Source organism: Bos indicus, chromosome 16 (genome assembly GCF_029378745.1).
Source record: "Bos indicus isolate NIAB-ARS_2022 breed Sahiwal x Tharparkar chromosome 16, NIAB-ARS_B.indTharparkar_mat_pri_1.0, whole genome shotgun sequence".
NCBI lineage: Eukaryota > Metazoa > Chordata > Mammalia > Artiodactyla > Bovidae > Bos > Bos indicus.
The window spans coordinates 26,911,247-27,187,232 of record NC_091775.1 but is presented as its reverse complement, the minus strand read 5'-3'; the positions used below and the strand labels follow the sequence as shown (position 1 = coordinate 27,187,232).

Genomic DNA, 275,986 nt, shown 5'->3' with positions numbered 1-275,986 from the left:
GAATATTCCCAAGAATACTGGCGTGGGTAGCCAATCCCTTCTCCAGCAATCTTCCCGATCCAGGAATCAAACCAGGGTTTCCTGCATTGCAGCCGGATTCTTTACCAACTGAGCTATCAGGGAAGCCCCATACTTTCATTAAGGCTTAGCTAAAAGACAAAAAAGAAGACATTTAGTGTTGAGATTACTTGTTTGTGATTGACAGTAAGGGAATTCTGAAGGTGTTCTCTCGACTCCCTGAAGTCTTAAGGTGTAGACTAGATCTTAAGAAAGAGATCTTGGCAAAAGAGATAGAAAAAAGTCTTCAGAAGCAGAGGTCATAATATTACAGGATGGGAAAAAAGAAAGAATTCAACTTCTAGGTAGGAGTTCTTTTTCTCCAGAAGCTAAGCTTCCAAAGTAACTTCAATATCAACTGTTTTAAATCTTAGAGATCATCCTCTCAGAGTTGTGTGCTAAGGATCAGCTCCGAAAATATCTGTTTCATCCAAGCTTTCTCTAGATGTAGATAAACTGACAATTCCTGACTTAGAAATTTGGAGAGTCAGCTTTATCCAAAGCAGGTTTGCTTTGGAAACAGCTTCAGCAGGATTATCCCCTCTAAATCTAAAGTCTTACTACTTTGACCGTGATGATGTGGCTTTGAAGAAATTGACCAAGTATCTCCTTCACCAATATCGTCATGAGAAGGAACACACTGAGAAACTGAGGGAGCTACAGAGCCTGCAGTGAGGCAGCTGAATCTTCTAATCAAGAGAACAGAACATGGACGTTTGTTTATGTTCTTCTTTTTTACAGAAAACAACAAATCACATATCCTCATTAAAATGTCAAGGGGAAATGTATAATTCTCTTTATTCTAGCAGAATTCACCTCTTGTTCAAATTAAACAAACATTTATTGAGCATTTATTATGTGTACTTTCCTGCAATAAGTCCCATAAGGAATATAAAAATAAGTGAGAGACATTTCCTCCTATTAAGGCACTTATAGTTGGGAAGAAGGGATAAGTCAAATTACAAATTCATAAATAAATCTGTGGAAGATGAAGACTATCAGAAAGAGACTCCCCAAATGGTACAGAAACCAAAAGGAAAGGCAAATCAAATAAAGTTCAGAACAGAGGAAGGACTTTGTGGAGGAGTTGGTAATAGCATTGGCCTTAAAGGATGGGTAGCATTTTGATAGTAAAGATAAGACAGAGACTTCCCTGGTGGTCCAGTGACTAAGACTCCATGCTCTAAATACAAGGGGGCCAAGGTTCAATCCCTGGTCAGGGAACTAGATCCTGAAAGCAGTGACTGAAGATTCCACAGGCTGCAATTAAGACCTGGGGCAGCCAAAATAAATCAATAATTAAAAAGAAAAAAAAGGATAGAGAGAAGAGTGTACCAAGTGAAGAAAATACCAAGGGCAAATACTATTGGGCTTACAAAAGAGAAATAAGTTTTCTAATCCCTCCTTGTGGTCCCAATATACAGGTCAGCAGTCTCTTTCCAAAAATATTTTTTATTTACCTACTATATTAGCCTGCTAGCACTGGATAATAAAACACTACCAACTGGGTGACTTAAACAACAAAAATGTGTTTTCTCACAGTTTTGGAGACTGGAAATCCAATATCAAGGTGTCAGCAGGTTTGGTTCTTCCCAAGACCTCCCTCCTTGAGTTGCAGATGGCTGCTTTCTGGCTCTGTCCTCACACGGCCTCTTCTCTGTGTTGTCACATCCATGGTGCCACTCCTCTTCTTGTAAGTACACCAGTCATGATGGATTAGGGCCACACATATGACCTCATTTAACCTCTTTATAGGCCTTAGCTCCAAATACAGTCACGTTCTAAGGTACCAGGGGTTAGGGTTGCAACGCAGAAATTGCGGGCAAGGTACAATTCAGTCCTTAACATTTATTTAATAACTTTCTCCAGCTTAGTCTGAGAAAAGAGGTCTGGTTTTGTTCACCTCTCTACTCCATGTGCCTTAGTCTGATGCTAGGGTGTAAATATTTCTTCATCCACTTTTTGTTAATTTAGAGGTAGAGTGCAGATTTGTAGGCTGAAGTCAGATGATGGAGAAGAGCTTTCAATGCTAAAGAGAGGTTTAAATATGTTAGAATAAGAAGTGAAGGTGGGAGTCATATGATGAAGCACTCTTCAAGAAAATCACTCTGGCAACAGTGTAGAGGATATGTTGGAAGTAAGAGGGAAAGGAGACAGGAAAGTCAGTTGGAGTTTTTCACTGTGGCCCTGGCAAAAGGGACTGAAGATCTGAATGCTAGTCACTTTGGAGAAGGAGATGAAGGGGGAAACCTTTTTCAAAACTTAGATATGACAGTCAATTTGGAGTGGGAGGAAAAAAAGGGAAAAGTGAACTTTTTTGAGCTCGATAGCTTGGCAGAGAAGTTATAGCTCCATTCAAGTCAAGAGATGGTATTCAAGCTGAATATGATGAGTTTGAGATGCAGGTGAGCTACGTGGATGCTATGGCAGGAGATTTGCTATGTAGGACCTAGAGAGACAAATGTGTTTGTTTAGTTCATTTCCCACCAGAAAGTTGAAAATGCGGATCTATTGTCCAAGAAAGAACTGTCAGAGTTAAGTTGCATGAGGGATGAAACTTTTATTTATTTCTTGTATCTGCAATTACTAGTTCAATGCCTAGCTTATATAAAAGTGAAAAGTGAAGTGTTAGTTGCTCAGTCATGTCTGACTCTGCAACACCATGGACTGTAGCCCGCCTGGCTCCTCAGTTCATGGAGTTCTCCAAGCAAGAATATTGGAGTGGGTAACCATTCCCTTCTCCAGGGGATCTTCCCTACCCAGGGATGAAACCCAGGTCACCCATATTGCACACAGCCTATATATAATATTCAATAAATATTTGTTGAATGAATGAAATAGGGATTGAGGAGTGATCTGCCTGGCAGGCATTGCAATCAAACAGATCATTGTTAAACTCAAAGATATGAAAGGAGGAAAGAGAGAACGAAAGCCTGCTGCTACCGCTGCTAAGTCGCTTCAGTCTTGTCCGACTCTGTGCGACCCCATAGACAGCAGCTCACCAGGCTCCCCCATCCCTGGGATTCTCCAGGCAAGAACACTGGAGTGGGTTGCCATTTCCTTCTCCAATGCATGAAAGTGAAAAGTCAAAGTGAAGTCGCTCAGTCGTGTCCGACTCCTAGCGACCCCATGGACTGCAGCCTACCAGGCTCCTCTGGCCATGGGATTTTCCAGGCAAGAGTACTGGAGTGGGGTGCCATTGCCTTCTCCGGAACTAAGGCCTAAGGACATTTTATCTCCCCCATGTAATTTTGAATTATTGCACTGTAAATTATGGGAAATACAATGGGTTATACTCAAAATCACATAGAGAAAAAGCAATCTCAGAACCTCTTAAAAAAAAAACAAAAAAAACAGGCATTTCTGGAAACAAGGGGCAAAGATTAGTAATATGTTACCTTAACAAATAGCAACACCTAGTGACCAGTTCCAAACACAACATGGAGACTTTTCAGTGAGTTTCTTAGTGAGGCTTTTTGCAGCCCTTTCTCATGTGGGGGAAACAAAGTTGTAGTAATTTTGTAATTTAGCTCTGCTGGTGGTAGTGACAATAATATTGTTTGCATGGCACTTAATAATTTTCAAAACACTCTCCTATACTTTATCTAGTTTGGGAATTGAGATATTGTTGAACTAAATTGAGGCTGATGTAGAGAAGAGGATCAGTGTCTGGGCTGCTTGGCATGGTTGAGTACTCTGATCTTTGTCACAGAAATGGTGCACGATAAGAAGCAGCAGACAGGAGAAAGGGGACGACTTACAGCAAGCCTTCACCACTACTGGAATAAATATTAGTTCCAAAGCGAGCCAAACAGCTACATGCACATACACATACACATGCACACACTCATACACGCCCGCCCACTCACATATGCACAGACACAGACACATTTTTTCCCTTTAACCTCAGGTGGCAACTTAATCTAGTTTGTTAAGCCCTCTGTTGAGTTCCGCTTGAATTCCCCCTGGCTATCTTTCTAAACCTTTTCTACCCTAAAGCTCTGGACTCCAGAGCCAGTTTGCTATGGGGTTTGAACACCTGTCCCAAAACTTCTTTGATGCATGACCTCGGTTGCTTGATCTCTCTGTGTCTCATTTCCACCATCTGTACATTGGGAATAATTACAGAACACACCTTAAAGGCTGATTGTGCGGTTTAAATGAGTTAATGTATCTCAAACTCTTAAACATGCCTATCCTATAATAGGATCATGGAAAAAGCATGAGAGTTCCAGAAAAGCTGGATCATGGAAAAAGCAAGAGAGTTCCAGAAAAACATCTATTTCTGCTTTATTGACTATGCCAAAGCCTTTGACTGTGTGGATCACAAGAAACTGTGGAAAATTCTGAAAGAGAGGGGAATATCAGACCACCTGATCTGCCTCTTGAGAAATTTGTATGCAGGTCAGGAAGCAACAGTTAGAACTGGACATGGAACAACAGACTGGTTCCAAATAGGAAAAGGAGTTCGTCAAGGCTGTATATTGTCACCCTGTTTATTTAACTTATATGCAGAGTACATCATGAGAAACGCTGGACTGGAAGAAACACAAGCTGGAATCAAGATTGCCGGGAGAAATATCAAGAACCTCAGATATGCAGATGACACCACCCTTATGGCAGAAAGTGAAGAGGAACTCAAAAGCCTCTTGATGAAAGTGAAAGAGGAGAGTAAAAAAGTTGGTTTAAAGCTCAACATTCAGAAAACGAAGATCATGGCATCCGGTCCCATCACTTCATGGGAAATAGATGGGGAAACAGTGGAAGCAGTGTCAGACTTTATTTTTCTGGGCTCCAAAATCACTACAGATGGTGACTGCAGCCATGAAATTAAAAGATGCTTATTCCTTGGAAGGAAAGTTATGACCAACCTAGATAGCACATTCAAAAGCAGAGACATTACTTTGCCAACAAAGGTCCATCTAGTCAAGGCTATGGTTTTTCCTGTGGTCATGTATGGATGTGAGAGTTGGACTGTGAAGAAGGCTGAGTGCCTAAGAATTGATGCTTTTGAACTGTGGTGTTGGAGAAGACTCTTGAGAGTCCCTTGGACTGCAAGGAGATCCAACCAGTCCATTCTGAAGGAGATCAGCCCTGGGATTTCTTTAGAAGGAATGATGCTAAAGCTGAAACTCCAGTACTTTGGCCACCTCATGCGAAGAGTTGACTCAGTGGAAAAGACTCTGATGCTGGGAGGGATTGGGGGCAGGAGGAGAAGGGGACGACAGAGGATGAGATGGCTGGATGGCATCACTGACTCAATGGACGTGAGTCTGAGTGATCTCCGGGAGTTGGTGATGGACAGGGAGGCCTGGCGTGCTGCGATTCATGGGGTCGCAAGGAGTCGGACACGACTGACCGACTGATCTGATCTGATCTGATCTGATCCTATAATAAGGGTTAGTGAAGTGAAGTCATTCAGTCGTGTCCGACTCTTTGTGACCCCGTGGACTGTAGCCTACCAGGCTCTTCCATCCATGGGATTTTCCAGGCAAGAGTACTAGAGTGGGTTGCCATTTCCTTCTCCAGAGGATCTTCCCGACCCAGGGATAGAACCTGGGTCTCCCGCATTGTAGGCAGACGCTTTACTGTCTGAGCCACCAGGGAAATCCATAATAAGGGTTAGCTTTTTTTAGAAAAAAAAAAAAAAAATAGTAGCTAACCCTTATTATAAAAAAACAATAATAAGGGTTAGCTACTATTTTTTCTATCATTGGATTGCAATTATTAATATTTACTTACATTTTCTTTCTCTTCTCCTGGTATGGTTTCTTCGAGTGTAGACTTTTTTTCACCTCTGAAAACCCCAACATGTATGGATAGCACGTAGTAGGTCAGGGTAAAGAAGTTAGTCTTTGGGATTTTGGAGGAATAGCAGGATTTTGGAGGAGAAGGAGAAGGGGATGACAGAGGATGAGACGGTTGGATGGCATCACCAACTCTATAAACAAGAGTTTGAGCAAGCTCCAGGAGTTGGTGATGGACAGGGAAGCCTGGCGTGCTGCAGTCCATGGGGTTGCAAAGAGTCAGACACGACTGAGTCCCTGAACTGAACTGAGCAGGATATCTGAACAGGTTTCTAGAACATGATGGTATAGAAGGAAATCAGGATATATCTCCCCCAAATATGCCACTTTGCCCTGAGGGTTATTTTGAACTGAAGGCAATCAAGAAGCAGATACTGGAAAAGCTCCTGGCTTTCCCCTCATTTGCCTAAACACAGGACATAAATCTTCAAAGGTGTCCCTCCTCCCTCTCTATTAGGGAAGACAAAAGGTGATCACAAGAGGCAACTTTAGACTCTATCTGGACATGACTGTGGCCTCTATCTGCATACGTCTTGTCACGGGGCATGACTCTGCATGTTGCTTATATGCATCCCAGTTTTCCCAGGACTGTCCTGACATAATTGTTAATAACTCATACTTTTATGTTCAGAAGTGGCCCTATGTTGACAAAATTACATAGGCATTCTACTTCCTGCTCCCTAGTTCCAGCCATACTTGCCTTCTTTTCATATCTTACCTTTTGCCACTTCAGGGACTTGGCAATGCTGTTCCCTTTGCCTGAAAAGAGCTCTCCCTCCTCACTTTTCTACATAATGATCACAGCATAATCAGATTCTTTACACCTTGTTTTCATCAGGTAATGGTCCTACCCCAGATCGTTGGAATCTGGGGGAATCTTGACCTGTGGGATCAAGTGCCAACACTTCATTCATTTATTTACTTTAAAGATAGTAATTTTATTTATTTATTTATTGGCCGTGCCGTGTGACATGCACGATCTTCCCGGCCAGGGATTGAACCCATGCCCCTTGCAGTGGAAACGTAGAGTCTTAACCTCTGGACCATCAGGAAAGTCCCAAGCACCAGCACTTTAGACTGGGCATTCAGCCAGACTAGTCAGCTTACTGTGCTCTCTTCATCCCATTTTAAAATTCATTGAATTCATGCCCCTTGACGCATCTCCCACCTCACTGTGATCAGAGCTGCCGTATCTGTGTGTACAGGTTTAGCCCTATACAAGCATCCAACCAAGGGAAAGAAGAGGCAGAAGGGCAGACTGGCCTCCACACACCATGGGACTGCCTCTTTCTTGTTCATGGAATATCCCTGAAGAGTCTGGAGGCCCCATCTGTGACCATTCCATCTTAGGAAGTTTGGGCCCTTAATTATCAGTGGTCCCTAAAGGTCAGTCCATTGTCCAGCACATCAGAATCTCTTGGGCCACTTACATCAAGAGATCTCCAGATTTTCTGCATTGAAACCTCTGAGTGTAGAGACTAGGGATCCATGTTTTTAGCAAGTCCCCGTGGGTGACTGATACACACTGAGGTATGGAAGGCATTGGTGTCAGCCATTTCTCACCCAGTTTTCTTGGGCTACTATTTAGTCTTTTGTGCGTACCAGACTTGCTTCTCTGTCTAGAGCATGGCTCCCCTGAGGATGAGGACCCCATCATAAAATACTCGCTATTCATTGATCCCTTCACATGAAACAATGTGAAGGAATGCATAAACCACAGGGCCTAATTTCCCAACGAGGAGAATTCACACAACATGTAATAAACCCACTTAATTAATACTGCTTGATATGGAGGTGCCTCGGAAAACTAAAAATAGAATTACCATGTAATCAAGCAATCTCACTCTTGGGAATATATTTAGGCAAAACTATAACTCAAAAAGGTACATGCACCCCCATGTGCATAGTAGCACTATTCACAGTAGCCAAGACACAGAAAAAACCTAAATATCCATTGTCAGATGAATGGATAAAGAATATGGTACATGTATACAATGGAATACTACTGAGTCATAATTAGGTAAGTCAGAAAGACAAATACCATATCATATCACTTATATGTGGAATCTAAAGCATGACAAATAAACCTATCTATGAAACAGAAAGAGAATCATGGACATAGAGAACAGATTGATGGTTGCCAAGGAGGAGGGGGTTGGGAGAGGAATGGAGTAGGAGGTTGGGGTTAGTAGATGTAAGCTTTTGTATATAGAATGGATAAACAATAAGGTCTTACTGTATAGCACATAGAATTACATTCAATATCCTATGATAAAGCATAATGGAAAAGAATGAAAGAAAAAGAATGTATATATATACATATATACACACACATATATAAACTAGGTCACTGTGCTGTACAGCAGAAACTACTACAACATTGTAAATCAACTACACTTCAACTAAAAGATATTAAAACAAGGAGAAAAAAAGTACTGCTTGAGACTTACTAAGGGCTGGCCTTATGCTGGAGACGGAAGAGATAGCTGTGTCCACACAGTGTTTGGGCTTCTCTCATGGCTCAGTTGGTAAAGAATCCACCTGCAAAGCAGGAGATGCTGGTTCGATTCCTGGGTCGGGAAGATCCGCTGAAGAAGGACAGGCTAACCCACTCTGGTATTCTTGGGCTTCCCTTGTGGCTCCGCTGGTAAAGAATCTGCCCACAACATGGGAGACCTGGATTCAAGCCCTGGGTTGGGAAGATCCCCTGGAGAAGGGAAAGGCTACCCACTCCAGTATTCTGGCCTGGAGAATTCTGTGGACTGTGTAGTCCATGGGGTCGCAAAGAGTCGGACATGACTGAGCCACGTTCACTTTCGCATGGTGTTTACTGACGGGAGTACATAGATGTCACCGGGAAATGACAGTCGAGTGTGGTGGTGCAGAAAGGAGACTCCCAGAGCCGTGGGAGCACAGGGGAGAAGTTCACTCAGATGTGGGAGGCCAGCGTTGCTCAGAGGTGATGGGAGAGAAACGGGAGAATAGCCAACTGGGCAGAAGCAGCATGTGCAGCGGCCTCGATGTCAGGAGTTCCTTGTTAGGGAAGGGTGGAGAGGCCGTGAGGAGGGAGGGGGAGGATCTTGGAGAGATAAACAGAAGCCAGGTAGTGAGGGCTTTGTATGCCGAAGTGGGGGCAGAGGCAGGAGTGGGGAGTAGGCTTGGCCTCAGCATTAGGTGTAAATGTCCCCCAAACACATCAGACCTTTCACATCGCTGCTTGTTTGGAAAGAAATGGCACCCCACTCCAGTACTCTTGCCTGGAAAATCCCATGGACAGAGGAGCCTGGTAGGCTGCAGTCCATGGGGTCGCCAAGAGTCGGACACGACTGAGCGACTTCACTTCCACTTTTCACTTTCATGCATTGGAGAAGGAAATGGCAACCCACTCCAGTGTTCTTGCCTGGAGAATCCCAGGGACGGGGGAGCCTGGTGGGAGGCCGTGTATGGGGTCACACAGAGTCGGACACCACTGAAGCGACTTAGCAGCAGCAGCAGCAGCAGAAGAGCTCCCTGACTCATCCTCCTGGGGTTAGAGGAAGAGCACTGCGCTCTCAAAAGGGCTTCCCAACCAGTAACCAGCCCCTCCCGATTCTGTCACTCACAGTCCTTCCATTGAGAGTTGGGATGTCGACCAGCAATGAACAGTCTTGTCTACGGAACCTGGTCCTTGCATGGGGTAAGGAAGCTATGCTGAGGATTTACGTTGGGTTTAAGTGAACTGCTTATTCTGGAAATTGCCAGGGCTGAGGAATAGAATCTTGGCACAGAACCAAGAACACCAGATTCCAGGACAATTGGAACGATTTAGATTAGGCTCTGAACTAGGAGATACTATTGATTCAAAGAGTATCCTTTTTCTTAGGAGACAGATGTTGAAGGGCTTAGGGGTAATTTGTCATGATTTCTGCAACTCGTATATATCTATATCTTTGTGTGTGTTTATCTGCATATGTATATCTGTATCTGTAGCTAGGAGAGAGAAAGCAAATGCATGGCAAAATGTAAACAATTAGTGAACCAAGATAGATGAAGGCTATAGAGATACTTACTGTGCTATTCTTTCAACTTTTCTGTAAGTGTGATATGTTTCTTAATTAGAAGTTGGGAGACAAAGAAAAGAAAGGCTAGCAGGTTCCTGGCCTAAGTCAGCTTGGGTTTCTCATCCTTTGGTCGTTTGAGACGGTCCGCTCACTTTTTGATGGACTGCTCACTTGTGCATCTTGGAGTTCCCAGACGACACAAAATCTTGAAAAATCTGTTTTGAAGTTATAAAAGTACCATTCTTCAGAACCAAAAGACACACACCAAAAGATTAGGAAATTGTTCTGCCCACTCTGCAAGATTCTGTTGCTCTCCTATGCTGGCAAATGATTTGTGCAAACAGGCTAGTCAGCAATAGATTTGAAAATACCACATGCAGGAATCATATCATGCTTTATGTTTTATGTTTCTTGGGATTTGGGGTTTTAACCACCCATCGAATTCTCATTTTAAGCACTTGTGATGTATGCGGCTTTAAATAATTCATAACACAATTCTGTCATCTGTTACCACCATATTCCTCACTCCAGAGATTTACAAAATGTGTTTTCAGATGATTGCATGTGGGCTTAAGAAATACAGCAAGGGTTCCTTTGGGAGAAGAGGAAGAAAGTGGTTTATAACTAGTGACTGTAATAAATGACATGAGGATGGGTGTAATTAGTGAAGAAAAGCTATATGCTTGAACAATTTACTGCTGAGCTTCAACAACTGGCTTGTGATATGCACTACTCAGGAAAGTGATTTTATTAAGGAAAACTCAGTTGAATCAGAAATCTTTCAGTTTACTTATCCTTTATCATCTATTTGTTCTGGGGGCATGTTTGAAAATATCCCTAAAGAAATATAGCAGATAATCCCCCCTTTCAACAAGATTTTATCACACATAATTCACTGTTTTTTTAACTGAGATATAGTTGATTTACAATATTATATTAGCTTCAGATAAATCTTGATTCAAAATTGTTATAGATTATACCCCACTTAAAATCATTATAAAATATTGGCTATATTCCCTATGCTGTATAATATTTTCTTGTAACTTATTTATTTCATGCATAGTAGTTTGTACCTCTTAATCTTATGCACGATTTTGCTCCAACCCCCTTCCCTCTACACTCTGGTAACCACTCATATTTCCCTAGGTCTGTGAGTCTGCTTCTCTTTTGTTACACACATTCCTTTGTTTTATTTTTCAGATTCCACATATAACTAATAACATACAGTATTGTCTTTCTCTGTCTGACTTACTTAACTAGCATGACACTCTCCAGGTCCATTTATGTGGTTGCAAATAGCAAAATTTCAGTTTTTCATGACTGAGTAGTATTGCCCATTCATCTGTTGATGAATACTTAAATTGCTTCTGTATTTCGGCAACTGTAAATAATGCTGCTATGAACATTGGGGTGCATGGATCTTTAGAAATTAGGGTTTTTCCTTTTCTTCAGATATATACCCAGAGTGGAAATGCTGGATCATATGATAGTTCTATTTTTAGTTTTTTTTGAAGAATATCTATACTATTTTTCATAATGGCTGTACCAATTTACATTTCCACTGACAGTGTACAAGTGTTCTCCATTCTCCACATCTTTGCCAACCATTTTTATTGCAGCCTTTTTGATGATAGTCATTCTGACAGGTGTGAGGTGATATCTCATTGTGGTTTTTATTTGCATTTCTCTGATGATTAGTGATGCTGAGTATCTCCATAATGAATGTTGAATTTTGTCAAAAGCTTTTTTGCATCTCTTGAGATGTCCATAGAATTTCTATTCTTCAATTTGTTAATGTGGTATATCACACTGATTGATTTGCAGATACTGATTTATCCCTGGGATAAATTCCACTTGACCATGGTTTATGATCCTTTTAACATGTTGTTGAATTCAGTTTACTAATATTTTATTAAGGATTTTTGCATCTATGTTAATCAGTGACATTGGCCTATAATTTTCTTTTTGTGTGATGTCTTTCTGTGGTTTTGTTATCAGGGTGCTGATGGCCTCATAGAAAAATTTTAGAGGCATTCCTCCCTCTGCATTTTTTGGGAATAATTTGAGAAGGAGAGGTATAAATTTTTCTGTAAATGTTTGGTAGAATTCACCTATGAAACTATCTGGTCCTGGGTTTTTGTTGGTTGAAAAATTTTTAAATTACTGATTCAATTTCATTGCTAATAATTAGTCTGTTTATAATTTCTCTTTCTTCCTGATTCAGTCTCCGGAGAGTGTACATTTCTAGGAATTTCTTCATTTCCTTGATATGTCTACTGGATGGAAAACATCATATGTTTCAGTGCAAGGAACTAGATCAGTGTTCTTCAAACTTTTTAAGCTCGACCCAAAGAAATACATTTTCCACTGAGACCTAGTATACACACATATCTGTAAAAGTGAAACAAAAATTTCATGAGGCTACCTATTTTTATTAACTGCTTTCTGATATTTTCTTTTTTTACTCCATTTCTTTTCAAAAAAACTTGAAGGGTAAGACTCATTTAATCAATTTCAAAACTTATTGGGTCCTGACACTGATACTGAGGAACTCTGAAATAGATAACTACTTTTGAGGATGAATCTTTTTAGTGGAGAAATAAAACACTGAAATGGAAGGAAGAAAATGCTTCTACATTGTTTGCTCCATAGACTTTTAGACAAAGGATTATAGTGTGATAGTGTGATGATTCAACAGTGAAAGTTCCTGGCACCGTGCATTCTTCCTGCACATAGTAGGTGCTTAACAAAAGTTAGCTAGTCAACCAGTGCCTGCAGTGACAGTATTTTCTGCATGATGTTCAGGGCCCTCAATCCTGAGAGTTTACTTTTCCTTCAGATTGTGTTTCTTAGTCTCTTCTCTGAATTGTCATCGTTAGGTATTACCATAGGCAGCAGTTTTGTTCCAGTTTTATCTTTTTCTCTTCATGCATCAAGAATCATAGAACTAAGATTTAAAATATATTTTAAAAAGAATATTTGGCTTATAAACCAAAAGACAAAATTTTCTCTTGCTCTTCAAGAGGAGAAAGGCATTATCATCTCCTAGTCTTAATCTATGGAGAAGGAAATGGCAACCCACTCCAGTAGTCTTGCCTGGGAAATATGAACAGAGGAGCTTGGCAGGGTCACAAAGAGTCCATGGGGTTGCAAAGAATCAGACACAACTTAGCAAGTGAACACACATGTGTGCGTGCAGTCTCAATCTAATTCTACAAAGATAACTGGAAATTAACCTCTAGCCAGTAACACTCAAATCTACTGCTTTTATCCCCCTTTCCTTCTTTTTGGAGATTTGTGGAGAATAGTTGCTCTGGAACAGCCTTCACTGGGTGTGCCAATTAGATGCTTAAACTTCTTACTCCTCACACCCTGGGAAGAAAGTTATAAGATCTTTAAATGTCAAAATGGCATCAAAGACGTGCCAATCCTTGCCTTGTTCTGAGACCAACTCTGCCTAGGATGAAAGATTAGATCTCTCTGCATTTTAACAACACAGTTAGATGGGAATTCCCTCAACTTACCTGGATGAGTCTGGATTACTTTGTCCTCCTCTGCCATCTTTCTTTGTATATGAAAATACAGATGTACATATACATTTCTTGAGAAAAGCCTGTGAAATTAAATCATTTTTATACTCTGCATTATTGTGATATATTTCCCCATCAGGTTTCCTTAGTATTTCTCTCCTGAATGACTCATTATAAGCATTATACAGTAGAAAACAAAAATAACTTAAAGCCGAATAATGGTTAAAATAACCCTATCAGTGTTCGCCCAGTCACGGTGGTACTGAGTGAGGGCGTTCATATGAATCCACTGAAAATGCATGTTCCGGTGAGTGTGCTCAGAGGTGCTCAAGCTATTCTCTTCGAAAAGAATGGGGAAATTCCTTAGTGATTTGTTTACTTACTCTTCCCTCCTCAACCAAAGTTTACCACCTAGTTATCTACCCTTTCACACTTCCTTCGTATTCATATAATTACATACAATCTATACATATGTAAACTTTCTCAATTCACATTTTTCAAAAATGAGGTCACATCACATATACTATTTTGCATCTAGCTTTTTTCACTTATAGATATATCATGGAGATTTCCACAAATCAAATGATGTAAATCCAACTCATTCTTTGCAATAATTTCATGTATTCCTTGATCTAATCTTAGGACAATTTATTAGACTATGCTGATGGGCAATTCCTCTGTTTTTGCCACAACAAAAGATGCTGCACTAAAATATCCTCGTACATGTTTACATGTGTTTACACGCTAGTGCTTTCATGTTTAGCACATAGATTTCCTGAAAGATTTATGGTCAAAGGGTATGCATATTGCAACTTATAAAGTATTTACAGATTACCTTTCATAAAAGCTAAATAATCCAAATTCCCACCAATAGCGTGTGCAGAAAATAATTTTCTTCATATCTCCATTGACAGTAGGTGTAATTTTCATTGTCTGCTAATCTGGTGGATAACTAAGGATATCTCATTGTTACATTAATTGGCATTTTCTCCGCATTAGAGAATGTTTTTCATTAGTTTATTGGAAATTTGGATTTCTCATCTACAAATTTCCTTTTCATATTATTTGTCCCTATTTCTGTATTTGTGTTTGCTAATCAATTTGTGAGAGCCTTCTAACTGGTATAGATATTTTTTTTTCTTTTATAGGAGTCAATTTGTGGCAAATGTTTTTTCCCAAACTACTGTTTGTCTTGTGCCTTTGTTTTTATATCTTGTTATATACATTTTTGGAGAAAGCAATGGCACGCCACTCCAGTACTCTTGCCTGGAAAATCCCATGGACAGAGGAGCCTGGTAGGCTGCAGTCCATGGGGTCGCTAGGAGTCGGACACGACTGAGTAAATTCACTTTCACTTTTCACTTTCATGTATTGGAGAAGGAAATGGCAGCCCACTCCAGTGTTCTTGCCTGGAGAATCCCAGGGACGGGGGAGCCTGGTGGGCTGCTGTCTATGGGGTCGCACAGAGTCAGACACGTCTGAAGCAACTTAGCAGCAGCAGCTGCATATACATTTTTTATTTCATATAACCAAATATATTTATTTTATGCTTTCTAGATAACATTTGAATATTTCTTTATCAGTTTAAGAGTGACATATAAACATCTGACCTTTACTTTTGCTTTCTGCTCCACCAGAAAGTTTCTACAACTTAATGGATTATGTTATGCTGTTTACACATAGTAGAATAACTGATGCCCTTCTCATTACTTCCATTTTTATTATTTACTTTGTCTTTTCTCCTTTTTCCTTTTCATTACTATTTAATTCATATTTCCCCAGATGTGGAGAAAAGGGAACCCTCTTACACTGTTGGTGGGAATGCAAACTAGTACAGCCACAATGGAGAACAGTGTGGAGATTCCTTAAAAAACTGGAAATAGAACTGCCATACGACCCAGCAATCCCACTGCTGGGCATACACACCAAGGAAACCAGAATTGAAAGAGACACATGTACCCCAATGTTCATCGCAGCACTGTTTATAATAGCCAGGACATGGAAGCAACCTAGATGTCCATCAGCAGATGAGTGGATAAGAAAGCTGTGGTACATATACACAATGGAATATTACTCAGCCATTAAAAAGAATACATTTGAATCAGTTCTAATGAGGTGGATGAAACTGGAGCCTATTATACAGAGTGAAGTAAGCCAGAAAGAAAAACACCAATACAGTATACTAACGCATATATATGGAATTTAGAAAGATGGTAACGTATGCGAGACGGCAAAAGAGACACAGATGTATAGAACAGTCTTTTGGACTCTGTGGGAGAGGGAGGGGAGGATGATTTGGGAGAATGGCATTAAAACATGTATAATATCATATAAGAAACGAATCGCCAGTCCAGGTTCAATGCAGGATACAGGAAGCTTGGGGCTGGTGCACTGGGATGACCCAGAGGGATGGTATGGGGAGGGAGGAGGGAGCGGGGTTCAGGATGGGGAACACGTGTACACCCATGGTGGATGCATGTTGATGTATGGCAAATCCCCTTGTCAATTAGAAAGTTTACTATACTTTTTCATTTCTAAGAGTCATCTTCTCTCCTGAAATTCATAATAAAATACCTATATTTCTTGATTATTTCATGAAAACAAGTGGTCAACTAGTTCCACCACTCACACACACCTGTCACTACCCAGGTCCTCTACTTACCACTGTTCCCAGATAGAATCTTTACAATGTTATTAATTTCTCATTCTCCATACTCACCCTACCTCCAAATACGATGGACTCAAGAGTTTCTTTTACTTTCTTTTTTTCTCTACCCTCCATTCCTAGGTTTTGCTGAGATAATTCAGTACTTTTCATTCCAATCTTTTATTAGACTTTTCCCTTGCAGAAAATATATTCTATTTCAAAAACCCAAGTTCTGCCCGTCTCTCAACCATTACCCATCTAAATTTTGGTATATATTAAAAGGCTTATTTATCATCACTATTTTCATTTCCTCTTTATCTTCCTTCTCCTGAGGTCTCTATTTTGGTTCTTCTCTACTTTGACTTGATTTCTTTCTTAAATATTTTCTTCGCTTGAGGTACCTGGGATGTTTTATTCTCTAATAACTTTTGTTCCTCCTAATAACTATATGTTCCCCCATACAGAATTGGGAGTACCATTCTATCTCGGCAGATGGATACCATTCTATCTTGGCAGTAGAAATGGTATTCAAATATTTAAACAGACACTGACCAGTTAATAACAAAGAAGAACCTCTGGTGTGCCAGAACAGGTTTGCAGGACAGCGACAGGAGAGGTTGGGGAAGAGAGAGATGCTCAGGGCCTGAGCTATTTCCTATCCATTGTGGAAGTATTTCAGTATTTTAACAAATGTGACTAAACAACTGAGTTCTGGCTGTGCAGAAGCCTTGGGTATCAGTCTTTTTCTTTCAGGAAATTGGATGTTATTTTACTCTCCTTCAGTTTCTAGGAGCAGCTGACGAAAAATCCAATGCCAGTCTAAGATTTTTTAAACCACTGTATGTCTAGGTGTATGTCTATTTTTTTTAATGAATTCTTTATAAAACTTGGTGAACTTTTGAAATTTGCATCCTCAAGTATTTGTTTAGGTCACAGAAATTTTTCTCTGTTATTTAATTATTGTCTTCCTTTGCTCACCTTTTATGGGGCACTTTAAAAAAATACAGTATTTTTAAAGGGGTGTCTTGTCGCTAACAGTCGGACACGACTGAGCGACTTCACTTTCACTTTTCACTTTCATGCATTGGAGAAGGAAATGGCAACCCACTCCAGTGTTCTTGCCTGGAGAATCCCAGGGACGGGGAAGCCTGGTGGGCAGCCGTCTATGGGGTCGCACAGAGTCGGACACGACTGAAGCGACTTAACAGCAGCAACAGCAGCATGTTCACAACAAAATTGAGCAGAAAATATAGAGCTCCCATATGCCTACTGCCTCCACTGTGAACATCCTGTACCACAGAGGTACTTTTGTTACAACTGATAAATCTGTATTCGTGGGGCATAAACACCCAAAGCCCGTAGTTCACATTAGGGTTTGCTCTGGCGTTTGTACAGTCTATGGGTTTGGGCAAATGTATAATGACACGTATCCACCATCATAGTATCATACAGAATAGTGCCTGCGGGGGAAGAAATATTCTTCTACACTTTACGGGTCTTCTAACTTGTCTAAGAATTAAATTGACATGAGACAGATTAGCAAGAGAAAATCAAACAAAATTTAGCAACATGTGTATGTAAGAGACACCCAAGAAAATGAGTAACTTGTCAAAATGGCTAAAGCCCTCAGCTTAAATACTATCTTTTGCTAAAGACAGAAAAGGATGATAAGGGTAGTGGTTTAGGACTTCAAAGGGGAAGAAGGCAATTCACATGGAGATGGAAAAGCAAACATTTGGTAAGCAAATATTGTGCAGAGACAATGGGATTCAGAGAGGAATTTTAACTAAGAGACTGCTTGTTTCCTCCCTGTCTACACACCTAGTTCATACTGTAGTTATCTATAGTGAAGGCTCCTTTCTGGGACAGATCCTCTATCTACATTTTCTTAGGCAGTCAAGGGGTGAGTCAAAGTTTTTTTCTAAGTCTTTTGAGCCTTGATTGTTTTCAGCTCAAAAAATCATCAAGCTAAAGATATTTTGAGATGGCAAGTTTTGCTCCCCCTACAATAGTTGCATTGCCCAAAAGATTCTCTGTGCTTTGCCTACTTATTCCTCTCTTCTAGCCTTTCTAGTTTTCACAAATAAGATCTCTTGGCTCTGTCCTCCAAATCTTGATTTCTTTCCTAAATATTTTTTGCACCATATTTTGATCTCTTTGTATTTTCACTCTGTATGTCGAGCTATTGCTTCTACCTGATCTTCCAGGAAACATATTCAAGTTTCAACAGTGACTATTTCCCACTACAACTTTGAACTTAAGATATTCCCTTTTTGCTCCAGAAAGTACTTTGCATCCTGTAATTTTTTGGTAAAGTTCTAATAGTTCTGTTTCATAGGAGCTGCCTGTTCTATGTATTCTGCATGTTGTTTCTCTGACTGCAGAACTCCAGGCCATGCTCATGCTCTCCAGACCCCACCGGCTTGCAGGACCAATAAGTAATTTACTCAGGAGAGGTGCGTGGTACCTAGATTGGGAGACTATCAGGCACAAAATGATATTCAGTCTCCTGTCTTTGTGCAAAAAAAAAAAAAATCTATTAAAATGATTCTTTGATTTACTCATTTTTAAAAAATTTACTTTTTCGACACTGGAATATAAGCATTTATTCTTTTTTAAACTAAGATGACCAATAAGCATAATCCACCCCTAGGAAAACACAGGTATGGCAGCTATGGAGGTGTACTGCTTAATTCCCTGTAAGAGAGATGCTGCCACAGGGCATACAGTTAGCTAACCACCTCCAGGTATACGTAGCTTCAGGATCTGCCTCAGCTTTCAGGTCAAGGTCACTTGCTTCCTGGGGTCCCAGGCAAGGACTGGTCCAGGGTACTTCCATTTTGGGGTCAGCAAGAGACTCCGCTAGGATCAATCTCTGATCGAGAGCTCCTTATTGATTGGTCATCAGCACTGCAGGAATGCCTGAAACTTTTCCTATCCAATCCTCTTTCCTTCTCCTCTCCTCTCACAAATCAGACTTGTGCCATAGTGTGAAGTTTCTCCCTGCCTTCCTTCTCCCCTTAACATTCACAGGTAAAACCCTCAATAGATCGTTTGCACTTCTAACTCTGTCTTAGTGTTGGCTTCCTGCTGGACCCATCTACACTGACCAAGAGAAATTCTTGCATATGAATATCAGGAACCGTGCACAAGCATGTTTTTGGCAGTACTGTTCATAACAACAAAAACTGGAAGCCACACAATTTCTCAGACTTCCATGGTGGCAAAGAAGTATCACACATCATTATTGACTTAACTGAAGACAAAGAACCTGAAAGCTGAAAGGGATCTTAGTCCAAAGATTGCAAAGTGGCAGCTTTGGGGAAAAAACAGCCCACAAACACATTATATTTGACAGGCACAATGATATTTTAAAAATTGAATGTGTTGGGACTTCCTTGATGGTCCTGTAGTTAAGCATCCACCTGCCAATGCAGGGGACACACGTTAGATCTCTGGTCTGAGAAGATCCCATATGCCTTGGAGCAGCTAACCCCAGGCGCTACAACTACTGAGCCCACGCTCTGGAGCCTATGTGCTGCAACTTCTGAAGCCTGCATACTCCACAACAGAAGCCACTGCAATGAGAAGCCCACACACTGCAACGAAGACCCAGCGCAGTCCCCTCACCCCCCCAAAAAAAAATTGAATGTGCATGACTCTAACAAGGCTTAGTTTTTAATCTAGCTTGCTATGGTGTGTCTCACACCACTCCAGTACTCTTGCCTGGAAAATCCCATGGACGGAGGAGCCTGGTAGGCTGCAGTCCATGGGGTCGCTAAGAGTTGGACATGACTGAGCAGCTTCACTTTCACTTTTCACTTTGGTGCATGGCAACCCACTCCAGTGTTCTTGCCTGGAGAATCCCAGGGACGGGGGAGCCTGGTGGGCAGCCGTCTACGGGGTCGCATAGAGTCGACCATGACTGAAGTGACTTAGCAGCAGCAGCAGCAGCATGGTGTGTCTCACACGTTATTGCTACACTGCCTAATTGACTCATTTATGTTACAAATATGGACCCCGTAGACATATGAATGGCACCCCACTCCAGTACTTTTGCCTGGAAAATCCCATGGACAGAGGAGCCTGGTAGGCTGCAGTCCATGGGATCCCTAAGAGTCAGACACGACTGAGCGACTTCACTTTCACTTTTCACTTTCATGCATTGGAGAAGGAAATGGCAACCCATTCCAGTGTTCTTGCCTGGAGAATCCCAGGGACGGGGGAGCCTGGTGGGCTGCCGTCTATGGGGTCGCACAGAGTCGGACATGACTGAAGTGACTTAGCAGCAGCAGACACATGAACTCACATCCCTGATAGTCTGGGCTTCCCAGGTGGTGCGGTGGTACAGCATCTGCTTGCCAGTGCAGGAGACACAAGAGATGTGGGTTCGATCCCTGGGTCAGAAAGATCCCCTGGAGGAACAAAGATCCCCACTTCAGTATTCTTGCCTGAGAAATCCCATGGACAGAGGAGCATGGAAGGCTACAATCCATGGGGTCACAAAGAGTCAGACACAACTTAGCCATCACCACCACCACCACAACAACCTATGACTGCCTAGGCAAAGACTTTCATCTTTGTTTCTTCGGTGGCCCATGGAAAGCTTTTTCCCCACCTTTTCTGAAACATGTGTCCAGATGTTCACCAACAGGAATCAGTCTGTGGCTGTTTCCAATGAAATGGTGTGTATTATTTTTGTAGCTTTATTTCCTGGGCAAAGACAAATATTATAACACACTTAAGTGAACTGGGGAAATGGTAATGGAGTCAGACTAACCACTGGAAATGACTTGCTCCAAAAGGTTTTACAGGTAGATCTGTGTGTTGTTTTTCCCTTTAGAGTAATATGGACCATTCTAAGTTTCTCCCTGCAGAAATATCAACTCAAAGCAATATTTGTTTCAGCTCTTTTGGGAGGTAAGAAAGACAGTGTCTGAAGAAAGCTCCTGCCTCTGCGTAATAGGCAGCTCACTAATGCCACTTACTGGATGACTTCCAAGTGGCTGTATCTTCAAAGATAAGTGATGAGAAGGAAAAAATTAGCTACTGATGATAAAGAATTAACTTATGGTAGGATATTCAGAGCCATGGGAAACTGTCAAAACTTTCATTCCATCTTAAACAAGGTAGAAATAGTCCCCACCTACTCTTCACGTCAAACCTTTGTTGTTCAGCCGCTCAGTCATGTCCAACTCTTTGTGACCCCATGGACTGCAGCATGCCAGGCTTCCCTGTCCTTCACCAACTCCCAGAGTTTGCTCAAACTCATGTCCACTGAGTTGATGATGCCATCCAACCATCTCATTCTCTATCACTCCCTTCTCCTTCTGCCCTCAATCTTTTCCCAGCATCAGGGACTTATCCAATGAGTTGGCTCTTTGCATCAGATGGCCAAAGTATTAGAGCTTCAGCTTCAGCATCAGTCCTTCCAATGAATATTCAGGGTTGATTTCCTTTCTTTGAATTAAATTCTTTCATGCACCTGCTGTTTGCATGGTCTTGTGCCAGAGGTCACGGATGCTATAAGTGTGAACAGAGCAGGATAGCCTTCCAGAGCCTGAGTGAGAGGGAAAAGGGGGTTGAAAGCAGACATCAGCATAGCTATATGTGTAATGTCTTTATGTTTGTTTGTTTGATTTTTGGTGTTGCACTGGGCCTTGGTTGCTGTGCACAGGCTTTTTCTAGTTGTGGTGAGCAGGGGCTACTCTGCTGCAGTGTGTGGGCTCCTCATTGCAGTGGCTTCTTTTGTTGTGGAGCACAGGCTGTAGGTGCACACGGGCTTCAGTAGCTGTGGCTTGCAGGCCCTAGATCTTGGGCTCTATAGTTGTGGTGCAGGGGCTTAGCTGCTCCGCAGCATGTAGAATCTTCCCAGACCAGGGATCGAACCCGTGTTCCCTGTATTGGCAAGCAGAGATTCTTATCCACTGCGCCACAAAAGAAGTCCTGTGTTTGCATTTTAAAGTGATAGAGGAGAAAGAAGGAGAGTTGAATGAACAGTGGATAGAGAAAGAGAAACGAAAAGCAAGAAGGGCAAATTGAGGAATTTGCTTCCACTTGGACATCACGAGTAGAAATAAGCCACCAAAAACAGATCTGGTTAAACTTCTCACGTGAATTCTCCCCTTTTCATCCTTAGCACTGCCTCTCAAGTGGAATGAGAGTTCCTGAGCTGAAAGAGACCACAAAGTCACCATGCTTCACCTCCTTTCACTTGCTTGTTTCCATGCTGCTGGCATGAGCCATCATCAAAATCATCAATCACCTCTATCACTTTGTCCAGTTCTTTTTCTCAGTGTGGTAACTGCTGAGCAAGGAAGGGCTCCAGAGAATGCTTAAGAAAGCTGTTGTGATGGATGCTCTTCACTTGGGCCCATTTAGGGGACAGAGAATGTCATTCCTGTGGTGGCAAGTCATAACCTGGGGTTCCTATAAAACTTACATGGGGAGCATTTAAAGACACAGATATCTGGATCCCTACTCCAGACCTCCTGGAATCAGAATTCCAAGGTTGTGCCCCTGAGATGTGGAAATTTTTTAATTCCCACAGGGGATCCTCCTGGAGCGTAGGGATATACTCCTCGGATTAGGAACCACTGCTCCACAGGAGTCCAGGGACTTGATCCTATACTAGGACCCTACGGAGATGCACAGGCTTCAGAAGAGAGTGCCGATGTCCCTTGTACTCTTTGGGGGCACATTGTGTATACTTTCCACCTCCCAAATTTTATTAAGAAATAGAGTCAAGTTGGAAGAATAGGACAAGTAATTACCCTGATATCCACCGTCTAAAATATACCATTAATATTTTACTATACTTGCTTTATATCTATCTACCTCTTCACGCCTCTGTCCATCCATCAATCCATCTTGTTTGTGATGCTTTTGAAAGTAAACTGCAGACATCAGCACACTGCCCTCTAAGTACTTCCAGATGGCAGATCATTGCCTAGAGTTCAATATCGGTTTGTTCCATCTAGAGTAATAAAAATCTTAAGGGGGTGTTACATAGCCCAGTGACTCCACCTGTGCACACGATCTAAACCACCATCAAGGTACAGAACATTACCATGATCCCCAAAGTTCCTCATGCCTCTTCCCAGTCAATCCCCTCTCCTACTTCCCTGAGGCAACCATCATTCTAAATTTTGTCCACCATAGATCAGTTTTGCCTGTTCTGACCTTTATAATAATGGAATTACATGGTATGTAAGTACTTTTTTGGTTAGGTTATATGCATTCAATATATCCTTGAGATTTAATTTTGTTGTGTGTGTGAGCATTCCATTCCTTTTAATTGTTGGGTTGTATTTCATTTTACAAATATACCAGCTTGTTTTTCCATTTTTCTAGTGTAGTCACATTATATATTCTTGAATAAGGAAATATTTGTATCAGACTGTATTTGCGGGAGAGATTGATAGTCTATGCTAGTATCTTTATTACAAATATACCTCACTCAGTTACCTTTTAGTAGGATTTTAAGTCTTACAATATTGATGGGGAGTAGTAATTCATAGAAAGAAAGTATAGAGGCAACTGAAAGAATGGAGGGAAATGGAGTGCTTCCAATAGTACTTTGAGTTTCTTTGCTTTTAAAGAAAACCTGTCTTCCCTGTGCATCCTGTTCTAATGATTCTGTCTTTGCTATGCTGCTAAGTCACTTCAGTTGTGTCTGACTCTGTGCGACCCCATAGACGAAAGCTCACCAGGCTCCCCCGTCCCTGGGATTCTCCAGGCAAGAACACTGGAGTGGGTTGCCATTTTCTTCTCCAATTCTTTGCTATAACTACATTTTATTATAATTAACTTTTTATGTATTTGACTCTCCAGTTGATTTTAAAGCCCCTTGATAGCAGAGGCTGTCTCTTTGGTTTCCCCAGCACACAGCCCAGAACCTGACACATAGTAAGTATTTAGTACCTGTTTCATGAATGAATAAATGAGTGAATGAAAAAAAAGCATTCACTGAGTGACTTCTTTAGCCCAAGTTTCAGTCTCAATATTTCTCTGTATAATATAGGTAATATTTTCTTATATGGGCTGATCTATAGTTGTGGAATATTTCAAATGTTGTTTCAGTCATGTGTGCTTTTATTTCTAACTAGACTCTAAAATCTGAAGGCAAGGGCAGGGATGGCTACTAAAGAACAGAGTTGGTGTCACCTAATGCTCATTGTCTTCCATGTCTTTCAACATAAATGTAGAATGGAATACTGAAAAACAGTATTCTGCTTGCATGAAAAGTGCTGTTTGCATGAAAGATCTTTTTTTTTTTTAAAGATCATGTTTGGAATGAGAAGCCCCAAGTCCTAGAAGTTGCTTAGATCATAGTATCCCACTTCCTGATTCTTCAAAAAGACCAAGAGCATCCAGAGGACAGGGAGTGTCTTTTGTATTTTTGTGTCTCCAGGATCCAATAGATCGCCTCTCAGTAGTTGTCACTGGATAAATTTTTAATAGAAAAAAAGAAGGAAGGAAGGGCAGATGGGAGGTGGGTGGGTGGAAGCAGGGAACTGAAGCTAGAGTTGAAAAATGATTTTGCCAAAATTTGCATCAGAATCCAGGTCTCTTCTTTTCCAACACAGCTCTGTTTCCACTAGATGGTTCACATTGTAAGCATTATGAGCATCGTCAAAAATGCCATCTATTTTCCTGTTACTGATGGCAATTTAATTAGGACACCAGTCGCTTTGCTTCGCTGCAGCTGTTTCCACCAGGGTACCTGAAATGCCAGTGCCCCAGCTGTCTTGATTGAGAGGCCTAGTTTGCAGGAAAACAAGACAAAATACTTTGCTGCCTTAATTCTAGTGGGAATTTAATTTAATTAGCATCTGATTTACACAATGCACTTCTGACAGCTGTGTTTGTGGAGTATCCGTGGAAGCAAGAAATTATCATCTATTGAAACCATCATCAAAGCTTATTTATCTTCCTGCTGCATCTTCCCAGCCTTCGGCTTTGGGGACTTCTGTGTGTTTATTGCACACTTCATGGAGGTTACAGTAAATAAAACTGTAGTACGTGCATAAGGATTTGCGGAGTGTTTAGTGCAGGCATGTTGCAAGGCCTTAATAGGATGAATCTGAAAATGAGGCTTTGGTGATCAAAAGACAGGTGTTTTTTTAATGTTAGGTTCTAAGGATCATTAAGGATCTCAAATTAGAGAATCTTACCACCTGGGCCAAAGGAGCACTCACAGAGGCAGCATTTGGGGCTTGCGCTTGCGCAATGCCGTCTGCTAGTCGCTGCTCTGGAAGGACGTGGTTGATCGTGGATGGGCTGAGCGCTGGGGCCTCTGCTCGAGCACCTGGAGCTGTCTTGGGAGAACCAAGGGACTGGTTTCAGGACCTTACCCCTGCTTATATTCCCCAAAGCCCGGCACACAGTAGATAGTTGTTGGATGAGAGAACAAGTGAATGTGATCAGCTTTAACTGAACTGGAGGCAGAACTTTTAATAAGCTTTGTCCAGGCATTCACTGTTCCCCCTGTGTTCAATACATCCATTATCTGAAGAATGATTAGCATGATTTTACAAATCACAATAATACTGGCAGGGGACTAACTAGATAAAGGAGTTTCTAACCAGGTACAGAGAAGGGAGCTCACACATCTAAATAAGAGCTCAGGTATGGGTTGGGAGGGAGGCTCAAGAGGGAGGGGTATATGTATATTTATGACTGATTCCCCTTGTTGTACAGCAGAAACCAACAAAATATTGTAAAGCAATTATCCTCCAATTAAAAATAAATTTAAAAAATAAAGCCACAGGAAAATTTCAAAGAAGAGGTAGAAATAGAGAAGTCTTGAATCATACAGATATTTTATAGGAGACAAATGTTTTTTTGTTTTTTTTCAGCAGTTATTTATTTATTCATTTGACTGTGTCAGATCTTAGTTGTCACACTTGAAATCTTTGTTGCATCATGCAGGATCTTTCACTGTGTGCACAGACTCTAGTTGTACAGCGTGGGCTCCAAAGTGTGCAAGCTTCAGTAGTTGTAACAGACAAGTTTAGTTGCTCCTCCACATGTGGGATCTTAGTTCCCTGACCAGGGACTGAACCACATCCCCTGCACTGCAAGGACCACCAGAAAAGTCCTGGGAGACAAATGTTTTGATAACAAGAGATAAAAGGTGGGAATCCCGAAGAGAGAAAATTATATTAACAGAGTTGAAAAGGCATGAAATAAGCTGATTTTAAGGATAAGGGAACTAGGCTTATAGAACTAGGATATGTATGGTTAAGTTAGGGCTAGTTTATGAATGACCTCGAAGAATTTCAAATTTTACTCTGTAACATCTGTGGGACCTTTGAAGATTTTTGAGAAAGGGGGTGACCTGACTAGATTCATGGCTTAGAAGAAAAAACTCTGGCATTGTGGTAAAGAATAAACAAGCGGAGAGAAGGAAATTTTTCATGCCATCATGGGTTGGACAGAGTTTCCGTGTTTCCACAGGTGAAGTAACAATGAAGAAATTGGTGCATCAGTAAAGCCTGGAAGCTTGGTTGCTGACTTGGAAATAAGTTTCAGACATAACACAAAAGATAAATTGTCAGGATTTAGCAATGGATGGAGAAGGCAATGGCAACCCACTCTAGTACTCTTGCCTGGCAAATCCCATGGACGGAGGAGCCTGGTAGGCTGCAGTCCATGGGGTTGCTAGGAGTTGGACATGACTGACGGAGAAGGCAATGGCACCCCACTCTAGTTCTCTTGCCTGGAAAATCCCATGGATGGTGAAGCCTGGTAGGCTGCAGTCCATGGGGTCGCTAAGAGTTGGATGTGACTGAGCGACTTCACTTTCACTTTTCACTTTCATGCATTGGAGAAGGAAATGGCAACCCACTCCAGTGTTCTTGCCTGGAGAATCCCAGGGACAGGGGAGCCTGGTGGGCTTCCATCTACGGGGTCGCACAGAGTTGGACATGACTGAAGCGACTTAGCAGCAGCAGGGCATGACTGAGCGACTTCACTTTCACTTTTCACTTTCATGCATTGGAGAAGGAAGTGGCAACCTACTCCAGTGTTCTTGCCTGGAGAATCCCAGGGACGGGGGAACCTGGTGGGCTGCTGTCTCTGGGGTCACACAGAGTCGGACACGACTGAAGCGACTTAGCACCAACAGCAGCAGCAATGGACAGCTGAGAGTCAAGGTTGCCCCTTAGGTACCAAAGTTGCCAACTGGGCTGAAGGCAAGAAAGCTGATGCCTTTAGAAAGAAAGAAAAAAAGTCTAAAAAAGATATTGGTAAATATAGCATATGTTTCCTACTTGAGCATGTCATTAGTATACCTGGTATGTATACTAGGAGATTGAACCAGAACCCCTACAGTGAAAACACAGTGTCTTAACCACTGGACCACTGGGAAAGTCCCTGTCCTCCTGGCTTTTGAATACTCACTAAGCTTTCCTTTTAAAGGCCAAGATATTCTCCCTTCCCATTCACTTGAATCCTCTGTTGGGATCTGCTGGGTATTTCATCCACTCATTGTCCCCCAGCCAACTGAGTGGAGGACTTTTAGTTCTCACCATGCAGTTTTCTGTGATCACAATTAACCATGAGAAGAGAGAACTCCAGCCCAGGTACTTCTTCATAAATATTAGGATGGTGAACTTCTTTTGGAGACAATGGGTAGCCAAGATGAAAGGGTTTTGCATAACAATGTAAGCAGTTAAGCGTGTTTAAATCAGGACAGGATGAAAAATGTGAAGCAAAGAGAGCTGTCACGCACATTGCATAATGGAAACACCAACCAACTGGCAGTGTAATAATTTGCTAAATATGGTTGCAGTAACTTCCAAACTGTTGCTGGATACTAGCTGTACCAGTCGAGATTCTCCAAAGAAAGAGAATCAAAAAGATTTATTTCAAGGGATTGATTGTCTTACACAATGATGGGGACTGACGAGTCCAAAATCCATAGGGCAAGCCAACAGGCTGGAAACTCGGGCTGGATTTTTTTAATTTATTTGTTTATTTTGGGCTGCACTGGGTCTTTGTTGCACATACTTTCCTCTAGTTGTGGTAAGTGGGGGCTACTCCGTAATTGTGGTGCACCAGCTTCTCATTCGGAGAAGGCAATGGCACCCCACTCCAGTACTCTTGCCTGGAAAATCCCATGGACAGAGGAGCCTGGTAGGCTGCAGTCCATGGGGTCGCTAAGAGTCAGACACGACTGAGTGACTTCACTTTCACTTTCATGCATTGGAGAAGGAAATGGCAACCCACTCCAGTGTTCTTGCCTGGAGAATCCCAGGGACAGGGGAGCCTAGCAGGTTGCTGTCTATGGGGTCACACAGAGTCGGACATGACTGAAGCAACTTAGCAGCAACAACAGCAGCAGCAGCTTCTCATTGCGGTGGTTTCTCTTGTTGTGGAGGGGCTTCCCAGGTGGCGCTAGTGGTAAAAAACCTGCCTGTCAATGCAGGAGCCGAGTAGACCTGGATTTGATCCCTGAGTCAGGAAGATACCCTGGAGGAGAAAATGGCAACCCACTCCAGTATTCTTGCCTGGAGAATGCCATGGACAGAGAAGCTGGTGGGCTACAGTCCATGGGGTCGCAAAGAATTGGACATGACTGAAGCTGCTTAGCACACACTCTTGTGGAGCTGGGCTCCAGGGAGTTGGGCTGTAGTAGTTGGGACTCTTGGGCTCTAGAGCACAGGCTCTCAGTAGTTGTGGTGTGGGCTTAGTTGCTCTGCAGCATGTCAGATCATCTCAAATCACGGATTGAAACCCATGTCTCCTGCATTGGCAGACAGATTCTTTATGACTGAGCCACCAGGGAAGTTGGGTGGATTTGATGTTGCAGTCCTGAGGTAGAATTTCTTCCTCTTTGAGGAACCTCAGCTTTTCTCTCATAAAGCCTTTCAACTGATTAGATAAGGCCCATCCACAATATTGAGAGTAATGTCCTTTACATAAAGTCAACTGATTTTTAGATGTTAACCACATCTGCAAAATACCTTTATAGTAACACGTGGATTAATGTTTGATTAAATAACTGGGCGTTAGAGCCTAGCCAAGTTGACACATAAAACTATCCCATCAGCCAATGAGGAAGACTGATATTTCAATCAATTGCCTAAAATTAACGTTAATAAAGTTTGTATACGAAATTTCAAGGGACTTCCATTCTGGTCCAGTGATTAAAAACCCACCTGCCAATAGAGGGGACATAGGTTTGATCCCTGGTCTGGGAAGATCCCACATGCCATGCAGCTACTAAGATCATGCACCATGACTACTGAGTCCATGTGCTGCAACTCCTGAAGCCCAAGCACCTAGAGCCTGTGCTCCAAACAGGAGCACTCCAGACGTGAGAACAAGGGAGTCACTGCTGTGAGAAGCCTGCACACTGCACCGAAGAGTAGCCCCCACTTGAAGACACTAGAGAAAATCCACACAAAGCAATGAAGACCCAGCACAGCCAAAAATAAATAAACAGAAATAAAGTTTCAAGAACTACCTTTCATTGAACTTGAAGATGTATGTTCCCCACCATCAAGGCATTCTTGGGAGACATTTTGTTCTTGGGAGTCATTTTTCTCTGTTACTGAAACTTTTTCCCCAAGACCGCTAAAGACCATCAGGAAACATTTATCTGAGAAGACATTTTATACAGAAATCCACTCAATTCTAAATAGAATTTTGTTTCTACTACTTTGCCCTGATTTATACAGCTTGTTGGCCTGAGGCCGTCTTGAAGATGACAAAGTAAATGTGTCAGGTAAATTGTGTCCACTTCCTTTCAAATGATTTGTTGGGGAACCTTAATCTTCTTTTTCTCAGTATAAATCCTGTCCACTCAAATTAAATTCAGACTGATGTCACTCCCACTTTGTCCCCAACATAAATGAAATCATATACAGAAGATTTTCCCTAAAGAGATTTCAACATTCTTTTTCCTCTTGTGCCTGAAAAGCTGATAACTGTGTTTGCTAGCTCTTGGCAAGCCTGCATAAGTTGCCTGAGAAACAGAATGGTTAAAGGTGTGGTTGCCTTCATTTTGCTGTAGGTATAATAAATAATTATATCTTGTGGTTGGAGATGGGGCAGTTTGGCAGAAGACAGAAACTTTTACAGGAATAATTGAAGGGTATCATCTCCCACAAGCCTGCAAAGATGAAAAAGACCCAAGCAATTCTTGGCAGGCTGTTCATCCAGGGTAAGATGCTCAAATGATGTTTGGCGGTATGGAGATAAAGGGTAGACGCCTGCGTGCATTTGCCAGACAGCTTCTCTCATCACTTCAGACTTCTTGAATTTCCACTCTCAAGGTTAAGGTTTAGGGTGACTCCATCATTAGAAAAGAAAGATAATAAAATGAACTTTGATTTGCCTGTACTACACCCAATGAAGTGTGGTGGCAGTAACCTAAAACATTAAGAAATCAGAATGATCATTAAAATTTAGTTGATCGATTAAATCAACAAACTTTTGCTACTTAACTGGTTAGTTGGGGATACTTTTGGCTGGCAAGGATCTTGGGTTTAAACATCATTGGAAGGGAAGTTAGTTAGCCCTTTCCCAACGTATCTTTGGATCTTGGGAGCTGCCAGATAGAGCTGGGCACATACTCTTTAGCATCCATCAATCTACAAAAGGTAGAGATGACTCCTGGGAGGAAAGTGACTCAGATTGGAACTCCTTCTCCAAGGTTCAGTGATATAAAAATGAGGTAGAATGAACTGAAATGATACTGACCAAGGTTAGGTGTCATGGAAGGAGATAAAGACTCAAGAGGAAACCCTCTGTGAAAAGAGGTGGGGTCTGGAGTGGTGACAAGTACTGTTCTTTGTCTAGATTATTGGTAGACAGTGTTCCAGTTATAGGGCATGACTAATGGTAGACTCTCGTCCTACTAAGTCAATCTGACGTTATGATTGTGTTTTGGGGAAAGTGGCCATGGGTCTGTAATATCACCAGAATTGTACTTTCTAGGAGGCTTGTTCTTTTTTTTTTTTGGCTAGGATGCTCATGATTAATATATCAGAGACTGTTTTCCTGGTCCATTGATGACCCATTTGGGTAAATAAACTGGTGGAAAATATAGGAATGGATAATGGTGGTAATAATTTTGGTCAGACATCTGATGCCAACAGCCAACTCATTGGAAAAGACCCTGATGCTGGGAAAGATTGGGGGCAGAAGGAGAAGAGGGAGTCAGAGGATGAGATGGCTGGATGGCGTCACTAATGCAATGGATGTGAACTTGGGCAAACTTCAGGAAATGGTGAGGGACAGGGAGGCCTAGTGTGCTGCAGTCCATGGGGTCGCAAGGAGTTGGACACAACTGGGTGACTGAACAACAGCAACAATGGTGGCAAATGAGACAGCCAGACTAAACTTGCAGGAGATGATTTCCTGGTTAGGCCCCAACACAACACAATAAGGCAGGAGGAATAACGGATGCAACTCAGCGTGATCAGTCTAGCCTTGAGGAGTAAGGCAGAATTCTGGCACTTTGGGAGCATTGTGACTTGAAGTCAGCTGGCTGCTGAATAGAGGTTCCCATTAACCTGAAGCCATCCATTCCAGGAACTCTGAAACCTTGACTGATGGGAGCAGGGCTTCCAAGAATGAAAGACAATGAAGAGCCCAAGTTCCTAGAGAGACCTGGGGCCCCAGTGGCAGCAAGACAAAATTAGGAAATTATTGTTGTTACCTTTGCGGCCCATCTCAGATGCATTTCAAGTGGGCCCCCTTCAAGGAGATGTATGTCCAGGTGATTAGGCCAGGCGGCGACGTCAGAGGTCTGAAGGGCCCCAGTTTCCCAAAGCCTCCTGAAACAATGTTTACTATCCATAGACATTCCAGGAAACTGGAACAGGAAAATGGTATGGAGAGGCTGGGACATGGGCTCTTGGAGACAAGTCGTATGCCTAATAGCAAAGCCTAACCTACCCAGTGCGGAACAGAGGTCAGGCTTACCTGACAGCCTTAGGGGTGGGGAGCAGGCAGGCTGGCTAGGATAGCCTCCAACTGAGTCACCAAGGAGCCCTCGTTGCCGGAGAAGCCCAGGGCTAATCAAGCAGCAAGTTCAAATGTGGACTGTCACCCACTCAGAGTGATGGGAGTAGGGGGTTGTTGTGGCCTCTCCATGTGGCCTCATATCATTCAGAAATCTAGCCCAACCTTCTTTACAACATGAAGCTTTCTAAGAGGACAAGCATCCAGGTGCAAGTGCTTATCAAGCATCCAGTTGCGTCATATTTGCTACTCTCTGTTTACCCAAGCAAGTAACATAGCCAAGGCCATAGTCAATGTAGGTGAGGCTATATGAGGACATGAATTCCAGAAGGCATTGTTCTTTGGGGACCTTCAATATAACAGTCTATCGGCTCAGTCCCATTAGTTATGTCTGACTCTTTGCAACCTCATGGACTGTAGTCTGCCAGGCTCCTCTTTGCATGGGACTTTTCAGGCAAGAATACTGGCGTAGATTACCGTTTCCTCCTCCAGGGGGCCTTTCCAGCCCAGAGATTAAACCCACATTTCCTGCATCTCTTGCATTGGCAGGCAGATTCCTTACCACTGAACCACCTGGAAAGCCTATAAGTCATTAATTAGGCATTAGCAACTAATATTCACAGTTTTAAAAAGAGTTTTCATATTTATTATTTCAGTGTGTTTAACAATAACTCTTGAGAAACAAATAAAACCCCCATTTTACAAAGAAAGAAGTAGAGGCTCAGAAATTAAGACATCTAAAATTATACAACTAGTAAGAAGCAGAATTGAAACTTGAACCCAGGTCTTATTATTGCAAAACCTATAGTTTTGTATATCATAGCTACCTTTGGCCAGTACAACCTGTGTTACGCACTTATGATTTCCATGTCTGATCTTTACAGTTTTCCAAAATTTGTTGACAAGTTAACGAGAGAGTCATTTACTTTTTCCAAATACTTTCTGTAGGACTTAGATTGCCATTTATTTTTTATGTGTTTGGGGAAAAATGCACCCAACTCTCAAAGATTGCTATGTCATAACAGAGTTATTAGCAATGTTTGCTTATTGGGGAAAGCAAGCCTCAAGTAAACCAGCACAGCTGTAGGGAAGGACATCCCTTATGTGAAACCCCAAAAGAAAGTTTTATTTAGACTTTATGATGCCCAAAGTTTCTTTTTAGGAACCGAGGGTTCTTTTCTACATCCTTGCCACCTGACAAAGAGTTTTGGCCTAAAACTCCCATGTCCAAGTTCCCTAAGGCATTTATGTGCTGTGCTATGCTGTCCTTAGTCACTTCAGTCATGTCTAACTCTTTGCAACCCTATGGACTGTAGCCCACCAGTCTCCTCTGTCCATGGGATTCTCCAGGCAAGGATACTGGAGTGGGTTGCCATGCCCTCTTCCATAAGGCACTTACACTACTATGCAAATATCAATACTAACAGCCCACAACTGATGGACAGGACTTGCACCACTGGGGTGGAGTTGGGTTTCAGGGCTTATAAATAAAAATGTATATTGAGAAAGAAACCACAATTGTTCTTATGATGGCTTGCAATTCCTGGCTAGTGGAGAATAAATCACAAAGAGATTAAGATCAGATCTGGCTCAGAAGCACCACCTGTGGTGCTGTTGCCATGGTAATCAATGACCAGGGAACAGAAATCCAGGGGAACCATAGCCTGGCTGCCCATCAGGAGCTGGAATCTGCCATCGGGCCCTCCCTGGATGAGGCGCTCCACTGAGAAATGCCCTCCGCAACATCTTGTAGCCTTGTTCCATACTCACGGCCCCTGGCCTCCAGGTGACATTTCTCATTAGGAACACTGGCTGGTTGGGCCTTTGATCCATTCTCTTCACTTCCCTTGTCACATTGCTAATATAAAGAGAAATAAGGAAATGTTTACCTGTAAACCCAATACCTCTGACCTCTACATCTTATAGAGACACCCTTCTAAGAAGCTTCTCCTATAAGCAATCTCAGGTTTCACACCACCTTCTACAACCTATCTCGTGATGTTCTAACTTCACACCAGAGGCAAATATGAATAAACTTCATGGGGTAAGGCACCTTAGAAAAATAAGTCAGTGATCATGGGGGCTCAGTGAAACTGCAGTACGTGAAATACCATGTGGGAAATGCTCCTCTCTATAGGCCCAGATCCAGAGAAGGCAATGGCACCCTACTCCAGTACTCTTGCCTGTAAAGTCCCATGGACAGAGGAGCCTGGTAGGCTGCAATCCATGGGGTCGCTAAGAGTCAGACACGACTGAGCGACTTCACTTTCACTTTTTACTTTCATGCATTGGAGAAGGAAATGGCCACCCACTCCAGTGTTCTTGCCTGGAGAATCCCAGGGACAGGGGAGTCTGGTGGGCTGCTGTCTATGGGGTCGCACAGAGTCGGACACGACTGAAGCGACTTAGCAGCAGCAGCATAGACCCAGACCAGAAACACCCAACATTCCCATCTCAGGGCTCTTGCTGTCCCCATCAGAATGTGACATACCTTACTTTGTGTTCTACAGTACTCATTTAACATATACTGGTACTTGGGCTGATGAAGACCAAAGAAGACAGCAAATCTTTCACCAAGAAATTCACAGGCTAGAAGAAAGAAGAAGCACTTTGGTAAGCTGAATTAAGAATGAAAGCTTAGAGTCTGTGGACATGCCAAGAGTTTCAACTAGCCCACAGATTGTCTATTATTACACTTACCTTCAAGGCTGACAAGATATTTTAATTCCTGTAGACTCTCACAAATTTTGGGAATCAAAGGGAATTTGTTAAATCTTGTATCTTCATATAGGGTGGCTTCTAAACTATGTTTTTCAGGTGAATATATCAAGAGATCTTCAAAATACTTAATAACAAGTACAGGTCCTGAGCAATCAGAATAGATGTTGTCCATTTACACGTGTGTCATCTGATCATCAGCTGTGAGTACATTGCAAATGATACCAAAAATTAAATCCAGTATTACCAAGACCCATGTCAGAAATTCTTCCATGCATCAAAAAAAACTCCTCCCTAAGCAGCAATTTAAGTAAAGCTTTCTTTATCTGCCTTCACTTCAGTAGTAAGGTGGCTTGCAGCCTCAGGGATTGTTAGAGTCAGGAATAAAGGGTTAGCATGAATAATGAGTGGTTTCCAGAAGGTCTTTCCTAGAGATGTTCTCTCTTAAAAGTACAGGACTAGAGGACTTCCTTGGCAGTCCAGTGGTTAAGACTTCTCTTTCCGATTCAGGGGGTGCAGGTTTGATTCCCGGTGGGGGAGCTAAGATCCCACAGGTCTTGTGGCCAAAACCCCAAAACATAGAACAGAAGCAATAATGTAACAAATTCAATAAAGACTTTAGAAATGAGCCACATCAAAACATGTAGGACTTCTGATGCACCTCCTCCCATTAGAGGACTTTGTGATTCCCATGCTTTGTTCCACTTCTAAAGATACCGCTCATACAGACATCAAAATGACGCCTTCTATTTTTTTTTAATGTGCTTTATCCTTTCAGAAATACTCTAGCTTTTTAATCTCTTTGTTTGCCACAGTGCCCAGTACATGTGCATAAGAGAAGTTTCTAAAATATTAGCATCTCAGGACGTTTTCCTGTTTATGATCTACTAGAATTTTAAATTGAAGAAATTAGTTACCAGTGTCATCTGGATTCCAGTTCTCACCAAAGTCTCTGTGTAGAGATCAGGATATTGACTGTTAACATATTTATGCCTCCACTATAGTCTGGAACCCCCAGGCAGAAGCTCTTTAAGATTACAGTTCTATATGGAACCCAGAGGTGGAAAGATTCCCCGTGTGTCCTATCCCCGTCATCTGAAATCAAAGCCCAACGTGGAAATCACTGTAGTCCCCATTCTCCTTCACACTTTCATATTGTTGTGCTGAGTTTTCCTTTTTTTAACATGACCTGATCTTTTAAGTTTCCATCCCTCACTGACTAAAGCAACTTAGCAGGCACACACAAGGATCGCTAAAGTAATTTTCAAATTACTAACCCTCTGTTGCTGCTGCTGCTAAGTCGCTTCAGTCATGTCCGACTCTGTGCGACCCCATAGACAGCAGCCCACCAGGCTCCCCCGTCCCTGGGATTCTCCAGGCAAGAACACTGGAGTGGGTGGCCATTTCCTTCACCAATGCATGAAAGTGAAAAGTGAAAATGAAGTTGCTCAGTCGTGTCTGACTCTTAGCGACCCCATGGACTGCAGCCCACCAGGCTCCTCTGTCCATGGGTACTGGAGTGGGGTGCCATTGCCTTCTCCACTAACCCTCTACCTTGATCTAAAAGTACTTAGGGCTCATACCATCTGACTAAATCACCCTTAATGTAATTTAAGGTCACCCTGGTCACTTTCATGTTCCCCAAGCTGGCATTGGCCAGACATACTTTCAGAACTCTCTTAAGGTGTCTCCTCCAGAGGTCACCATTCCTGAGTACTCCAGTCTATAGTCCATATATACCTCCTACCCTGGGAAGTGTAACAACAAAGCATCATTATAAGCATGTTTACTGGCCAGTATTATTCATCGAATATTAAGGTCCTTGAAAGCAAAGACTGTCATTTGTCTTTGAGTCCCAGGGACCTGCACAGTGCTGAGCATATGAGTATTCAGTAAATGTTTATTTAATGAATGAACGGCAATCAATTCCTAAGAGCTATGCTTTCTATTTTCTCAGATTTTAAAAGTTGTTTTCCCTCCATCATATACACATGTTTGGTTAGTTGCTCAGTTGTGTCCAACTCTTTGCAACCCTGTGGACTGTACTCTGCCAAGCTCCTCTGTCCATGGGGTATTTCAGGCGAGAACACTGGAGTGGGTTGCCATTTCTTTCTCCAGGGGATCTTCCTGACCCAGGGATCTAACCTGCCTCACATTGCAGGCAGATTCTTTACCCACTGAGCCACCAGGGAAGCCCATCATATACATAAGTATATATGAATTAGAACGAAGTGAGTAATTAGATGTTGCCAATTGTGTTTTTTTTAACTGGTGAAAGTCAAACAAAACAAGATTTACTATTCATTTTTTATAAATAAATAAATACAGGAGCCCCGGTGGCTCAGAGGGTAAAGGGTCTGCCTGCAGTGCAGGAGACCTGGGTTCAATCCCTGGGTCAGGAAGATCCCCTAGAGAAGGAAATGGCAACCCACTCCATTATTCTTGCCTGGAGAATCCCATGGATGGAGGAGCTTGGCAGGGTACAGTCCATGGGGTCGAAAAGAGTTGGACACAGCTGAGTGACTTCACTTTCATTTTCTCTTATAAATAGCCACTTAGGCCATTCATTATCTCCTTGAGAGAGGTCAATAAAAGTCTTACTAATAGTAGAATGATTATGACAAGGGAACTGGGAACTGTGTCAGATAACAATAGTTAAAATCAAGAAAGAACTTGGAAGTTTATTCATGTGAAGAGTCCACTCAGTGAGGACTGACTATTGTCTTCAAATGTTTGAAACTCTGTCCTATGAAAGAGGAATCTAGATCGGTTTTGTCTGGCCTTTAAAAGAGACAATTAGGATCAAGGGGGAAAACTCTAAAAGAAGGTTTAAAGGAAGATAGAGTTTACTAACAAGAGCTGGGAAAAGATGGCAAGGTCTCCCTGAAGATGTGAGGCTCTATGCCTTCAGGAATGTTCCAGTGTAGATCTGGAAGTGAACAGATCTTCAGAATGCTGTGGAGTGGATTAAACCACTTCAAGTCTCGTCTAACTCTGAGGGTCTATAAGCCTGTATTTATGACAGAAAAAACAAACAAACAAACCCACCATAGCAGTACTTACTAGAAAATGAGGTTCTTGCTATTTGCCCTGCACAAAACCATAGGTAGGGCCCCCAGGCAAGTTTAGACTAAAAAAGAACAAGAAAGGGAAACCAGGTTAGAGTAATTAATAACAGAAGTGATGACTGCAGAATCTGCAGTATAGAGGCTTCAACATGCTTTGTAATAGGTTCCATTTTCTCTTTTATAGATGAGAAAACGAAGATGATCAAAATTATAAGCTGATTGTACACAGCTCCAGAAAGCAAACCAGAACAAGGAGTTAGCTTAAAACTATTTTTGACAAAACTTGTTGGTTTTATCTCTCATTCACTCAGCCCCCATGTTCACTAATAATGATAATCTAACTTACAGGATCAAGTGTTGAATTTGTTGTCTGTTCATTTTCTTCCTCTTCCTCCTCCTCTGTGCTATATTCTTCCATGATGTCTCCATCAGCAAAATGGATAATTCTTCTGGGAGTTGTCCTTTTGGAAGGTCCACTCTCCTCTAGTTCTAACTGCTGGAAATTGTCTTTTTCCATAAGGAAATAACTAGTAAGTGAAAATCAGGACACTTTAGAACAAGTTGTCCAGGAGAGTGTTATATAGCAGAGACATGTCTAGTCATTTTCTTTTTCCTTTTTGGCCATTTTGTGCAGTGTGTGGTATCTTAGTTCTCCAACCAGGGATCAAACCCTCACCCTCTGCAGTGCACAGGCAGAGTCTTAACCACCAGGGAAGTCCTTGCTGATTATTTAGTTATTCTTGATGGACTGTGAAGACAAAGAGTTCACAGGTAATCACAACCATGATCTCATCAGTTCTTCAAATCTAATACAGGACTGTCTAGCTCTGTACCAAAATGGAAAAGGTTTAATTAGCAGTGAAAATGTGAACTTTAGGTCTTCAAACAAATATGTCAGCAGGGTTCCTTTACACCTTATTAATTGCAAAATCCACAGCTGCTAGTGGGGAGTGTCCATCAACCTGCGGAAATTCCTCAGTCATTTCAATGAATACTGAGAAGCAATACAAGTAGTGGTGAAGAGTACAATCTTTACACAAAACAGCTGAAAATATTTGCCAAGTATATATCTGATAAGGAACTTATTTTGAGAACATATTTTTAAAAAACCACTGCAATTTATAAAATATAAACAACTCGATTTAAATAGGGGCAAAGAATTTGAATAGACACTTTACCAAAGATTTATAGGTGGCAAATAAATTTAGGAGAAGTGCTCAATGTCAGTCATTAGAGAAATACAAGTGGAAACCATATGTCATATCATAACATAGTCACTGGAAGGCAAAAATTAAAGACTAACAATGCCAAGAGATGAGGAGTAAATGAAGCAACTAGAACTGTCATATGTTGCTTGCTAGTGGGACTGCAATGGCACCCCACTCCAGTACTCTTGCCTGGAAAATCCCATGGATGGAGGAGCCTGGTAGGCTGCAGTCCATGGGGTTGCTAGAGTCGGATATGACTGAGCAACTTCACTTTTACTTTTCACTTTCCTGCACTGGAGAGGGAAATGGCAACCCACTCCAGTGTTCTTGCCTGGAGAATCCCAGGGTCGGAGGAGCCTGGTGGGCTGCCATCTATGGGGTCGCACAGAGTCAGACATGACTGAAGTGGCTTAGCAGCAGCAGCAGTGGGACTGCAATGGTATGGCCACTTTGGGAAACAGTTTGTATATGTGTGGGTCAAGTGTGTCCAATTCTGTGACCCTACTGGAGTTGGTGTGCCATTTTCCTCCTCCATGGGATCTTCCCAACCCAGGGACTGAACCCAATCTCCTGTGTCTCCTGCACTGCAAGTGGATTCTTTACCTGCTAAGCCATCAAGGAAGCCTAGAAAACAATTTGGAAGTTTCTTAAAAACATATACTTAACCATATAATCTTGTAATTCCACATCTAGATATTTACCCAAGAGAAACAAAAACATATGTCAGTATAAAGATGTATATGTGAACATTCTTATCAACTTTATTTATAAGAGCCCCAAACTGAAAACAATCCATATGTCCATCAGCTGGTAAAAAGATGAACAAAATGTGGTATGTCTATGCAATGCAATACTGCTCAGTGATTAAATGTTACTGGACAACAAATATTTGCAATACTCTGAAGCAATCTCAACAGCATCATGCAAAGTAAAAGATGCCAGATTCTGTATGATTCTGTTTATTTGAAATATTAGTAGTAGAACACAGATCAGTGTTTGCTAGGACTGAGAGGATGGAGAAGACTGACTACAAAGGGGCCAAGGGAACTTACGAGGGTGAGGGGACTGTTCTCATAGATAGCATGATTGTAGTGACGGTTGGAGAAGGCAATGGCACCCCACTCCAGTACTCTTGCCTGGAAAATCCCATGGACGGAGGAACCTGGTAGGCTGCAGTCCATGGGGTCGATAAGAGTTGGACACGACTGAGTGACTTCACTTTCACTTTTCACTTTCATGCATTGGAGGAGGAAATGGCAACCCACTCCAGTGTTCTTGCCTGGAGAATCCCAGGGACGGCGGGGCCTGGTGGGCTGCCATCTACGGGGTCGCACAGAGTCGGACATGACTGAAGCGACTTAGCAGCAGCAGCAACAGCAGCAGCTGTTGTGAAGTACTTATCACTTAATAGTGTGTATATATCAGACACTGCTCTAATTTAGTAAGTACACTATTTTCTTTATTTTTTTTTTTGAGAGCAAAACACCTAACACTATTTTCTTAATATTTCATATATTATATCAGCAAACATGGGAGGCTGAGCTGATGTGGAAGAATTTTCCTTCCTGTTCGAAACATACAGAAATGCTGGATAAAATTAAACAAACAAAACATTAAATCAGGCTGCCCTTAAGGAAGTAATAAAGAGAGAGAGTCAGGGAGAGAGGAAGGGAAGGACTAAGGGAGGTGGGAAGGAAGGAGGAGGAAAAGAGGAGAAAAGGAAGAAAAATAGAAAGCCAGGTTAGGTGTTAGGAAAAGAGAGGAAACTCAAAATCATATCATGAGCTGAAACTGAGATGGTTCCTGGAATTTCAGAATTAGATATAGGCCTTGAGGCTAGGGCTTTAATACTGGTGTGGAGAGGACAGAGTCTTAAATCACAAATCCCATGAGTGTAAGGGGATGAAATGAAGCAACCTGCATAAAACTAAGATAATAAAGTACCATCTTATTATAAAATATGGAGGAGAAAAACTATCTGCTGGTCTATAAAAGTGGCAAAATAATTTATCATCTCTCAAGGCAACATGGGTAGAAATAGTCACATGAAAAACACTATGGGCCACGTGAGCCCCGGGCCAGGACCACATACTGGCTTGTGGCCCGAGTTCATAGTCCTCATCTGGTCCTGAAATGAAGCTGAGTGACCTGAAGTCATCGCAGTCCACAGAACTCTCAGATGCAAATGCAAATGCAAATGCAAATAACGCTGGAGAGAGAGTTCAACCAGACTGGGAACGCTGGACCTCCACTGCAAAAAACACCCTAAGCAGGCACTAACTGCAAATACTTGGAAATCATATGACCAAACCAACCATCAGGAGGAGGGTTCAGCAAATGAAATGGAAACATTTGGGAGAGCCCTCATCCAAGAATGAGGAACGATAAACATGAAGTTTTAAAAATGAAGGATGAGTTTTAAAATCTTTTAAAAAGCTTTAAAAGTGATGGAGATTCAGTGATCAAGGCTTCACCTTCCAATGCGAGGGGTATGAGTTTGATCTCTGGTTGGGGAGCTAAGATTGCCCATGCCTCGGGGCCAAAAAACCAAAACATAAAACAGAAGCAGTATTGAACAAATTCAATGAGGACTTTTTAAAAAAATGGTCCACATTAAAAAATCTTTAGAAATGAATATGTTTAATATATTCCAAAAGGTAAAGGAAGCAAAACATTATAAAATCCAAAAGGAGCAGGTTGATTTGAAAAATAACCAAACAGAAATTCCAGAAATGAAATATATAGGACCATAGGATAGGTTGGATGTAGATTGAACATAGTAAAGAAATTGGAGGAAATCTCTCATAAAACACATATGTATGTGTGTATATATACACACATACATATACATATACATATATATTCTGTTACCATGAAATATGTACTTCCCTGGTAGCTCAGACAGTAAAAGCGTCTGCCTACAATGTGGGAGACCCGGGTTAGATCCCTGGGTTGGGAAGATCCCCTGGAGAAAGAAATGGCAACCCACTCCAGTACTCTTGCCTGGAAAATCCCATGGACAGAGGAGCCTGGTAGGCTACAGTCCATGGGGAAGCAAAGAGTTGGACATGACTGAGCAACTTCACTACCATGAAACATATATTAAAATATATATACATAGTCTGTTAAGATGAAAGCAAAGTTATGAGCTAAGGAATAGATGAGAAAATTCAGTATACATTTAATGGAAGTTCTGAAAGAAGTGAATAGAAATAATGGGGCTATGAATTTTTCATATTTGAAGAAAGACACAAATCTTCAAATATTAGTAACATGAGAATACTAAGGTGAATAAAAGAAAATCAAACCTGATCATAGAAATTATGGAAAATCTTGGACTTCCCTGGTGGTCCAGTGGTTAAGAACCGGCCTGCCAATGCAGGAGGCATGGATTTGACCCCTGCTCTGGGAAGCCTCCACATGCCATGGGGCAGCTAAGCCTATGAGCCACAACTACTGAGCCCACGCTCCAGAGCCTGTGCTCTGCAACAAAAAAGAAGTCACCTGAAATGAGAAGCCCGAGCACTGCAACTAGAGAAAGCTCTCATGCAGCAATGAAGATGCTGTGCAGTCAAAAATAATTAATAAAATGTTAAAAATAAATAAATAATAGAAAGTATGGAAAATCTTAAATTTTATAATAGATGGGCAGATTAGCATCAATTGAGATCAGAAGATAATTGATGATTGCCATGAAGAACTCAATATCCATAAACAACAAGGTCTGACTGTATAGCACAAGGAACTATATTCAATATTTTGTAATAATCTGGAAGGGAAAAGAATCTGAAAAATTATGTACATAATATACACACACATATTTTCTGGTGTACATTTATAACCAACTATACTTGGATAAAAAATTGAAAACATTTTTAGAAAAGAATTCAATATCTAGCTAAAAATTATTATTTTTATTAGGTTGGGGCAAAGTAATTTTGGTTTTGCATTGTTGACACTTGCCTTTGATACTGGAATACATTCTTAAATAAATGTGGCTATGTTATAGAGGAGACTGAAAAAGTTGGCTTAAAACTCAACATTCAGAAAACTAACATCATGTATCCAGTCCCATCACTTCATGGCAAATAGATGGGGAAACAATGAAAACAGTGACAGATTTTATTTTGAGGGTCTCCAAAATCACGGCAAATGGTGACCGTAGTCATGAAATTAAAAGATGCTTGCTCCTTGGAAGAAAATCCATGACAAACCTAGACAGCATATTAAAGAACAGAGACATTACTTTGCCGACAAAGGTCTGTATAGTCAAAGCTACGGTTTTTCCTGTAGTCATGGATGGATGTGAGAATTGGACTATAAAGAAAGTTGAGCACTGAGGACTTATGTTTTTGAACTGTGGTGTTGGAGAAGACTCTTGAGAGTCCCTTGGAGTACAAGTTGATCCAACCCGTCCATCCTAAAGGAAATCAGTCCTGAATGTTCATTGGAAGGACTGATGCTCAAGATGAAACTGCCATACTTTGGCCACCTGATGAGAAGAACTGACTCATTTAAAAAGACCCTGATGCTGGGAAAGATTGAAGGCGGGAGGAAAAGAGGACGACAGAGGATGAGATGGTTGGATGGCATCACCTACTCGATGAACATGAGTTTGAGTAAGCTCAGGGAGTTGGTGACGGACAGAGAAGCCTGGCTTGATGCAGTCCATGGGGTTGCAAAGAGTAGGACACAACTGAGTGACTGAATTGAACTGAACTGAATGTGCATTTCTCGCCTTTTTTTTTTTTTTTTTGCCAATGACTTATTACTTGCTGCTTATTTTATATGTATCTTAGACTATGGAAATGGTTAGACAAAAAGCAAATTTGAGCGATTTCCTTTTTCGAGTTCAAAATGGGTCGTACAGCAGCAGCGACAACTCACAACATCAGCAATGCATTTGGCCTAGGAACTGCTACTGAATTACAGTGCAGGGGTGGTTCAAGAAGTTTTGCAAAAGAGATGAGAGCCTTGGAGATGAGGAGTGCAGTGACCAGCCATTAGAAGTTGATAAAAACTAATTGAGAGCCATCATTGGAGTTGATCCTCTTAAGTTGCTGAAGAACTCAACGTCAGCCACTTTATGGTTGTTCAGCATTTGAAGCAAATTGAAAAGGTGAAAAAGCTCACTAAGTGTGTTCCTCATGAGCTGACCACAAATCAAAAAAATCATCGTTTTGAAATGTCATCTTGTCTTATTTTAGGCAACAACAACGGACCATTTCTTGATCAGATTTTGACGTAGGATGAAAAGTGGATTTTATATGACAACTGGTGACAACCAGCTCAGTGGTTGAACCAAGAACCTCCAAAGCACTTCCATAGCCAAATTTGCACCCCAAAAATGTCATGGTCACTGGCAGTCTGCTGCTGGGCTGATCCACTACAGCCTTCTGAATTTCATCGAAACCATTACATCGAAGTATGCTCAGCAAATCAAGGAAATGCACTGAAAACTGCAACAGTTTCAGTCTGCATTGGTCAATAGGAAGGGCCCAATTTTTTCCAAGGCAATGCCTGACTGCACATGGCACAACCAACACTTCAAAAGTAGAACAATTTGGGCTTCAAAGTTTTGCTTCATTCGCCATATTCACCTGACCTTTTGCCAACTACCGCTTCTTTAAGCATCTTGACAACTTTTTGAAGGGAAAACGCTTCCACAACCGGCAGGATGCATAACATGAGTTTGTAGAATCCTGAAGCATGGATTTTTACACTACAGGAATAAACAAACTTATTTCTTGTGGGCAAAAATGTGTTGATTGTAATGGTTCCTATTTTGATTAATAAAGATATGTTTGAGCCTAGTTATAATGATTTAAAATTCACAGTCTGAAACCACAATTACATTTGCACCAACTTAATAATTGATTAGTCTCAGGTGTACAGCAAAGAGATTCCATTTTTTGTATGTATATTATTTCAAACTCTTTTCCACTACAGATTATTACAAGATATTGAATATAGTTCCCTGTGCTATACAATAGGTCTTTGTGTTTATTTTATATATAATAAAATGTATTTGTTAATTTCAAACTCCTAATTTACTCCTCCCCCCTCCCCACTTTCCCCTTTGGTAATCATATATTTGCTTTCTACACCTGTGAGCTTATTTCTGTTTTTAAATAAGTTCATTTGTATCATTATTTTTAGATTCCTCATATAAGTGATATCATATGATACTTGTCTTTCTCTGTTCGACTTACTTTACTTAATATGATAATCTAGGTCCATCCATGCCAGCTAAACAGTTATTGAGAATGAAATAATGGCATTTCATGACCTATAAAAACGTAGTTAACCATTCCTGCATCTTCACTGAATGAATAATATAAAATTATATGTCAGTTAGAAGGCAAGTGAGCACAGAAGCAAGAGATGCGAGAAACAAATGTAAATAAGTGAGTAATCGCCAAGTCGCTTCAGTCGTGTCCGACTCTGTGAGACTCCATAGACGGCAGCCCACCAGGCTCCCCCGTCCCTGGGAGTCTCCAGGCAAGAACACTGGAGTGGGTCGCCATTTCCTTCTCCAATGCATGAAAGTGAAAAGTGAAAGTGAAGTTGCTCAGTCGTGTCTGACTCTAGCGACCCCATGGACTGCAACCTACCAGGCTCCTCCGTCCATGGGATTTTCCAGGCAAAAGTATTGGAGTGGGGTGCCATTGCCTTCTCCAATAAGTGAGTACACAAAGTGACAAATCTTAATAGTGACTCTTAAAAACTCTGTTTTGGTATGGCATAGCGTAAGAACAAAGAAGTATTAAGTATTAGACAATAATAACAAAAATATGAGGGGCTGACCTCTTTAAGTATTGTTTTGAAATAGGAGAGGATTAGTGTGCATGTTGACAATTTAAAGGCAACTAGAAAAATAATGGAATTAGAATATATAGCTCACAGCCAGTTGGAAAAAATCAAAGGAAATGAACATCCCACAGAAGGCAATAAAGAGGGAAGAAAGAGAGCAAAGGAAAAGCATGAAAAATGAAAACACCAGAAATAATTTCCAATAAAATATTAGAAAAAATTCCAAATAAGTCAGTGGTCATAATACATATAAGTCAATTATCAGCCACCTATCAAAATGAAAAACAGCAGATTGAATTCTTTTAAGATTTTATGGGCAAGAAAATAGTATTGAATACACACATACATATATATGTTTATGTATGTATGAATCAGTCACCAGATTGGTACAATGCTGAATTTATGCCACTGTCAGAGTTAGCAAAAACTGTCAAGAGTTAAATTTGTTATCTAAACCAAGGTGACGTGAGACCCTCTCAGCCCAGGGTCCCCTGAGGAGTCTCAGGGATGCACATGGTGTTTCCTGACTGACTTAGTGGCAGTGTATCACAAAAGAGTCTTGCTAAGGAGAAGGAAGAGTTGGTACCACTTAGTTTCTGATGCCAAAGACCAGCAAAAAGCAAAACAAACAAACAAAACATTGTAACTTGGTGTTTAAATATGCTGAGCCTAATACTACTGCAAAACTAAATATTGTCAGTGCTGTGAGAAATAAAGCATTCCATATGATCAGAAGAAATTTAAAACATTTTCAAAAGACAACTCACCAATGTTATTCCTCTGCTTTTTCTTTCATTGCTCTAACTGGTTATGGTTGGTTTTGAAAGCCTTGACTGTGCTGACGTGGGAAGGTTTTCTTGTGTGCGTCTTACAGGGCGGAACGTATTTGAGTTGTGGGAAGGTCAGATGTATTTACACATTAAATAAACCCTGTGGCTCCCAAACTTGTCTTCATCTTAGGATTATCTGGGAGCCCTTTTTTAAAATTTCAAGGCCAGGACATACTCGAGATCCTCAGTCTCTAGGAGGGGGATATGGCCTCAGTTATTGGTGACCAGCTCCCTAAGGAAAGCAGGAAGAAATGTGACTTCTAAATTGAGCAGACTTGTGGTGTACTGCAGAAAGAACCAACGGCAAGCAAAGATAGACGTCTTATTTGTTTTTTTCAAGAGGTTTTTTTTTTTTTTTTTTTTTGCTTTCCGCTTTCTCAGGCCTTCTTGCCTTTCCCCAGGCAGAAAACCTTAAACATCAAAAGTTTAAAATTAAGATCCAGCCGTCTCATTATAGTCAATTTACCTCTCCAAATCATCTCCCAACTCAGATATTTCCAAACCAAACAAAATTGTCCATCCCTAATTTACCTGGCTCACCCTTGTTATATTACAAACAAATGATATGATGGCATCTGGTCCCATCACTTCATTGCAAATAGAAGGCAAAAAAGTAGAAGTAGTGACAGACGTTATTTTCTTGGGCTCCAAAATCACTGCAGATGGTGATTGCAGCCATGAAATTAAAAGATGATTGTTCCTTGGAAGGAAAGCTATGACAAACCTAGACAGCATATTAAAGAGCAGAGATATCATTTTGCTGACAAAGGTCTGTATAGTCAGAGCTATGGTTTTTCCAGTAATCATGTATGGATGTGAGAGTTGGACCATATTGATGCTTTAGAACTGTGGTGCTGAAGAAGATTCTTGAGAGTCCCTTGGACAGTGAGAAGATCAAATCAGTCAATGCTAAAGGAAATCAACCCTGAAAGAACAGATGGTGAAGCTGAAGCTACAATACTTTGGCCACCTGATGTGAAGAGCTGACTCATGCTGGGAAAGATTGAGGGCAGGAGGAGAAGGGGACAACAAAGGATGAGATGGTTGGATAGCATCATCAACTCAATGAACACGAATCTGAGCAAACTGGGAGATCGTGAAAGACACGGGAGCCTGGCATGCTGCAGTCCGTGGAGTTGCAAAGAGTTGGACGTGACAAATGGTATCTGTTGGCTTTCTGAAGAAAATTGTAGTTTCTGTTCTTTGAAATACTGTTATGCATGAAATAGACATATTCATCTTTACAATCAGAGTGTTCAAAGCCCATGGTGTTGGTGAGAGAGAACGAGGGAGGGAGTGAGAGAAAGGGCTAGTTTGTAGTCTATTTAGTGAAGTTTTCTGCCACCTAATGGACATTTCAGAATATGCTATGCAAAATTCATCTTTGTAACACTGTGTCTGTCATTTAGAGGGGACTCAATATTGAAGTGTGGAATCTACTTGTTTTTATTTACCAAAATCTTGGGAGCACCACCAACTTCACACCAAGTACCTAGACTCGGATGTTTTGTAAGTGATATTGCTGTTTAGTCGATAAGTTGTGTCCAACTCTTTGCAACCTCATGGACTGTACTTAGCCCACCAGGCTCCTCTGTCCATGAGATTTCCCAGGCAAGAATACTGGAGTGGGTTACCATTTCCTTCTCCAGGGGATCTTCCCAACCCAGGGATAGAATCTGTGTATTTTCATTGGCAGGCAGATTCTTTACCACTGCACCACCTGAGAAGTGATATTTTGGAGGGTCAAGTATTTCCTACAACATACTTTAATTCTTATGATAGCCTCTAGTTTTTTCTTAAAAAAAAAAAAAAAATCTAGTTTATCAAGGATTGCTCCCAAGAGTATCGTGTAATTAACACACCCTCTGGGATTCCTGATCTTTCAATACTGGAGTACCCCAGGGCTCAGCCACTAGACTCGTTCTGATTTTTATCTACTCCCCATTTGGCCCTATGGCTTTAAATACTATTTAAATATAAATACACACATTTATATCCAACGTTTATATCTCCCTGAATCTCAGATGCATAACAGACACCTCGATCCTCATGTCTAAATCTGCTCATACTTTCAGTGCACCCTTCTTCCTGAAACCACTCCCCTCCTCCCAGGCCCCACTCACACACTCCCATCTACTCCTCTGGCATTCTTCCCATTTCAATAAATGGCAACTCTATTCTTCCAGATCCTCAGACCTAAAACATTGGAGGCATTCTGATTCTTCTCCTATAATCACACCTCACCTTAAATCCACCAGGAAATTCTCTGGACTATTGCCAGGGTCCTAACACCATCAACCCCAGTTTAAGTCTCTCACCTGGATTATTGCAGTGCCTCCTAATTGGCTTCCTACTCTCTATACTCAAAAACAGAGTGTTAAATACAAAATCATACTGTGCCACTTCTCTACTTGTAACTCTCCAATGGGTTCCTGGCTCACCAAGAGTCAAAGCCGAAGTCCTTAGAACGGCCTACAGAGATGTGGATTTGGCCCCAGTACTTTCCTGGTCCCATTTTGCTCCACTTTCCCTCCGTTGACCTGCTTCATTCCGGCCGTTGCCCTCTTACTGCCATTCCCTTACCACCCAGCCTCTGTCCCTCGCAGGGACCTTGTGCGATCTGTTCTCTGGACGAGTCCCTCTTCTCTGAGACTTTGTTCCCTCACTTCCTTCAGATCTTTGACTCAAAGGTCGGCTGACAGAGTTCCTATCTGAATTCCATAGCACCCGCCCACTTCCTTCACCACCCCCACCCCGCAGCTTACCTCATTCTGTTTCATTACTTATCAACATTTAACACCATCTGTATTCACTTACCTCTTTCTGTCTCCCTCTCCCCTTCCTTCTCTGCCCGACCTTCCAGCCAGGGTGGAAGGGGTTTTTCCTGTGTGCTCCCCGCTTTATCTCCTGCCCTCTACAGTCCCTGACACAGGTGGAGCTCAGTATTTGTTTAATATGTGAATCATACAGTCAGTTCACTTTAATGGGTGGGGGAAGGTTCTACATGAGACTGGAAAAATAAGAACAGCTTTATGATTATTTCCTGATGTTGAAATGGCTACCTTATTTTTCATTACACTCACACACTCATTATGTTTCAATTAACTCCTTCACTGAAACACAGCATGTTCAGCTGTAGCAACAAAACAGCATACTTCTGCATCTTGGCATTTAACTTTGGGAAGGTATGACACCTTAAATTTCCTGGAGTTCTTTCAGTTTTCATTAATCAAAAAAAAAAAAAATGCAAATGAATCTGGTTAATGCAGAAGAGAATTGGCATTGGGTAACTACTGAGAGTTTATCAGCCCTGTCATAGGGGCCTGCGGTGACCCCAGCTCCCTTCCCTTTTTTCCAAGGGGGTTGGGAGAGCAAGCCTTGAAAGGACAGGACAGTTGAAGCCCGACTTCAGAGGGCAGAGGGCAGTATTCACTCCCAGCTTCTCTATGCCATTTCACCCAAGGACATGGGCCCTCTCCAATCAGTGACTCACCCCAGGCAGGCAGACAGAGGAATTCTGAGGAAATAGGAGTAAACGAACAGTATAAACAAACCACTGCTCCTCTTTGAGAAATGCTGACCTGGCAGGACTTTTCCATTAATCTTTCAGTACTAGACCCTGTACATGTACCCAAACACCACGGGTGACGTTACTAACATACCTGTGCTATTGGGGTAGTTTACCTGTGCTATTGGGGTATTTGTCAACTTTTCTTACATCATAGCAGATGATCTAGGAAATTCGTCCAAAATTCCGGAGGCGACCAGCCTGGGAGCTGCAGCCACCTGAGGCCCTGCCCAGCCAGCCCCAGAAAGCTGAGGAATAGCTTGAGGCAAATGGCCAGAGATGCTGTAGACAGTATCAAGCCAAAGGGTGATCCGACATTTTCTCTGAGACTCACCTCAAGCGCATCACAGGCATCAGATACGTCGAATTGCGTGATAGCTCTGGCCTTTTGGATAAGCACAGCCCGATGTAGTTTTTTCTTCTATGGTTCACAGTAGGCTCTCCCTCCAGATTAACTATTTTAATCTCTAGAGTTTACTACAAAGTTTTTCTTAAAACAAAAATGTAAATTCTAAGCAAGTAACTCAGTCTTTAGATACAAAATTCAAGTAAACCAAATCACACGTTTTTATGCACATATTGAGATAAAAAATGCCTTATTTTCTATACCACGATTACTCTAGAAGGCAATACTTCTGAATATGATTTTGAGTACATTTATATAGTACTGAAAATGCCACCTCAAAGCTCCCAAATTTCTCCGCAGAATATTGTATAGTGATAAGGTCTCTAACTTAGCTCACCATAGTACACAAGACTGCAGCATGCTGGCTAATACTGTGAATAAGATACATGCAGGCTGGAGGCTTCCCTGGTGGTCTGGCAGCTAAGACTCCACACTCCAAATGCAGGGGGCCTGGCTTCGATCCTTGGTCAGGGAACTAGACTCCACAGGCTCCAAGTAAGAGTTTACATGCTGCAACTAAAGATATCTCATGCCACAGTGAAGATCAAGGATCCTGCATGCCTCAAATAAGACCCAGTTCAGTTCAGTTGCTCAGTCGTGTCCGACCCTTTGAGACCCCATGAATTGCAGCATGCCAGGCCTACCTGTCCATCACCAACACCCAGAGTTTACCCAAACTCATGTCCATTGACTCATTGATGCCATCCAGCCATCTCATCCTCTGTCGTCCCCTTCTCCTCCTGCCCCCAATCCCTCCCAGCATCAGGGTCTTTTGCAACCAAATAAATAGATAAATATTAAAAAATAAAAAGACTATATGCAGGCTGATTTGAAACCTTGCTTTGAAATGAAAAGATAAGTACCAGTAAGCCAAAGAAAAACTGAAAAGGTCAAGGAGCATTGAATATTTTAATGAATTCATGTAGCATAAAGCAATAGATACAAATGCATCTGTCATTTTAAAATATAACTGTAAAGAATTATGATTTTACATTGTATGAACCTTGTTACCAGCTTAATAAACATGAAAAACATTTATTGAAAAACAAAAAATTCCAATGAAATTGTAAGTAAAATCACTTTTATTTTCATAAATAAAAAGATAATTCAGTGTATTAACACCTTTAGCAGGATGTTAGCTGTCATTATGTGGTTTAAACTAAGTGTGCAACAGTTAACACAAACAGTTACATCTCTCTAAGACGTTCATGCAACTTCGTTACATTTGTTAACTTCCCCAAATTTCCAACACCATTTTCAAAGGACAGTATATATATATACATATATATAAAATGGGATAGTTTAGTCAAAAAGTGTCACGTTTGCTGAGTCAACGGAATATTTACTATCTGCTTATGTTGAAGTTGCCAATTGATTAAATGTTAATACCAGTATTTACTGCATTTTACAGAAGCACTGTGCATTTATTACATGTTTTCATTCCATATATAGTAGTAGAATCCATTAAAATGTCAACGTGAAAATTTAGTAACTAGGCTAAATAAGCACTAGTTCCTAAAATAAATAGATCTTAGGCCAAGAGTAATAAGCTGGCATCAAGTACAGTTTAAAGTCTTGTCAGTAAATGGCAGAAAAGCACAGAAAATACAGTGAAATTAAAGTGTCTTTTTCTATAAACAACAAAATAAAACTAAATGTCTGCCCAGTTATTACTTCACTTATTCTGGAAACTGTAGCTTCAAATATTAAGTGTAATACAGCAAGGAGTAATCAGCATTTTCATATGTTAGAAAAACACCCTCACTGATTCTATATAGCTTTTTTCCCCAAGAATATAAACTATGATTTAAATAATCATTTATTTGAACACAATCCTGATTCAGATAGGCATAATATATTTATTCTTCCTAATGTAATGTTTATTCCTATCTCAATACTTTGTGCAGATTCTACTTGTTTCTCACAGAATTGCTGTGCAGATTCAAAGGTTTATCTATTTAAGTGCTCAGCACAGTGCCTAGCATGGAGTAAGCTCTTAACATACACTACTGTTTCTATTATTTGAACCAACCTGTCATTTATAACAGAAAAATTAGCTAACACCCTAGGAAACTCAAAGGAAGATAAATCTACAGGGGTGATTCTTGTTAAAGTATTAAATATCCACTATTTCCCAGGATTGTGTATATACTAAACTATTTCAAATATTACAAGCTGTTTTTAAGATATACCATATCTGTTGACTAAGTTTTTGCTATGGCCTTTGACCTAAAGCATTACAATTCTGATATGGGTGTTATTAGAAAACTATAGAAAAACCACTTACACTGATATCAGGTAACAAAGGCATTACTCTATCTTCTGCAACAAAGAAGTAGAGATTTACCAAGTATAATTCAGGACAACCTATCTTGTTTAGGTTTCAAGTTCCTTCTTTTCATCATGCAATATATGACTTCTACAAAAACATTTCACTGTCTTCTCACATAGAAACACTAAGAGCTGTTACAAAGTTCTGTCCCCTAAGTAAAAAAAAAAATCCATTACAAAAACTACTTTAAAAAATATTGTAGGTTTGTTTATTGAGGCTGAAATGAAGTGCAGGGCTACCAGCAGAGGTGTTAAGTTTTTGGATGGTCTTAATATACCTATAAACCTAATGAGTAATCCAACATGTGTAAGTGATTTGGTATGAAGATTTTTTGATCCTTAACTGAAAGTAATTTTTTTCCCCACCAGAAAAGATAACTGACACGGAATGTAACAACCCTGTGCTACCAGCTGACATAATAGAGAGGGGAAAAAACTATCTGTTAAAAACCGATTCTTGTCATTCTTCTGGTATCAAATAAGAGGAAGGAAAATAAATTTTTCTTTGTGAAGATAGAAAAACACACCTGAAACCACATGATTCTGGCCTATAGTGTTTAACCTGAAACTGACTACTACCCAGATGTTCGGAGAAAAAACCCAATCCCCAAATATGCCCTTTAGAGGTGCAATAAAAATTGTCCACAAGTTGTCCTGATTCAAAAGGAGTTTGGAAACAAAGCAGAAAACATCTCTACTGTGTTAGAAATCAAGAATAAACTGAAGGAAGATTCCCTCTGAATGTACTAAATTAATCTATAGGCTTTAGAGAAATCATTGCAAGATACATGAAGTTCCATGGTTTATCCTATCTACTGGTAGACAAATTCAAAGTGCACACTGGATCAATGTATTTTAGGAGATGTAGCACCCAGTGTCCTTTTGAGGTTTGATATCTGGTTCTTTCACAGGTTTCACCACTTCTTCTGGTTTGGGTTTAGCCTAGGAAGAAAGAAAAATACAGTTGTAAGTACATAAACTAAGATCTGGAAAACAAAACACTAGGTCTATTCTATTTCACACAATATAAAGGGGATATATTAAAATGTATTACTGAGACCACCAAAGCTGTGGCAGAAGCTACATACCAACCAATTCAACTAAAGACAAAATAGGAAAGCAACATTTTCACTGAAGATGAAAACCTGGATAGGTAGGCAAAAATCAAGCTAATGGTATTCTTAGTCTTCCTGAGGAGGGGGAAATTGAGTGATCAATCTATAAATGTGGAACCCTTAAGTTCAAAGATTACTTGTGACATTAACAGGCTACCTCTTAGGACTATTTTAAAAGGCTGAACAGGATGCAAAAATTGCTATTTTTAGGAATAATGGTTTTAGTATGGGTAGAAAATTATATATAAAAAACAAAACCAGGAACTTCCCTGGTGCTTCAGTGGTTAAGAATCTGCATTCCAATGCAGGGAGACATAGGTTCAATTCCTGGTCAAGGAACTGAGATTCCACAGGCCTCAGGGCAACTAAGCCCACAGGCTGCAACCACTGGCCCTGTGTCCCACAACCAGAGAAGCCTGTGGACCCCAACAAAGACCCAGTGCAGTCAAACACAGTAATACAATTTTTAAAAAATTAAAAAAAAAATTTCAAGGAAGGGGCTATGTCTGTAAAGTAATTCCTATCCCTTTTCTTCACAGACCTCTTGTCTTTTGGTAGCCAAACCTCAAAATTTCCACTTAATCTACCATTTTATTTAGCACACTAAGATATACTTAAGATATAAATGAATAAAAGAAATCTTATTTTGCCCCTGGATGATCTCACAGAATGTTGAAATTAGGTCAAATCTTCAAATAGCATGCGCTATGCTAAATCAAAACCACACTGCAATAGCACGATGAACACTGGATGAGGCATCCTTTTAACACCTGTCTTCCCACACTCCTAAGAGAGGCTCTGACCAACTGTAAAATGGCGAGGTAATGTGTTGAAAACATATCAGTCAACTATGTAAGAAATCAGAAGACAACTGAGGCCTAGAGGTTTATCTGTGAGAGAGTTCTACAATAGATTTTACACAAAGCGCTGTGATTAGCTAACGTAACATTTAGACAAACCTATCTATTTAGAGAACAACATCAGACTGTGAAGTCTGAATTCTCTTAAAATGCTGTCAATGAACGGAAACAATCCATCTCTTACACTGTCATCCTTGGGTCTTTTGGTGAGATCAAAAGCAGCCAATGTTTCTGGTGTCCAGTGCGCACTTGGAGGAGGAAATTCGAAAGGTACAGGTTCTACGAGACCATAATTTGCTTTGAGTTCCAGTTGTGGGGCTTCTGTTGGAACTTTTTGAAAGTAACTGCAAAAAAAATATAAACAGCAATTCATTCATTCATTTTTTAACTATTTGAGTGTCTACCTGTGTCCAAGAGCCTATGCAAGAAAATTACAATTTAACATAGATTAACATAGAAAATAATTTCTTATCTCACACAGCTTACAGATGAGTAGGTGACAAAGTCAAGAAACCCTGTCATCTACAGAGCAATGTAACTGAAGCTATGAGGGATGTAGAGCGCTGTGAAAACACAAAAGAGGGGGGTCTTTTTTTGGGGGGTCAGGGATGCCTTCTGGGGTGATGAAAAGTTAAACTGGGCATGTTCAAAGAAGTGAAAGAGCACAGCATGACCAGAACTAGAATATAAACGGGAAGAATGCAAGAGACAAAAGCAGGGACAAAATTAATTCTACCAGCTTACACAGGTGCTCATCTACAGCTTGAACAGCACTGATTTAATAATGGAAAACTGCTTGACAGAACTAGACAGGACTGATAGAAAACTGATTTCCCTTCTTTATACATAACCAAAACTAGAAGGAGATGAATATGTCAACAGAAGATACGTATTATATGTGCGTAACAGATGGAGAAGGGATGGCAGAGAAAAAAAGGTAAGAGAAAGTTAGGACAGAAGAAGTGGGCTGAAGTTAATAATTCATGTGTGTTTTACAATCTGCTTTTACGGGTCATTATCAGAAGTAGAATAAAGTTAGGTCCAACATAAGTGAATCCTTCAACAATTTAAATGGAAAATTAATGCTCAACTTAAATGCAACTTGATATGAAACATATAGGAATAGAGGTAACAAACTGTGGTATTATTAAAACAATATTACTATTTAAACATTATAAACATAGTTGTCCCTTGGTATCTTTGGTGGATTGGTTCCAGGATCCTCATCACTGAAATCCACAGATGCTCAGGTTCCTTATATGCAATGAAGTAGTATTTGCATCTCTAACCTAGAGATGATTTGAAGTTTACAGGAGGATGTGTAGGTTATATGCAAATACGGCTGCTGCTGCTAAGTCACTTCAGTCTTGTCCGACTCTGTGCGACCCCACAGATGGCAGCCCACAACGTAAAGTGAAAGTCAGTCATGTCCGACTCTTTGCGACCCCATGGACTATATGGAATTCTCTAGGCCAGAATACTGGAGTGGGTACCCTTTCTTTTCTCCAGGGGATCTTCCCAACCCAGGGATCGAACTCAGGTAAATACTATGTAAATAGTGACTGGCCTGCAGCAAATTGCAGTTTTGCTTTTGAGGACTCTCTAGAATTGTTTTCCCCTGAATATTTCCTATCAGTGGTTGGTGGACTCACAGATGTGAAACCCATAGACTACAGAGGGCTGACTATATACACTATACCATTATCAATATTACTAAAATCATATATTGAGTTGTACTCACATAAATCCATTTTCTCGCTGACATTTTTCTAGAGTGTTCTTCACAAGATTTCCAAGTTTCCTAAAGAACAAGTGTCCCGAAGGTTTGACTGTTGGTCCAGGTCCTTTGGTTTCTCCATATTCTTTGCATAATGCTTCTGCCTTTGCATAAACTGAATGTGAAAAGATATCAAGTTATTTGCTTATAATCAATTATTGTTTATACTAAAAACGCTATTCATCAGAGATGCTCTTTACCTAGTGTAAGAGTAGTACCAACAATAATGTTAAGCGGTAGGTAGGTATGTTCTAGAAGTTTGAGGTTTTTGAAGCACTTCTTTCTTCAATACTTCTCTTAATCTCATTCCCTTTCATGATCTCAGCCAAAATCTCTTTTAACTGCCTATTCCTCTTTCTGATAAAACATTAGTTTTTAAAAGGGGAGTTAATATTCTGGTGGGATACTTACATTTTTCTGCTTCTTGGAGTGATCTGATTGCTTCACCACATTTATCACTAGCCAACAAAGTCTGACCATGATAACAATAAGCCTGATTAAAAAAAACACACACACACATATTTTTATTCATTCTCTTCTCAAATGATGCTTTCCACTGTCACTGTTTTCTATATGCGTCAGATAAAGAAATGCTTTTGTGCATTGTTGGAAGAATCAATGCAATCCCTTACACTTCTTTCCTTGAATAAGCTAACCCCCATCTCTGTGGGGGTTAAAAAAACAAACAAAACAAACACAAACAAAAAAACAAACAAACAGGGCAGAGTGAATAAAGGAGGGAAATTACTAAGCTAATGCACAGGGTAGAGGGAAGGAGGACTTTGAGATTAAGGACTAACCAGGTTTTAAGAAAAAGTTGCCAGCCTAGAGTAGGCTATTTACTCTTCAAATATCTACATCAAATCTGGGATTGCAAAGGATGTTACACAGTGTGTCTAAAAGCAGATTATAAGCTATAAGAAATTTTATTAATAATTCTTCACCAACCCAGGTTGATATACTGCATGGTTAAGTCTTAAGATTAGAATTAGTAAATATCTTTCCCAATGAACAGGACAAAATTATAGAGAATTCTTATGAAGTTTGCAGAAGGTTGCAGCTTAACTGGGTTTGAATCAAATAGCAATTCCATTGCTATAACCCAGCTCTACATCATCTCCTTCCACCCACTTTACTCCACAATGGCTGCACTGACTATCAGGGAACATTTACTGAGAGCTGTCCATTATTTGTAAAATGCTAACGAAGAGCCTGGAGAAATGACAGAATTGGCACTCAAGGGGCTGAAGAGACAGTAACTCACATTGTTTTGGGTGAAAAATACTTACATAAGCTGTGTAGAAACACATTTTCAAGTGAAGATATTTTCTCCATTTAGCAGAGTATGCAGGCTCCAAACTGGATAAAGCATGATCTAAAGTTACATTTTAAAAAGCAAAATATAATTTCACCCTGATTCACTAGAAGACTTTTAGTTCATGTGTTCAGATGCTAAAAGCAGAATGCCATTCACACCTAAAACTCAAGCATTTACATTTTAAAAACTTTATTTACAGTGATTCATTTTCCCATAACTATATTTTAACTACACAATAAGACAGGTTAAATACCAGGGCACCTCTTTGATTTGATGATTCATGTAATTTAAGTTGGAGATAATGATACAATAGAAATGACTGAGAACTTCGAGAGAAATACAAATACTCTTAGAGTATCTCTTTTAAATATTTTATGTAAATAACAATGCAAAGAGTACTCTAGACATCCAAGTCAGAAACAAGGATACTCTCCTAACCCTTATTCACCACCCCACTGCTGCATCTTGTATAAAATACGCATGATCATATCTCCTTCCCAACACCTCTCAAATCTATTTCTTCCTCTCCATGGCCTACTTTGCTGTCTTTGTCAAAGCTTTCATTATTTCTTCCATAGTACTTAGGAAGAAGTGATTACGGTCAGCCTTACTACTACTTCACTAGCAGGCCCATTTTTCAGCTTACAATAATACGGCTCTTAAATTCAAACCCAATCAAATCACTTTTACTTCTTTTAAGGAGTTTATCAGTTTTATCTTTTAAGGAGTCCCAAACAGCTACTGAACAAAGGCCAAACTTCTTACATAGGCTTACGAATCAATTTGTAATCTCACACATGCATACTTTCTTACCCTTTGCTCCTACCACTCATTCTGTTTCAGCTAAGAGCATCTGTCTAAAGGTTCCAGAATGCACTAAGTTCTTTCTTATCTCTGTATGTACTACAGAATTTTCTACTCTTTCCATAAGCTAAAGCATCCAAGCAAACCTAGAATTTCTATTTCTATTTCAAAATGAGACTAAACCACCAACTTCCTTTAGAAAGCTTTCTCTAGCATACCCAGATCCTTTAGGTTTTTATTTCACCCCTGTGACAACACCTTTTTCATGTTATAATAATGTGGTTACATGTTTTTCTTCTTCCCTAGGCTGCGAATCGGTACACTCAGCAACTAAAAGGGTAACCATCCCATAAACAGAAACATATGCATGTTTCCTAAATAAGTGACTGAAAAGAAAATCAGATTGAGAAGACCTGAGCACTAGTCCCAGCCTCACACCTGCAAGCTGTTAAATTACAAATTAGTTATGCTAATTCTCTGGATTTCAGTTTCTTACCTAAATAAGGACAGTAATATAAAGTTGTTATAAAGATCAAAAACACTTCAAAAGAAAAACAATTGTTTAACTATTAGACATAACTGGTTAAAAAGGACAGCACTGTCCTTTTCACTAGAAATTATGGAGCCTATCAACTGTGAACATTTGTAATTCTTTTATTTTCTTTTAAATAAGGGTAATAAAATAATGTAGATATTATTCCAGCTTTGCAAATGATGAAACAATCTGAAAATCCTTTGGTTTTGCTTGTTGCCTACTAAGCCAACAGCTTACTGTGAAAACCTAAAGACTAAAAAACAGAACTGTAAACTTACCAGCTTTCTGATAGAAATTGGCTGTTTCATATGCCAGAGCAGCAATTAGTCCAGGAGCATGTTTCAGCTCAATTGCTCGAGCAATTGTTACTATAACAAAAATACAATGAAGTGTATTATATGATTAAGTTCCCTTGCATTCACTTTAAGTTCAATTATAAAAGGAAAAGATAGTCTCCCATCTATCGGGATTTTAATCCACTGAAGTTTTTTGTTAAAAGTTTTAACATGAAAAGTAAGCTGCAGAAAATACAAATGTAAACAAACTAAACACTGAGTTGTTGGTGCTGGTATCATTTCCTTACATAATCACTGCTGCTGCTAAGTCGCTTCAGTCGTGTCTGACTCTGTGCGACCCCACAGACGGCAACCCACCAGGCTCCCCCGTCCCTGGGATTCTCCAGGCAAGAGCACTGGAGTGAGTTGCCATTTCCTTCTCCAATGCATGAAAGTGAAAAGTGAAAGTGAAGTTGCTCAGTCGTGTCCGCCTCTTAGTGACCCCATGGACTGCAGCCTACCAGGCTCCTCTGTCCATGGGATTTTCCAGGCAAGAGTACTAGAGTGGGGTGCCACTGCCTTCTCCGACATAATCACTAGCTATTTACTATTCACAGAAAACCACTACTACAAAATTGCATGATGTAAGAGAAAACAAATACTTTCAGGGCACTACAGTTTGAAATAAAGAACAACAAAAGCCTATGAAGTCTCATTATTTTCATATAACTCTTTATTTCCTGCCATTCAAAAGTGAAGATTTCAAGGTAAGCCAAACAGTGGAAGAGAAAAAAAAGTTGGTGAGGCAAAGATGAGTTACAGACTTAATTTTATGCTACCAGAAATGCATGAAATCAGAATCCTCTGAAGAGTCATTAAACTGTAAGTCCTTTCCTGCTAACGAAAAATGGAGGCAAATGCTAAAAGTCATTCCTCACTATAAATTTCCCAAATTCTGAAACTTAATTCCAGCTAACTGATTTTTAAAAAAGAAGAGTGAAATGCTAATTCTTCAACAACAACAACAATCTTACAATATTTAGGATACCTTCTTGAGCTTCAGCCTGACACTGGATGATGTAAGCTTCTATGAGTCGTGCCTCTAAATCCCGCCCCTTTTCTGCAGGTGTAATGAGCTTTGGGATATGACTTTCCTGAGAGAGAAAAAAAAAACAAAAATCAACAAAGAAGCCAAATTTTAACTCAGTTGTTAGAGATAAAGAAAATGGAAGTTATGAGACACCTGATTTGGGGATTTATCAGAAATTTAGGATACAAATAAAAATTGTGTATGAAGGAGCAATATGAAGCTTACAGAGAATAAAAGTTGCCGTACACTAAATCTTTTAAAGTTTTTTAATAAACTTTTGTCAAGATAAGAAACTCAAGAGCAAAATCTGGGTCATGATACATTGCTTAGATATGCAAGTCATATTCTCAATTTAGAAAATGTTTCACTGACATGGTAACCTAGTTCCCTTTTGCATGAGAGCCAGAACTGTTCATTCACATTACTACTAGGAGATACAAAGAAGCTCATTTCTGTAGCAGACTCAGGATCACAGCTCTTTCCATCACCATAAAACTATCTCCTCATGAGAAAGTGCAACACTGGCTTCCAGGAGGCTTCAGTAAATATTGGTTTAATTAGAATGAAGTGGGGGTAATTCTGGTTGGAAAACATTTTAGTCTTTTCCCTTATTCCCATCACATCTCCAGGAAATTAAATATAATTAGTGTGTACTGACTGACCTGCTAGCATTTTCACTCTAATACAGAGAATATACTCAGAAAATTCCATTTTGCAGAATCATGAATACTCCTGCCAAGTGTGCAGACAGCAAAGAGAAATGCTGAGAACTATCAGATTTTGTGTTTTGCTTTCTCCTATCTTTTAAGAGACAGAAAAACAAGCAGTGAAGTACCACCTGCATCATCTAATTATAAAAGTCATGGATGATTCTCTCAAGTGGAGACGATATTCTGTTAATTGGCTGCACTCGTCAACAAGGTACTTAATATAAGGAAAACAGAACACACACTAGTTCTTTTTACATGATTAAATAATTCCTTCACCCCAAGAAGGCAATAAAAATTATTTCAACAATTAAAGTATTAACATATTCTATTATTACCTTTAAATGTTTAAAAATCCCAGCTGCAATTTTTAAGCTTCGATGGACTTCTTTTGCTTCATCCTCTGTTATGCTGAAGGAGAGAGAGAGGTGACGTTAGCTACAGGATGAATCCTGCTTCTGGTATTAAAACCAACAACTAATATATTCTCATAAAACTGCAAAAGTCAATCATTTGTGTTTTTCACTATGTTTCTTCCTTGTAAAAAATTTGACTTAACACTTAGAAAACTAACAAATGTACATGAAAAAAATCCAAAAAGAAGAGATGACAAATGAAAAAGAGCTCCTGTCCAGGGGTCTGGACAAAGGCTTCTTGCTTTTCCTTCCAGATACTTTTCATACATAAACAAGCATAAATCAATATACATGTAAAGCATGCACATACTTGAAAAACACATACATACACAGTATTCACTCTACTCTTGTTTTAATCACCTAAATTACTTCAGACACTATTTCACATCAGCACATACATTCAACCCCATTTTTAAATGGCTGCGGACTATTATTCCCACGTTCAGCTGTACCACAGTTGGTAGTTGCCAGCTTCCTATTGCTGACATTCACCTGTACTATTGTAACAACTCTATCTCATTTTATTTCACAGTCCCTTAATCCTTCAAAACATCTTTCACATACTTATAAGCCTTTGTCTTTTTTGGTGAATTGCCTGTTTATGTCCTTTGCTTATTTTCAATTGATTTGTTGGTCTTTTCCCTGTTGATCTGTAACAGCACAGATTATAAAAACAATTTGTCAGATGCACTACAATTTCTTAGGCCCAGTCTGTCATTTGTTTTTAAACTTTGTTTATGGTACTTTTATGCAGTCAAATAGTCAACATTTTCTTTTCATAGTTTGAGGTTTTAGTTAGAAAGACCATCCCCATGACAAGATTATGAAAACTCTTTTTGCTTTTAACAGCGGGCTCTGTGATTCTGGTACTTAAAAATACCAACATTATGAGGCAACCTTACATTTATCAGAAGTGGTACTTTAATCAGTAGGCCTGAAATATTTGAAAAATAGTACATATGCATATAACCCTCTCCTTTTAACTTACTTTTCTTTTCCAGCCAGTCTTGAAGCATATTTGGTATACCATAAAGCAACATTAAATCCCATGGAAATTAATTCAAAAACAGCATCCTGCTGGGCACTAGAATTATAAACATGATCATTAAGTACTATCCATGATTGAGACATCTCTATATGAATCCTGCAATAAATCTTACCCAAAATTATAGAGCTAAATACCCACTGAAAAAATGAAGAGAGTCCTTGTATTTAATATCGGTGGGGAGATAAGACACAAGCGCACATATAATTAGCAACAAATGACTATGGGGGTGGTGGTGAGAGAGAAGCTCAAGAGGGAAGGGGTATATGTATATTTATGGGGGATTCACAGTGTTGTACAGCAGAAAGCAAGACAACACTGTAAAGCAATTATCCTCTATTAAAAATAAAAATTCAAGAAATGACTAAACATGAAGGTCCAGTATGTACTCCGTAACAGTAAACATGAGAACAATAGTTCCCAAAGGTTACTGTATACTGAATAGCTTTAAAAACACAGATTTCTGGAACTTATCTCACAAAAAAAGTCTACAAGTGTGCAGAATCTGCATTTTTAACAAGTATCCTGTTGCTTCTGGAGCAACTACCATATTTTAAGAAAACAGATTTCAGAGGAAAGATCATAGGCTAGAATGACTGAAGGCTTACTGGTATAAACAGAATCTGAACTGTGCCTTGAAAGATGGCTAGAAGGGAAGCAGAAAGACATTCCAGATGAAGGAATGACACTGTTATAGCACAAGAAAGGATAAAGATTTTTCTGATGGCAGTGACCTAACTAGCTTGATTGAAGTTGCCAATTTATAAAGAGAAGTCGAGGAACAAGAGAACGAAAAGCCAAGATGTGAACCTGCAGAAGATTCTGAATGCTAAGTCAATCAGTGTACTATTAAAAAAAAAAGGTCTTAAAGATAAGTATTTTTTACATCTTGTTTCCTTCAGATTCTATCACTAAATACAACAGAAAGATGGTAAAAAGCTTATGAAACAAAAAAGATAATATTTTTATTCACTACTGTTAAGATCCTGAAAATTCATGTATTACTGCATTTGTCTCAAATGATTAAGTAAAAAACCAGAATACCCTTATATAACCAGAAGTAATACCCTTATATACACACATAATACTAAAGACACAGAAAGATTATCCAAAGGGAAGAAACTAGAATTGTGACTCTGCTTTGCATGTTTTATTTAATTGTTGTCTCCATCTTAAAATGAACAGAGACATGGAAACTTTTTAGATTAAAAAAAAAAGATTCATTACAAAACATATAATTCAAAAATGACTTAAAAGTGATCCTGTTTAATATAACATCAAAATATGACAGTTATGAACAAACTCCTTAAAATAGTTTCTCATGCCAAAACAAATTTAATGCATAGTTTAAGAGCTTATATTTTTCAGCACTGAGAGCTTTCCAATGAATTATGTCTTGTAACCACATCTAGTAATTCCAGCAATGGTGACCTAGGAGGCATACCAAATGTATAACTTTACCTTTAGTAATAGGATAGTTTTGTTAATTTATATAAAAGCCTCATGAAGAGCTCTCTCTTGCCCACCCCTTCTTTCAATCTGCCTTGCTCCCGAACACTCTATCTCCACTGTACCACATCTAGGTAGTAGTTAAGAGTACGTATACTTGATATTTTTCAGAACAGATACACTCACAGCACACTTTCCATTAAATAAGCAGCAATCAAGGATAAAATAACTTAAAAATCTCAGATGTACTGAATAGTCAACATTATAACTTAAGACCTTTATCATATAATTAATTCCTCACTGTCTCATAAAACTATGCTGAGAAATGTTGTTAAAAAAATGGGAACACTTTAGAATCTGCCAAAGTTTTGTAATTGAATGATAGAGCTTTGATTCTTTTAAAGAAAAAAGTTTTTAAGATAAATATTCCTTCAAGTGTAGATGAAGTACAAAGGAGTACATAAAGAAAATAGAAAATGAGAACTTACTCAGAAAACCTTGGTATCCCAGAATATTAAAATCTGGAAGGGATTCACGGTCCCTAACTTCCTACCCAGTTTATGAATTCCACATACAATATTCCAAAGGAACAAAGGAAACTAACATTTACTGAATGTCTATTCAACGTCTGACATTACATTAGTCCCTTAATGTAAGATTTCCTGTTTTGCTGCTCACAGAAGCCCTATACCTGTAACCCCAACATATGGCTGAGGAAGCAAATATTCACATAACAGAAGCTCTGAGGTTGCATCTCCATGTGTATGAATCCAAATTCCACACTCCTTCCACTGTAATGCCTGCCCTGGCTGTTCAGCAATCCCAATTTTCTTCCTTTCTGATTTTATAAAAGGTAACTCTAAAGCAAATTGAGACACAGATATATGACCATTTAAAGAACCCAATGGTGAGTTTGGGGAAAGAATGGATACATGTATACGTCTGGCTGAGTCCCTTCGCTGTTCACCTGAAACTATCACAACGTTGTTAATGGCTGATTCCCCAATACAAAAAAAAATTTGGGGGGAAAAAACCCAGAACCCAATGGTGTTTTTTTTAAAAAAGGCAGTTAAAAATTCAGCACGATTATAATCAGCTTCCTATTACAATCTAACTAGTCTCAGGTGACTGATAAAGTTTTGAGCGGAAGTTTTTAAAAAGAGCAGAAACACTGAAATTACAGAAAAATAAACACAGTACTGTGAGTCAAAAAAGTATGGAGCTGGGGTGGAACGAGGGAGAAAGAAAAAAGAAGAGTGACCGAAGACTTCTGAACTCTCCATCAGAAAAGAAAAGGAATGGAGAAACCAAAACTCAGCTCTGCTTGAATGGAGGCAAAGGCCAATTTTGGGAATTCGGATTTCAAATTCTCAAACCATTCTTTGTGTATTATTAAAAGTCAAGGCTGTTAAAATGGATAACCAACAAAGACCTACTATACAGCACGTGGAACTCTGGAGAGGGGGTTTGGGGGAGAACGGATACATGTGTGTATATGGCCGATCACTCTGCTGTTCACCTGCAACCATCACTGCCATGGTTACTACTGTTAACACTGTTAATCGGCTATGCCCCAATACAAAATATTTTTGGTGTTAAAAAAAAAAAAAAAAGCAAGGCTTCTCAATTCTAGTTAAGATTTAACACTGATTATCTCAAAAACAGATGTGGTCCAGGACAAACAAATTTTGCTTTTACTTAATAGACTGTATTAGAAGTTTACGTCAACATTTTTTCATTAATTTCCCGAGAAAGGAAAATGCTGACCAGATTTGTATTTTGTTTCTTTAATACCGAAGCTATGAGTTAAATCACTATCTAAATAGTTACAAAAATGGTTTCAATTTAGTACCGTTGGTGCTGCTCACCTTGGAACCTGTCCCTGTAATGTATCAGTCCACTTGAAATTTTGAATGTATCGTAACTTGCTTTCTTGGGTAGATTCATCCAATGAATTAATGAAACCTATAAAAAGGAAGACAACATTTTAAATTTTACAAGAAATACCGAGTGTTCTCTTTAGAACATTATTCAGATGACTTTTTCAGGTACCTGAATGAAACCTCCAACTGCACTCCCCTTCTCCTAAGGGAACATAATATGAAATATACACACATTTAATTTTCAAAATGTTATAAAGACCACGTACCACCTTTACATTTTCACATTTCTGAAACTCAAGCATACCAAAGGATATAGCCTAGAAGACTACTTAAATTTGGATTTCTCCATAGCTGAGTTTTTAAAAACTTTAGTTCATTTGAATAAACTAACCTTGTAAAAGTGAAAAATACGAATCTGCTGCATTTTTCATCATTTCTGGATTACAGCTCAAATCAGTGAACAATTCAAGCAGTCGTGCTCTAGATGATCTCAGGTCACTTATGAGAGACAGAAACAGATAATAAAGTAAGCTATATTACAATGCATCTATGTAAATATGGCTAAAAAGTTTCAATTGTAAAAGCTTAAATCCAGGTACACAACCCTCTTCTAAGACCTTTCTAAGTACATAGGAATGAATTTAATTAGGACTAATAATGGAGATAAGTGAAATTTCTAGTAATGATTGTTTTAGAAATTATACTAAAATAAGCTCAGTCCAATTAAAGGGGTAAATCATGAAAATGCACACCAAGTTTTAATTTAAAATAATCAAACTAACACAAGCATTTAAGATGGGAGGAAGGAATTAAGAGTACATTAATCTGACCAGTTCACAATAAAAGTTTTTTGAAAAATTAAAATTTAACTTTTGTGTATAACTTTAATATCCTCTTAAAATTTCAAAGTTTGACATTATGTCAAAATATATTTAAGTTCAAAATCATATTTTAAAATTGCACTCTATAATACAACACATATAAATATGCAAAAAAAATGAGGCCACTAGTTATTTTAAAAATGCTCCCTCATCTCCTGGCTCCTTTGATTCTCTGCAGCAATAAATGTGGCAGACACTTATTGTCTCTTTCCAAAATTCTTTTCTCCCTTGATTCCAATAACACTAAAATTTCCAAATTCTTCTCTTATCTCTACAAGTTACTCCTCTATTTTCTTCCATGTCCCCTTTGTATTCCCACCTCCAACAATGTTCAGTCTTTGGCTCCCTGCTCTTTATTCTTCTGAGGTCTCATCTACGAGGACGACTTTACATCTAATCCTAGATCTACACCTGTTTCACTTCTCTATCTAATTTCAGAAGGCAACTTGCTTAGTGAGGGATCCAGAAATCATATTACATAGAGAAGGACTGAAAACAATTGTGTGTGGATAACTAAAGAAAGACTAAACTGTAAGCAGCAAGAGGAGGGACTGTATATCCAGAACTTAGTAAGTGCCTGGGATAAAGCACATACTCAAAATTCTTTGTTGAGTGAAATAATACTAACATTTCAAATACTTTTAAGATTCAGAAGAACTGTAACATAGCAGTAATATTTAGAAGAGAGCACAAACTTAATCCTATATGGTCCAGATGGAGTGTTTATGCATTGGTACTAACTCTTAGGAGGCTGATTCAAGAAAGTATATACCAATAACTATATGCAGCTGACCAAAAATGGGATGGGCTACCTTATGAATCTGATACTCCCTCCAAAGGCTTGGAGGGAGTCATTCTGGACTATGAAAACAATTTGAATCCTTAAGGCCTATTCTAAGGCTCAAATACTTTGCCAGCTATTTCCAAGTAGGCATTCCGTCATTACCTGAAAACCAACTTGCGTAAAGTTAAATTCATCTTAAAATGACAGAATTTGAGACAAGTGTACCTTAGAAGTATCTAATTTAGGTTATTAACTTTATAGATGAGTAATTAGACCCAAAGGAGTTAAGAGACCTGCCCAATGCCACAGATGAAACAGTTAAGCTGGGACCAATGTCTAGCAGGTCCATGTAGACAAAGCTATGGTTTTTTCAGTAGTCACGTACGGATATGAGAGTTGGACCATAAAGGAGGCTGAGAACCAAAGAACTGATGCTTTTGCGCTGTGGTGCTGGAGGAGACTTGTGAGAGTCCCTTGAGCTCAAGGAGATCAAACCAGTTAATCCTAAAGGAAATCAACCCTGAATATTCATTGGAAGGACTGATGCTGAAGCTGAAGCTCCAACATTTGGGCCACCTGATGGGAAGAGCTGACTCACTGGAAAAGACCTTGATGCTGGGAAAGATTGAGGGCAAAAGGAGAAGAGGGCAATAGAGGATGAGATGGTTAGATAGCATTACCGACTCAATGGACATGAATCTGAGCAAACTCTACGAGATAGTGGAGGACAAAGGAGCCTGGCCTGCTAGAGTCCATGGGGTCACAAAGAGTAGGACACAACTTAGCAACTGAACAACAAGAGTCTGGGAATCTAAGATTAGGGGTTGGCAAACTACAACTTATAACTTATTTTTATATGCCCCACAGCTTATTTTTGTAAAATAAAGAAGAATAATTCAATTGTGACTGTGTATAGCTCTCAAAGCCTAAAATATATACAAATGTATACAGTATTTAACCCTTTACAGAAAAAGCTTGCTAACTCCTGATCTAGATCAATACATCGGTTTTCCTACCTTCTGCTCTGATTACTTCTTTCCACCAAAAGCAGTGATTCTTTTAATTTTCCTTTAATGGTACCACCAATGTCCTGATCATCTAGGTTCTGAATCTCATAGACTGAATTCTTTTCAGCTTTTCAGAGCAAATCAGTCAATCTGGCTAGTTGATACCTCCTTCAAAACCTCTCTTATACCTATCTCTTTTGTTATCTATCTCTTATATCTCTCTGTATCTCTTGTATCTATCTCTCAGTGAAACTGCTCTATTCACACTCCCTAGAACAAAGGTTTTCCTAACAGAAATGACTTTCTCCTCTCCCTTCTTACTATCTAAGTCAGGGATCAGTAAACTCTTTCTGTAAATGGCCTGAAGATAAATACTCTAGATCTTGTGGGCCATAAAGTCTCACTTGGGAATATTCAACCTTATTGTAGAGAGGGAAGGCACCCAAAGACAATCTGTAATGGGGGGGGGGTGGCAGCTGTGTTCTAATTAATAAAATTTTATTTATAAAAACAAGCTGTGGGCCAATCTAAAGGACACAGTCTGGCAACCCCGATCTAAGGCATACAATTCATTTAAATCCCAGTTCAAGTCCTCTCTCCTACTGAACAACCTGAAGGCTATTTCAGGTCAAAGGGAAATCTCTCCCAGCTCAGAACTCAATTAATGTAGTATCTGGTCAATTAACAATATCCAAATATGACTTTGTGGAGTCTCTTGTACTGTTGTAACATACGTCTTAACTCTTTAATTGTAATTGCTTTAGCCTCTTCAGGACTCACTTACTGGTCTAAAACTTAGGACCCAGCTTAAATAATCTATGACTTAACTCTCCACATGTCATGTATAAGTTGTAGGACAGGACTTCAGGACTAAACAACAAGGAGTCTAAGGTTAGGGATGGTGTGTTACATACTTCTGCACTGTTCACGGCCCTATAAAAGGACCCTGTATCTAAGAGTGGCTCAATCAGTATTTGTAGAGACTGTCTAACACTTACCTGCAAATTTTTGAAGCAGCAGGGCCAGTGACTACACCATAGTAGTTAAAAGAGACAGGAGCTGTGGCTTTTAATGGGTTCCTATGAAACCAGTGTGTCATTTTCTCCAGATATTTCCTATTGACAAAAAAGAAATGTATAAAAACTAAAACTAAAACATTTAATAAGCAATGTAAATAGTACTAAAATATTTTTAAGTAAAAATTTTAAATTACCATAGGATATATACTTTCATATAAAAATATATAAAACAGACATATATATATAAAATACTTCACTGCCACAGTCAATCTTGTTTCAATTGTCTATAGCAGCCTATGTTTATTTAGGTAAAGCCTATTAAAAAAAAATGTATCTGGAAATATGCTCACAGTAACTGCAATGTTAAACATGCTGGAGCAGTAATGATTAAACTTTACTGTGATAGAAATCACCCTGGGCCAAGGGGTGAGAGTTCTTGTTAAAAATGTAGGTTCTGATTCAACAATCTGTGGCAGACCTCAGAAGTTGATGCTGCTGGTTCCCAGTCTACACTTTTGAGTAGCAGAGCACTGGACTTTGGTTGGACAGCTGAAAATGTAACAGGCATAGGACCAGGAAAATGTAATTCCAAAACAAGTTCAAATGGTGACCCCTATTAAGACCGCCAACGATACTTGAAAGAAGTCTTAAATTAACTATATTTCCCATGTGATACTGCTGAGGCCAACTATTTATAGCATATGTTCTATAATAAATATACTTTTGACAGAATAGCTAACAAGAATCAATGCACGCATGTGTGTGTGCTCAGTTGCTCAGCTGTGTCCAACTTTGTGACCCTATGGACTGTAGCCCACCAGGCTCCTCTGTCCATGGGATTTTGCAGGCAAGAACACTGGAGTGGGGTGCCATTTCCTCTGAGAGGATCTTCTGGACCCATAGATCAAAACCACGTCTTCTGCGTCTCCTGCACTGGCAGGAGGATTCTTTACCACTGAGACACCAGGGAAGCCTAAACTAGTATACAGGATGGATAAACACCAAGATTCTATTGTATAGCACAGGAAACTATGTTCAATATCCTGTGATAAACTATAACGAAAAAGAATATGTGTTTGTATAACTGAGTCACTTTGCTGTACAGAAGAAATTAACGCAACATTGTAAATCAACTATACATCAATAAATTTAAAAAATATATCGATTCTTAAAAACCAAGACATTTTAAAAAAACTACCCAAATGAAATTCCAACTTAAAAAAAATTAAGTTTCACACCTTTCCGGTAAAAAAAAAAAAAGTGTGTTCCACTTGCTTAAAAGTTTTTGTGTGAATAGTGAAGATAATACAGGAAGGCAAAGCTGAAGACTTAACTATGGCAGTTAGATTCCAGAAGTAGAAATTCGGTAAGATTTATTTGAAATTTGAATTTGAAAATTTGAAAGCATTATACAATGTTGTCCATTAACTTTTCCTATTGGGAAAAAAGCGTGGGCTGCTCAGTGTAAAAAATACCTACTTTATGCATCTCCCTTACTACATTTAGTTATTCATGTCAAAACCGCCTTTGGAGAGCACCAGATATTTAAGGAAGAGAAAGTGCATTGTGTACCCAGTGAAAAATTGAGTAAGTTCACTTACGACTCAATCCAATTAACAAGGGCTTCAAAAATATATAACCTTCTAAACATCATCCACTTAAACCTCCTTTATAACGTATGTAAACTAATACAGCATCTCTGTACATATAAACCAAGCCTCCTAGAAATTGTGGCACACAATACTCTGATTGTGAGTTTAAATTTTCCACAAATACTATTTTAGCTCGCCCTCCCACTTAGTGGCTGAAATGTTTTAAGTTCCGTACACTTTTACTTTAGGAACGAAGAGGGTAAATACTCTGTCCTTTGCCCCTGGCCGATCTGTCCGGGGAGAGACTCGCACTCCGGTTTTCAAGAATTCGAAGGGTGGGGTAAAAACACGACACACCCACCTGCAGATGCAAGGAAGGGTGTCTTTAAAACCACGCAGCACAACAGTCGGATCGAGCCTGCCGCCTAAACCGGCTGCCACAAGAAAAGTCTGACTACCGACAACGGTCCCCCACTCTGGAGACCCTGGGTCCCCGAGTCACCTACCGCCACCAGAGCTCCGAAGGTCCACTTCCTGTTTACCACCCAGCCTCTTCCTCCGGTGCCCAGACCAGTTGAACGCCGTGACCTTGCGCAGGCGCATATCCTAGCGAGCCCCTCCTAAACAGACATTTTTGTGGAAAGCCGATACTATCCAACTGGGAGAGGCGGACAGAGGTGCCTAAACAAACCCCTACGTATAGCTTATGAGACACCCCGACTGCTAGTGGAGACGCGGGCAAGGGGATTCAGCGAACCTAGCTTGTTACCACCATTGATTCGTGGGGCTAACGTGGATTTTCTTTCATTTGTTTGGAGGCACTAGGAGGAAACTTTTGTAGACCACTTATCCGGGAGTCTATGGAACCGGTGTAAAAAGGCTTGACCCTATTGCTCGGCACTGTAGGGAGACGACAGGTTCAGCCTCATAACATACTTACCAGATTCCTCGGAGTCTGTACAGCAGTCCTCCTGAGGGAAGAAAGGCAATGTCCGACTCCTCAAACGAGAAAGGGAGGGAGTCGGCAAGCCGGGACTACCGAACCAGAGCGACGGAACGAAGCCTGCGCGAGCCGCGGTCACGTGCCCATGGCGGCCATGACAACTACCGAGGCTCGGCGCGCTCCGCCGCCTCGGTAGTGGAGGCTGCCGCGTTGTCGCAGCCCCCTTAAAACACTTCGTTCCTCAGCCCTTTTAAAGATATTCCTCCACAGTCTTTCCTCGTGAGCTGCGGTCTCCTCTAGAGACAAAGAGCATGGCTGGCCGAGCCTCCTAAGCCGAGGAAGAATTCCTTAGTAGCAATGGCAGCCAATTGGGGGAGCGGGGCGGCCTCAACCTAACCCGGGGCGGGGCCTCGGGGGCGGAGCTTCGGCGGGGCGGCCGCTTCAGAGCCGCAAAGTTTGGCTGTGGCGGCAAATGGGCTTGGGCGGCTCCTTGGCGGGTGGCGGCGGTGGCCGTAGCGGTTCCTCCTGGCCCTGTTAATGTCGGGGCCAGGCCCGGGGAGGATGGCGCCCTAGAGCCCAGCCTTTCCTGGGGGTAGGGGCGGGAGGGGACGGGTGGGGACCGGCCATGTCGGAGGTGACCCGAAGTCTGCTGCAGCGCTGGGGCGCCAGTTTTAGGAGAGGCGCCGACTTCGACTCTTGGGGCCAGCTGGTGGAGGCGATAGACGAGTATCAGATGTGAGTGACTAACTGCGGGAGCGGGCCAGACGGGTTCCAGTCGGCCGCCTCCCCCCTTCTTTCTGTCGGTGTCTCTCATCACTGTATCTGTAGCCAAGGCTTCTCAGGGTGGGGCCCCGCAGGCACTGGGGCTGAGACCTCACTGGCCCCGGAGACAACGGTCCGCTCCCTGGGGTTTTTCGCCCTCCGCCAGGCCAGTTCAGTGCAACAGGTAGCCCTTCTTTCCCGGGGCGCCAGCCCATTCAGGCTACTACTGAGTTCCTTGCCACCGTCTCCCGGGTCCCCCGCTCCGCAGTTTCCTTTTCCCCTCTCCTCCGCCTCTCTCACGTTGCCGCCCCTCAGTTTCTCTTTTAGAATCTCTTAGGAATACTTCTGTGTTCTCCGCCCACGTTCCAGGGATGAGTGGCCTTGCTCTGTGTACAGTGCCTTCCTCCTCCCCTGTGTAGGACAGGAGGGAACGGGTGGCGATTGAGGGGAGGGGGTGCCCCCGGCAAGCATCGAGACCGGAGGTCTCATCAGACGAAAGAAAGGTCCCCTCTCGCGCCCCTTCTCCACCCCTCTTTCTGAGTAGCCTTGTTTTCCCAATTCACCTCGAATCCGTTTCGGTTTCTAGGACTGTTATTTGCTAGGCTGGGTGAGTCCCACCCGCCCCTCGCTCGGTTGCTCTGGGTGGAGTCCGCGCAGGATGTGAACAGAAGAGAGCAAAATGTGAATTAATAGACCACGCACAGGAGCCACCACTCCCTCTTCGGGTCCCTCCTCCTTTTCCTGTGTATAATGTATAGCTGCCGGGTACAAGTGAGCACCAGGTTCTTTGATCTCCCCAAGTCCAGTTTTCTTTCCTTTTCTGGTTTCCTCCCAAAACTTCAGGGATGTTTTTAAAATTATAAGGCTAGGTTTGCGTATATATAAAACCTTGCTTGGTTTCTTGCACATTTTACTGAACTGCCTGCTAAAATGCTATTGTTTGCAAACTGTTGACATTAATTACTTCTTGGTTTAAAGTAAGTTATTGTTTGAAACCATGTGTTAGTAAAACATTTTTTTTTTCCTTCTCAAACGTCTTTTGCAAAGAATACAGGATTGGTCCTTGAAAGATCTAAATCCTGTATTTTTCTACAGTGGTTACTTGTTTTTTTCTGACCATTAAGGTAATTTAAATGCGTAGATGTTTTTAAAGGTTTTTTTCTTAATGGGAACCGTTATTTGTTAAAATATTGCTTTTGTTTTGGTTTCTTGGCTGCCAGGCATGTTGTGGGGGGGGGGGTGTCCAGCTCCCCAATCAGGGATTGAACCCTCACCACCTGTATTGGAAGGCAGAAGTTTTAGCCACTGGACCGCCATAGAAATCCTGCATAGATGTTTTCTATTTCACCTTACTGACTTTGAATTGCCTGCCATTTTTCAAAAGCCCTGAAAACCGCCATGCTTTGGGCCATTTTGCCATGTATGATAACTTCTGGCTTTTGTTTCACACTTTCACTTGATTTCACTTAGTCTTGCAACTGCTCAGTAAGAATATTATTATTCTCATTTTACAAGTGGGGAAACTGAAGCTCAGTTTAATGGGATTACCTGGAGTCACTGATGTCTGGGATTTTTTTTTTTTTTTTTTTTTAATTTCAAATCCTGTCTGCTCTGTTTAAGACATTTTGTTAAACACAAATGTTTTGATACATTGTATAAGTGAATTGGACACAGTAGAAGACTTCCTTTTTTACCAGAGAATGTATCCTTCCATTCTGTAGCCAGTTAGTGAGCACTGGGCATCCTCATTCTATGTTAACTGAACTTGCAGGGCCTGAAATCTAAAGCTGCCTTTTACTTGTGATGGTGGGACCTCACAGCTGTTGGCACTCAGCAGTAGACCTTACAATGGAAAGTGAAGAATACCATGTCCAATTGAAGTTACAAAGGAAAATTGAATATGCAAGCTGTTTAGCTGGAATTTCTAAAAACATCTCAGTAAGGGAGTAATAGGCACAGACGAATCTATTGTTGAACCTCAGTTACTAACCTTGAACGTCATGATTCAGAGTAATTCTCAAATTATTATAAAAACCACCAGTGTCAAATTTGAATAGAAATATGTCATGATTGGCTTAAACTTTGTAAACATATAGGCTACATATACAATGAAATTGAATTTAAAATTAATATACTCACAAATTTGAAGGCCAAATGTCTTTTTCATTTGAATTATCTGTGAGAAAAGCTGCTGAAAAAGAGAAGATTTGAGAGCCACTAAATGATGTGAGAAAGAATGGACAGGATTTAGCCACTAACTAGATACTGAGAGGAGAAGGAGGCATCTGGGAGAACTGGCCCGTCTGATGGGGAAACCAGCAGTGTTTTTACAACCCTACAACATACAGGAGTGTGTTCATGGGATGTTGATGTTGAGGGAAGGAATAAGCATGTTTGTACTTATTGTAAGGTAAGAATATCATAGCTTGAACAGTTCCATCACTCAGCAAGTGAGAGCTAAGCATATAGACATGAATAACATTTGATCTCCACCCTCATAGTACTGAGTCTAATGGAGGATTTTAAAACAAAGTTCTGCCACTCTCCTTGTTGTTTCCTGAAGCCTGCTTCTGCCTTAGTCCATTTGTCCTTTTCCTGGAACACTCCCTGTTGTCTATTTGGGTTGTTGGATCACCTCCTTCAGGTCTTTAAGTCCGAATGTTGACTTCCCTGTGAGACCCTCTCTGGCCACCCTATTTAAAACTGCCGGGTTAAAAGGAGAGTGGGTGGACTGAATTGGGAGACAGATTGACATGTATAAACTGTTAATACTGTGTATAAAATAGACAACTAATGAGAACCTACTGTAGAGCACAGGGAATTCTACTCAATGCCCTGCAGTGACCTAAGTGGGAAGGAAATCCAAAAAAGAGAGGATATGTGTAAACATACAGCTGATTCGCTTTGCTGTATAGCGTAAACCAACTTAACATTGTAAAGCAAATATACTGCAATAGAAATTAATTAAGTAAAATTGCTCGGTTAAGTCTGCTATCCACTCCCACTTCCACTTACCTCACTTTTCCAAATCCAACCCCCTAATCTTGGTTTTTTCCTTAGTATTTACCGCCATTTAAAATACAATATACTTTTTGTATTCATTTGGTTTGTTGTCTCCCTCTCCACTTGGATGTAAGCTCTTTGAGGACAGAAAATAGGGGGAATTGTCTGTTTTGTTCTCTACTGTATGCTTAGTGTCCAGAGTAGTAGTAGGCTGCTGCGTGTGTGCGTGTGTGTGTGTGTGTGTGTGTGTGGCTCAGTTGTGACCAACTCTTCGAGATCCCATGGACTGTACTCCACCAGGCTCCTCTGTGCATGGAATTCTGCAGGCAAGAATACTGGAGTGGGTTGCCATTTCCTTCTCTTATCTAGATGTTATGTAATTATTGTATTCTAGTGAATGGTTTGATTCAGGAGTAGGCTGTGGAAGCTTTAAGGAGTTGATGCCACGATACTGTTGGAAAATCTAAACAAATTATGTCAAAACTAAAATTGCTCCCCCAAATATGCATGGTCAATTAAAAACAACTCTTATCTATCAGGTTACCTCTTTTAGCAACCTGGGGGTGGGTACCTGCCCCCTAACTTAAGGTAGAGTGGCATGGACTCTCTTTTCCCTATTTCATAGAATCAGTCTTAAGGTATTGATCCAGCACATGGATGCTCAGTAAATATTTGTTAAATGAATGGGTGAGTTTGAAGATTGGATAATACTTATTAATCATCTTTACTGTGTCTGATATCAGCACCTCTCAAGGTGTGGTCCCAGATCTTTGCTGGTCTGCAAACTGTTATTGGTATGCAGTGAGATAAGTAAAGAAATAGGGATTTAAGATTTAGGAACTTTATTGAAGTTTGACATCTTTGTGATAGTTTTTATTTTATTTTATAAAAGTATTAGACTAGAACAGAGTGTGTGGGGGGGGAGCTCGTCCTTCAGTCTAGATAGTTTGAGAAGAACTGTCATAGATTGCTGTGGGACTCTGTGGGTTACTTGTTTATGTTCGTTAAGTATATTTAAAAATTCCCCTTGAGAATAGTCCTGTATTAACTGTAGGCACCCTTGTATGAGGTTATTCTCTAGAGAAGGACAGTTGGTAGGTTTCTTACCTTTACTAATAGAATGTCAACTCTTTTACCTGCTCTTTCATTCCTAGAGCATGTGGGTTTTTCCTCAGTGGACAGATTTATGTCTCATTTTGTCTTAAAATGGTGCAGTCGTTTATGGGTTTGGCTTTCTTGCCTAGGTTTTTAAAAAAGTTAAAAAAAGATAACTTTATTGAGGTTTAATTTATCTACAGTGAAATTCACCATTTTACAATTCAATGAATTTTTAGTAAATTTACCAAGTTGCACAACCATCAGTACAATCAAGTTTTACAGCATTTCCATCACCCCACAAAGATCTCTTGGCACATTTGCAGTCATTCCATATTCCCACTGTAGTCCCAGGCAACTGTTAATCTACATTCTGTCTCTAAAGATGAAATGATCTTTTCTGGACATTTTATGTAAATTGAATCATATGATCTGTATGTGGCTTCTTTCATTTAGCATCCTGTGTTTGAGTTTCATCTATGTTGTTGCATGTATCAGTCTTTTGTTCCTTGTTACTGATGAGTAACATTGCATTGTATGGAGATACCATATTTTGTGTATCCATTCACTAATTGATGGACATTTGAATTCTTTCTAGTTTTTTAATACTGCTGTGAACATTTACATACAAGTCTTTGTGTGCACATGTATTTTCATTCTTCTTAGGTAGATAGCCGCGGAGTGAAATTGCTGGCTCATATGGTAAATTTATGTCTGATTTTTAAAAGGCAGCTGCCAAATGGTTGATCAAACTGGGTGTACCATTTTACATTTCTACCACCAATATATGAGAGTTCCTGTTTGTCCACCTTGGCAGCATTTGTTATCATGTGTCTCTCTGATTATAGCCATTCTAGTGGGTATATAGTGTATTTCACTGGTTTTAATTTGCCTTTCTGTTACAACTAATGATCCTGAGCATCTTTTCTTTGATGCTTATTTTCCTTGTAAATCTTGTTTCTAAAATGGCTTCAAACTTTTTGCCTGTCTTTCAGTTGAGTTGTCTTTTCCCTATTGAGTTAGAAGGGTTTTTTGGTATATTCTGGATGTAAGTCCATCATCAGATAGGATATATGATTTGCAAATATTTCCTGTAGTCTTTCTTCTGACAGTGACCTGCTTAGGTTAACAGTCACTATTGGCGTATTGTGTGGGCGTGTGTGTGTGCTAAGTTGCTTCAGTTGTGTCCGATTCTGGGTGACCCTGTGGAGTGCAGCCCACCGGGCTCCTTTGTCCATGGGATTCTCCAAGCAAATGGAGCTAGTCAAATAAAGAAACTGCCACACTATAGCTTCCCTGAATTCAGGGATGTACAGTGACATTGTTAAGTGTAGACTGTGATTCCTAAAGAGAACTATACGTAGATGGTAGACTAGCAAGAATTAGAAAGTAAATGAAGTACTGTAAGGGACAGGTATGGCTTTGTCTATTTCTAATTATACTTACTCCTGCTTAAAATCTGCAAAGAGTGGGTCCAGGAATGACATTTTAGGAAAAATATTCTGGGATTTCCAGTTTGGGAGGAAAAGAAACAAATGGATGGAAACATTTTAAGTAACATATTAGAACTATCCTGGTAAATGTTATGATTTCATGTAGGAGTTTCTTAGGTTATGATTAGAAGAATGTGGACCTTTCATAGACTGAATAGAGGTCATCAAGTGAACTTGATGCCTGATCTTTAAAGATACAATTACATAGAATAGAACTTCCATCTAAGACTTTTTGGAAACATGGTGAATTTCTTTTGCTGTGGCTTGGTAGGAAATCCAGCACATGCACCTCTTGTGTCCCTGCCTCCGTTCCCCACTTGGGATAGTATAGTATGCTTGGGAATTGTAGTTTCACATTCTTTAGCCAGTTATAAAATGTTTCACCAAAAAAGTCCTTTTGGTTCTTTGGTTCCCCCACCCCCTGCTACCCCACAAATTTTAAAAATTAAAATAAATATCATATAACATGAGATTTATCACTGTGAGGTTGTACAGTTTGGTAGATTTTAGTCTATTCATAATGTTATGCCAGCATCACCACTATCTAATTCCAGAGCATCTCCATCACCCTCATAAAAAACCCTTTACCTGAAATGGGTCACTGCCAGTTCTCTCCTTTCCCAAGCCCCTGACAACCACTAAGCTGCTTTATATCTCTGTGGATTTACCCATTCTGGATATTTCATGCAAATGGAATCAGGTAATACATGATCATTTACATCTGACTTCTTTCATTTAGTTTAATGTTTTTAAGGTTCATCCATGTTGTAGCATGTATTAGTATTTTATTCTTTATGGTCAAATAATATTCCTTTGTGTGCACCACATTTTATTTACCTGGGGTATTTGCACTTTTTGGCTATCATGCAAAATGCTGCTGCTGTGAACATTTATGTACTGTGTGTGTGTGTGAACATGTTTTCTGTCCTCTTGGAAATATACATAGGATTTTGAAACTGGTGGGTTATATGGTAACTCTTTGTTTAACTTTTTGAGGAGCTGCCAAATTGTTTTCCACAATGACTGTACCATTTTACTTTCCTTACTTCAGTGTAAGGATTCTAGTTTCCACATCCTTGCCAACATGCATTTTAAGTTTTCTCCCCTCTTTTAAAAGTTATACCCATCCTGGTGGGTGTGTAGTGGTATCTCATTGTGGTTTTGATTTATATTTCTCTAATGACTAACGAGGAGAAGGCAATGGCAGCCCACTCCAGTACTCTTGCCTGGAAAATCCCGTGGACGGAGGAGCCTGGTGGGCTGCAGTCCATGGGGTCGCTAAGAGTCAGACATGACTGAGCGACTTCACTTTCACTTTTCACTTCCATGCATTGGAGAAGGCAATGGCAACCCACTCCAGTGTTCTTGCCTGGAGAATCCCAGGGACAGGGGAGCCTGGTGGGCTGCCGTCTGTGGGGTCGCACAGAGTCAGACACGACTGAAGCGACTTAGCAGCAGCAGCAGCAATGACTAATGATATTCATGTGCTTATTGGCCACTTTTATATCTTCTTTGGAGAAAATGTCTGTCAGTCAAATCCTTTACTCATTTTTAAATTTAGTTATTTGTCTTTTTATTGTTTAGCTGTAAGCATCACTCCTTTGGTTTTTGGTGTCTCAGAAACAGCTCTGGATCTTTATTGTTGAGCTTAGACTTGTAACACAGATCTGTCCTTGAAAGTTCATCCAAGACTAGCTGCTGTTTATAAGTATGATGATAACTGGGCAAATAATGATTTCCATGTCTGATCAGTAGGGAATTTTCTTTATTTGCCTTGAAAGATATGTTCAAAAGTATAGTTTGATAGAGTATCATCACTTTGTTACAGCTGTAATTTAAACTAGTCTTATCAGCAAATTAATGATAGACTGATAAAATATCTCCGGTCAGTACTATTATTGGTGTTCACTGGAAATGCTTAAGCTGAATCTGGACAACTGCTATTGGTTTATTGTAGAAGAAAATCATATGTACTGAAGAAAGTTGAATTAGATGTCATTTGAAATTCTTTCCAGCTCTATGATTCTGTTTTTATGGTTTCGAGCTGAAATTTATCCCAGTGAAATGGTTTGAAAAGTATTGTATCTTACTTTAATTGTTGCACAAAGTTAGATTCTAATGATAGTGTAGATTTATACTTTGAAAACAGAGGAAAAGTGTTATTGTACTTCACTGTTTTTTAAGATTTAAATTGTTTTACCTTGTACTTGAAATACTTTGCTGTCCTTCACTTCTAAAGAATGTTTGTTTCTTCTTACAGATTAGCAAGACACCTACAAAAAGAGGCCCAAGCTCAACACAATAATTCTGAATTCACAGAAGAACAAAAGGTACCATAAAATAATCTCTAGATACATCAGATTCCAAGTGAAAAAGGGTCTGTCTTTTGAGTCCATTAAGCAAAAACAAACAACGAAAGCCATTATACTTACGTACAAAGAATGATAGTGATCATGCTTTGCTGATCATTAAGTAATCAGAGATACCACATGATTTACCATGCAGTGAATTTCTCACTTAATGAATTTCTTTTCTCAGCCATTTAGACTTTAACTTTAGTGGAGACCATCCATTCTTTGGTTGGGAGGAGGGGGAACCAGAGACTGGAGTGAGATTGTGAGTAATTGCATCTCACCTCTTAACTCTGAACTCCCTTAACTCTTTTTCCACCTCCTCTCAAAACAGACAAAAATCAAACAAGCCACCACTGAAAAAAAATTAGTTTAAGTCAAAAATTTGGCATGAGCCCTTCAACAAAATAAATCCATAAAGTTTCAAAATGTTTCGAGTATCCTTTCTCCTTGAATTAAAATTTTAATGGGTCAAGGTGATTCCCTGTACCGCTAAAGACTATGAAAAATGGGATATTTTAAGAAGCTTTACTTTAACAGAATGAGAAGAAATGGGAGGAAACAATCCATATTTTCTCCTAGCTCAAGAGGTCCAATGTTAAGTCAGATTTTAATCTCATAGATAATGAAAACAATTAATGTCAGTTTTCCTCTTATTAAGAAAAGACATTGTGAAAACTATGGCAACTTAATTTGCTTTTATCTTTTTTTTGTACAAGGAGTGGGAATGACTCTTTCAACACTTCTTAGGCTTGTACTTATTTGATTCTTCTTTATAAGAGTTTGAAAAGGAAAAAATCCCAAAGATTAGGGTCAGTCATATTTCTTACACAGGTAGTATGTTTGCATTTAAAACTATTTAGAGTTTGTGTTATCTAATGTATGTTTATTTTGTATTTTAAAAAGAAATAGCACTTTTAAAATTTAAAAGTGTAGTTTTCTTTTTTCCTTAATAACTGCTAGTATTGCTGATAGATAGATGGCATTACCAACTCAATGGACATGAGTTTGAGTAGACTCCGGGAGTTGGTGATAGACAGGGAGGCCTGGTGTGCTGCAGTCCATGGGGTTGCAAAGAGTCGGACACGACTGAGCAACTGAACTGACTGATGATAGATTTAGGAAGTTTAGGATTTTAGCCCAGGAAAATAATTAGCTCAGAGGAAATATTTGGTTTGCAAAAGGAAAGGGAAAAGGACTATATGCTTTATCACATCCAAGATTTGTGATATTTGTCTAGGAATGACTAGGATGTGATCAGCTGACATCACAGAATTTAAGGGTTAAAACATCTACATTTTGAAACAATCTCAGCTATTTGAATATGTAACTTTAACAGCTAACGAAGCATGTTATGAATATGGAATCAAAATGAAAGCTTTGGAAATTAAAAAGTTTGACAGCCATGTTTTAATCACCTGTTTCCCTCAAGTTACTTATATGCCTCATCTCTAACATCTACTGCTTAGGTATAGGATCTAATATGAACTCAAATATAAAGTGATTTGACCTAAAACATACTCTTTTTTTAAAATGTTATCAAGAAATGAGCTTTGGCATATGATGATGATTAGTCTAATGAGACAAAATCAGGTTTTTCTTAATTTTCTTTAACTTCCTAAGGCTGAAGCTGGGTGTTTGATAATGCTGTTTGTTTAACTTATTGCTGTTTATAGTAGGTGCCCAGCTGCTCTCTTTTCAGCTTACACAGATCCATCCCTCCATAAGGCCCAGGAGGCAGCATGACCTAGAGGAATGAGCCTGAGATCTGAAGTGAGAATATTTGGTCTTGAACCCTGGCTCTGTCTCTGGGCCTTAAATTCCTTGTGTATGAAGTGAAGGATAAGATAACCCTAAATGATCTTGAAAACCATCTCTAAATCTTCACATGACCTCTGCCTTTGAGGTAGTCTGCTCCTCCTCCTTTCCTAGAGACCTGATTTCTGAGGTATTTAATATTTAAAAACCTGCCTAGGAGGCATATGTGGCTGCCATTTGTGTCTCCAGAGAGAGCTTGTGCCTGCCTGCCTATTCCTTGGGCTTGGGAGAAGGACCCACCCCCACCCCCCATTACTCTGTACTACATTATGAATATAAGGCAAGTCATTACATTTAAAATTTTAACTTTCCTTAAAAATACAGGTAAAACATTCACAGTAGGCAAAAAAAGTCACTTTGAAATAGAGCCTTTATTTAATGTCACTTAAGGAAAAAGTTCCACAGTTCGTTGTGACTGTGTGAATCACAACAAACTGTGGAACATTCTGAAAGAGATGGGAATACCAGAGCAGCTGACCTGCCTCCTGAGAAATCTGTATGCAGGTCAAGAAGCAACCATTAGAACTGTACATGGAACAACAGACTGGTTCCAAATTGGGAAAAGAGTACATCAAGGCTGTATATTGTCACTCTGCTTATTTAACTTATATGCAGAGTACATCATGCGAAATTCCAGACTAGATGAAGCACAAGCTAGAATCAAGATTGCCAGGAGAAATATCAATAACCTCAGATAAGCGGATGACACCAACCACCCTTATGACAGAAAGCAAAGAGGAACTGAAGAGCCTCTTGATGACAGTGAAAGAGGAGAGTGAAAAAGTTGGCTTAAAACTCAACATTCAGAAAACGAAGATCATGGCATCCTGTCCCATCACTTCATGGGAAATAGATGGGGAAACAATGGAAACAGTGACAGACTTTCTTTTCTTGGGCTCCCAAATCACTGCAAATGGTGACTACAGCCATGAAATGAAGACACTTGCTCCTTGGAAGAAAAGCTATGACCAACCTAGACAGCATATTAAAAAGCAGAGACATTACTTTGCCGACAAATGTCTGTTTGGTCAAAGGTGTGGTTTTTCCAGTAGTCATGTATTGATGTGAGAGTTGTACTATAAAGAAAGCTGAGTGCAGAAGAATTGATGCTTTAGAACTGTGGTGTTGGAGAAGACTGCTGAGAGTCCCTTGGACTGCTAGGAGATCCAACCAGTCTATCCTAAAGGAAATCAATCCTGAATATTTATTGGAAGGACTGATGCTGAAGCTTCCAATACTTTGGCCACCTGATGTGAAGAAATGACTCATTGAAATAGACCCTGATGCTGGGAAAGATTGAAGATTGAAGGAGAAGAGGACGACAGAGGATGAGATGGTTGGATGGCATCACCAACTTGATGGACTTCAGTTTGAGCAAGCTCCAGGAGTTGGTGATGAACAGGGAAGCCTGGCGTGCTGCAGTCCATAGGGTCTCAGAGTTGGACATGACTGAGCGACTGAACTAACTGAACTGAAGGAAAAAGTCAGAGACTCCAAGTTAATAAATGATTAGAAAACAAAGATTTTCCAGACATTATCTGGAGAACATTGACTCAGAACAATTAATACATGTTATATCAACAGAGTTTGTGACTTTTCAGGGCTCTTAACATGCTAATGTGTATGTTGGATTTTTAAAGAGTTTGGGTAATGGAGTATTTCTTAAATTTGTTTGCTTTTGAAAGCCTCCCTCCTCTTCTCTTTATAATATTTCATTGTGTCTAAAGAACATGTTATGGGAAATTTTGAAACCGACTGTTAGGTCTGCAAAATTACTTGAATGCCAGACCTGGCATGTAAGCCAAAGGAGAAGAAACTCAATTGTGTTTCCTTAAAAGAGAAAAACAGAGAATGTTCCTTACATTAGTCTATGCAAAACTATTCTATGTGTTTTCTATTTTGAATTATATTCTTTGTGCTTTTACTATTTTAAATATATTTGTAGCAGAGACAGGTTTTTAGAATTATGCCAACCATTCAACAATTTGTGGAACTTTAAAAGATTTTTTTAAAAACCACCATATTTCTAAAGTACTTTCGTTATGAAACTTTTTACTATTGCTCCCAATAAGATTTCAAAACTATTTGATGATTAAATGCTTTGTTAGATCTTAGATTATTGATATTTATTTGTATTATTAAGATGAGAGGAATCATTTTTTTAGAGAGTAACTTATATACTTCTCAGTATTTATTTTAAATGTGAAGATATCTAAAGCCACACTACTGATCTCTCTTAACTTTATTAGTTGGTGGTAGAAAATCTTCGTATGGATTTTCTATTCATAATCTCAAAGATTTCTGGTGGAAAATAAAGTTTATAATTCTTATTTGATCCTCCCTCATGATCAGTTGACTTAGCTTTCATTTCATTTCTTAATAGTTTTGTCATTATAACAACTGGGTTTAGTTGCCAAAAAATAGCTGCCAAAAGCTTTCATTCCATTAAATTCCCTACTTTGGTGTAGTAGATTTTCTCATGTAAGTTTCTGGACAGAATAGAACATCCTGTCTCATGATGCTTAGAAAGTTTTTCCCTGTTTTGAATCAGATGTAGTGGTGATGAGAATTCCAGCACTATATGCTTGTTTTATATTTTATAGATCTCCCTTTCCACTGCCTCCTCCCTCGCTTCCTTTCTTCTCTGCCTCCCCCCAGCTAGAGGATAGACGATGGGCTGTCTAAATCTAAAAAATTGTCTGGATTGAGACTGTACTTCTTAACTCTTTGTATTTTTGTAAACTATTTTTTCCCTTAATATGTTTTGGCAAAATTACTATAGTTCTTTAATTGTTAACTGCTTTTTTCCTTTAATAGCTCTTTTGGAGTTAACCATTCCCCTAGCTAATGACAAAGTAAGACAGCCAGTATTCTGAAAATGATAACATTTTCCACCTATATACCTTGTTAGACATATGCAATTAATTTGAATGAAATGCTAATTATTTAAATTTTTCTAAAATTAAGTTCACTTACCTTGAATGCTTAGTCTTAATGTGTATTAATCAGGATTTATATTTTGTGCTTCTTAATAATTTTTCTGAACCGTTTCTTTCTAAGAAAGGTGGAATACTGACAGTAGCAAGCACTTGATTTTGACATCAATAAATGCTACATTTTAAAAGTCATTGCTGTGGCTGAAAATGATAGTGTTTCACTCTTTTTTAGTACTGATGTTGGGTGTGGTCCTTTAAAATAGTTATGAATAATGCCTATTGGTATTTTGCCATAGTTTCAATAGACTGTAAAAAAACTGTTGCTTCTTCTTAACTTGAAGAAATGTTTACATTTAAAATAGGTTATTAGTGGACTTATAGTTGTTAAATTAGAATATGTTTTACCTGAAATGTTAAAAACATCAAATCAAATGGGTTGTATAGTAAAGAAGGACAAGGAGTTAACTAATGTTTTTAAAGATGTTTTAACTAATGTTTTTACTCATTGATACATGTCCCTTAATACAGACAGCCCTTTTTCAAAACCATTTTTTAAAAAGAACATAAGTGTGACCAAATGGTATTAAAATAAGTGTATTGCTTTGTTGTATATATTGCAACTGTATTGAAGACATTGATGTCCAAGACAAGTTGCTTAACCTCTCTTTGGTTTTCACATCTTATAGATGTGAAATGGTTGTATCTAGTGCATAGGGTTATAGTCAGGATTCAATGAATTAATGTGGGCAAATCACCTAGGAGAATCTGTCACTTAGCAAGTGCTCAATAGGTTTTAGCCTTTACTAACTATATTAAAGTAATTTACTAGTTTTGTCAGATTTGAGTGGTTTATATGAACACCACTGATTTAGGGATATTAGATTTTATATAGAAAAGATTGTTGCTGGCTCCCCTACAAAAGCTGTTTCAGAGGGTAAGTAAATCTGTATCTTGAATCCTTTTACAGCAATTATGTTAAATATAATATTTAAATATAAAATTTCAGACTAAAATTTGACATTCTCTAAACTCACATTAAGATTAAAGGAAATTTTAAAGATTGTGGAAATAGTTAAATGTTGTTACCAGTTCCTTGACTAAGAGTCATATCTTTTGCTCAGTAGTAGTTTATTTATTTTTGAAAAATTTTTATTGATGGATACTTGATTTACAGTGTTGTGTTAACTTCTGGTGCACAGCTAAGTGATTCAGTTATACATATATATACATATTCTTTTTCGTATTCGTTTCCATTATGGTTTATCGTATGATAGTGAATACAGTTCCTTGTGCTATACAGTAGGGCTTTGTTGTTTATCTGTGTTATATATAGTACTTTGTGTCTGCTAATCCACACTCCTAATTTATCCCTTCCCCTTTCCCCTTTGGTAACCATAAGTTTGTTTTCTTTGTCTGTGAGTCTGCTTCTGTTTTATAAATAAGTTCATTTCTGTCATATTTTAGATTCCAAATGCAAGTGAGATCATGTAGTATTCGCTTTTCTCTTCTGACTTACTTCACTTGGTATGATAATCTCTAGGTCTATCCATGTTGCTGCAAATGGCATTTCATTCTTTTTTATGGCTGAGCAGTATTCCTCTGTGTGTGTGTGTGTATTCTTTTTTATCCATTCATCTGTCAGTGGACATTTATTTACCTTACTTTATGCCTTGGCTATTATAAATAGTGCTGCTATGAACACTGAGGTGCATGTGTCTTTTCAAATTATAGTTTTCTCTAGATATGTGCTCAGGGGTGGGATTGCTGGATTGTTTTCTGTACTGTTTTCCACAGTGGCTGCACCAATTTACATTCCCACTTGCAGTGTAAGAGGGTTCCCTTTTCTCCGTACCCTTTCTAGCATTTGTTATTTGTAGAATTAGTGTTTTATTTTGTGAATTGCTATCCCAGCTATATAATGCCTGTATGATAATCACCTAGGACTCACTAGCCTGAGTGCCAGATACCAGGACAATACTTGTTACTCCTCTTTGCTCCTCATTTATCTCCTAAAGAAAATTGGCATAAGAGGAAACCATCAAATCTAATTGACTGAACTTTTGCAGGTCATCAGTATGTGTAGAAAAACATCACTTTTCCCCAGAATATTGTATTGTGAAGGCATTGCAAATATTGTACATATATACTTCACTTTTATGGTCAGGGTTTATTTCTAACAGAAAGTTAAGAAGTATGTTTTTTTGGAAAGATTTCAGTCTTTCTTGTCATAATTTAGCTGCCTGCTCTTGTGCGTATTTGTTTTTTGGGTCTCCTCCTTTTCAATTCAACCCTAGTCATCCATGTTCTTTTTCTGACTACTGATTACCTGGACAGTTGAAATAACCTGATCTAACCTTTAGTCTTTGCCCTTCTCTCCTTTACCCTAGGGACACTGTTATCACAACAGTTTTCTTAAAGGGCAAATCTGACAGTCATTCTTCTGTCCAAAAACTATCTGTGTAATTTATTGCTAAAGTAATAACAGATTCATTCCTCAGCTAGTCATAGAAGGTCCCCTTCATAATAACCCCTCCCCCTGCAATGCACACACATTTCACATTTCAAACCTATCTCCCTATTTTCAGTTTAGGACTTTAGACAACTGAACTATGACTTTTCCCCAAGTTCTTTAGTTTTAGAAATCCTCCCAGTCACTGGGGCTTGATTCCTAATTTTGATTCCTATCCTATTTCTTCAGGGCATATTAGCATTTACTTTGCTGACACCTGTAAACCAAGTTCCTCTGTTTTATGTTAACAGTGATTTTATATGTGTCTTACATGTTTAATAGAAACATGGGCTTATTAAAGGAAGGACTATGTCCTGTCATTTATATCTATTTGATAACTCAGATCTGACTATAAAGTTTGCCACCATTTATCACAAGTATTGATTTTACTTGGCATTGCTGATACATTTAACTGAACAAGTTAAGATTGGACTTGAGTCAAAATTAAATTATACCACTGTGCTAACTTTCAGATATTTTTGATTTTAAGTCTTTTAGTGAATATCAGACCTTATGGAGAAGAAGAGAAGGCAAAGCTTGGAGAGAAGATGTTTGAAGTCCTTTTCATTGCCCTTTAACTCATATAGAAGGCTATCATCAAAGCAAATGATTTAAAATTGGTTGTGGCACATTAGACCAGGAGTGAATATATGCTCATCTTCTCTGCATGGTCCCAGCCTTTTGCCTCCTATTTCTCATCTCCAGTGTCTCCAAGATGCTAAAAAGAAATAAAATTTAACCTTTTAAAATCATAGATCACTTATCAATAAAATATTAACTCGATTTTTGGCAACTAACGGTTATAATGTATTTGGTATTTATAACTTTTTCTTTTTCCTGCAGAAAACCATAGGCAAAATTGCAACATGCTTGGAATTACGAAGTGCAGCTTTACAGGTAAATAGATTCCCCCCCTCTCAACTTCTTAATATAAGGAAAAGGAATTAGTATGAACTATTGATAAAATGTTAGGCATTCATGTCAAAAGCAGTATAGTTTCAAAAGGATTTAACAATAAGAATTCATGGATTAAACTCCTATTAAAAGATCTATTAGTTCAAGTTATATAAACTGTAAAAATAAAAGATATGGTTTCAACTTTTTTAGTCAGAATGTTCCAAAAAAACAAAAACTAATTTGGAATTAAAAAATTTTTTTTTTGACCTTGAAAGCAAGAAATGGATTCTTTTACTTTGGCTACTTTTTGAATATTTTGTCAGCCATAATAAAAAACATAGGGTGCAATGAAGTCTTTGTATTAAAAATATGTAATTTGCATATTTTAAATTCAGTCCACACAGTCCCAGGAAGAATTTAAACTGGAAGATCTGAAGAAGCTAGAACCAAGTAAGCTTTATTTCATATTTTTTATTGATACTGCTTTAGAAAAATGTTTACACTATTATGGATATTAAGATTATTTAGCAGAGATGCTAATTTGAGTCTTTTCTGTTATTATCTAATCCTATGTAATTTTTCATGCTTTTATAATTCCTATAATATTTTTAGTAATTATTGTTTGGTTCACCTTATGTGCTCAGTCGTGTGCGACTCTTTGCAACTCCATGGACTGTAACGTACCAGACTCCCCTGTGCATGGAGATTTCCACACAAGAATACTGAAGTGGGTTGCCATTTCCTATTCCAAGGTATCTTCCCAACTGAGGGATCAAACCTGCATTTCCTACATTGGCAGGCGGATTCATTACCACTGCTACCTGGGAAGCCCTCTCACCTTCATTACAGAATATGAAAAATTATTTGACTCTATGTTGTACCTCACTTATCTGTTTTAGCCTTTGTTTTATTCAGTTTAATAAGACTACAATTAAATTACTTCAGTAAACATTTACAGTAGATTCTACTGGAAAGTATAAAGTTATAGTCATTGATGCCTATTTATACTGAATGTCACTGAAAACTGCAGTCCAGCTGTTTGAACTGCTTTATAAAATCTTTCCTTATTGTCCTCATTTTCCTTCCTAAATTTTTTTTTTAAGTAAACAATTCCTTCAAATATTTTGGTGGTTAGGATGTGCTAGATGAAGCTTTTTTGCTGGTTCAAATGAATGTTCTCTTAGAGGAAATGTTTGAAATATAGGCAAGGGCACAAGTATTGAATATCACCACAGTCAATTTTAGGACATTTTTTAATCACCCCATAAAGAAACCCTGTATCCATTAGCATTCACTCATTTCCCTCTAGCTTCCCCTGATTCCCAGCCCTAGGCAACCACTAATCTACTTTTTGTCTCTATAAATTTGCCTATTCTGAACGTTTCATATAAATGTAATCTTACAATAATTGGCCTCTTGTAAGTGCCTGTATATAAGATTATTTTAAGAAAAACACGTTTGTGCTCCCTCAGTCATGTCCAATTCTTGTGATCCCATGGGCTGTAGCCTGTCAGGCTCCTTTGTCCATGGAATTTTCTAGGCAAGAATACTGGAGTGGGTTGCCATTTCCTCCTCCAGTGAATCTTCCCAACCCAGGGATCGAACCCACATCTCTTGTGTTTTAAAAAAAGATTTCAGCTGCATTAAGGATATCTGAGTTATGTTTCTGAAGAAAATTAGAAATGTTCAATTTTAAATGATAAGAATAATGAGGATTTGGGATCCTCATTTAGTAACTATTTTCCATCTCTTTTCAGTTTGTTTCCAAATAAAACTTAAGAATATGTAGGTTCACTATAAAGACTGTAAACACTTATAATCAGATGTTTATTATCTCTTTCCATGGACACACTCAGTTTTTCCCCCTGTTACCTCATAGACTCTCTTGTTGGTAATAATGATCACTATTTTTTAGAGTAGCAGGAATATGCCAAACACTCAGATAAATAGACTCGACCACATTTTGCTGACACTTGCCCATGATTTTACAGCTTGTAAATGCTCGAACTGGGTTGGGTTTGAAGTGATCTCAAAGCCTACATTCCTACCATTACACTGTTATTAATACTTGTAATCATGCAATATTGACATCAGTCCTTGAGATCATGATTCTTCAGGTCAAACTCCTGAGAGATTATTGACCCATGTATTTGTGGAAGATTGAACTGAAATCTACATTGTTTTCTGATTTGTTTGTTTGTAAGATTTGGGGTGGGAATAGAGAGGAAAGAGAGTAATTTGGATTCGTTTTTTTATTACATTTTGATTTTATATAAAGTTCCTCATTTGGACTTCTCCCTTCCTGGTACTTATTTTAGATGATTTTAATTTGCTTCTTGCCTCTTAAACTTAAATGTGTATGTTGTATCTCAGTAGGCTATGCCCTGTAATAAGCTTGAATTTATAAAATTTATTTTACAAGAATTAAACATTTTCATAAATTGGTATTTGACTATATTTCAAATTAAGTGTTCTTAGTCAACCTGGCCTCTGCCTCTTCTAATAATGTAAGGAAGGGAAAATTAACAAATGACTGTATCTTTCAACTTGTTGGTCTTAGTTGGTTTATTTTGCTAATGTATTTTTCCTTCAAGATTTTTAAAATCTCTTTGTAAATCTGGAATTCATACTAAAACTAAGATCCTGAATGTAATAGTTAATTTAATTTTCTTATGTTAATGCTTAGTAATACACTACTTCTTACTCAAATATACCTCCCTATCACCAACCCATAAACTGTAAAATTCCCTTCCATTAATTAAACTTTCAAGGCCCCAAAGAAATCCCACCTTGCCCTGAAAGCTTTTTCTTCTCTCCTTAGCAGTTATTAGACTCTGTCTCATGTTCTTTATAGGAGCACTTTTTATAGCCACTGTCATAGTCTGCCCTGTACTATTCTCACTAATATTTATTTATTTTCTCAAGAATATTGTGAATAACCTTAGTGTATTTTCCCCACAGAGCCTCATTCAATGCTTTGCCTATAGTATGAACTCGGCAGATTTTTAAATTGAATAGAGTTAAATGTCTACAGGGAATTGTTTCCCGTAATTTAAAATAAACTTTCAGATGGGAAGCACTTGCTCATTTTTCCTACCACAAAAATGAAAACTAGCTACAAGGGAAAAAAAAGAAATACATGTGGGGCATGTGTGTGTGATTTTTAGTGTCAGATTCAAGAGGATGGCAGGCCATGCTCCATGAGCATAGGCTGGGAGTGCTGAGTGCTCACCAGTAGAGGGTATGCCATCAAGTCAGCATTCAGGGGGCCTGTGTGCATTATTCCTACTGAATGAACCAGTTAGTCCCCAGTCGTGGTGGACTCCACACTCAGGATCACCCCTTCCATGAAATTATAAACTAGCTTCTCCTCTTCTCTACAACCTCCAAAAATATCAAGATTCATATTAGAAGAAAAATCCTATGATAAGTTTATGTAGAATCTTATTTTAAAACATTAGAATCCCTGTTATTCCCCAGTTGGTGAAAATGGAAAGCCATCCTGCAGTTACAGAAAGCAAGAAAGGTGCTGTTATTTTTCTTTCAAAATTATTCATACAAGTTAAATATCTGATATACTGTATACTTGTAAATACAAAATAAAGAAGAGGCTATTTATGCCAAAACAGACATTTCCTTTTCAAAACTTTGATACCTAAGAAAAGAAAATGATGTTTAATTCTTCTATTATAATACAAATTCAGGATATTCTTAGTAAGTAATATGATTTTCAGCTGTTTCATTGATGTTTTGTTTACATTTTAAGGGTTGACTTTTTCCTTTTCACTATTAAAATGTGGTCATTGCTGATATAAATATGCATAATCTTGTCACCCATTTCCTATTCTCAGCATCTAGAACAATACTTAGTGATTATCTGATATTTGAATTGAATGAATAGTTTACTCACAATAAACAGTCATGCACCAAGTTTAGTGGTGACATTCTTAAAATTTGAAAAATAGTCCTTCTTAGATCTAAAATAATAGGATTCTAGTCAGTCAGATAGGGAGAACTATGGACAGAATAAATTACCATATAGACTTTATTTATACTGTAAGTGTTCCTATGCAGTGTCGTGTTATGTTATTTAATTCTCTCAACAATCTGTGAAGAAAGGTAGAATATGATTTTGGAACTGGGGAAGCTGAGATTCAGAGTAGTTACATGAATGCTCAAGTCATTAACATGATGGGAGGGCTAAGATCTGATTCAGGTCGCTTGCCACTTGCCCTTTGCTTATCAGACTTCAGCTTTGTGGTCCTCTCCATTCCTTGAACAAACTCCTGCTGCAGAGCCTTTGCTGTTGCTCTGCCCTGTTCTCTTAATACTTGGAGAGCCCTTGCCCAGAGCTGCTTGTGGACATTTCTTCTCATTCAGGTCATGGCTCAAATGTCTTCTAATAATTCACGTTTGAGCAGCCTACTCTGTTCACTTCAGCTGAAGTAATCCTTCTACTCCACTTACACAAGCATCCTCTGGGTCCTTCAGCCACAGTCTTAACATCATCGTGTTCATTTTGTGGCTTGTTATTGTCTGCTTTTCCTGGCTAGGGTCTAACATCCGTTTGAAGGTGAGAACACTCTGTCTCTATCACTGCCATATCTTAGCACTCAGTACACATTTGTTGAGAAGAAGAAAGAAAGAGGAAGGAGGGTAGGAGTTGGAAGGAGAGAGAGAATAAGAATGAGTGAAAATATAGACACAAGTCTCAGACTTCTCTCCCTGAAGGGCTTAGTAGGAGTGCATATATTAGAAGAAGTATGATAAACACATTTGACTCCTGTGGGAGTAAGGCATGTAATTGCAACCTGTACTCAGGGATTTTCTTTTTGAGGATGACAACATCCATACCTATTTCAGCTCTAAACTGTAAGACTCCAAAATTAGAATGAATAAGTTGAGTATAAACTCACAGAAACATTTTGGATTGTACAATTAATGCCATTACTTCATATAACTGCAGGTAGATACTGGCAATCCGTAAGACCAGATATGAAGCACCTCTCCAAATGTAGGTAGAATTGTAGAGCATCTCTCTTTTTAAGTTTCCTTGCCTGATTATAATCACTGACCACAAACATAATACAGGAGGTTGTAATACAAGAGATTGTTTAAAGACTTCTCTTGAGGATAAATCCCTCTTTGTGTTTGTGTGTGCATATATATGGAGAAGGAAATGGCAACCCACTCCAGTTTTCTTGCCTGGAGAATCCCATGAACAGAGGAGCCTGGCAGGCTACAGTATCCATGGGGTCACAAAAAGTCAGACGTGACTGAGCATGCATGAGCCTGTATGTAAGCATATATGTACATATATGTATGTATACATTACATATGTATAATAAACTATGGTAAAGGTATATGAGAATTATAACCTCACTACTATAAACTTTACCAGTTTTGTGGAGTTGAGGGGAAGACTAATCAAGACATAGAATAAGATAGGCTCATATCCCTCTCATTGGTCATCTTTGACACCAGTCTTTTAATTAAAGTACTCTAGGAAGGAGATATTGTCTTTCTCAGGTGCCCCATGTCTCACCTTGGATTTTGTACTTAGAACTATTTTGGAGTTCACTTTCCCTAAGCGCTCTGAGACTCTGGAAGTTACCTTCCTTGGAGTTCTGACAGTACTCTGAAGTGTGAATATTTTCATTTTGCTAAGATATTCAATGGACAAGTGCATTGTGGCTTTGGATGATAAGATTGGGAATATTTAAAGTATTAATAGACACCCCAGTGGCTCAGCAGTAAAGAATCTGCCTGCAGTGCAGGAGACACGGGTTCGATCCCTGGGTCTGGAAGATCCTCTGGAAGAGGAAATGGCAACCCACTCCAATATTCTTGCTGGGGAAAACCCATGGACAGAGGAGCCTGGTGGGCTGTGGTCCATAGGGTCACAAAGAATCAGACACGACTGAGCAATTGAACACACACACACACACACACACGTATACATACATTATTAATAGGCATGGTAAAATTGGCTAAAATCAGTCACTTACAATAAATTTTTTTATTCTGATTCATGACATAATTCATGTGTCTTTCTCTTTTTATTCTAGTCCTAAAGAATATTCTTACATATAATAAAGAATTCCCATTTGATGTTCAGCCTGTCCCTTTAAGGTAAAATAAATTAGCACCAGTATTTGTCTTCTTATTTTATCATCTTATTTTATACCTATTTTTCAGATATTTCTGGATGTATCATATCAATGTTAGTATCATTGATATCATTAATCCAACATATTAGCATTTTATGTCAGCATTTTTTATATCAACATTTTACCTGGGAAATGAGTAGCTATTTGGCTTCTCTTGTATATTTGGTTTTGTAGCTCACTGTTTTTTCTGTCCTTTTGCATGTAGAAGAATTTTAGCACCTGGTGAAGAAGAGAATTTGGAATTTGAAGAAGATGAAGAAGAGGGTGGTGCTGGAGCAGGATCTCCTGATTCCTTTCCTGCCAGAGTTCCCGGTAAGTATCAATTGTTAAAAATATCCATAGCTTAATTCACAGTCAAAGTTTTTGGAACCTACTTTAGTATTTGCTAGTGGGAGTAAAACCTTTCCAGGGTGCATGTCCATTTTAGGCAAAATTTGACGGTCATGTTATCGGCAGTAACTGTTTTATAGGTATAGCCTGGAATTATCTTACTATCTGTGTTGGGATCCGAAAGAGCACACTCAGGTTCCAAGTTCACTAGGGGGACTCACTCAGCATGTTGCTGTAACCAACAGCTGTGCTTTATCCCAGAAAAAGAATTACAGGCACAAAACCAGCCAAGGGAAAATGTATGTGAGCAAAGTCCAGAGGAAACCAGGTGCAAGCTTCCAGGAGTCCTCTCCCAGTGGAGTCACACAGCTTGTACTTGATTCCTCTAGTGACAAATTCTAATGACACTTGTGAAGTGTCCCTTGAAGTGGGAGGCACATAAGGGACTCTCTGCCCAGAGCTGTTACATAGACACCTTCTGCCTAGCACTGACCAAAATTCCAGACTCCCAGAAAGCAAGCAGATAATTCAGCATAAACCATATTGTTTGTAAGAAGAATGTAGACCCAGTGACCATTCTTATCAGAGGTAGTAGCAACCCTCCCAAAATCCAGATTCCCAGATGCTAGTCAGGGGCTGCCCTTGTAGTCAGGCCTTTCTAAGAGTGACCGTCTCAGACCTGCTGTGTTAACTCTTTTTTGGTTCACTATCAAATTTGGTTGTTAAAAACTGGACCCAGGGAAAATGGCTACTGAGCAAATGCCTTTTTCTTCCCATCTGTTTTAAAGAAAGTAAATAATGGTGAGGCTTTTTATTTATAGTTGATCTTCCCTGCCTGTCAATAACCTAAGCAGGCACACTGGATAAATTTCTTATTTCTCCCATCACTGTTTTCCTCTGTTCTGTTCTTACACAGCACACAGTTTTCATTTCTGGTCAATTAGTTCACTTTAGTGTAATATGCTGATATATTGTGATGTATTTTATAATAGACTCCAAAAGCTTTAAAATACAGCTAGATACAATTTATGTGTTATCCTGATAACTTTCTTGGTAACAAAAGTACAGGCAGACCTTGGTAATACTACAGGTTCAGTTCCAGATGACAATAAAGTGAATATTGCAAGAAAGCAAGTCACACGAATTTTTTGGTTTCCCAGTGCATGTAAAAGTTACATATACAGTAGTCTGTTAAGTGTGTGATAAGCATTATGTCTAAAAAATTTTTTTGTATTTCATTGTATATATTTTTTATTGAAGTATAGTTGATTTACAGTGCTTCAGGTACACAGCAAAGTGATGCACATATATTATTTTTCAGATTATTTTCCATTATAGGTTATTACAAGATATTGACTAGTTCCCTGTGCTATAAAAAATACTTTATTGCTAAAAAATGCTAATCATCATCTGAGGCTTTAGCTAGTCACAACTTTCTTGCTGTTAGAGGGTCTTGTGTTGATGGCTGCTGACATCAGGGTGCTGGTTGCTGAAGGTTGGAGTAGCTGTGACAACTTCTTAAACTAAGACAGCAATGCAGTTTGCCCTCTAGATTGACTCTTCCTTTCACGTTTCTCTGTAGCATGCAGTGCTGTTTATAGCATTTCACCCATCATAGAACTTCTTTCAAAATTGGAGTCAATTCTCAAGTCTTGCCACTGTTTATCCACTAACTCTGCATAACATTCTAAATTTTTTGTTGTCATTTTAATAGTCTTCATGGCATCCTTACCAGGAGTAGATTCCATCTTGAGAAAGCACTTTCTTTGTTCATCTATACAAAGCAGTCCTCATCAGTTAAAGTTTTAGGAAATTGGAACAATCCAGTCACATCTTCAGGGTCCACATCTTATTCTAGTTCTCTTGTTAATTCTGCTACATCTGCAATTAACAATAGTAACATCAGAGATCACAGGTCATCAGTCACTATAACAAATATAAAAATAATGAAAAAGTTTGAAATATTGCAAGAATTATCAAAATGTGACACCGAGCCACGAGGTGAACAAATGCTGTTAGAAAAATGGCACCAGTAGACTTGCTTGACACAGGGTTACCACAAATGTTCCGTTTGTAAAAAATGCAATATCTGTCAAGTGCAATAAAGTAATACAATAATAATAGTACCATTTCAGTGTTTATTATGCCCCTTGGGGTGGAGGCGTTATGGGGTAGAAGCAGTGTAGGTTCAAACCAACAGACACGGGGCTTGAGTCTAATCTTAGTACATTACTAGTTGCACCTGTTCTGTTTCTTTTTTTTTTTTTCATTTTTGTTATTTGTTTATTTGGCTGTGTAGGGTCTTAGTTGCAGCATGCAGGATCTTTAGTTGTGGCATGCAAACTCTTAGTTTTGGCGTATGAACTCTTAGTTGCGGCGTATGGAATCTAGTTCCCTGACCAGGGATCAAACCTGCCCCCTCTACCCCCACCCCGCATTGGGACAGAGGAGCCTTAAACACTAGACCACCAGAGAAGTCCTGGTTGCACCTATTCTTAAACCAGTTTGAACTTCAATTTCTCTTTTATTTATAAAATGAATTGATAATCATGCCTACCTCATAAGGTTCCTGTGAAGATTAAATAAGTTACTGCATATAAAGCTTTTAGCCCAGTCCCTGTCATATGCTGAATATTAGTGAGGTGGTTATTTTCATCCTCATCACCTTTCAGTGGAGGGAACAATACTACAGTATAGGATTACTGGGAAAATTACTGTCGATCGTAGCTATTATTGTTAATGTATTTTTCAGTATAAGGGCATTATTCCTAATATACTTACTTTATGAAGAGAGATGTATTTTTCTTGCTTTTGTTATATATGCAGAAAATGTCAAAATTGCTGAGATTGTGAAAGAAATTTTCTTGCTGTTTTATTTAACTAAATAGTTGTAATTCTGTTTTCAACCCATGTATTGTAATTGCTGAAGCTTCCACTACTATAAATTTCTATCTGATTTGGTTGTCAAATCACGTATTTGCTATACAGACATATCAAGATTTTTATGGGTTTCAGATTGCTGAGTTGAAAGAAACTTTTACCATAAATTAAATCCATTTGCTATGTAAGATTAAACCTAAACTTCATAGATTTTTGTATTCTGATATAGTATTGTGATAATGCATTTCAGAGGTAGAGAAAGCTTACTGAATCCTTCTAGTCTCTGAATTTCTTTTTCAAAAAAGCACATGTAGTTTAATTAACTGTATTTAGTTTGGAATCATTATTGTTCAGGGCCTATGTGTTAGTGTCGGTTGCCCAGTAGTGTCCAACTCCTTGTGACCCCATGGCTTGTAGCCTCTGTCCATGGAATTCTCCAAGCAGGAATACTGGAGTGGGTAGCAATTCCCTTCTCCAGGGGATCATCCTGACCCAGGGATTGAACCTGGGTCTCCCACATTGCAGGCAGATTCTTTATCATCTGAGCCATAAGTGTCATTAAAAAATAACTTTTAAAATAATATTCATTGACGTAGCAAGATGGCATTTAACTTTTTACTTAACTGGAAAGCAGGAAACATTTTCTTTTCCTTGTTACACTGAGAGAATCCAAGATTTCAGTGATGCCCAGGCTGTGTCTGCATTTTGATGGCAAGATGGTTCTAGAAATTGTTGTGGTTTTTTTCTTTTTATTTATTATCTTTGTTTCTATATAATTTATTGAATTATAAGTTCTTGGGATTTGTTTAAAAAGTCAAGGCTATGAGATTCTATTTTATATACAGAATTCACCCTTTTTAGCGTGCAGGTTTATGCTTGTTGATAAATGTGTACAGTTGTGTTAACCACCACTGCTGTTAGGCTAAAGAGGAATAAGGAATGGAATTTGTGACCCAGAATAGGTTTTTCCCATTTCAAATAGAAAGTGACTTTTTAACCAACCTTTAATTGGGGTAGGTGGGGAGTAGGGGGTAGGTATTATCTTTCTTTTTAATATTCATCTCTTTCCTTTTCAAAAATTTAAAAATTCATATAGAAAACATAAATTTTTGTTAAATAATTGGCTTGAGCCAAAATAGAGTTTAATTTTTCTAAAGGTAGGCTTCAGTTCAATCACTCAGTTATGTCTGACTCTTTGTGACCACATGGATGGCAGCACGCCAGGCTTCCCTGTCCATCACCAACTCCCGGAGCTTGCTCAAACTCATGTCCATCAAGTTGGTGATGCCATCCAACTGTCTCATACTCTGTCATCCCCTTCTCCTCCCGCCTTCAATCTTTCCCAGCATCAGGGTCTTTTCCAGTGATTCAGTTCTTCACATCAGGTGGCCAAAGTATTGGAATTTCAGCTTCAGCATCAGTCCTTCCAGTGAATATTCAGGACTGATTTCCTTTATGTTTGAAAGGTAGGCTTGGTAGATTTTAAATCAAGGATGTAAATGTACAACCTGTTTATTGGCCTGAAAATTTGCCAGTATGAATATAAAGCTATTAAAATCATAAGCCCAAGAAATATGAATAGACGAAGACAAAATTTTCAAGATTTAAAAAAACAAACACTTTCTTACTGAATGACATGATTAAACTCAAATATAGGCTTAGTTTCAAAATTTTCACAAATGTGTTAGTTTCTTTAGCTCTTAGACTTAATCGTGCATAAAACATGTTTATTTTTGAAGCTGAGAATAAGGAAATTTACCTCTTCATTGTGAAACCTGTGCATGGTTTTTGCTGTACAAATACTCAGTTCTGAGTTGAACTTGAGAGAAGCAAACATGGATTTCATTTTTAGCTGAAATGAGGTTTTTCTTGCTCACAAGTATAAGAAGTTGCAAATTGCAGCAAACTGTTCATTGCTTTCTTGTGGATATCAGGCATCCTTCTTTCATAGAAATCCAGAGCATGCCTCGGGGCACAGCGGTGAATATCATCTTAAGAGTATGCTTAGGTCAGAGCTTACAAAGTTCTTTATCTTCTCCCAGAGTCTCAAGTTCTCAAACTGGAGAGAAGAATCAGAGAAAGCATTCCTTACCCAGGCATTTATTTGTTTATGTGTGTGCTAAGTCTGTTCAGTCGTATCCGACTCTGTGCAGCCCCATGGACTGTAGCCCGCCAGGCTCCTCTGTCCGTGGGATTCTCCAGGCAAGAATACTGGAGGGGGTTGCCATGCCCTCCTCTAGGGGATATTCAGACCGAGGGATTGAACCCATGTCTCTTCTGTCTCCTACATTGTCAGGTGGGTTCTTTACCACCAGCACCATCTGAGAAGCCCTTGTATATAAAGCAAAAGAAAATACTCTTTGATTTTGTTCTTTCTTTCTCCAGGCTAGTTTTTAATAAGGTTTGAGACTTACTGATATTAATATTTTTTCTCACTTTCAAGCTTAAGCAGGTTCGGAAACATTTCAAGATTTCCTTCTACGGCTTTTTTTTTCTTTTAAATGCAAGAATCCTGTCACTTGAAATTAAAGGGTTTTCTTTAGAGTTTTGCAGAGACTAAGTCATATGAGATGTCTGTTAAGTAGATTACATTTTGCAGCCTTCACCTTCAAAGCACCCAGCAACATCTAGCTTACTCTTTCTTAAAAGTACTCTGCAGTTCAGCCTTTTGACTCAGACACCTGTGAGGAACTCTTCATTGCTTCCTGTAGGGAATGATGGATTGCCCTGTTTAAACTAGCATTTCTAACATGAAACACATGCCCACTGGCTCCTTCCAGATTTCGTGTGTTTATTAAATAATTTTTTTTCCAAAATTAGGTATAGTGACAGTTGATATACTCTTAATGTATGTGAACAACTTCAAGCAGGTATGATTTTAATTTATTATTTGAATGATAATGGCCATTAAGGATTTTTTTCCCCAAAATTTTAAAACAGTTTTAAAAATGAACAAGCATCTTATATGGGTTTTCAAACTCTTTCTCTTTTCTTTCTTTTTTTCTGTAAATTATCTATTTTTGGCTGTGCATGGTAGGCTGTTCTCTAGTTCCGGAGAGTGAGGGCTACTCGCTAGATGCAGTGTGCAGACTTCTTGTTGCAATGGCTTCTCTTGTTGTCGAGCACAGGCTCTGGGCACCTGGGTTCAGCAGTTGCAGCTCCCGGGCTCTGGAGCACAGGCTCAGTAGCTGCGGTGCGGGGCTTAGTTGCTTCACAGCATGTGGGATCTTCGTGGATCAAGGATTGAACCTGTATCCCCTGCATTGGCAGGCAGATTCCTATCCATTGAGCCAACAGGGAAACCCCAAACTGTTTTCCTTGAAAGCTTAAAGGAACCTATGTTCCTCAACTGCTAAACAATAAATTACTAGCTAAAAGAAATTGTGTATGTATTTTAATATTTTACCACAATTTCTGCCTCTATACTAAATTCAGCATTTCAAAACAAATAAGTGGCTCCATAGCTTTTTTATCTATATCCAATATCAGTTGTAAAGATTATCTATAGCCAGAATTTGAAGACACATTTAATGTGTTACCTATCTACCAAATATTGTGGCCAGTTTGATCAATATTGTTACCTTAAATTGTTTAAGATTATCCTCAAATAACTAAATAATTTTTCTTGAAAGAAAAAATGCTACCTAAATGCAAAATATTATCATATATGTCCTTTTATGGAGAAGGCAATGGCACTGTACTCCAGTACTCTTGCCTAGAAAATCCCATGGACGGAGGAGCCGGTAGGCCTAGTCCATGGGGTCGCTAAGAGTCAGGCACAACTGAGCGACTTCACTTTCACTTTTCACTTTCATGCATTGTAGAGGGAAATGGCAACCCACTCCAGTGTTCTTGCCTGGAGAATCCCAGGGACAGAGGAGCCTAGTGGGCTGCCGTCTATGGGGTCGCACAGAGTTGGACACGACTGAAGCGACTTAGCAGCAGCAGCAGCAGCATGTCCTTTTAAAAATTACACTTTAGCAGCATGAAGAAATGTGCACTTAAAAAATTGGATGACAGAGAATCTGTCAATAGTACTAGATATGTGAGTTTAGTTACAAGTATGATAAATCTAAAGCAAAGAAAACTAAGATTAAATGTGTTATCACATAAATATATGATATTGCTCAGTCTACATTTTGAACACTTGATTGAACTCTGCTCTAAGTGTGGATAAACATTTAATCTACTTTTTGCTAGTGATATTTAATTTCCAGATCACCAAGGCAAAATAAGGACCAATTCACCTCTCACTGTAGAACCGATGCCTGTGGGAACATCTGTACAATATGACATAAAATGTCAAGCAAGTAAAATGAACTCAATAAGCACATTGAAATCACCATGTTTTTCAAAAGATGTAATCCTCAGTAATTTTCTAAAAAGGCATCGCCTCTTTAGGATTCTTGTCTGGGTGATGATGTACTACTTTTTTGGAGCAAAGACCATCATGCCATTTTCTGTTTTAGGCCAGAAGGAAAAATCATATGAGGACAGGGTCTTATGGAGTTCACTGACTTCAGTTTCCTTGTAACCTTTGCTTTCTTCTGTGGAGTTAACCACACAGACTCCTGGTCCCTGGGCAGGCAGTCTATTCCTAGTCTGGTTCTCCATAATCTTTCTTGTCCAGAGTGTCTTGGCCCCTCACAGAGAACCACTCCATGTGAGGAGCTCCTTCTCATGCCAGGATCTGCAGTGTTATCATTTTCCCTTGGGACAGAGCAGTTGTAGGTATGGAATGAGGGGCCACAGCTGCTGCTCCACTTCTCCTGATGCCAGCTGCAGGCGGGAGATGGTACCCATTGCTGGACATTGCACCAGCAGTCTGGGGATTTGATGCCTGGCACACTGCCACCCCCCCCACCTCCATATAGAGGCTATAATACAGTCAGCCGAGAGCTGTTAGATCAGACATTTTCACCCATTTTTTGTTTGTTAATTCTGGAGTACAATTTCTCTTTGTTTAATAAACTTGGCTATTTTTGTGATAATGGCACCCCACTCCAGTACTCTTGCCTGGAAAATCCCATGGACAGAGGAGCCTGGTAGGCTGCAGTCCATGGGGTCGCTAAGAGTCGGGCATGACTTAGCGACTTCACTTTCACTTTTCACTTTCATGCATTGGAGAAGGAAATGGCAACCCACTCTAGTATTCTTGCCTGGAGAATCCCAGGGACAGAGGAGCCTGGTGGGCTGCTGTCTCTGGGGTCGCACAGAATCGGACACGACTGAAGCGACTTAGCAGCAGCCACAACTACTTTATATTTCATCTGCAACAGTTTTGACAGCAACATCTCTCTGTGAAGAAAGCCATGAGTTGTGACATGTCAGGGTGTTCTCCTTCTACAGGAGGGGGGCCAACTGTTAATGGACACCTCAGAAAAGTTCTTCAGAGACAGAGATAAAGACTGGACATTGAATCCATTTGACCTTGACTTGTTTGGGGCCTTTGCAGCAGGAGTTTTCTTGACTTTCACCACCTTTTATAGAACTCACAAATGCTACATGACATTGATTGACTAAACCTGGAGACTCAATAGAGAAGTTATGTTTATCACAAAACCTTCAGGATCACATGAAATGTCATCAATGTCAGCTTATAATTGAAGAAATGTAAAAAGTAGAGCATTTTTAATTTCTTACCCTGAATCTTGGGCTTCCCAGGTGGTGCTAGTGGTAAAGAATCCACTTGCCAACTCAGGAGACATAAGAGATGTGGGTTAGATCCCTGGGTCAGAAAGATCCCCTGGAGGAGGGCATGGCAACCCACTTCAGTATTCTTGCCTGGAGAATCCCACGGACAGAGGAGCCTGGCAGGCTACAGTCCATTGGGTCGCAAAGAGCCAGACATGGCTTAGCGACTAAACCACCAGCATAGCTGCATTCATAAATTATTTTCCACAGTTGATGCACAGTGGAGTAGGACAACTGGAATACCAGTCCAGATACAGACTACTGATAAATAGCTTTCATCACCGAGATGGGCTTTGGGGCTCTAGCACAATAAAATGGCCCTGGAGCTTATGATTCACTCTTGTTACCTTGCCAGAATTATCTGTAGGCTTCAGCTTGGATCCTGTTCTTCTAACTCATAGCTCTTCTTCAGAAGCCACACTGAATCAAATAATTCCCTCTACTTTTCTTTGAAAGCAGTAGGACACGTTTGCTCCAGGTGGGGGTTGGGGCCAATCAGAAGACACTGACATCATCAGGCTGCCTTCCTCCTTGCAGAGTGGAGCTTACCAGCTGCCAAAGGCTGCCCCTGTCTCGCATAAAAAGCTAAAAATAGATCCAGCCGAAAGAACATGATCTTACTGCCCACCACCATATGAGGCTCAGAGACCTGGAATAAAGTTGCAGTAGGGATGGCCCAGTCTCCGACCATCACAGTGAACCTGTGTTGCTAAGCGCACAAAGTTTAGATGGTGCTTACCCTTGATCACTATCTTTGATGGAGCTGCCAAGCCACAGCACCAGCACTTCCCTAGCATTCTCCAGAACCCTGGTTGAGAAATCCTGCTTTGGACAGTTAGCTGTAGCACAGAGTTTTCTGTATTGAAAAGTGAGGTGGAAGTAATGGCCCCCCAAAGATGTGCATATGCTAATCCTCAGAGCCTGTAAACATGTACGTGGCAAAGAGCTTACGTTAACGACCTTAAGGTAGAGACTATCCCGCAGTACCTTTTTAGGCTGTGATGTGCTTAGTTGCTCATGTCTGACTCTCTGCGACCCCATGGACTGTAGCCCTCAGGCGGAGATTCTCCAGGCAAGAATACTGGAGTGGGTTGCCATGCCCTCCTCTAGGGGATCTTCCCAACCCAGGGATCAAACCCAGGTCTTCTGCATTGAAGGTGAATTCTTTACAATCTGAACTACCAGGGAAACCCAATAATACTGGAGTGGGTTGTCTATCCCTTCTCCAGGGGATCTTCCTGACCCAGGAGTTGAACCGAGGTCTCCTGCATTGCAGGGGGATTCTTTGCCTGTTGAGTACCAGGAAAGCCCCTCTTTTTTTAGCCTTTATTGGCTTTATGGACAATTAAATTACAAAAATGGCAAATGAGACAAGGTGGTTAAAAACATGTACTCTAGGACCAGACTACTGTGTAATAGAGAACAGGTTACTTAACTTTTCTGGATCTCAGTTTCACTTCTAAGTAAATGGGACTGACATTAACACCTATGTCAGAGTTCTTAGGTGGATTAAATTAGTTGATACATACAAAGAATTAGAACAGTGCCTGGCACATAGTAAGTGTTCTGTAAGTGTTGAATATTTGTTATTTATGCAGCACTTTCACATAGAAGAGCATTTGTTATTTTTGATCCTTTTCCTAGAACTAAGAGCAAATTAGTTAGTTCTAGTTGGAAAAGCTTAGTTTATACCAGATCGTGTATGGTCATTTCTTATCCTGATTATAGTCTTCGTTTTATGAGTGTAATTACTTTTTCTCATATTACTTTATATAGTTGAATATTTCAGTTTTACATTTAGACATCTTTTAACGTAGTGCTTTGATGTCTAATTATCATATGGTTTTACTTTTGGTACACAAACATGCTACCTTTCTCATGTAACCCAGGAGCTATAGCTGGTGTGGTATTATACTATTATTTTATCTTCTTTCACGCACCTGTCATGTAAGACAGTGCATCTGTATATATATGTATTATATATATTGTCTAGCCATTTGTCTACTAGAACATAATATAACCTTTAGAGCTGTGAAATTCAAAATTCATTTTTAAAAGATCTGTATATTACCAATACCACACAATTCAATACCATTATCCAGATTTGTCTTTCAAGTTGCTTAATATGCAGTCAATAAGACAAAGCCGACAGTACATAACTATGGTTAGAGATGTTGTTGTTGTTGAGTCGCTCAGTCATGTCTGACTGTGACCCCGTGAACTGCAGCATGCCAGGCTCTTTTGTCCTCCAGTTTCTTCTGGAGTTTGCTCAGATTCATGTCCATTGAGTTGATGATGCTATCTAACCATCTCATCCTCTGCTGCCCTCTTATTCTCTTGCCTTCAGTCTTTCCCAGCATCAGGGTCTTTTCCAGTGAGTTGGCTCTTCACATCAGGTGGACAACGTATTAGAGCTTCAGTTTCATCATCAGTCCTTCCAATGAATACTCAGGGTTAATTTCCTTTAGGATTGACTGGTTTGATCTTCTTGAAGTCCAAGAGACTCTCAAGAGTCTTCTCCAGCACTGTAATTAAAAAGCATCAATTCTTCAGCACAGCCTTCTTTATGGTCCACCTCCCGTATCTACATGACTACTGGGAAAACCATAGCTTTGACTATATAGACCTTTGTCAGCCAAGTGACACCTCTGCTTTTTAATATACTCTCTAGGTTTGTCATAGAGTTTGTTCTTTCTTCCAAGGAGCAAGTGCCTTTTAATTTCATAGCTACAGTCACCATCCACAGTGATTTTGGATCTCAGGAAAATAAAGTTTCCATTGTTGGAAACACTGTTTCCATTGTTGCCCCATCTATTTGCCATGAAGTGATGGGACTGCTTGCCATGATCTTCGTTTTTTTGAATGTTGATTTTTAAGCCAGCTTTTTCACTCTCCTCTTTCACTTTCATCAAGAGACTCCCCAGTTCCTTTTCACCTTCTGCCATAATGGTGGTGTTAGCTGCATATCTGAAGTTATTGCTATTTCTCCCGGCAGTCTTCATTCCACCTTGTGTTTCATCTAGCCTAGCATTTTGCATGATGTACTTTGCAGATAAGTTAAATAAGCAGGGTGACAATATACAGCAGCCTTGTCACACTCCTTTCCCAATTCTAAACCAGACAGCTGTTCCATGTCTGGTTCTAAATGTTGCTTCTTGACCCACATACAGGTTTCTCAGGAGACAGGTAAGGTGATCTGGGTATCCCATCTCTTTAAGAATTTTTTCTTAAAAATTATGGATGAACAAAAAAAGGCTAAGGGATTTCAGCACAGGTAATCGAGCTGGAACTGAGACTCAGAGTGTGTAGTAGTTAGTGATACAGGGAGAGAGCATCTTGGAAACTGTCATGAAATAGCTTGAATAGTTACCGTTCTATATCATTTGTAGTCTTCAATTATAGTCAACTTGCAGATAGTCTTTCAGCTTGAAATCACTGCCTTTGTATTGCATTGTTAGAAATATATTTACCAGTTAGATTTTAATGTGGTCTGAGGCAGAAGAGTTTGCTGGTAACAAGGAAAGAAATGTCATCCCATTGACTCACTTCAACTAAAAGAGCTAGATGATTATAGATTATGAAACTAATTCATCCAAAAGTAAAACTAGTTTTAATGTTCAGTTAGGAAAAACATGGTGGCTGCAGCCGTAAAATTAAACGACACTTGGCTCCTTGGAAGAAAATCTATGACAAACCTAGATAGCATATTAAAAAGCAGAGACATTGCTTTGCCAACAAAGGTCCGTATAGTCAAAGCTATGGTTTTTCCCTTAGTCATGTATGGATGTGAGAGTTGGACCATAAAGAAAGCTGAGTGTGGAAGAATTGATGCTTTTGAACTGTGGTTTTGGAGAAGACTCTTGAGAGTCCCTTGGACTGCAAGGAGATCAAACCAGTCCATCCTACAGGAACTCACTCCTGAATATTCAGTTGGAAGGACTGAAGCTGCAGCTCCAGTACTTTGGCCACCTGATGCGAAGAACTGACTTATTGGAAAAGACCGTGATGCTGGGAAAGATTGAAGGCAGGAGGAGAAGGGGACGACAGAGGATGAGATGTTTGGATGGCATCACCAACTTGATGGACATGAGTTTGAACAAGCTCTGGGAGTTGGTGATGGCATGCTGCAGTCTATAGGGTCTCAAAGTGTCAGACACAACTGAACAACTGAACTGAACTGGGAGAAACAGTCTCAAAGAAAGAAAATCTGTCATTGACTTTGGATATTGGATAAGAAACCACTTTTCACTGTCAAAAAAAGAAAGAAAAAAAAAACCCCATAATCAAAGTAAAAAAGACAAGGGCCTAACATCCTTAATAATAGAAGTAAAAAGTTTGAGTTGCATCAACAAAGACCACAGGCATATTTAAAGTCTGAGCAAAAAACATGAGTAGACAGTACACACACATACAGACATACAAAGATGTACAAACAGTTCTTAAACATGGGAAGAGATACTCTAGAACTACTTTAACTCTGAGGATGACAGATTTTCATCCACTGCTGGTGGAAGTACAAAATAATACAGTCCCTTTGAAGGGGAGTTCAGGATGATTTAACAGTAACAACAGAAATACACATTTATTCTCAGGTCCAGCAATCTCACTTCAGAAATTTATTCTCAAGATATACCTCCAGTAATATGAAGAAAACTGCATATGTACCAGGTTGTTTATTTCTGTATAATCTGTAATAATAAAGTACTAGAACCAACTAACTGCCATATGTAGGTTGGCTGAGTAACACTATCGTATACTATAGATAATAGTTAGGAAAATCTCCATGAACTGATGATTTTTCAGAATATGTTGTTATATAAGTAAAGTATATCAAGGCAATTCACATTGGCAGAATAAGGAGGAATATCTCATAATTTTCTGAATAAATCTCTTCTTGGACTTCCTGGTGGCTCAGTGGTAAAGAATCTGCCTGCCGGTACAGGAGAGATGGGTTCAGTCCATGGCCCAGGAGGATCCCACGTGCCCATGTGTCACAACTATTGAGCCTGTTGTCTAGAGCCTGGGAACCACAACTGCTGGAGCCCGCATACTCTAGAGCCTGTGCTCCAAAACGAGAAGCCACCACAGTGAGAAGCCCTCGCGCCACAACTGGAGAGTAGCCTGCACAGCAGTGAAGACCCAGCACAGCCAAAATTAAAAATATTAATAAATAAAAGTTATTTTAAAAATTCCTTTAAGTCTCTTCTTGATTTTTAAAAATTCTAGCAGGCTAAAAACAGAACACTTCACTGGATGTTTTCTAAAGGATGCTTTGAGCCAAAATCGTCCTTTAGCATTCCTTTTTAGATCAAGAACAAAACGTGTTTACTATATCCTCTTTCCATCAACATTCTAGAAGTCTTAGCCAGTGCACTAGGACCAAAAACAGAAATATAGATAAAAATTATTTGTAGGTTTTATGAATATATATGTAGAACATACAAAACCACCTTTTGCATAGATAGATCAATAGAAATAGTAACAAAGTATATCAGAGAAATAATAACAGAGTTCCTGGATGTGAAATCTGTACATAAGAACAGATTCTGTACACTTACTGTGATCATTTTACAATATACAAGTAGCAAATCATTACATTGTGTACCTGAAACTGATATATTGTATGTCAATCATAGCTTGATTTTTGAAAATTACGTACCAAAAAAAGGATTTTATCTCTATAAGCAAGCAACAGTTGCTTAGAAAATGAGATATATTTTAAATTTATTTTTAATTGGAGGATAATTGCTTTACAGTATTGTGTTGGTTTCTGCCATACATCAACATGAATCTGTCATAGGTACACATACGTTTCCTCCCTCTTGAACCTCCTCCCATCTCTCACCCCATCCCAACCTTCTAGGTTGTCACAGAGCCCAGGAGTTGAGCTCTGCATCATACAGGAAATTTCCACTGGCTCTTTTACATATGGTAATGTATATGTTTCCCTGCTACTCTATCCATTTGCCCCACCCTCTCCTTCCCCACTGTGTCCGTAAGTCTGTTCTCTCTCTCTGTGTCTCCATTGCTGCCCTGCAAATAGCTTCATCAGTACCATCTTTCTAGATTCCATATTTATGCATTAATATACAATATTTATTTTTCTTTCTGACTTACTTCACTCTGTATAATAGTCTCTAGGTTCATCCACCTCATTACAACTGACTCAAATGCGTTCTTTTTGTGGCTGAGTAATATTCTTTTGTATATATGTACCACAACTTCTTTATCCATTTATCTGTCAGTGGACATCTAGGTTGCTTCCATGTCCTAGCTGTTGTAAATAGTGCTGCAGGGGACACTGGGGTACATGTGTCTCTTTTAGTTACGATTTTCTTAGGATATATGCCCAGTAGTGGGATAGTTGGGTCATATAATAGCTCTATTTCTGATTTTTTAAGTAATCTCCATACTTTTCTGTATAGTGGCTGTATCAGTTTACATTCCCATCAACAGTGCTAGAGGCTTCCCTTTCCTCCACACCTTCTCTAGCATTTATTGTTTGTAAATTAGAAAATGAAATATTTTGACATTTATAATAGTATCAGAAAATAACAACATAGTTTAATAAATCCAACAAAAGAAGTATAAAACCCATTTGAAGAAAACAGTAGAAATTTATTGAGAGAAATTAAGAAGTCTTAAATCAGTGGAGAGATATATTCCAGTTCATGGGTTGGAAGAAGCAATTTGTAAAGATGGGACTGTTTCTAAAATTGAGCTGAACTTCACCACAGTCCTAACAGTGTTTTTGTTGTTTGCTTTTTTTTTTTTTAAGAATTTGACAGCTCTTGTTATAATTTACATGGACATGCAAAGGGCTGAAAGTAGTTAAGACTTGAAGAATAATGTCAAGGTGGGAGAATTCAAATGTTGAGACTTTTGTAAAATTATAGTTATCAAGACACTTGTGGTAGTGATGCGAAGATAACAGTCCAGTGAAAGAATGGGGAGCCTGGAAACAGACCCACTTATTGTCAATGCAGATCCTTGGGTAAGATGACAGTCTATGAAATAAGCAGTGCTGGGACAATTGAGTGTCGATGTGAAATGAGTGAGATTGGGCTCCTACCACATGCCATAGTAAAAAATTAATTCTACCTGGATTATGTAATTAAATGTGAATGGCAAAACATTCTTATAAGAATACCTTCATGACCTTGGAGTGGGGAAAGATTTCTTGAATAGGACATAGAAAGCACTGACTATAAATGAATTTAGAGGCTGAGAGATTTGAGTACATTAGCATTTAGAATAAACAGAAAAGGCATTCTAAACACGCAGGACCAATATTGGTGTTAAAAGTCGAGACTAGCTGTTGTCTCTTTGGGAGAAAGAGTGATCTGGGTGTGTGTTGGGGGCACAGATCAGGCTCCTAGGACGCTGGTAATATCTATCTTTCCTGAACATATTACCGTTGAATATAAAGGTTTTTTTTCCTTAAGGGAAGCCACTGAAAAATTATGTAAATTAAAATATCCAACAAAATGCTTATATCAGAATATTAGAGAACGCCTACAAATCAGTAAGAGAAAGGTAAGTATTTTGATAGTAAAGTGGGGAAAATAATTGAACAGACACTTCAGAAAAAGGGAAATCCAAATGCTTATTTTTAAATGAAAAGGTGCTCAACCTTATTAATCATTGGAAAAATATACTTAAAACTAGTTTGGGGACAAATTGAGAAAGTAACATTGACATATATGTATCTACTGTCATGTGTAAAATAGATAGCTGGTAGGAATCTGCTGTATTGCACAGGGAGCCAAGTCTGCTGCTCTGTGATAACCCGGGGTGGGGCCATGGGAGGCTCAGAAAGGAGAGGATAAATATATAATTATGGCTGATTCATGTTCTTGTTCGGCAGAAACCAACACAACATTGTAAAGCAATTGTACTCCAGTTAAAAAATGTAAAAAAAAACCCTAAATTGGTGTTTCTCCACACCTGAATTGGCTAAAAAGAAGAATCTGACAACTCCAAGCATTAGTGAGGATGTGGGACAATGGGAATTGTACTCTGAGTAGAAATTGGCATACTCATTTTGGAAAATAGTTTGTAATTACATAGCAGACATGGAGGTACTACACCATGTGACTCAGTAATTCCTCCCTTTGGAAATGTGTGCTTATGTGTCCAAGAATGTTTATAGCAGCAGCATTGTTAACAGTTTCCAAAAACTTGAAGCATCTCAAATGCATATCAACAGAAGAATGGATACAAAAACTGTGGTATGTTTATACAACCTATATACTATACAGTTATAAAACTGAACAAATTACAGCTACTGACAGCAGTTTGATAAATCTAAAGTTCAAAAGCAGGCAAAACATAATTATACAGGGATGCTTTTTAGTAGTGATTGTAAAGGGTGGTGAGGAGGAATTCAAAAGAGCATTTGATGGGGAGAGAAGGGAGCTCCTGAGGTCATGCTTTATGTTTTGACCTCAGTGGTGGTTACATAGATGCTTGCTTTCCAACTTTTCATTAAGCTGTGCACTCATTTTATTTGCTTTTCTGAATATGTGTTAAATTCACAATTAAAAAAAATTTTTAAATGGTTAAGTGGGTGCAATAAAGACCTTTTATCGTTAGTGTAAGAAAACCTGTGAATATTGAAAGTGTGTTGATATATGGCAAAATATTCCACGTGAGAAAGTTAATGTTACTTCCGAAATGGTATTAAATACTGGTGTGATGTCCCGTTTTGGTTTTTTGCTTTTTATCTTTGTACCTTTTCATTAGCCAAAATTTTCTTTAACCAAGTATTACCAGTTAAGACTCTTAGATTTCTATAGTAATTTTCATGTCCTAAAATTCCCTCATTGTAAGTGTACAGTTCAATGACTTGATAAATCTGTAATATTGTGCATCTATCAGTTTGATCCAATTTGAGAACATTTTCATTGCCCTCTAAAATTCCCTCAAGCATGTTTGCAGTCACTAAATGTATTTTGAATGTGGTAAGTTGATTGATTCATGTACTTCAAATACTTAATCATTAAAAGTAGGATAGGACTTCCCAGGTGGTCCAGTGGCTAAGAATCTGCCTGGCAGTGCAGAGGACACGTGTCTGATCCCTGGTCTGGGAGGATCTCACATGCCATGGAGCTCCTAAGCCCATGCACCACAGCTTCTGAAGCCCACACAGCCTAGAGCCTGTGCTCTGCAACGAGAGAAGTCACTGCAGTGAGAAGCCCACACACCGTGGCCAGAGAGTAGCCCCTGCTCGCCACTAGAGAAAGCCAGCGTGCAGCAATGAGACCCAGCACAGCCCAAAATAAGGAAATAAATTTTTTTAATCTTAAAAAAAATTAAAGCAGGATAACACATTGTTGGATAGAAATGTGAAGAATGTCAGCTAATGTCCTTTATAAATGTTAGGTTGTATAATTTTTGGTATTATATACATATTAGAATCAACTTTTGTTTGCATTTGTTGCTCGCCAGTTATTTGAGATAAATGAACAAACTGTACAGGTGATTTCTTTCTTCATACTGTTTTTGTCTCTGGGGAATGCTCTTACGTGATTTCGGGTGGTTTTTCAGTGTTAAAAACTTTAATCAGTTTATAGAAAAGATTTCAAACATACAGTTGCTCTTGTGGTTTTATGTAACATTCTCAGCAGGACTGATTTCTGACAGAATAGATCATAAAGAATAGGATGAAGAAAGCAGTGGGAAATGAGACTGTCAAGTTATTCAATTAAATGTATAAATATTAAGTTATAAGTTATTTCCTCCATTAATAGTAAATGATTTGTTGATTGATTCTGGTATTAAATTTTTCAAGCTTTAGGAAAATGTAACAAATGTTTAAAAAGCTTTTTCTGTCTTTGTTCTACCACTTCACATTGAAATATAGGATATATATATAGCAATAAATGTGAAGTTTAAATATTGTATGAATCTATTACATACATTATTAATTATATGGCAATTTGTAATTCAGCTTCCTGGAGTGGAATTTTTAACAAACTTGAGTTAGTAATTTATGCTTTCGTGTTAAATATGGAGTATGGAAGTATAGATATATTTTATGTATAATTAAGAATTTGAAAAGAATAACATCAAGTGTTTGGGAGTTTTGGTAACCAGAATAATGCCTGCCTAGTTACTAAGCCAATTAAGAGCAAAGCAATATCTTCTCTATGTTGTTAAAATATTTACCCTGGAATTATTGGTGGAACTCATTTTTATTGCTGTTTCTCTGCTGCCAGGTACTTTATTACCAAGGTTGCCATCAGAACCAGGAATGACGTTACTCACTATCAAGATTGAGAAAATTGGCCTGAAAGATGCCGGGCAATGCATTGATCCCTATATCACAGTTAGTGTAAAAGGTCAGTAACTGCATATACCTATCTTCTCTCTGGTGAATTTTAAAGTGTTGCTTCTCATTTGGGACTTTTGGGGGGTTTGTGAGGGGGTTTTATCTGTGATAATTCATTTAGTTCATTTTATAGTGAGGCAAAATCCTGGGAAGATGTAGTCATCATTCCTTCTCCAAACATTTGTCAGAGATTTACAGAAAATATTTTCCTATCCATAACTTATACTCAGAGTTGCTTTTGGTTTTTTCTCTTTGTGTGTCTTTTTATTCTTCCACATTCCATCAGGGTGCTGACTACACAGACACACTGTCTTTTATAGTAGATACATCCTTCAGGAAACAAGTTAAAGAAAGGCCCCCCACTTTCCAAGGATGTGTGGTTTTCTTTGCAAAGCCCAGTGCTCTCTGTTTTCCTGTGCCTCCACTTCAGGCCCTGTCATTCCTGTCCAACAGAGGTTTGTACATGGGAGGGCGGTGCAGAGGTGGATGAGAATCGGCCTTCAGTGAATCATGAGTGGAGATAGGGAAATAGGACGCATACATAAACTCTGCACCCTGAATATATCCTGCAGGACATTAGACAAGTGATATATTTTTTAATTCTTAACTATGTCACTGTCATTATTAAGCATGATTACTCCTAGGATTTGTTTTTTTCTACTGTTCAAGTTGGCAAACTGTTTATTCCTTGAAAACAACTTTTTTGATCGTTGATTTAAGAGGGAAACTGCAATGGTTGAATTCTTTTGTCATTGCTAAGGTTTTTATATAGCACTTTACTTGTAAGGCACTCAACAGTCTTTTAAAAATAATTATTGGGTGACTGGGAATGAAACTGTCATACTATTATTCAGAAATAACTGTGTAGTTAATTCAATCTACAGTTAATAAACCTACAGTTTAAGACAAATCAAACAGATGTGGACTAAAATTAACTGGAGGGAATGCTTACCAATCATAGAAACATTCAGACCCATGGGTTCATTAGTACCAAGTAAAAGCAAAAGGATTTTGGCAACAAAGAAGAATTTTGACATGAAAACACCATGATCCTCAGCACTGCTGCTCTGATGCTTTAGCCTCTGGTTCTGTGGGCTCTCATCTGCCTGTCTACTGCAGAGTATTTATACACTAGGTTATTTGATAGGCCATTCATAAAACTGAATCTCTCTCTCAAGAATGAACACTTGTAAAATACAAAAAAAAAGTAATGAAATATAGATATTATATTACCTTTGCATATGGTTGAACTCAAATGTGTTTTATGTAAATATCTTCAGGAACTGAAGTAATCAAACATACTCTCTTGTTTGAAGGTCCCTAAGATGGGTCTGTTGAATAATACATAAACAGTTGAGTGATCATTAAATGAGTCTGTGTTAGATTTTATTAAACTGGATGATTCCTGGCTCCAGAAATTACAGCCATATACCCTACATCGTGTGCCATCTGGTTATTGTAAATCAGCTTATGTTGTAGCACATAGCACCAGAATTTAAGTAATAGACATAAGAAGTGTTCATTCCTGGCAAGGTTTCGTTGGCAGCTGTCGTATCCACTGTTTGGTCCTCTGACATGAATACAGCAGGGTAATGCTGCTGCTGTTCGATTTACAGGCCTTTCCATGCCGTGCACTGGGCAAGGTTGGGAAGTAGGCGTAGGGGCACCACTGTGGTGCATTACGTCCCCAAATGTGAATCACAAAACACACTGGCCTCCTCCCCCAGAAGACACCTCTTAGCCAGAAGGATTCAATTCCATGATCTGTAAGGAGGCTTTCTTCTCCATCCATGGGGTCTCCCACCCTGTTCTGCGCCCTCCACATGACCTCAGAAACCAGTCACCTTCAGGTATCTGCTCACCCTAGACACGGGTTTCCGTCAGCCTGAGAATCTCCTCTCAGCTCTCGCCTCTTCAGGAAACACAGCCCATTGTGGTTCCTTTGCAGTTTTTAAGTCTGTGTGTTTGAGGGCTCTGAGCAGAAACTTTATTTCCTCTCTAGATCTGAATGGCATAGATTTAACTCCTGTGCAAGATACTCCTGTGGCTTCAAGAAAAGAAGATACGTATGTTCATTTTAATGTGGACATTGAGCTCCAGAAGCATGTTGAAAAGTTAACCAAAGGTTTGTGATGCTAAAAGTAGGACTATATTCAGAATTTGACTCTTCCTTTTCTCCGACTTTGAATCTGTTGTGTACAGTGCTGTCGTTTTAACTGAAACTAATGCTGGTGAGCATACTTCATGCTGATGAGCATTTCAGTTATTCTTCCTGTAGGCTCTTCTCATTTTACATCTTGCTCTTATAAATGCCATGAAGTATAGAGCTGTGCATACCATAAATGCAGGAAATATATTATCTAGAGATGATGCAGATGAATAATGAATTTTTTTAATGATGGTATCATATTTGAACTTTAATGTTTCCAAATATGACTTTACTTTTGCATTTATTCAGACCTCAGACACAATCACAGGGACAAGGAGATATATCCATAGCTGAAGAAATGTGATCTGCTATCTTAGAAATCTGTGAGGATTTTTAATAATAAAATGCCTCTATTATTGCTGTGGAAGGGAGAAGAGAAGCTACTATTTTGTGGACATGGCAGGGTCATGCACCTAGGGACAGAAGGCCACTGGTAACCTAACAACTGTGATCCTGTGTGTTGGTAGTAGATGCTAAATATGCCCGCCTTGGGAGTTCCTTGGTGATCCAGGGGTTAGGACTTGGCACTTTCCACTGCCGGGGCCTGGATTTTAGTCCCTTGTCAGGGAACCACGTGGTACAGCAAATAAATAAGCAAGCCCATCTCCCCCTCGATCACATCCCTTTGCCTCCTAAGCAATATAGGTTTTTCTTTCCTTGACATGCAGAGTGCTTCATTTGGACCCAGGCGCCAGAACTGCACACACATTTCTGAACATTGTGAAACTTCTAGTCAGTAGGTAGTTTTGTCATCCATGAAAGTATTAGATGTATGTTGATTGTCTATAAAAGCAAAGCAAGACCCAGCACCACTCTGATTAAGGCCGTGTTAGTAAGGAGTCGGTTAAGAATGAGAGCCCAGCATCCTTCTGTCTCTTTCCTTGCTTTCATTAGAAATTAATTGTTTTTGGCTGTGTGGATGAGGCAACTTATTCTGTTTTTAGTGTTTTTCTGTAGGGAGGTGGAGAGAGCTTATCTGTAGGACTCTGGGGAGAGAAAACTGTTTTATCACCACTTGCTCATTGTGTGTGTGTTTTTTTTAGGGAGAGGGGTGGGAGTAGGTCTGCTTTCTAAGCATCTTGAAGTGCTGTCTTTACAGAAGGACTTGTTATTCCAGGAAAAACAAAACAGGGCTTTGGACACTGAAAAATGTATTAGGAAGTAGTTAATATTTAAAAACTGAACCAGCACATGATTTATGTTGTTCAAACTTAAAAACACCCCAGATACTGAATTTTTTAACTTTTGAGTTTTTAATTTGGGTGGGGAAAAACTAAGTTTGGATTTTTTTGATGAGCTCTTTTAATGTGCCTTTTCTACTTAATGAGTTTCTGAGTAATGTTCATACTTAACAAGTATCTTCTGTGTTCTTTTTTGTAGTATTTAGTGTTTTCTGTTCTTAATATTTTATAATTCTGTGGATAAACTTATTTGCATTCTTGAGTCAGGCTGGCTCAAGTTTTGCTCTACTTTGTAGAGTTGGGTAGTACAGACACATGCCCCTCCTTTAGGTGCAGAAGAGTTTGGGGGTGACACAGTCAGCTGTATCATCAGAGACATCAGTCTGACAAAGGTTACTTTGCTGTGACCATTATGACAGTTGTTGCTTGTTCACTGGCCTCTGGTGATGAGAGAAAATTTTTTGAGACCCTAGAATGGGCTGTCTGTGGCTAATGTGTTTTGCTTTAATTCCTTAGGTGCAGCTATTTTTTTTGAATTCAAACACTACAAGCCTAAAAAAAGGTTTACCAGCACCAAGTGTTTTGCTTTCATGGAGATGGATGAAATTAAACCTGGGCCAATTGTAATAGAACTGTAAGTGATGCACATACAGAATGAGTACTAAGGAGTGGTGGCTAGTATCTCGTCTTAGTGTGTGACCTTGGAATCGATCGCTCATCAACGGTTTTTCTGTTGTGGTTACAGATACAAGAAACCCACTGACTTTAAAAGAAAGAAATTGCAGTTATTGACCAAGAAACCACTTTATCTTCATCTGCATCAAACTTTGCACAAGGAATGATCCTGACATGAGTATCCTGGAACTTCTGTGAATCTCACCACTCCATAGAATCCATCATTGCTCTGTGTAGCATATGTACCCATCAACAGGCAGGAAGCAACCCGGACCCAGGCCGGCAGGCCAGAGTGAGTCCATTACAAGCTGTAGCACAGAATTCAAAGTCCAGCGTCACTGACATAACAGACTCTTTGGATACAGGCTTATTGTAGATCTTGAAACGTTTTCACTTTCCTATTAATTGTGCAATTAATAGTCTCTTTTCTAATTTACCACTACTCCCGCCCAACTTCCTGGAACAACACTGTTGTGGGTGGGATGTGCTCATCTTCAAACGTAATACAGCAATAAGAATGTGCTAGAGTTTACACACCTGTCCACTTCTGCTCCAGTATGCTCTTTAGCTTTCCGAGTTAATGTCAGACTTTGGGTTGATGTGGGGAGAAGAGCATGAGACTGCTAGAGGAAATGGGACCAATTGTGCTGCCCAAGGTCAGTCTGGAAGTTTATAGGCTGTTCCTTAGAGACAGCCTCAGTTCACCCCGATCTCATGGTTTTCCTGCCTAGAAATCGTGTGCCTTGGCCAGTCTCCCACATGGGAGTGTTCGCAGGTTGTAGCTGGAATTTTTCCAGATGACCAGATTGTTCTTTTGAAAGTGAGCATATTTTTAGTCACGTTGATTAGCTTTTTTCCTACATCACATTGTTATTCTTTCTGATAGTGATTCTAGGGTTAATGAAACCATCTCAGAATAATTACAAATTCTTGGTGGGTTTATAATGTCTTCTAAATCATGTAATCTAAAAATAATTTGAGTCAGATGCTAATGAGATACTGCAGGAATAACTGCTGTTTTTCTGACAACTGATTGTGAAACCTTAAAACCTGCATACCTCTTCTATAGTGATGAGTATGCAAATCTGAAGATATTCTATTTTTTTTTTTTATATAGGTAGATAGGATTGCCATTTATTTCCTATTTAGATACATTGACATTCATCCATATGGAAATATGCAGGTCATTAGCTTATTATAATTTGACTATTTACATTCTTTTGACTTAATAATGGGGCCTAAGTAAAACTTTCATAGTACATACACGGTGGATATTTGATACACAGAACATGAAGATTTGGGGTGGGCGTTCTGTGGGTTAGATGTGGAGCCCACATATTTAATATCACTATTTTAAATGACCAACACTAGAACGAGCAAAATGCAGTGCCAGCACTTGGCCTATTTTTAAACTAGTGTAACAAGCCTAGTCATACCATTCAGTATGTTTGCTTTTTAAAATAAGTAACCATAATTCAGTTCCAGCTGTTACACTTCAAGAGACCTCGTCTCCACTTTCAGCTGTCTGTCCAGTCAGTTCTCTTTACGATGATGATGTAAAAATTCTCAACAAAATTGTCTTGCCTCTCTTCATTAGATTAATTCCAAAATCATTCTACCCACAATTATCTTGAAGGGATGAAGAATTTGCCTTAATAAATTACTTTGTTGTTCATGCAGCTCTTATAGACTGTGAGTTGTCAGCCCACCCCCACCCCGACCCAGCGTGTAAGCTCCTCAAGGGGCAAGAACCACATTTTCTCCGTGTCGTGTACATTTTCTGAGGTGCTTGGCAGCACTCTGTACCCTGTGGAGTACTCAGTACCTTTTGTTTGATGTTGCTGACAAGACCTAAAGATAATCCCTTAAAAAATCTACCATTAAAGTGTAGCAAAACTGATACATTGTTCTCTTTTCTCATAGACCGTAAGACATGAATATCAGTGATTGTTTATGTCACACCTGCTGTCATTCACAAAAGTATGGTTTAGATGAACTACAAATGCCTCTCATCAGTATTAACAAAAAGCTTAGATGGAAGAGTGATTAGCTTAGCTCTGTAATTCAGATCTGAGTAACAAAATGAATTGACACAGTAGACACAGAATACTCCACATCCCACAAATTCTTTTCAATAAAAAATATCAGCTAGTGAACAATAACCACTACTATAGCAGACTTTCCGGCTGAAATATTGCTGCTCCATAAAAGATTATTTTAGCAACTAAGCCAAGAAAACAGTTAGCTGCAGGTGAGTTCTGAATTAGATGTAATTTTCAAGATTGGCCAAGCCTGGTGTCGCTGAGGAATGATGACCCCCACACCCTCTCTACATTGGCAGCTTGCCTGGGCCGTGCTGAAGTGGTACAGAGAGGGTTCTGGGAGGCAGCGGTGTTGGCAGGATTGGGGCCACTCAGGCCACACTTAGAATTTCTCTACAATTTACTGATTTTTCAATAATATGAAATATAAAATGAACACCAAAAAAGGCTTTAGAGGTAAAGAAAAAAAAGACTCCAGATTTGATTTTTAAAATAGATTTAATGTACCTTTGCTACTTTATTATCTTCCTGGTATAATCTATATTAAAATATTAAGTTCTGAAATTATTATTCACCATTATTTCATGTCCTGAAGAGACTGATATACTCAAAAGCTGTATTTGTGACTTAATTTATTTTCCTGGTTAAAAATAACTTGAGTTTTCCTCCTAAAATTTCTATTTTGGATATTAAATAGGATGTAAAGATGGAATTTCCTTTTCCTGAAAAACCTCTTATATACTCATTATGAATTTTGGAAGACTTGTCTTCCTTCAAAGGCCTTTCACTTTAGTATTAAGAAAAGGTTTTTGTTTCACAGTGAAGAATTTACTGTAAAGGTATTCTTGGTGGATTACTCTTAATGGTGGCAAGTCATGGTCTAGATATTAGGTTCATCACATAGAACTCGAGAGAATGGGAGAGTATGATCTAGCTGTGAACAAGAATGTAAACCTTTTGTAATTCTGATTTAATGAAATCTGATTCTTAAAATGTGCTTAGTTACTAGAGCTGAAGTGTCATAAGTTAGGACTTAGAAATAGTGTTTAAAAGACATTGTATAGTAATGAGTGTAGTAATTACGGTGTATTCCTCGATTCTCAGATCTTTTTGCTTTTAAATGTAAGTGCCAGGATTCAAATATTAACTTTGTAGCAGTATCAGTCAATAAACAGAACTGGGTTCAGCCCATGGTTGCTGACCTAGGGCCTGTTACAAGGCTTATAACCCTAAATCATCTCATAGTATTATACATGCTTTGGTCTTTTTTTGCCATATTCCTTGAAAGCCAGTGGCAAGGGATAGGAGAAATAATAAACTCTACATCTTTTAAAAGAAATTTTCTTACTTTATGGTCGCAACATATCATTTTCATTTTTCTGTTACGCACCCTTAACACAATAATAGTAAAAGCAACAGAACATCAGGTTAAACAACTCTTGTTACATGTAAACTCATACTCAGAAAACCACTCGAGTCAAAACCAATCAGAGTCACGAGAAAACACGTGCCTGCTGTCCAAACAGGCCTGGTGGCATCTCTGAAGCAGAAGGCAGGCCTCAGTGGTGATGCTTCCCGGTGACTCTGAGGCTGAACGCCTGAGCAGCGGCCAGGGAGCGTGCTGCCAGGTCACCATCTTCAGTTTTGGGAGCCTGAGCTTACGTGTTTCCAAAAGGGTATAGATCTCAGGAGAAAACAATCCAATGAATCAACAGACACTTGGGAAATGTTAATAACCAAATTTTTATGAACTATTACTACAAAGAACTTAAGCAAGAGGGGAGATAAAATTTTAGTGATCTTTAAGTAAACATTTTTAGCGTAACAGCCTTTGCGACCAGATATTTTTTAAAAATCAAGCTTATAAATACCATTGCTCTATATTCAACTGGTGTACACTAAAAATAGGATAATAAATGGAAATACATGGTCTTATAGCATTTCCACAGGAAATGTTCATACTTTTCACAACATTCTAAATCATTTAGCAGTAACATATGCTACATGAACTAAAACACAGGTATTTTTTTATTGCACATTTCAAAGTTGTAAGGAGGCTCCAGCTTACAAGATGGTTTTTTATTTTAGGGGGGAAATGATAATTTTTTAATTGTTTGGCTCAAAAATGCACACTGCCAGGGCAGCTTAGATTTAAAAACAAACCTTTTAAAATCAGCTTTTGGATTTTGAAGCCAATGAAAACCTTAACTGTAACGAATAGTGCACAGTCTACTTTCTCTCAGACTGAATGTCCAAGGTCAGTTATGGGCTCTGTTTTAAAGCCGGTGAGCAGTCCTGGCTAGCGCCCTGAGAGGCAGGCGGGGGCTCATCTCTGGAGCCGGAGGGCGGTAAGTCTCTTGCAGCAGAGGAAGGTGGATAATCCTGGGGCCCATGATTGGGGGGTGGTAATCGGGTACCAGGAAAAAAGTACTCTCTTGGGCCAAGAGAGCCTAAAGGTCTAAAAGGTGCATGTCCTGGTGGTAAAAATTCTCGAGGGTCGAGAGGCAGGTCCCGTTTTCCCGGGGGAACAACTGGTGCATATTCTCTTAAGCCTAGCGGTGGACGCATACCAGGACCTGAAAAAATTAAAATTAAGTCATGTAAATACATACGAACACACTTAAATTTAGACAGTTCCCGGTATGTTAATCAATTTCTTATACCCCTGGAAGTCAGGTGGTGGCTCCCGACTTTACTGATGAGGCAAACAGGCTCAGCAAGTTTAAGTTACATGCCTGTGGCCAGCCAGTCACAAAGCAACAGAGGCTGGACTTCAATATCGCTCTACCTAGCTGGTGGTTTTTTCAACTATACAATTCTGCTGTCTGTATCTTGTAAGAGCTTGATTTGTACTCAGAAATACTATGCATCATACCAAGATGACAGAAATAAGGGTTTCACTGTAAGTAAATTTTGATAAAGGAAATCCCATAGTTAACTGTGTCAATTAAAAATGCACACAGGAGCTCAGCATGGACCTACACATGCCATCAAAATCAAGGTGTCTGCCCTGCTGGGAAAGGCCTGCCAGCTCCACCTAGTTGAATTCAGCAACTTTCGACCTATTAGCTGTTACATTCTACCTTCAACACTTCCTTCCTATTTATTCCCAAGGTGGGTAGTGATGGCTTCATCTTTCCTTTTATACTCTGTGACCCATTGCTTATGCTTCTATTATGGTGATTATAAGTTTTATGTTGTATAATGTATGTATGTGTGTCCTACAGGATCCCTTAAGCTCATGGAGTTAGGACAGTTAATTCTATCCACTACAGAGCCTAGTACAAAGCCAGAGATGTTCAAGCAACATAGCAGAAGTAGTATTTCTGACTTTCTATGAACAGTCCCCCTTTTCCCTGTCTACAAGAGATTCCTCCTGTGCATCTCAGTATAGGGAGATGATGCAACACCCCTTGAGTCCTAAGAAACTGGTGGAAAAGTTCAAATGTATCAGCCAGCTTTACCCTTTCATTGCACAGCCCTGCGACAGCAACTGTTAACATTTTACTAGGGACTAGAATGAAAAGATGAACACACTTTACAAGCCCATTACTACCATTCAGTCATCATACCAAAGGGTGGAGGGAGTGGCCGAGGTCCGAAAGGCCCACAGAGTTGAGGAGGTGGTCCATATCGGATGGGTGGCAGTAGAGGGCCTCCCACAGGGGAGCTCATGAGGGGTGTCCCTGGAAAGGGAGGGGGCCCTTTTGCAGCCATACTAACCTGCAAAGCAGAAGTAATGAAAGTTGTGAATTACCTGGATATAATAGATAAAAGCACCAACACCATAAGAGCTAAAACCCACTGAGCAGATGTCAGACACTTGTCCAAAGAGCCAACTAGTGCAACAGAACTCCACCCCTCCTCTCCATCCCCCTGAGAGCTCAGGCAGGTTAAGAGAATGTCAGAGGAAGGAACCCTTTCACCGTAATCATATTATTGCTTGTATGTGCAAACAGGAAGCAAGAGGACTGTCAAAGGATATTAACAGAGGCAATTCCCAACTGAAAAATTCACCATACCACACACACTATAACCTGTGTCTAGGGCAGCCCCTCCCTCTTATCACCACAAGAGCTCCTTTTTCCATATTAAGAACGGAAAGAACAATAAGGAAAAAAATCAATTTTCACACACATGTAATAAAAGCTACTATTCAGAGTACCTTCAATTTCCTTTCCTATGTTATAAGATGTCATCTTGTTTTAAACATGAGGGAAAAGCAGCACAGAAGAGTATTAGATATTTGCTGAAGGTCACACAGCATATAAAGAGGCTGAGTTAGAATTCACTACAGGGGGTCTGACTCCAAGCCTGCACTGGTCCTCCTCTGCCTCCCTTCTGTCAAAGGAAGCTCCACTCTTTCTGAAGTCTGCCACTCCAAAGGGGTCTTGGGTCTTCTCCAGGTTGCCCTGGGATAAAAAGAGCTCTCAAGCAATGTGTCCTAGAGTCCTGCCCTGGAAGTCGAAGGAGTTCCACACAGAGACAGTGCTATATTATACGAGTTCAGCAGGCACAGCTCTAACAGCCACCCTCATTCTCCAGCAACATCATCCTTTGTACTACAAAATACTAACCTGTACTTCCCTATGGGAAACTGGGTTGGAAATTCTCAATAATGAAAATATGTATCTTGATTTCAACACAGTAAAGCGCTCTGAGGTATAATCATAGGACTCACTAGCTGTCACAGCTATGCAAGTTGCAAGAGAAGACCCTTATGTGAACATAATTTAAGGCTGCTGCTGGGAAATGGCATAATGGGTAATTAAAGATTTCCACTATTCAGTATTTCACTTACAGCAATCAACCTCTGTTACCAATCTGTAATTTCAGATTATTCACAATACGGCACAGGGTTTGCCTAGTGTACTACTGGAGATATTCTTAAATAGCATACTTCCAAATATGATGAATTTATGTAATACATAATGAACTGATTTGCCTTAGAGCTCTCATCATTGAAGCACATACCGTATAGCGTTGGAGTGATGACTTTTTCACATTTTTTTAAGGTTATTTACAATAGATGCTCTAAAGAGATTAATCACTTAACCAAAACAGGAAAAAGGAGTAAAAACCAACCAACCAGACTTCAGCGACCCAGAAACACTTCAAGGTCATAAGGTCAGTATCGCCATGCAATTTTAAGCAAAGCAGATTAGCGTCATGCTCCTTGGAACTTTTCTAGAAATACACCAAGTAGAAAATGCAGTGTTGCTCTCAACCTCTAAGTACTTACTGATACTGGATGCTCAGCCAAAGAAGGAATGCTGGGAACTGAAGGGCCTTCAGGCTCTTGGGGAACAGTTTGCTTTTTCAAAAAATAAATGAGATGGTACATATAGACACATAAAAGGGAAATGGATAAGGCAAAGAGAGGATGTTGTAGAAAAAGTTACATGTGTCCGGAAATACCTAATAACAATTCAAAATGACCGCAGATTTTACCTTGCCCTCATCCATCACCTTAGAGGGCGAAGAGCTTCTGGAGCTGCTGTTCACTGTGGGAGCAGCGCCGGATTCTGGATCTGTGGGAAGCCAGAGAGCAGACTTAGGCTTGTTCTGACTTGTATACGCGCTCTGAGGACTACAAAGGCCTTCGCCCACTTCCTCCACAATCTGAGACTCTGTGAACACACTCAGGTCCCTTACCAGAGGCAGAGGGTTTCCCAGATGCCTCAGAGGCCCATCGAGGTCGAGGGAGAGGCCCATCCACTGATCCTTGAGAGAGAGGTAACAGAGCCCTTGCATGAATTTTTCAGAATAAACCAATTGTGGACAGGTCAGGGTTCAGTTCTACCTAAAGCAAAATTTTAAACGGATCTCCCAATACATATGAGGAGAAATCACTTACAGTTTATGCACAAACCTATAGAATTAAAACAAGACCTATGTGGGACTGAAAGACCTGCACGCTAATAGCACCAGCACAGTCAGGTAGTTCAGGCCGCCGGCAACTGTTTAGACCTTTCTGTCTATATGTAATCTGACTTCTGTATCTTAACAAGTATAAACACATTTATGATTAGAACTAGACTTAAATAGCATTTCATATTAAAGTAATGAGTAGTATATGTACACTGCATTAACTATAAAGTTTAAGGCTACTTTTATAATACTCAAGAGAGGAACTCAACAGAAATTTAAAGATAAAGGTTTATACTTCACAACAAAAACCTGAAAAGAAACAATAATCAATGATATTTTTATATACACTATATATAAATGTTTATATTTGTTTACATATATGTTCACATATAATAAATACAATAGTATCATAATAGTAAATAAACGCTTTTTGTTCTAAAGCAGATCTAAAGTAGACTATTTACTCACCAAGACTAATTAATCCTTCTCTATATTGGACAGACCCAAATTCTCAACTGTTGCTTACATTAGCAACAGAATTCTCAAAGAAGGAAAGAACTCTTGAAACAGTTTACCACAAGGTAACATGGCAATGCTCACCAAATTCACTTCGAGGCATCTCTCTTCGATTAAGCGTAGCAGACAGAGGTCTTGCGGGCGGGTCTGCCGTCAGCGGTGGGGAGCATTCTCCACCGCTCACAGGAGATGGGCCAAAAGAGCCATTCTGGCTCAGGGGACCTGCAGACAATGAGGAGGAGTTTGCATTTTAACTTTTTTTCTTTAGTACTTGGGATTATTTCTAGGGCATCATAAATTTACACACATGTTACAGAAATAAAAAGTAACTTAAAACACATTTTTCACCAAAATATAGACTGCTGCCATTTAAAAGTACTCCCTACCTCTCCGTGGAGGGTTTTGTGTGTTGGGTCTTCCTGGCATTGGTTTTACAATCACAGGTTCTTCTTGCATCATTGCCATCTTTTGGGTTAGTTCCAATAATCTTGAATATAAAGAAAGAATAGACTTAAATATGAAATAGAAAATTCCTTACTGGATATCATGGCACAGCCTTTAAAAACTCTTAAAACACCCTGAAAATATAAGTTTTAAAAACACATACTTATGTCTCAAGTTGGCAGCTTCTCTCTTCTCTTCAGCTATAGCTCTTTCTGCAGCACGAGCTTTGAGCTATTGGGAGGAAAAAAATCCAGAATAAGCTGTGATAGACCACATAAAATAAAGAAAAGAAAAAAAAAATCTTACCCAGTTATCGTGAGCTTTCTTCTCATGAGTAGCAATCTGAAAAAGACAACCCATCAAAAAATATGTTCAAGGATTCTGTATAATAGCTATTTTAATAATCTGTATCAGATAGCAAAGAATTCTGCCCTGTAGGGCAGTATAATTTACCTGGTTTTTAAATGAGCGCTCTGTTTTCTGTAGTTCATCCTCCATTTCTTCAATTCTCCGCCTAAGGGTTAAACTTCCTTTTATTATTTAAAGCGCAACTGCATAAAATTTTACACAATCTTACCATGTTCCCTTTAACAACTGTACCCTTTCAGACATTACCCATACATACAAAAACACATTTTTCCTGGTTATAGGAGCATATTGTGATTAAAACTAATACCACATAATTTCCTTCTTTATTATTTAAGAGCTGGAGATTCTGAATTGGTACATTATAATTTCCTTAACTGCTCTTCATATGTTCTCAAACAATCCTGCTATAAATCTTTCTCCAGAAAGCTGTATCTCCTTTTAATTATATCCATAGGAAATTTTCCAGAGCTATGACTACTATCATTTTAATGATTTTTAGATACATCATACAGCAAACTGCCTTCCAAAAAAGATTTCGCCAATATATAAAACCACTCAGAACTGCTGGCATGAACCAAGCTTCCTCAGTCTTGCTAGTATTGGGTGTAAGGAAATTTCTGTTAATTTAACATTTTTTCCTTTGTTAACTTAAAATTTATGTTTTCTCATGTTAATTAAATGTTTTGACCATTTATTTCTGCTTTGGTGCTATTTTTGTTCTACACAGTGTAAAACAGTTTTGTTTTGAAAAAATGCCTACAGTAGTTTCATCAGCCACTGACACCCTTCTCAGAATCTGAACTCACTTGTAAGTTTTCACTTCCTCTGCCGCCAAAACCGCCTTTTCATCTGCAGCTGACAGCCGCTGCTCTCTTTCTTGCCGCTCATACTCTTCTTGACTCAATTTCCTAAGATAAAATCAGTTGTCAAATGAAGGTGCTTCTCTTTTTTCCCAGCATTCTGTCTAAATGTCTCTAGGTTACTTTCCATCCTTTCCAAAACCTATTCATACAAAGTCATAGGAAGGAATTCAAACCTGCCACTTAGGGATAAAAATCACTCTGCCTGTTGGCAACACTTGCATTTTTTAACTTTTCACAATTCTCTACTCACTAATAAATGAAACAAACAAATGGAAAAAAATGCTGCATCCCATGGGCAAGTTTCTTGTGTTCGAGACAATGAGAGCTCATTTTACTTCAATATGGAGAGCCAGGGCTGATCAACCTAACACAATCAAGCTTACTAGGATAGAGCAGGGGATAATTACGGCTCTTATTTCTACCATGGAAAGGCCTGTAATTACTTCTCTTATTTCAATCTTGGAAGGACTATTTTTCAATCCAGACTGGCACCATGATAATTAGTCCTCAAAAGCCTTTTAGAAAGTCTTCCAATTGTGCAATTAACCATAGAACACTTCCACACTTCAGATGTGGAACTTCTACTGTGTATGTCAATGGAACTATGATTAGAGGAAAGAGGAAAATCTTAGAATTGGCAGTGCCTATTGGATAGAAAAAGAATCTAAACTATCCCATAATCAGAGTATCATCTACAGAAACTGGTTTTAACTTTCAAGTTCAAGATATTAATATACTATAACAGAAATTTTAATGGTAGCAACATGTGATAATGGTTTTAAAATGCTTTTTTTTACCTTTCTAGTACTTTGACTATAGTTCTGATTCAAAAGAAACTTGAAACTTAGTTTCTATGAATCAGAAGCATAATCAGAAAAAACACAGTAAAAACAGTAATCACAGAGAAAAAGAGATATATTCTTTTGTAACTGTCCATTCAATATTTCAGCAAGTGTCTTATGAAGGGCTAAAATATACTGGTTACCTAGTAAGATGCTAAAGATAACAATATGCGTGAAGTACTCTCCCTGTACTAACAGAGTGCACTGTTGAATGCAGTTTCGCAGCGCACTTAACCACAGAACAATCCTCTAACTCTGGCACAGGAAGAGATGTGAGAAAACTGGGTCTTGAAGAAAGATCACAGACAATTTTCCTTCCAGGAATTGAATGACTTAGTGTGAGAACATTAAAAACATTAGACAAATAGAACATTAGACAAAACATTAGACAAAAATATAAACAACATGCTTGAAGGCATCAAGCTAATACATGAGGTCACAATCCAATAAAAAAAGGAATCTCAGAATTACAAGTAAGCTTGCCATCTGAAGTTACTTTTCCCCTAGGCTGACCCATGCACTGAAGACAATGAAGAGATATGAGGAGGCTGAACAGAGTTCAACAGATTCCTGGGGGCACAGAAAACAAAGCAGAGCTAAGGGGTTCCAACAAGGGGCATCCTAGTAAAAGCCTTGGGTTATGTTGACACTAGAAAGAATTGTGTACTTGGAGTACCAAACAAACAATGCAGTGTCCTTTGAAGGAACTAAGTCATCTCTGATCTTTATTGCTGACTGGATTAAAGTAATGGCCACCTGCTAGAAACCAACTGTTTTTTTCCTTTAGGAAAATAACACCATCTTAGGCCTCCAATTCCTTCTACAGTGTGCACCACTCAATCAAAAATGCCTAGGCACCCCACAAGACACTGTGATTAAAATCTGAAAGACAACAGAAATGACTCATTGAGGATCCACATAATGGAATTATCACACAGGCTTGAAAATAACTGTGCCTTATATATTCAAGGAAGTAAAGATTACAAATTTCAGCAAAGGATTAGAAATATAAAACTAAAACACAGTAACTGATGTTAAGAACTCAATGAATGATTTTAGTAGCAGATTTGATAACTGAAGTGAGATGCCAGCACACTGGAAGATAGGTCAGAAAAAAACATACAGAATGAAGCAAATACAGATGACAATGTAGGAGACACAGGGGGAAGTAATTTTAAAAGATTTAAATGGAATCTCAGAGAAGAATGAGACAATTAATATGTGGATTAAAAACCCAAAAATTCAGCAGGTGTCAATGACCTCAAACAGCATAAATGCAAAACAGATTGGGGGTGGGGGGGTGGGGTGGAAGGAGAAGAGAACTGAAAACCAAAAACACCCATACCTAGGCAGCTCCTAATAAAACTGCTGAAAAACCAAAATAACAAAGACCACAAAGGCAAGGGAACAGGGAAAATGAGAGTGATACTAGATCCGTGAAGCAACTTTAAAACCAGGAAGAAACTGCTTATCTTTAAAGTGTTGGAATTAAGTGACTTCAAATATCCCAGAGCCAGCAGAAGATCCTGAAAAAAAGGAGTCAAAATAAAGATGTAGTCACACAAAGATAAACTGGCCACATCTGTCACTAAAGGATGTTCTTCAAGTAGAATGAAAGGGATTCCAAATGAGAGACACCGAAGGTGCAGGGGAGAAGGAAGAACTACCAGCAGACCTCAGAGATACTACAGGTTCAGTCCCAGACCACCACAATACAGCAAAGAAAGAAAGGGGCTTTTGGAACTGTTTTAGTCTCCCAATGCATATGGAAGTTCTGTTTACACCGTACTGTAAGTAGTGCAACAGCATCGTGTCTGAAAACCACATACAAGCCTTAACTACTGAACACTTTACTGCTAAAATACGTAACCATCATCTGAGCCTTTATGATCATTTTGTAATAGTAACATGAAAGATCACTGATCACAGATCACCACAGCAAATATAGTAATAATGAAAAAGTCTGAAATACTGTTAGAATTACCAAAATATGACACAGAGACATGAAGTAAGCAAATGCTGTTGAAAAAAATGGTACTGACAGACTTGCTTGACTCACGGTTGCCACAAACCTTCAATTTCTAAGAAATGTAGTATCTGCAAAGCACGATAAAGCAAAATGCAATAAATGAGGTATGCCTGTAAATTAAGTGACTACCGGCTGGAAAGCACTATAGTGGACAATAAAAACAACTTGTGGAGTTCAAATATACAAAGAATTAAAATGCAGGAGCATCTAAGTCAGGATGTCTATTAATTTAGTAAGTCCAGGATGCATGCTGTCGTCTTTAGAGTCATTACATGAAGACAATTAAAGCAACCAATAACTACCTAGCTTACACAGGGGAAAAGCAGAATTCTGAAAAATATTCAAACAACCTAAAAGACACAAAGAAGAAACAGAAAAAAGAACACAGAACAGGCCACCAAATACAAAGAAAATATCAATATGCAGATTTAAACCTTAACAGGTTTAAATACATTATAATTAAGAATGACATTATAAGGAAAAAGAAGAAATTACATTATAAGGGAAAAATGAGTACTCTGAGTAGTCACCTACTTCCGTCACAACTTACTCTAGAAAAGATTTTAAGGCACATAACCATTTGAACAGGCAGGAGATTGCCAGGTGGAAATAAAGTAAAAGGACATTTTTACTGCAGAAAGGCAGTATGTGTAATGACAAAGAAGCTCAGAGTGGCATGAAGAAACCGTGGTCAGGCTGCTAAGGCAGCATCAGGAGTCGCAGGAAACGCACCTGGAGAGGCCGCCCAGGATCACAGAGGGGCAGTGCCCTGTGCGCCTGCTGGAGAGTTCAAAATTGATCCTGAAGGAACAGAGCCTCCTTGACAGATTTTAAGCACGTGACAACATAAAAGGACTCATAGTTTGGGAAGTTTGTTCCAGCAGCTGTAGACTTTGGAAGAGGTATAAGAAAGAGAAACTGGAGACAGGTGACTAGTTAAGGTAAGGGGTGGCAGAAGAGATGATTCGAGTTTGAGCACACACAATGGCTTTGCGGATGGAGTGCAGTGTGTGCCCTGACATGTGACTGAGTGGATGCTGGAGAGTGCCGTATCGTACTGACTTTATGTATCATAAAGGCAACTGCCATTCAGGTAATTCAAATGACTACCAGTGTCAGAGAAGTGCTTTTTAAAAAATAATAATAACGAAATGAGAAATATTTGTCTAAAGCAAACAGTTACAACTGGACATGGAACAACATCCAAATAGGAAAGACAGAACGTCAAGGCTGTATATTGTCACCCTGCTTATTTAACTTATATGCAGAGTACATCATGAGAAATGCTGGGCTGGTTGAAGCACAAGCTGGAATCAAGATTGCCAGGAGAAATATCAATAACTTCAGATATGCAGATGACACCACCCTTATGGCAGAAAGTGAAGAGGAACTAAAAAGCCTCTTGATGAAAGTGAAAGTGGAGAGTGAAAAAGTTGGCTTAAAGCTCAACATTCAGAAAATGAAGATCATGGCATCTGGTCCCATCACTTCATGGCAAATAGATGGGGAAACAGTGGAAACAGTGTCAGACTTTATTTTTGGGGGCTCCAAAATCACTGCAGATGGTGATTGCAGCCATGAAATTAAAAAACGCTTACTCCTTGTAAGGCAAGTTATGACCAACCTAGACAGCATATTCGGAGAAGGCAATGGCACCCTACTCCAGTACTCTTGCCTGGAAAACCCCATGGATGGAGGAGCCTGGTGGGCTGCAGTCCGTGGGGTCACTAAGAGTTGGACACGACTGAGTGACTTCACTTTCACTTTTCACTTTCATGCATTGGAGAAGGAAATGGCAATCCACTCCAGTGTTCTTGCCTGGGGAATCCCAGGGACAGGGGAGCCTGGCGGGCTGCCATCTATGGGGTCGCACAGAGTCGGACACGACTGAAGTGACTTAGCAGCAGCAGACAGCATATTAAAAAGCAGAAATATTACTTTGCCAACAAAGGTCCGTCTAGTCAAAGCTATGGTTTTTCCAGTGGTCATGTATGGATGTGAGAGTTGGACTATAAGGAAAGCTGAGCACCAAAGAATTGATGCTTTTGAACTGTGGTGTTGAAGACTCTTGAGAGTCCCTTGGACTGCAAGGAGATCCAACCAGTCCATCCTAAAGGATATCAGTCCTGGGTGTTCATTGGGAGGACTGATGTTGAAGCTCAAACTCCAATACTTTGGCCACCTGATGCAAAGAGCTGACTCATTTGAAAAGACTCTGATGCTGGGAAAGATTGAGGGCTGGAGGAGAACGGGATGACAGAGGATGAGATAGTTGGATGGCATCACCGACTCGATGGACATGGGTTTGTGTGGGCTCCGGGAGTTGGTGACGGACAGGGAGGCCTGGCGTGCTGTGGTTCATGGGGTCGCAAAGAGTCGGACATGACTGAGAGACTGAACTGAACTGAAAAAGCAAACCAGGTACTTAGAGCTGGCCTGAATAAAACTTGGAAAATCTAAATTGATTTCTTGGTGAGCAAAGAATTAAGAGAAAAAGTCAGTGGTATGGTTTCAATGTTTAACAGCATCTGGCAATAGCAACCAAAGCATTTGGAAAAGATTAAATTTCCTTAGCAAAAGAAGCTTTCTCACAGACTGCTATAAACACCAAAGAGTGAACTACAGGAACAAACACAAATAGCAACTGCCACCAATAAGCTACTTGTATACAGAGTTCAGGTATTTTTGTGAAGAAAATTTTAAATGAACTACAAAAGTATATCTTTCAAAAGATACCTAACTCCTAATTTGAGATGTCTATTTCAAAAGATTAATACCTAAATACACCAAACAGGTATTTCTAAATTTAAAACTCCCAATAACCTTGCCATATTTACGTATTATATATGTATACTCTGAATATTTTACCGTATTAAGTTCAAAAACTTACAATATTGTCAGTAACTAAATATTCTTTTTAAAGTATAATGATTCTACCAAAAATCATGTCTTATAAATCCCTCAGGATTTTTAAAGGCTATAAGAACTAGAACAAATGTAAGACAAATAAGAAGGATGTAAGTGACAACAACAAAGAACACTGGAATGAGCGGTGGAGCTGCAGAAGGGTGCAGATTATCAAAGAAGCACTTTCAGAACAGCAACTGTTAGTACCAATAACTACCACCCTTCAGGTAAATTACAGGCAATAATTTCTGACAATTAGTCAAAATGGAAAAAAAATGCAAGTTATGGGAAACAGGGTAGAAAAGGAAGAAGCCTTTATCTATACTAAGTATAGATAGAAAATACAATAAACAATCTTTAAAAAAGACAAGATTATCTACAGTAGTACATGCATTTAGTTAGATGACAATATGGTTAACAATGAAGCACCATAATCTTACTTTTGTAGAGCCATCTCCTTCTGCTGATAGAGTTCATTTAGAATCTCTACTTTCTGCCTCAGTGTTTTGCATTCATCTTCCAGCACAGTTTTGGCAGACTGAAGTGAGCTGCGATCCTCTTCTAATTTCTTTATTTGGTCTACAGGGGATAAAATATCTTAGTTTTGTGTGTGTGCACAAGAAACGGAGAACTCGTTGACGGGGGCAGTATTAAAGGGGGTGAAAAATATGGAAAGAGGAAGTCATTCTTTATTTTTCCAACAGCAATTTTTTAAGAAGCAACCTACCTTCCAGGTTACACTTAGTGGACATGGAGGCTCTGAGTTTACACTGTAAAAGTTTCAGATCCTCTTCAACTACTGATATTGCAGTCTGTGTCTAAAAATTGCAGAAGAGAAAAATATTCTTAAAAGTAAGAATTCTTGATAGTAAATAGTCTTATATTTACTATTCTTAATAATAAATACTCTAATTCTCAATATTCTTACTAGTAAGAACATTACTATCACATGCACTTATAGTGCTGGTGCTTTAGTCACTTAGTCATGTCTGACTCCTGCGACCCCATGGACTGCAACCTGCCAGGTTCCCCTGTCTGTGGGATTTCTGAGGCAAGAATACTGGAGTGGGTTGCCATTTCTTTCTCCAGGGGATTACAGTACTCTATAAAAAGGATTATACCCGAGAAACGTCCATCATCTGCTTAATCTGATTTTTCACCTTCTCACTCCGGTCACCTAAAAAAAGAAAAAAAAAGGATTTCATTGCTCTTTCCTTCCTTACTGTTTAACTATATGTCCTTGATTTCCCCCAAACAATTACCATGTTCAAACATTCAAAGAAAAAACAAACTAACCAAAAGAACTGGATTAGGCTATTTGACTTCCAAGAGATTTGCAAAGTTAGATTGAAAAAATTAATGAATTCCCAGTCTGTACAGTAAAAACATCCATGCAGTTCTTGAGCAGGAAGGAATATGTGAAATATAGCTTTTCTTCTCTCTTGGACCCACCCGCTCCCAGTCAAATATCTTCTTTAGAAAGACTCCCTCCTCTCCTCTCCCCTGGAACCTGCTACCAGGTATAGTTTAAAACACTCCCAATTGGGCAACATTAACCCGGGATTCAGTGTCTAGAAATACCTCCTTCATCAGTAAACACTGTTGCCCTTTAGCTTCCACTCTCATTGCTTAGTTTACAGCTCCCTGCTGCGCAGTACTTTGAAAACTGGTTGCGGCCCTAAAACCACAGAGCTACAGATACAGTAGACATGAAGCTGAGAAACAAGTTTCTCCTACTGAAGAATGTTCAGGATGCAGAGCAGTGAGACAGGACTGATGCTGCTCTGGCGCCAGTGCACATACCCAGCTCTCAATGGAATGGGAAAGCCATGTCAGTGTTTACCACATGCCTAGCTGTACTACGACCCAGTAACCACCTCGGCCCAGTGCACAAAGCCCTGTAGCCCTCAGTGTTCACGAGAGATTGGCTCCGGACTTCCTTCCCCACACCTCCCCACAGGAAACCAAAACCTATGGATGCTCAAGTACTTTTATAAAATAGCGCAACCTTTGAACATAACCGACACAGACCCTCCCACATATTTCACCTCTAGGTTACTTATAATACCTTATACAATGTAAATGCTAAGTAAACAGGTGCTGGCATGAAGCAAACTGAAACTTTGCTTTTTGGAACTTTACGGAATTTTTCTCCTCCCAATATTTTCAAAACGCAGTTCGCTAAATCTGCAGATGCAAACCCACAGATTTGGAGGGCTGACTGTACAAATTCAGTGACAGGCATCTACAGCTGGAACCCTTAATAGGAAATTCAGTCTGCAGAAAAAAGCATTGGTGTACTTAAAGACAAGAAGGCACAAAGAGGTCCAACCTCCCAGAAACCAATCATACCTCCCACTTCTCCATTTGCTAATTCATCTGATTCACTTCCTCCTTTATTTTGATCCTCAGATTCAGATTCACAATCTAACCGATTCAACTGTGTGATGCAATTAGTCAAAGCCTAGAAAAGAAGCAATAGGATATTTATTAGAAACAGCCTCTCAATTTCAACTGCACAGATTTCATGAGAATTTATGAGAATTAAGCATGTATTCAAGAAAATGAACTCACATTAATATTATCATCTTTGTGAGTGAGAGCTACTTCTAGATCTTTCTGAGACTTCTCAAATGATCTGATTTGCTCACTGAGCTCAGCATGTGATTTACTCCAGTCTTTGATTTCTTGCTGCAACTGAAAAGTTAAAATACATGAATTTCCAAACATTATGTTTGCAGAGGAGGCAGCAGGACCACATGAACGAGACAGGGAAGCAGGGACCACATGAACGAAACAGAGAGAAACAGTGCTTCTCTCTGGCTTGTCACTATGAGCTATGGCTTTGGTAAAAGGAGAGGAGAGAGTGGCTCTAACACTCAGAACTGCAGTGAGAACCTAAGAGCTGTCGGGACATCGGTCTAGTGTACTGCATCCTGCAGAAAACTGCCACCAGTTCAAATAACTCACTTCCAGTAGGAACAGAAGGGCAATAGCTCACTGCCTACCAGGTCCAGACTCCACATCATGTAACCTTCTCTTGGTCAGAGAGGCAGTAACTCCTCAAAGGAGGGTAACAAATACCTAATTCTTTGGTCTAAACAAATCCCTCGCCCCCTTGAGGCTACTCAAGTTAGTAACTGGTTGGTGCTGGATGAGACAAAGACTAAACATTCTGATAGCTACAGGGAATTGCATAAAACAGAAGACCCAGAACAGATGGAGAATGTATACATGCACTCAATCTGGGGAGCACAGTTTATACTTTGCATACCTAAAAATAGAATTCTGCATACATACTTCATTTTCTTAAAAACATATCCAAGAAGTAATAATACTTGGTTTTCTAGTTTAATCTATGATGCTAACTTTCCTTTACCTGCTCTTTCTTCTTCTTAAGTCTAGCATTTTCTTCTTGAACCCGATGGCATTCAGACTTCACTTTCTCTTCACTAAGTTTAGCTTCATTAAGGGCAATTTGAACCTAATGCAAAACACTGCTATTAGTGCAGTAATTCCAATGAAAAACACACAAAAAAGTTACACTTTCCCAATTAATTCATATGGTTTTGGTTTTTTGCATTTCCTAGCATACATCAATGTTTGCTCCTCAAAATACTAAGATATCATATTACTATCTTGCAGGAATTGTAGAACATTACCTCTGAAAATTCTGAGGCATTCACTGAGATAACATCCTTTAACTTCTCTATAGATTTCTTATTTTCTGATATCTGCAATGGGGAAAAAAGGGCACAAAAATGTTTTAGGACTGCAGTAGAAACACTGGGATATATGATAAAAGGAAGAAACATTAACAAAACACATCCCAGTGCTATCCCCTAGGTACTGAGTAAAAGCAAACGATCCAATTTTGGCCTATGAGAAAAGTCAAGAATGTAGAAACATGAGGAAAGAAAATACTGAAGATATAAACGTTTCATACCATTCACAACTTTCCTAGTTATGACATAATGTGGTACATGATGGGATTAAAAAAGTCAAAGCAAAGAAAATGAAAAAAAAAATCGATTAGACCAGTTCAAATCAATGAATTTTCCTAGTGGTCAAGAAAAAAAATCCCAAAGTCACTTAAAACTTCTCTTGCTAAACTAAAAATGACTGCACTTGAGGGAGAAGAGCCAAATCTCAGAAACAGAATTCTAAAATTTACAAAGATACTCTGCCTTGTCACGGAGATGGAGCCTAACTCTTCATGCTTTAACTGTGGGTTGTGCACAGTAACCTTCTTCCAAAGAGTATACTATGCAAAGGATGGCGAAAGGGTTAATTTCATAGCAGAGAAACCTGTCAAATACTACCTCAGTCAGGTGATTAAGCTTAACTGGGTGTGCAATATATGGGAACATTCTCTATTATTTTTGCATTTTGTATGTAATTCGAAAAATGTTCAAGTATTTAAAGTTTATTTTTAGAAACAAAACATGCAAAAATAAAACAAGGTACTAAGACCACACAAAGGGGCAACTATTTCTTCGTTGCTCTCCATGTTTCAAAGGGCAGGGCCAAGCAACGTGAAAATTACCCAGGGCAGAGGACAAAAAATGTTTTCTAGGCCCATAAAAATAGTAACTTGGGAAAATCCCACAAAAACGCACAAAAGTAGGTTCCACTTCCCTGACTTTCAATATGACTCTAGTTACAGCACAGGAAAATGCAGAGTTCATCTCACCCAACCTACAAAATAGTTCAAAAGCCAAATTATAGCAACACTTAACAGCAAAACTCTTACCAAGTCCTGATTCTTGGCATTCTGTTCTCTCTCAGACTCTAACATAGCGCGTAAACTTTTAGCTGTGTCTCCCAGAATTTCATTAGTTTCTTCAAGACTCTTGATTTTATCCTACCAAAAAATGGATTAAAAACAACCATTCATTATTTTTCTTTAGTTTTTAGAATGTAATCTCAAAAAGAAGAAATTTTTACCTTAAATTTAATTGCTTCATCAGAAAGAATCATGTTTTGTTTCTTGGTTTCTTGAACATGTTTCTTTGATTCCTTGATCTATATAAAATAAAGCATTCAAACTTTAGAAACATAAATTACAGAGCTATCAAAACTTATCTCCAAATAGGAGATCGCTGAGAAGAAAGCAGTAAGACATGTATGATGACTGCTTCATATTTGAAGGGTTTGTAGGAGATAATGAAACTTAAAAATATGATTTAAGAACACTGTAATAACTGAACTATAAGACAGGAGGAAATAACTCAAGACAGAACCACGCGGGGGAGAGGAAATGAAAGAATAATACCTTCTGCTCATAACTTGACAATTTTTGTACAAGTTCTGCGTTTTCTTTCATGATATTCTTCAACTTCTCAGAAATTTGCTGTTCAGTGACTAAAAAGGGTGGGAAATCCATAAAATTATCATGATCACTAAAAACTGAATTACCCAATGTATTAGCAGCAAAGACGTGTTATCTGGCACTTTGAGGTAAATGAACTTAGCAGAACTATTATGCTTTTAAAAAGAAATCTGTGTTTAATAGCAATAAGGGTATAAACATATTACTAAAATTTAAGAAAAATATAATAATAACCCTTATTTCAATGAGATTCCACTTCAAATTTATTTCAAAGATAAGAAACATAGTAAAATGTTTTAGCTCAGTATCTTTCCCCTTCGTGGACATCTTTCTTCTCAGAAAATATGATCACTTCAAATATATTTCATTTGAAAATAGAAACAGAAAATGCAAGCATACTGACATAGCTCTATTCCTCAAATTATCTACTTAAATATTTACTGTATTGAATTAATCATTAGCACAGGAACATGTTCACAGGTAATAAATTGCATTACATCAACATCCAAAGTCAGTCTGCTCAAACTGAATCTTCTCCCTACACTCAATTTGTTCCACCTCATCTCCTCTCACCTACTAGCGTCACCATCTACTCTGTCATCTAAGCATACAACCCAGGATTAGTAAAATATTCAGGAATTAATCAGAGATCAGATGTCACCATTTCTACTTTCAGCTTACATAAAACTCAGATCAAATATCAACACTGAGGGTACAGCACAAAAACAAAATAAGCCTGAATATTTACCTTGATATACTCTACTCTTTACCTAAAAGAGAAAAAAATAAGCTTGATGTCAAGACATCTTACTAATAGAATTATTATAGTTCTTAACACAACAGTCAAATCATAACCAAATGAAAATTTAACAATGATTTGATTAAGCATAAGGATCCACAGGATTAAAAAATAGGAAAAGGCTAAAACATTTCAAATGTAATCGGTAGTGATATTTCATAACAGTTCCTGATGGATAAATGCACTAAGGTAAATACCTTATTTTTGCAATGAAAGACACATCCATGTATTCTTTAAATGAGCACCAATCTTAGTAAATGAGCACTTAAGTTCCATAATGGAAAGGGATTATGAGATATCTGAAAACTGCTAAGAGAGCAGATCTTAAAAGTTCCCATCCTAAGCAGGGAAAAAATCTTGTAACTATGTATTGGTGATGGACTGTCAACTAGACTTTTGGCAATCATTTTGCAATATATACAAACATCAAATCATTATTTTACACACTTGAAACTAGTATATTACTTGTCTGTTATACCTCAATTTAAAAAAAGTGAAAAAGGAGTAACATTTTCCTGTTAAATACACTAATGCTTCATTTACCCAAAACCATTTATTTGACAGCCCCAAATAGCCAGAATGAGATCTAGAAACAAAGATAGCTGAAAAAGACTTTGAGGAAACAAATTAAAGGCATAATCAGGGAACTAAGATATGCTTCTTCCACCAGAAAACATCTTAGAAATCCTAATCAAAGTTGGCTACTGGGTGAATTTAGAAATCAAATACATTAGACCATCTGATTTTCCCAACTTCCTAAAAATTGAGGTCATAAATCTAAAAGGGAAAAGACTGCAGAGGGAAAAGTCAGACAAGACTTAGCAACTAAACAACAACAAAAGGAAAATACACAAGCAACAAGAGAAATAACAGCCAGTATCTTCTAAATCATCCCCTAGGGTCAGCACTGAATTACAGAATAAAATCCAAGCAGTACTCAATTTTTTAAAAAAGTATACTGAATGTCTCTGTAACCTACTCCCTTTGTCAAACGTCATAAATGGTGATGAGATGCTCAGATCAGTCCACAAATCATCCACGATATCTCAGTATTATTATAGTATCTAACACCATTTTAATGATGCTCTCTACAAGAAACTCGGAGAAGGCAATGGCACCCCACTCCAGTACTCTTGCCTGGAAAATCCCATGGACAGAGGAGCCTAGTGGGCTGCTGTCTATGGGGTCGCACAGAGTCGGACATGACTGAGCGACCTCATTTTCACTTTTCACTTTAATGCATTGGAGAAGGAAATGGCAACCCACTCCAGTGTTCTTGCCTGGAGAATCCCAGGGACGGGGGAGCCTGGTGGACTGCCTTCTACGGGGTCGCACAGAGTCGGACACGACTGAAGTGACTTAGCAGCAGCAGCTACAAGAAACTACATTCAGTTTCAACATAGAAATTAATGACAATTTCTCTAATGTCACAGCCTTGTTAATGAGAAAGTAAGCTTCCTTTATCCTCCTCTCACCCAAATCAATAGGTAGGAGAAAGCAGGAAGAAGCAAGAAACAGGCAACGAGAGTATGGAACGAGATCACAAATGTTGAGACTGTGGGGCAGCAGTTAGCACATAAAGCCTACACAACCTTGCGTCAGAGGTTTTGAGATGGGAGAATCAAGACTAGAAAATAGAAAATGCTTTTGCTGTCTGTTCTCGCTCTTTTTTCCTTGTAGCTGAAGAAAAGCCCCATGAGATTTAAGGGGTCTTCACAACAATCCAGGCAAAAGACCTTTGTTTTAAAATCATTTTACAATCACTTGTGCAAGGAGAGAAAGCTTATTAACAGTGATATGTCTGAGAGAATTAGGAAACCAGAAGACTCAATTTTAGAAAGATATGCATGCATCAAATGCTTCTGGCCACTTTAACTGCTAAGCTTCAACTGAAACCTTTTCATCTGCAAAGGTCATTTATACAGAATGACTTTTCCCCCAATTACATTAGATGACCATGAAACAGAATCGTTAAGTATGTATCTGTACGAGAATACATACACCTATAAGCATGAAAGACAAATTACACACAGAAAAGGACTCTAAGGAATAAAAATTTTAATGGTGTCTTTGCACACTACGTAATCTGTATTTCCAAATAAAAAGATGTTTTCTGAACACAACAGCATATGATCAAATTAGAAAATATGTGAAACATACATGTAAGGAAAAAGACTGAAAAATTATTTTTGATATATATTTTTACCATTTGCAGCATTTCTTCTGTGCATATATACCTTTTTACATAATAAACAGTTTATCTACACTATAAAGTCTTGGTTGTGGCTTTCTTCCACTTAACATTGAATTGTGAGCATTTTCTGTGCCCCAGTGTCTTTGAAATACATAAATTTTAAGAGCTGCCTAATATCTCATTATATGGATGTACGATAATTTAATAACCTGCCCCCACAACAGATCATTTAGGTTCTGTCAAGTTTCCACTCTAATTAATATGGTTCCATTTTTAACACCCCGTATATATTTTATGACTGGTTATTTCTTTAGGATAGATTACTTGACATGGTATTATACTATACAAAAGGACATGAACATTTTTAAGGCTTCTGATTTATAAACTAAAGTTTCCCCACTGAGATTATACACATGTCATCTTGTTCACCTAAGTCTTTACCAACAAAGATTACACTGAATTATTTTATAATGTTAGCTTGGATTATAAGCATTCATTTGAGTTCAAGTCAGTAATTAAAAGCAAAAGGGCCAGTGATATTCCTGTTTTAATGAGTCTAAAGGTATAAATTAATTTACTCACAGCAAGGACAGTTCTCCAGAAGAAAACGGCAAATGAAACAATTCCTAAGGAGGCAGTGATAAGTACAGGCTTCCATGGCAGTCCATAAAAATCAGGCCCAGGCTGGACATCATCAGGCAATGTAGCAAGGAGCTGGAAGAGAAACATTAGAAATAGTGGGAAACCTGAAAGGAATTTACAATAAAGCATCACAAAGAATCATCCACAGAAATCTAATTCTATCTCCATTAGACAGAGATCCCCTGAACATTCTTCAGTATTTCCACTGCTTAAATAAAAAGAAGATATTGGCAGCCTCTTCTTTTCTGTTTGTTTGAAGTCTTTTTAAACATTATAAATCTCAATCTCTTGATGTGGCGCATATATTTCCATTTCGCAACAGTCTCCAAAACACCATTTTGCCCAACACACGGCTAGAATCCCTCTGGATCACCCTTTTTCTCTTAGTTGATTTGTATGATTTGAGAAGCCACATTAAAAAAAAAACAACGAAACATTACTATAGAAGTTTTTTACGGGTGCTAATAAAACAAGAGTGATAATGAACACCACAAACAATTAGCTTTTCCTCTGAGATCTTAAGTCTTAACTGTCTTCTACTTACATAAAGACAAACACTGAGAAACCTCAAACAGTTCCTGATAACTGGTCTAGATAGACCGCTCTGAATTTTAACTGGTTCCTAGAAACTCTGTTTCATTACAAACAGGGCATTACACTCCTCTCCGCTTCTATTTTCTGTTGTACTGACCCCATCCCCCAACGGTGTCATGGGTCAAGTGAAAAGGACCCGCAGGGACGTGATGCTCGCTTATTTTGACCACGACTGTACAATGGCAACCCACTCCAGTACTTTTGCCTGGAAAATCCCATGGACGGAGGAGCCTGGTAGGCTGCAGTCCATGGGGTCGCGAAGAGTCGGACACGACTGAGCGACTTCACTTTCACTTTTCACTTTCATGCACTGGAGAAGTAAATGGCAACCCACTCCAGTGTTGTTGCCTGGAGAATCCCAGGGACGGGGAAGCCTGGTGGGCTGCCGTCTATGGGGTCGCATAGAGTCGGACACGACTGAAGTGACTTAGCAGCAGCAGCAGTACAGTCGAAAGCAACACACTCCCTGCCACATCATAAGTACTCAATTTTAAAAAATGAAAACGCCACAAAACCTTCTTAAATACATTCCCACTATCTCCTTAAACAGCACCGGAACGTCCTGCCCGCCCCCGGCTGACACACTATTTCTCCTCCGCCCGGTCAGGGCACCCACTCCGCTCAGAACTCGTCCACCCGCCTGCCAGAGCTGGGGGAGAGGGCCGTCACCTCCAGGAGCCTGGCTATGAGTGCTGCGTAGAGCCCCGATAGGGGTCCCAGAAGCTCCGGGTCCCCCGAGGAAGAGGTAACAGAAGGCACAGTGGCAGGTACTGAGTCCATCGTGACGGGACAGCGGAGCGCGAACGACGCTTCCCGGTGGGACAGCACCAAAACCCTATCACCGCTTCCTTCTTCGGAAAAGACCCGGCTCAGGGGGCGGAAACTCGGACTGAACTTCGCCTTCCTCGGCCGCTGGCACTTTTGCCCCGCGCCTCCTGGAAAACACGTCATAATACACGGCCCCTGGCGGAAGTACCGATGCCTACGGGGGCCGGGCCTGCAGGGGGCGGGGCCACGGCGGAAGAAACCACCGGTCGAGCGGGGCGGGATGAAAAGTAAAGACACCGAGTAACAGGACGGGGAGACGGAACGGCTCAGCAACTGGGAGAGAAAGCGCGATTCCCTCGGCCCGGGAGTTTCGAGGACAATCAGCTGAGGCTGGGGGAAAGGAGAAAGGTGGCCCATTCACGCCTGCCCAGAACTGGACCCTTTTATCTCCAGGTGCTGAGACGCCAGCCGCTCCCGGTCCCTCTGACGGACCACCCTCTGCCTCGGCCGCGACGTAGGGCCAGGTTCCTTCCCGGCCCTCTGCGGTCTCCGGCTCACTTTTTCCCTTTCAGGCTTCCTAATGTTCGTAACGCGCCCACGTTCTCGCTGATGCCCCTCTAAGAAATATAATTCTAGGGAATCTTGTCATTACACTTATGCCAGCGGGGTCAGTTCTGAGTCCCACTTTTTACCGTTTTAGGATTTGTGGAAAAGGACAAGCAACAGTCTGGAAATCGCGTTCTAAGGGTGGAAGATAATAAAAATATTTAACCCTGAGGGGTGGAGGGGCTGACGTTTTTAGATGTTTAAAGATATGTATGTTTATGGGTTGAATATAAAGTCAATTCAGAAGAACAATTAAGCAGGGAAAGCTAGAAATAGAAGCGGGGGTAGTGGGCAAAGCATGCTCCATAATTTAAAAAGTATGGTACTGGCCCAAGAATACATACAGACAGACCATGGAACAGGACAGATTTTCTAGAAATAGACCGAACTACATTGGCAATTTTTAGTACAGTAAGATTCAGCTGTGAGAAAAACAGACTTTTTAACAAGTGGCATTGACATACCTAGATAACCAAGTAGAAAATAATAAAAATGGGATTTTTTTTTTTTTTCTCACTGTCCACAAGGATAAATTCCAGCTAGGTCAGAAACCTGAATGTAAAAATGAGAACAAGTAAGTACAAGAAAAAACACGGATGAATTTCTTGATTAGTCAGTTCAGTTCAGTCACTCAGTCCTATCCGACTGCAACCCCATGGACTGCAGCTCTCCAGCCCTCCCTAACATCACCAACTCCCTGAGCTTACTCAAACTCATATCTATTGAGTCGGTGATGCCATCCAACCTCTGTCCTCCCCTTCTCCCGCCTTCAGTCTTTTCCTGTATCAGTGTCTTTTCAAATGAGTCTGTTCTTCGCATAGATGGTCAAAGTATTGGGGCTTCAGCTTAAACATCAGTCTTTCCAATGAATATTCAGGACTGATTTCCTTTAGGATGGACAGGTTTGACCTCACAGTCCAAGGGACTCTCAAGAGTCTTCTCCAACACCACAGTTCATAAGCATCAATTCTTTGGCGCTCAGCTTTCTTTATAGTCCAACTCTCACATCTATCCATGACTACTGGAAAAACCATAGCTTTGACTAGACAGACCTTTGTTGACAAAATAATGTTTCTGCTTTTTAATATGCTATCTAGGCTGTCTTAACTTTTCTTCCAAGAAGCAGTTTAGTGTAGTTCAGTTGCTCAGTCATGTCCAACTCTTTGCGACCCCATGAACCGCAGCATGCCAGGCCTCCCTATCCATCACCAACTCCTGGAGTTTACCCAAACTCATGTGCATTGAGTTGGTGATGCCATTTAAGCATCTCAGCCTCTCTCGTCGCCTTCTCCTCCTGCCTTCAATCAGAGTCTTTTCAAATGAGTCAGCTCTTTGCATCAGGTGGACAAAATACTGGGAGTTTCAGCTTCAACATCAGTCCTTCCAATGAACACCCAGGACTGATCTCCTTTAGGATGGACTGGTTGGATCTCCTTGCAGTCCATCTGTGGAGCTCCACCACAGTCCAGAACTGTGGTGTTGAAGAAGACTCTTGAGAGTCCCTTGGACTGTGAGATCAAACCTGTCCATCCTAAAGGAAATCTATTCTTCGGCACTCAGCTTTCTTTATAGTCCAACTCTCACATCCATACATGACTACTGGAAAAACCACAGCCTTGACTAGTCGGACCTTTGGTGACAAAGTAATGTCTCTACTTTTTAATATGCTGTCTAGGTTGGTCATAACTTTTCTTCCAAGGAGTAAGCGTCTTTTCATTTCATGGCTGCAATCACCATCTGCAGTGATTTTGGAGCCCAAAAATATAAAGTCAGCCACTATTTCCACTGTTTCCCCATCTATCTCCCATGAAGTGATGGGACCGGATGCCATGATCTTAGTTTTCTGAATGTTGAGCTTTAAGCCAAATTTTTACTCTCCACTTTCACTTTCATCAAAAGGCTCTTTAGTTCTTCTTCACTTTCTGCCATAAGGGTGGTGTCATCTGCATATCTGAGGTTATTGATATTTCTCCCGGCAATTTTGATTTCAGCTTGTGCTTCATCTGGCCCAGCGTTTCTCATGATGTACTCTGCATATACGTTAAATGAGCAGGGTGACAATATACAGCCTTGACATACTCCTTTTCCTATTTGGAACCAGTCTGTTGTTCCATGTCCAGTTCTAACTGTTGCTTCCTGACCTGCATACAGGTTTTTCAAGAGTCAGGTAAGGTGGTGTGGTATTCCCATTTCTTTCAGAATTTTCCACAGTTTATTGTGATCCACACAGTCAAAGGCTTTGGCATAGTCAACAAAGCAGAAATAGATGTTTTGCTGGAACTCTCTTGCTTTTTCCATGATCCAGCGGATGTTGGCAATTTGATCTCTGGTTCCTCTGCCTTTTCTAAAACCAGCTTGAACATTTGGAAGTTCATGGTTCATGTATTGCTGAAGCCTGGCTTGGAGAATTTTGAGCATTACTAGCGTGTGAGATGAGTGCAATTGTGTGGTAGTTTGAGCATTCTTTGGCATTGCCTTTCTTTGGGATTGGAATGAAAACTGACTTTTCCAGTCCTGTGGCCACTACTGAGTTTTCCAAATTTGTTGACATATTGAGTGCAGCACTTTCACAGCATCATCTTTTAGGATTTGAAAGAGCTCAACTGGAATTCCATCACCTCCACTAGCTTTGTTCGTCATGATACTTCCTAAGGGCCAGTTGACTTCACATTCCAGGATGTCTGGCTCTAGGTCAGTGATCACACCATCGTGATTATCTGGGTCATGAAGATCTTTTTTGTACAGTTCTTCTGTGTATTCTTGCCATCTCTTCTTAATATCTTCTGCTTCTGTTAGGTCCATACCATTTCTGTCCTTTATTGAGCCCATCTTTGGATGAAATGTTCCCTTGGTATCTCTAATCTTCTTGAAGGGATTTCTAGTCTTTCCCATTCTATTGTTTTCCTCTATTTCTTTGCATTGATTGCTGAGGAAGGCTTATCTCTCCTTGCTATTCTTTGGAATTATGCATTCAACTGGGTATATCTTTCCTTTTCTCCTTTGCTTTTCACTTCTTTTCTTTTCACAGCTATTTGTAAGGCCTCCTCAGACAGCCATTTTGCTTTTTTGGATTTCTTTTTCTTGGGGATGGTCTTGATCCCTGTCTCCTGTACAGTGTCACAAACCTCCATCCATAGTTCATCAGGCACTCTATCAGATCTAGTCCCTTAAATCTACTTCTCACTTCCACTGTATAATCATAAGGGATTTGACTTAGGTCATACCAGCAGATGTTGGCAATTTGATCTCTGGTTCCTCTGCCTTTTCTAAATCCAGCTTGAACATCTGGAAGTTCATGGTTCACATACTGTTGAAGCCTGACTGGGGAACTTTGAGCACTACTTTACCAGCATGTGAAATGAGTAAAATTGTGCTGTAGTTTGAGCATTCTTTGGCATTGCCTTTCTTTGGGACTGGAATGAAAACTGACCTTTTCCAGCCACCTTTTCCTGTGGCCACTGCTGAGTTTTCCAAGTTTTCTGGCATATTGAGTGTAGCACTTTCACAGCATCATCTATTAGGATTTGAAATAGCTCAACTGGAATTCCATCACCTCCATTAGCTTTGTTCATAGTCACGCTTCCTAAGGCTTTGCATTCCAGGATGTCTGGCTCTAGGTGAGTGATTACACCATCGTGATTTTCTGGGTCGTGAAGATCTTTTTTGTACAGTTCTTCTGTGTATTCTTGCCACCTCTTCTTAATATCTTCTGTTTCTGTTAGGTCCATACCATTTCTGTCCTTTATTGAGCCCATCTTTTCATGAAATATTCCCTTGGTATCTCTAATCTTCTTGAAGGGATTTCTAGTCTTTCCCATTCTATTGTTTTCTTCTATTTCTTTGCATCGATCACTGAGGAAGGCTTTCTTATCTATCCTTGCTATTCTTTGGAACTCTGCATTCAAATGGGTGTATCTTTCCTTTTCTCCTTTGCCTTTCGCTTCTCTTCTTTTCACAGCTATTTGTAAAGCCTTCTCATACAACCATTTTGCCTTTTTGCATTTCTTTTTCTTGGGGATGGGTCTTGATCCCTGTCTCCTGTACAATGTCACGAACCTCCGTCCATAGTTCTTCAGGCACTCTGTCTATCAGATCTAATCTCTTGAAATCTATTTCTCACTTCCACTGTATAATCGTAAGGGATTTGATTAAGGTCATACGTGAATGGTCTAGTGGTTTTCCCTACTTTCTTCAATTTAAGTCTGAATTTGACAACAAGGAGTTCATGATCTGAGCCACAGTCAGCTCCCAGTCTTGTTTTTGCTGACTGTATAGAGCTTCTCCATCTTTGGCTGGAAAGAATATAATCAATCTGATTTCGGTATTGACCATCCGGTGATGTCCGCGTGTAGAGTCTTCTCTTGTGTTGTTGGAAGAGGGTGTTTGCTATGACCAGTGCATTCTCATGGCAATACTCTATTAGCCTTTGCCCTGCTTCTTTCTGTACTCCAAGGCCAAATTTGCTAGTTACTCCATGTATTTCTTGACTTCCTACTTTTACATTCCAGTCTTGTATAATGAAAAGGACATCTTTTTTGGGTGTTAGTTCTAGAAGGTCTTGTAGGTCTTCATAGAACTGTTCAAATTCAGCTTCTTCAGCTTTACTGGTTGGGGCATAGGCTTGGACTACTGTGATACTGAATGGCTTGCCTTGGAAACAAACAGAGGTCATTCTGTCATTTTTGAGATTGCATCCAAGTACTGCATTTCGGACTCTTTTGTTGACTATGATGGCTACTCCATTTCTTCTAAGGGATTCTTGCCCACAGTAGTAGGTATAATGGTCATCTGAGTGAAATTTCAGTCCATTTTAGTTTGTTGATTCCTAAAATGTCGATGTTCACTCTTGCCATCTCCTGTTTGACCTCTTCCTTCCCTTGATTCATGGACCTAACATTCCAGGTTCCTACGCAATATTGCTCTTTACAGCATCGGACATTACTTCCATCACCAGTCACATCCACAGCTGGCTGTTGTTGCTTTGGCTCTGTCTCTTCATTCTTTCTGGAGTTATTTCTCCACTGATCTCCAGTAGCATATTGGGCACCTACTGACCTGGGGAGTTCATCTTTCAGTGTCCTATCTTTTTGTCTTTTCATAATGTTCATACTTGGGGTTCCCAAGGCAAGAATACTGAAGTGGTTTGCCATTCCCTTCTCCAGTAGACCACATTTTTTCAGAACTCTCCACCATGACCCATCCGTCTTGGGTGGCCCTACACAGCATGGCTCATAGTCATTGAGTTAGACAAGGCTGTGGTACATATGATTGAATTGGTTAGTTTTCTTGATTACTAGGAGTGAGGAAAACATTCCTAATTATGTCTCAAGATCTAAAGGAAAAGATTTGTGAACTTGATTACTTAGAAATTAAAAAAAAAAGAGCATCCAGCCCTTGGACTAAAATAAGCAAAGTTTGATAGTGAAAACCGAAGGAAAAAATTATTTGAAATTTATTACAAAGGGTTAGTATTCCTAAAGAATAAAGAACTTTACAAATAGAGAAGCTGGCCAGCAAGCCTGCAGAAAAAAATGAAGATAGTCCTCAGGAAAGAAGTAGGAAGAGAAGAGCTCACAGACATAGGGAAACATGCTCTGTCTCACTCATAATAAAAGAAGTACAAATTAAACCTATATTGAGATACCATTTCTCACTTCTATTGGCAAAATCCAAACATTAACAACATACTCTTTTAGTGAGAGAATGCAGAGGAAATGGGTATTCTCATACATTACTGATCATTATACAAAATGATACAAACCCCTATGAACAAGAATCTAGCAACATCTCCCCAAAACTACCTGTGTAATAACCTCTGACACAACAATCCCACTTCTAAAGATCTGTCTCAAAGATATTAGAACCAGAATAACAAATGCTAGAAAGATATATGTACAAAGCCTTATTATAATAACAAAAGATTGGAAATAACCAAACTGTCCAATGACAGAACAACTGTTGAATACATTAAAATATACGGCTGACCACTGAACAACACAGAGGTTAGGGGTACTAACCCTTGGTGCAGTCAAAAATCCCCATATATTTCACAGTTAGTGGGCTCTCCTTAGGCAAGAGTCCTCCTGCCTCCGAGGATTCAACCAACTGTGGACTGTGTAGCACTGTAGTATGCATTTAGTGGGAAAAAAAACAAACATGTATAAGTAGGGATCCAGGCAATTCAAACTTGGATTGTTCAAGGGTCAACTGTAGTATGAAACTGGAAAAAAGAAATGAAATAATTCTATATACCGCTAGGGTTTGATTTCATATATATATATATATGTGTGTGTGTGTGTATATGTATATGTGTGTGTGTATATATATATATATATATATAAAAGAGAAGAATTTTAGGTAAAACTGACATGTAATAAACTACGCTTATTTAAAGCACACAATCTGATAAGTTCTGACAGACGAATACATCTATGAAAACATCACATTCAAGATAATGAACATACCCTTCACCTCCAAAAGGCTCATCATCCCCTTGGTAATCCCACCTCCTGCCACTTGTCACTCCTCCCTGCCCCCAAGCAGAATTTCAGTCCTAATTGATTAGTCTGCATTTCCTAATGTTTTATATATATGGAATAATTCACTATGTATTATATTTTCTCTGGCTTCTCTCACTCAGTATAACTTGAGATTCATTTGTGTTGCTGCATAGATCAATAAGTCATTACTATTTTACTGCTGAGTAGCATTTCATTGTATGGATAAACCACAATTAATTTACTTACTAACCAGCTGATGGACATTTTTTCCCCTCCACTTTTTGACTTTTGCAAACTGAGCTGCTACAAACCTTGATATACAAGGCCTTCTATGGATGTATAATTTGTGCTTGGTAGAAGAATGGCTAGATCATTTGACAGGTGTATGCCTACCTTTCTAAGAAACTGACCAACTATTTTCCAAGGTGGTGGTACCATTTTATATCCCCATGTGCAGTCCCTCCACATCTTCCCCAAAACTTGGGGAAGTGTTTTTAATTTCAGTCATTATTTAGTCATGATGGTTTAAATTTGCATTTCCCTCATAATTAATGATGTTAAACTTTTTATTTTTTTAAAGTGCTTATTTGCTATCCACATCTTTTTTGGTGAACTGTTATTTTACTGGCCTATGTTTTTTCTTAGTGAATTTTGAGAGTTCTTCATATAATTGGGATATAAGTCCTTTATTAGATACATGCTTTGTAATGACTCCCTTCTAGTCTGTGGCTTGATGTGGTTAATTTTAAGCCCGGCATCTTTTTTTTTTCTATTTATCCCATCTGTTCTTTGATCCCGTTTTCCTCTTATTCTACCTTCTTTTAGATTGTCTTTTTAATGATATTAATTATCATCTTTGTTGATTTATTAAGTGATTTATTAAGTGTATTCCTTGTTTTGTTGTTTTAGCGGCTGATTTAGAGTTTATACTATACTATATGTGCGTGTGCTTAGTTGATTGGTCGTATCTAACTCTTTGCGATCCCATGGGTTGTAGTCTACCAGGCTCCTCTGTTCATGGCTTTCTGCAGGCAAGATTACTGGAGTGGGTTGCCATCCCTTTCTCCACCGGATCTTCCCCACCCAGGGATCAAACCCAGATCTCCTGCATTGCAGGTGAATTCTTTACTGTCTGATCCACCAGGGAAGCCCATACTATACTATACACCTATACTATTATACTATACATCTTTAAATGATCAATGATCACAGTCTACGTTCAAGTGATACTGTACTACTTCATGTATGCAATAAGACTTCTACAAGTTATCACCTTTTCTCTCTCTCCTGATCAATAGTATAAATACTATTGTTGTCATATATATTATTCTTTACATATTTTGTAAACCCCATTATACACTGATAATATTTTTCTTTAAACAGAAAATTAACTTTTAAAGATATTTAAATAATAAGATAATGGTTTTATATATTTAGCCATATATACCTACCATTTCTGGCATTCATCACTACTCTGTGTAGGTTCATTATATCCGTCTCTTGTCATTTTTCTTATGCCTAAAGGTTTTCCCTTAACATTTCTTATGGTGCAGGTATCCTGGTGAATTTTTTCAGCTCTTGTATATTGAGGTAGAGGGGCGGGGAAAGAGTCTTCATTTTTGAAAAATATTTTGCTGCATATAATGTTGGAGATCAACAGTATTTCTCAAGTATATTAAAAGATATTATTCTACTATATTCTCTCATGTCTTGTTCCCAATAAGAAATCTGATGTCAATGTTATCTTGGTTTCTAAAATATCTCTTTTCTCTGGCTAATACTGCTCTTTATCACTTACTTTGTGCAATCTGATTATTATATATGTCCATTTGATCCCTGGGTCAGGAAGATCCCCTGGAGGAGGAGATGGCAACCCACTCCAGTATTCTTTCCTGAGAAATTCTGTGGACAGAGGAGCCTACTAGACTATACTCCATGGGGTCACAAAGAGTTGGACATGATGAGCAACTGAGCACAAGCACATATCTTTGTGTAGTTTTTTTCATGCTTTTCATACTTGAGTTTCACTGAACTTTTTGGCTCTGTAGGTGCAGCTTTTATAAAGTTTAGAAATTTTTCATCCTTTATTTCCTCAAATAATTTTCTGAACACCTCTCTATCCTTTCCTCCAGGGATTCCAGTTAAATGTATTAGATTGCTTGAAAAGTGTCCCCACAGCTCACTGATAATCTGTTCAGTTTTCTTTTTTCCCCCTATCCTTTTAGATGTCTTCTATTGCTGTATCTTCAAGTTCACTAATCTTTTCATCAACGATGTCTAGTCTAGCATTAATCCCACACAGTATATTTTCACCAGAGGCGTTTCATCTCTAGAAGTCTGACTTGATCTTTTCCAAAAAATATTTTTCATGTCTCTACATTAACTTTTTAAATATCTGAAACATGGCAGTAATAACTGTTTAATACCATCATATAATTCTAACATCTCTGACAGTTCTTTGTTGGCTTTGGCTGATTTTTCTCATTATCACAGGTCATCTTTTCTTGCCTCTGCACGCCTGATAATCTTTGACAGGATGCCATACTTTGTGAATAAATGTGATGGTCAATTTTTTACATCAGTTTGACTGATCCTAGGGTACCCAGTGGCAGCCCACTCCAGTACTTTTGCCTGGAAAATCCCATGGACGGAGAAGCCTGGTGGGCTGCAGTCCATGGGGTCACTAAGAGTTGGACAAGACTGAGCGACTTCACTTTCACTTTTCACTTTCATGCATTGGAGAAGGAAATGGCAACCCACTCCAGTGTTCTTGCCTGGAGAATCCCAGGGACGGGGGAGCCTGGTGGGCTGTGTCTATGGGGTCACACAGAGTCGGACACGACTAAAGTGACTTAGCAGCAGCAGCAGAGTACCTAGATTAAATGTTATTTGGGGCTATGTCTTTGTGTGTTTCCAGATGAGATTAGCATTTGAATTGATACAATAAGTAAAGTAGATTGGCTTCCTCACTGTGAGTGGGGATCATTCAATCCATCAAGGCCCTGAAGACAACAAAATGCAGAAGGAAAAATTTGTCCCTTCCTTCTTGATTGCTCAAGCTGGAACATCAGTCTTCTGCTCCTGGTGCTCCTGGTTCTCAGGCCCTCAGACCAAGGGAAGAATCAGTTCCCCTGGTTCTCAGGTCTTTGGACTTGGACTGATTACAGCCCAACTTTACAGGGTCTCCAGCTTGCAGACTGCAGACTGTGGGACTTCTTAGCCTCCATTTGTAACTCAATTCCTTAAAATAAATCTCTTCTTGTATGTATATCCTACTGGTTCTGCTTCTCTAGAGAACCCTGACTAATACACCAGATATTCTTAAGCTTTGTTCTGGGAGGCAGGTAAATTGCTGGGGAACAGTTTGGTTCTATTGAGTCTTGCTTTTAAGATTTGTTAAGGAGGACACGAACAGCATTTAGGCTGAGGCAAGAACCTTCTGAGACTCTACCCAATTCCCTTAGAATTACGAGGTACTATTCCTGGCCCTGTGTCAGCAACTGTCTCTTCTACTCACTAAATCAAGGTCCCTCTCTGCCCTTAAGTCGTCTGTCACCCTCATGTGTGATCAGTACTCTGGTGAATACTCGGGCCTTTGGGAAATCCCCAGGGCTCGCTCTCTGTGTAGCTCTCCTCTTGGGCTTGCACCTTGTGAATCCAGGCTGCTTTGCTTCTCCTGGACTTTCAGCTCCATTTCCTCAGTTCAGGGGTTCTCCTCTCTGTGCCACAGCCTGGGAAGTCTCTCAACGCAGTGAGATGTGACAATGGTAAACCTCATGGCGTCTGTTCTCCAGCTTTCAGAAGCTACTGTTCTTTGTTGCCTGATGACTTGAAAACTGTTGTGTCATGTATTTTGTCTCAGTTTTTTTCTTTTTAGCTGTTTTAGTTGGCAGAGTAAAGCTGGTATCTATAAATCTACCTTGGCTAGATGCAGAAAAGTGAAAGTCGCTGAGTCGTGTCTGACTCTTTGCGAACCCCATGGACTGTGTAGCTCACAGGGCTCCTCTGTCCGTGGGATTCTCCAGGCAAGAATACGGGAGTGGGTTGCCATTTCCTTCTTTAGGGGAATCTTCCTGATCCAGGGATTGAACATGCATCTCTTATGTCTCTTGCATTGGCAGGCAAGCTCTTTACCACTAGCACCACATAGAAAGCCCAGATGCAGAAATCACTTGCTTATTTTTTAATGGCAGGGCAGATAATGAAATTAATTTTAAAATTACCTATAGAGGAACATATCAACAGGTTGGATGGAAATAGGACAAAAGTTAGACTTCTCTGAACAGACTTTGTTCTACAAATTGACTTTGGCTCTTGTAAATTTGTTAGAAAATTAGAAAATTTAAAAATCTTTTTTTAAAAAAATCCCTAAAAATTGAAAGCAAAAATGAAACAACTAAGCTAACTATGTCAACTTAATGGCAGGACAACATAAAAGGATTATTTTCAAGGATACCCCAGTGGGATACAGGTTAAAGACAAAATGAGCTGCAAAATACCCTTGCAATATTTTCAGCAACACATTGTGGGTGGTAGTGTTGATATGGTATTTTTAATACTGTTATGTGAATATTGTAAAATAAGATAAATAATTATGTTGATGTCATTAAAAACTGGGATTTCCAACATCGGAGGAAAAAAATACAATATCAGATAGATGTGCTTGAGTAAAATTCCATTAGCACCTGGAACTCTGATTGGGAATATCTAAATGGCATCATAATGAACAGTCACACAAAAAACTTCCCTTATATCCTAGCTTTGTCCTCTGAAAAGGCCTAGAAATGATGGCCAACTCTAAAGCGGTAAGTGATCTTAGTATCCAGAATGTTGCCTCTGAATACCATTTCCCAGTGAAAGGAAAAAAAGACTCTTTAGAGAAATAGCTCCTTCAAGATCTGGGCAGGAAATGTACAAAATGAGCATGGAACATCTTGTTACACTAGAAAGCAAGGAAGGTATCAATGACCATGAGATGACGGCAAAAGAGCCCAGGAGCAAAGCTAAAGAGGCTCCCAGTAACCAAAAATGGGAGGGATTGAGCAATGATAAGAATAACAACTATTGTGGGTTAAAACAAACCAAATACTTTAAAATTCATGCATCATAATGATTCTTAGAAAAGAGAAGAAACACACATAAACCTTTGGGGCATCTTTGGATAATGCTGGTAAGACAACTCATTATTTTGAAAACTACTTAAACAGAAAGAATCAAATATTTATACTGCCTTAACTATACAAACCAATCTCAGTATAAAGAACATTGATTATTAAGTTTCTCTTTGTAGAAGTGTCCCAACCTTTAAATGATGTGGGAACGCTATAAGTAGACAGTTACCATTCTACAGCCTATAATACAGACATTCTAATCAATGTCACCAATTGCTAGTAACATCAAGAAAAAGAGGGACATCCAGACAACAGATGCCTCCTGATGGAAGTATACAAACATCTTTTATTAAGTATTCCTGCCAAACAAAAATGAAACTGAATCTGGACTCCCAATATGACTAAGCAATTACCAAGAAATATAAACAACAAGGGAAAATGTTCAATTGTACTAGAGGAATGCAGTTAGCAAAACCCACACTATGGTACTTCCTAGCAGCCAAACAAACCTGTCTCTTTAATGAATACACTGAACTAACAAATAAAATGCAACAAACAAACAAAAAGAAGACATGTACAGACTGAGTTAACTAATCTGATACTTGCCCTGCCACTGAAAATAACTAGAAAACTGGACAAAATTTATAGGAAAAAAAAAAAGTTTTTCAGGTAGAGAACAAGAGGTAACACACAATTGTGACTCCTGAGGAAAGGCTAACACATTAGTTAAGCCCTGTGATCACCCAGCTTTTTACCTGGAGGTACTTTCTAGACAGCAATGTAGGGAAGGTAAGCAGAATATACCAATCTTGCCGAGGAGGCAGAGATCAGAGTTCAGGGAGGCTGAGGTGCCTGACACATGCACGGACAGTTACGGGGAAAGATGAGAACTACAGAGAAAAAAGAGTTTTAGGAATCTGCAAGGATGTCTCCTTCAGTCGTGGGCTAAATTGAAAGCAGCACCTGTATAAGCAAGATTCCGCGAGGATCAGCAAAGAACAACTACAGGCAAAAAGAACAACTTACAAGGAGGCTGGAAGCTGAACAATTTCCAGTTAATGCAGGGCTGGGAGACATCTGTATTCCAGCTAGTCAGCATGAATTGACCTTAATGAATGCTCAGGGCATTTAGTAGATTCCAGAAGAATAACGTCATTATAGTAGGGAAACACTAGCCCTGGAGTAAATACTACTATACACACTATACCTCGCAACAAATCTTAAAAATAAGTCTAGAAAGGATCAAGCAGATCTTCAAATAACTTAACAGTCTAGAAAAACAAACTTCAACACTTTTTTAAAGGAACCCACCAAAATACAGGCACCCATCATTCACATTCCCAGTGCCTAGTATTCAAAAAGAAAAACAATCAAACCAAAAAAAAAAACCAAAAACACAAAACCTCTAGACATGAAAAAAAGCAGAAAAATGTATCCCATTTAAGAGATAAGTCAACCTACAAAAATAGACCAAGAAATTGCAAGAGATGACAGAATGTTAGCTTTGCTGCTGCTGCTGCTAAGTCGCTTCAGTCGTGTCCGACTCTGTGCGACCCCATAGACGGCAGCCCACTAGGCTCCTCTGTCCCTGGGATTCTCCAGGCAAGAACACTGGAGTGGGTTGCCATTTCCTTCTCCAATGCGTGAAAGTGAAGTCTCTTAGTCGTGCCCGACTCTTAGCGACCCCATGGACTGCAGCCTACCAGGCTCCTCCATCATTTGCCAGGCAAGAGTACTGGAGTGGGGTGTCATTGCCTTTAAGGGGCTTTAAAAGAATCATTTAAAAATATATTTAAGAAATTTTTTTTTAATGACCATACTGAGGAGAGAAATGGAAGATATAAAATAAAACTAAGTGGAACTTTTAGAGCTAAAAAATAAAATAACCAAAATCAAAATTTTACCTGATGGCTTAAGAGCAGATAAGATACCACAAAAGATCAATAAACTTAAAGTAGCAACAGGAAATACTTAAATTACATAAAAAGTACTTAAAATACATAAAAAGACTAAATAACAATAACAACAAAGAACAGAGCCTCAGTGACCTGTGGAACTACATAAAATGAGCTAACATAAATACAGTTAGAGTCCTAGAAAGAGAGGCAAGAGAAGGGTGAACACAAAAATTTTTGAAAAAAAATGTGAAAACACAGAACTGCATACAGAAAGGGTGAATTTTACTAGATATAAATTATGCTTTAATTAATCTGACTTTTTAAAAAGGTGTTTATTCATAGATGACATGGTCATCTACACAGAGAATCCTATGAAATCTACACCCCCCCCCTTAGAAATAATAGATAATTTAGTAAGATAATAAGTAAGGTCAGTATAAAAAATTCAACTGTATTTCTACATATCAGCAAAAAATTGCAAACAAAATGTAAAAAAATACCATTTAGAACATCAAGAACCATGAAATACCTGGCATACATAAACAAAATATGCATGAAACTTGTACACAGCAAAGTACAAAGCCCTGTTGAGAGAATATAAAGATCTAAATGAATGCAGAGATGAACTTAGTTCATCTTCATTAGAAGCCTTAATATTTGTTGATACTAGTTCTTCCCAAATTCATCTATGGATTCAGTATAAGAACAATCAAACGCTCAGCATGCTTTTTTGTAGCAAGTGGTAAGTTGATTCTAAACTTTATATGGAAATGCAAAGGAAATGCAGGGACCAAAATAATTTCACAAAGGAACTACCTGATTGCAAAACCTCCTATAAAGCTATAGTAATCAAAACAGTGTGGTGGTGTCTGAGGATAGGATCAATAGAACAGAGTAGAGTCCATGGGGTCACTGAGGGTCGGACACGACTGAGCAACTTCACTTTCACTTTTCACTTTCATGCATTGGAGAAGTAAATGGCAACCCACTCCAGTGTTCTTGCCTGGAGAATCCCAGGGATGGGGGAGCCCGGTGGGCTGCCATCTATGCGGTCGCACAGAGTCGGACACGACTGAAGTGACTTAGCAGCAGTAGCAGCAGCAGAGTCCAGAAAGAGACATATATATATATGTGGTCAACTGACCTCAACTCAAGGTGCCAATGTAATTTAAAGGGGAAAGAAATGGTATGGGAGCAAATGGATATTCATTTGGGGGGAAAAAAATAAAACATGATCTCTACCTCACAACATTCACAAAAATTTACTCAAAATGGAACAAAGTCTTAATCATGAACGGGTATAACAATAAAACTTCTAGAAGAAAATATGAAAATATTCACATCATTGGAACTATCTATGATTCCTTAGGCAGGAGACAAAGGCACTTACCATAAAAGTGAACATTAATAAAATGGTGCTCATCAAAGTTAAAAATTTGCTCTTCAAAAGACAATGCTAAGAAACTGAAAGGCCAAGCCAGAGTTTGGAAGCAATTATTTGCAGTATGTATCTGAGAAAGGAGTTGTATCTAAATTATGTGAATATAAAGAACTCTTAGACTTTAATACTTATAAAAAATTTAAAAAATGCCAGTTTAAAGAAGGACAAAAGATTTAAAAAGCTATTTCACACATAAGCCCATGAAAAAGTATGGCCACATGAAAAAGTGCTCAACATCATTAAGCATCAGGAAATATAATTAAAACCTCAAAGGCATGCCCACTAGAATAGCTACACTTTAAGGCTGATAATACCAGATGTTAGGAAATATGTGACCAAATGGAAGTTTTATAAATTGTTAGTGGAAATATAAAATGGTACAGTCACTTTGGAGAGCAGTTGAGCAGTTTCCAAGATAAAATAAACTTACCATGAGGCTGGGCTGTTTCACACCTAACTATAAATCCATTTATAACTATAATTCTACAACAGGAAAAGCTAATGCATAGTGAGAAAAAGTTTTGTCAATGGTTGCCTAGAACAGGTGGTTTGGGTAAGATACACTGAGAAGGTATGCAAAGGAACTTTTTCAAACAAAAGAAATGTTCCATATTTGGTTATGGTTGTTTTTACATAAGTGTTTACATTTGTTAAAATTCATTCCTAGAATTACATATACACTTTGTTATATGTAATTTATATCTGATTAAACGGTTGATTTAAGACATGTATGAACCCCTTATAACTTTTGGACCTCAAGATCCTGAACTGAGTAAGAATAATTTTAAAAGGAAGGGAGGGGATTCTGAAATGTGTCCAAAAATGTGTGATATTAAGGAATTACTGTTAAGTTGAGTGATGGGCCATAATTTCATTTTACTATTTTCTCTTTACTATTACCATTTTGAAATTTTCCATGCTAAAACACTAAAGGAAAAAAAAATTGAAGCATAACTTCAAATATTTAAATGATTACTATGTAAAAAAGGAATTAGATTCTAAGAGAAAAAAATTATATGGAGAAAAATTTGGAGTCAATATATGAATAAACTAGCCAACAAAGCAATGTGTAGTCTTATAAGACAGATGGCTCACACTAGGAATTGTTGATGCCCAGACCCCATAACTACTAGTCAGGGCTGGAGTAGAGGAAATTAGAGCAGTTTGTAAAAAGTTGAATTAGTTGCTCTCTCAGATTTCCTCTAGCCTGGAGATTCCATCAACTGCTGATCTATGCATCTGACTTCTGGTGCAGTTTTGCCAAACAAGTCAGCACCCCATAATTTCCCAGCTCTACAAATAGTTATCTATACTACTTATCTGATACTTTACAACAGCTATTTCGTGTTTCCCATTTTTCCAATTTCCATATATATTTGATATGTCCTTTTTTAAGCCTTTCATAAATCAGAATCATGCTTTATACCTCTTTATACCTCTTAGACTCTTCTATTCCTAACATAACAGTCTATACATATTGGGCCATCCAAATACTTGTTTGACGATAACCTTTCAAGTCACTGTTACTTTGTAATATGCACCCTTTTCTCTTGCCATTCATGTCTGTGTCTTCTCCCGTTACCCCTCAAGCAGAAATAACATCCTCTACCACATCTGTGTCCTCCAACCCAGGTCTACAACAGGGCTCTGTGCATACCCACCAATAAAATGAACAAAGAACTCCTCCCACATCTGGAGGCTGTTAAGTTTTAGAAGTGATGATGATTCATGCTGATAACCAAATTCTAATTCTGAGATCGCCTTCATCACTGAAAATTTCCTTCAGAACTCTAACTGCACAGGGCATACACATTCACTGGGGTGGCTGCCACTACCACAAACACGGAGAAAACTGAAAAGTTTCCTCTAACTTTCCCATCCTGGCGGCCTTTCTCCTCAATTCCCTGCAGTATCCAGTATTTTTATACTGCCCTCTCTGATCATCCAAATGAGAAGCGGGTGGGGGGATGAGATCTTATAAAATGCCAGGCACTACACTATATGCTTGATATTATCTATTCATTTAATTCTTACCACTGGGGTAAGTATTATCTGCATTTTAAAGATGAAAAAACTGAGGTTCAAACTTAAGTAATCTACCCAAGTTTCTAAATGACGAACCTGGGATTTGAAACCAGATTTATCCTCACTCAAAACCCATGTGTATAACAGAACAAAAAAATAACCCCTTTTCCTTAAAAAGTCTTGAAATAACAGAACCTGGAAGATAGATATTTTTGATGCAGAGTATACTTTATAGCTCCAAGGGCAACTTGGCCTCTGAATTCTGAAAGCTTGCTCATTCCCATCATTTACCAAGAATGTCCAATTCCAGAAAATACCACAAGGGGGCGCTAAGCCCTAAACAGCTTAGATCACATTCAATGGATGGACGGACTAAATGATGTCTCATATGGATCAGAATTCCTTAGACAGATAAATTTGAATAAATAAGTCTCCCGTAAGTGTCTCTTTCTAAGAACAAATATGACTATACTTATTTCCTGCTTAAAACCTTCACAGGATCTCTAACACAACCTACCATGACATACAACCTCCTGTACCTGAGCCCATCTCCCTCCACAAGACCACGCACGCCCCTCGAACTCTATACTTGGACAATGCCAAGTAACCTTTTCTTCATGTCCCATTTCCCCAAACATACTTCTGTGTGCCTGTGCACTCAACCCATCCACCTCCCTAGCCCTATTCAACAACAAATTACACATCAAACTACACGGATCCTGCAACTCGGCTCAGAAGATGTCTCAGCTAACTTCTGACCTCCTCTGCCCGTCCTCCCACCTCAGTGAATCAATTTATTTAACATACTCTCACACCATCAGGTAAATACGTCTCTTCTTTCCCATATCATATTGTGTTTCAAGTGAATTTCATCCTCTCCCTGTTAGACCAAAAGATCCCTGAGGGTACAGCAGGTGTGCAGATGCCCAGCACTGGCCGCCAACGTTATCGCCAAGTGCTGAACTGAACTAAGAACCCACCACCATCACACACCTGTGGCTTATTTCAGAGGCTGCCTTCAAAGGCGTAGGAGTAGTTTTCATAAAGACATTATAAATTCTTCATCTCATGCTTAAAATCAACTTGAAAATGGTAATAATTAACATTGCATTTGAAAAAATTACATGTCAAACTTACCGTCTTAGTTAAATGAAACACAAGTGAGTATATGAAAGCAATTGCATTTTCCAGAGGCGTGACACTTGCTGGTTCTTCAGTATTTGCTGCCAGCTGCTTTTGGGCATCATCAGCATCGACAGGAGTGCCTTGTGGTGTAATTATCCCTAAAGTTGAAGGAGAAAGCAAATATTTTACTTAAGCTTCAGAATAAGTTTTGTTTCCCTTCATTTTAAATATTTATCAAGTGCCCACTGAATATTAGTCTCTCTACCTGGATATGTGCTTCTCCTGAAGATAATTATATATTAAAAAAATGTCAGAACCCCCATTAGAGCCATCACATCCTCAATTATAAAATGAACACTATCTCCGACCTGCCAGCAATCCCTCCATCACATCCCTGGCAATGCAACTGCTGTCTGAATAATACAGGCTCACGGGGATTGAGGACACAGAATTTTATGCTTTTCCTATAGACACACTTATCACATTTAACAAACATTTATTTAGTGCTGGTGACTTACTGTATTAGAAACTTCAGGCAAACAATGAGAAAGAGAAGAGTGTCAGTTTGCAAACTTGCACCTACGCTCAGCACAGAATCTGGCACCTGGCAGGCACTGAATGCATGAATGACAGCTACAAAGGGAGGATGGCAAACACCAAGAGACGAAAGGGAACCGCTTACAGGTAGGGGCCTGGTGTAGCTCTGCGAAAGAGGTCCAATTCTACCTCTACCTGGAAGGATCTCTACATGAGGTGGAGGTAGGGAAGGAATTTCAGGAGTTTTGGGGGTCTGGGGTGTTTCTTATAAACAGCTAGGAGTCCAAGAAGTAACTTGGATTAGTTGCCACGCAGATGTCTTCCAACCCTAAGACTCCACTGCTACTGACCTATGAATCTGACCACTGGTGAAGTTTTCCCAAGCAGGTTAGAACCTCATCTGAGATGCATGAAGGGAGATTTGGGAAGATCATCTTCTAAAGAAGGGCATGGCAACCCACTCCAGTATTCTTGCCTGGAGAATCCCAGAGACAGAGGAGCCTGGTGGGCTACAGTCCATGGGGTCGCAGAGAATCGGACACGAATGAGCAACTAATACTTTCACTTTCACGGTTCAGTCTCTAAAGGAAGCTGTGTCACTTGGTGGTGAGACTTAAAGGATGAGGCAAGACATCTGGTTTTAATTCTGCAAGCAAAATCTTGCAGAGAGTTTCTGACCAAGAAGGTATCAAGTTATTCAGTACATGACTTACTATCAACGAGGAAAACATTTTTGAGTTACAAGAGTTTAGAAGTACAGAGTATTGCATATGAACGCAATATCCTCTGGAACACAAGAGACCTCTGATATGCCATTTCTTCTCAAATTAGCTGAATTCCTCTTCCTGCTGTGACCTCTCCTATATTTTGAAGGGCTGAGGTGGTCAGGGAGGCAGCCCAGTGCCGCTGGGCCTGCGGTATCATAGGGTAAGACTCTACCTATGGTTAGAGACCACAACTTCTAAAAACACAAAACGATAATGATGTTGTATCACAATACTAGATAGACAAAATAACACAAATCGGCTGTTCTTCTGATTTATCAGTAAAGTGAGTGAGCTACACAAAAATTAGAACGCCGTTGATACTAATACTGGGGTTGAATTTTTAAAAACCTTATTTTGGGTGGGAGGGGGGAGGGAGGGGACATATATATACCTATGGCTAATTCATATTGATGTATGGCAGAAACCAACACAACAGTGTAATTATCCTCCAATTAAAAATAAATGAATTTTAAAAAATCCTTTATTTTGAAAACAACTTTCTCAATCCAAATGAAATCTGCTACTCACTGTCCCACTGGATGTTTATTGTGCTCTGTGATTAAGTAGTGATACTATTCCCAAGGTTCTGCCTCCACTGGACTATTACCTCCTGCAAAGTTCTGCACTGTTTCCTCTAATCTTATAGTATAAGGATGCTGCTGCTGCTGCTAAGTCGAGTCAGTCGTGTCCGACTCTGTGCGACCCCATAGACGGCAGCCCACCAGGCGCCCCCGTCCCTGGGATTCTCCAGGCAAGAACACTGAAGTGGGTTGCCATTTCCTTCTCCATTGCGTGAAAGTGAAAAGTGAAAGTGAAGTCACTCAGTCGTGTCTGACTCTTGGCGACCCCATGGACTGCAGCCTACCAGGCTCCTCCATCCATGGGATTTTCCAGGCAAGAGTACTGGAGTGGCTTACCATTGCCTTCTCCAGTATAAGGATAAGGATATCTAGACGTAAATATCCCCTTCACAGATTTAAAAGAAGCTTTACCATGTCTAGGTAGCATATTAACAAAAGACCTGAGCTACAATGTACTCTATTGGGAGTGGGATGGAGGAGAGAACAGAGGAAAACAGAATTTGAGACACAGAGCTGCTGCTGCTACTAAATCACTTCAGTCGTGTCCGACTCTGTGCGACCCCATAGATGGCAGCCCACCAGGCTCCCCGTCCCTGGGATTCTCCAGGCAAGAACACTGGAGTGGGTTGCCATTTCCCTCTCCAATGCATAAAAGCGAAAAGTGAAAGTGAAGTCGCTCGGTTGTGTCCGACTCTTAGCGACCCCATGAACTGCAGCCTACCAGCCTCCTCCACCCATGGGATTTTCCAGGCAAGAGTACTGGATGAGGGTGCCATTGCCTTCTCCGAGACACAGAGCAGTAGTTCTCAAACTTCAACTTCTAACAGGTCAGAATTCCCTGGAGGGATTGTTAAACAAGATCGCTGGTCTCCACGCCCAGAGTTTCCCCGCTGTTGGTCTGGCTGAAAACTGCTGGTTTTGAGCATAAGACTTTTTAAGAATAGTATTTTAGATTTCCATTACTCACATAAGCTAATGCCCGCCAAGTACTGGTTGGTAGATTAGTTATAGTCTCTGACCTGTTTGCTATTACTGATCTCCATCTGTCTTGACTCCTGCTTTTCTCTGCTAGTTCTGAGAGGGTAACAGGCAGAAAGGCCAGGGGTCTCCAAACAAGGAAATAGCCTACAAGTGCCAGACATTTTTATCTCTCCTAAGGGGCAGAAGGAAACAAACTAGCGATATTTTTTCCTTCTCTATACAAATTTAAAAGGAGGTTTCTCTTAAAATACTGTGTTGCCATAATGACACCTGGTTTCCTTTGAAGTTAACTTCTCAAACCTAGAGATAACCAATGCCTTTTTCTTATGGAAATGTTTGTCTTAAGCTATGCTAATGTACTATGCATTTATCCCAAACTCTGTCTTCAAGTCGGTTCCACCTCTTGGCTCAGAACCTGCTTGACAAACCAGTATGTTATACTCAGATATTGTTCCCCTAATCTATGTAAATGAAACTATTCGTATGGTGGTCTGCCCTTCTTCAAGATTCAAGTTAATCATTTTATGGCCCAGGATAAACCATTTGCTGCCAAGATTATTCCAAAATGCATCTTATGGGTGAGGGGCCTGGTGCCATTCTAAATTTTAAGACATTCCTTTCTTTCATAAACAGACTGCTAGTGACTATATAACATCCAGCTGAAGACTAGCAGGGGTGTACTCTTCTGCCCCCTTCTGATGCCTATGTCAAAAGCTTTCTCTATGTCCTTTATACTTTAATAAAACTTTATTACACAAAAGCTCTGAGCGATCAAGCCTTGTCTCTGGCCCCGGATTGAATTCTTCTCCTCTGGGGGCCAAGAATCCCAATGTCTTTGCATGATTAAACAACAACCTTTCAGTTCCAGGATTTCTTACTTTTTAAATGCATTTATGCCTGTGTTATGGTCCCCTCCATTTCTTACTTTTATCAACAAATTTCCTAGCGGGTCTTCTCTAGGACAGGGTTCTACTTTGTAAAGAAAAATTAGCACATGTTACCTGGGTCTCCATCTTCCTCGGTTTGCGGCTTCTGGGCCACTCCTGAGGTACCCATGTCCCTGGTCACAGGTTGAGCCAAATGGCCGGGCTCTTTGGGAATCTGCATCAGAGGAACTTCCATGTGCTCCTGTGGGAAGTTCTCCTCCAGTGGTGGCTGTGTGTCTACAGGAGAGAAGAACACATTGGGCTGGCAAAGCTCAATGACAAGTCCCCCTCCAGCACGCCCCCAGCACACAACTCCGTGGCCCCCCACCCTGCCCTCCATGTGCTGGCACCCCACAGGGCAAAACTGGGCAAGGAAAGAAGAGTTTCAACTGCTTTCTCTCACATTACGGATATCTAATCTACATGATAAAATCTATGGAGAAACTCTGATCCCAAAGCATTTCATAAATATCTTTCCTGTAAGGACTTCAATAAACCTAACTTCCCTTGGCAAACCAACATATGCCCACACAGAAAAATGTGGAAAAGGGAATTCTAGTCAAGAGCAGAAATAGCAAACATCTACTCCACAAAGAAGTAACACATCTCCTCCACACAGAAGCAGGCTTGCTTCACAGAGCTGGTACAGGGAAGGGCGTGACATGCAAAGGCAGCTCGCCGAGGTGCCTTTCAAATCTCTTCAAAGTATACCTAAGAGTCTGTATACCTCCCATCTCAGAAGCACGGGGACAGAGGAAAGAGCATGGAGCTAGGAATCAACTTTTCTAGGGTTCTGCCTCAGGGTCTGTCCAGTCGCTCTGTAAGGAATGGCTTCTATGTCAAGTGCTGTGTTAGGAGGCTCTGCATCCTGGTTCCGTTCCTTGGTTGGAATGGAATCTGAATGCAAGAACTCAAGGGCTTGGTAGAATTTAATTGATCAAAGTGCCTGCCTTAAAAGGGCAGGGAAGAACATGGCACCCGTTGAAGATGAAAGCTGGGCAGAGGGGTGACTACACTGGAAGTCCAGTAGTTAAGACTCTGCATTTCCGCTGCAGGGGGCTTGGGTTCGATCCCTGGTCTGGGAACTAAGATCTTACACGTCGCTCAGTGCGGCCAAAAAACAAAACCAACCAACCAAACAAAAACTTTCTTAAAAAAAAAAAGAAGAATGTTAGAGGGCATGAACTCAGGCAAGGCATCGAGTTAAAAGTTAATGCCAGTCCATCCCTGGACAGACAGGAGTTATTTTATGGTGAAGAAAATGTGTTCAAAAAGTGCTTTCATGAAATTGGTAAGCTGTCACCAGGTCTACTTTGTACACCATTTTCTTGCTCGAGTCTTTTTCTTTTTATAAAGTTTCCTGCAGAGTATGCTACTGGTCTCAACTGTCTAAGTGAAAAGTGGATCAAGAAATATTTATCTATACTCCAGCCTCCAAGAGAGAAGGTGGGAAGGGCCATGTGGACATCCCTGTATTGCCCCTCACCTCTGGGCACATTGGGACCCGTGGAGAGAGCTTCAAAGATCAGGCACGAGGCACTTCAGTGGCCCCCCGGCCCCCACGCCTGTTTCTCAAGCCCAACCCTATAAGGCCATAGGTGGGTACCTCACCTTCTGCTGGTCCATCCCAGCCTCCCTCTACAGGCTGTGCCGCTGCTGGGGGAGCAGTCTCCTCCACTGTGGAGTGTTTGTACCTGACGAAATAGATCAGGTCTTGAACATCATCGAGCACAGCAGCCTCCTCAAAGACGCTACTATCCTTCGTTTCCAGGTCTCTGTTTTCCGTCACGCGAGCATCAAGCATGTTCTCTGCCTCTGTCAGAATGTGTGACTCCCAAGCACGAAAGACCTTATCGAGGACTTTCTCCACGTTATAGGGCAGGCTCTCACGCTGAGCTGACTTCAGCTTGGATGACATGTCCTGGAACATGGCTTCCAGCTTGTGGATGTCAAAGTACTTCTGGAATCGCTGCAGAGACTGCTGATCTTTAAAGAAGCTGCTGATTATGGGCAAGTCCTCCAAATGGACACTCTCCTCAGGCTGCACAGGGGCATGTGGAGCCCAGGGGAACGGGTCATCGTCAGGGTCCTCGGAAGCAGACCCCCGGCTTCCTGGGTCCACGAATTTCTCTGCATGCTCGTCGTCCTCTTTCGAGGGTTCTACCCCAGGCTTCTCCATGAGCCCTGAGGTCTTTGGGTGGCCCTCATGGTTGTCTTCTTTAAGATAATCAGGATCTTTCTTCTGAGACGCTTCCCCTAACTCTGGAGTCTGATTTTGTTTCTTGCCAGGAAAGTCACTTCCTTCAGAGGGTCTCTGTACCTTCTGATGCACAGGAGAGCTTCCTTCTTTTTCCACCACCGGGCCACCTGCGTCCCTGCCCAGACTGTCTACCGCTTTACCCGCAGTCTCATTTTTTCTTTCATTTTCCGATACATGCCTAGTTTCTTCTTTGTTTTTTTCAGTTTCTGGATCAGTCTTAATGGCACCTGAAACAGGTTTTTCAGGGTTTTGCAGGTCAACATCTAACCTCTTATCCTGAATCTCAGGGCTTCTTTCTTTAGACTGCTTTGCACTTACAGCATTTTCATCCTCCAGGAGTTCTTCAGGGCTGTAATCTTCATCTTCTGGGTTTGGTTCTTTTGGGCGGAAGCCTCGCCCTTCTATGCTATCAGTTTGGCCTGTTTTTCTTACTTCCTGCCCTTCATCTGAGGCATCCTTGGTGACCCTGGTGACCTCTTCTTCAGGGAGCTCTCTCTTTTCGCTCACTTGCTTATTAACTGCGGCAGCCACACCTCCTTGTTGCCAGGAAAGCTTTCTTTCCAGAACGGGCCGCTTTTTTTCCAGGTCTCCTGGCAAGCCCATGTCATCTGGAGAGGAGAACCTGGTCTGATTTTGAAGTTTAAGAAGCCGATCCTTTATAAGTTCTGCGCTCGGATGCTCCCCCGAAAGCACGTGTGGTTTAGGCCCACTTATTGAACCGTCTACTTCGTCCACGCTGTCTTTGGAAGCATTAGGCTGATGATCGCCCGAGGGGGCTGCCACGCCCACAGGTTCCCGTTCAGTCTTTCCTTCCTCCCCTTGATTCCCCGCCGCTTTTGCTTGCGGGACTGAGTCACTCTTTGAGGCACCTTCCAAACTCCGCCCTGAGGGCTTTTCTTCGTGAAGCATTTCTTTGGAGATGTGAACGGCTGCTCCTTTCAGGTCATTCTCTTGGTTAGCAAAGGCTAATTTTAATGTTTCTGTACTTTTTTCAGCAGCTGGTGAAGACCTGAGGTGGCCACTCTGAGAAGAGCCCTGCACTGCCTGGTCTTCTTGCGTCTCGTCCTCTAGCCCTACCTCATGCTGCACCCAGTCCCTCCTGGGCTCCTCAACTTTCCGCCCCTTGTCTTTCATGTGAAGTCCTGCGCCCACTTCCGGGTCGTCGTCACTGTCTGCTTTGGGGACTTCTACATTCACAAGGTGGTCTGCTGCCTTTTCAGGGTCAGTATGATCTTCTGGTCGTGGTTTCCCCAATCTGCTATCCATGACTAATGGGTCATCCTCTTCCTTTGAATCAGAACTCTCTAAATCTGTGTCTGTGTTTTCTTCCCCTTCCATAACATCAGAGAAGACAGTATCTTCCCGGTGTTTCGGTATCTCTTTATCACCCTTTTTGATGCCTGGGGGCTGAGTTTCCTCAACTTTATGCTCTTTGTTTGAATTCTGCTCTTTCTCTGTTGGGTGTTTCTCAATTCCGGAGTGCCCTGGACTTTTCGTATCTTCTCCATCTGTAAAGGTTAGTAACGGCAGCTCATCGAAGTCTTCTTTATTCTCCTCTTCTTCCTTTCCCACTGTGTAATACTCAGGATCCAAATCCTCAACAAAATCGTCCTCTAATGAAGTAACAAGCCTGGTTGTCTCATCATCAGATACCAGTGCATCTGCAGTTGAGCCAAATTTGGTTTTCAAGTCCAGAGTCATTTCTGTTTTCAAAAGTTTATAAGCATCGATCTTCTCCTGCTCGTGCGAGACCTGAGAACTATTGCTGGTTTTGTTGTTTTCACTGTCTGGCACTTTTAACTTATCTTGCAGCATTTCTCCAAAAGATTCAAATGAAGTTCGCTCTCCCTGAGCATGACCTGTTTGACTGTTTACCTGGGGGTGGCTCTTCTGAGCCTCAGATCTTTCCCTGAGTTCCGCAGTATTTTCTGAGAGTACGCTTTCACTTTCCTCTGAGTTGGGTTCTCCGGGCTCAGGTTCAGCGTCACTTTCATTAGATGCTTCAGGAGGTTCTTCCACACGCTGAGCAGTTTTTTCTTTACCTTTTTCAGAATCTTCAGTGGCAGAATCGTACAATTCCAAAAATCCTAAAAGTTCTTCGACATTATAATTATCAAAATCATCTCTTCCCCCATCAAAACAAACGAAATCTGTCTCCTGCAAGGCAAAGAAAAACATTAGCGTGTCACTAACCGAGTGTCAAAAGAACAAGTGCTTGCCCATGCTAATGACAGAGATGATTGCAAATTCATGTTTGGTCCTGGTGGGGCTTTTGTGCCAACCCTGGGGAGTCAGGAGATAGAAGGATAGACCCCATCTTTCCCTTGGCTTCGTATTTCCATGAGGAAGGGCTCCTACCTGAGTAATGTTCCTGGCTTCCCTTCATTCTCTTTTTCCCTAAGGAGGAATGACTCATGTGGCTGGTGGGTTTGTCCTGCACCACCCCTGTTCTCTGCTTGGGCCTGGCTGGAGGGAACACACACCCTCTCTCTTCCATGCTGGCAGTTTTATAAGGGACAGTCCACTAGGAGAGCCCCCTAGTTGGCTAGCTCTGCCTGTGGCTGGGTAAGTCTGTCTCATTCTAGACTGCCATGTTCAAAGCCCATTAATTTCTGCACACTTGAGCTGTGTTCTCCAAAAAGTTTTATCAGTAAGAGATGGTGACATCCTGGTCTCCATCTACCTGCCTGCTGGGTTTCTCAGTTTGTTCTGAGTACAAGTAGGGAAAAGTAGGGCATCATTTATTGGTCCTCCCCACTTCCAGCATTTATACCTGATGCTCTGGGAATTTACCCCATAATAGTTTGTCCAGAAGAAACTAGAAGACCACCCAGCATCTCCCTCATCCTCCCCTCTAGGCTGTACTTTCCTGCTTACCTAGCTGGAGACAAGCAGTACCACCTTGCTGACAGGCTCTCGTTCTACAACGGATTCCTGACTTATACTTTACTTGGACTGGGAAAGTTAAATCAGCTTAAGAAGCATCTTACTGAAATACAAGTGCAGGGGAAGTAAAAATATCGAGGGACAAAGAATGGTGTCAAGGGGCTCCCACTTAACCATCACAAGTATAGCTTGAAGACAAGATTCAGTGAGGGAGACACTCTACTCTAAATCAGGGTTCTGATTAGGTGTCAAAGAGATCTGCTTTCAGACTACCCATAAACCTAATACTTTTTTTTAACCTCTGCTAGTAAACAAATTGACATAAAATGGGTCATTAAACAGAGGGAAAAGTTTAAAAACCAACAAAGATAATTTCCTTCCCCTAACTAAACTCTCAGAGTCCTTGGAGAGACCGGACAAGTGTGGCAGGAACGAATGATTCCTCTGCTCACCACGTGCCTTTCTATGCCATTTCTTCATGTTGAGAGAAGCATGGAGTGAGAGGTGCAACAAGAAGGTGGAATCCCCAACAAATGAGGTCTCTGTGACCCACGAGCTGCTGTCTAGCGTATAATTTCCCTCCCAGCAGTATCCTCATTAGGAGCAAGGACTAACAGGCCATCAGGCTGATTTCATGACCCTTGGGAAGACAAAAAGTTTCAAGAATAGCAATGGCTCTGTGACTTCATCTATTCAGCAGAGCTCAGCTGATACATGCCCCAGGCCAGCAGCCTGCACACTCTTGCAGAGACTCCGAAGAGTTGCTCGAAGATTTCTGTTTGAAGGTGGGTTTCAATTCTTATTAATTTTAAAACTCCAGAAAATAATCAGCTGGAGTAAGGATCCCAGAACACAAAATCCTTGTCATCACAAAGCTACTAAAATTAGTGCACCTGGATGAATGCTTTCCAGACTGTGCAGTCAGGACCTTGCAGATTCGAGGCTGGACCTTATGTGAAACACTCAGGTTCCCTTTTCCAGAATCTATCCCATAACTCTAATCCCTTAAATCATTAAAGAGTCCAAAAGAAAACCTTATGGCCTAACGTATAATTTAGGGTTTAACCTAAATTTAACCTGATTTCTATATACTCGCAATGTCTAAAGGCTATTCAGTGAGTATTGAGACAACTTCTCATCTTGCTCGAAGTAAAAAAAAAAAAAATTACTTCAGGTAATTTGAAGTAAAAAAAGGTAAAAAAAAATTTTATTTACTTCCTGCATTTAATAACTAAATACAAAGATACTGAATTCTTCATTTTTTTCTCATATCAAGTAGCAAATAAAAATCCTGAATAAGCATACACAGCCTTGTACAAGAACACCTGCTTCAACGTAGAACTGTCAGATTCTGATACAAAGTCTGCCATAAATTCTTTTCAAACTTCTCTTTTCTTTAAAGGCAGTCTGATAAATTAAAATCTGAAACACAGATGTTAACTTGTTTTTCCTTTTTTGATCAAAACACATTCAAAATTAGTTAATTAAGTGTAACCCTAACTCCAACTCTAATTTTTTATGATTTTATGTGTTTTGATCAAAACACATTCAAAATTAGTTAATTAGGTGTAATTGGTGAATTTATAAGTCAATTTATAACTGAGAACAACAACAACAGAATCCACAACTTACATCTGTTGGAACTTGCAGCTCTTCCTGAGTATATTCATGGACTACTTGGATTAAATCCTTTGGAAAATATCCAAAAGTATGGCCAACCTACATTAAAAAACAGCAGAAGAAATGAGTATCAGTCAAAATTCTGTATAAAAAACATAAACGAGAGACCTCTCAGTAGTGAGAGGAAACATACAGATAGGCAGATATAACCACAAGAGATAGATAGTTGCTGTTATGATTACAGAGATTATTATTCCAAAATAAATTAATACAGAATGTTGTAAGGACAACTTTTCTAAAACCACTGAAATTTTATTTCAATATTCAGCTTAATTCTAAACACAGGGCACATACAGTGAGATTTCTAAAATAGCTAGAAGATCTGTACAAGAGAAAGTTAGTGTATATTATGCAATTAAAACTATGTAAATAAAAGTTGATTAGAAACAATTCCAAATACCCTCTAACAAGAATTTATCTGCACATTTCACAGCATCACTCATAAACCAGGTCTTAGACGTATTAATAAGTAAAAAAAAAAATACATTTCTGAAATGCATGACCAGTACAACAAAAGGCAAATATTGACTGATACCATGGACTGCACTAGCTTTTTCCAAACTAGATTTTCAAGTTTTGTGGGAGAAAATAAAATTCATACTAATCTACACAGCAAGTTTAGTTTCATGCAAGTAAAGACAGAAGATAATCCCATTTATCTATAGCATGAACAGCTTTCCCAACAAGAATACTGGAATGGGTTGCCACTTCCTTCTCCAGGGGATCTTCCCAACCCAGGGATTGAACCACCTGGGACTCTTGCATTGCAGGTGGTCTCTTGACTGAGCCACCAAGGAGACCTAAAAGGTATTATTATCAATATATTGTGTGTCCTCTTGAGAAACACATACTGTCTTTTACTAACTGTAGTCTGAAAGGGAGTAGCAGATCTCTTCCCAATCAATAGAGGAGGAGACTGACATGCAGATCAAATGCACAGAAAGGGGAAAAAAAAAAAAAAAGAGGGTATCTTATCACTAACTCCTAAAATACCCACATTATGAGAGCTTTTGTTATATCTGGCAACTCTGTGAAAGCCAGTTTTACTAGAACACTGCCTTGAAGATTAGATAAGACAGTGCAATTTTAAATTGCTACACTGGCAGTTAAAGTATAAAATTCTAAAAAAACAAAAGAAAAAAAAAAAGCTGCAGAATGAAAACTAAAAAATAGAAACAAGAACGATCTTGAAAGTTCAGGAGACAGAGTTTTTAATCATGAAATGAGAGGGGAGGCTGAGGGAAAATACACTTTTTCCCTTCTCAGGAAAAGTTTATTAAGAGAATCTAGAAAAGGCAAAGAAATCAGAGCTATGTGGAGAAAGGAAATACATTTATCTTGGTGTGATCTTTGTCAACTGAGACCACAAGTTGTAAAAAGTTTTTTTACATCGAGTAGGTCCTGTTTCTTAGGATCTGACAAAAAGACGCAGAATCATAGGTCCTCATGATTGAAGGTAACTTTTATATCTAATCTTGCTTCTATATCTCATCTCTGTTGATTTGATTTGGGAAAAGAATATTGTTTCAAGAGAACAAGTACATTAGCTACACTTGGGACAAATGGAAACAAGTGCTGCTCCCTGAAAGGAGATATTCACAAGGAAAATGGGTAAGACACTTGCCCCGTTACAGAGTTTCTGACTTTACTAGAGCTAAGACAGTACACATTAACTTCGATACAAGGCAGTAAAAGGAATGCCACACGAGTCGCGCAAACAAAGCGCCGCCTGAACGGCGGCTGTCTATTAGACAGCAAAGATCCCTTCTGGCTGAGAGCTGAGGGCAGGGTTTCCCTGCAAAGGCAGGGTCAGAGTCAGGAACCAGAAAGATTGGCAGGCTCTCTAGAGGTGAAAAGTCAAGTTCACTTACCCAAATGCTCCAACTTCACCACTTTATCAAAAACGGTATGGACTTGAAAAAAAAAGTTCCAAGAGTAAAGACTATCAACAAATCTCATGCAATAGACTTGAAAGGAACAAAACAGATTGTCTTCTGAATATGGTGATTCAATTGGTGTGTGTGTGTTTGTTAGTCGCTCAGTTGTGTACGACTCTTTGTGACTCTATGGATTGTAGCCCGCCAGGCTCCTCTGTCCATGGAATTCTCCAGGCAAGAACACTCGAGTGGGTAGCCATCGCCTTCTCCAGGGGATTTTCCCGACTCAGGCATCAAACCCAGGTCTCCTGCACTGCAGGCAGATTCTTCAGCATCTGAGCCATTCAACTGGGATTCTGCCTCAATAGAAAGGTTGTACCTGACCAGTTGGTCTTACTGGAGGAATCTGGACCACCAGCAAAATAAATCTGTTTTTCCCAATAGGGGATTCTTAAGCTTTCTTTTCTGTTGTTTGATTTACAGAGAGTGAAAATGTTCACCTTTGGGACTGAGTGTTATCTCTAAGTTTGGACAATCCTTAGGGCATTCAGGACTCTTACTACTTTCAATAAATAATCAGGCAACACATCACATAGAAAGGAAAGGACAATAGCTCATAAGCCTCCCAATCAGGTCACTTCTAGTGAATCACCTCATTAAAAACATCAAAGCGTGACAAGTCATTGATTTCCATGTCCACCATCCCTGCACCCACAGAGCTGGCTGGGAATAGACCTGCTGGGAAGAACTCGTGGGAGCAAGTGTCCAAAGAGCAGGAAAAGGATGCCCCAGCAGTTGCAAGCAAAAAAAGCAAACAGGAAAGCACACAGCAAAAATCACATTTTGCTTTTTTAACAGAAACAGCACACATGATTAGGTATGTTAACAGTTTAGAAAAAAAATTCTTTTAAAAAATCAACTCTTAACAGGAATGCCTGAAACACTATCTTGCCCGTATTTTACAGGATTAAGTCTAAGGCTCAGGAATCCTTCCTTTTTGAAACAATGAAGAAGTTTCAAAGTGAACTGAAGTTTCAGGTTTCACTATTGGTAACTACCAGTTTGTTTTCTGCATCTGTGAGACTGCTTCTGTTTTGTTATATTCATTTGTCTTACTCTTTAGCTTCCACTTATAAGTGGAAGTATTTGTACGTACAGTATTTGTAACATACAGTATTTGTCTTTGCCGTAATTCACTAACACGACACCCTCCAATCCACCCATGTTGCAAACAGCAAGACTGCAGTCTTTTAATGAATGAACAATACTCTATTGCGACTCAACGGACATGAGTTTGAGTAAACTCCAGGAGTTGGCGATGGACAGGGAGGCCTGGAGAGCTGCAATCCATGGGGTTGCAAGAGTCAGACACGACTGAGAGACTGAACCTAACTGAAATGAACTGAATACTCTACTGTGTGTATGTATATATATATATATATATATACACACACCACGTCCTTATTTGCTACATATGGAGTACTCGTGGCTTGTAAGGCCTGACTCTGAGGAGCAGCACCTGGAAGCAGTTCACTTCTGTTGGAGACCCCCTTCTGTGCCAGGCCTGATGCCAGCAGGGGACATAGAACGAGCCCCTTTTTCCACAGTCAAGCAGAGGGGACAAGTTAACTCCATCAAGACCCCAAGAAACTGTAGCTACTTAAATCTACAGTGCTTAAACAAGTCAATAAAAAGGCAGAAAATTATGTCAAATTTTTACTTACACTTCCAGCCCAAACTTCAGGTGATCCCCCTGCCAGTTTATAGTAGACATATACAGTGTCTCCTTTTTTAAAATTCACAAAACGACAATCCGGGCCTGTAAAATCTTCTAGAGCCTCACCCCGGTACATTAGCACTGTATAGAAAGAGCGGGGAGGGAAAAAGCGGGTATCAGGATTCAACTTTCAAATATTGATTTATCAGGAAACATAACAATCCACTGTAAACAACAATCAAGCTTCTCCAGTACTCTCTGAAACCAATCAGCCTCAACTCATATGCTCAGAGCATCTATAGAGCTGTATCGTTATAAATCAGGACATCCCCTTGCAAGTAGCCAGGAGAGAGGTAAACTTGCCTTGTTTTTCCTATGGATAATGCAAACAAAAAGCAATGTGTCCACTGCCACACATGGCTGGTCTCGAGTGAAACTCTTGGTTCCCTCTCTAACCATCCAGCTTTCAGTCTTTGGTGTTTCATAATTATAAAAAGCTTCATTTTGCAGTTGGGTAAATTCAAGCACAGATGCGACTAGTGTAAGCATGACTACATGCAGTGGTAATAGGTAACTGGGGAGAGCACCCAAGAACCCCCAAGAGGTCAATTAACTTGAACTAACCACTCAAAGGCCCTCTTCAAGTGGTTATAACTGCTACTGTGCAACAGGAAACACCTTCCACTTCACTTGCAGTCAAGTTGCTCTGTCAGTATCTGGATAAATTAATGGGAAAGGCTATCATACCCAATTATGGATCCAATCACATAAGATAATATCTTCTGAAAGCATATAATGCTGAATATATCCAACATTAAGGAGGTTTATTTATTTCTAAAAACAAAATCAAAAGTGGGCAAACAGGCTTTGTTTCTATAAGCAAAATTGTATGTGGCAGGGACAAGCAAAACCATGAGAACTGTCCAGTAGTTACCTTCAGTCTTAACATGCAGGACTTAAATGATATTCGATCTAGAAATTGATAGAAGCAGTATTTTTCTTTTTGTTGGCCAAATATACAGCTTCTCGTCAAATGAAATAACAAATGCAATTAAATAGCAGAGAAAGGAAAGGATGAAATGGAAATAACACTTGTTCTAAAAGCCAACTGGCAATAAGTACCTTAAGATGTATCTTTACATACATATTTGAGGGACAAACACAGATTTAAAGGGGGGTTATCTGGATTTTGAAGCTGATTATTTTAATACATGTCAGCATTCTAATTCAGATTTAATTAGGTGAGAGGCAAAGTTGAAGGTGATGGACAGTTCTTAAATTGATAGACTGGAGATCCTATCAGAATTGGAAATATGAAGATCACTGCAGAGGTATAATAATAAATCAGATGACAACATAATGCACTCCGTGGGGCAGCTACCTGAAAAGCACACAAGGACAGCTAGCATGGACACATCTTACTAAACAAACACTTTACGCAATACAACAGGGGACCCAGACCCTGCTCTAGCTGCTGGCTATCGCCTTTGGCTACACTCGTTGGACACACGCCATTTCTCCAGTTATGTGACACCCATGGGCCCTTCTAACACCATGTCTCCATACTGAGGAAGCATTAGGGATGTTATAATTTTCCAGATGACTGGTTTTGAGGTACCCAGGCAGGATAGTGTTTGAAAGCAAAGCAGAGCCAACACTGGCCATATCCAACACTGCTTGCTAATAACCTGGACTTACTCTGAGAAAACTGCAGGAAAAATTGATGGAAGTTGCTCCACTTTTGTAGCGTTTATTTACATCAGTCTTAGGGTTACCTCTAGGAATGGCTTAAACAAATCCAAGACAGCCTCCTTTCTTTCCACTAATGATGTGGCAGTGCTACGGTTCTTCCGATTGTGAAATCTGTTTTTGAATAACACTGATTTCAATCTAAATAGCTAAACTGTAGGCTTTGGCCTCAGAAGGAATGTTTTTCTATATGCACTGATTACAACACATGAACAACCTTGTGTGAAATGGTTGTCAGTAAGTTACAAGGTTATTTGAGACCACAACGATGATAGCGGCCCAAGGCAAAAGCACAGGAGGAGAGCCCAACAATGTAACTGATCAAGGCTCAAGCTGGCTGGATTTATAAAACCCCTGGGGTACTTACTATTTTCACTTTAACACTCTTCATCTGAGTCTGGGGATCTCTGCCCTTCTCACTACCCCCAGCCCACCCCGAATTCGCGGTTAGGGAACAATTTCGCTTCCTGCGCATTGGAGACGACTGATACCAGGTGGCCGATGCAGAGTCTCGGCCTCTTTCGAGAGACAGATTTTGGCCTTCCCGATGCCCTCCCTGCCGGGCTATTTGCGGGAGCCTTCCAAGCACAGAAATGATAGGATTGAGGCAGAGCCGGGGAGGAGACCTTGGAACACACCGCACGCCTGGACTCCGGGCTCATTCCAAACCTCAACTCCAATCCCTGTTGAAAAGGCGGTCCGAGCCCGGAATCTGACTTAAGCAGAGGGGCGAAGGGGCTGCGCCAGGGAGGATTTTCCGAGCCCTAGCAACCTGCAGCATGGAAGACGCCCACCGAGTCCCGGCGCATCCGCCCCCGGACTGCACCCAGCGAGGACCCGGCGACGGGGGCAGGAAAGCGCTCGCAGGCAGCGTGCGGAGCCCGGGGCGCGCGGCGCGCAACCCCATCTCCCCTCGGAGCCGGGGCGTGCCGGGGGAGGGGACATTGCGAGCTGCCCCCGGGGAAACCGGGGGGCCACCTCCGAACCCCCCACACCATCCCCCGCCTCCGTCCGCGAAGGAAAAATGAAAAGCTGGCAACAAGTGGGAGGCAGAGACCCCCACCGCCCAGGCCGGTTGGCCGGGCGCCCGGAAAGCCGGAGGGGACAGACGCAGGGACCCGGAGGTCGCCCTCCCCCACCACCCGGCGCTCCGCCCTACCGGCCTGCGCCCCCCGGGTCGGCTTGCGGGGCGGCCGAGCTCCCGCTCCCGCCCCGGCGATGCCCCGGCGCCGCCGCCGCCCTCCCGGCACTCACTGCTGCATTCTTCGTCCGCGCAGAGTTTGAGCTGCGAGAAGCGCCGGCCGGGGTCCTGCTCCGGCTGGCCGGGCACGCGCCAAGGCGGCCCGAGCAGGAGCAGCCAGAAGAGCAGCCCCTGCGCCGCAGCCATGTTGTGGTCACCTCGCGGAGCCGGTGACGCGGAGGACGCGGCCGGGCGGGCGCCGGCGGGCGGGGCGCGGGGCGCGGGGCGGGGCGCGCGGGCGGGGGACGCGCGGCAGCGGGAGGGGCGGCGCCCGCCGGCCTGTGAGTCCGCTGCCGACACGTCAGCGCGGCCTCCGGGAGGGGACCGCGGGGGTCCCGGAGGAGGAGAAGGACGCGCGCTCCCACCTCCTTGCCGAGGCCTCTTCGTCGGGTGCCTGCCTTGGCAACCGGGACTCTCTTCTTCCTCGTCCAACCGCGTGCCTTTGCCTCGGTCCCTGCGTCGTCCACCCTCCGCGAGACTCCATTCCTCCCTCACTCTGCTCTTCCATCTTGCATCCCCCACCCCGCGCCATCCCACAGCAGGTCTTCTTGGACCCCTTTCTTGCAGCTTCCGATTTCTGGTCCTTCTCAGTCTGGCTCATCCTCACCTCCCCATCGTGGTTTGATACTTCTTTTTCCTAACTACCAAATCCCACACACGATTTTCCACTGCTAGTCTCCAGTTCGAGATTCCCTCTTCTGACTCCCAGGAGTTTTGGGGAGCATCCCCATCCCGTGATCTCCCTATAGGAAAAGGAGAGGTCAGCAGAATGATGGGTCGCTGATGTACATTAGAGCCGGTGGCCTGCTTGGCCTTTTTCCGCACCCCTCGTCCCCTAGCCTTGGGGAATGTAGATGGGCAATGGGTCCCCATGCTGAGATCTTCAGATTCTGCGGGTTTTATCCATAAGAAATTTAAAGTGTTAGTCGCTCAGTCGTGTCCGATTCTTTACGACCCCATAGAATGTAGCCTCGGAGAAGGCAATGGCACCCCACTCCAGTACTCTTGCCTGGAAAATCCCATGGATGGAGGAGCCTGGTAGGCTGCAGTCCATGGGGTCGCTAAGGGTCGGACACGACTGAGCGACTTCACTTTCACTTTTCACTTTGATGCATAGGAGAAGGAAACACCAGCCCACTCCAGTGTTCTCGCCTGGAGAATCCCAGGGACAGGGGAGCCTGGTGGGCTGCCATCTATGGGGTCGCACAGAGTCAGACACAACTGAAGTGACTTAGCAGCAGCAGCAGCAGCAGAATGTAGCCCGCCAGCCTCCTCTGTCCAAGAAGGATACTGTCAAGGCAAGAATGCTGGAGTAGGTAGCCATTCCCTTCTCCAGGGGATCTTCCCTGCCGAGGGATTGAACCAGGGTCTTCTACATTGCAGGTAGGTACTACATTACCATCTGAGCCAGCAGAGAAGCTCTTATCCATAAGGGGAGAATAATTTAATTCAATGCCAATATGTTGGAATTCCATTTCATGCTACCATTTTAGGCCAGATGTTGGACAAAACACTAGGGTGGTGAAGGCAAACATGTAGATCAACAGACAAGCCCACAATTTAGGAGAAACCAACTTACATCAAAACGACGACAAGCAAAAGTTGTTAGGAAGGAAAAGCTAGTTAATAGCGGCCTCCATTTGTTGAGTGTTTTCTTTATGTCCAGGTGGTATTCTAAAGTCCTTATAGGTATCAGTTTGTTTAATCTTCACAATAATAGTAGGTCCTATTACTGCCTTCATTTTCAAGATGAAGATATTGCATTTGTCTGTGACCAGGGGCTTCTCTCTATAGTCTCTGCCAAGGCTAATCATCAACTAACCCCAAATGCCAATCAAACCCATTAATTAGTTTCCCAAACTGACCAGATTCCTTAAAAGCAAGAGGAAAGAATGTGGTCCATCTATGCAAACCATAATGTTGAATAAAGAAAAAGACGAGCAAGAGTTCACAGTTGTTTATCTACAGGGACCATGAGATGTCCCACTGGTCCAGTGTCGTTCCCATGCTGTCTGGAGAGACTATACAACAGATTAGGTGACTGTGGAAATAGTATTGCCATTAGGAGTTCTTAATTTCTTTTCTACTATATGTTTCTTTGCTTTAGAATCTTAGATTTGTTTATTAGGCATCCCCAACTTAATATGTTGAAAACTAAACTTCTTATTTTCTCTCAAGCCATGCTCCTTTCAATATTCCCTATCTCAACAACTGGTCATTGTATTTTCTAGATGTTCAAGTCAAAAACTTACAAACTATTCTGACTCCTCTTTGTCTCATACCCCAAGTCCAATCCATCAGATAATCCTGAGCACCCTTTATTTGAATTATTTGATTGAGGTATAGGCAGACAGGCAGAGATTTACTCAGTTGTGTCCAACTTTTTGCAGCCCCACAGACTGTAACCTGCCAGGCTCCTCTGTCCATAGAATTCTCTAGGCAAGAATACTGGAGTGGGTTGCCATTCCCTTCTCCAGGAGATCTTCCTGACCCACAGATAGAACCTGGGTCTCCTGCATTGCGGGCAGATTCTTTGCCATCTGAGCCACCAGGTAAACCTGTTTGAGGTATAACTGACATACAGTAAATTGCACATATGTAAAGTGTACAATCGGAGAAGGCAATGGCACCCCAGTCCAGTACTCTTGCCTGGAAAATCCCATGGATGGAGGAGCCTGGTAGGCTGCAGTCTGTGGGGTCGCTAGGAGTCGGATACGACTGAGCGACTTCACTTTCACTTTTCACTTTCATGCATTGGAGAAGGAAATGGCAACCCACTCCAGTGTTCTTGCCTGGAGAATCCCAGAGACGTGGGAGCCTGATGGGCTGCCGTCTATGGGGTCGCAGAGTCAGACACGACTGAAGCGACTTAGCAGAAGCAGCAGCAAAGTGTACAATTGGGGCTTGCCATGTAGCACTACAGATAAGGAACCTGCCTGCCAAAGCAAGAGACATACGAGACTCGGGTTCAATCCTTGGGTCAGGAAGAACCCCTGGAAGAGGGCATGGCAACCCACTCCAGTATTATTGCCTGGAGAATCCCATGGACAGAGGAGCCTGGTGAGCTGTAGTCCATGAGGTTGCAAAGAGTTCGACATGATTGAAGCAACTTAGCATGCACATGCACACAGAATCTACAACTGGATAAGTTTTGACATGTATACACTCATGAGACCACCACTGCAATCAAGGTAATGAACATATCCATTCCCCTGAAAAGAATCCTCATGCGCCTTTGCCATCCCTCCCTCCCCTCTCCTGCCTGTCTCCAAAAAACCTTGTGTTACTCTAGATTGATTTGTAGTTTCTAGAATTTGATATCAATGGGATGATACATTATGTTTTTTTTTTTTTTTTTTTGTCTGACTTCTTTCACTTAGCATAAGCATTTGAAATATGCCCAGAATTTGACCACCTCCTGTGTTAACACTGCAGGCCAAGCCACTGTCATCTCTCACCTGAAAGACTGCAATAGCCTCCTTACTCTTCTCCCTGCTTCTGCCCTGCCCTCCCAAAGTCTATTGTGTCAGCAGCAGTCAGAGCGATCATTTGATGATACAGATGTGGTCATGTCTCTCCTCTGCTCAAAATCTTCCTCTGGCTTTCCACTTCCAAGTACAACACAGTGACTTTATTATGGTCTGCACTGCCTTCTTTGATCTGACCCTGCTCATCCCTTTTACTCCCACTTCCTAGCACTTTCTCCTGGCTCTGTTAGTTTCACTCAAACACACCAAGCCCACTCATACACGGGAGCATCTGCACTTGCAATTTTCCCTCAACCTGGAAGAGTTCCCCTGAATAGTCTGCTGGCTAACCTGTTCCCTCACTTCATCAAGGGTCTTTATCAATAGCATATCTCATTAGAGATGCCTTCCCTGACAACCCTAAGTAAATAAGAGCTCCCTACTTATTATTAGCATGGTTATCTAATCCATGTTACTGATTTATTTTTCTTCAGAGCAGCTACCACCTGCTTTATATTTGTTTACCTATTTGACTGTCCCCCTACCCCAAATATAAGCTTCACTGAAGAAAGGAATTTGTCTGTTTTGTTCACTGGGTAACATAAGCCCCAGGGAAAATATCTGGAATATATGAGGTACTCAACCAATGATTTGATGAACTCATAATTCTTCACATATTATAAATATACTACACTATTTACCTACATGGAGCTTCCATATATAAATATGGAATATTTATATATGGAGGGAATATGCCATGAGAGCACGCCATCTTCTGTCTTCCCTTCAGCAGCACCCTCAACACTAGAAACAAACTTGAAATATATTTACTGTTGATTGAGGACATATTTGTTGTGGAGGGAGTGAATGAAATTGTACTGTACTCTCTTCCTGTATCCTACCAGAATATTAAAGCAGATAAAGAGGTCATTTTAACTTCTATTATTTCTATTTAGAGTGGTATTACTAACAATTCATTGGTGGGAAAAGCAAAATTTCAAAATGACCTAATTAAATATTACTTCATTAATAATTAGTTTGACTGATTTTCACCTGTGCTTTTATATGAAGCATGAGAGTGCTCAGTTACTGAAGAACTGACTGCTTACTTTGTAGATTTTCTACAGATTTTATATCTGCATCATTTTTTTTTTTTACTATTATTATTACCTTAAAGAGATACTAACAATCTTGGTGGGTAATCAGAAAAAAAAAAATTCTCTGCTGAGCACAGTGAGAGCAGTAGTGGCAGTGCTTCCTGCCTGCATATGTATGACTATAGTGGATGAATCAGCGTTCATTTTTAACTCAGCATTTAAACACTGATGCTTGACATAAACTCTAATCCCAAGTGTATTATTTTTTAACACTTCAGATGGAATTTTCACTAACTAAAGGCTGAGTAACAGTCAAAAAATAGATGTGGTGACTTCCCTGGTAGTTCACTGGTTAAGAATCCACCTGCCAGTCTGGGGATGCAAGTTTGAATCTGGTTGGGGAACTAAGATCCCACATACCCTGGAACAACTGAGCCCATGTGCTGCAACTGCTGAGCCCACGTGCCTCAGAGCCTATATGCCACAACTAGATAGCCCCCATGTTCTGCAAGGAAAGATCCCGAGTGATGCAACTAAGACCCGATGGAGCCAATTAAATAAATATTTAATAAATAAATAAATGTGTCTAGTTTGGGGGGGATTGGGCATAAAATATAAGGTATGGAGGGTCCCTGACCTTAAGAGAATTTGCATTCTGATTGAGAAAACTAGACAAGTACACCTGAAACCAACAGAAGACAGCATAATACCATATATCACTGTAAACCTCCCACGGTGCCTAACGCTGCGAGGTTTACAGTGGAGGAACATCCAGAAGACCTAACATTGGAGTTATAAGAAATAACCCAGCCTATTCCCAATGATAAAACTACTCAGAGTGCAGAGAATGGGATACAACATTTTTTAAAGACTATGGCTACCAGTCTAGATTTCCCTCCCTTTGTGCTTCAGTTAAATATCTAGAAAACTAGCAAAAATATATAAAATGATCATTTTTAGACATTGGACAATAAACAGCACAGGATAGTGATCCCTAAAGTAAATGGAAGAAATGAAGAGAGTGCTACGATTATCCCAGCTTACTCCCCAGATAAAGTTTCCAGGCCACAACCAGAAAAGGGGAAACTCAAACAAGTGATCTCCTTGAGCTGAAGAGACAGATTCGAAAGTTAGGGGAGGCCAACACAGCTGGAATACATAAGAGAAAAGTACAGGAGAGGAGAGAATGGCATGGGGAAAAGAGAATTTTGCAGAGAGAGCTCGAGAGATCTGTAGAATGTTCCTCTCAAGTCTTCAACTGACTAATGATGAGGAACTGCATGTGAGGAACTACCTTAGGCCAGGGAAGAATCACCAGAGAGGACAGGAAGAACAGTTACTGGAGTAGAGAATAGTTTGTATTTTCACTAGCCAGAGTGGAAAACCTATGATTCAGTGGATCAGGTAGATTACTCAGTAAAGAGGAATCGGCCTAAGATCTAAAGCTATTCTTACCCTACCTAACAAGGCTTGAAAACAAGTCTTGAAAAGATCAAAATGTTTCCAAGTAAATTAACTGCATTTCAGAACAGAGCTCAAGATTATTTAAAATAGTAAAAAATATGTAGCACTTAACAAGGTAAATTCACAATATCTGGAATACAATAAAAATTACGAAGCATGCAAAGAAGTAGGAAAATACAACCCATAAGGGAAAGAGAAGTCAATTGATAGGAATCTTCCAAAATAACACAGATGATACAATTATTACACAAGGATATTGACACAGTTATATTTCATAAGCATAACATGGATTATATAAAAATGATTCAAATCAAACTGAGGTGAATAAATCAATGGTTGACAAGAAAATACACTGGACAGGATTGACAGCATACTAGATATTGCAGAAGAAAATATTAGTGAACTTGAAGACATAGCTATATAAACTCTTCAAAATGAAACAAAAGAGACTGGAAGAAATGAACAGAGTATCAGTGTGGGCACTTGGGTCAGCTGAATATATGTGTAACTGGAGTCCTTGAAGGAGGCAGGAAACAGAAAACACGTTTCAAGAAATAATGAAAGAAAGCATTCCAAATACAATGAAAACTCACAGATCTAAGATGCTCAACAAACCCAAACTTAAGGAACGTGAGTAAAATGACATGAATGCACATCAAACTGCTTAAAACCAGTGGCAATGAAAAATACTCATTAAGAGAAAAAACAGATACACTATGTACATGGTGGTGGTGATTTCGTTGCTAAGTAGTGTCCGACTCTTGGCGACCCCATAGACTGTAGCCTTCCAGGCTCCTCTGTCCATGGGATTTTCCAGGCAAGACCACTGGAATGGGTTGCCATTTCCTTCTCCCAAAGATAAATTTCTCCTTGGGGATATGCAATCCAGAAAATGGAAGATCAATATATCTAAAGTGCTGGTGGAAAATATGACAGTCTGGAGTTTTTACATCAGGTAAAAATATTTTTCAAAGATAAGCTGAAGTCTTTTCAACACATGGTGCTGGGATAACTGATATATATAAGCAAATGAAAGAAATCGAACCCTACCTTGTTGCTATTGTTCAGTCGCTACGTTGTTTCCGACTTCTTGTGACCCCATGAACTGTAGCATGCCAGGATCCCCTGTCCTTTACTATCTCTTGGAGTTTGCTCAAACTCATGTCCATTGAGTCAGTCATGCTATCTAATCACTCATCCTCTGTCGCTCCCTTCTCCTGCTCTCAATCTTTCCCAGCATCAGAGTCTTTTCCAGTGAGTCTGCTGTTTGCATCAGGCGGTCCACGTATTGCAGCTTCAGCTTCAGCATCAGTCTTTATAATGAATACTCAGAGAGTTGATTTCCTTTAGGATTGGCTGGTTTGATCTCCATGCTGTCCAGGGGACTCTCCAGAGTTTTCTTCAGCACCACAATTTGAAAGCATCAATTCTTCGGTGCTCAGCCCTCTTTATGGTCCAACTTTCATATCTGTATGTGACTACCAGAAAAACCACAGCTTTGACTATACAGACCTTTGTTGGCAAGCTGTATACAAAAATTAACTCAAAATAAATCATAGTCCTAAATGTAAGATCTAGAAGTATAAAAATCTTTAAAAATATATATAAGGAGAAATCTTAGAGTAGGCAATGATGTCTTAGGTACGACACTAAAAGCATAAGCAACAAATAAAAAATAGATAAATTGGACTTCATCAAATTTAAAACATCTGTCCTTCAAAGGATCTAATCAAAATAATGAAAATACAGCCACACAGAGGGGTAGAAAATATTTGCCATTCATGTATCTGATATGGGACTTAGATCTAGAATATATAGGGAACACTTTAAGTTTAATAATAAAAAGACAAATACCTAGTTAAAAATGAGTAAATAATTTCAATAGACATTTCTCCAAAGTAAATATACAATCGTAAATAACTAGATGGAAAGATGCTTAACATGGCTAGCCATTAGGAAAATGATAACCAAAACTACAATGAGCTATCACTCCATATCCACTAAGAAGACTACTAAAAGAGACAGATAATAACAAGTGTTGGCAAGGATGTAGACAAACTAGAACTCTCATGCATTGCTAGTAGAAATGTAAAATGGTACAGCCCCTTTGGAAAACAGTTCCTCCAGAGTTTAAACATAGAGTTGCCAATTAACCCAGAAATTCTAATTTTAGGTGTATAACCAAGAGTAATGAAAACATGTATCTATACAAAATCTTGTACACAAATATTCATAGCATCATTATTCATAATTGCCAAAAATGGAAACAACTCAAACATTCACAAAACTAATGCATTAGTAAATAAAATGCTGTATATCAATACACTGACAAAAAGAAAAAAATGGAGAAAATAAAGTACTGATACATACCACAACAGAAATGACCCTTGAAAACATTATGTTAAGTCATGAAAATCTAGCCACAAAAGACCACATATTATATGGTTACATTTACATGAAAAGTCCAGAACACACAAATCTATAGGGACAAAAAGTAGATTACTGGTTGCCTAGGGCTGGCAGAGATGGGGGAGTTGAGGAAGGGGGATTTCATTTTGGGGGTGATGATAATGTTCTAAAATTGACTGTGGTCATGGACAACTCTGTGATTTTACTAAAAATGATTGAATTGCTCACTTCAAATGGGTGAGTGTACACTTACATGATTTATATGTCAATGACATTATTACAAAACAATATGATTCCTATGCCAAAAAGCAAGTTTCTAAATATGTAAAACAAAACAAAGCAAAAGGTTGGTAAAATATATTTTCAGACATACAAAAGCTAAAAGAATTCAATAGTACCATATCTACACTGCAAGAAATGTTGAAATCTTTCTTTCAGCAGAAAGAAAAAGTTAGATGAAAATCTGTGGTGGTTCAGTTGCTAAGTTGTGTCCAACTCTTGCGACCCCATGGACTATAACCCTCCAGGCTCCTCGGTCCATGGGATTCTCCAGGCAAGAATACTAGAATGGGTTACCATTTCCTTCTCCGGGGGATCTTCCCAACCCAGGAGTCGAACCCGGGTCTCCTGCATTACAGGCAGATTCTTTACCGACTGAGCTACAAGGGAAGCCCCTAGATGAAAACCTGAATCTGCACAAAAAATTAAGGATACAAGAAATGAATGTGTGCATGCTCAGTCATGTTCAACTCTTTGCGATCCCATGGACTATAGCCTGCCAAGCTCCTCTGTCCATGGAATTTATCCTGGCAAGGATACTGGAGTGTTTTGCTATTTCCTCCGCCAGGGAATAATGCTGACCCAGGGATCAAACTCGCATCTCCTGTATCTCTTGCACTACAGGCAGATTCTTTACTCCTGAGCCACCAGGGAAGCCCCCTATAAGAAATGTATATATGTGGGCAAATGTAAAATATATTTGTTTAAAATATAAAATATTTTTTTCTTAGTTCAAAAAAATCTCTTTAAAAGGTAATTAACCATTTGAAGTAAAAATAGTAATGCTATAGTGTGATGTTTATACGTATGTACAGATAAAATGGATGACCACGAGCATATAAAAGCAAGAGAGGTAAAATGGAAGTATACTGTTGTAAAGACCTAAAACAGTAAGAGAAGCGATAAAATACCACATGGGGGTATACCATAATAAGTTAAAGATGAATATTATGAACTTCATAACAACAGCGGCTTCCCTGGTAGCTCAGCAAGAATCCACATGCAATGCAGGAGATCCCAGTTCGATTCCTGGGTTGCGAAGATCCCCTGGAGAAAGAAAGGCTACCTACACCAGTATTCTTGGGCTTCCCTGATGACTCAGACGGTAAAGAATCCACCTCCAGTGCAGGAGACCTGGGTTTGATCCCCGGGTGGGGAAGATCCCCTGGAGGAGGGCATGGCAACCCACTCCAGTATTCTTGCCTGGAGAATCCCCATGGACAGAGGAGACTGGTGAGCTACAATCCATGGGGTCACAAAGAGTTGGACATGACTGAGTGACTAAACACATTATAAACTTTATGACAATAATAATAATAGCAACAAAACCACAAAGAGGTATAAGTAAGCCAACAAAAGAGACGACAGATTCTCAATTAATCTAATGGGAGATAGAAAAAAGAGAAAAGGAGAACAAAGAACAGATGAGACAGAATGCAAATAGAAAGACCATAGATTTAAATCTAATCGCTTCAGTCGTGTCCAACTCTGTGCGACCCCATAGATGGCAGCCCACCAGGCTCCCCCGTCTCTGGGATTCTCCAGGCTAGAACACTGGAGTGGGTTGCCATTTTCTTCTCCAATGCATGAAAGTGAAAAGTGAAAGTGAAGTTGCTCAGTCATGTCCAACTCCTAGGGACCCCATGGACTGCAGCCTACCAGGTTTCTCCATCCATGGGATTTTCCAGGCAAGAGTACTGGAGTGGGTTGCCATTGCCTTCTCCATTCATCAATAATCATATTAAATATAAATAGTCTAAACATGCCTATCAAAAAATACAGATTTTCAGATTTCATTTTAAAAAATCAAGATTCAACTATATGCTTCTTATAAGAACACACACTTTAAGTAGAGGGCACAAATAGGTTTAATTTTTTAAAAAAAGATGAATCAAGCTAACACTAATCTAAAGGAAGCTGGAGTAGCCACATGATTATCAGACAAAGCAGATTTCACAGCAGAGAATATTACCAGGTATAAAGGAAGTTGTTTAATAATTTTAAAGAAGCTAACTCATCAAGAGGATATAATAATTTTCATAGCTTACCTTAATAAGAAAACTTCAAAATATATAAAGCAAAATCAGAATTTATAGGAGAACTGCACAAATCTATAATTATTTTTGGAGATTTCAGAGGTCCTCTCTCCCTCAATGATAGACAGAATAATTAGACAGAAAGTCAGTAAAGATATAGAAGACTTAAACAATACAATCAGTTTAGTTGACCTGACTGATATCTATCTATGGGGGCTAAAACACTACCTCAAAACAGCAGAATATACATTTCTTCTTCAAGTGTTTGTGGAATATTTACCATGATATTGTGGGCCAAGGAACAATACATTTTAAAAAATTTGAAACATACGAAATATGTTTGTTGATCACATGGAACTGAAGTATCAAAATATAGAAATTAAAGTATAGAAATCAATAACAAAAGGTCTCCAAATTCTGGAATCTAAATAACAAACTTGAAAAAGAAAATAACAAGCTTTTAAATAATCCATGAGTCAAAGAAAAAAATCTAATAGAAAATTAGAAAGTATTTCATAGTGAATGAAACTGAAACCACAACATATCAAAATTGGTGAAATGTTACTAAAATACTGCTTAGAGGGAAACTTATATCCTTAAATATTTATGTTAGAAAACCAGAAAGGTCTCATATCCATAACTTCACCTTCTACCTTAAGAAACTTGAAAAAGAAAAACAAATTAAAGCCCAAGTATGCATAAGAAAGGAACTAATAAAGATAAAATCAGAAATCAATAAAATAGCAAAAAGAAAATAGAGAAAATCAATGAAACAAAAGCTGACTTTGAGAATTCCAATAAAACTTACAAACCTCTAGTCAGATTGATCTGAAAAAATAAAGAAATGACACCAATTGCCACTATCAGAAATGACACAGAACATATAACTACAGATCCTACAGACATTAAAAGAATATCAAGGGAACATTATCAACAACTTTATGCCAATAAATGATAAAACTATGATAAAATGCATGAAGTCTTTGAAAAACACAGAGTGCCAAAGCTCACTTTAAACAAAGATAATCTGAACAACCCTGTTTTTATTTATTAAAGAAATTAATTGGTATTCTTGCCTGGAGAATCCCATGGGCAGAGGAGCCTGGAGGGCTGCAGTCCATGGGGCCGCGGTCAGACACAACTGAAGTGACTGAGCACACACATGGGGAAAATACTTTCCAACAAAGAAATCTCCATACCCATATAGCTTCACTAGTGACTTCCACCAAACATTAAAGAAAAAAGTAATATCGGTTGTATACTACAAACTTCTCCAGGAAACTGAAGAGAGTGAAATATGTCCAAACCCATTCTAAGTAATTTATCATATTAATATCAAAAAAAGCAATATGATCATCTCAATAGATACCAAAAATATTTGGTGAAATCTTATATCCATTCTTGATAAAAATTCTTAGCACCTTGGAAATACTGGTGTTCCTTAGAGATATCGTGAGTTTGTTTCCAAACAATGGCAATAAGCAAATATCACAAAGAAGCAAGTCACACATATACCAGTTTTATTGGTTTTCCAGTGTGTCTACAAGTTATGTTTATACTAAACTGTAGTCTATTAAGTGTGCAATAGCATCATGTCTAAAAAATGTGTATTACTTTAAAAAGGCTTTATTGATTAAAAATAATAACCATCTTATGAGCCTTCAATGAGTCATCATAATAATAGCAATGATTATTGATCACAAATCACCATAACAATATAATAATGAAAAAGTTTGAAGTACTGTAAGAATTACCAAAATGTGTCAGAGACATGAAGTGAGCAAAGGCTGTCAGAAAAATGGAGCTGATAGATTTGCTCCACAAAGGGCTGCCACAAAACTTAAATTTGTAAGACAGATAGTATATGGCAAAGCAATAATGAAGAGTGCAATAAAACCAGGAATGCCTGTAGAGGAAACTCTCTCAATTTGATAGAGGGCTTGTACAAAAGAAACCTATGCTAGTGTCAGTTTTATTGATCAAAAATCGAAGACTTTCCTTTAAAGATCAGGAAGAAGTCAAGGAGGTCTGCTCTTACCATATCTAGTCCACATTGTATTGAAGCAGTGGAAAAGGCAAGCAGAACATAAAAGGCATAAAATTCAGAAAGGATGAAGTTAAATTTGCAGACAAATTTCTAGAGTATCCTAAGAAATCTACAAAAAGCTACTAGAATTAAGAAGTTTGCAAAGTTTCCAAAAACAAGAACAGTATGCAAAAATTAATTGTGCTGCTATATGCCAGCAGTGAACAATCAGAATGTGAAATTAAAACTACAATACTTTTTACAATAGCACCTGAAATAAAATATTTTGGGGTAAATCTGACTAAAGATGTGAAAGAACTGAATATTAAAGAGTATAAACTACTATTGATGAAAATTAAATTTAAAAAACGAGAGTTAAACCATATTCATGGGCTGTAAGACTTAATATTATAATAATATCCACTTTACTTAAGTTGATCTATGAATTTAATGAAATTCTAATCAAAATCCCAGCAGGTTTCTTTGTAGAAATCAATGAGCTAATTATAAGATTTATGTGGAAATGCAAAGGATATGGGCTTCCTGGGTGGCGCTAGTGGTAAAGAACCTGCCTGCAAATGCAGGAGACACAGGAGATGAGAGTTAAATTCCAAGGTCAGGAAGAATCCCTTGGAAGAGGACACGGCAACCCACTCCACTAATCTTGCCTGAAGAATCCCATGGACAGAAGAGCGTGGCATTCATAGGGTTGCAAAGAGTCAGACACAACTGAAGTGACTTAGCATGCAAGCACTCAAAGGACATAGACTAGCCTTGAAAAAGAGAAAGCTGAGAAGTTACACTACCTTTTTAAAGACTTACTGTAGTTACATTAATTATAATAATGTGATACTGGTATAGCTCAGTTCAGTTCAGTTGCTCAGTTGTGTCTGACTCTTTGCAACTCCACAAACCGTAGCACGCCAGGCCTCCCTGTCCATCACCAACTCCCGGAATTTACCCAAACCCATGTCTACTGAGTTGGTGAGGCCACCTAACCATCTCATCCTCTGTTGTGCCCTTCTCCTCCTGCCTTCAATCTTTCCCAACATCAGGGTCTTTTCAAATGAGTCACCTCTTCGTATCAGGTGGCCAAAGTACTGGAGTTTCAGCTTCAACATCAGTCCTTCCAATGAACACCCAGGACTGATCTCCTTTAGGATGGACTGGTTGGATCTCCTCGCAGTCCAAGGGACTCTCAAGAGTCTTCTCCAACACCACAGTTCAAAAGCATCAGTTCTTTGGTGCTCGGCTTTCTTTATAGTCCAACTCTCACATCCATACATGACCACTGGAAAAACCATAGCCTTGACTAGACAGACCTTTGTTGGCAAAGTAATGTCTCTGCTTTTGAATATGCTATCTAGGTTGGCCATAACTTTCCTTCCAAGGAGTAAGCGTCTTTTAATTTCATGGCTGCAATCACCATCTGAAGTGATTTTGGAGCCCCCCCAAAATAAAGTCAGCCACTGTTTCCCCTGTTTCCCCATCTATTTGCCATGAAGTGATGGGACTGGATGCCATGATCTTCGTTTTCTGAATGTTGAGCTTTAAGCCAACTTTTTCACTCTCCTCTTTCACTTTCATCAAGAGGGTCTTTAGTGCTTCTTTACTTTCTGCCATAGGGTGGTGTCATCTGCATATCTGAGGTTATTGATATTTCTCCCAGCAATCTTTATTCCAGCTTGTGCTTCCTCCAGCCCAGTGTTTCTCATGATGTACTCTGCATATAAGTTAAATAATATACAGCCTTGACGTACTCCTTTTCCTATTTGGAACCAGACTGTTGTTCCATGTCCAGTTCTAACTGTTGCTTCCTGACCTGCATACAGGTTTCTCAAGAGGCAGGTCAGGTGGTCTGGTATTCCCATCTCTTTCACAATTTCCCACAGTTTATTGTGATCTACACAGTTAAAGGCTTTGGCATAGTCAATAAAGCAGAAATAGATGTTTTTCTGGAACTCTCTTGCTTTTTCGAAGATCCTATAAGCAGACCACATAGGTCCACAGGACAGAATATTCTAGAAATAAATCCACACATATAGAGGCAATTGATTTTCAACAAACATGGCAAGGCAGTTCAGTGGGAAAATGTTAATCTTTACAATAAATGGCGCTGGAACAATTGAATAGCCATTGGTTAAAAAAAAAAACAATCAACCTCAACCCTTACTACATACCATATACAAAAACTGATTGGAAATAGATCACTGACCTAAATGTAAGAATAACTTCTTGAAGAGACTATAGGAGAAAATGTTTGCGACCTTGGATTTACTAAAACTGAAAAAATACACACAAAACCCATAAACTCTAAAATAAAGAAATTAATATGGGGTTTAGAAAAGTAAAAACATTTGCTCTCATTTCTATTAATATATTCTCAGTTATTAAAAATGGAAAGGTAAACCGCAGACTGGGAGAAAATATTTGCAAAGCATGTATCATGTATTCAACAGAGAACTTGTATCTAGAATATATAAATACTATAACATTAATAACAATAAAAACAACCCAATTTGAAAAAAGTGGGTCAAAGATTTGAACAGATACTTTACTAAACAAGATACAAATGTGGCAAATATGTACAAGAAAAGATTCTCAGTATCATCAGTCATTGTGCTCAGTAGCCAGTTTCAGTTGTGTCTAAGCCTGCAGGTTCAGAGGAGGCAATGGCACCCCACTCCAGTACTCTTGCCTGGAAAATCCCATGGACGGAGGAGCCTGGTGGGCTGCAGTCCTGGGGTCGTCAAGAGTCGGACATGACTGAGCGACTTCACTTTCACTTTTCACTTTCCTGCATTGGAGAAGGAAATGGCAACCCAATCCAATGTTCTTGCCTGGAGAATCCCAGGGACGGGGGGAGCCTGGTGGGCTGCTGTCTATGGGGTCACACAGAGTCGGATACGACTGAAGCGACTTAGCAGCAGCAAGCCTGCAGGTTCCTGTGTCCATGGAATTTTCCAAGCAAGAATACTGGAAGAGGTTGTCATTTCCTTCTCCAGGCTGTCTTCCCGACCCAAGGATTGAACCTGCAGCTCCTGCATTAGTGGGCAGATTCCTCACCAACTACACCACCTGGGAAGCCCCATCAGTCATTAAAGTGACGTGAAGTCGTTCAGTTGTGTCTGACTCTTTGTAACCCCATGGACGTAGCCTACCACGCTCTCCGCCCATGGGATTTTCCAGGCAAGAGTACTGAGGTGGGTTGCCATTTCCTTCTTCAGAGGATCTTCCCGACCCAGGGATCGAACCTGGGTTTCCCGCATTGTAGGCAGACGTTTTACCGTCTGAGCCACCAGGGAAGAGTCTCATTAGTCATTCAGATCAGATCAGTCGCTTAGTCGTGTCCGACTCTTGGCAGCACGCCAGGCCTCCCTGTCCATCACCAACTTCCGGAGTTCACTCAGACTCACGTCCATCGAGTCAGTGATGCCATCCAGCCATCTCATCTTCTGTCGTCCCCTTCTCCTCCTGCCCCCAATCCCTCCAAGCATCAGAGTCTTTTCCAATGAGTCAACTCTTCGCATGAGGTGGCCAAAGTACTGGAGTTTCAGCTTTAGCATCATTCCTTCCAAAGAAATCCCGGGGCTGATCTCCTTCAGAATGGACTGGTTGGATCTCCTTGCAGTCCAAGGGACTCTCAAGAGTCTTAAAACCATAATGAGATATTACTGCACATCCACTAGATGGCTAAAATTAAAAAGATTGATCATAATAAATGCTGCCAAGGATGAAGATAATTGGATTTCTCATTACATTGCTGGTTCTAATTTAAAATGATTCAACCCCTTTGGAAAACAGTGTGGCAGTTTCTTTAAAAATTATGCCTATCATACAAATGCAGTCTTTCCACTCCTGGGTATTCACTCAAGAGAAATAAACATATCCACACCAAGACTTGTTCACAAATGTTCATGGTGGCTTCACTGGTAACAGTGAAAACCAAAACAAACAAACAAAAACACAGCTGTCCTTTCACAGGTAAATAGATGTTAAAGTTTGGAATATTGCTCAGCAATACTAAGGAACTATAGATACTAGCAACAGCAAAGAGATTCTGAGTGAAATAACCCCGATCCAAAAAATAATACACATTGTAAAACTGCATTTAAATAAAATTCTAGACAATTCAGACTAACCTATGACAGTGGTTGCTTGATGATAGAGCAGGGAGGGTAGGGATGGGCATAAAGAAGCATAGGAGAAAAGAAGACAGTGATGAAACCTAAACTTCTGGATTGAAATGATCCTATTAAAAAGTAGTGGGATTCTGTATAGTGGACACCTCTATACATAAAATAGATAACTAATAAGAACATACTGTAAAGCACATGAAACTCCACTCAGTACTCTGTAATGGTCTATGTGAGAAAAGAATCTAAAAAAGAGTGGATATATGTATGCTGCTGCTAAGTCGCTTCAATCGTGTCCGACTCTGTGTGACCCTAGAGATGGCAGCCCACCAGGCTCCCCCGTCCCTGGGATTCTCCAGGCAAGAACACTGGAGTGGGTTGCCATTTCCTTCTCCAATGCATGAAAGTGAAAAGTGAAAGGGAAGTCGCTCAGTTGGGTCCGACTCTTAGGATATATGTATATGTATTACTGAATCATTTTGCTGTACATCTGAAACTAACACAGCATTGTAAATCAGCTATACTTCAATAAAAAATCTTAAAACAAGAGTAGTGGGAGATAATTTGGGTGGTGAGGGTAAATCAGATTATTAAAGATTATTAATCAAGCACAGTAATTTAGATTTAGAGTGAAAAACAGAAAGCTATCAGACTTTCAGTAAATGGATCATATAACTGAAATGGAACTTAAGCAGTATCCTGTCTGAAAGCCAAAGAGAATTGAAGATTTCCATTGGGAACGGCCAGTAGAGTTAAATTATTTTCCTACAATTAAAAAGCCACGTCAAAGTCCTGTCAAAGGGTATATTCTCCTGGGAGTGAGTCATATACAAGGCAAGGTCTTCTATCAGCATGTACTATTTGTCTAGTCCTGACAAATATTATTACCATTTCTACTGAACAAAGAAAGAAACTCAAACACATGAAATTGCCTGGAGAATATAGGCTTATATAGAAGTTCCTGTTTCCGGGTCTGCCTGATTTACTTTGGCACTATCTTCATAGAAGCCAAATATTTGGTGCTTTGAACAAATACCAGGGTGAGGCCTGTACAGCACAATTTCCACAGTGTAGACTGTTTGGCTTATCCATTTACAGTTTTCAGATAGGGATTACTTCCTTACTGGGACAATTAGCAGACACAGAGAATGGAGTCAAAAGCATTAAAATATATCAGAAGTTTAACTGTATGACCCTAGGCAAGCTGCTAACTTTTTTGAGGCTTAGAGTTCTTGTGTATAACATTGGGGCTCATGGTAAAACCTCATAATGTTTCTATACGAATAAATGGGATAACATATTATGAAGTTGTCCATTTATGTTGTTTAAATAAACAGCAGAGTCTCAGGCTCTTACAGCCAATAGGGATGGTTGATGATACAAGAAAGTGAAGTCGCTCAGCTGTGTTCGACTCTTTGTGACCCCATAGACTGTAGCCTACCACACTCTCCGTCCATGGGATTTTCCAGGCAAGAGTACTAGAGTGGGTTGCCATTTCCTTCTCCAGAGAATCTTCCCGACCCAGGGATCGAACCTGGGTTTCCCGCATTGTAGGCAGACACTTTACTGTCTGAGCCACCAGGGAAGAGTTTCAGCAAATCAATGACTTTGTCACAGAGGAGACACTTTTTGATAGTACCTATCCTGGAAACTGCTCCTTTGTTACTAAAAGATAGCATGGAGGGTTATAACTCCCTCCAAAATATGCTCGTGAGGTCAAAAGTGCCTCCTGGAAGGAGACGCTGAGAACTGAGAGGGAGAAAATATGGTTTTGATGAAACATATAACCACAGCAGACTTGTTACAGATCATACACAGTAATTTCCAAACTCCTCTTGGTAGAAATGGTACTAACCTCCCAGTTGAGAAACACTGCTTATAACTTTTTCTAAAATCTGACCAGTTAATAAAGCACCTGTGGTGGTGAAAATTCTGTATTTCGTAGTTTCTCTTAGCTGTAAAATAAAAAAAATCAATCTAAGAAAAAAAACATATATAAGTTTCTCTTAGCTGTAAAATAAAATTATAATATCAATCTAAGAAAAAAATATATGTTTCTCTTAGCTGTAAAATAAAATTATAATATCAATCTAAGAAAAAAAAATATATGTTGTTGTTTAGTTGCAAAGTTGTATCCAGCTCTATTGAGACCCCCATGGACTGTAGCCCACCAGGCTCCTCTGGATTTCCCAGGCAAGAATACTGGAGCGTGTTGCCACTTTCTTCTCCAGGGGATCTTCCTGACCCTGGGATCAAACCCACGTCTCTTCCAATTCTCCTGCATTGCAAGCGGGTTCTTTATCACTGAGCCACCTGGGAAGCCCTGTATATATCACTGAAGCTAATACTACCTTAGTAGATATATTACACGTCTGAATTTGTATTACTCTTCTCTGAGAGGGGTCTTATATTGTTGTGCTTCCACACTCCCACAGTTGTTTCCTCTTCTGTACTATCTTATCCTGAATTTAAAACTGAATTGGTTTTTTTTTTTTTCCCTTTGTATTGGGAGTCAAATCATGGATATATTTAAATTATCGGGAATATTGTAGAGGAATTTTTCCCTTTATTCGTAACAAAAGAACATATTTCTGAACTAAAACTTAGGCAAATGTAGGCTAACAGGCAGTAGGTACAATTATTTGGATAATAATTAAGTGGGAATTCACTGGTGGTCCAGTGGTTAGGACTCGGCAGGTACGTTTACTGCCATGGCCCAGGTTCAATTCTTGGTCAGAGAACTAAGATTCCATGTCAAGTTTTCTAAACTATGCAGTTTTGTTGCATGTTTTCCAGGTGATTTGAACCCTTTTGAATGCCCTGATGTTTCCGGCGCTTAGAGGAAGTGCTCACCAGCCAGCTGGTTTTGTGGAAACTTCCATCTCTATCCTACTTTCCCACAGAAAACCAACACAGAGAGAATAGCTCCTGATTGGTTCTGTCTCTCATTATTGACTTATTTTCAGCAAATATGTTTCTCCAACTTGTGTAGCTAATAATGGAAATAATCTGGTAGTCTGTCAGAGAAAAAAAGAAAGATATCAGTTAACTTCCTCCCTTTTATCTACTGTTGCCTTGAGTTGACTGATAACTTTAAGTTGTCAAAAATTTCTTCCCCATTTTTGTGGGAGCATGAATTTCCAGCCAGGTAAAACCCATTTTAGGTTGGTTTGGGTGAAATTACACCTCACAGCAAGGGAAGAAATGTAGCCAAACCAAATCTTTATATTAGAAACTTACTTTCAACACTTACTTCTTAGTAAGTTCGTTAACCCTCGTCATGAAAAGTGACTCCAGACGGGTGCACACCTCCCTTAAATTTGGGGGAAGCAGTCAGTCATTTCAATTCAAAGCTAAACCTTAAATAAAAGAAAAAAAAAAAATTTCCAGGACGCAGTTAAAAGGCTATGCAGATTTATCTTGGCCACGCCTCCAGGCTCGCTGCGCGCACCCGCGAGCCAAGCAGTAACTGAAAGGTCGTCATACGGGGAACTACTCGGATAAAGTGACGTTCTGCTTTTTTTGACTGTTACCCTTATCCAATGGCACCCCACTCCAGTACTCTGGCCTGGAAAATCCCATGGATGGAGGAGCCTGGTAGGCTGCAGTCCATGGGGTCGCTAAGAGTTGGACACGACTCAGCGACTTCACTTTCACTTTTCACTTTCCTGCATTGGAGAAGGAAATGGCAACCCACTCCAGTGTTCTTGCCTGGAGAATCCCAGGGACGGGGGAGCCTGGTGGGCTGCCGTCTATGGGGTCGCACAGAGTCGGACACGACTGAAGCGACTTAGCAGCACCCTTATCCAGCCGGCCTCCCCTTGCATTAATCTTCTTTTACAATTAAAGTCTCTCATTTTTCCCGCTGAGACAAACCAAGCTGTAAACCTGAGACCCATCCAATGGGAAGGCGGCAATCCACGGCCACTTCCGGGTTATTTCCGGGGTCGAGGCTGCTCCACCGCCCAATCGAGAGTTAGGGGCGGGGCTGCGTCTGCGCGTCTCCAGAGCGCTGGAGGCCAGTTTTGCAAGCTTGTTCTCAAAACTTACTTGTTTCGCGTTGTGTGAGGGTTTCCTCCCTCTGGTCCGGAGTCAGAAGACATTTGGTATCACAGAAAAATTCTGGCTTCAGGCAGGTAAGTCCCGCGGTTGTCGTTACTGCCTGCGTTCACGTGAAAGAGGAAGGCCTACCCTAGGCTTCACCAGTGTTCTTATATTTTCTCTTTTACTCTGAAACGGGTTCCGCGGGCAAGGCTGAAGGCGTGGAGCTGCTTTGGTTACCGTGACAACTACACGACGCCTAAATGGCTTTAGAATTTGGGTTGGGAGAGCTTCTTCTGGAAGGACTCAACGTGTGAGTCGGGTTCAAAACTCATGTTACTTCAAACACGTGCTTTTAATCTGATTTTGAAAGGTTTGTTCGGTTGATGATGTGGAGAAGCCAAATTTGAGGCAAGATTACTAGTTGGAAAGCTCATGCAGTAATCTAGACACAGTTTGAAGGAGTCCCCAGCTGGGGGAGTGGTGTGGAGTTGCGGAGTTTGGCGAAGATGGGAGAAGTACTAGCAGGTAGTACCTGCAGGACCTAAATTGGGTATGTGGAAGGACGTAGAGGAGTCCTGAGCATCTTGAGGATTGAGTCTAAACTCAGCTTGGCACAAAGCTGTTTTTGTAGATTCTCTTCCCGCCATCTGCTTTCCGCCTCCCTCTTCCACGAACACCCCAAACTCTGTTCATGTCAGTTGTGTTTGGGAACACATTCTAGTTCCCAGAATATTGTCCTCACTTTTTTGTGACATTGGTCCAGGTTACAAAGTTTCACTGAGCCCTTCAGTTTTTTCAACTACTCACCTCCAGATTTCTGTAAGGATTAAATTAGATGCTTTGTAGGCTTGGTGTATCAGAGAAGACGATGGCACCCCACTCCAGTACTCTGGCCTGGAAAATCCCGTGGATGGAGGAGCCTGGTAGGCTGCAGTCCATGGGGTCGCTAAGAATCGGACACGACTGAGCGACTTCACGTTCACTTTTCACTTTCATGCACTGGAGAAGGAAATGGCAACCCACTCCAGTGTTCTTGCCTGGAGAATCCAAGGGACGGGGGGAGCCTAGTGGGCTGCTGTCTCTGGGGTCACACAGAGTCGGACACGACTGAAGTGACTTAGCAGCAGCAGCAGGCTTGGTATATAGAGAGGACTCAATGAGAATGATAATTACTACTGTTGTTATTGTATTTCTCATATTGTCTTATTATACATCATTTGTGCTTCCCCGGTGGCTCAGTGATAAAGACTTTGCCTTGCCATTGCAGGAGATGAAAGAGATGCAGGTTTGATCCCTGAGTCAAGAAGATGTCCTGGAGTAGGAAATGGCAACCCTCTCTAGTATTCTTGCCTGGAAAATCCCATGGACAGAGGAGCCTGGCAGGCTATACCCCTTGGGGTCCCAAAGAGTTGAACACGACTGAGCAATCACCTTTACCTCATACATCATTTATATGTTTCTTCCTCTATATTAGTTTTTCTTTTTTAAATTAAAGAGTTAGTATCTTATCTATCCTTGTCTCTTCTTGAAATATAGTAGTATTTGAAGTAGTCAATAGTTTTTAAATGGGTCATTCATTTTGGCTGCTGCTGACATAATTAAATTCATTTTTTTAAAGGAACTACCAGGTGCTGTTAATTTTGTTGATCATTGGTATTTATTAGATAAAAGTGGCTGTCTTTCTGTATAATTCAGAAACCTGTGGATTAAGATGTACAGAAAGTAACTGATATTTTCAGTCTGGAATAGATATGAGTGATTTCAGTGAAGAATTGATAAGACCCACGACAGAGGATGAACAGGGAGAACCGTGTGTGCGCTCTGGTTCAGGAATGTGTTTCCCTTGGCTCCAGAAGCATATAGAATCCATAGGTAAGTAAAATAACGTATAACCATTTCAGCTTTAATGAAGTAGATGATAAGATTCAATATGGATACAAAATCAGATAGCCAAGCTGGTTCAATTTTCAAGATAAGAATATATGAGGATTTTTTTTAAGGCAGTTAATAAAAAAGACACAGGAAAAAAATATTATTTTTTTCTCATAGAATTCTTTGAATTAATAACAGTCTGTATTGTGGTCGATACCCTTTTTTTTTTTCTTCCAGTAACTCTTCTGAGCATTTTACTATATCCCTGGCATTGGCTTAATACTGGGGACAGATTTGTTGAAGAAGATAAGATCTCTGCTATTGAGGAATACATACCAGAAATTTCTGTTGAATTGCATTGAAATAAGCCCTAATAGAATTATCTATAGTAGATTTTAGGAAAAGACTATTTTCTTCTTTGTTCCTCTAATGTAGAAAAAAACAAGTTGTTCTATGGGATAATTCCTTATTAGAATATATTTTTAAAAAATCAGTTATCTGTATGTTGTCATGAACTAGCACTTTTCTAATTATTCACAAATATATCTTTCTTAGCCTAGCTTTCTTTCCCCTTGATTGTGAGTCCCTGGCTGCTAGAATTTAGCTCTTATTTATTTTTTAACCTGAATATTATCTATTTAATTATCTCAGTAAATTAGTTCTCAGTAAATATATGTACCAGGCATTTTACAGATGAGGGAACTTAATTTCAAAGAAGTTAAAATTCTAAATGCTGGTATCAGGAGTCAAACCCAGGCCTATCTGATCTCAAAATCTGCTTTGAGATACATATGTTTAAAAAAAGGGAAAAGTGCCTAGCATAGAGCCTTGTGCGTAGTGAGTGTTGAAAATGTAATAATTTATTGCCTCTTTCCTCATTTTATTTTTACTGGATTAATATACATGGTTTGAGTCAGGTTTCAATGAATGGAACTTCAGAGAGGGTGTTTCCTTGCCCCTGTGGGGAACTATTAATAGTAATCTAGTTTCTGCTAGTTACTGCATACCTGGGCATGTGTCTGTCAACAGTGTTCTATGGAGAGCTTGAGTCAGTCCATAAACAAGTAGGTTTAAGACCAGAATTTACATACTTAAAAATGTTTCATCTTTTATGGATAGCCTGTTAAACCCCAAATATTAATACTTTCGTCTGCTATGAGAATATAGTTGCAGATAATATTGATGTTTTATTGGTAATTAACCACAATAGGAAAACCTAGTTGCCTAACAATTATTTACTTTTTATTCTTTTAAATTTCTTTGGGTGTTTTGAAGGGTGTGTCCCCCAGAATAAAAACTTTGAAGGTGGGCACCCTATGGTGAGTACCTAGACTAGTGCTTGACCATGGCAGTGCTCAAAAAATACTTGTTGACAGGCTGATGAGTTTCTAGGTTCTCTCAAAGGAATTAGAAATTAGGTTGCTGACACTAGTTCTTTACTGTATCTCATTCCATCAAATATATTTTCCTTGATAGTTATTCTTCAAGTTTATCAGCGACAAATAACATTATGTTTTGCTTACGAAAAATGCTATTCTTTGAGCTGTTCCTGAGATAATTAGGCTCAGATGTAAGATAGGAGGGGCATTGCCCAAGGATTTTTGTATCCTCGTCTAAAGTCAATTTCCAGTCTGAGCTGTGAAAACTAGAGGTATAACAGAAGGGAGTTTGGCCTGAGATCAGTTTTCCTTTAGATGAATAAATGAGGTTTTAGGGAAGAAGCATTTTGTCAGTTTCTTGGCCTAGCTGCCTGGTGTTGCTGCTGATATCCTAGGAACTTGGCTGTAGATCCTGTTAAATGCAGCTTCTAATTCAGAGAGGTAGGCAGGGCATAGTATTCCGGATTTCTAATAAGCTCTCTGGTGGTGTTAGGACTACATCTGGATCCCTGGGTGATTTGTATATACATTTAAAAAGTTGGAGAAGCACTAGTCAAAAGAAGTAGTCTACTTTTTTTTTCCCCTAAAAAATTAGGTACTATCTTGCACCATTTTAATGTGCCATCTAAAAATTGCATCATAAGTTTGGTAGTTCCAAAAGGCATAATTTTCAGCATATATTGGCACTTTCAAATGAAATTATTATATGACTTAAACACACATATTTGGTGAGACTTCCTGGGTGCAGTGGTTAAGACTCTATGCTTCTACTTCAGGGATGCAGGTTCAGTCCTTGGTGGAGAACTAGCATCCCACGTGCTGTGTAGAGCGGCCATAAATTAAAAAAATAATTGGTAGAGTCTAAATAGCTTAGGAATGTGATATCTTTTATCATCCGTTTTGTGTTTATGAAAAAGCTTTTAATAGATGGAAATTTTATATTGTTGCTTTATTCTTCCATAAAGTATGTATCCACATTTAATTTTTGCTAATATCCTGTAAAGTTTTTAACTATTAAAATTTCTTCTGGATTGAAACATTATTATAATTAATTTTTTACACAGCTGATTAAAATAATGTATTACTTTTTTGGTTAAATTTTAAGTGTTAAATGTAAATTTTTATTGCTTATTTATCTCAATAAAATGGATAAGGATATCACTTTTTTCCAATTCTTATATCTGTGGATGAATATTATATATTTCTAGAATGAGAAAAGATTTAGCTTTAATTCTATTGTATATTTTAAAATAATTTTATTTACTTAATTTATTTTTGGCAGGGCTGGGTTTTCATTGCTTCGTAGGCTTTTCTCTTATTGGGGTCAGCAGACTTCTCGTTGCAGGTGGCTTCTCTTGTGGCTCCTGGGCTCTAGACCACAGGGTCAAAAGTTGTGGTTCACAGGCTTAGTTGCTCCACAGACTGTGGGATCTTCCTGGACCAGGGATCAAACCCGTGTTTCCTGCATTGGCAGGCAGATTCTTTACCACTGAGCCACCAGGGAAGCCCCTGTATTTTGTTTTAATTGGTGGAAATTCTGAGAAACTTTACTCACTTTAGTAAGTAGCTGGCAATGGATGGCGTTTAATTTTAGCAATGTATCAGGTCTTTGACTCCTCCTCACTCACTTGTGAAAAAATTACATAGTGTTCTAAAAAATTATTAGATTCTTCTATACTTTTGATAATTAAAGAACTAGAAATCACCTGACTTGCAAATGGATGTTAGAGTCATTCATTTTCTCAACACTAAACACTTGTATTTTCACCTTAAGGTAATATTAGAGTTATTTTGATGAAGCCTTGTCTATATGCACGGCTTTCTAGAAGATCAATTTTAGGAAAGAGTATGTGAGAAAGTTGAAGATGTGCAGGTTGATTGCTATAAAGCTATTTTTGCATGATACTTATTAATCTCTGTGTATTCCCAGGGGTGGGGTCTTCCCTGGTGGCTCAGACAGTAAAGAATCCTCTGCAGTGTGGGAGACCTGGGTTCGATCCCTGGATTGGGAAGATCCCCTGGAGAAGGGCATGGCAACCTATTCCAGTATTCTTTCCTAGAGAATCCCCATGGACAGAGGAGCCTGACGGGCTACAGCCCATGGGGTCACAAAGAGTCAGACACATCTGAGTGACTAAGCATATTCCCAGGGGTGAGGGCTCCCCAACTGGAAGACTGCTGGCCCATAGGAGTCTTTAGTGGTGTGGGAAGGGAGGAAGAGGTGGCAATATGCAGCTTGTTGTCATAGATGAGGTTGTAACTAAGCACAAATCTTTTTTTTTTTTTTTTTTCATTTTTGAACAGTTTTTATGGCTGAGACACATATGGGATCTTAGTTGCCAGATCAGGGATTGAACCCATGCCCCCTGCATTGGAAGTGTGAGGTCTTAACCAGTGGACTGCCAGAAAAGTCCTAACCCTAATATTCTTAACATGAGGATTGTCAGTATTTTAGAGATACAAAATGAAAGTGGTCCATGAAAAATAAAAGTGCACCTCTTGGTGTTTTCAGAACATAGGTAGGAAAAAAGACAGTGCTTTCCTAGGATGACCCTGATGATTTTTACCCATTCTGAATACTTGGTATTTTGCACTGGGGGCCCTCTCTGAGAGATTCTTCCCAGACTGTTTAGTGCAAGGGTGAAAGGATAGTTGAATCAGATTTAAAGGAACTGGTGACCTTGGTAGCCCAAGAACATCAAATTAGACATCTCTTAAATAGAATTTTTTTTTTTCATTTGCCACAACTAGTTAAAATGATGTGGAAGAGTTGGTCTCAAGTGAAGCTAGCTTTGGTATTGGGGATGGGTTGGGTTAAGTAATACCTACTTGTTAAAATTGTGCTTATCAGAAGTAAGATTCTTGAATTGTTGATTTGAGGTCACTGGCTCAAGACTTTCCTCTTTAACCTTTATAGCCTCTGGAGGAAAACAGGAGAAAGATTTTGCTCAGACAACAAGCGCTTGTTTAAATTTTATCCAAGAAGCTCTGCTGAAGCACCAGTGGCAGCGAGCTGCAGAATACATGCACAGTTACCTTCAGGTTTTGGAAGATACGGATAGCAACAAAAGGCAGGGTGCACCCGAGGTAAGTGAAGTGTGAGTCCCCTGGAAGATAGCACAGAATCCTGGGAGTTTCTGCCTCTTGAACTCCACCCAGAACAGCTTTTGCAAGATCTCAAATTGAGTTTGTATCAAGACATTTTTTTTCATACTTCATTTTTCTATTATCATTTTAAGGAGACAAAAAATACTTTAACTCTGAATTCTCAGATTCCCAAATACTTATTCATTCATTTAAGTAATTCTTCCATCTTTCCCCATGTCCTTATGGTCCCCTTTCTATAGGATGGTTCCCATTTTCATGCAAACATGTCATTCTCTCTCCCACTTAATATCATCTCTTGACTTCTACTTCTTCCACAAGCTGTGCTCATTTCTCCCTTCTGCCTTTCAGCAGAACTCCTGGGAAGAGTTTATATATCTATTCGTTCCAAGCCCTCTTCAGTTAGACTCCCCCACAAATCATCATTTCTACCAAATTGCCTTGTCAGGGTCAACAGTGATATCCACTTTGCTGAATCCAGTGGCTGATTTTCAGTACTCGTTTAACTTGATCATTACCAATATTAAGCATACCGGGTCATTCCCTTCTGTGTGATGAAGAAACAAACAGAATTCTTCGTCTGGCTTCCAGGACTCTGCACTCTCAGGTTTTTCTCCTACTGCACTGGCCATTCCTCGGTTTCCTTTTCTGATTGCTCTTTTTCTCCTTGGCCTTCTGACGTGGGAGTCCTTGAGAACTCCAATCTTTAGGTGTTATTGTTATCTGAACTCTCTTGATCTCATTCAGTTTCATAGCCTTTCATTCAGTCTGTATACTGGTGATCCCCCATTGTGTATCTGGGGCTCTGACGTCTGTCAAGTCCAGATTGCTGTACCCAACATTCTGTTCAACCTCACCTCTTAGTATCTAATACCAGCTAGTACAATATGTCGTATCCTACTAGCAAATATAAACTGGTTCTTCTGATATTCCTTGTCCAGCCTAATTTTCCTTATCTCAGATCAGGGTTCCCTTATCTAATTTTGAGACCCAATCTGGAGTTTTTTTTTTTTTTTTCTCTTTTGCACCTCATATCCAAACCATCAGAAAATTCTGTCAGCTCTCCTTTGAAAACCTGCCCCCTGCAGTCTTGAGTACTTCTTACCACATCCTTTTTGCTGCTTCCTTGACTCAAACCCCCATCACCTCACTTAGATGACTGCTTACCCTCCTCTGCCTCCCAGTGTATTTTTAGCATAATAACCAGACTGAGCCTTAACAAAACAAAAAAAAAATAGCCTTATTTAGAGACATTAAACACCATACAGTTCGCCCATTTAAATTGAACAATTCAGTGTGTTTTCATATATTCACAAGAGATGTGCAACTGTCACCACAATCTAAATTTAGAACATTTTTTGTCGCCCCCCCCCAGAGAAACACTGTACCCACTTGTAGTCCCTCTTCTCCAGACCCTGCCCTTGGCAACCATTAATCTACTTTTTATTTTGGACATTTCAAATAAGTAGAATCATGTAATATATGGCTTTTTATGAATGAATTCTTTTACTGAACATAATGTGTTCAAGGCTTATTATACCATATTGTGGCATATTAGTTCTTCACTGATTTTTATTGCAAAATAATATTCCAGTGTAAGGCTTTATCTCATTTGATGAGATAAAACTGATACATCAGTTTTTAGACATTTGAGTAGTTTTTCTTTCTGTTACTATGAATAATGCTACTATGAACATTCATGTACAAGTTGTTTCCTCCCCCACCATGTACAAGTTTTTATATGGGTGTTTGTTGTAATTTCTCTTGAGTAAATATATCGACGAGGAGGAGTATGCTGGGGCATATGATAAATATATGTAACCTCTTAAGGAACTGGTAGACTGTTTTCCACATTGACTGCACTGTTTTACATTCCCACCAGCAACATACAAGGTTTCTAACATTTGTACATCCTCGCCGACAGTATTATTGTCTGTCTTCTTGATTACAGCCACCCTAGTGATTGTGACATGGTGTCTCGTTGTAGCTTTGATGGGCATTTTTCAAATGATTAATGATACAGCATAGTCCTTTTAAACCATGAGTCAAATCATGTCACTGCTCAGCTGAAAACCCTGCAGTGGCTTTCCTGTTTCACTCAGTAAGAGCCAGCATCCTTTTGATCACCTGCAAGTTCTCCGTGCTTTGGTCATTCCCTTTCCCCTTTGGCCTCATCTCCTGTTACCATCTAACTTACTTTTCTTCCCCAGCCTCACTGGCCTCCTTGCTCATCCCTTGAACAACCATACTTCTTCCTGATTGTCTTTGCTGTTTCTTTGGCTATCACTGTGGTCACCCTCCTTCACGTCATACTTGCAGTGGGGCCTCCCTTCACTATTTAAAGTTGCAACTGCATACCAACCCCCTTCACTTTCCAGCTGGCACCCCTGGTCTTCTGACTCTGCTTCATTGTTTTCCCCATAACACTTGCCAGTTTAATTATTGTATTTCTTTGTTATTGTCAGTCTCTCTACAACAGAATGTAAATTCCACCAGGGCAGGGATCCAGAACAGTGCTTGGCATGTATTGTTAAATTTGTTTTGTAAAAGACAGTATATCCACAGATAACTTCACATGGATATCTCAAGTAGCTTTTACTATTAGAGTAACCATTGCATCAGTTAGATGTCTAATAGAACCAAAAAATATGAAAAAAAAATTTAACCATTGATTGAAAGTTTAGTTTATGGACTACAGTTAATCTAGATCTTTAAACACTGGACAAATTACAGCCCTTTTTTGTCCAGAGTTTGTTTTATAAATTAAATCAGTGGTTATCAGATGCTTGTTTGGGCTCTGTTTGAGTCACATAGAGCCTTTGTTGAAAGTACAGATTCCTGCCCTCCACCAGAGTTTTACTGAGTTCAAGTCTGAATCCCTGGAATATTTGTTTTTAACTGGTGTCCCAGGTAATTCTTACATACATGTGGACTTAAGAACAACTGTGGTAGGATAATCTCCACATTTTATTTAAGCTTCAAAATACTGCAATTTGTTTATCTATAAAAGAACTCTGTCTCTTTCTGAGTATTATGATTATACTAAACCAATATTATACCAAACAACCAGTTTACTTTGAAGATCAGTATCATTGAAGTACTTTAAATGGAGTAAGAGAAGTAGAGATTTGCCCTCATGCAAAAGAAGAGCTGCAAGTACTGTCATCAAAGTTTTGGTGCTCTGGGGAGAAAATATTTTATTAAAATTTATAATAAATAAAGTTGATGCAGATTCTTAAGTTGAAGCTCTAAAGATAGACCAACTATAGTCAATAGTTGTAGAACTTGATGAAATGCGAGGAAACATTGAGTCCATAGCTCTCGCTTGATACATAATGAGAGCAGTGAAGAAGCCAATATTAATGGAACCCGAGTTCTCTAACTTTAATGTTTTTCTCCTATACTAATTAAAAATGTTATCTTCAATATGTATCTTAACTGCTCACCTTCTTTAGATTTCTGGCTCAAAATGACACTGTTAATGACACCTGGTATTTTAATCAACAGGAAAAGCTTTTAATCACATAAAATGTAATAGTACTTCCATTGGGTGAAGTACAGTAAAATGTTGACAGTAGTGGTATCTATAAAAAGGAATTATAGGTTGTTTTTTAATGTTGTAATCAGAAGAAAATAGCTTCCTGAGACATTGGTTAAGGCAGGGGTTTTACAGTTTTGTTAGTAACTTCTGTTTTGACAGATTGTTTGGAGGCTTGGAAGTGAAATTCTTTATTATCATCCCAAAAGCAGCGTGGAGACTTTCAATACCTTTGCTGACCGGATGAAAAATATCGGCATCACGAATTACTTGAAGGTGAGAATGTAGGCTTTGTGAATTTACATCTGCAGCATTCTTTTTTTAAAATTGCTTGTCTCAGTGATAAGGTAGGTAAGAATGTAAAAAAGATGGGAAAGGGAGTAACACACCTGGGTCAGTAAGAGAAGCTGAAAGAAAAATTGCATTATGAGAGCCATTTACTTCTCCATTTCCTGTCGCCTACCACGTTGTGTGAGTGAAAATGTCTTCTCCTTGTGTATCTCTGGCTGCCACAACCGGTCCTTCAGAAATGGCATGTGTGCTTCACTATGATAATGGACCAAATTCTAATATGTTTGCTTAAGTCAGTTGAGCTCTCTAAGAATTGGTGCTTTTGGAAAAAAGGGAAAGAGCTAAACAAATTGGGAATTTGAATACTTGAGAAAAGTTTTTCAGCCTTGTTGAGATATAATCGATGTATGATTTAACTTTGTTTAGGCTATACAATGTGATAATTTGATAGCATGTATATATTGCCAAATGTTTACCACAAGGAGGTTAGTTAACATGGCCATCCCCTCACATAGTATCATTTTGTTGTTGCTATGTTGAGAATGTTGAAGTTCTACCCTTGTGGCAGCTTTCAAGTTAACAGTGCTATAGTCACCATACTATACATTAGACCCTCAAACTTACTCATCGTATAATTGAAAGTTTGTGTCCCTTGACTACTCCAGCCTTCAGCCTGCTCTGTTTTTATGGGTTGGATGTTTTTAGATTCCACCTGAAAGTGAGATGAGAGAATATTACTTTTTTTGTATGACTTATTTCCCTAAGCATAATGCCCTCAAAGCTCATCCATGTTGCCACACATGCAAGGTTTCATTCTTTTGCATGAGTGAATAATACGCCATTGTATATGTGTGTGTATACAATATTTTCCTTATCCATCCATCCATCATTGCTCACTTAGATTGCTTCCATGTCTTGGCTCTTGTGAATAGTGTTTCAGTGAACATGGAAGTGCGGATATCTCGTCCAGATAGAGATTTCAACTTTGGATATATATGCCAATGTGGATTGCTGGATCGTATATTAGATCTGTTTTTAATTTATTAGAGGAACCACCATACCACCATTCTCCATAGGGGCTAGACCACTTTACATTCCAAAGGGAATGTATACCAGCAGTGTACAACAGTTCCCTTTTCTGCACATGCTTAGCAACACTTGTTATTCCTCGTCTTTTGTTCTGTTTTCCTTTTGGTCGTGCTGGGTCTTTGTTGCTGTGTGGGCCCTCTCTCTTTGCGTGAATGGCAGCTGCTCCTCCTTGCCATGTGCGGGCTTCTCCTTGCGGGGCACAGGCTCTAGGTGCCTGGGCTTCAGTAGTTGCAGCACACAGTCTTTAGTTGCTCCGTGACAGGTGGAATCTTTCCAGGATTCCACATGTGAATCATGGGATTCCACACAGGAATCAAACCTGTGTGCCCTGCATTGGTAGGCGGATTCCCATCCACTGTACCACCAGGGAAGTCCTCTCTTGTCTTTTTGATGCTAGCCATTCTAGCTCGTGTGAAGTGGGAGAATTCCTTGGCTATCCAGTGGTTAGGATGCAAAACTTTCACTATTGTGACTCAGATTTAAATTATTTATTTATTTTCAATTGGAGGATAATTGCTTTGCAATATCGTGTTGGTTTCTGCCATACATCAACATGAATCAGCCCTAGGTATACATATGTCCCCTCTTTCTTGAACCTCCTCCTCCCACCTTTTTCTTTTTTCTTTTTTTTTTAAATATTTATTTATTTGGCTGCACCAGGTCTTAGTTGCAACATACGAGATCTAGTTCCCTGACCAGGGATCAAACCCCGGCCCTCTGCGTTGGGAGCACGGAGTCTTAGCTCCTGGACCACCAGAGAAGTCCCTCTTCTGCCCGTTTTTAATTGTAATATGTTTTTTGTTGTTCTTGCTATTGAGCTGTATGAGTTCTTTATAGATTTTAGGTATCTCTTATCAGATACATGATTTGAAAATGTTTTCTCCCGTTCAGTAGACTGCCTTTTCATTTTGTTGATGGTTTCCTGTGTTGTGCGGGAGCTTTTTGGTTTGTGCAGTCCCACTTGCTTATTTCACTTGTATTGCTTGTGCTTTTGGTGTCGTACCCCAGGAATTCACTGCCAAGACCAATATCAAGGACTTTTTTTCCCTCTGTTTTCTTCTGAGAGCTTTAGTTTCAGATCTTACCTTTAAGTCCTTAATCCATTTTGAGTTAATTTTTGTGAGTGGTATAAATTAAGGGTCCAGTTTCATTCTTCTGCATATAAACGTCTATAGTTTCCCCAGCATCATTCATTGAAGAGACTAACCTTTGCCCTTTGAGTATTCTTGGCTCCTTTGTCAAATATTAGTTGACAACGTATGGATGGGCTTATTTCTGGACTCCCAATTCTGTTCCACTTGTCTGGTGTGTCTGTTTTGAATGCTATAGTTTGGTAATATAGATTGAAATAAGAAAGTGTGATACCTGCAGTATTGTTCCTTCTCAAGATTGTTTTGGCTATTCACGGTTTTTTTGTGAATAATACAATTTTTGCATCCAAATTTGAAGATTGTGTTTTCTATTTATGTGAAAAACAGCACTGGTATTTTGATAGGTATTGCATTGAATCTATAGATGGCTTTGGGTAGTACGGGTAGTGTGGACATTTTCACAGTAGTACAGACGTTTTCACAGTATTAACTCTTCTGATCCATGTGTGAAAATGTTTCATTGTTTCTCATGTTTAGGCGGAGTTTTATCCAAATTAAAGTGTCCTTTAATAAAAGTTTTATCCAAAAGAATTGACATCCTCCAAAATGTTATGATAATCTCCCTCTCTGTGTTATGTATTTGACTAAAAGCACTTTCTCAATCAAGTTTTTACATGCTTTTTAATTTTTTCCAGTACCTCTAAATAAAGTTTTGTTGGAACATTACCACACCCATTCATTTCCATATTGCCAGTAGCTACTTTTAGCCAGACAATGGCAGAGTCGAGCAGTTGTGACTGAGACCAATAGGCCTGTGAAGCATAAATATTTACCCTCCTATTCTTGTTTTGTTTTTACTTGCCCTAGTTTTCAGATATTTTTAAATTGTTGCAAAATGTACATGATGTAAAGTGAGATATTCTAACCATCTTTAAGTGTATAAACCAGTGGCATTAATTATGTTTCCATTGTTGTGCAGCCATCACCAGTATTGCCAAAATTTCTATCACCCCAAACAGAAACTCTGTATCCATTAAGCAGTAACGCCTGGTTCCCCCCTCTTCCCATCCCCTCATAACCTCTAATCTACTTTTTGTCTCTATAAATTTGGCTTTTCTAGGTATTTCGTATAAGTGGAAGCATATAATATTTGTCCTTTCATGTTTTGGTTATTTCACCTAGCATCATGTTTTCAAGATTTATCTGTGGCATGTATCAGACCTCATCCCTTGTTACGGCTCAGTATAACTACAATATTCTGTTGTATGTATCTGTCACATTTTCTTATCTTTTCATCTCTTGTTCGGTTGTTTCCATCTTTTGGCTATTGTGAATAACACTTCAGTGAGTGCTGTCATACAGATACCTGTCTGAGTCTCTGCTTTCAGTTTCTTTGGATGTATACCTTTGAGTAGAATCGCTAGGTCATGTTTTATGGCATGTACACACATCACATATACACATATTTGTTGTTGTTCAGGCACTAAGTTCTGTCCAACTCTTTGTGACCCCATAGAGTGTAGCATGCCAGACTCCTCTGTCCTGCAGTATCTCCCGGAGTTTGCTCAAACTCACGTCCATTATTGAATCAGTGATGCAATCTAACCATCTCATCCTCTGTTGTCCCCTTCTCCTTTTGCCTTCCATCATTCCCAGCATCAGGGTCTTTTCCAATGAGTTGGTGGTTATATATGTGTATTATAAAAACTTGTATGTATAAACATATAATTCTATGTTTAACCCGTTTAGGAATCACTAAACTGTGATTCCTACTGCTTTCTAATTTTGAAAAAAGATTTCCCCTAGTTTAGGGTTCTTTACAGGTTTTATTAATTTAGGAAAAAATTTTGTTTCTCTTATGTGCCAGGTTCTCCCTTAGGATCTTATTTTCTGGTAGACCATGTACATTATAAGTAGAAACTAAACAGAGGCAGCATATGGTTCCACTTAAGAACTTTCTCAGTGAACAGTCGGAGTAAGGGGATAGCCTGCCCTGGTGTTGTGTGCTTCTCTTCTTTCAGGGAGAAACTAGATAGCCGTTTAGGGAGGGAAGGTAGAGTTTTAACTAAATTATTGGTTAGCTCCTTCTAAGCTCATAGAATCTACTCAAGTGAAGTAAAGAAATCTGGGAGGAACTTTATTTCATACTCCAGAGTCTGAGGGTGGTAATTAGGATAGACAAAAGACATTTTTTAGTAACACTTTTAAAAACACCTGCTGCTGTTTCCCAGACAATCTGCTGGACATGGTTCTTGCAGTAAAGGGAGACAGGTATGTAAATGAAATAAATGGTTATGGTTGCCATGGTAGAAATGCAATTACAGTGAGAAGACAAAGTCGAAAATGGTTGGCTCTCTGGAATTGGAAAGAGCTAGGACTGAATGAGTTAGTGGAGTCAGGCAAAGAAGGGATGTGATGCTGGAGATGAGTCTGAAGAAGCTAGTGGGTATTCACTGTGCATACTGGAGGAAATTGTAGTCTAGCATGGAGGGGATAGTAAAGAGTCTGATACCTCTGTGTCTAATGTGTCTTTAAGTTAAGTTGCTCAGTCATGTCTGACTCTTTGCGACCCCGTGGACTGTAGCCTACCAGGCTCCTCCATCCATGGGATTCTCCAGGCAAGAATACTGGAGTGGGTTGCCATTTCCTTCTCCAGAGGATCTTCCCAACCCAGGGATCGAACCCAAGTCTCCCGCATTGCAGGCAGACGCTTTAACCTCTGAGCTACCAGGTTATTCTAAAAATCACATAGGTAGAAAGCAGGGGAAGTAAGCTGAGCTCTGTATGCCATCTCTATAGAGCTGAGATTTTTATTCTGTAGGCAGTGGGAACTGTTGAAGAATTTTACACAAATGACCAATGTGATTTCTTTGGTGGTCACATGGAAGATGGATTGTAGGGGGACAGACAGGAGACACGAGTTGAGAAATTATTACAATAGTTGAAGAGGACGGTTTGAACTCTGACACTGTTCATATAATTAACTGTATTTCCCATTATTCTTCTCCTTAATGCTCTCCCTATTTGTATTGCTCTTTCTTTATGTAATTATTCTTTTTTTAATTTTTAGTTGAAAAGTTGACATATAGTTGATGTATGGACTTCTCTGGTGGCTCAGTAGTAAAGAATCCTGCCAAGCAGGAGATGCAGGTTTGATCCCTGGGTTGGGAAGATCCCCTGGAGAAGGAAATGGCAACGCACTCCAGTATTCTTGCCTAGAGAATCCCATGGGCAGAGGAGACTGGTAGGCCCACAGTCCATTGGGTTGCAAAGAGTTGGACACGACTTAGTGACTAAACAACAACAATTTTTTTCATGCATCTTCTGCTAGATTGGAATTTTTGATCATGGGGACAATGTTCCATTGTTTGTGTTCTCCCAAGGTCTTAGCCCAGCATGTATCATATATTTACTGAGTTTTTAAACTAATGGTTATCTAATGACCTGCATGACAGTGGGCTTTTCTTAATGTTGCAGATTTCCTTACAACATGCATTATACCTTCTGCATCATGGATTGCTTGAAGATGCGAACAGAATTCTCACCCAGGCAGAGACATGGCGATATGGTGAAAAGTCTTCTTCCCAGGAAGTGTTAGTCAACCTTATTCAGGCCTATAAAGGTCTTTTGCAGTATTATTCTTGGTATAAAAAGAAGATGGAATTGTCTAAACTCGGTGAGTAACTATGAGTGATGAGTGGTAAGACTGTCAGAGGGACAGAAGGAATCTTGAGGAGTAATCTAATTCCCCTTCTTCCAAGCCTGGCTTTATATAGATAGTACAGAGAACAGAGATTGCTATGCTTGTAAAATTCTGCTTCATCCTTTATAAAATCTCTGATATTTAAACAAAAGACTTTTCAGACATAAATTAGGTAATTCATAGGTTAAGTTCATGACCATTTTAGATTCGTTGCTTTTTTAAAATTTGTTTTTAGTTTTGGTTGCACTGGTCTTCATTGCTGTGAGCAGGCTTTCTCTAGTTGCAGCAAGCAGGGGCTACTCTTCACTGTGGTGCATGGGCCTCTCATTGCAGTGGCTTCTCATTGTGGAGCCCGGAATCTAGGGTGCTGGGCTTCAGTACTTGTGGTGCTGTGGTTGGTAGCTGTGGCTCATGGACTCTAGAGCACAGGCTCAGTAGTTGTGGCACTTGGGCTAAGCGCTACAGCATGTGGAATCTTCTTGGACCAGGGTCCAAGGGGACTAAGAACCCGTGTCCCCTTCATTGGAAGGTGAATTCTTATCCACTGTGCCACCAGCAATAGTCCTAGATTCATTCATTTCTTAGAAACGTGATTTCCAGGAAAGGTTACACATTTTCATCCATGGGCATTATCCCATAGAAGAAGCATTTCTTCCTGTGTGTTTACAGTGGAATTTAGTTTGTTTTGTAATGTTGTTTCTTAGGAAAACATGTTCAAAGACTAGGGCAAGATAAAGTTTTTCATTTCTGTACAAAGGTCATCACAGACAATTTTCTTGACTCACTGATCACCTCCAAAACTGACTATGTGTTCTCCTCAACTGCCTTCTCTTCCTCTTACTTGCAGTGGTGGTGATGTCCTCTCCTGTCTCTAAATTTGTGTTCTTTGAAGCTGTATGATTCTCTGCACCTTTTTACCCTCATATAGTTTTTCTCCATAACTTTTCTAGGATTAACCTTTTTCTGTTTTCACCTCCTTCATCCAAATCCCAGTTCTGACATTTATCACTTCATTTATGTTAAGCTATGTTTCCTCAATATCCTTAATTGATAGTAGTATTTCCTTGGTCTCTGGGCAGGTGGGTTCACCAATCGCAAATTCCCTTCCTGTTTCCTGTCTCTAACCACCCCCAAGACACTTCTGAAATGCTGTCTTCATCATGATAACCTTGCGAGGCCTCTTGTGCATCCTCCTGCTCCAGTATGCCATCTGTCTTCAGGACTCGTTAGACCTCTCCTCCTTTTACTTTAAACCCAACATACCAGCTGCATGTTCAGCCTGTATCAATTGACTCTTCACCTTTTGCCTTTTTAATCATTCTAAGTTTTTTTCATGTGTGTTTTGTGTTATGTCTCCTTGTCTAGACTCATCAATCTTTTGAGGTCACATATCTGTATTTCTTTCGTTAACCTTGCTGAAGGACTTCCCTAGTGGCTCAGACAGTGAAGAATCTGCCTGCAGTGCGAGAGACCCGGATTCAGTCCCTGGGTTGGTAAGATCCCTGGAGAAGGAAATGGCAACCCTCTCCAGTGTTCTTGCCTGAAGACTTCCATGGACAGAGAAGCCTGGCGGGCTACAGTCCATTGGGTCATAAAGATTTGGGCAGTACTGAGCAAGTAACACAACACAACAACACACCTTGCTGAAATGCCCACTGTAATGTTCTTTTTAAGATGGCTTGCTGATACTGATTTAGGTGAGTTTTAAAATCATTATTTCCTTTTCTTCTCACACACTTAGGTAGAACTCAAGCAAATACATGATGATTAAAGCAGTTGGAACATGAATTTATACCGTCACTTTCATGGTTAGATAATTCAGTACCTTCTGCAGCTGACACTCTTCTGGAGCAACAAGAGATAAAGATGGGATGAAATGTGGAGATCTTTAGATTGTCTTTAACCTCACATAGCTATTTAATGGGGAAAAAAAACTAGGACTAGTTTTATATAACCAGACTTATGGAATGTAACATAGGAACGTGTGCTCAGAGTTGCCTTGAGCTTTTCCTTTCTGCTGTGGCCTGTGCTGGTTGGCTTTGATGCACTTGGTAGCTGGGAACCCCCTTTCATGGTAAATTCACACCCAATTTATATTTACTCAGGGATCTGCCTTTCTTTCTTACATTTTTTTTTTTCTGATATCCATTTACACCTGCTTTCCAGTTACCATTTCATTTCCAAGTTCATATTGATATTTATGCAATAGATCCACTGGGAAGAGGATTCTAATCTATATATATCAGGTGAAAGGAGGCTACTATTTTGGCCAAAAAGAAGTATTGGAACCCAAAAGTGTTTTGTGCTCCTGTTTGTTTCAAAGGACAGATTTTCTTTTTAAACCTTTAAGATTGTGAAATATATCCTGAAGAAGTGTGTCAAACAAATGTATGATAGAATGAATATTATAAAACAAACGTCCATGTAACTACACCCAGAGTAAGGAGCGCAGCATTACTGTCCCCCTGAAAGTTCTCCATATGTTCTTTCATGATCACATCTCCCATTCTGTCTCAAGGAAACCGCTGTCCTGACTTCAATGATAATTACGTTCAGAGCTCAGTCATGTCCAACTCTTTGTGACCCCATGGACTGCAGCCCACCAGGCTCCTCTGTCCATGGAATTCTCCAGGCAAGAATACTGGAGTGGGTTGCCATTTCCTTCTTCCTGACCCAGGGATCAAACCCACATCTCTTGCGTCTCCTGCATTGCAGGTGGATTCTTTACCTCTGTGCTACCTAGGAAGCCCCTTAATGATAATAGCTCCTTTTTTTTTAAAGATACCTTTACCACTCAAGTATGCATTTATAGGGGCTTCCCAGGTGGCTGCAGTCCACAGGGTCACAAAGAGTCAGACAGGACTGAAGCGGCTGAGCACAGCACAGCGCATGCGTCTGTAAATGTAGTTTAGTTTTGCCTATATTTTAGTGTCATATTTGGATCCACACTGTACATATTTTGGGGGACATTGCATATTTTGTTCAACATTTAACATGTGATTGTATGGTTGAATTAGCTCTAGTTTTTTCTTTTTTGTTGTTGTGAAACAATATATTGTATGATATTCTTGCAATTTATTCCTTCTATATATTGATTGCTATTTAGGATGTTAATAGTTTGGGGATATTATAATTAACACTGCTTTGAAGTTCTTGGGCACAGATAGTGGTGCACATGTGCATGTGTTTCTCAGAGTAGAATTGTTGTCACTAAGCATGTGTATCTTCAACTGTACTACATAATAGGCTAAAGTCTTTTCAAAGTGGTTATTAATTTATATCCCATTAGTAGTCTGTTTCACTTTCACTTTCATGCATTGGAGAAGGAAATGGCAACCCACTCCAGTACTCTTGCCAGGAGAGTCCCAGGTATGGGGGAGCCTGGTTGGCTTCCATCTATGGGGTCGCACAGAGTCGGACACGACTGAAGTGACTTAGCAGCAGCAGCAGTCTGTTTTGAGTTTTCTTTTGTCTGTTGTCTCCTCATCATTTATTATTATCAGGAGTTTTCATGTCATCCAATTTATTGTGTGGTATGGTAATCTCTCTTTTTTTTAAATAACAGCTTTATTGAGAATTGAGATATGATTCTTAATATGGTTCACCCACTTGTTGTCATTATTCAGTCACTAAGTCCTGTCCGAGTCTTTGCAACCCCATGGACTACAGAAAGCCAGACTTCCCTGTCCCTCACTATCTCCTTGAGTTTGCTCAAACTCACGTTCATTGAGTCAGTGATGCCATACAGTCATCTCATCCTCTGTCATCCCCTTCTCCTCTTGCCCTTGATTTTTTCCAGCATCAGGGTCTTTTCCAATGAGTCAGCTCTTTACATCAGGTGGCCAAAGGATTAGAGCTTCAGCTAAAGCACCAGTCCTTCCAATGAACATTCAAGGCTGATCTCCTTTAAGGCTGCCTGGTTCGATCTCCTTGCTGTCCAAGGGACTCTCAAGAGTCTTCTGCACCACCACAGTTCGAAAGCATCAGTTCTTTGGCGCCCAGCCTTCTTTATGGTGCAACTCTCACATCCATACATGACTACTGGAAAAACCATGGCTTTGACCAGACCATATGGGCCTTTGTTGGCAAAGTGATGTCTCTGCGTTTTAATACATGGTTTAGGTTTGTCATAGCTATTCTTTCAAGGAGCAAGTGTCTTCTAATTTCATGGCATGCGGTCACCATCTGGATTGATTTTGGAGCCCAAGAAAATGAAATTTGACACTGTTTCTACAATTTCTCCATCTATTTGCCATGAAGTGATGGGGCTGGATGCCATAATCTTTGTGTTTTGAATGTTGAGCTTTAAGCCAGCTTTTTTTGCTCTCCTCTTTCACCTTCATCAAGAGGTTCTTTAGTTCCTTCACTTTCTGCCGTTAAAGTGGTGTCATCTGCATATCTGAGGTTGTTGATATTTCTCCTGACAATCTTGATTCCAGCTTGTGATTAATTCAACCTGACATTTTGCATAATGTGCTCTGCTTATAAGAAATAAGCAGGGTGACAATATACAGCCTTGATACACTCCTTTCCCAGTTTTGAACCAGTCCACTGGTCCATGCAGTTCTAACTGTTGCTTCTTGTCCTGCATACAGATTTCTCAGGGTAGAATACCTGCATACAGGTATTCTCAGGAATACCAGGTAGTCTGGTATTCCCATCTCATTAAGAATACTCCACAGTTTGTTGTGATCCACACAGTCAAAGGCTTTGGCATAGTCAGTGAAGCAGAAGTAGATGTTTTTTGGAATTCCCTTGCTTTTTCTATGTTCCAGCATACGTTGGCAATTTGATCTCACTTAGAGTATAATAAATTCAGTGTTTTGTAATATATTCACAGTTGTTCATCCATTACCATCATCAATTTTAGAACAGTTTTGTCACCCCTGAAAGAAAGCCTGTCCCCCCATTAGCAGTCCCTCTTGACTCTTCCCCAGTTCCTGCATTGCAGTGCAACCTAGCAATCTACTTTCTGTCTCTGGATATCTGTCCTGCACAGTTCATACAAATGTAGTCCTGAAATATGTGGTTTTTTGTTACTGACTTCTTTCACTTAGTCTTTCACTTAGCCTAATGTTTTTAAAGATTCAACCACGTTGTAGCATGTAATGGCACTTAATTCCTTTTTATTTATTTATGTTCCATTGTATGGATATACCGCACTTAAGTATCCATTATCAGTTGGTGGACATTTGGGTTGTTTCCACTTTTTGGCAATTTTGAGTAAAATTGCTGTGAACTTTTGAGGGACCTCCATACTGTTTTTCAAAGTAGCTGTGCCATTTTCCATTCCCACCAGCAGTGTATGTGAAGGATACTGATTTCTTCGTGTCCTTCCCAACACTTGCCGTTATCTGTCTTCCAGTGGGTGTGAGGTGGTGTACTGTGGTTTTGATTTGCGTTTCCTTAGAGGCTAATAATGTTGAGCTTCTTTTCATGTGCTTTTGGGCCATTCATATGTCTGGTTGGAGAAATTTGCATTCAGATTCTTTTCTCCTAGGAGGTTTTTAATTGAAGTACTTTTTTTTAAATTATTGAGTTTTGGATCTTTATATATTCTAGGTCCAAGTCCTTTATCAGATAGGTGCAGGATTTGGAAATGTTTTATTCTGTGGATTACCTTTTTCACTTTCTTAATGGTGTTTTTGAGTCACAAAATGTTGTAATTTTGATGAAGTTTAGTTTATCTGCTTTTTCTTTTGTTGTTTATGCTTTTGGTTTCACATCCGAGAAACCATTGCCTACTCCTGGGTCACAAAGATTTAGACTAATGTTTTCTTCTAAGAGGTATGTAGTTTTACTCCTACATTTTGGTTTTTTGATTCGTTTTGAGTTAATTTTTGTATGTCGTGTGAGGTAGATAGAGGTTCAACTTTGTCTTTTTACATGTGGATATTCAGTTGTTCCAGCACATTTATTTGAAAAGACTATTATTTTCCCACTGAATTGCCTTGATACTCTTACCAAAACTCACTTACTCATATACGAAGTTTTGTTCATGACTCTAAATTCTCTTCCACTGATGTGTACACGTCCATTGTTGTTGTTAGTTGCTAAGTCATATCCAGCTCTTTGCGACGCCATGGTCTACAGCTCACCAGGCTTCTCTGTCCATGGTATTTCCCAGGCCAGAATACTGGAATGGGTTGCCATTTCCTTCTCTAGGGCAGTCTTCCTAGCAAAATCAAATCCATGTCTCTTGCATTGGCAAATGGATTCTTTACTGCTGAGCCACCCTGGAAGTTCATGTTATGGATATACATATACCTATATCACATAGTCTTAGTTACTGGAGTTTTGTAGTGACTTTTGAGGTCACACTGTGAATCCTCCAAATTTTTAAAAAATATTATTTTGGCTCTTCTTGGTCTTTTGCATTTCCATATGGATTATAGGAATAGCATGCCAATTTAAGCAAAAAAAAAAAAACAGCTGGGATTTTGATAGAAGTTGCATTAAAATTATAAGTTAATAAGTCTTCTAATCTTTGATCATGGGATATGTTTCCATTTACTTAAGTCGTTTTTAATTTCCTTGAACAATACTTTTCAGATGTGATTTGTATCTCTTTTGTAAAACTTATAGCTAAGTTGTTTCTCGTTTTTGATGCTATTGTGCTATTGTAAATGGCATTATTTTCCTGATTTCATTTTTGGATGATTTGTTTATTTTTGTATGTTGATTTTATATTATACAAGTATGAACTCATTAATTCTAATAAATTTTTAGTGGATTCTTGGGATTTTCTATGTGGAAGATCGTGTCATCTTCAAGTAGAGATAGTTTTAATTCTTCCTTTCTAATCTGAACATTGTTTATATCATCTTCTTGCTGAATTGCCTGGCCAGAACCTCCATGAGAGTGTTGAACAGAAGTGGCAGGAGAGGAATTCTCCCTTGCATGCAGTTTTTCACCATGAATTCTGATATTACTTGTGAGTTTTTCACAAGATGCTCTTTATCAGATTAAAGAAATTCCTTCTATTCCTAGATATTGTGTGTTTTTATCATGAAAAGTTACTGAATTTTATCAAATGCTTTTTCTGCAACAGTAGGGATGATTATGAAGTTTTTGTCATTATTCTGTTGATTTGGAATACTGTATTAATTGATTTCAAATGCTAAACAACCTTGCAACCCTGGAATAAATCCCACTTTATATGTTGCTAGGTTCAGTTTCCTAGTAGTTTGTTAAGAATTTGTACATCTGTTTAAGAGGTGTTGGTCTGTAATTTTCTTGTGTTGTTATTGTCTGATTTGGTCTTAGGGTAATACTGATCTCATAGGTAAGTTGGGAAGTGTTCTCTCTGTCATTTTTGGGGAGATAGTTTGTAAAGAATTACTACTCTTCTTTGAATTAGTACTCTTCTTTGTTAGAATTCACCAGTGAAGCCATTACAGTCTAAGCTTTTCTTATGTGTAGTTTATCAATTACTGATTCTGCGTGAGTCTCCAGTACTGACTGCTTTAAAAAATCTTTTGTCTTTGGGCAGATAAAGATGATTATGCTTACAACACAGCATCCCAGAATATGCTTAACCACAGCTGGAAGACGTCTATAAACCTTTGCACATTGATTCAAATTCCTGGAGTTTGGGACCCTTTTGTGAAGAGTTATATAGAGGTAAGTAGACTTTTCTTAAGTTTTTATTAGTTTCATTTTAAGCTTAATCTTTATCCATCAGAAGGCAAATAATGGAGAAAATTATTTTTTAAACAGTAGGATGCCCTTTTTTGGTCTGAATAATTTTTGCTATTTTCCTACTATACAGTAACAACTGTGTTTATTTTCACCACTGGATAACCTGTCGTGGCCAAATGCAGTCACCCCTCAGTACCCTTGGACACCGAAATCCCTTATATAAAATGGTGTAGTATTTGTATGTAACCTACGCACATCCTCTTGTATACTTTAAATCATCTCTGGGTTACTCTTAATACTTAACACAATGTGAATGCTGTGTAGGTAGTTGCCTTTGTGCAGCACATTCAAGTTTTGCATTCTGGAACTTTCTGGAAATTTTCTTTTTCCGAATATTTTCAGTCTGTGGTTGGTTGAAGCCTAAGATGCAAAACCCAAGGATGCAGGGCTCATGGATGGTGCAAGGGTGATGGTTTATTTATTTATAAATAATAGCACAATAGTTGTAAATGTCAATTCTGTATTGTTCTGATTGAGCTTAAAAGAAAAGCAGAAAGATCTTTTATGATATGGTGGGATCAAGAAGGGAAGGGGGCAAAAATCTGAAACTAGGTCACAATATGTGAAATGAAGAAGAATGGCTCTTAGAAGTTCTTAAGGACATCGTATTATCTTAGAGTTATTGTGAAAGGACAGAGGACTAGGAATATATCATCAAAATACTTTGCTTTTTGAAAGTTTCATTAGTGCTAAAGTGAGAATTATGTTGTCAGAAGATAATCTCTGAAACTGTATGCCAGTGAATCTGGAAACTCCTGTGTCAGGATGGGAAAGAATGAAAGGAAAGGAATTATAATTCCTATGCTCTCCTTTTGTGGCTGGAGTATGTAGGGCACTGAGGTTAGTGGCATCATATGGTCTTTTTTGGTCCTTAGTTTGCCCTACTTTGAAGCCTTTATTTCTCACAGGAACAGTTCTTATGTTGAAGTTGCTATATTTTTCAGTAACAAAATATGACAAGGGAAAATTGGGAAACCGTGTAGGCCTTTGATGTGATCTTCTCTATTCCACGGAGGTTGTAACATGCACTGATGGAAGCAAAAGCTAGCATCACTATTGTTCCCTATACAATAAATGCTGTTTTTCAGGTGTGTGATATTTTGTGCTCATCAGTAAAGTTGTACATGATGTTTCATATAGGTATCTTATAGGATTTACCTAAGATATCATCACTTATTTTATATAGATGCTGGAATTCTACGGGGATCAAGATGGCGCCCGAGAGGTGCTTAACAATTACGCCTATGATGAAAAGTTCCCATCAAATCCAAACGCTCATGTCTACTTATACAACTTTCTAAAGAGAGAGAAGGCACCAAGAGAGAAACTGATAAGTGTGCTTAAGGTAGGGAATTCTTAGGTCAGTGTTTGAACAGGGTTGGGAATCAAATACTTTTAAGACATTCTTAGGTCACTACTTTCCAACTTTCATGTTCTAGCACCCAGAGAAAGTGACCGTGTATGGGTGATACACTGAGATAAAGACAGGAGGCTGTGGGCTTCAGGCAGATCCTCCTCTCATCAACTACTATTCCCCTATCCTCTGCCCAAGTGAGACCTAGGGGAGAGGATCAGTATTACAGAAACCCTTTGTCACCCTGGTTGGAAAGTTTTGCATTGCTATTGTTTTTTTTCAATTAGCTTATTTATTTTTTGGCTGTGCTGGGTCTTTGTTGCTATGTGTGGGCTTTATCTAGCTGCAGCGAGTAGGGGCTACTCTCTTATTGTGGAGTGTGGGCTCTAGGGACATTGGCTTCAGTAGTGTTGGCGCCTGGGCTCTTTGAGTGCAGGCTCAGTAGTTATGGTGCATGGGCTTAGTTGCTCCACAGCATGTGGAACCTTCCCAGACCGGGGATCGAACCTGTGTCCCCTGCATTGGCAGATTTCTTAACCGCTGGACCACCAGGGAAGTTCCTTGACTTTTGAATACCCTTTATATAGTACATTCCTCAAACAGTCTTCCAAAATAACTAGCTTTGCTGTTTTGTTTTCTATATTTTGTGACCTTTTGTGATCAGTAAATATCTGTGTGATATTCTTTTTCCTTATTTTCTCCTCAGTCCTGGTGCTGAAAAGAAAGTAAATTTTTCGAGTGTGGTCAACAGTATAAATATGGAGAAAAGAAAAAGTCTTTGTTTATCCACACTACCCACCCACCCAACCAGCTATCTTGTTTTTAGCAGGGATTTTTTTGTTTTAAATATCTTTGCATAGAATACATTTTTATACCAAAATTAAAACTGGATAAAAGCAAAAGTATCTTTTAAATCCTTGATTCATTTTCTGAGAGCATATTAGGTAGTAAGAATTTTATCTGAACATATACTAATGCCTTTAGAATGGGTAACAATTACAATATTACTCTTTCTTCCAGATTTTGTATCAGATTGTACCATCTCATAAACTGATGTTAGAATTCCATAGGTTACTGCGAAAATCAGGTAAGTAGTTCTTATTTTCTGTCTCTTTGTGTAGACAAACTGTAGACTAGGGCTCAGCCAACTGTGGCCTTGGGCCTGATCCAACTCTTGCCTGTTTTTATAAATCAAGTTCTGTTGGAGCACAGCCATGCCCATTTATTTACATATCACCTGTCGCTGCTTTTGCCCTGCAACAGTAGAGTTGCATAGTTATGACAACCTGTAAGGCTTGCAAAACTTAAATGTTTAGTGTCTGGCCCTTTACAGAAAAAGTTTGCTGACGCGTGCTGTAGAGTATTAGGCAATGGTTGCAAAAGAAAAACGGCTTCTATTTGTATAATTCAGCTCATTTAATCTTTACTGTTATTCAGCTCAGTATAGAAAAGAACATTTCTTCATAGGAGGAAATCTGCTTAAGTCTAATAGGTACTGGGACTGCCTCTGTCCCTCTCCTAATAGAAAAGAATATGTATGAAATGCCTCAGTAGGGTAGGTACTTTAAATAACATTCTGAGTAGCATAAACCCATACAGAAGTCAGACTCACCACCCTGCTTTCATTAGCATGGACTAAGTTATTGAATTTTTCAGATTCATCACAGGAGCATATGTTGATCATAATGTGATCATGTGAATTGTTTTAAACAGTTAAACTTTAAGGCTTATGCTTCAGTGATATTTTGTCGATGGAATGTAATCTTTTAGCTTTGTGCTCTTCAGTGCTTTCTGTAAACTCTTAATGGTTTTGACCATCACAGACAAGGAAGAACACCATAAACTGGGATTGGAAGTGTTATTTGGAATTCTAGATTTTGCTGGATGCACTAAAAATATAACTGCTTGGAAATACTTGGCAAAATATCTCAAACAGACTCTCATGGGGTAAGTAAGAAACACATAGTGTTTATTACTAGATCAGCATAAATAACACTTTACAAAATTTTAGCTAATATCTGTCAATTTTTAAAGTTCTTTATGTTTTTGGATTTCTTAAACTGTGTTTTAGCTGTTTTCTTCTGAATACATCAGAAGACAGGAAATAGGAAACCACAAGTAAAACATAAAAAATTCTATCAAGGTTTTTTGTGCTATTAAAATAAATGCTGTCAGTTACCACTACTCTGCTAAGGGATAACTGTGTACTTTCTTATCGAAAATAAAGATTAAAAGGGGTCACTTCCTCTCGTGACGAGATTCTTTGTAAAGTGTTTTGTAATTTGTGTCATCTGCTTGTAAGATCACATAGAAAGCAGCTTTTCTCCCAGCTGTTTTCAGTGGATTTTTTTTAGGACCTTTTAAAGTCATCTTGGTTATTCATTCAGCAGATATTTATGGAGTCCCTTATGAGCTGAGTATCTGAAACTATACCTCTGATCATAGTAATCATCAATGCCACATGTCGAATATAAGAAAAGAAGTGGCCCTTGTTATTTTTACCTTGTCCATGAAAATAAAGGATATCACGACATGAAAGTTTCATTGAGTTATTATATCCATTTTAGTTTATTAGGAAATTAATTATCAGTGGGCACTTGCTTCAGGCTTCAGACCTGACTTGACCTTAGAGATAGAATAGTCCTGATCATGAAGTGTTTTTAGTGTGATATGTTGGTGTGCTCAATGTAAGCCACTTTCCAAATCTCATTCTACACCCCTACTAACCATAAGGTTCTTGAAGGCAGAGAAGTTTTGCCCACAAGGACAAATAGGTGCTAAATAAGTCAATTAAATTGTTGATGAACACTTAGCATTGCCTGGGTTAGGCTGTCAAACCCATGTGTTCATGTAAATATACAATAATGGCATGTCAATTTGGATAGTAATTCTTTGTAGCCTATAAAATTTAAGCTTTTAAAGGAACTTTTAAAGTAATGAATAATAATAGCTAACATTTATTGAAACTTTACTTTGTACTGGACAGCAGGCAAAGAGTTTATGACACCTGCCAGACTGTGGGCCAGTTTAACCCTAATAACAGGGCTGTGAGATGCGTGCCATTCGTGTACCCAAGGACCCTGGGCTCAGAGAGGTTAAGCAACTTGCACAGGACCACACAGATAATAAATGGAAGATGCGGGATTTGAATCTGAGACTTTGACCTCAGAGTCTATGCTGGTAACCACTGTGCTGTGCTGAACTGGCTATTTCAGTAGATGGAGAATGGGACGTGGAGATCAAAGAAGTCTCAAAAGGATTTGCTTTCATGTATGTTCTGTGCCATGGCTGTACCCAGAAGCTAGTTTCAGAACATCTGGTTTGTCATCTTTCCATGGACCCGACTGAAGTTCACATCCTGACCGTATAGGTCTGTTGCCATCACTGACCTTCGCTTTTGACGTTTTTCTTTTCCAGGAGTCATCTTGCCTGGGTTCAAGAAGAGTGGAACTCCAGGAAAAGCTGGTGGCCAAGCTTTCACTTCAGCTACTTTTGGGCAAAAAGCAATTGGAAGGATGATAAAACTTTGGCTTGTGAGAAAGCTTTGGTAGCTGGGTTATTGTTAGGAAAAGGTACATGTTTTGTTTTCTTTTTATCTAGCCATAGCTTTTAGGCGATTTTGAAATTACAACGTGGGCATTCATGCTGGAGAAATAACTGGTGAATAGAAAAATGAATCTTGAGTTGGGGGGGCCAGTGATCTGTTGGTCGGGAATTTCCATGGATTAGAAACAGTGATTTCAAACTGTTGTTGTTGGTTTTTATACTCTTGATTTGAGTATATTTTAAGGGCCATTAAGATAAAGATGCAGACTCTTTTCACAATAACCATTTGGCTGTGCTATAAAGTTGACTGAGATTGTCTATAAGAAATAGAAAAATATTCTTTATTGATTTCATTTTTAAATGACACTTTTATGTTCTATTAACTTCCCTGTTCCTGTAACAATGAGTCATTTCTTCCCTTACAAAAAGAAAAACATACCTCCTATTAACTTACCTAAAAATTTTCTTAAAGGGAAATTGATCTTTTCTTTGGGGAGTATCTTGGCTGTTAAAACTCTTACCTGCTTTCTCCCACTGAAATATGGAAAGGTAGCCAGTACTGAAATGAGACTTGTCCATCTTGTCCAGAGATGAAGAAAGGAACCTCACGGTGGCCACAGTGAGCACTGTGTGGCCAGGGAATTTAAAGTGCTCTAAAGAGATTCTTCAGGTCAGTTTAGATATAGTTTGTGCTAATTCGGAATTAGTATTCTCAGTTAATGTTTCAGATGGTTACTAAGATTAACCAGATGCTGATTTTGTGGGAAGAAAGGGGTTAATAAACAGAGTAATTTTAAAAATTTCTCCCTAATATACTGATGACAAGACACAAAAATGTGATTTGGACTGTGATTTCCAACTTTATGAGTATAAAGATTTCTAGTACAGATATCAGAATGTACCTGTGTTTGAGTGGGGTCTGAAGACCTGGGTTAACTTTCCAATTCTGTCCCTTACTCGCTGCATCACTTAGGCCAAGCAGGTAGCCTTTGGGAGCCTTCTGTGTGAGACGGGCAGTGTAACAGCTGCCTGATTTGCTTACAGGATTGTTGTAAGCATCACGCAAAGCTCACTTTAAAGTGCTGCGTAAGTTCTGAAGTATCAGGCATATCAGGCATAAAGTGCCTGAGAGTGGGCTCACTGCTTCTTTTTTCAGGATGTTAGTGTGGGGGTTAAGTCAGTCTATCGGGAACTGAGCTGCGTTTTGTTCTTGGTCTGGTTACCCTCATTACACCCTGGATTTGAATTCTCGCCTTCATCTGCCTTTGCTCTGTGCTCGGAGCAGGGTGTAGGGGCTGCCCTTCCTCCCATGCTCCACTCAAGGCGACCAGGCCCACTTCTCCTTGGAGGGGCCTTTCCTTCCTGGCCGTCCAGGCTGCTCGGCTGTCATGTGACTTCAGCTCAGGTGGGCTTGAAGTTAGGAGATTGTAGTTTATTTGGCTTTTTCTCTTTGTTACAATGGGAGCAAAGTTCTTTCCAGTTTTCTGTATTCTAGACAGAAGCAGAAATCTGTACTTTGTTTTTGCTAAAGTGGCAGATACATTTAGAAGCACAAATTATTAACATTGCATATACCACTGCTTCCCAGCTAACAAAATATTAGCAAGTCTCACATACTATTTTCAGGGGTAATAAACTAATTACTCTAGGTACAATATATGTCCTAGGAATTTCCAGGAAAGATGAATAGAGGCAAGCTGAGACTGTAATAATGCTAATTTTTTATACGTGATTTATGGTCTCATTTATTAAATAGAAAATCCCTTATAATACCCAGCTTACATTTTTCTTACAGGAATTTGACTCATGTCTCTCAGATACTTAACTAGTGATCCTCTTAGCACTGTAAGAGTATGAAAAGCAGATAGAAGGTCTGATGAGCACCTTTGGCAGAACTCCTTGATCACCTCTGGCTGCCTGCTAGATGGTGGGAATGAGAGATAATTTTTGATCTCTTCTAACATAGAATTTGTCTGTCCTAATTCTTCACATCAAGGTTTTCTACAGAGGACTTTCTAATTGTTACAGATACCTCTGTGACTGTTTGACCAAGTTGTCATTGAGAAGGAAGCTATTGTAGTTTGCTTCTGGAGAAGGCGTATTTAATACATGAATGTGATATGCATGGGCTTCCCTGGTAGCTCCTGCAATGCAGAAGACCCCAGTTCAATTCCTGGTTTGGGAAGTTCCCCTGAAGAAGGGATAGGCTACCCACTCCGGTATTTTTGGGCCTCCCTGGTGGCTCAGATGGTAAAGAATCTGCCTGCAATGTCGGGAGACCTGGGTTCCATCCCTGGGTTGGGAAGGTCCCTGGAAGAGGGCATGGCAACCCCCTCCAGTATTCTTGCCTGGAGAATCCTCATGGACAGAGGAGCCTGGCAGGCTGCAGTCCATGGGTTCACAAAGAGTCAGACAAGACTAAGCAGAGCACAGTATAATATGCATCTCACCTTAACTAAGGTTTGGGAGGGAAGGTAGAAAACAAGCTAAAGTATAAGTTTTAATCATGATGGATCAGAAGTATTTTTGTAGGTAGGAAGCAGTCCATTTCACTGGTGACAGTGCTGAGAATGAGCTTAGACATATGTCCATGCTGCTGCTGCTGCTGCTGCTGCTAAGTCGCTTCAGTCGTGTCCGACTCTGTGCAACCCCAAAGACGGCAGCCCACCAGGCTCCTCCGTCCCTGGGATTCTCCAGGCAAGAACACTGGAGTGGGTTGCCATTTCCTTCTCCAATGCATGAAAGTGAAAAGTGAAAGTGAAGTCGCTCAGTCGTGTCTGACCCTCAGCGACCCCATGGACTGCAGCCTTCCAGGCTCCTCTGTCCATGGGATTTTCCAGGCAGGAGTACTGGAGTGGGGTGCCATTGCCTTCTCCGAGACATACGTCCATAGATAATACAAATCCATCTGTTTATATAATCATCAGTGTGCCAGAGTTGAAGTAGAATTTTTACAATGTAGAAAAGCACTTGAAGAATTTGGTAAGTGTTAAAACTTTTTGTTTATTTTGCCTTGATTTTTTTTTTTTTAGGTTGTAAATATTTTCGGTATATTTCAAAGCAAGATCATCAAGTGTTAAAGAAGAAAATGAAGCAGATGAAGAAATCAGTGAAAAAATACAGCATTGTAAATTCAGGACTCTGATACTGAATTTTAGTTATTCCAGATTTGTAGCTACAGAGTAGTAATTCAGTGATAGTTTTAAGTGTATTTTATTTTGTATTTTAAGGAAGTAGTTTATTTGACTACAAAAGGTTTATTTGTATATTTTTTTATATATTTTTTTACTAACAGTTATAGCTAGAGGAAGAGTCTCATTTGTTCTTTGTAAATACATTTTTCCCTTTTGTACTGTTAAATGTAACATTAAGGAATAATCTTCAAATAAAAATATATTTGTTTAATCTAAGAATATAGCGCTACAGCAGTTATTGCAGTTTGCAGCTAATTTGCTTCTGACAATCGTGTAATGAAATACAACTTGTGGGACTATTAAATGAACTTGTGTTCTTTTAGATGTTAATTGGGGCTTCCCTGGTGGCTCAGAGGTTAAAGCGTCTGCCTGCAATGCAATGATCCACATTAGGTTTAATACCATGAAGAATATATTGGTGATCAGTTCTGTTGAGGAAAGAAGAATTTAGAAAAGGACTCCTCCCCTTTCTCTTTTGGTAATGAGACATGGCAGTGTGGGGTTAAGTGAACTCTGGTAGAGAGGGACCTTTGCCGCTAGAGGACATTTGGGTAGAGAGGGTAGAAGGCCTGCTTGTTTCCAGCTGGCACTGGCCTGACTTTAAAGGGCTCCAGTTGTGTCGGTCCACTTGTGTGCCTGGCAGGGCCGGCCAAGACTTGCTCCAGAACTCCTGTGTCCCTCTCCTTTCTCCCAGAGACCAGGCTGCAGCCGTGGATGGCTGGACAGTGGAGAAGTAGTGTCTGAGTGTTATATAGGAAGCCCAATGGGGAAGCTTCGCTCAGATGCCAAGAACAACTTTCCCGGAATATGAGTGAGTTTTATAACATGTTGTAGTAACCGTTGGAGTAAGTGCTTCTTCAAAACTGTCTTGGCTCAGATACATTTACTGTTCAGATAACTAGTATTTGAGTTCCTTGAAGGCTCCCTAACTTCAGAGCAAGTCCAGTATTCAGATGGCAAACCACACATTTCCCCCATTGGCTTATGTGTGATCATATACTCAGAGTCCTGGTTTCTGCTGCTATTTCCTCACTAAGCTTGAAAGCGAAAGTATTAGTCTCTCAATTGTGTCTGACTCTGTGACCCTATAGACTGTAGCCCACCAGGCTCTTCTGTCCATGGGATTTCCCAGGCAAGAATGCTGGAATGGGTTGCCATTTCCTTCTCCAGGGGCTCTTCCTGACCCAGGGATTGAACCCCGGCTCTCCTGCATTGCAGACAGATTTCTTTACCATCTAAGCCACCATGGAAGCCCACTATTGGCTTATATTCTTACTAATTTCAAACCTTCTGTGAGAAAACTAGCAGATAAATTACGCTTTGTCAATAATTTAACTTGATATCTTATATTTCATAAATAAATGACCCATCAACGAACAGCTACCCAACCTTATACTATTTATGTGAGACAAGCAGATGCCCAACAGAACCAAAGTAAAGCAAGTGAAAGCTACCAGTGACCAGGATTGGCTTTACCACTAGGAGTCCATGCTTGGGTGGTACGGAAGTTCCATATAAGATTAACCCTATAGGGATGTCCACATCCCATCTATTCCCTGATACCTTTAGTCAAAAGCTCTAAAATAGGATTTATGAATTCTCCTCATCTCTAGCAGGATGGAGGTGAGGATGAAAGAGAAATGAGTACATATGGTTATCAAAAGTTTGTATCTAATTATGCAATGAGAGCAGTGTGAATCAACTGAAAATTTCTTAAGTGCACTAAAAGCCAGTTTCATAAATAATAATGGCTAAAGTTTATCAAGCACTTTGGGCTTCACATTTCATCATCTCATCACTGCAATCCTACGAACTATCCCCTATCTTACCAAGAAAGAAAGTAGGGTAGTCAGAGATTAAATAACTCACCCAAGGTCACAGCTGGTAGGTGTTGGCATCAGGACTCTAACTCAATCAGTGTAGTTCCAAAGATCAGAGACTATCTGTGGTATGTGTACCGCCTCCCAGGTTAGTCAGTGTTTATAACCTGCAGAGCCCTGAGCTAGGGATCAGGGCAAAGAATACAGGGAAGCCATCGCCTTTCCCCTCTCCTGGGCATGGAGGGTTCCCTCTCTGTGTCCTCACCAATCCCTCCCCTGCAGCCTCTTGTCAAATTGTCAAATCACTGCATTGTTTAATGATCTTTGTACATCTGTCTTTCTTAGTAGTATATTATCCGGGCTTCCCTGGTGGTTCAGACAGTAAAGAATCCACCTGCAATGCAGGAGACCTGGGATTCATCCTTGGGTGCGGAAGATCCCCTGGAGAAGGGAATGGTAACCCACTCCAGTATTCTTGCCTGGGAAATCCCATGGACAGAGAAGCCTGGCAGACTACAGTCCAGGGGTTGCAAAGGGTTGGACATGACTGAGCGATTAACATTAATGATCTCCATATCACCAACACCTAACAGAATTTCTGGCTTATTAAATATTGAACAGAACTGAATGAAAACTTAAACGGAAGTTATTGACTGACTGTGCCTATCCCATAGGCAGTAATATTTTGGTGAATTTCTGCCAAGTGCAGACCTCAAGAGGCTTGCAATCCTCTTGAATTGGTTCAATAGGTTTGAATCCTGGGCTTATCATAAGCTTTCACAGTTTCTTTACCTATAGAATAGAGACAAGTAAGATTATTGCTATATTAAAAAAAAAAAAAGCTTTTATACATCATGATGGAGTGAGTGATATCTGGGCTATAACTTGGAACACCTAAATTTTCATGCTATCTTTTTCCTTCACCTAAAGCATGACTCTTAAGTGTTTTCATGGAATCTGAGACTGAAGTCACTTGTCTGTACATTGGTAGTGGAATATCTGCCCTGTTTAAGTAATAGAGTTATTGTGAAGATCACCTGAGATGAAGTGAGAAAATGCTTCATACACTATAATACAAATAAGAGTTATTAATACTTTCCCTAAGCTCAAACACACCTGCTCATTTTCAGATTGTTAGAGAAGGCAGATGCCAGAGAAAGCAGTAAACGTTGTATGAGAGGTTACTGAGCTGGAGCATTGCTTTTTATGTTGTTTCTATTCTATTCCATGACCTGATTCTAAGATAAACACCAGATTCTTAACATCATTTTTAAAAGGCACTTGTCTTATGAAACATTGTGTGCATGCCAGTGTATGGGTGCATATATATATTTTATATATATAAAATGATATATTGAAATCCTAACCCTCAGTTCCTCAGAATGTGACTTTATTTGGAGATCAGGTCTTTACGGAGGTAATCAAGTTAAAAATAGGATCATTAAAGTGAGCTCTAATCTGACCGACGTCTTTATGAAAAAGGGAAATTTGGACACAGACATGCACAGAGAAAGAAAGTCATCTGAACACAGTGACAGAAATCAGGGTGATGTATCTATAAAGAATGCAGAACACTGCTGGTAAACCCTGAAACGCTAGGGGAGGGGCGAGGGCCAGATTCTCCCTCCTGTCCCTTAGTGGGAACCCACCTTGCCTACACCTCGATCTCAGACTTCCAGCCTCCTGAGTTGTGAAACAATAAATACTTGTTGAAGACTCCAGTTTGTGGTACTTTGTTATAGCAGCCCTAGCAAACGAATACAGTAATTTTTAGAAAAATACCATGTTTGCTTCAAAAGTGAGAGCTAAAGTGGTTTCAGATACTCCGTCTGGGCCCAGCTGTGATTCCAGGTTTATCTCCTAGGCTTACCTCACGGTCAGAAACTGTTGTCCACTCTTCCCCACCTGTACCTTCAATACCCTGCTCAACCTTCTTTATGATTTTTTTCTTCATTCCCTTGAGCCTGATGTCATCTCTTCCTCCTTGAATCCACTAACAAACTGCTTATTATCTCAATATAATGTCCCTTGTATTATTTAGACACTTATTTTAATGTTTCTTCTCAGAGCATAAACTTCTTGAAAAAGTTTAGTTCACGCATCAGTTTTCAGTTTAACATACCTCTTCCAGTATAATCCTTTGCACATAATCATAAAAACCTACCGAATTGACACTGAGACATCTGTTATAAAATTAATTACTGCATCATTATTACATAACCAAACGTATTGTGTAATTATATTTAAAATATTATGCAGTCCCACCTGAAACACTGCATATTTTAATAGTCAGAAATTCATGCTGTCGTTATTTCTGATGGGACCTGGAAACCAATATCTCCCTGCTAATTTTATAATCACTGCCCCAAACAGTAAGATCTGACTTGAACTTACATAGATTTGTGTTTAATTATGTATAAGTTTTTTAATACTTAGCCATAATTATGTAAATAGAAACATTAAAATTATTTTCCAAAAAGGAGGCATTCCTTTGGACTCAATTTTTTTTTTTCCTGGCGAAAGGGAAACTGACCCAAACGTCAGTAAAGAATCAAAAAGTACTCCTAGGCCCTACATGGAACGAGAGAATGCATTCATTCTCATACATTACAGGGCAGCTGGTCACCTCCCATTTCTGAGAAGGTCTCAGGGCTGTGAATTCACTGGCTGAGGTTGGTCCAAGAGCAGTTCCTCCCGCCCAAGGCTTCCCAAGCGATGACATTATCTGACCTTTGAGCAAACAAGCCTGTGGAATCAGCACAGTTGCAATGAATAACAGATGCTGTGTTATGTATGTTTTGAAAAGCGACATTCAACAAAGTATGATATTGAGCCATACCCATGGGAGAGCAGGGCTGTGCTGGGGAGTCATTCTAATGAGTCCCTCTTCTTGCCTTTTCTCATAGTTATAAAAACATAGTTTAAAAGCTACTCTGGGCTTTCATAATCCAAAGCATCATGAGCACAGACTTGGCTAGACTGAGGCTCAGTGTCCCTTCTTGGTGATGCTCTGGCAAAGGCTCTTGGTGCTGAAGAGGGTGCCAGGTGGGGAGCCCTCCTCCATCCAGAAGAATCTTTGACTTCATCTGCATTTCAGAGGGCAGTGTTTGCCAGTAAGGACATTTCAGGGTGGAGTGAACTTGTGGAAAAACCCAAAGGACAGTGAGCTCAGGTACCAAATGTCTCCTGTGAGCCTGAGCTACTCCTGTTCATGCCTCCATTTGGGGTTGAGTTTGGGATTCTGTGTACTTCATCACACATCCAAGAAATATTTATCAAAGGACCATTACGTGCAAGGGACATACATAAAGCAAAACATGCTTGGTCGCATCTGGCTCTTTCTGACCCCGTGGACTGTAGCTTGCCAGACTCCTCCATCCATGGAAATCTCCAGGCAACAACGCTGGGCTGGATTGCCATTTCCTACTCTGATAAAGCAAAATGTGTATTAGTATTCATCAGTGCTAATGTTGAAACACATGCTAAGTGAGGAGGGCTCTCCCCCGAAAAATACAGATTTGGCAAAAATAACCCAGACGTTCTGTGCTTCCTGATGAAACCACCCCAGATAGTCCTTGCTGATGCCTTGTTTACATTAGGTGTGAACCTCTCCTTTTCCTTCACCATCTCCTCTTTTTTTTCAATTTTATTGAGCTATAGAACTATTATGTTTAAGGTGTACAGCATAATAATTGGACTTCCATACATCATGAAATGATGCCCATGATAAATTCAGTGATGATCCATCATCTCATATAGATACAAAGTTAAATAGAAAAAAATTTTTTTCTTGTGGTGAGAACTCTAGGATTGACTCTTTGGACAACTTTCGTATAAAACATATAGGTGTTAATGATATTTATCATATTGTACATTACATCCCTAGTATTTGTCTTATAAGGAGGAAGTTTGTACCTTTTGACTGTCTTTATCCAATTCCTCGTCCCCCCATAACCATAAATCTGATCTCTTTTTCTGTGAGTTTGTTTTTGAAGTATATTGATCTACATACAACACTATGTCAGTTCCTGTTACATAACATAATGATTCAATACTTATATACATTCCAAAATGATCACCATGGTAGTTATGACTCACCATCTCCTCTTGATTCGTGAAATGTCCTGTCTTCCTACCCCTCAGAATACAGACCTTTCTGGGTCTCAGGAACTGCAGGGCCCCGCTGCCTGCTCCACCCCGCTTCCGTCTTCCCAGATCCACACCCGAGCTCCCTGTGTTGCTCTTGGCACGAAAGGCACACTGGAACACCGCCTTCCAACGTGCTGTCCAGGACCGTGTACTGTGCGCTGTTCTCCTTGGAGATCCTGACTGCTCAGCTTGGGAACGGGGCTGTAAACAAAGTGGGAATTTCCCATAGGAATTCTTTGCAGTTTTAATAAACTCAGTTCATCTGCCTTGGACATCACTGTACCTTTCTGCTGGCACCTGGATAACTACACTCCCAGCGGGCTGTACCAGTTTCCTGTTTAGGGGACTGGAAGGGACTGGACGCTGCTCACCTCTTTCACAGGAGACAGCGGTCCAGCTCCCAGAAGGGACATGTTTCAGAAACCACCTCAGTGAACCTTCAGAGGAGAGAAGAGAAGGAAGGAAGAAAAACACAGTGGGGGCGGGAGTGAGGGAACCAGCCCGAAGTAGGAAGCCAGCCTGAGCACGCAGTAGCCAGAGTGTCCCCAGGGCAAGATGCTCAGAAGGTCCATTCCCAGGGGTGGTTGGAGTCGGTGGACCCCCTGGCTCCTCACCTCTCCTCGAATTTTCTGTCTCAGCCTCATAGTCTTGTTGGGCCAGGTGGGGCTGCTGCAGGGACACCCCCAGTGCCTGGATTACCGGCCCCCCTTCCAGCCCCTCCAGCATCTTGAGTTCTGCTCTGACTATGAGTCCTTCGGCTGCTGTGACCAGCGTAAGGACCACCGCATCGCTGCCCGATACTGGGACATCATGGAATACTTCGACCTAAAGGGCCATGAGCTGTGCGGCGGGTACATTAAAGACATCCTTTGCCAGGTAGGCCTGAGCAGGAGCCCTGCGGGAAGGTGAGGGAGCCAGCTTTGGAGGCTGCCTTCCAGCCCCAGCTGATAGAATGTTGGGATGGCTGGTTGAGGGTCTTGGGGGGAAGGCTCTTTGGGCGCCCAGCCCTTGAGAGAGACTCACCTGTGGCTGCCTTCACCTGGGGCTTAGGGCTCTGGACGGGCACACTGAGGTGGAGTTTGGTTTCCCAAAGCTCTCCCTCCGGGGTCCCGCAGGCCCTGGTGTATTATTCGCGGAGCTCAGGACGGCTGCGGCCTGGGACCTCCCTGCAGGGCACTGAGAGCTGCGAGCTCCCGTGGGTGCTCACGGAGTGTGTGGACAGAGTGGTGGCATCCGTTGGGATACAGTCCTCGGCTGGGTCATTTGCACCAGGGGCTCTCTGGTGTGATGAGGGGGGCTTTCCCCAGCTTTCCAAACCTGGCCTGGGAGAGCTTCAAGCTGCTCAGTGGCAATTTCTCAGAGGTTCTGCTTCTCCCGGCTCTCTAGTGGCCAAAACCCACATCCCTGGCAGACATCACTTCTGTAGGGCTCAGCCTGAACCCATGTCAGATGCTGGCTGCGGACACTGACTTTGTGGGAAGAGGGGTTCACGGGTGCTGGGGAGAGTCTAGTTGGAGGGCAGATGAAAGAAACTGTCGTGAGGAGGAGCACTCTACTGATGGGTTGGGGGTGAGATAGCAAATCCAGGCGGATTGGAACCCCTCCCCCCCCAGCCCCTGGGCATGTCAGTGCAATTACTTGGCTCTCCCACTGTGATCCCAGAGCCAGCTGGCCACCTCACCTCCCTGTGAAGTGAATGGAACAGAAGCCAGCCACCCGGGAGGCATCGCCCTGGGCTGTCCTCTCTCACCTCAGGCTCCGCCCTTCAGCTGTTTCCTGGAGAATTAACTCTGGGATAACCATCTGGGCAGAAGCCCGGCTCTTATGAGCAACACTGAGACTCCGTTTCTGGATGAAGTCCCCAGATAAAAATGTCTCCTCCCTCCCCCTTCCCTATTGCATGAGGTTTCAGAAAGCCAAATTCAGCAGCTCTCCTGTTTCAGGGATTTGAGGAATAAGAATAACCTACACATGTCCATAAAGGAAAAGACTATGAAAAAGAATATACATATGCATAACTGAATCACTTTGCTATAGAGTAGAAATTAATGCAACATTGTAAATCAACTATGCTTCAACAAAATTAAAAACGGAATACCCTGGTGGCTCAGTGGTAAAGAATCTGCCTGCTAAGGCAGGAGACATGGGTCCAGTCCCTGATCTGGGAAGATCCCACATGCCGCAGAGCAGTCCCTGCACCATATCTACTGAGCCTGTGCTCTAGACCCGGAGGGTGGAAACTACTGAGCCCACTCACGCTAGAGCCTGTGCTCTGCAAGAAGAGAAGCCACAGCCATGAGAAGCCTGCACACCACAACTAGAGTGGCCCTGCTCTCAGCAACTAGAGAAAAGCCCGTGCAGCAAGGAAGACTCCAGCACTGCCAAAAATAAATGAGAATTTAAAAAATTAAAAACAATGACCTACATGCATCTATTAATATTTATTAAATTTCACAACTTAAATTTCTTCTCCCTCTTTCTTCCCCAAATATGTAGTATGTTCCCAGCAATGATTCTCCAGGCAGCTACTAGGACCCCCATTTTACGCATTAGGTGGTGGTTTTTTTTTTTAATAATATTTATGTATTTAGTTGAGGCATGTGGGATCTAGTTCCATGACCAGGGATCAAACCCAGGCTCCTTACACTGGGAACGAGGAGTCTCAGCCACTGGACCCCCAGGGAAGTCCCAGAATTAGGAGTTTTGGTAGCTCAGCTGGTAAAGAATCCACCTGCAATGCAGGAGACCCCAGTTTGATCCCTGGGTTTTGAAGATCCCCTGGAGAAGGGAACAGCTACCCACTCCAGTATTCTGGCCTGGAGATACTCCATGGACTATTGTCCATGGGCTTGCGGAGCTGGACGTGACTGAGTGACTTTCACTTTCACAATCCAAGGTCAAAGAGTGCCGTGGCACAAATTCACAGGCTCAGGCTCCAAGTCTCGTGCCCTTTTGATCATACCATGCCAAAGTTGAGTCACAACAGCCCTGGCCGATCCACTTACTGGTTCCCTGACCTAGGGCAAGCATAAGCTCCAGCAGGACAGCGCCATTGGGCATCTCACTCACTGTCAACAGCCCCAGTACAGAGGACAGTGCCTGGCACCTAGGAGAGATCGTTCCTGGGCCTTTGTTTTCTAAGACAGAAATGATAGTTCCTGAGCTAATTGAGTAGAGGCAACTGTGCAGATTCTTAATGATGCCTAAGAGTGTGCCATGCAGGTGGTTACTTGTCCACAGCCTCCTCTGTTCCTGGGTATTTCATCCTTATTTTTGTCTTCCATCTCTCTTCTTTCCATTCCCCAGGAGTGGACAGGTCAGTCAGGTGGGACTTAGAGCAGTTCATCTATCTGGCTTCTTGTCAGCGGCTCTGACAAGTCTCATAAATGGAAACAGCTCTGGGAGAGATGCTGTGAATCCCTGGGCTCTTTCTTCTGCTCTTCCCGATAAGAGTCTGCTGCTCTGCAAATCTGCAATCAGGGTTGAAATAAGAAAAAATGGGGAACTCAACACATCTGAGAAATGCTGCTGATCCCTCTCGTAGGTGAGAGAACAGACATGAATGAGACAGCCCTGGGCCGGCAGGTGCCAGGGAGGTGTCCGTGATCAGAAGCAGCTTCCAGAGTGGACCCTGCCCTACTCCACGGCCCCAACCACTCCCTTTAAACTGGCCTTTCTGGGCTTCCCTGGTGGTCCAGTGGTTAAGAATCTGCCTGCCAATGCAGGGGACATGAGTTCAGTCCCCGGTCCAGGAAGATTCCATGTGCAGCAGGGCAACTAAGCCCATGTGCCACAGCTACTGAGCCCACGCACCTTAGAGCCCGTGACGAGAGAGAGAAACCACTGCAGTGAGAAGTCCATGAACCACCACTAGAGAGTAGCCCCTACTCACTGCAACTAGAGAAAAGCCCATGCAGCAACGAACACCCAGCGCAGCCAAAAATTAACCAAACCAAACAAACAAAAACGGGCCTTTCTTACTTTCTTGATCACAGTTGCCTCTGCCTTTCATTGAAGAGAAGAAATCACTACATACCTGATCTCTGGGCATGATACATTGCACGTTCATTTTGATAATTTTATTTTTAAATTATAAAATGTTTTGAATAGAACTTCCCTGGCAGTGGTTAGGACTTTGTGCTTCCACTGCAGGGGGTACAGGTTCCATCTCTGGTTGGGGAACTAGGGTCCCACACACTGCACATCTGTACAATGTGGCGAAAGAAAAAAAGTTAACATACAGAAAAATTAAATAATCAACATGACAGATTCTGGTGGCTCAGATGGTAAAGAATCTGCCTGCAGTATGTGAAATGCGAGAGACTCGGGTTCGATCCCAGCATCGGGAAGATCCCCTGGAGAAGGGAATGGCAACCCACTCCAGTGTTCTTGCCTGAGAATTCCACGGACAGAGGAGCCTAGCTGGCTACAGTTCATGGGGTCACAGAGTCAGACACAACTGAGCAACTCACACAGATCCAGTACTGAGATTCAGCAAATGTAAACCTTCTGGCACACTGCTTCAGATGTGCATAAAGAAATTAAATCTTACAGCACTTATAATAAAAAAAAAAGGGAAAGATGAGACATTTGGTACTACATCTTCTTATTTAAAAAAAATTGATCATTTACCAAAACTCTATGTGTCAAGAGCGAGGTTATAATTACAGTAAATCTGAGAGAATTTTTTTCCCCTTTCTACTTTCCAGGAGCATTAACTGGGTAGAAAATGTGGGTCCCAAAGAAGAGCTTTCTTTTCAGTAGTTGGTAATAACAGAAGCTCCAGAATCCTGGTTCTTCCCCAGGCCTGTTTTCCCTCTTTTTGCTCAAAACATAAAGTTGATTAGAACATCCACACAGGTATGACTTTAGAAAATTAAAAGAAGTATATTGCATCAAGAGGGAAATATTTCTGTAATAAAACCAAAGTGAAGTCAAGGTTTAAAAACTCTTTAAAAAAAAAAAAGTCAAATCCTTGAAAAGAGAAAAGTTGGTTCCAGCCCTACCATGGCCAGTCTGCCTGGGGGCTAAGGTCACTCTTCTTTTCCAGGAGTGCTCCCCTTACGCAGCCCACCTCTACGACGCTGAGAACCCACGCACGCCCCTCCGGAACCTTCCTGGCCTCTGCTCTGACTACTGTTCTGCATTCCACTCGAACTGCCACTCCGCCATCGCTCTGCTGACCAATGACCGCCGCTTCCAGGAATCCCCTGGAAAGGATGGCACACGCTTCTGCCACCTCCTCAACCTTCCCGACAAGGACTACTGCTTCCCCAACATCCTGAGGAGCAACCATCTCAACCGCAACCTGGGGACTGTGGCCGAGGACCGTCGGGGCTGCCTGCAGCTCTGCTTGGCCGAGGTGGCCAACCGGCTGAGGAACCCGGTCGCCATGGTCCACGCTGGGGACGGCACCCACCGCTTCTTCGTGGCCGAGCAGGTCGGGGTGGTATGGGTCTATCTGCCTGATGGGAGTCGCCTGGAACAACCCTTCTTGGACCTCAAGAGCCTGGTGCTGACCACTCCCTGGATTGGGGACGAGAGAGGCTTCTTGGGGTTGGCTTTTCATCCCCGATTCCGCCGTAACCGCAAGTTCTACATTTATTATTCATGCCTGGGCAAGAAGAGGGTAGAGAAGATTCGGATTAGTGAGATGAAAGTTTCTCGGGCTGATCCCAACAAAGCCGATCCCAAATCAGAGAGGTGAGGCATATACATAAGAGTCTGCATCTGTGTGCTGTGTTCCAAAATATTGCCAGTTGGTCCTCTGAGATGAAATAGAGGAACTTTCCTGGGTTTAGATCTACTAGCTTAAAATGGGGAGAAGGCAATGCCTGGAAAATCCCATGGACGGAGCCTGGGGGGCTGCAGTCCATGGGGTCCCTAAGAGTCGGACATGACTGAGTGACTTCACTTTCAGTTTTCACTTTCTTGCATGGGAGAAGAAAATGGCAACCCACTCCAGTGTTGCCTGGAGAATCCCAAGGATGGGGGAGCCTGGTGGGCTGCCATCTATGGGGTCGAACAGAGTCAGACACGACTGAAGCAACTTAGCAGCAGCAGCAGCAGCTGCAGCAGCTTATAATGAGGACAAAAGTCATTGCTGATTAGTTGGTTAACCCAAGTTAGAATCTTCAGTGGATGGTCTTCATGACTATAACCACCCATCTTTACAGTTACCTAGAACCATGCTTGCTTGATTTTATAGAGGATAAGCAAAGGCCAGAGGCGATAAGGATTTGAGAAATGATTTTAGATAATATCCACATTAAAAATAACAGTAGCCTCTGATTATTGTGTGACCATCAGATCTCAGGCCTTTTATCTTGAACATGGGAATTCCCATCCTCTCCGGAAAGCTTGACACAAGGTAATTAAGCCTGGTCAGATGAAGGGCCCAGCTCCAACTAACCCCAAGCTCATGCTCTTTTGCTCCACCATTCCACCCTTTTTTCCTGCTCCATTCTGCCTTATCTCGCTTTTCCCATACAGACAGGTTTAGAGATTGAAAAGAACATAAAGAAGTGATAGACTAACCCCTGCTAGATTGTCCAAAGGATGGGACTGGTGGTTCTTGTAGAGAAGAGAGTAAGGCTGAGCACCAGAAAAGGGTGATGGTTACCCCGCTGTGTCTACAGCACATGAAGTCAGGATGTGAAAAAAAAAAAAGATCCATGACGGAGTCATACTAGGAAGCGAGGGGTGTCCCAGAGCCGCCGAGCTACCTGTTTTGTGGTCCTTGGCTGGCTTGAGCCAGTCATTTCTGGATGTCTCAAGAGGATGCTGTATCAGCTTTCATCAACGTGTGGTTTCTTTTTCCTTCCAGGGTCATTTTGGAGATAGAAGAACCAGCCTCAAATCATAATGGTGGACAACTTCTTTTTGGCCTAGATGGCTATATGTACATATTCACTGGGGATGGAGGACAGGCTGGGGATCCCTTCGGCAAATTTGGAAATGCTCAGAACAAGTAAGCTGGATGCAGGCTTGCCCTGGTGTAATGTTTTTGCTGAGATGGAATCTGCAGAGGGTCAAACCCAACTCATTTACTGCAAGGTGTAGTCTCCTCTGTTGACACAATGGGAAGAACATTTGGTTTTCTTTTCTTATTTTTTTTTCCTTAATATTTACTTGGAATATTTATTTATTTGGCAACCTCGGGCCTTATGTGGGATTGTTCACTGCAACTCTCAGTCTCTCTAGTTGTGGCCTGTGCTCTTAGTTGCCTCGTGAAATGTGGGATCTTAGTTCCCTGACCAGGGATCAAACCTATGCCCCCTGCATTGGAAGGTGGATTCTTAACCATTGGACCACCAGAGAAATTCTGTCCTATACTTTTCAGGCATAATGTATTTTTATAATTAATATTATGGATGTTCAACATGACTCTCAGAGGGCCATATAAAGATGAATTCAAGATTTTTAATATATATGAGCAGGACATTATTTACTATGCCATGATCTGACCATCTAGTTCAATTCAGCTCAACAATATTATTGACTACTGTGTTCCAGGCACTGTGTCTCACATGAAGATACATGAGTAGTTAGTTAATGAGGCTAACAGAAGCAACAGCAATGCATATTTGTTGCTTACTGTGTGTCCAGTGCTATTCTAAATACCTTATGTTTATTTGAGCACATAATTCTGACAGCCACAAGGGCAAAAATTTTAATCTCTTTTCTTGGTTCATGTATTCCCAGCCCCTAGAATAGTGCCTAGCAATGGTGTCATGCCATAAATACATTTGGAATGAATGGATCCTATGAAGTATAGGTGTTATGATAGCCATTTTACAGACAAGATAATAAAGGCAGAGAGGAGTGAAGTAGTCTATCCAAGGTCATAGAGAGTATAGGGCAGAACCAGAATTCAAACTCAGACAATCCAGCGAGGCTGTGCCATCTAGAGAAAGGTCATGTGATCCTTCTGCCCTTTGTACCCAGCAAGCCTGTGGCTCTCGTTATCCCTAGTAATAAAAATATCAGGGTTGGTAATAATAAAGAGCTTACATTTGTTGAATGCTGACTGTATGTCAGAAACTGCATGGCATGCTATATGCACACTAACTCATTTAACCCTTACATCACAGCCACACTGCAAAGTGGTGTTACTCTCCCCTGCTTTCAGTTCAGTTCAGTTGCTCAGTCGTGTCCGACTCTTTGAGACCCCATGAATCGCAGCACGCCAGGCCTCCCTGTCCATCACCAACTCCCGGAGTTCACTCAGACTCACGTCCATCGAGTCAGTGATGCCATCCAGCCATCTCATCCTCTGTCGTCCCCTTCTCTTCCTGCCCCCAATCCCTCCCAGCATCAGAGTCTTTTCCAATGAGTCAACTCTTCGCATGAGGTGGCCAAAGGACTGGAGTTTCAGCTTTAGCATCATTCCTTCCAAAGAAATCCCGGCGCTGATCTCCTTCAGAATGGACTGTTGGATCTCCTTGCAGTCCAAGGGACTCTCAAGAGTCTTCTCCAACACCACAGTTCAAAAGCATCAATTCTTCGGCGCTCAGCCTTCTTCACAGTCCAACTCCCACATCCATACATGACCACAGGAAAAACCATAGCCTTGACTAAATGGACCTTTGTTGGCAAAGTAATATCTCTGCTTTTGAATATGCTATCTAGGTTGGTCATAACTTTCCTTAGGCTCAGAGACCACAGTCATCAAAAGCCTCTGTTCTTTCTACTGCCCACATTGTTACATGAAGAAGAATAGAACCAGTTCCTTTAAAAAATTCAAAGTATTAAACCAAACCTGAGAGAAACCACCCCATTATAAAAATAGAAAAATTGAAGCTGCAACTTGCTCAGTGTCACAGGGACCGGGGCTGCATCAAACTTTTGCCTAATAGTTCTCTTTGAGTCAAAAATTGGAAAGTCTTAACTATATATATACACACACATATATATATGTGTGTGTGTATGTGTGTGTGTGTTATCTCCCCATGTGATTCTTGGTTGTCAGTTGAGATCCACTCTCAGTAGACTATCTTGGGCCATCTCCTCCAGTTCTGAGATGTTTTATTTTATTTAGAATACGTAACCTGAGATCCACTCTCTTAAAAAGTTTAAGTGTGCAGTACAGTATAGTACAGTATTGTTAATTGTGGGGAAAATATAGAGTGGGTCTGTGGTACTTACTGGAGAAGGCAATGGCACCCCACTCCAGTACTCTTGCCTGGAAAATCCCATGGGCAGAGGAGCCTGGTGGGCTGCAGTCCATGGGGTCACTGGGAGTCGGACACGACTGAGCGACTTCACTTTCACTTTTCACTTTCATGCACTGGAGAAGGAAATGGCAACCCACTCCAGTGTTCTTGCCTGGAGAATCCCAAGGACGGGAGAGCCTGGTGGGCTGCTGTCTCTGGGGTCACACAGAGTCGGACACAACTGAAGCGACTTAGCAGCAGCAGCAGCAGCAGCATCATGTGACCTAGCAATCTCACATCTTCATATTTCTCCTGTTCCTGTTTCTGGCCTTCTTCCTTTCAGAAGTTCCCTGCTGGGGAAAGTGTTAAGGATCGATGTGAATGGGGCCGGCTCAGGTGGCAAGCGGTACCGAGTGCCCATGGACAATCCATTTGTTTCTGAGCCGGGGGCCCATCCCGCCATCTACGCCTACGGGATCAGAAACATGTGGCGCTGTGCCGTGGACCGAGGGGACCCTGTCACGCATCAGGGCCGAGGTCGGATGTTCTGTGGGGACGTGGGAGAGAACCGGTTTGAAGAAGTTGACATCATTGTTAAAGGTGGAAACTATGGCTGGAGGGCAAAGGAGGGGTTTGAATGTTACGACAAAAAGCTCTGTCAAAATGCCTCTTTGGGTAAGTGAGAAGCCCTCTTATTTCTTGAGTGAGTGGAATGAATTGCGGGTGGAGGTGGGAGAATAAAACCTGGAGTGTCTTGTCTGCAGGTCCTTACAGTGCCCTTGTTTGTGTCCTGTGGAATTGTGCTTCTCAGTGGTTCTCTAGCCACTGGCACCTGAAAGTCGGGGCATTTCTCGCCAACTAATGAACTGAATCCTGGGTGGATTGGGGGCGTGGTGGGATTGACCTAGGAATCTATATTCCAAATAAGTTACTCACATGATTTTCAGGCATACAATTTTGAACCATCCTCAAAGGAAAATAAGTGGCTATATGTTTTTATTTATTTGGAACTGCCACTGAAATGATATCCCGTATACAGTCCCTAAACATCAGTCATCAAGGTGTGCTTTAGAAACTCCATCTGGCTTAAAATTCTAATTTTTCTGACTTTATCACCATTGCTTGGTCTTTTCGTCCTTCTGTTGCTGAACTCAGGTTCGGTTGCTTGTTACTTAGGAATCCAATACTGAGAGACAAGTGTTGAGTGCAAGGAAAGATAGCTTTACTGAGGAAGCTGGCAGTCCTGGGGAGAAGGTGGACTAGTGTCCCAAAGAACCAATTTCCCCTTGCTAATCAGGGAAAGAATTTTAAATGGGAGTTTCAGGGGCATATAGGTGGAGGGAGAGAGCTACGTAGGACAGGACAGCCATCTCTGACACTTTTCTTGAAATTGGTCATGCAGGGTGGTCTGATCAGAGTTATCTTGATTGTTTTAAGTATAGTTAATCTTTAGTTCCAGGGCTGCTTTGTTTCCATTTCCTTGAGGCCAGTTCTTGGAACTGTGGGAGATGGAGCAGTTAATGTTATGGCTACAGTCTGGCCATCATGTAGTTAACTTCTTCCATCTGGTGGGAGTTTCATTATAATACTGAAAGGATTATATGCTCAAAGGATATGGCTCAGTATATATCTATAGACTTTGAGGAGGAACTAAAGGTCTTTGATTTAGTTTAATGACTAAATTACTATTATTTTGTTCTGTTTGACTATTTTCCTTGCTTCTGTATTTTTTCATTCCTCTGATTAAATTTATTCTTTGGCTAAAGTTTTTCTATAGACAAGAGGCAGGTGGAGGACAGGGGATGGTCTGTCCTGAGAAGGTCTCAAAGCAGTCATCCGGTCCTTACAATATTCCAAATCCTAAACCTTAGTATCTGCCATATTGACCTGGGGGAAAAATTTAAGGGTGTTGATTTCCAGGTCACTGCCCCACAGATGAGGGAACTTTAGGCTTCCTCTATGCTTTCTGAGGCCAATCAAATGGGAAGCTCACGAATATCATGGCTGGTCTGTTGAGAAGATAAACATGATTTACTTGGCTTTCTGTCCTCCCAAAGACCAAGAGATGAAACATTCTCCACTCAGTAAGGCAATTGGTTTTAAAAACTGCCTTCTTCCTCCTTGAAGCTCCCAGGTTTAGCTATGACACTCTTTTTCCTTGTTCCTGGACAGACGATATTCTGCCGATCTATGCTTATGGCCATGCAGTGGGCAAGTCAGTCACTGGAGGCTATGTCTACCGTGGATGTGAATCCCCAAATCTCAATGGTCTCTACATCTTTGGGGACTTCATGAGTGGGTAAGGAAGGATTGATGTCCCCTCTCTCTTTTTCAACATTTTAATTGGAGTATAAATTGCATATCACAAAATTCAATGTCTTAACAGTGTGGCTGTATAGTTTTAAAAGTGTATACACTTGTATTAAGACTAATCATATCAAGATGAAGAACATTTCTGTCGCTGTAGAAGGTTCCTTCTTGCCTATTGCCTGTCAGTACACCATCCCTTTCTCCCCACCGCCCCCACATTAGCTAGAGATAACCACTCTCATCATAGATGCTTTTTTCACTGAGTAATGTCTGTGAAATTTGTCAATGCTTTTGCATGTATCAGGAGTTTGTCTCTTCTATTGCTTTGTAATATTCAATTGCATGAATATGCCAGAGTTTATTCATTTATTTTCCTGTTGATGGATGTTTTGGCTGTCCCCACTTTGGGGGGATTGTGAATAAAACTGCTGCAAAGCTTTGTAGTTTTCAGTGTAAAAGGTCTTGGACATCTAAGTATTTCGTAGTGTTTGATGCTATGTTGAATGTTGCTATATATGTGTGTATATATATATATAACAAGTATATATTCAGCATATATATAACATATATATTAATTCATAACATGTAACTAATTTCTTATTAGTTCTAGTGACTTTTTTGTTTATTCTGTTGGATTTTCTATGTAGAAGATAATTTCACTATGAATATGGATACCTTTATTTTTTTCCTGAATTGGGAGCCTTTTATTATTCTTTTATTGATTTGTTGCTTCATTTTAACCTTTAGTACAATGTTGGATAGAAGTGGGGGAAAGCATTCGATTTTTTACCAATCAGATTGATGCTTGTCAGCTGGGGTTGTGTATGCCCTTTTTCAGGTTGGGGACATTTCCTTCAATTCCTAGTCTGCTGAGAGTTTGTATTAGGTACGATTTTGCATTTTGTCATATGTATCTTCGCATCTAGTGAGAGAATCATGAGGCTTTTTCATTTTTAGTTTGTTAATATGGAGAATTGCACTGATGGATATATATATTTTTTTAATCACTGAAGCAATCTTGCATTCCTGGGATAAAAATATCACTTGATCATGTTGTATTTGATTAATATATTGTTTTTGTTTTAATATATTGTTGAATGCAACTTGCTAATGTGTTTGGAATGTTTGTATCTCTGTTCATGAAGAAACAAATGAGCTATAGTTTTCCTTTCTTATAATACCTTTGTCAGATTTTGGCCTCAGGTTAACGTGAGCTTTATAAAATGAGTTAAAGTGTATTTCCTTTTCTTTAATTATCTGGACTAATTTGTGTAAAATGTGTTTCTTCCTTCCAAGTGAAGCCATCTAGATCTGATGTTTAATGGTAGATGACCATTTTAATGGTAGTTGGGCCCTATTCTTTGATCCATTCTGGCAATCTCTGTCTTTTAATTGGTACATTTAGACCATTGACATTCAAAGATATTATTGCTATGGTTGAAATGATATCTACCATACTCACTACTCCTCTATTTTTTGATATTGTTTTTTGTTCCTGTTTTTTCTTCTACTCTTTTTCTGCCTTTTGCAGATTCAATTGAACATTTTATTTGATTCCATTTTCTCTCCTTTGTTAGCATATTGATCATACTACGTTTTGAAATCTTGTTTAAGGAGTTGCGTAGAGTTTGCCATATACATTTACAACTAAGCTAAGTTCACTTTCAAACAACATTACAAAACTTCCTGGGTAGTCTGTGTTTTACAATAAAAAAATAATCCTACTTCTTCCCTTTTGTCCCTAATTGTTATCATTCATTTCACTTATATATAAGCATGTATAATAATTATAACAGTGATATATAATAATTATTAACATTTTATAATTTAATAATACTATTATTTTACTGTATACATAAGCATACATAATTAAATACATTGTTGCTGTTGTATATTGTTGTAATTGTTGTTAGTATATTGAACTAACTTCTATCTGTTAGACCAGTGAAGAATAAAAAAAAGTTTTGATTTTTACCTTCCCCTATTCCTTCTTTGGAGAAGGCACTGGCGACCCACTCCAGTACTCTTGCCTGGAAAATCCCATGGATGGAGGAGCCTGGTAGGCTGCAGTCCATGGGGTCACACAGAGTCGGACACGACTGAGTGACTTCACTTTCACTTTTCACTTTCATGCATTGGAGAAGGAAATGGCAACCCACTCCAGTGTTCTTGCCTAGAGAATCCCAGGGACGGGGGAGCCTGGTGGGCTGCCGTCTATGCAGTTGCATAGAGTCGGACACGACTGACGTGACTTAGCAGCATTCCTTCTTTGATACTCTTCCTTTCTTTATATGGATTTGAGTTTCTGACTGATATTATTTTTCTTCTCTCAAAAGAACTTCATTTAACATTTCTTGCAAGGTACATGCACTGGTTACAAATTCTCTCAATTTTTGTTTGTCTGAGAAAGTCTTTATTTGTCCTTCATTTCTGAAATATAATTTCACCAGGTACAGGTTGGTGACTTTTTTCTCTAAACACTTTAAATATTTCACTCTGCATTCTTCTTGCTTGCATGGTTTCTGAAGAGAAGTTTGATGTAAATTTTATCTTTGTTCCTCTATACTGAAAGTGCCACCCCTCCATTCCCAGCTTCTTTTCAGCTTTTCTTTTTCTTTATGCCTGATTTTCCATAGTTTGAATAAGATCTGCCTATAAGTAATTTTTAAAGAATTTATCCTGCTTTGTATTTCCTGAGCTCCCCAGATTTGTGGTTTAATATCTAACAGTAATTCTGGGAAATTCTGAATAATTATTGTTTCCAATATTTCTTCTGCTCTTCTCTCTCTTTCTTTTCCTTTTGATATTCCTGTTATGCTTATGTTACAACTTTATGTTGTAAAAGAAAAGTTGTTTCACTTTTCTTGGATATTTTGTTCTTTTTTTTTTTTTGGTCAGTCTTTTTTCTCTTTGCTTTCCAGTTTGGAGGTTTCTATTGAGATATTCTCAAACTCATTCTTTCTTCAGCTGTGTCCAGTCTACTAATAAGCCTGTCAAAGTGTTTTTTATTTAAATTATGATGTTTTTGATCACTAGCATTTCTTTTTGATTCTTCCTTAGAGTTTCTTTATCTCTGCTTACATTGTTCTTGCGTGCTGTCTGCTTTATCCTTAGAGCCCTTAGAGCATGAATCATAGTTGTTTTAAATTCTGAATCTAATAATTCCATCATCCCATGCCACATCCAAATCTGGTTGTGATGTTTGTTCTGTCTCTTCAAACTACCTTTTTTTGCCTTGTAATTTTTTTCCTGATTGCTAGGTATGATGCACTGGGTAAAAGAAACTGCTGTAAATTGGTCTTTAGCAAAGTGGTGGTGATGTGTGGGGGAGAGGAAGTGTTCTAGTCTTATGATTAGGTCTGAGTTTTTTAGTGAGCCTGTGCCTCTGGACTGGAGAAGGCAATGGCACCCCACTCCAGTACTCTTGCCTGGAAAATCCCATGGATGGAGGAGCCTGGTAGGCTGCAGTCCCTGGGGTCACACAGAGTCGGACACGACTGAGCGACTTCACTTTCACTTTTCTTTCATGCATTGGAGAAGGAAATGGCAACCCACTCCAGTGTTCTTGCCTGGAGAATCCCAGGGATGGGGAAGCCTGGTGGGCTGCCGTCTATGCGGTCGTACAGAGTTGGACACGACTGAAGCGACTTAGCAGCAGCAGCAGCCTCTGGACTGTGAACTTCATCAGGGTTTTTCAGTAGCCCCCCTGCCTCCATACACATTTAGGTGGGACAGGACAGCTAGAGTTGGCTAGAGTTAGGTACTTCCTTACCCCAGGTCTGTGAGGTTCTGATAAAATCCTGGCAGGATAGTCTCTGGTTAGTTTCTCCTGAGGACAGACATTTGTTAAGAGAAACAGAAAGCACTGGTGTATTTCAAAATGATTCCTTTCCCCCTTCTCCTGCTGGAAGCACAAGTAGATTTTTCCTGATATTTATTTTGGGAAACTGGTCAAGCTCCTGGAGATAAAACTCACAAAAGTGTAGGGACCCTGGATGGCTGGGCACCCCTGTCTAACTCACGCTTTGTCCATATGGAACTTCTAGCAATTTGTCAATTACATGTTAGGTTTTCCAACCCCAGAACTGATACCTGTGAAGGTTTGGGCTTCTGATTTTCTGTAAGTTGTGATTCTCTGTATCTGCCTGCTTATCTCTCTAATTTTGGGGGCAATGGTTTTCCCAGTGACCTCGCTTCTCTTATGAATCTAAGAAGTTGTTGATTTTTCAGTCTTTTGCTTATTTTAGGATGGTGTGCCGACTTCCAAACTTGTTACATGCTGGACTGGAAACCAGAAGTCCTCTGAAGTGTTCCTTGTGGAGACTTTTAAATACAAATTCAGTTTCTTTAATAGATACAGGCTTGTTGTTTAGATGCTAAGTCGTGTCTGACTCTTTCTGACCATGAAGTGTAGCCTGCCAGGCTCCTCTGTCTATGGGATTTCCCAGGCAAGGATATTGCAGTGGGTTGCCATTTCCATCTCTAGACACAGGCTACTCAGCTTATTTCTTTCTGAGTGAGTCTTTGTAGTCTGCTGTCAAGGAATTTGTCAGATCTTTGGGATTTAATTGTTCTTTATGTTTTCCCCATAACCTCTACCCACCATTTCACCCCCACACATAACAGATATGCAGTGATTTTTAATTGAATTCTATGCACTAGAATTACTGTGGGTTGAGCATCTCTGTTTCTATGAAACTTTTCAGCTGATACCCCTGGTTACCCAATTTTCTCTCCCTTTTCTTCTAAAAAACCTTCTTTTAGTTCAGATAGATGGACAGTGGAATACGAAGTAACAACTGCTACTCTACAGACATAATAATAATAATAATAGCTACTTGTTTTGAGTCCTTACTATATGCTAAGCACATTGGTAATATATGAATATTTACATATGTTATCTTATTTAACCTTAACAATTCTTGCCTATGGTAAATTTTCTTACTATCCACCATTTTATAGATGAGAAAACTGAGGCTTAGAGATGATGAGCAATGATCCAGCTAATAAAAATTAGTCTTTTGTGGTGGTGCAAGCTTCACAGGACACCAAACTCCTCTTACAATAGCAAGTGAGCGTCCCCATCCAGGGCAAGATGGTGTCAGAAATATCTTTGAAGCAGCTTTTTTGATTCCTAAGGGCGGTTAGTTATTGACCTCCTATGGAAGACTCAGTCCTAGTATTCCAGGATTCCCAGATTCTAGGAGGAAAAAAAAATATCCTGCCGATACAGTATACTAACACATATATATGGAATTTAGAAAGATGGTGACAATAACCCTGTGTACGAGACAGCAAAAGAGACACCGATGTATAGATCAGTCTTATGGACTCTGTGGGAGAGGGAGAGGGTGGGGAGAATTGGGAGAATAGCATTGAAACATGTATAATATCATGTATGAAACGAGTCGCCAGTCCAGGTTTGATGCATGGTACTGGATGCTTGCGGCTGGTGCACTGGGACGACCCTGAGGGAGGGTAGGGGAGGGAGGAGGGAGGAGGGTTCAGGATGGGGAATGCGGGTATACCTGTGGTGGATTCATTTCGATATTTGGCAAAACTAATACAATATTGTAAAGTTTAAAAAAAAAATATCCTGCCGGGTAGAGATATGGATTCCTAAAATATAAGGTTTTGCTTTTCATCTAGTCGACTTATGGCTTTGCAGGAAGATAGAAAAACCAAGAAATGGAAGAAACAGGACATTTGCCTGGGCAGCACTGAATCCTGTGCCTTCCCAGGGCTGATCAGCACACACAGCAAGTTTATCATCTCCTTTGGTGAAGATGAAGCAGGTAACAAATGTTAACAGTTTATTGATTTCTGGTTACTGGATCTTAGATAGTCACAGGCATTGTGAACTGAACATTTATGTTGTTGTTTGGTTGCTAAGTCATGTTCGACTGTTCTGCAACCCCAGGGACTGTAGCTCACCAGTCTCCTCTGTCCATGAGATCTCCCAGGCAAGAATACAAGAGTGGGTCACCATTTCCTTCTCCAGGGGATCTTCCTGACCCAGAGGTCAAACTTGCGTCTCCTCCTTGGCAGGTGGATTCTTTACCACTGAGCCACCTGGGAAGCCCCAAACATTTATATAATAATTATCATTGCTGTTGTTATTATTACTCTTATTATTTAAATAGAAACTACCACTTCTTCTATTTTCACTATCGCCCACCTTTTATAATGAACTGGATACTGTTCTAGGCACTTCACATTTTAAAATCTTATTTAGTAATCACGACACCTCCATAAGGTAATTATTTTGCTTATTTCACCAATGAGGGAAACAGACTGACTATGCCAACTTATCCCTTCTTGGTTGGCTGTACAGCTCACTGTGAAGGTAGACCAAGGTCTGCACTGTAGTCTGTTCAGTCCTTTGACTGTGAAGGACTGTTCTAATCTGTGATTATACAAATGTAGACAGAGCCAACAGTGGGTATTTATCCTGCTGCTGTTGCCTGGGAGAAAGTACCTCTGATGATCAGCCACTAGCTGGGCTGGGCTCTTCCTGATCCTGCCCAGAGTTTGTTAGGAAACTTCTGTGAATGAACAAGGGAGAATTTCTTTCTTGAGAGATCTGGGAAAAGGGTAGACAGCTAGGTAGGAGGCTACACACTAGAGCCATTAGGCGTATGTTAAGGGCATCAACAGAGCAAGGCATTTGTGCATGTATGAGAGACAGTGGTGAAGGGAAAGAGGGATTTAGCTTTAATAAATATCCACTCTGTGTTGACCTATATGGGTGGGATGGTGGGGGTGGGAGGAAGATTCAAAAGGGCAGGGATATATATATAAGTATACATATATACTTATAGCTGATTCACAGCTTCCCTGGTGGCTCAGACATTAAAGAATCTACCTGCAATGTGGGAGATTCGAGTTCGATTCCTGGATCGAGAAGCTTTCCTGGAGAAGGAAATGGCAACGTACTCTTGCCTGGAGAATTCCATGGACAGAGGAGCCTGGTGGGCTACAGTCCATGGGGTTGCAAACAGTCAGACATGACTAGGCGACCAACACTTTCACTTTCATAGCTGATTCACATTGCTGTACAGCAGAAGCTAACACAACATTGTAAAGCAATTATATTCCCATTTTGAAAAATATACAATAAAATGGATAACCAACAAGGACCTACTGTTTAGCACAGGGAACCCTGCTCAGTGTGGCAGCCTGGATGGGAGGGAGCTTAGGGGAGAATACATGCATATATATGCATGGCTGAGTCCCTTGCTGTTCACTTAAAACTGTCAATACTATTAATTGGCTCAACATCAATATAAAATAAAAAGTTAAAAACAAAACAAAAGGAAACAAAAAATCCCCATACAAAACAAACAACGAGAAAACAAATATCCTCAAATTGTTAACTCAGAAAATGAAGTTTTAATTTAAGCTTTATATAAGTTATGTGTCATTTTGAAAGTTAAAGGTTTATTTTGTTTACGTAAGTGGTGACAAGGCCTGTGATCCTTCCGGTATTTGGCATTGCATCTAGCCATGCTCTGAGGCACGGAAGAGAACACAGTGATCTCTTAGGGGTCTCTTCCAGACACAGGACTCTCTACTCCTACGGCTTGCTGCTAAGTCGCCTCAGTTGTGTCCGACTCTGTGCGACCCCATAGACAGCAGCCCACGAGGCTCCCCCATCCCTGGGATTCTCCAGGCAAGAACAGTGGAGTGGGTTGCCATTTCCTTCTCCAATGCATGAAAGTGAAAAGTGAAAGTGAAGTCGCTCAGTCATGTCCGACTCTTAGCGACCCCATGGACTGCAGCCAACCAGGCTCCTCCATCCATGGGATTTTCCAGGCAAGAGTACTGGAGTGGGATGCCATTGCCTTCTCCACAGGACTCTCTACAAGTGCTAACCAGAGCCTTGATGGTTTCTTCAGTGTTTGGTTTCTTTCCACTCTGACCCAAGGGTGGCTGTACAAAAGCTTCACTTGAGTGGGACATAAAGAAAGCCAGTCAGCAGCTGCACCCTTCCTCTCAGCTAGCTTATGTTTTTTTATTATTATTATTAATTAAAAAAATGTATTTTTGTCCATGCCATATGGCATATGGGATATTAGTTCTCTGGCCAGGGATCAAACCTGCACCTCCTGCATTGGAAGTGAGGAGTCTTAACCACTGGACTGCCAGGGAAGTCCTCAAATAGCTGGTGAGTAGATAGTTTGAGATAAATATGTTATAGAAGCAGATGATATTTTGGAAAATTTAAGCATTCTTAATAGAGAAAAGTCTTTGTGAGTTCCAAATTGGAAATCCAAACATACGAAAAAGGGGAGAAACCACAGGCTCATGTTCAGTGGAAAGTGGATGATGTAAATGAATGTCAGCCATAGGCCATGTCAGCGGTGGGGCCTCTCCCCTGCTGGTGCCCCAAGGAGGCTGGAGCCCTCACAGCCTGGAGACCCCTGGAGGCAGCCTTCCCGGGGTCCCTGGGCTGCCATGTTCTGTGGCTTGTTCCTTTTCAGGAGGCCACAGAAAAGCCAGGTTTTGGTGGCTTGGTTTGTTTAGCCCGTAGACTTGTTGCAGGAGAAAACAAGGCAGTTTTTGAACACCACTCAGTACATCTGGCAAACAAAAGTGTCCTTGGCTGAATTTGATGGAGTGGACTTGCCAAGGTGTTTCCAAGCCAGACTTTGCCCAAAGGGCAGCCCTAAAACCAGGGTGGCTGTTCCCAAGGCAAGTTATTTCCTTCAGAGTTGCGTGCTTTTATGATTTTGCGCAGTGATTCAGATTTTCTGCGTGTGTCAGAGTCTTTCCCATTACTGACACATTTAGAACCGAGTGTGATAAGCCCCGTTTTAGTTGCACCAGAGCTCTGCTCTCACTGTTGCTACAGTTATTTCCTGACTCTTCCAGCCGACAGCTGGCACAAATAAACGAGTGAGTAGATGGAGTAAATGGTGGGCGTGGGGCTGTATGGCTGAGTTCTGATGGGTTGGGTTTCTGAATGTCAGTCACGGAAGCACATTCCCAAGAGGGCTGGCTGAGCTCATAATGATTGCAGTAAATTCATATTGCAAATGTTTTGCTTTATATAGCCTGTTACAGTTTTTTGGTGTGTTGTTCTTACCCTAAAATATAGTTCTAAAGGGGCTTCCCAGGTGGCTCAGTGGTAAAGAATCAGCCTGGCAATGCAGAAAACATGGGTTCAATTCCTGGGTGGGAAAGATCCCCCTTGGAGGAGGAAATGGCAACTCATTCCACTATTCTTGCTTGGAAAATCCCACAGATGGAGGAGCCTGGCAGACTACAGTTCATGGGGTCACAGAAGAGTTAGACACGACTTAACGACTAAACAACAACAATGCTTTAAAAATGCCAGTTAGACCCTATAGATGAAATTCACATCTAGCATTGTCTTCTAAAAATACAATGGGAAGTCTATGGCATGTTTAGAATATATAATTTACAAAAACTATGGTCATGTGTAGGAATATGCAGTAACACAGGGTTTCCAATTCTTTTAGACCAGAAATTGCATGGTTTGGAAGAACCTGTGCCCAAGGGTGACCTGTGTACATGTTGGTAGACAACTCATTTATCTCATGTCAGCATCACCTCGGATGAGGTGATGGTTTCTAATCAGAGGGGCCAACTGCCTCTAGGGAAAGGTTTGTCCTAACTCCTCAGACCTCCACCCCCCACCACCCCTTACAAGGGGAAGATTATAGGGTCAGTCCACAAAACCAGTCTATTAGGCAGCTGTTACATTGTGTGCAGGGCTCTGTAAAGAACATTAGCCTCACACTTGGCCTCAAACAAATATTAGTCACTGTTCACCACAAATTCAAGGAAGAAGATTGTTTAAATAGCCCAGAGCCGTTGAAAGCTCTAGGCTTTTCCAGTTTGTACCTTGGTAAGATGTTTCCTTCCATAAATCCAGGGGGCTTGCATGAAGCACACAGTAGCAAGAGTATTAAATCCACGGTGTTAGGACAGAGATTGTGCCAAGCTCAAAAAGCTATCCCAGTGAACAGACATAAGGAAGTAAGAGGAACTGCCGATGACTGAACACTTTCTCACTCAATGTCTAATAATCAGGGGAGGTATTCTTATCTCTCTTTTACAAATGAATAAATAACACGAGGGTTACCCAGGTGGAGAAGTTGCCCAGGACAATACAGATGGTAACGAGTGTTATCGGAATTCAGACTCAGATTTATCTAGCTGAAGTTGGGCTCATCAACTCTTCACTGTCTCTCATAAGAAACTGTGATAAGAGGTGGAATGAGGTACCTACTATGAGCAGGGAATGGTGTTTTTTGGAGTTCAAACAGGAGAAAATGGGAAAAAACAGGCGGCCTTGTGAAAGAGATGAAGGGAACAGTGGGTAGAGGTGATTTCTTCGGGGTGTGGTAAGACCAAGTTGAGGGACTGAGGAGTGAGGGGAAGATCATGGGAAACAAGGAATCCAGGACTGAAGAAGGTAGAGCTGGAGGACAGAGTGAAGTGAGGGGCAGGGAGCGGGGACCAATGCACTAAAGAAGGGGTGAGTGAAAGTCGCTCAGTTGTGTCCGACTCTTTGCAACCTCGTGGACTATACAGTCCATGGAATTCTGCAGGCCAGAATGCTGAAGTGGGTAGCCTTTCCCTTCTCCAGGGGATCTTCACAACCCAGGGATCGAACCCAGCCTTCCCGCATCGTGGGAGCTGAGCCACAAGGGAAGTCCAAGAATACTTGAGTGGGTAGCTATCCCTTCTCCAGTGGATCTTCCTGACCCAGGAATCAAACCGGGGTCTGCTGCATTGCAGACAGATTCTATACCAACTGAGTTATCAGGGAAGCCCTAAAGAAGGGGTAACAAATAGTCCGTTGGACTGCAAGGAGATGAAACCGATCAATCCTAAAGGAAATCAACCGTGAATATTCACCGGAAGGACTGATGCTGAAGCTCCAATACTTTGGCCACGTGATGCAAAGAGCCGACTCATTGGAAAAGACCCTGATGCTGGGAAAGATTGAAGGCAAAAGAAGACAGGGACAGCAGAGGATGAGATGGTTGGATAGCATCATCGACTCAATGGACACAAGTTTGAGCAAACGCTGGGAGATGGTGAAGGACAGGGAGGCCTGCTATGCTGCAGTCTATGGAGTTGCAGAGTCTGACATGACTTAGTGATTGAACAATGCTGGCCAAAATGATTGTTTGGATTTTTCTGTAAGATGTTATGGAAAGCCTGAATGAACTTTGACCAACTCAGTAATAAGTGGTCTTCAGCCTGTAGCTCGCCTGTCTCTGGGTTTCACAGAGAATCCTTATCAGTACTGAAGAGCTGGGGAGGGAGATGGAGACTCACTGGGGTGAAGTTTCTGAAAGCAAAGTGGTGATAAATGAGATGAGAAGCCTTTGGTTTATGGAATGTATGGGCTTCCCAGGTGGTGCTAGTAGTAAGGACTTGCCTGCCAATGCAGGAGATGTAAGAGATGCAGGTTTGATCCCTGGGTCGGGAAGATCCACTGGAGGAGGGCATGGTAACCCACTCGAGTATTCTTGCCTGGAGAATCCCATGGACAGAGGAGCCTGGTGGGCTCCAGTCCATAGGGTCACAAAGAGTTGGACATGACTGAAGCAACTTAGCACGCCCAGCAGAAACATGCCTCTACTGGGTGACACTCCAAGGTGGTCTGGGGGCTGAGATGGACTTTCTCCTTGGGGAGCTCACAGTCCTTGAGGCCTCGCCCCAGGTGGGATTCTGGGGACCCCTTCGTGGGGCTCGTGTATTTCAGGGCCACAACCCCCTGGTGATGATTTTCTGTGCGTCTGGCTGTCTTGGCCCAGCCTTGTGTCCTGTCCTGATGGTCTGTTCCTGTTTTCTCAGGGGAGCTCTACTTCTTGGCCACCTCTTACCCCAGTGCCTACGCACCACACGGATCCATTTACAAATTTGTTGACCCATCAAGGTGAGATTTGGGTTCCTTTTCTTCTCAGGTGATTTGGATTAGTCCTTATCTCCATGGCAGATCAGAAAGACAGTCCTCACTCCCCAAGAATTACTATCAATAGAAGTGATCAACGAAGCAAATCTTTGCTTTAGATTCAAAGCAGATTGGACTGGTGAAAGTGTAGGACAGTTATGGAAAATTTGGGAAATGATCTCTTTGTGGTTGAAAATGAAGATCTTGAGCCTTTATAGGATGACTGGTTGTAGACCTGTGGCTCCTGTCCTGTTGTTTTTTTGGCCACACTGTGCTGCACACTGGATCTTAGTTTCCTGACCAGGGATTAAATTTGTACAGTGGAAGTGTGGAATCTTAACCACTGGATTGCCAAGGAAGTCCCTTGTTTGTTTGTTTTTTTAAAAATATGCTTCTGGAAACTTCTGTCTGGGATCATCTGACAGTGGTGTACAACTCTGACCACCTGAGTAAATATTCCTGCCCTTCCGTGGCTTGGTCTTTGGAAAATACAGTTGGCCCTCCATATCTGTGGGTCCCATGTCTGTGGATTCAACCAACTGTGGACCAAAAATATTTTGAAAACTTCTGGAAAGTTACAAAAAAGCAAAAGTTGAATTTGCCATGCCTTGGCAACAATTTCTGTAATATTTGCAATTATATTTACAACTATTTGCATAGCATTTGCATTCTTAGGTATCATGAGTAATCTGGAGATGATTTAAAGTATACAGGAGGATGTGTAGGTTCTATGCAAATACTCCATCATTTTATATAGAGGACTCGTGCATCACTAGGTTTTGGCATCTGCACAGTCTTGGACCAGTCCCAGGAGAGTCCCAGAAGCAGCTGTATCTTCAACTGTCAGGATTCTCTGTGTCTCCACCTGATTGTTTCCAGAATTCAGGGACAGCGTTTATTCACTTGGTGAACTCTATGATGTGTAACTCTGCTTCTCTGCCCACCTCTCTCAGGGACTAACCAGCCTTCAACTCATCTGGCAAAAGCCAAACTACCGCTTCCCATTTGTGAGGTTTTGGAGTATGTGTCCATATCTGTCCCTGGGAGAGTGATGCGGGGTATTCATCCTGAGAGCTCTGGGCAGTGAACTGTATTTGTTATTATCTCAGGATTCTTACCCAAAGCAAGAAAGTCTCCCCACAAATCAGCCTGAAGGTAGACCTGCCAAGGAGGACTTCCCTTGAGGCTTATGTTACCATATCTGGGGTAGTTCAGAGGACATTTGGCAGCTCAGTCCAGCCACTGGTGAGGGCTCAGAAGCCCAGCCTAGCTCAGTTCCTCTTGGCAATAAGGCTCCCTTTAGGTGTTCTCAGAAGTTCCCGGAAGGGGCTTTGTCCTCAAGATTGTGCCTGGGGCCTCTCCTGATGGGGGAAGGGTTTCCAGGGTGAGTTAGGGACTGAGCTGTCTCCACTGCTGCATCTCCTCCATGCAGATCTCCTGTGATCTGGGGTTGGAGCAAACCCAGGGTCTTTAAAGTGCTTCCGGTGACTGACAGAGACTGTGTGTGGGAGTTTTCTGCTCTTTCTATCAACGTCTTTCACACAACAGGTGTGTGAATCCCTTCTTCCTTCCTCTGAAAGTTTCCTGATTAGGTTAGGGGATAATTTAACTCACTTCTGGCAGCAAGAGAGGTCAGTCATAAGGCAACTGTGAAGGCTGTTCCACCTAGAAGACATTGACATTTATCCAGGCATTTCTGTGTCCCAGGCACCATGCTGTGCATGCAGCCTGATATTCAATGCTGACAGAACCCTAGCGAGACAGGGTGACACCCTCAATCTGCAGGTTAGAGTAACTGAGCCTTACTACCTTCAATTGCTTGCCCGAGGTAGAGCTAGTTAGAGGGGCCAGAGGATGGGAACACATCCATCTTTCTGGATCAAAGTCTTTTCAGCGCCGCCCATTCAGTTCAGTTATAATGACGACTTGAATTGTTGAGACTTAAAAAAAAAAAAAATTCTGTAGCAGTGGATCCCGATTCTGCTCTGTTTAATTCTTTAGCCCATCTTTGCACTAAATGCACCCATCCCAGCTGGGTATGAATGCTGAATGCTGGGTATGAATCTTGGCTTTGCCACCAAGTAGCTGGAAATGTTCCTAGTCTGCAAAGCCCCTTTTATTTCAGAAGATGCACTTGGGGACAGCAGTTTAAGAATCAAAATACTAGGAGGCAGAGGGGCTGGCATTACTTAAGGGGCTGTGCAGTGAGTATCTGAAGAGATTTTCCTTAGGGAATCACCACTGCCATCAGAGCAGAGGCAGAGCGTCATTCTCCTCCTTATCACCATCACTCCCATCATTACCCACAGAGCGTTTGTATGTGCTGACCACTGCTCCGGGTGTTTTTCAAAATCTCATTTAAAAAACAATTTAGGACTTCCCTGGTGGTCCAGTGGTTAAGACTCCGTGTTTCTACCGCAAGGGGCATGAATTCAATCCCCTGATCCCCTGATCAGCGAAGTTCCATATGCCACACAGTGTGGCCAAAAAATACCCCCAAAACCAAACCAACCTCCCGAAATAACAATAACAACAAGTTATCCATTCATCACTTCTGGTGTGCCAAGTACACAGTTCTTAGTTAATCCTCCCCATCTCCCTGTGAGGATGGTGCTATTGTTTTTTCTACGTTATAGTTGCGAAAGTTGAAACTCAGCAAGGCTTGCCCGTGGTCCCTAGGACTTGAACCCTGCTCTCTGTTGCCATGGCCCTGCCCCAACCCCCTCCGCACACTGCCCCCCAACGGCCTGCAGTGTCCCTGTGATGTCTGTGTCCTTCCTCCTCTCCACCTGAGCTCACTGAAGATTCCCTGCTTCACCTGTCCCACCCCTGTGGGGAGGGGAAGGCTGGCCTCCGTTCTTACAACTCTGTACCTATTTCCTGGTTCCGTCTTCAGTCTTGTGTCCTCACTTTTTCCATCTGTTTTCAGGAGAGCACCTCCAGGCAAATGCAGGTACAAACCAGTGCCGGTGAAAACCAGGAGTAAGCGGGTCCAGTTCAGGCCGCTCGCCAGTGAGTCCATGTTTGTCTTTAGGCTCAGGCCTTGGCATCGAGGCACTGGCCACAGTGCCCCATGCAAACAGCTGCCATCCCGGGGTGGCAGGTCCTGTTTTCTCACCTACGGCTTATCCTCTGGGTGAGGACTAGGGCCTGTGGCTCATCTGCATGTCTTGGTTGTGCACCAGGGGGCAGCACGTGCTGCCCTTCATTCATTCATTCAGTCCATTCATTCATTCAGTCGTTCATGTATTCATTCTTTCATTTAGTACTTTACAGCAGTCCTGTGCTAATCCCGGGGGGTAGATGCACCAGTAACTTGACCTGTGGGAGTTTAGAGCCAAAGAAGAGGGGGGCAGGTAGTACAGGCAAGTGAAGAAATAAAAGAACACTAAGATTCTGGCTAGAAGGATGTCCAGGGGTCTGAGAGGGCCCCGAGAGTGAGGACCTCTTCCTTGGGGTAGGGTGGGGAGTCAGGAAAGACTTTTGGAAAAGAGGTGCTGTCTTAAGGGCACTATTCTACAGGTATGCATTACTGGAGTTACCCCATTACAAAAGTCATCTCTTTAGATCAAGGCCAGGGAATGAAACATATTAATTTCAAAAGAATTTATATTCAAGAACCCTCAAGTGGGCATAGGATTCCTGGGTGGCACTTTCCTTACAGCTGCTTTCCAGGACTAATATTTCTCCTAAATTAATGCTCATTTCCAGAGATGGTCTTGGACTTGCTAAAGGAGCAGTCTGAGAAAGCTGCTAGAAAAATGTCCAGGGCAACTTTAGCTTCCAGTCCAAACCGGGCCTCATCTCAGAAAGACTCCTTCAAGAAGCCAGCTTCTCCCACAAGCAGCCGGAAGACATCTCCAGGGCCTGGTGCAAAGAAGAGAGCCAGGGTGTGGTCCCCAGGCCCCCAGGGGAAGAGGAAAGGGATCCCCAAACGCCCCAGTGGCATAGCCAGGCAGGCCGCACAGCACAGACGAGCTGGCAGAAGTCTCCCTCCGCCTCTTCCGTCAAGGTGGCCACTCAGGGGACCAGAACCACCTCACCACGTGGAAGCTGCTGCTGCTGAACCTGACTTTAGACGTGCGGGAAGCCGGGGGTGGAGGTGGGAGCCGGCAGAGAGAGCCTGAGTTAGGGTGGCCGGGTCGTCCTCTCCCCACGTCTTGCCAGCTGAACGGATGCTCCTTGTCTGCTGCTGCTGGGAGACCAATCCCCACCTGGCCAGGGCACCTTGATAATTATGTGCACTAGTCTGTAAGCCTGCTTCAAATCCCACTGCATGTTTCCATTTTGCTTTGTAAGTGCCTGTGGCCAACAGTGATACATCAACACGGGCTCAAATGGACATATATCCTTTGAGCTCCTTGATGTTTGTCTGGCGTTAAGAAATCTGACGTGCCTCACCAGTTTGCCTTAAGAACCATGTCTCTCCCATGCTTCCTCCCAGCTCTAAGAGGAGGCCTGTAGTGGCAAGTTCCCAAGGGGAACCCCTTTAAAGCGGTCATCTCCTTTGCCCTCATTGAAGCTCAGGGTCTGAATAAGGGCAGGTCCTATTCTGTACCTCCGGCGACTACTGTTTTGCCCTGGCAAATAGCATAATAAAGGTGATTCCATTGTGCCTACCTGTTGTGTGCTGAGTTTATACAAATTTTCTGAAACCTCGAAACTTTGCATCATGTGTGTGGCCATATAACTTATGTTGAAGATGAGGAAAGTGAGACTTGGTGAGGTTAAGCGGTGTGCCCGAGACCATAGCAGTAAGGGGACAGTCAACTGTTCAGCTGGACTTGAACCAATGCCCCGGTCTGCCTCCTGTGAGCTTGCCTCCCTCTAGGGCCCCCAGTGAGGATAGGTGGCTTTTAACCAGGTATTTGAAGAATGAAAGCGCTGAGAGAAGAAATGATCCCTGTCTTCAAGAAGTTCTCCAAGTTCTGCAAAGCATCCAGAACAGTATAGGCAATTTGACTTAAGCAGAACAAACCCCCAAAATGCCAGGGTTGTTAAGGACTTTTAGAGGTCATGTGATTCCTGCTTTAGATGAGGTTGAATATATTCCGGACAGATTATTTTAGGCTTCCAAAGAAATAGATTCCATTTTTTTCTTTAGCAATCTCCATTCGTGGGGTAACCTAACCTAATATAAATACACCAAACCTCTCTCTTTCTCTTTTTTCTCCTTTATTAAAGATGTAAAATACTGGTCATCATTTTCTGAAGACCATTTTTAGATCATCTCTTAGCTATCTTGGCTTCCCAGTTGACTCAGTGGCAAAGAGTCTGCCTGCTAATGCAGGGGCCGCAGAAGACATGAGTTTGATTCCTGGACCAGAAAGATCCTCTGAAGGAGGAAATGGCAATTCACTCTGGTATTCTTGCCTGGGAAATCCCATGGACAGAGGAGTCTGGTGAGCTACAGTCCATGGGGTCACAAAGAGTTGGACACAACTGAGTGACTGAGCATGCACGCATGCACGTGTCCACCTTCCTTTACCCCATCTCATGGTTTTGCTCTGCTTTACTTTCGCTTACCTTTGTAGCTCTTATGAACACTTTTGCTGACTGAAAAAAAATTGCACGGATGAAAGTTGAGCATTATATTTTATTTGGCAGGCTTTTATAGCTCAGGATAGCAGCCTCTCAGATAGCTCTGAGTGACTGTTCCCAAGAGGTAAGGGAGGAGCCAGGGTTTATAGGAGTTTTTGTTGAAAACAGATGAACAACATGTGGTTGAGCATCAAAAGATTAATGCTGATTACACACAAAAATGCACATCTCATGTTAAAGATCTCAATGCTTTTCTATGTATGGGAAGATGCAAAAGAGTCTGGGTTTATTGAAATTACTCCTTAGATATGCCTCTTAACTATCTACAGCCAATATCTTGTTTTTCTCCAACCTGAATTCCTCTGAAGGTGCACCGTCAGGGGTGTCTGCAGTGGCTGATGGCTGGATGGCCACAGCATCGCTTGTTTACTGAAATGGCAGGTGATGTTCTTTGTATATACTCTCTAGGATATTTGTACACACTCTCTAGGATAAAAATGAATTTCAGGTCTGACCAACCCTGACATTTTACACTTTTAGCTTCTGAGATGAAGACACCAACGAAAGGATGGGAGGGTTTACACTCTGCATCATTTTGTTAAAAGATGGCTGAAAATCTTGCTTCAGTTCAGGGAGACTGGATCTAACCTTTGGAACAAATATATGCGCTCACGCTGTCTCACTTTTTTCCCTGAACAATCTTTCTTTAAAGACGTGTGTGTCTGGCCCTATTTAATGCATATGAATGCAAAAATGTTCAACCGAATGTTAGCAAACGGAATCCAACAATACATAAGAAAGATCATTACAATAGGATCAAGTTGGATTCACTCCAGAGTTGTAAGGACGGTTTAACATATGTAGACCAATCAATGTGATACACCACATTAATAAAAGAAAAGACAAAAACCGTATGATTATCTCAGTGCCTGCTCAGTTACTCAGTTGAGTCTGACTCTTGTGACCCCATGGACTGTAACCCCCCAGGCTCCTCTGTCCATGGGATTTCCCAGGCAAGAATGCTGGAGTGGGTTGCCATTTCCTACTCCAGGGGATTTTCCTAACCCAGGGATTGAACCTCTGTCCCCTGTATTGGCAGGCAGATTCTTTACCGCTGAGCAACCTGGAAAGTCCTGATTATCTCAACAGGTGCAGAAAAAGCATTTGATGGAATTCAACATCCATTCATGATAAGAATCTCTCACCAAAGTGGTTATAGAGAGAACCTATCTCAACAAAAGCCATTTATGACAAACCCACAACCAACATGATAATGTAAAAACCTGAAAGCCTTCCTGCTAAATTCAGGAACAAGACAAGGATTAATCACTTCTATTCAAGACAGTATCGGAAGTTCTAGCCACAGCAGTCAGGCTAGAAAAAGAAATGAAAAGTATCCACGTTGGAAGGGATGAGGTAAAATTGTCATTATTTGCAGATGACATGATCTTCTATACACAGAACATTAAAGACTCCACACAAAAATCATTAGAACTAAGAAATGAAAGGGGGAGGGATAAATTAGGAGCATGAGATTAACAGATACAAACTACATAAAACAAAAAAACAGGTTTCTGTGCACCTGAAAATAAAGCAATATTTTAAATCAACTATACTTAAAACAAAAAAAGGTTATGGTCTGAAAGTGTTTCGAGTCCTGAGGGAAAGGTGTTTAAGAGTTCATGTGTCTAAGCACAGGACCACATCCATCAAATTCAAGGCCTTCTGAACACAACTTTTCAACAGGAGGATAGTGGATCTAGAGACGGGAGCTGAATAGGTGCCCTGAAATGCTTGGGAACCTGGGGGAGAGGCAGGGTATTCCTCTCTGGCCAATTGGCTTTGTTTTCTGGAAGATGTCTGGCAATGCCCATGAACTTTCACAAAGGGGTAAGTAAGTAAGTGTCACTGAGCTGTGTCCGACTCTTTTCGACCCCATGGACTATAGCCCATCAGACTCCTCTGTCCATGGGATTTCCCAGGCAAGAACACTGGAGTGGGTTGCCATTCTTGTCTCCAGGGGATCTTACAGACCCAGGTATTGAATCTCGGTCTCCTGCATTGCAGGCAGATTGTTTACCGTCTAAGCCACCAGGGAAATCTAAATAACCAATTAAAGATGAGTGTGTTTTTCTAGAGCTAACATCTTGGGAACCAAGATAGAAATTCATACAGTTACATCATTCTCAAAATGAACCCAGTTTAAGAAATACATTCTCTTGTTTTTTGTGGAGTTTAAGATTACATTAGGGAGGTATGTAATTTCAGCTCAACCAGTGCCATGGTTACTGCTTGCCAGGCACAGTACCGGCTCTGGGAGACCCAGAGATGAAAGGTTTACCTGGCATGAGCACAGGTTAAGAATTAACTTGAACTCAAGGTCACAGGATTCTGCACCATCCAACAGAAATGAGAGCTGCAAATGGAAGCTACACTTGTAACTAAAATTTTTCTGTTTCTAATTTTTCTCATTTTTCATTAAAAATAGGTAAAAGCAATGCAACTATGTATTTTAGTTAACTCAATATATTACATGGATGTGAATTTCAGCAAGCTCCTGGAGATGGTGAAGGACAGGGAAGCCTCCAGGGCACCTGCTGCAGTCCATGGGGTCGCAGAGTCAGACACAACTGAGCGACTGAACAACAATATATGACAGCTTTATACCAATATGTAATCAATGAAAAATTACTAACGGGATAGTTCTCTTTTTCTGTGCTAAATTTTCTAAATCCAACGTGTAATTTATTCTTTCAGCACATCTCAGTCCTGAATATCCGCATTTCAGGCACTCAGTCAAGGGCCACAGGTGGCTAGTGGCTTCCTTACAAACAATCCTTTACCAAGAAATGGTGGGTGGAGAGAATCATATATTCAGAAAAGGCTCTCCCGACTTTAAAAGCCACACGGTATTCTGCAATTCAGGGGGAAAAAAACGGAGACATAGGACCGGCTGCAAAACTTGGCTTCCCAAGCAGACCGGGACTGTTTATTTTTGGGAGTCGCTCCCCCTTCCTCTCCAAGGGGTAGGGCTGGGCTCCGAAGCCCAGGCTGCCACGTGTCATCACAGCGCCGGCCTCGGTCCAGGCCACGCTGGCCACACTCTGAGTCCCGGGAATAGGCTCAGAACGCACAAGCCGGCCGCGCACAGGCGAGTGGGCGCTTAGCCATAGCGCCGCCCGCCGGCTGCGCGGCGCAACTGCAGGTGCAACTCCGCCTCCGCGCGCGCCCCGCCCTCGGCGGAGTGCCGGACGCCAGCCGCCCCCCTGCCCTTTTGTGGCTCAGTACTAGTCTGATTTTGCAGAGCTTGAGAACAAACCTCTGGAGCCTCGCGCCTGCTTTTCGGGAGCTTGGGCCCCAGGTCCTGGTAGCGCCGCGTCCCCGAGGACCGCTATTCCTTTTCCTGCTCTTTGTTGCATTCCGGTATTTTCTCTTCCGGGTCATTTCTAAAGCACAGTAAAGCATGTCAGGAGCAGTTACTTTTAATCCTGCAAGAAGTAACGTTTTCAGAAATCATTTTGTATTTTGGGGCATATTTACAACGGGACGATTTTAAAAATGATAAGAGCGCATGAGAGGCCCCAGCGAGGATCGAACTCGCGACCCCTGGTTTACAAGACCAGTGCTCTAACCACTGAGCTATGGAGCCTCCTTGCTACCTGGCGCGTTATAATTCAGGGACATTGGAAACAATACTGCTTTCTGGCAGTGGAAAATAGTTTAGCCTGTGCATCCTCTGTCAATGGCAATTACGAAAACAACATCATAAGTAGAAAAAATCCGTTCTCAAAATCGTGTGTTTAGGATTACGAATCACTAAATCATACCTATGATAAGTTATAGATACAGGTAAATGCTGGAAGGGAAAAAGCAAAAATATAATAGTGCCCTGATATTACTAGCGGTACTTTTACATCTTAAAAGAGTCTCCAATCTGTTGTTTATATGACAATTCGTATCATGTTTCACACTTACAGGGAAGTTGTAGTGTTCTTATTAAGTTATTGACTATGGATGAATTAATTGATTCAACACATATTTATTATGTACTTACATACTATTCAGGCTTTATTTTTCTGGGCTCCAAAATCACTGCAGATGGTGACTGCAGCCATGAAATTAAAAGATGCTTACTCCTTGGAAGGAAAGTTATGACCAACCTAGATAGCATATTCAAAAGCAGAGACATTACTTTGCCAACAAAGGTTCATCTAGTCAAGGCTATGGTTTTTCCTGTGGTCATGTATGGATGTGAGAGTTGGACTGTGAAGAAGGCTGAGCGCCGAAGAATTGATGCTTTTGAACTGTGGTGTTGGAGAAGACTCTTGAGAGTCCCTTGGACTGCAAGGAGATCCAACCAGTCCATTCTAAAGGAGATCAGCCCTGGGATTTCTTTGGAAGGAATGATGCTAAAGCTGAAACTCCAGTCCTTTGGCCACCTCATGCGAAGAGTTGACTCATTGGAAAAGACTCTGATGCTGGGAGGGATTGGGGGCAGGAGGAGAAGGGGACGACAGAGGATGAGATGGCTGGATGGCATCACTGACTCGATGGACGTGAGTCTGAGTGAACTCCGGGAGTTGGTGATGGACAGGGAGGCCTGGCGTGCTGCGATTCATGGGGTCTCAAAGAGTCGGACACGACTGAGCGACTGATCTGATCTGATCTGATCTGATACATACTATTAGACATTAGAGTAAGTAAAGCTTGTCCCTGCTCTTTTTTAAAACGATTTGGATAATGAAACGATGCCTTATTTCCTTTTGCTTAATTATTTACTGAAGGCATGAAATCATGCCGGCAGCAGGAGGATCACGCGCTCCCAGTGGTCTGCGGGCTTCTCTCCCTTATACCTCCTTCAGGCTTCTGCTTACCCTTCGCAACAAGACCCTCCCACCCCTTACTTAAAGCTGCGCCGTCTTCCTTATCTGCCCTTTTGCCCCATGCCACTTACCTAACCTTTCCTACTAGATAATGTGCTTACTATTATGTTTATTATTTCTCCAGGTTAGGATGTTGGTTCTTTGAGGCCAAGGGTTTTTGTTTTACTCCCTGCTGTATTCCTAACACACAGAATAGTGTCTAGCACACAGTAGGTGCTCAATAAATGCTGAGCAAATGACATCTACGATGACATTAATTCTGTGAGCCAGCAGAAATCAGGAAGCTGCTTTGGGAGATGTCTTCTCATCATCCTCCCTTACTTCCAAGGCCTCTCCATCCAAGTTGGAATTTTGTAACATCCTTCATTTTCCTGTGCTTCATCCAGCCCAGCATTTCACATGATGAACTCTGTATATAAGTTAAATAAGCAGGGTGTCAATATACAGCCTTGACTTACTCCTTTCCCAATTTTGAACCAGTCCCTTGTTCCATGTCTGGTTCTAACTGTTGCTTCTTGACCTGCAGATAGATTTCTCATGTGACAGGTAAGGTGGTCTGATATTCCCATCTCTTGATGTTTTATGGTTGGCCTCAGAACGGTCATGGCACTAGTGAGTGTATAATGAGGCTCAAGGTCCAGCGGAATTTGAATCTTCCACAATCTTGCACCTAGTTGGTTCTAACCAGTTTTGGTCGCATCCTGTGGCCGTATCATTCTTTTCAAGGTTGTGCCCTGCCTCCTTCCCTCCTGTTCCACCTCCATTCCCTTGATCCTGTGCTGTCTCTGGCAAGTGGAGCTTCACCAGCGGTTTTCACTTGCACCAACCCTCCTCATAGCCCCGGTGAATAGCATGTGCGGGCAGTCGCAATGGGATGTGATAGAAAAAAGGCCCCTCTCCTCTCAACTCTAACTTTTGAGCTGTAGGATAAAGGACATAAAGATGAAGGATGAGATGAAAAGAAGGGTCAGGAGGGTGGGCATCCTGTAAAGAGTTTAATTTGCTCATAAGTAGTCTGGTGTTAGAGAAACAAGTGTAAGGAGGTTTTATATTTAATTTTTACATCACTTCTTCCTTCTCTTGACCACCCCCCCCCCCCCCCCCCACTACTTTATCAAGCCCCTGGTGGCTCAGTTGGTAAAGAATCTGCCTGCAATGCAGGAGACCTGGGTTCAATTCCTGGGTTGGAAAGATTCTCTGGAGAAGGGAACAGCTACCCACTCCATTATTCTGGCCTGGAGAATTCCATGGACAGAGGAGACTGGCAGGCTATAGTCCATGGGGTCACAACTTTCACTTTCAGTTTGGTATTAGAGAAACAAGTGTATGGAAGTTTTATATTTAATTTTATGTCCCTTCCTCTTTCTCCTGACGCCCTTTATCAAGCCCTTTCACCACCTGTAAAATGGAGTTGATCATTTTGGCTATATCCTGGAGCACTTTGGGGAATTCAACACAATTGAGAACTTGACCCTGGGCAGAGATCGTGAAGTGCCAGCTACAAACATGACAGATGTTGTGCTTCATGGGCTGAACATTCCCAGAGGAGAACATCTCAGGGAGAGATTCCAGCTTGAGGCACTGCGAAGTGGCGGAAGGCATCCCAGGCCCAGTTTGAGTGGAGAGAGAGGAGGAGATGGAAGCGGAAGTCCCTTGGCTGTGCTCTCTGTTCTTTCTGCTGTAAGGCAGCACTCTGCAGGGCAGGCAGCTTGCCTTGCTTGCCCATCCGCAAGCTCTCCTTTCTCTCCAGCTGCGCGGGGCTGAATCCCTTGCATCGCGGTGGGGGAAGGGGAACAGGACCGAGCCCGGTGGCTCAGCACCTGCCCGGGCATCCATCGGTTCTTTTGCACCGTCCTGAGCATCATTGTCCCGCATCCGCTGTCCAGGGAGCAGGCCTTATTCCAGCGTATCCACAGTCAGACTCAAGGTCAGAGCATGTGCGGTTCAAGGGTCAGGGTGGACTTTCAAGTTCAATTAGCCTGCCCTTCATTTTGAAGATGAGGAAGCTTCAGGGGCTGGCAACAGCAGGTCCAAGATGAAAGGTAGGCTTTTGTGTGGGGACTCCCAGGATCAGAGTGTGGAGGGAGGGAGGGAGTTGGGGGGTCTTCCCTGGGATCTGGCCCCTCACTACTGAGTTGGGGATGGGAGGCAGGAACAGGACCCCTTAGTTGGGAGCACCCGAGTCTGGGCATGGAGGGAGAGAGGAGCAATACTAAGGAAGGGGAGGGGCAGGAAGCTGGGGACCCTGTCGCTTTATAAACCCCATACAGATTCACAAGTGGAAGTGACAGCACTTATGCCCTGTGGCCTGTGTCCCAGGAAGCACGGAGCATACAGGTGTCTAGTTGCAGGAGATTCGAAATGAAGAGGATAGGAAATCCCTGCCCTCCAGGTTTCCGTGTAGTGCTAGAGAAGA

General features: G+C 40.4%; 6 protein-coding genes and 1 non-coding gene across 28 annotated transcripts; 3 read left to right on the top strand and 4 right to left on the bottom strand.

Annotated features, from left to right (window-relative positions):
• Positions 1–32,675: 32,675 nt before the first annotated feature.
• FAM177B (family with sequence similarity 177 member B) lies at positions 32,676–51,432 on the bottom strand. 4 transcript variants are annotated; one of them, XM_070768004.1, is made up of 5 exons: positions 49,514–51,432; positions 38,192–38,372; positions 37,841–37,907; positions 34,551–34,648; positions 32,676–33,917 (listed from the first exon to the last, which is right to left on the bottom strand). In XM_070768004.1, the coding sequence occupies exons 2-5, from the start codon at positions 38,360–38,362 to the stop codon at positions 33,735–33,737; spliced, it is 519 nt and encodes a 172-aa protein (XP_070624105.1). In that variant the 5' UTR covers positions 38,363–38,372; positions 49,514–51,432; the 3' UTR covers positions 32,676–33,734. The 4 variants fall into 4 exon arrangements, with proteins under 4 accessions (XP_070624105.1, XP_070624102.1, XP_070624104.1 ...); XM_070768001.1 differs by lacking the exon at positions 49,514–51,432 and adding an exon at positions 46,634–47,256 and having other exon boundaries at positions 38,192–38,593; XM_070768003.1 differs by lacking the exon at positions 49,514–51,432 and adding an exon at positions 46,634–47,255.
• A 302-nt stretch (positions 51,433–51,734) lies between these two features.
• On the bottom strand, positions 51,735–72,845 carry BROX (BRO1 domain and CAAX motif containing). 4 transcript variants are annotated; one of them, XM_019976069.2, is made up of 13 exons: positions 72,499–72,845; positions 69,946–70,062; positions 66,667–66,773; positions 66,261–66,357; positions 62,887–62,982; positions 61,821–61,893; positions 60,734–60,839; positions 59,689–59,778; positions 58,043–58,128; positions 57,165–57,246; positions 56,718–56,868; positions 55,161–55,320; positions 51,735–53,943 (listed from the first exon to the last, which is right to left on the bottom strand). In XM_019976069.2, exons 2-13 carry the CDS (start codon positions 70,044–70,046, stop codon positions 53,857–53,859), a joined length of 1,236 nt encoding a protein of 411 aa, XP_019831628.1. In that variant the 5' UTR covers positions 70,047–70,062; positions 72,499–72,845; the 3' UTR covers positions 51,735–53,856. The 4 variants fall into 4 exon arrangements, with proteins under 4 accessions (XP_019831628.1, XP_019831629.1, XP_070624100.1 ...); XM_019976070.2 differs by lacking the exon at positions 72,499–72,845 and adding an exon at positions 72,065–72,190; XM_070767999.1 differs by lacking the exon at positions 72,499–72,845 and adding an exon at positions 71,920–72,058.
• Positions 72,846–72,974: 129 nt separating this feature from the next.
• Positions 72,975–120,737, top strand: AIDA (axin interactor, dorsalization associated). Its single transcript, XM_019976071.2, has 10 exons — positions 72,975–73,236; positions 81,115–81,184; positions 89,312–89,365; positions 89,761–89,815; positions 95,434–95,497; positions 95,741–95,847; positions 114,660–114,782; positions 116,775–116,897; positions 118,679–118,796; positions 118,908–120,737. Exons 1-10 carry the CDS (start codon positions 73,127–73,129, stop codon positions 119,002–119,004), a joined length of 921 nt encoding a protein of 306 aa, XP_019831630.1. The 5' UTR covers positions 72,975–73,126; the 3' UTR covers positions 119,005–120,737.
• A 1,866-nt stretch (positions 120,738–122,603) lies between these two features.
• Positions 122,604–181,138, bottom strand: MIA3 (MIA SH3 domain ER export factor 3). 6 transcript variants are annotated; one of them, XM_070767994.1, is made up of 29 exons: positions 180,971–181,138; positions 177,975–178,108; positions 174,326–174,412; positions 169,159–171,964; positions 167,623–167,784; positions 163,768–163,913; positions 143,628–143,759; positions 140,801–140,822; positions 139,996–140,084; positions 139,668–139,745; positions 139,474–139,584; positions 138,383–138,454; positions 138,100–138,204; positions 137,295–137,417; positions 137,073–137,184; positions 135,842–135,897; positions 135,448–135,538; positions 135,161–135,299; positions 128,886–128,987; positions 128,164–128,224; positions 128,017–128,052; positions 127,874–127,941; positions 127,653–127,753; positions 127,351–127,488; positions 126,535–126,603; positions 126,331–126,410; positions 126,122–126,193; positions 124,452–124,602; positions 122,604–123,455 (listed from the first exon to the last, which is right to left on the bottom strand). In XM_070767994.1, the coding sequence occupies exons 1-29, from the start codon at positions 181,101–181,103 to the stop codon at positions 123,142–123,144; spliced, it is 5,790 nt and encodes a 1,929-aa protein (XP_070624095.1). In that variant the 5' UTR covers positions 181,104–181,138; the 3' UTR covers positions 122,604–123,141. The 6 variants fall into 6 exon arrangements, with proteins under 6 accessions (XP_070624095.1, XP_070624097.1, XP_070624096.1 ...); XM_070767996.1 differs by lacking the exon at positions 126,122–126,193; XM_070767995.1 differs by lacking the exon at positions 126,535–126,603.
• Positions 181,139–201,849: 20,711 nt separating this feature from the next.
• Positions 201,850–233,988, top strand: TAF1A (TATA-box binding protein associated factor, RNA polymerase I subunit A). 11 transcript variants are annotated; one of them, XM_019976816.2, is made up of 12 exons: positions 201,851–202,006; positions 202,124–202,224; positions 203,654–203,786; positions 208,083–208,252; positions 211,971–212,084; positions 217,757–217,955; positions 225,475–225,605; positions 226,870–227,028; positions 228,058–228,124; positions 228,861–228,984; positions 230,455–230,609; positions 233,616–233,988. In XM_019976816.2, the coding sequence occupies exons 3-12, from the start codon at positions 203,666–203,668 to the stop codon at positions 233,726–233,728; spliced, it is 1,353 nt and encodes a 450-aa protein (XP_019832375.2). In that variant the 5' UTR covers positions 201,851–202,006; positions 202,124–202,224; positions 203,654–203,665; the 3' UTR covers positions 233,729–233,988. The 11 variants fall into 11 exon arrangements, with proteins under 11 accessions (XP_070624091.1, XP_070624090.1, XP_070624092.1 ...); XM_070767990.1 differs by adding an exon at positions 231,172–231,253 and having other exon boundaries at positions 201,850–203,786; XM_019976812.2 differs by lacking the exon at positions 202,124–202,224 and having other exon boundaries at positions 203,182–203,786.
• Positions 233,989–239,582: 5,594 nt separating this feature from the next.
• HHIPL2 (HHIP like 2) lies at positions 239,583–267,765 on the top strand. The gene is made up of 9 exons (XM_019976976.2): positions 239,583–240,622; positions 244,797–245,449; positions 246,573–246,716; positions 249,245–249,576; positions 251,074–251,200; positions 256,861–257,006; positions 263,050–263,131; positions 266,076–266,158; positions 266,858–267,765. The coding sequence occupies exons 1-9, from the start codon at positions 240,302–240,304 to the stop codon at positions 267,271–267,273; spliced, it is 2,304 nt and encodes a 767-aa protein (XP_019832535.2). The 5' UTR covers positions 239,583–240,301; the 3' UTR covers positions 267,274–267,765.
• Positions 267,766–272,263: 4,498 nt separating this feature from the next.
• On the bottom strand, positions 272,264–272,336 carry TRNAT-UGU (transfer RNA threonine (anticodon UGU)). The gene has a single exon. It is a non-coding gene; the product is annotated as a tRNA-Thr (tRNA).
• Between the last annotated feature and the right edge of the window lie 3,650 nt (positions 272,337–275,986).

Excerpts from the sequence above, each read along its gene's own strand:
- FAM177B (XM_070768004.1), bottom strand. The coding sequence starts at position 38,362 with ATGGAAAAAGACAATTTCCAGCAGTTAGAACTAGAGGAGAGTGGACCT. Across the intron at positions 37,908-38,191 it reads CAAATTCAACACTTGATCCT|TCTAAACTTGCCTGGGGGCC; the intron begins GTAAGTTAGATT and ends GTTCTTTTTTAG. Across the intron at positions 33,918-34,550 it reads ACTGTAGAACACAAAGTAAG|CAATGTGACAAGGGAAGTGA; the intron begins GTATGTCACATT and ends TCTTTATATTAG.
- BROX (XM_019976069.2), bottom strand. The coding sequence starts at position 70,046 with ATGACACACTGGTTTCATAGGAACCCATTAAAAGCCACAGCTCCTGTC. Across the intron at positions 58,129-59,688 it reads CAATTTCTATCAGAAAGCTG|ATCATGCTTTATCCAGTTTG; the intron begins GTAAGTTTACAG and ends ATGTAACTTTAG. Across the intron at positions 57,247-58,042 it reads TGTGTTTCTACACAGCTTAT|GCTTATTGTTATCATGGTCA; the intron begins GTAAGTATTTTT and ends TTTTTTAATCAG.
- AIDA (XM_019976071.2), top strand. The coding sequence starts at position 73,127 with ATGTCGGAGGTGACCCGAAGTCTGCTGCAGCGCTGGGGCGCCAGTTTT. Across the intron at positions 89,366-89,760 it reads TACGAAGTGCAGCTTTACAG|TCCACACAGTCCCAGGAAGA; the intron begins GTAAATAGATTC and ends TTTTAAATTCAG. Across the intron at positions 114,783-116,774 it reads TATCACAGTTAGTGTAAAAG|ATCTGAATGGCATAGATTTA; the intron begins GTCAGTAACTGC and ends TTTCCTCTCTAG.
- MIA3 (XM_070767994.1), bottom strand. The coding sequence starts at position 181,103 with ATGGCTGCGGCGCAGGGGCTGCTCTTCTGGCTGCTCCTGCTCGGGCCG. Across the intron at positions 124,603-126,121 it reads TGGCTGAGCATCCAGTATCA|GTTAGTATGGCTGCAAAAGG; the intron begins GTAAGTACTTAG and ends TCTGCTTTGCAG. Across the intron at positions 123,456-124,451 it reads GCCACTCCCTCCACCCTTTG|GTCCTGGTATGCGTCCACCG; the intron begins GTATGATGACTG and ends TAATTTTTTCAG.
- TAF1A (XM_019976812.2), top strand. The coding sequence starts at position 203,666 with ATGAGTGATTTCAGTGAAGAATTGATAAGACCCACGACAGAGGATGAA. Across the intron at positions 208,253-211,970 it reads AAAGGCAGGGTGCACCCGAG|ATTGTTTGGAGGCTTGGAAG; the intron begins GTAAGTGAAGTG and ends CTGTTTTGACAG. Across the intron at positions 228,985-230,454 it reads CTCAAACAGACTCTCATGGG|GAGTCATCTTGCCTGGGTTC; the intron begins GTAAGTAAGAAA and ends TTTCTTTTCCAG.
- HHIPL2 (XM_019976976.2), top strand. The coding sequence starts at position 240,302 with ATGCTCAGAAGGTCCATTCCCAGGGGTGGTTGGAGTCGGTGGACCCCC. Across the intron at positions 245,450-246,572 it reads GCCGATCCCAAATCAGAGAG|GGTCATTTTGGAGATAGAAG; the intron begins GTGAGGCATATA and ends TTTTCCTTCCAG. Across the intron at positions 257,007-263,049 it reads CTTTGGTGAAGATGAAGCAG|GGGAGCTCTACTTCTTGGCC; the intron begins GTAACAAATGTT and ends CTGTTTTCTCAG.